The sequence below is a fragment of the Somniosus microcephalus genome, chromosome 11, assembly GCF_052327205.1.
Source record: "Somniosus microcephalus isolate GS21.2 chromosome 11, FLI_Smic_1.0, whole genome shotgun sequence".
Lineage (NCBI taxonomy): Eukaryota > Metazoa > Chordata > Chondrichthyes > Squaliformes > Somniosidae > Somniosus > Somniosus microcephalus.
In genome coordinates, this window is record NC_140997.1 from 29,033,747 (window position 1) to 29,322,104 (window position 288,358).

The window sequence follows — 288,358 nt, forward strand, 5'->3', positions numbered from 1 at the left end:
ATGAGCTGCGCACCCAATAGACGTAATATAAGGGTAGGCCTCCTCCACTTGAGCCCAAGCAGCCTTCATATTCGCAGCATTGTCAGTAACTACTGCAAAGACCTTTTGATGAGTGCTTTCAGCTCACCAGCAATGTATGTGCCTGTGTGTCTGTTGTCCTTTGTGTCTGTGCTCTTGAAGAACACTGGGATAGGAGTGGAGACGATGTAGTTTATGATGCTCTCCCCTCGTACATTTGACCACCCATCTGAGATAACTGCAACACAGTCTGCCATCTCTATTGTTTCTTTGAGCTTTCCTTGGACTCTGTTATACTCAGTCTCCAGCAAATAAGTAGACAAGGCATGTCTGGTGGGAGGACAGTATGCAGGGCGAATAACATTGAAAAATCTTTTCCAGTACACATTGGCTGTGAGCATGAGGGGTGAGCATGTCGCATATACAGCTTGAGCAAGGCACTCATCTGCATTCTTCTGGCTATGGTTATCCATTGTATCAAAGAACCTTCCAAGTGGGCCAGGAGTTGCTGATGATAAGGAGCCTGATGCTGAATGTGAACCATCATCTTCTTGAATGGAAGCAGAGGAACTCTGGGCTGACTGCTGTGAGCTTTGAGTGAAGTTGTTGCATTTGGATAAATGCTGCTGTATCTTTGTGGCATTCTTTACATATGGCTTTGTACAGTGTTTGCACATGTACACAGTCTTTCCATCTTTAATGCCTGGGGTAAAATGCTTCCACACATCCAACGGTAAATGTGGCATTGTTCTATGCAGAGAAATAAAGGGCATTCGTCTCTGTGTCGAACTGCAGTCGATCAGCACGATTGCAACAGGGTGAGTAAATTTTTCCTGATGCTCCATGTGATGGAAGCATGACCTGTGCACGCATGATGCTACATCACCAATAGAGGGAGCTAATTGCTCATCCACTCATTCAACCAATCAGGACATACTTGTTCACAGTCACACACAAAACTTGTAATTATTAAAACAAGCCAAGTAAGAAAAATTCCTTAATAATTAAGATTCTATCTCTGTTAGTTATTTTAAGAGAGGACCTGTGAAAAAAAATGAAAGAAATACAAAAAAACCAAACAAAAAACAATATTATGCTAGCATGTGCTTTTTTTGGGCAAAATGCCCAAGCGAAATTTCCCGTGGAAAATTTCCCAGAAACTTTCTACCCCTTTGCAACCCTAATTGGGTTACATCAAAGTCCCCACATTGTTACAGCAGATGATGTGATCAGCTTTTGCCCCCCAAACAGCCTTTATGAAGTCACAATGTGTGGGTGTGTGCATGTGCGTACATGTATTCTCAAAGCAATTTGTTTTAATTCCATTTGACCAAAAATTTCAGACTGTGGCATAGAGGCATCCTTCATTCAACTGAACTCTGTGCGCACATAAGTTCAAAACCATTCCCTGTGCTATGTTATGAAAGTGAGCTGGAAAGCTCTTGCGCTGATCTGATTCTCCCTCTCCCTCCAGCTTTCAAGCACTCTGATCTCTACTGAAAAAGTTTCCATTTAGCTCCATTATGGGAAGAAACCACCTCTGAAACCACATTGCATAATAGGCCCCTCTATCCCTTGTCCGTGTATAGATACTCATGATTAAATATACACACAGAGTAGAAAATAATATCAAGCACAATCCATATCCAATACTATCACTCTTCCTTTTGCAGCTGCATTTCCTAAACCAGATATATTCTACAGCTCAGTTTGTTGTTCCTGAAGAGAGATTTTTTTTTAAAACACCGGTTTCATTGTTCGAAAAAAGGAATTAGAAATAAATGTTGCTTCATTCAGTACATTTAATCAAGTATTTTATTCTTAACTTCTATAATTTTAAACATATGCACAGCTGGAGAGTGTTGTTAACATATCAGGAAAGAAATTGATTTAGTAATATGTTGTAGCTATTTATTCATTAGTGTTTATGTGAAGTATATATGTTTTACTTCCACATCCTGTCATCAAATGAAATTACTTGTAATTAACCATGAGCCAGTGAGAATTTCAAATAGAACAAATGTAAAGTTAATGGTTCAATAAAATATTTTTCATTTGTATAGTTTCTGGTGTGCTGATAACATACAGTATATAAAAGTTTAAAAAAACGTATTTATTTATATACTTTTCCTGCTACTTCTATTCCCTCTCTCATTGCAAGTTTCTCCTCCTTTATTGAAAATCCCCCCCCCCCCACCCCCTCATCATGCAGCAATGCTGCAGGGGCTTCAGCCATTGCAATAACAACTTGCATTTATATAGCGCCATTAACGGAGTAAAACGTTCCACAGGAGCGTTATAAAACAACATTTGACACCGAGCCACATAAGGAGATACCAGGACAGGTGTAGGTTTTAAGGAGCATCTTAAAGGAGGAGAGAGAGAGTTAGCAAGGCGGAGAGGTTTAGGGAGGGAATTCCAGAGCTTAGAGCCTCGGCAGCTGCAGGCACGGCTGCCAATGGTGGAGTGATGAAAATCAGGGCTGCTCAAGAGGCCCGAATTAGAACAATGCGCAGATTTCGGAGGATTGTAGGGCTGGAGGAGGTTACAGAGATAGGGAGTTTATTATAATCTGAATTATAATTAATCTGATTTTCTATCAAATTGTGTTATTTCGTGACTTTATTAGAGGAGTCATAAATAAAAATAATTTATTTATGAAAAACTACTGAAAAAATAAAGTTGTGTGAGTCATAAATATTCCTCAGGGCTGCCAGTGGGAGTTTAGTTAACAAGGAAGCTGCAATCTGAATGGGAGTATTTTTTTTTACATAGCCCACAGAAAATATGGATGTGTTGCTTGACACAGACTATTAACAAGCCCTTAAAAAGTGTTTGGGAAAAATTCGGAATCGCTCATTTTGGGGCGCTAATATCGGCTGGGCGCAAAATTTAGCGCCCGGTGCGAACTATCGCCGGCGACCGGGAAATTAGTCTCCAGCTACACACTTCTCTTAGGGCGCTAACGTCGGGGAATGGGGCGCTACCTCAGAGCGCTACTCAAGCTCAGGCGCTGTCAATTACCTTGTACTCAGATATACTGGTGCCGTCCAGTTCTTAAAGGGGAAGGTCCATCATGATGCACAGCCACACCCTGATCATTGCTGCGTTTGACCTGGGCCTGCAAGGAGGGGCAAATCTTCACCAAAGATTATCATGGCTACTCAGAGGCCCAGGGAGAGAGCTCGCGGTTTAGCGACCAGGCATTGGTGGCTCTGGTTGGCGCTGTGGAATGCCGACGGGCGGTGCTGGTTCCAGAGACTGGCTGGAGGCCATTGCCCCGGGAGTTTACAAGGGTGTGGAGGGAGGTTGCCCAGCACGTTTCATCCAGGAGCCTGGTCCAAAGGACTCACACCCAGTGCCGCAAGAAGTTCAACGACCTCACTCGGGTGGTCAGGGTGAGTAGATGCATGAAATACCTCTACATCCCACCATCTCAACCTCACTCTGTGCACAGACGGTGTAAAGTGCCAAATCCCCAACACTCACCCAACAACTATGCCCATCTACTAAAAGTCACATCCACATCTCATGCCTTGCAGACATTAATGGCTATTCAACTATGGTAGGCACATCTGCCAAACACATGGCTGCACACTCACTCACACGCTGTCCTTTTCCTTCAGGCCAAGCTTTCACATTACCAGAGGGAGCAACAACGCATGGGTGGAGGTCAGGCGGAGCTGCATCCCCTCACACAGCTGGAGGAGCGAGTTCATAGACTCATTGCGAGTCATGTTGTGGGCGCTGTGGCAGTTGGAGAGGTCAACCCCCTTGGGGACAGCAGCGGTATGGTCATCATCCTTCTCTCCTCTCCCCATACAACACTAGCCTTTCCCACTTTCCATATAACTATACTGTCTCCATTCCTTGCTCCCTTCCTGCCCCCCTGCCCTCACGTTAAAGCCACTCTTGTACCTTCCTGCTTTCAGATAGTGAGCCACCATCTGACCAGCCTGTCCCTCAGCCTCCCAGTGACAGCGACGCGGGAGAGGAGGAAGAAGACGAAGCCGGAGCCTCACCTTCTGCGTCTCCCAAGGGTGAGACATCCGATACTGGGGTCACACAGTCACTGGAGGGGAGCAGGGGATTTGGCTCTGATGTGGGTGAAGCTCCGAGACCCAGCGGGCTGCAGCAACGCCATCCATGGGGGAAGGGAAGCTCGGGGGCCATCTCCACGGAGGGCGAGTGCGTGCACGAGTTCAGCTGCACAGGACTCAGATGAGGACCTCGATATAGCGGCCATGAATACTCAGGCGATGAGCATGCATATGGAGCTGATGGGTGCAATGGCAAGGGTGCCCGCCAGCATGGATGCACTGGCTAGGAGCGTGGAGGAGTCCACCGCCAGCACAGCTGTCATCTCTGCGCAAACCCTCAAACCCATTCTTGCCTCGTTGCAGAGGATGGTTGAATTGCAGGGAGACTGTGGGGACCCAGAGCCCATGCCGCGTGTAATGGGTCAGGTGGCAGGATCTATTGCAGCACAGGCCGACGCAACGCAACGGCTTAGTGCTGTAATCGCGTCATTGGCTGATGCCATCCAATCTCAGACTGCTCTCATTCAGTCTCAGATTGATGTCACGCTAGCGCTGACTGCTGCCATAGTTGCTGGGTCGCCCACTGTCCACTGGGGATCTGACAGTACCGCAGCAGGCCAGCAATCTGTGCACAAGCAGATTGCTCTGGATGCTGAAGTGCTGCTCCAGGGGACTGGCAGTGTGTCGTTCGAGCAGGAATGTGCTGTCCTCTCTCAGGATGACAGCATTCCTGCTCCCACCACTGCCACTCTGCCATTGCACTTGCCACAGCCTGTAACACAGCCTGCCGAGATTGCTGCCGCCCATGCAGTGTTGGTGCAGTCTGCAGCCGGGTCCTCCAGGCCCAGAGCTGGTCGAGGGCGTCCTTCAAGGCCATCTGCAGTCTCTGGATCCAACATTGAGCAGCCTTCCTCCAGCCGTGCTGCAGCCACTGGGGCCACATTACGGAGGAGCAGTAGCGTGGGAAGGGGCGAAGTGCGCAGGGGATGGAGATCACCCTCAAAGGGCAAATAACAACAATTTTTCTAACATATGGGGGGAATTTTTGTACCAAAATTGGATGTGTATGTAAATATATTGTTCACTCTGTTCAGACTTATTTTGATGTGGGAAGAACCAGTTTTGTTTGTTACTGAATTGTGTGTGTTTGTTATTGGTTGTGCTTAATAAGACACAGTTGGTCAGAAATTTTTTTTTTTTTATTGAAACGTTACAAATTTCCTCATGTTACTCATTGGGGTTTTGCCCGGTCATAGGGGCTGTGGGATGGCTGTAATGATGTGCTTGTTGATCCCAAAAGCCATCTTCTCTGTCATTCATCAGAAGTGGTGGCTTATGAGGCATTCACAAACGGCCCTTGCAGAAGAAACATTGAGCGCCTCCCTCCCATGTTGTTGCTGCTCATCCTCTTCCTCTGCCTCCTCCTCCACCACCTTTGCCTCCTCTCCCTCTTCCTCCTCCTGAGGTGATGCACCAATTCCTGGTGGCAATGGCTGGGTCCTCAGAATTGCGAGGTTGTGAAGCCTGCAGCACACAACAATGAAAACCGATACTCGCTCAGGGAAGTACTGCAGGGCTCCTCCAGAGTGGTCAAGACACCGGAACTGTTGCTTCAAGATGCCGATCGTCTGTTCAATGAGGTTCCTGATGGCACTATGGCTCTCACTGTATGCGAGCTCAGCAGCAGTGTTGGGGTTAGGGAGCGGTGTCATCAGCCAGGTGCAGAGTGGATAACCCTTGTCCCCGAGGAGTCAGCCATGAGGTTGATGCGATGGTTGGAAGAAGTCTGGGACACCAGTCTGGCACAGGATGAAAGCATTGTGGATGCTGCCAGGATAGTGGGCATTGACGGCGAGGATGCACTGTCTGTGGTCACAGACCAACTGAACGTTCAGAGAATGGAAGCCTTTGCGGTTGCGGAAAACCTTTGCATTTTCATGAGGTGCCCGCAATGCCACGTGCATGCAGTCAATGGCGCCCTGAACCATGGGGAAGCCCGCTATCCTAGCAAAGCCACGTGCATGTTCACGCTATTTGTCCCGGGTCATGGGGAAAGATATGTACTCCTTTCTCCTTTTGTAGAGAGCATTTGTGACCTCCCGCATGTAACAATGGACAGCGAACTGGGAGATGTTCACAAGACTCCCAGTTGAAGCCTGGAAAGTGCCGCTGGCATAGAAATTGAGAGCCACCGTCACCTTCACTGCCACCAACAGAGACGTCCTGATCCTGAGCTGAAGCTGCAGATCTGGTTGGAGATGGTGGCAGAGCTCAGTGACCACCTCCTTGCTGAAGCACAGCCTTCGGAAACACTGCTCCTTAGACAAATGATTGTAGGAGAATTGCTCCTGGAATACCCTGGGAGGGTAAGGTCTCCTGTGCAGAGCCCTGTTGGCCCTCCTCGCTCTGGCCACATTTTCCACTCTCTCTCTGCCTCCGTTGGTGAAGCTGAGGACGAGGCCCCGTGTTAGTACAGCCCCCATTTAATCTTCTAAATGTGGTAGTAATAAAGCTGTCAGAAATAGGAACCTGAAAAGTCTTGCTGAAGAACAAAACTCCTTCTAGGATAGCGTTAAATATCTCCAGACGCCTCTCTCCCTCTCTCAACCTGCGTATGCAGCATCTTTTGCCGACAGGAAAAAGCAGGAGGCGCACGCCTTTAAATAGCGCTCCCCCAGCTCCCAGCCGACTGCAAACCGTCCCCCTGTGCCTGTCGTTCCTAGCGCCAGGCACTGAGGTGGGGGTGAGACTCAATTTCTGGTCCGAGGCGCTACTGGGGCGATGCGTGCTTCGATGGCGTCACGATCTGCGGGCGCAGCAGATCGTGCCGGTAGTGTTTAGCGCCACCGCAAACTGCCAGGTCAATTTCGCAGGCGGGGTTAAAATCACCGCGCTCAGGCGGTAAGTCGTTAGCGCCTCATTAGCTCCCCTCGGAGGTGCTAACGGGAGGCGCTAACCAACCGAATTTTTCCCCCTTTGTCTTATTCTGGTTGTACCTATTTTGGACTAAATAAAAATGAGAATAGTAGTAATAACAGAAGAAAAGTCCGTTAAAGTGTGAATCACAGTATGATCACATCTTTATGATTAGCACCCAGCGCAAAATATCCCACTCACAGAAGCCATAGGGATGGATGGTTTGCAAAGCGAAAGAAGTCAACAGGTGCAGTAAGGGGTTGATGTTAAAGATACACTGGGGTAGATCTTTCTGTTCTTGCACCTGGATTGCCTGGGTGCAGTACATACGAGGATAATCAAGTAGGGAGGATTTCACACTCGTAAGGGAACCTGTCTGATTTTCAGTTCATTAAGGAAAGAAAAGAAGAAACTTGCATTTATACAGCACTTTTCACAACCCAATAACATCCCAAAGAGCTTTACAGCCAATGAAGTGCTTTTTCAAATGTAGTTGCTGTCATTAGGGTGCGCCTGTAATGAGCCTGCGATTCTCCCCCCTCATCCCCCACCCGTGAGTTTCCTCTATGCGCTGATCCCAAGCGATCCAATACAGCCAGGTGCAGGAACAGGAAAATGTGCCCTATTGCTGGCGAAGAGCAGAGATAGTTCAATCTTCTAGCTGACTGTATTTAGCTGACCTGTGCTTGATGCTGAACACTGGCTGATAAAGCTGAAACAAGTGTTCCACTTTCCAGTGCAGATATCCTTCACCTTGAGAACAAAATCCATCCAACTTTTTTTTTCAAAACTATTTGTTCTGTCTCAGCAAGAAAGGCCACGGATGATAACATCTGCACCTTGGAGATTAGGAACTTGATGGCTGTGGTTGAGAAATAGTGTTCCTCTTTGAGTTGCACATTAATTTTAAAGAAATAGTGGACATGAATAGGATAGTAAGATGCGTAGGAAGTGATAATGCGGGTGAATTGCCAAGGGGGGTGTTATGTTCATTAATAACTAGTTGTTTTTATTAAGAACTGCTAGCTTTTGTTAGACACTTTATTGAGCACATGTGGACTAGGTACAGTATCTGTAGAGGCCTCCATCTTGACTGCTGCCTTGTGGGTAGCCTAGTGCATCATGGGTAGCCCACTCTTATATACATACAGCACCACCTAGTGTACCATTCCAGAATGACAGGTTACTGATCATTACATCCCCCTTTCTTTGAGGTTAAACAAAATCAGTATCAATCAATAACAACATAAACATCTTCAACAGTCAATACATTTTCAATGTAGTTTTCTTTGTACTCAAAGATTAAGTCTAACAGGCTTTTTTACTTCACGTGTGGATCTCCTCAGCACAGGTAAGTCTGATGTGTTTTCATGAGAGCCTGTATGTGTATTTGTGTTAGATTGTTCTGGTGGTGAGTGACAAGATTCAGTTGCGGCATTGTCATCGATTTGCTCTTCGATAGTCTCTTGTGTTTTTAGGAGGGAACGGCGGTTCCTCCTGAGAATCTGCCCTTCCTCAGTTCTAACAGTGTATGACCTTGGTCCTACTTCCTCAAGAACTGTAGCTTTCCTGTTCCATGCATCTGGATCCTCAATCCTGACAACATCATCCCTTGTCAATGGTTTCAGAGTTTTGGATGACTTGTCATAGTATGATTTCTGTTTCAGCTTTAGCAGTTGAAGTCTCTGTCTCAGTTCCTTACTCTGCTTTTCTTTTGCACGGCAGGGTAGCGTGGTACGCAACTTGTGACCCATTAGGAGTTCAGCAGGTGAAGAACCAGTCTAAAGGTGAGGCTCGGTAGCTCAGCAGGGCGAGATAAGGATCAGACTTGCTTTCTGTCACTTTCTTCAGTAGCTGCTTGAGAACTTGAACGCCTTTCTCTGCCTTACCATTCGACTGAGCATACAAAGGACTGGATGTGATGTGTTGAATGTCATAATGTGCTGCAAACTGTTGCCACTCCTTACAGTTGAAGCACGGACCATTGTCGCTAACGGCAATCCTGGGAATTCCATGTCTGGCGAAGATGGATTTCACATGCATTATGACACTGCTTGCTGTGGTGCTTGAGAGCAGTGCCATCTCAGGATAGTTAGAATAGTAGCCAATCACTATTAGATAGTCTTTACCATTTAAATGAAAAAGGTCCATACCAACCTTTTGCCATGGTGCTGTTGGTATGTCAGCTACTATCATTGGTTCCTTTGCTTGTTTGTTTTGGTGTTTCTGACATGTCTCACATTTGCCTATCATGTTCTCAATGTCCTTATTTATGCCAGGCCAATAAACAGTGTCTCTTGCTCTCCTTTTGCATTTTTCAATTCCGAGGTGTCACTCATGAATCCTTTTGAGCATGTCTTGACGTAGAGCCTGTGGAATGACTATTCTGTTCTGTTTTAGTAATAGTCCACTTGTGACACTCAATTCTGACCTTATGTGAAAATATTTTGGACAGGAACCTTTTGGCCAACCATGCTGAATGTTCTCTATTACTGTGTGTAATACTGTATCTTTTACTGTTTCTTCTGCTATTTGCTTTTCACTTCTGTTCTGCCCATGTTTCTTCCCCTTGTAGGACACAGCGCCGACAGCAGCACTTACTGCAATCGCATCATCATTGATTTCACTGAAAGTCTTGGCATGCTTTTGAGCTAGCTCGCTAGCTTGGCATATTTTCACAGCAATTTCCAATGTTAGTTTGGTTTCTCTCAACAGACGTTCCCTGACTTTTTTATCATGAATACCAAACACAATCTGGTCACGAATCATGGATGCTTGCAGCTCAGAGAAATTACATGTCTGTGCTTTCAGTTTCAGATCAGTCAAAAAGCTATCAAAAGTCTCATTTTGCTGCTGTGTCCGAGAACGGAAGATGTACCTCTCATAGGTTTCATTCTTTTCGGGAGAACAATGTGTATCAAACTTCTTTAGCACATCGTCTAATTTTTCTGTGTTCTCCTCTGGATTAAATACAAATGTATTAAATACCTCTATCACCTGTGGGCCTGCAACCGTGAGCAGCAACGCTATTTTCCTTGCGTCTGGCTTCGTACCGTACCCGATGGCAGCAATATAGAGTTCGAATTGTTGTTTAAAAGTCTGCCAATTGTAGTCGACATTTCCTGTGAGTTTCAAACGCTCTGGTGGCTTCAAATTCTCCATGTCGCATTGCACAATATTCAGCAGATCTTACCAATCCTGGTACCATGTTATGTTCATTAATAAGTAGTCATTTTTATTAAGAACAGCTAGCTTTTGCTAGACACTTTATTGAGCACATGTGGACTAGGTACAGTATCTGTAGAGGCCTCCATCTTGACTGCTGCCTTGTGGGTAGCCTAGTGCATCGTGGGTAGCCCACTCTTATATACATACAGCACCACCTAGTGTACCATTCCAGAATGACAGGTTACTGATCATTACAGGGGGCACACCCCTCATCCTCCATAACTGCGGCAGAAGAGCCGTGGAATCTCCGGAGAAATGGCGGCAATGGTGTTTACGCTGGTTTTCCAGGGTTTCTGCAGCTCTTCTGCTGAAGTTACAGAGGACAAGCAGGAGAATCCCTGTGGAAATTCACCCCCCAATGAGATTTAATTTCATTTGACTGCTGCTCTTGTTTGTATCCCCAAAATGTGCAAACAGAAATTACTGATAAAAATAATCGCTCATTAAGGCCTTGCTGAAGGCCAATGATGAGAAACCTTTCCAAATCCCTCAATGACCTCGCTCCTTCCTATCTCTGTAATCTCCTCCAGCCCCACAACCCTTCAAGATAGCTGCGTTCTTCTAATTCTGGCCTCTTGAGCATCCCTGATTATAATCGCTCAACTATTGTGTGCAGTTTTGGTCGCCTTATCTGAGGAAGGATGTTCTTGCCATGGAAGGAGTGCAGCAAAGATTCACCAGGCTGATACCTGGGATGGCAGGAATGACATATGAGGAGAGATTGGGTCGATTGGGCTTGTACTCGCTGGAGTTTAGAAGATTAAGAGGGGATCTCATCGAAACCTATAAAATTCTGTCAGGCCTGGACAGACTAGATGCAGGAAGGATGTTCTCGATGGCCGGGGAGTCCAGAACTAGGGGTCATAGTCTAACAATAAGGGGTAAGCCATTTAGGACTGAGATGAGGAGGAATTTCTTCACCCAGAGTGGTGAACCTGTGGCATTCTCTACCACAGAGGGCGGTGGAGGCCAATTCATTAAATATATTCAAGAAGGAGTTGGATATATTTCTTAAGGCTAAAGGGATCAAGGGATATGGGGAGAAGGCAGGGACAGGGTACTGAATTTGGATGATCAGCCATGATCTAATTGAATGGCGGAGCAGGCTCGAGGGGCTGAATGGCCTACTCTTGCTCCTATCTTCTATGTTTCTATGTTTCTATGGTGGCCATGCCTTCAGCTGCCGAGGCCCTACGCTCTGGAATTCCCTCCCTAAACCTCTCCGTCTCGCTACCTCTTTCCTCCTTTAAGACACTCCTTAAAACCTACCTCTTTGACCAAGCTTTTGGTCACCTGCTCTATTATCTCCTTATGTGGCTCGGTGTCAGATTTTGTCTTATAATACTCCTGTGAAGCGCCTTGGGATGTTTTACTACATTAAAGGTGCTGTATAAATACAAGCTGTTGTTGTTATTGTGCAGGACTTTGCAAGGGGGACATAAACAAAATTAGAGTTTTTAACTGACCCACAGAATTTTTATGGGCAAGATTTTCAACTATCAACACAGCACTGAAAGCAACCTCCCCCGCCCCCATCCCCATTCTTGGTCAACGGACAGGCAGAACACATGCAGAGTACACTCCACCTGTACAAGCCTCAGAGTACTCAAATGGGGGGATGTCAGGTCATTAAGTGGCCTGTTCATACTCCCGTCATATGCCTACCAACTGGAAACTGGTGTGGAAACAGGAGCCCAGCTGCAGGTCTGGCTGCCGGGTCTGGCACCAACCTTGGAGCCTTTTGGTTGTAATTGGAAAACTGTTGGGAAGCTTCAAGAGAAAGTTACTATCTACCTTTGTGACCTTCCTTGCTTTGCTGGCTGGCCCGTTCAATCTGAGGGGCTCCTGGGCACAAGGCCCACCACCAGCATCTTCAGGCACCCCTACATCTGGGCAACCTTTCAGGACAACAACAGGTAAGTGTGACAGGAAGGTGGGAACCTTCCCTCCCTCATTATTTCCCATGGGAACAATAGGTCTGTGCCTGTTGCAGACACAGGCCCATGTCTGCCCCATTGGGGAAGTCCTGAAAACCTTGGGTCAAGGTAAAGGATTGGCGACTTGATGTCGAGGATCTCAGCCCTCAATTACCTGACCTTTGCACCTGGGAAATAGATGACCCAGGAAAATTAATCTAATTGTCACCTCTGTCTTGGGATGCAGCAGGAGTAGATGGTGGTCCAGGAGTATAGAGGGCATGGAAGAAATACTACCTGCAGAACAAATTATCCGGGCAGTGGATCTACTATGCCAGTCGGCTGCCCGGGCACAATGGAAGGCCATTGCATAATGAGACTGATATTCAGGGGGAACGCTGAGACTGAGGTTTGCACTTGGGTCGAAAAGACTTGAAAGTTTGATCCGTTATCCACTCCATGCTGTCTACGAAGTGTACCTTAATGGAATGCATGTAGTCAGTTTTGCGCCTACCAACAATCCGATTGCATAGCTGTGGGAATATAGAAAGGGCTATTAATCTATCAATGTGCAAATAGTATGTGGCCCCTACTATAAGATACAGTCCACTACATACAAGGAGCCTGGTCTGACTGATACAAAAGCAAAATACTGCGGGTGCTGGAAATCTGAAATGAAAACAGAAAAATGCTGGAAATACTCAGCAGGTCAGGCAGCAACTGTGGAGAGAGAAACAGAGTTAACGGGCTGGATTTTCCAAGCCCCGAGGAGGTGGGCATGGAGGCGGGACAGCCCGTAAAATCGGAGAAACTGGGGGCGGATGGCAAACCCGTCCCCATCCCGCCTCCGTGCCCACTTGCCAGGAGGCGGGAAGATGTGCAGCTTTGGGTCCCGTCTCCTGGAGACGGGAAAGGCTTTTAATCCTTAGGATTAGTGGCATTTTACCTTCACAGGTGAAGGCTTCCCGACCTCGGAGAACCCCGCCGGGTTGGAGGAGATGTGGAGGAGGTCTGCAATGGTCGGAGGTGTTGTGTATGTACCTTTAAGGGAATAACTGGTCTTAGACTGCAGTACCGGCAGTGACCACCCCTGTATAAAAGGCCCTAGCAGGCTTCTGTAGTTTCAGTTTTCAAGCTGCCTCTTGTTCAGTAAAGTACCTGTTAAACTGTTCTCCCGAAGTCCGTGTATTATTGAGGCGCGGACTTTACAGTGGCGACGAGTAAGTTCGAACTCACCTGCAGTGTGGCATCATCTCACGGGGATCTCGCCTGAAAGGAAGGTCCTGGAAGGTCGTAGTCTGAGCAACGGGCGTCGACCGAGGGCAACCGCCCAAAGAATCCATCGGTGTTTGGAGAATTGCGGGAGAGACTGTGGTTCCAGTGAATCGTGCTGGTAGCAGGTAGCGCGCTGACCCTTCCGGACTGCGGCGGGCTCAAGCTCGATCGAGCGGCTCTACAAATCGGGCCGCGCAGCGTCGCCGGGAAAAGAAAACAAGAGAGGGTGGAGCGCACAGGGCGCGGTCGGTGCTCGAGAACAGGACAGCGGAGAGAAACTAAATGGGGGGGAAGGAAAGCGAGATGCGCCGAAGCTGCGGGTCGCTGCCATTACCCCATAGAATGCTAGGAGCAGTGTGGCAGTAAGGGGAAGAAGCAAAAGCGCGGGAGGCACCATTTTATCCCGTTGGGGAAGAAGCAAAAGCACGGGAGGCGCCATTTTATTCCATTGGGGAAGAAGCAAAAGCGCGGGAGGCGCCATTTTAAATCGCCCAAGATGCCGAAGTGGCAGTATCACTGCTTTTGACAATGAGGTAGAAGACTGGACCACGTATGTGGAAAGAATTGAAGTGTACTGCAAGGCAAATGAGGTGGCTGATGGAAAGAGGGCGTCGGTATTATTAAATCTGATGGGTGCGAGTACGTACGGCCTATTGCGGAATTGAATTACCCCAGCTAAACCAATGGAGAAAAGTTTTGAGGAGATTGTTCATATCTTACAGGAACATCTAAGCCCTACACCACTGCTGATAGCAGAAAGATTCAAGTTCCATAAAAGAAACCAGCACAAAGATGAGAGCAATGCTGACTATCTTACGGAACTACGCAAGTTATCGAAGCACTGCCAGTTCGGAGCAGGACTGGCAGACACCTTACGGGATAAGTTTGTCTGCGGGCTCCAGAGTGAAGGAACCCAGAAACGACTACTTTCAAAAAAGGACCTGACGCTAGAACAGGCTTTCAGTGTGGCAGTATCCTACGAAGCAGCAGCACGGGGAGCTGCGGAAATACAACAGAAACCACAAGAATACAGCGCTAACGAAATGGCGTATGGAGCCGAAAAGTGCTATCGCTGCGGCAGAACAACCCATGAGCAGAAGGACTTCTGGTTTAAAGACAAAATATGCAGGCAATGCGGGAAAATGGGACATATAGCAAGAGTCTGCAGGTTGGGAAAGAAGACCAACACGACAAGAACTACTAAGGAACAGTACAGGAAAGTAAAGAAACTGACAGATAGTAGTTCAGAAGATCAGGAGAGTGATAAGGACTCCGGGAGCAGGCGACTAAGTTGTTTAAAGTTACACAACATGATCGCAAAAGAAGATCACTGAACCATTTGGGTCACCCTCATGGTAGCAGGGTCCCCAGTGAAGATGGAATTGGACACAGGATCAGCCCTAACTGTCATGAATCGACGAGACTATGAGCGGCTATTCTCACACATACCCTTAAAGGACACGTCCATTGTATTGAAGACATACATGGGGCAAAAGGTCTACCCCAGAGGAAAAATAAGGGTGCCAGTTGAATATAACGGAAAGGAAACACAGAAACTATACATGAATATACTACGAGATGGAGGACCACCATTATTGGGACGTGAATGGATCCGAAGACTACAATTGGATTGGCATTCCATTCTGGCACTAACTGTGACTGACAAAAAAGATGATGACGTCGCACCTGGACGTCTGTCACAAATTCTATCTAACGCAGAAGAGGTGTTCCAACAAGGACTTGGGACTCTAAAAGGAGTAAAGGCAACCATAAAGATTGAGGATAACGCAACCCCAAAATTTTTCAAGGCCAGACCGGTGCCATACGCGATACGCCCAGCTGTGGAAGCTGATCTGGAGAGTCTGGAGCATTCGGGGGTGCTGTCTAAGGTGGACTGGAGTGAGTGGGCCACACCCATCGTTCCTGTAATGAAGAAAGCATTGAGCAGCACGCCTGGGGAGCCAAGGAAGGTTCGCATCTGTGGGGACTGCAAGGTGACTGTGAACCCAGTCCTGCACACAGTACAGTATCCGCTTCTGCGGATAGAAGATATTTTCGCCTCACTATCTGGAGGGAAACGTTTTACAAAGATTGACCTGGCTCAAGCATATCTACAAATGGAGGTGGAAGAAGCATCTAGGAAATACCTCACAATAACCACTCACAAAGGCCTTTACCAGTACAATCGACTGGTATTTGGGGTAGCATCGGCCCCGGCTATGTGGCAGAGGGCAATGGAACAAGTCCTGCAAGGGATCCCGGGGACCCAGTGCTATTTGGACGACATCCTGGTTACGGGCAAAAATGACAATGAACACCTTGCCAACCTGGAACAGGTGCTCACGAGATTGCAGGAATATGGGCTACGAGCCAACCGCCCCAAATGCGAGTTCTTCAGGAGACAAATCTCGTATTGTGGCCACATGATTGATGAGGAAGGGTTGCATAAGTCGCCGGACAAGATTGAGGCTGTAGTCAAGGCTCCAGCACCAGAAAATGTGTCGCAACTGAGGTCGTTCCTCGGGTTGGTGAACTACTGCCATAAGTTCTTGCCGAATTTATCTACAATTCTGCACCCACTGAACGCCCTCCTTCAAACTGGTGTAACATGGAAATGGAGTGATGAATGTAAGCGTGCCTTTCAGGAATGTAAATGCCAAATCACTTCAAAAGAAGTATTGGCCCACTACAACCCAACACTACCGATTCGGTTGGCATGTGATGCGTCACCTTACGGCATTGGAGCGGTGCTGTCACACAAATTCCGTGACGGTTCAGAGAGGCCAATAGCCTTTGCATTGCGCTCGCTAACCTCAGCCGAGCGTAACTACGCCCAGATTGACAGGGAGGCCCTCAGCCTGGTGTGGGGGTGAAGAAGTTCAATCACTATCTGCACGGGCAGAAATTCACCCTACTGACTGATCATCAACACCTGGTCTCAATTTTTAACCCAAAGAAGGGCGTTCCGGTGATGACGGCGCAACGGCTGCAAAGATGGTCACTTTTTCTAGGGGCACATCAGTATGACATAGAGTACAAAGGTACGAAACATGGAAACGCTGATGGGCTGTCGCGCCTACCGTTGCCTACGGCGGAAGAAGCACCTGCAGTGGACCCGGTGGAGATATTCCATGCGACCATAGTCGAATGTTTGCCTGTTACAAACGCAAGTATTGAGAAGGAAACCCGAAATGACCCGACACTCTCTCGGGTCTATGATTTGACGGTGAAGGGATGGCCAGCATATGGCGACTCACTGTTGCCAGCATTCTCGCCAAGGAGGGAACAGCTGTCAGTGTGCCGGGGAACCTTGATGTGTGGCTCCCGAGTGGTAATTCCACCCAAGTTGAGAGATAGAGTGCTCAATGAGCTTCACGAGGGTCATCTGGGAGGGGTAAAAATGAAGAGCTTAGCCAGGGCGTTTGTGTGGTGGCCGGGAATCGATAAAGAAATCGAGGATATGACCAAGAGATGCACAGGATGCCAGAAGGTCCAAAACGCTCCACCACAGGCCCCGCTACATCCATGGGAGTGGCCCTCATCTCCATGGCAATGGGTACACATTGATTTCGCTGGTCCATTTATGGACTCAATGTTTCTAATCGCTGTGGACGCCCATTCGAAATGGCCAGAGGTCATTAAAATGTCCTCCACCACCACGGAGAAAACTATTGCAGTCCTAAGGACCATCTTCACCAGGAATGGGTTGCCAGAACAGATCTGTTCCGACAATGGCCCACAGTTTGTGTCTGAGGATTTCCAGAGGTTCCTGAAGAATAATGGGGTGAAACATTACACATCTGCCCCATATCATCCAGCCACAAATGGATTGGCTGAGAGGTTTGTTCAGACCTTTAAAAAGGCCATAAAGGCAATGTATAATGACGACATACCACTGCAACACAAGGTGGATAACTTCCTGTTTCCTTACCGGAATGCGACACATGCAGTAACCAACCAAACTCCAGCCGTACTGTTTATCTAAAAGGGGAGGAATTGTTGTGTATGTACCTTTAAGGGAATAACCGGTCTTAGACTGCAGTACCGGCAGTGACCACCCCTGTATAAAAGGCCCTAGCAGGCTTCTGTAGTTTCAGTTTTCAAGCTGCCTCTTGTTCAGTAAAGTACCTGTTAAACTGTTCTCCCGAAGTCCGTGTATTATTGAGGCGCGGACTTTACAGGAGGCACCTGGAAGTAAGGTGTAGAGGTGAGTGATGGGTGCATGTGTGGAGTGGTAAGTATGCAAGGTGAGTGATTTGTTTAAAAAAGTGTTCACTTACCTTTTTTTCCTTCCATAGCCTTTAGCCACGCTGGATCGGGAGAGCGGACATCCACCTTGTCAATTTCAGGTAATGGCTGATGAACCCTCCAATCCATCAGACATCAGAAATTTACTTATTTTCAATGTTTGTTGAGTCCTCACCACAAAGACTCATCAATCTAAAGAGAATGTCAGCGTTTGGCAGCTTCACAGAGCTGTCAAACGCTGTCATTTCTTCTTTCAAGAAGTCTTGACAGATAGCACGTCTGACGTTGACGTGATCTGTCAGTGACTTCTTCCCTAATTGGCCTGCTAAGCCCGCAAGGCGGGCATAACAAACTCAATCCGGGGAAAATCCCTCTGAATGGTCAGGTGAGGATGGAGGCGGGACATTGACACGACAAGCAGCAGTCCCGCCTCCAACTCACCTCCATTCACAAAATCCAGCCCAATGTTTCAGGTCGAAGACCTTTGGTCAGAAGTGGAAAAAGTTAGAGATGTAACAGATTTTAAGCAGGTGCAGGGGCAGGGAAAGAGAGGAGGCGGGGTGGGGGGGGGGGGAGGCAGAGAAGAGGAAAGGACAAAAGGGAAGGTCTGTGATAGGGTGGAAGGCAGGACAGATTAAAAGACAAAAGGGATCATATATGATAGTATGAAAGCAAAAGGAGATGGTAATGGGACAAGTAAAGAAACAAAAGATGAGTCAAGAAGAGGTGTAAATAGGAATGGCAGAATCATCAACAGCTGCCATGTGAAAAAATAGGGGCAGAGGTTATGGTCTGAAATTGTTGAACTTGATGTTGAGTCCAGAAGGCTGTAAAGTGCCTAATCGAAAGATGAGCTGCTGTTCCTCGAGCTTACGTTGAACTTCGTTGGAACAGGGTAAGAGGCCGAGGATGGAGAGGTCAGAGTGGGAGTGGAGCGGAGAATTAAAGTGACAGGCCACCGGAAGCTCGGGGTCACGCTTACGGACTGAACGGAGGTGCTCCGCAAAGCAGTCACCCAATCTGCATTTGGTCTCCCCAATGTAGAGGAGACCGCATCGTGAGCAACGAATACAGTATACTAAATTACAAGAAGTACAAGTAAATCGCTGTTTCACCTGGAAGGAGTGTTTGGGGCCCTGGACAGTGGGAAGGGAGGAGGTAAAAGGGAAGGTGTTGCATTTCCTGCGCTTGCACAGGAAGGTGCCATGGGGAGGGGAGGGGCTGTTTGGGGTGATTGAGGAGTGGACCAGGGTGTCACGGAGGGAGCGGTCCCTTCCGAATGCTGAAAGGGGAGGGGAGGGGAAGATATGTTTTGGTGGTGGGATCACGCTGGAGGTGGAGGAAATGGGCTGAAGAGCCTACTCCCTTTCCTATGTGCCTAGAACCCCTGCAGGAGTTCACCGCTTATATGAGTATATAAGCACACTTATATATTTGTGTCATCGCATAAACTATAAAACGATTGTGCATCATCAGTGTGTATGGACCCCTTGATGTAACATAACAAAATACATGATTAATATGGCACAAGGCCTCCACAGCCCGATCAGTGAGACAGGGTTTTCAATTATGATGCTGTGCCAATATCCCAAAGGTGTGTGCAACTGGATTAATGACATTTTCATCACCTATACCAGTTAGGTGACTCATTAGCTGCTTGAGAAATATTATTGCCATTGATTTATGTCTATTATTCCCTGTAACAAAATCAGGTTGCACAAAATCAGCTGCAGCAAAATTACTTTCGTCTGCCATTTTAACTAAAATCTACAAGAAATAATTTGATGAAAAAGAGTTTTCGCCCTGTTGGGCCTTCATTTGTTGTTGCTTAGAATATACAACTAAAATACATACTTCACATGAATTTTCTAGGCTGAGAGTTAAATATTCATTACATTTACTATCCTTGAGGTTAAAGTTCTTGGGAAATGATTTATTTAGATTTAAATGGCTATGATTTAAAAGTTCTTATTTCGGAACACCAGTAAATGACCATTAGATGGAATAGATTGTCTTTGGGTTGAACCCACTGGGGATGTTAAAATACCCCCTCAAATTCCTGTACATGTGTTCATATTAGCTTCCTGTGCGTGTTATTCATATTTTCACATCAAATTGCTGCATGTAGTTTATGTGTTCACATCAAATTTCTCTAGATGCTATTCATATATTTGAATCTAATTACTATTTTAACAAAGGTGCCTGAATTGATGAGCTCACTGGTTGCAAAATCCCTTCTCTTAACACATAAAGCAAGATGGGCTTTGATAACTACAGGTATGTTTATATTATGGTTGAATTTGTACTGATCAAGATGAGAGATGTCTTTGCTGAGGCATGGAAAGTGTTTATCTTTTTTGGACACAGTAACCATCAACCACTTCCAGATTACAAGCACAGTAAGCTTACCTTTACACTGATCTAGCAAAGTATCTCACCTTCCAACAACAGAAGAACACTCTTACTCCTGTTCCAGTCGCACTTTTTTTTTTTTAAAAACCTTGGATGTAAACCAAGGAAGTTTCAATATTAAGCACTTGTCCACTGATCTGTGACTAAATTGAGTGTTGGATGATGTCTGTTCATTGCGTAGATAAGCAACTTGCTTTTGCAAAAATGTATGTTTCCCAACCAGTAAAATCATTGATGGATCAGTGTGTACTTTCACTATCTGATCCTATTGGATCGTTGCCTGGAAAAGTTAATTCCTAGCCTCCCAAGGCCTACAATGTCCTAGAGGCCACATTATTTTCCCCGGCACTGTGTTTTTTTTTCTAAGTTTAACTCTTTTCAGTGCAAGCAAAGAACATGGTTGCAGAGGAATTACAAATTAAATGGATCCATATGATAGCACGTAGCATCAAACAAAATAAAAGTGACACTCATAAAATCTTTACTTTACTATAAAGGACAGTGTGCAATTAAGACACATAATCAGTGAGTGATAAAGTTATGAATTGACGATTCGTTAGTAGAAATTTTTTTCTTTGGTTGTCTCAGATGAGGTGTTAGTGTTGGTCAACATCAAGGACTCGCAGTTCAGGTACTTGTGCATCTACATTGCCAGGCTGACACTGGTGAAGGCTTTGCTATCAGCAGCAAACCAGTCATGTAAGTAAAATAATGACGTTATAGCCAGATGCTTTAAAACAGCAGCATCCCAGAGGTATTTTCAACCGGAAATAGCGTGTGAGGGGCTGGGAAAAGTGCTGCCCCTGCCAAGCACAATTTGTTTTTGAAGCAAATTAGTTAACTTGTGATACTCTGAAGCTCAGAAATGGGGCAATTGTCTTTGCACAAAGTCCCAGCAATAGCCCTTGATATTTTCAAGGCATTTGATAGGAAAGAATGTATTGTGGCGGAGCCACTGAATGACTCTGGGCAACTGTATATAATTCCCTTTAACGATGTTCTAACACCAGCCTAAGCCTGTACCATGGTGTTAGACATTACTTTGTTTTGTATATAGTGTTATGTATGTACGGGGCATGGCCCCTTTAAGAGCGCAGGAAAATGCGGGTAAACGCGATGACGTCACGTCGCAAACCACATGACTGCCCAGACAGTCCTCATGGAATCTCCATCTTGTTAAGACCTGTTTTCGTGGTTCTCCTGTATCGATCTCAACAAATTGTTTGAACTCGTTTAGTCTTACATTAAAGACCTGTTTGATCGATCTCCTGAGTCGACCTCAGTTATTAGTTAGGAATTCATCAATTCCTACAGTATCAGCATTATTGTGAAGCTGATTTTAGTTATGGGGTATCTGGTGATCTGTTCAATTGGCTACATGACTTCTTCAGAGGATTCAAACACTAGTAGCCGATAACTTGGTGTTCCATCTTTTTGCAGGACTTGCTTCACAATCCCCAAGGAAGAATTCTGTCTTCACTTTGTTCCTTATCTCCAATCATCAACTTGGTGAATCTCTTCAAAATAGGGATTTTTTTTGCTGATTGCACCATCCTCTACACATTGTTTATATCCTTATCTGGAAGCTAACTAGCCATTGAAATAGTGAATTATCTGTTAATATTGTTCACCATGCTAACAGCCAACCTCCTTCCTTCTCTGGTTCACAACAAACTTTGAGTAAACACAAGACACTTGATAGTATAGTAGATGGAACAGACTTTATTGACACCTAGGATGAGGGGTCAGCTCAACCCGGATCAGAAAGTGGCTTTTCGGCTTCAAGTTCTATTTTTCAAGCCCTCTGAAAACCTGTTTATATATCATATTTTGCTTACATCAAAGGTACATGTCACAGATAAGTCTTAATGATGTATCTATTCCCAAATCCTTTGAAGAGTCTATTCATGTAAACAGTTGACGTTGTTTACTCCAAAGCTACTTCCCTGACATAACTTTTCTAAACTCTTTAATAACTGTTATCTTTCTATACTACAGTTAATGGATCCCTCTACCTATGTTTATTACCCTAGCCCCAAAAGTTAGACATTAATCACTCATGGCTGACTTCATTACTGTCATACATTTCCTTGCACAAACACTTTTCATAAATAACACTTAAGGCTAGAAATTCGGTGCATTGGCGCCTCTCGGTAGCGCTCCCTAGGGGTGCTAACAGGGCGCAAACGACTTTTTGCCCAGGCACGGCGCTGCTAATGACTCCCAGTAAATTCAGTGGGAGTTTAGCAGCGGTGGTAACGAGTAGCGCCCTGCTCCACTGCGCAGGTGATGACATCACCATGCGCAGCGTCCCGTTTTTTCTGCACCTGCAAAATTGGTCTGTGCCCCCCTGAATCTGTGCCGGGTGATGACAGCGACTGATTCAGGGGGCAGGAACGGAGCGGCAGGAGGCTCACAGGGTGCTAAGTAAAGGGGAGGTGGCAGGCGGGGGAAAAAAAAAAAATCGGCCGACTTACTTGTCGTGGCCCGTTGCCTCTTTGAACGCGGGGTCCGTGCCGCGATCTGGCAGCTTTGCATTCCTCTTGTGTGCCGGGCTGCTGGCACAGCGCCCCGCTCCTCGGTGGTCCAGGTAGGGCCCCGCAGGGTTGTGGGCTTGGGCCCTCCCCTTTAATGAGGGGAGGAGCCCTTCCATGCGGCAGTGCTACGCGGCCCAGTGCATAGTGCTGCAGAACGTACCGCCCCGTTATTCGGGGTTAGCGCTCTAAAAAGGAAGTGGAGTGCTTGAATTAGCGCTCCACCTCCCTCTTGAGGCGCTAAAACTTAAGTTACCGATTGCCGGCGCTATTTTTCACGGTGGGGGTTAAATTGGTTAGCGCCCGAAAATGGGTGTGAGGATCATGATATGCGATTAACCGCGCCCATTGAGTGGAATGCAGGCAGCACTCCAACTTTGTGCTGCCTGCTCATTATAATGATTTCTGCATGTAGCCAGCTCTCCCCGTGCTTCTTATTGGCTGCACGCATCAGCATGGGGCCCAACATCGTGAGTGACAAAAGCTAGCCAGCACCTCTTAAAGGGGAGGTGCATGGTGGCTGCAATAGGTGCTGGGCGTCATTCTACAAGTGAGTCTGACCTGGGAAAGAGTGAAGAATGGCTGACCATGGGAAAGAGTGGAGACCAAGGCTTTCGGATGCTGCACCGGAGGTCTTGGTTGAAGAAGTGGAAAGGAGGAGAGCTGTCCTGTACCCTCAGGGGGGCCGGAAGCCCTCCAGACACATGTTCAGAAGGCAGTGACAAGAGATAGTGGAGGAGGTCAATGCCAGGAGTATAGCTCCAAGAACATGGATACAGTGCAGGAAGAAGTTTAATGATCTCCTATGAGTGGTCAAGGTCAGTGAAGCCATTTTCAAATGCCATATCCTACCAACTGCACCACTAGCCTCAGCCACTGTCCAACAAACCTCCCCCCTTTTTTCTACAAGGCTGCAAAGCCACAATTACAAGTATTCAACTTCTCAATTTGGTAATTTTTTTGGAGGAAGATGATGAGGAGGAGCTGGGGAGGAGGAAGAACAGAGACAGAAATATCTCATCAGTTGTGATGATGAAGAGGATGGTAATGAAGAGGGAGACAGTGGCCTGCAGCCCACCCTCGAGTTCCTCCAGAGACCTTCTGCTCCATGTTCCCCTGCCCAAAGCCCTCCGACTCACCACCTGTTTTGCTTCACTTGCTTCCTCACTCCCAGGCACCAGCAATTAGATAGTGTTAGTGAGGATGTGGCAGCCTCCCAGTGGGGGCTGAGAAGGACCCAGAACTCACAGCTAATCACCTGAAAAAAGCATGTTCCAGGCATCATATTTTGTGCAGGCTCTGAGGTCAATCTCCGAGGAAATACGGCAACTGGCAGGTGTGACTCTGGGGTCTACAGGTCTCCTTTGTGGCAATATTATGGAAGCTTTGACTTCTTTGCAGGAAACAATGGAGTGAGTAGCAGCTTCATTGGAATCTGCTGAAGATTACCAGATAAGAAGTGGTCAGGGACCAGTTGCTTTCTCCATCTCCATGGAAGCACAGACTGCAGCTCTGGTGGCAATGAGGAGAGAACGGGGAGCAGCCTGTCTAGCGGCTTCCAGACTATGGCAGCCATAAGGCATTCTGCTGTCTCTCAAGGCTTTCAGGATCTTATAATTGCCATTAGGCCAGCCACCCAATGATCAGTGGGCCACAGATGCAAGGCTCAGTGGGATGGCAATGGCTGGAGTTACTTGCCTGATACTGCCGTCTCTCAGGACAGCAGTAGACGCCAGGACTTTGGCCTTCCCTCTCAGAGCACCGCACCAATGGAATGTGAGAGGTGTTACCAGGCTGCCCAGCAGCAAGCTCAAGAGATGTAGCCAGCAGCAGTTCCTTACCATGAGCAAGCTGCCATCAGACAAGGACCACGTCAGTCCCATAATCCTTTAGTAGAGCATGATCAGCCAACCACCTCCCATTCCTGACCTTCAGGTTGCAGTTAGGTCAAGCATTAGTATAGGTGAGAGAAAGGTATGTGTAGGAACCCAGGGGAAGCATGTTGTTAAACAGTAGGTTGGCTTGTGTTCATTTTGGAATGTGCACTGACACGTCCCTTTGTCATTCATGGAGATTACAGTCGTACAGGTAAAGGTGCGCTTATTTTGGTGCTGACTTATCACTCAGGTAATGATTATTGGCATGCCCATGTAGGGCAAAGAGAGCCGATATGTTGTCATGTTGTAACATAGATAATGAATTGAAGGAATGTCCCTGTATTGGGAAGTGGTGGAGGAGGTAAGGCAGTGGTGCTACACAGAAGACTTGAGTGATGACGTGTTCTGATGCCCCTTGCAACAATCACTGAGGAGTCCTCCGTTAGTCATTATGATACTCTTCACTATGTAGTTCTGGATCCAATGGAGCCAGGGCCTCCTCGTCAGCCATGTCAAAGACCAGCCCTTTTTGAATTGCAAAGTTGTAAAGGGCATAGCAGGCTGAAACTACATGACACAATCAGATTGCAGAGCCCCTTCCAACCTGTCCAAGGAGCCTTTGGTCAATAGTCCTCTTGATGATCAATCTAGTAGAGGTATGTGCCTTGTTGTAGTGCTCCTCTGCTGCTGTTTGGGGTATTCTTACTTGTGTTATTATCTATGGGAGCAGGGGGTAGGCTTTATCACCTAGAATCCCGTTGATGGGATTTTCTTCCTTGAAGAGGTCAGAGAGGGCTGACTTTAGCAGTATAAAACCAACACGACAACTTCCACCAAATTGAGTGTTGACATGGAGGATCTTCTGAATGGTGTTACACATAATCTGCACATTGACGGAGTGGAAGTCTCTCTTGTTGAGGTAGTTGAGGGGCTGTTCTGTGGGAGCTCGCAAAGCAAGATGTGTACCATCGATTGCACCCTGGTCCATGGGGAAGCCAGAAACCCGGTAAGAATGGGTGGTCCTAGCAGGCTGCTGGCATGCTGTGATGCCAAAGGTGATGAACTTCCCAGCTGTCCAGGAAAAGGCATCAGTGACCTGATGAATATATGTCTGCACTGCAGCCTGGCTAATATTGCACAGATTGCCTGTAATGAGCCTGTGCCATAAAAGTTGAGGGCGGTGGTCACCTTAATAGCCACAGATAAAGCAGTGTGGGCAGATGAGCATGGCTGCAGGTCCTCCTACAATAGGATACAATACAATACAGTTCCATTGCCTCTTTGGTGAAAAACATTCTTATATACAACTCCTCAGAAAGGTCCTCATATGACCTGTGATGCCTTGGGGCAGTCACTGAGGAGTCCTCAGAACCTGGGGGAAGTAGGGTGGTAATATCTGCTCGGCTGTTTCCTCCTTAATTGCTGCCTAACTCTCCCTTGTTCTATTCTGTGCTGCTCCTCCTCTATGATAATGGCATACAAGGGTATGTCCATAAGGAATGCCGTACCTGCTCCTCACTGCAGGTGGGAGTGGGCAGGACAAAAATCTCCTGGTGGCCTCATCACCTGTCAGAACCAAGATGAAGTCTCTGTGGTCAGAATGGCAAAAACAAATTGAAAAAATGTTTCTCAGCTGCAGAAATGGCTATTCAGATGCAGAAACTCTTCCCTTCCACCAGAATCAGTTGATCCTGGCAGCTGCTGCACCATATAAATCTCAGTCTAAGTTACCTAATTGGCATTTGAGTGTAAAACCAGGAACCGTAGAGCTGCTGTGTCACTGGCCCTCATTTTGACATATGCATGGGATCTTTAACATCCACCTGACTTGCTTTAATGTCCTATCCAAAAGATAGCACCTTTAACAATGTAGCACTTGCTCAGTACATTACTATGTGCTCAAATCCTGATGTGGGGCAGTAAACAAGGTACCCATTAAACTAAAGACCAGCTAACAAAGCAGAAAGTGTGGAAGACCTCATTCAAAAAGCCGCTACTGTATACTTCATTTAGCAAATATCCTTAAGAGAAATAGTCTTGAAAAGCGAGATTCCCCTTTTCATCTTTATGGAAGACTATGGGGTAGATGTTCAACTTTACCACCAGTATCTGAATCTGCCTGATTTTCTTTCCATTGAAATTAAAGGATTGGAAATCCATCAGGTTCTATAAGAGGCATGCGTTCCTCCCCGCCAGATTTTCCTTTTGCGCTTCATCCACATGATGCTTAACGCCTAGAAGGTAAAGACAACGATCTACTCCTTTTTCTTCGCATATTTGACAGTAAGTCATTTATAGTTTATTTCTATAGATTAAGCCCATCTTTTCACCATTGTAAAGATTAATATATTAAGTACATCTTCTGAGTCCCTTGGATTGGAAAACTGGCAATATCACTTCATTATTTAAGAAGGGTAAGAGAGAATAACTAGGAAATTATAAACCTATTAGACCAACGTCATTTGTGGAGCACTTACTAGAATCTGTTATTATGGAGAGTGACTGAGCATTTGGACAAATATGAGCTGATCAGAGAGAGCCAGCATAGATTTCTAATGGGTAAGTCATGTCTAACGAACCTAGTTGAATTTTTGGAGGCGGTAACTAATGTGGTAGATAAGGGAGTGTTTATGGATGTTATTTATATAGACTCGCAGAAGGCATTCGATAAGGTTCCACATAAGAAAAAAGACTTGCATTTATATAGCACCTTTCACAACCACCGGATGTCTCAAAGCACTTTATAGCCAATGAAGTACTTTTGAAGTGGCGTCGCTGTTGTAATGTGGGAAACGCGGCAGCCAATTTGCGCACAGCAAGCTCCCACAAACAGCAATGTGATAATGACCAGATAATCTGTTTTTGTTATGTTGGTTGAGGGATAAATATTGGCCAGGACACCAGGGATAACTCCCCTGCTCTTCTTCCAAATAGTGCCATGGGATCTTTTACGTCCACCTGAGAGCAGACAGGGCCTCGGTTTAACTGTCTCATCTGAAAGATAACACCTCGGACAGTGCAGCACTTTCTCAGCACTGCACTGGAGTATCAGCCTAGCTTTATGTGCTCAAGTCCCTAGAGTGGGACTTGAACCCACAACCTTCTGACTCAGAGGCAAGTGTGCTACCAACTGAGGCACAGCCGACACCTGATGAGACAGATAAGACCTAGCTGATAAGATTCCGCTAACAAAAATGAAAGTGCATGGAATTGAAGGCAACCTATTGGCTTGGATAGGGAATTAGGAGATAGGAGACGGAGAGTAGGGATAATGGGTATGTACTCAAATTGGCAGGATGTGACTAGTGGTATCCCCTAGGGATCTGTACTGGAGCCTCAGCTTTTCACTATATACTTATATAAATTACTTGGATGAAGGAATAGAGAGCCATATATCTAAGTTTGCTGACGACATTAAGTTAGGTAGCACAGTAAATATTGCAGACGGGAGCAGAAAGTTGCAAAGGGATATTGATAGATTAGGTGAGTGGGCAAAACTGTGGCAGATGGAGTTTCATGTGGGAAAGTGTGAGGTCATCCACTTTGGACCTAAGAAAGATAGATGAGTATTTTCTAAATGGTGAGAAGCTGGGAACTGCGGAGGAGCAGAGAGATTTAGGGGTCCAAGTATAGCAATCACTAAAAGCTAGTGGACAGGTACAAAAAAAATGAAAAGGCTAATGGAATGTTGGTCTTTATCTCAAGAGGTCTAGAATACAAGAGGGCGTAAGTTACAGCTGTACTGAGCTCTGGTGTGACCCCCATCTGGAGCACTACATTCAGTTCCGGGCACCGTACCTCAGGAAAGATATATTGGCCTTGGAGGTGGTGCAACGCAGATTCATCAGAATGATACCAGGGCTAAAAGGGTTAAATTAGGAGGAAAGATTGCATGGACTGGGCTTGTATTTCCTTGAATATAAAAGAGTAAGGGGTGATCTAATTGAGGTATTTTAAGATGATGAAAGGATTGGTAGGGTGGATAGAGAGAAACTATTTTCTCTTGTGGGAGACTTCAGAACAAGAGGGCATAACCTTAAAATTAAAGCGAGGGGAACTCTTTTGCCCAAAAACCTGTTGAGGCTGGGCGAATTGAAAATTTCAAAACAGAGATGGATACATTTGTGTTAGGCAAGGGTATTAAGGGTTATGGAACAAGGGTGGGTAGATGGAGTTGAGATACAGATCAGACATGATCGAATTAAACAGGCTCGAGGGGCTGAATGGTTAAAAAGTCATATTTATATAAAAATGTTTTAAAAATGTTACAAATCAATTACATTTTAAAACTCCTATTAAGATATATTATAAGAATTTTGAAGCCAGTTATACACAAGAATTGCGTTGTTCTCTAGACAGTTAATGAATGAAAATCCATGCTTTGCCGTCCAGTTATCTCTACTGCTATTGTAATGCAAATGGAGCTGGAACACAGAAAGTTAAACCACAAGGAGAAGAGAATCTAGTATTTAATTGTACGAATCATCCAAAAGTAAAAGCAATTAACAGTATTGTGCAAGGTAACAGATCACAAACATTGAAATGAAGAACAAAGCAGAATTTTTTTTTTTTTTTTTACTGTACCACGTTTCAAATAAACAATTATAAAGACAGATCTTCTGTATATTCTATAACATAGCAGTCTCTAATTATTTCCTTGCTTTCTGAGTCCAACTGGAGGTCAGCCAGGGTCAAGTGTGATTTACTACTTATTTCACAGAGATTGTGTTAGGGAGTAGAAGTTTCCTGATTATTCAGATCGCAGCAAATTCTCTCCGTTAGTATTTTTACAATATGGTGGTATTGGCTGAAAAGCTGAAGAATTTCTCCCAATTTTATGGAAGATGGAACATTTATTATTTGATTTGTTTTGTGTATGCAACCCAAGTGATGGACAAATTAAACAGTAATATCTGCTATCACAAGGCCAAGGTTTCCTTGTAGGGCCAGGAGAAGCAATCCTGCTCCTCCTGGCCCACAAGGAAACCTGCAAAAAAAATCACATTTAGACTTACCTGGGCCTCCTCTGGCCCCCTGGAATTGGATCCTGACAATTTGGTTTGGTGGGGAAGCCACCACTGCTCTCTGTTCATGGCCTCAGGTAAAAAAAAAAGCACTTGGGACCCCGATGATGTCATCGCAGCCCAATCTGCACAGTTAAAGAAGGAAATAACAACAGAAAATGCTGGAAAAACTCAGCAAGTCAGGCAACATCCGTGGAGAGAAATTTGAGTTGACGTTTCGGGTTTGACCCTTCTTCAAATTTCGGATTTCCAACATCTGCAGTATTTTGCTATCAGTTAAAGAAGGAGCCCACCTGCTTCGGCAGCCAATCAGATCAGGGTGGGAACAGAGTAGGTAAGTAAATAGCCCGCTTCAATTTATTGCACCCCTTTGTTTCCGCCGGGTGGCGGGAATTAAAATCAACCCCAATATTATTTTGATCTTTTGTTTAAAAAACAAAAAGGGAGAAGATTTCTGTTTTTCAGTATTACAGTAATAGCAAGGTTGTAAGCATGAATATAAAGAGCCGTTTTTACAATTTCACTGTACGTAGCAGAAATCTTCCAATTTTGTTTTTGCCTTCCCGTAGAATTTGCTCCCCTCTTTTCAATGAAGATGCTGAATAGTCTTGAGGCCCGGTATCATCCAGTACATTGTCCAAGTGACCTTTCTTCACGTGTAAGCCAAAACATCTGTTTCAATAGACGGTTTTGACTGCGAGAGCCATCAAATCCTGTTCTCAACCAATCCGGCACTTGTACTTGTTCCATCAGAGGGTCACTGATAGTAATCAGGAGCAGGAATCCTAGGTGATTCGCTTAGAGACACTCGGGCCAAGTATAACCTTCTTATTCCCAACCCGGTTGAGATCAACTAAACCAGTACAGGCCAGGAATTGAACTTGGAAAATTCCTCGCTATAAAGCTACAAAGTGCTTTTTAAGGTGACTGTTTAGTCAAAGGTAACTGGAACAGATTCTATTGTATAGAAAAATACATATCTTTCTTATCCATGAAACTAAAATACAATTTGGTATAAATTTGAGATATTATTGTTCACAATATGCTCTTACTGCCAGAATACATTTTTTTTGCAATGCTGCAATACTTTTAGAGCTAGCAGATTTGCACAATATCCAATAGCATGCAAGAGTTTGCAAATAAAAGATCAGAAATGCTAGCTGTGTAATATTTTCTACTGGCACCATGTTCTAATGTAAAAATCACAGAGAATTCAGTGGAAATTAATCTTCCTTCTATTTTTGCTGTGCCCCGGAAGGATTCAGAATACAATCCTCACTGGCCCTCTGCAAGACTGGGCGATAGATTAATGGAAATGACAAGTGCAATTTCTATGAAGGATTCCAATTTTGCCAATTGTCAAAGAGAAACAGTTTTTTAAAATCAGACTTACAATGTTACCATTATGTTATCAGGTGTGAAGGCAACACCACATTCAGAAGGAATTAATATAAGATCATTGGCATAGTAGCAAGAAATGTTTGTGCAAATTTATCACTGACAAAGCAAAATTGAATGACCTACTTTGAGATTATTAGTTTAGTGAACGGGAATGACATTTTTGGCTTAATAACCCGTACTGTTCTTAACAGACTGATGCTGGGACAGTTTCATCTAGATTTGCATTTGCAACTAGGTCGCACCGAACAATTTGGTGCTTGCCCATTGGCAGTATGAATGAGTCCATCATTACTTTGTCATAATAAATTGTCTCATTATCAGATGGAAAGCACCAAGTATCACCCTTCAATACTGGCTACAGAACTTTTAATTAACTATATTTAAATGGACCATAATTAGTGGAGCACCACATCTTAACCAATTAAGTTATTAAATATTAGAACCCATTTAAAAATTACAGCGTAATTCCAAACTGAGGCAAAGCAAGCAGCCCAATGGCCATATAAGCTAGCGTCCTCTTGTCAAAATGTCTCAGTCAGTCATTCAGTTGTCCTTCATGGCCTTTTCTTTTTGACGATATATTTCCTCAGTGAATGGTCTGACATTATAAGAAAGAGACAGGTATCAAAGGAGGATTAAATGGAGTGACCCATCTCAGGCTGTTAGAATAAAGTGCGTCTGTAACTGAAAATACTGTTTACGTAGCTCTAATATCATGCTGTTAACACTCTAGTACATAGTACATATAAAAAAGAACCAAGATAAAAGGAGGCATCCCCCAATATAGTGAAAAGGTAAAATTCCACTGTATCAATAATAGACTGAGTTGGTTTTATACAATTCGATGCTTAATTCTTTACCCAGAATCTCTTTTTGAATTTCCCTTTCCAGCCTGGTTGCAATAGCCAATAAAATAACTTAAATATGGAAAATAAACAGGTGTATAATTTAATCTTTTATATTACTGTGCAATAGTTTTATCCTTGCCAATTTTCTTTCCGGTCTTCTCATGAAAGCATTGACCTACTTGCTGAATTCTGGCTCCCCGAGTGCGAGTTGCCATCCTGTAACATGGCCAAATAGCCATTATTCATGTGCGCGCAGCAACTATGAATGCTGGCAGGCTATTCACCTCAGAGTTCAACCTGATCCTGTCCTTAGTTGACATCCACAGATAAATCTTTCCAGCAAGGGTCGCTGTGTAGCAGGAACCCAGGCCAATAACAACTTGTATTTATATAGCGCCTTTAGCATAGTAAAACGTCCCAAGGCACTGCACAGGAGTATTATAAGTCAAAAAAATTGACACCGAGCCACATAAGGAGAAATTAGGGCAGGTGAGAGGTAGGTCTTAAAGGAGGACAGAAAGGTAGTGAGGCGGAGAGGTTTAGGCAGGGAATTCCGGAGCTTGGGGCCTCGGCAACAGAGGACACGGCCACCAATGGCTAATGGTTGAGCGATTATAATCAGGGATGCTCAAGAGGGCAGAATTAGAGGAGCGCAGATATCTTGGGGCTGAAGGAGATTACAGAGATAGGGAGGGGCGAGGCCATGGAGGGATTTGAAAACAAGGATGAGAATTTTGAAATCGAGGCGTTGCTTAACCAGGAGCCAGTGTAGGTCAGCGAGCACAATGTCCCCTTCCTTAACACAGGGTGCTGAGGCCCACTGCCATTCCAGCTAATGCTGGCTAAATGTGACCTTTCTGCTTTGTACGGCTCAGCTACTGACTCGATAAACGTGTTGATCCACTGGGGCAGCAGGTGGAGTTTTTTTTTTTTTAATTCTAAAGGGATGCTAGATACCTTGGCCAAAAGTTAAAGCAGTCAAAGTGACTTACACACAACGGCGACATGCTTCAAAAGCCACAGCGCACTAAAAATGCACCTTTTTTCACAAGCTAAAGAAACTGCCTTTGAAACCCATGTGTCATCCACCACAGGTAGGGTTGCCAGCCCTCCAGGATTGACCTGGAGACTCTGGGAATAAAGATTAATTTCCTGGGCACTGCTGCGAGCAACCCAGGGGGAAAAAAAAAAATCATAGGGGGCATTAAAAGAATTGTGTGTTTTTCCCCCCTTTTTTTTCTTTGAACATTTTTGTTTATTAGTTATAAAAATATTGGAGATGCGGAAAAAGGCTTTTTGACTGGACGGGGTGGTTGGTGGCGGAAGGTCATGTGATGAAACCTTCAGGAATACGTCCAAACAGAGTTGTCAACACTAACCACAGGTGCATGGTACTCCTGGCAGCAGCGTTCTGTAATGTAAAGTAAAGGACCAGGCTCGCCGCGATCCAACGACAAAAGTAAACCCTCCTTTTTAGTTATGGGAATGGTGGGTCTCCAGACTCCAATGGCTCTTGATTAGGAGCAATGGGCATCAGCTAAAGCCAACGGAAGAGAGTAGCAAAAGGAAGGCAAGGGCCGCTTTTGCAGCTTCGCTGTTCTGAGACCCCATATGAGAATATAAAAATGCCTGCAGTGGTGTATGTATTTAAAGTGGAGATCGCCCCTCTTTGGCTTTTGCTGCAAGACTTAGGTGAAAAGCACAGATCAGGCCCGTAATTAATTGCACAGATCACCTCGGGAAGAAAAACGGCACACAGTTGAACAGCATTAACATTAGTATAGTCAGCTGTAGCTCAGTGGGTAGCACACTCGCCTCTGAGTCAGAAGGTTGTGGGTTCAAGTCCCACTCCAGGGACTTGAGCATATAAAGCTAGGCTGACACTCCAGTGCAGTGCTGAGGGAGTGCTGCACTGTTGGAGGTGACGTCTTTTGGATGAGACGTTAAACCAAGGCCCCGTCTGCTCTCTCAGGTGGACGTAAAAGATTGCATGGCACTATTTCGAAGAAGAGCAGGGGAGTTATCCCCGGTGTCCTGGCCAATATTTATCCCTCAATCAACATAACAAAAACAGATTATCTGGTCATTATCACATTGCTGTTTGGGGGACCTTTCTGTGCACAAATTGGCTGCTGCGTTTCCCACATTACAACAGTGACTCCACTTCAAAAGTACTTCATTGGCTGTAAAGCGCTTTGGGACGTCTGGTGGTCGTGAAAGGTGCTATATAAATGTAAGTCTTTCTTTCTTTCTTTAGGAGTAAAATAATCTCCAGGCACACAGTCAGAGAAATAAACCTGAGCATGAAGCCACAGATAGGCGTGCATATTTAACATTTTGGGCCAGTTCAAAACATGCCTTGTATATCAGTTAATTAGCACATTTGGCACTTATACTTTATTATACGTTTTGCTGAGTATTTTTTAAGTGTACAATTGAATAAAGACATTCCAGAAGTCTCCCTTTTGGGAGGCACAACCCTGGAGATTGATCCAAAGCAGACAATACAATACCTACCTTTCAAACAGGATTGCAACCTTGTATACTGCTGCCACCCAAGCAGTGAGGACCAGTCCTGCAGGGCTAGCATTCCTGTTGATTTAGACCAGCGGAGGGGAAAAAGATAAAACAATTATTGCCAGATTACTCATAGTACCATACCAACAGATCTCTGAAATTAGGTATTTGATGAAAACAGTTTTCTAAAACAGCAGTTTATCCATCAATCATTAAATAGATGCGTTAGTGATGCAGGGTCACTTTAGCAAATTATAGGATAAAATCATTAGATGGTACCAGCGAAATATTATTCAGGAACTAACTTAAGTTAATTTCTCAAACTATTTGTCCACTTGCACTATGATCAACTTCTTTTGTTTCAGAAACATTGCCATGGTTATAATTTAGGCTGTAAAAAAACTTGCAAATTGTCCAGATTTATTCATTCCATTAGACTTTGTACATTTGACGCTCCATTCTGTCTACTTCACCTTTGATCATCACGTTGCGTTCCCATCTCCCAAATACGAAGAGTCAAAATCTCACTTCTTATGAGCACACTTTTACTCCACCTAGCTATGATCTCACTTTCTTCTTTCCCCAAGCCACATGATTTTGATTCTCCCTCTCGTCAACTACAGGCAGACAGACATTCTAGGTGGTCCAAACTTATTGAATAATTATACATCCCAAACTATAAAACTAGCAAAGACTGCCCAACAGCTATACAAAAAAGTTCATAACTCAAAACAGCCCATAAAAGTGCAGTGGTGTCCAGATTTAATTCATTCCACTAGAATCTGAACAATTTATGCTCCATTCCACCTACTTCAATTATTTGTCCTGAAATTTAAAAAAAATTAAACGTCTGGAGCTCAAAACTATATTTTCATGCCTTTTAAAACTATAAAACAACTGAACTTGGCTTCAAAGGGAATACATAAATGAGGTCAATGGTCCTCGGCTGGTAATATGCCTGGAGGAACTGAGGAATTTGATGCAATGTTGCAGTTTACAGAACAAAGCAGTTATTTGGTTTATTAGCAATATTAAGGCTCCATTTGTCAAAAAATTCCCATTAAGATAAAGGATACATGAGTAAGTTTGTCAGGGACTCACTAGATTCAGTATTTATCCAGTGAGAAGACCTCAATGAACTACTCATAAGTGTCACAGTTATAAATAGTTTAGGATGTCAAACCTACTTGATGGATAAATGTACTCAATGGGTCCCTTGAGTTTTCTATTTATATGGTGGATTTAATACTGGCACTATAAATTATATGACTGTTAGCAGACGTACTGGCAGAAATGTTTAGAAACAGAAACAGAACTCTTAGCACAGGAAACCACTGAGCCCTTGCCTGCATTTAAAGCATATAGAGTCGCTGGAACTCATCTAAGTTAATCTTTTTTCTTGGCTTATTACATGCTATCATACTAAACTGGGACAACTGTCTTTATGGAACATGCAATGCTTTGTCACGAGGAGTGTTGAAGGAGAAACTGCAGGATTTTCAAAGGGGTATTTGGATAGATACGTATCCAATATAAAGAGAGAGAGTGAGAGAGAGATTCAAGTTGTGTGACGGAGAGAGTGGGACATACTTAAAGACAGAGAAAAGCATCCAAGAGGGCTCCAGAGTAGTGGTCATATTGCAAGACAGAAAGATATGCATACAAAGTGAGACAAATAGGAATTGCACAGAAACATACAGGTGAGAGGAGATAGAATCAAGAAGACTGACACAGAGGGCTGGATTTTACCAGCCCTGAGGAGGCGGGTCTGCTGGGAAAATGGGAAAAATTGGGAGCAGGTCCCAACCTCGCTCCCAACCTGCCTCCGAACTATTTTCCCAGGAGGCAGGTCCCCGACTCACGCAGGGACCCGTCTCCTAGTGGCAGGCAGGGGATTAGAGCCAATTAACTGCTTGTTAACAGGTAGTTAACAGGCTTTTCCCCATTTTCAGCCTGCTGATGCGGGCTTCCTGACGGCGGGAAACCCCGCCAGGGTCAGCGAGGCAAGCTGTGGGTCTGCTGCAGTGTAAGTGTGCAAATGATAGCTGCAGAGGTAGTGTGATGGGTGCAATGGTGCACAGGTAAGTATGACAGGTGAGAGAATGTAGCGAGAAATATTTTTATTCTGTTTATGTATTTGTAGGTGACGAGATTTGATGTTTCTGTGAAGCCTCATCTGATCTGGAGAATTGACAGATAGCTTCTGCAATCTCACATGCAACTGCCATGTGTTTTCTCCTAAGGAGAGAGTCATTGGTGAGCCTGGGTGCAAGGGCTCACCTTTGGACAGTGATTGTCAGTGTTTGACAGCACCTCAATGCTGTCAAACACTGACAATGCATCTGTCAAAAAATTATGGTGCCTGTCACTTTAACAAAACCGTCAGATGAAGCATCATGCACTGACGTCATCTGACACCTGCTTTCCCTCAATTGGCCGGCAAGCCCGCAGGGCGGGCTTAACAAGGCCAATCAGGGGAAAATAGTGTCAGGTCGTCAGACGTTGCTGGGGGTGGGACTAGAACCTGGAAACCAGCAGTCCCGCCCCCAACGCACCTCCTCAGGTAAGATTGCAGCTGTAGGGCTCGATTTTAATAGCCCTGAGGTGGGGGGTCTGGCAGCGAAAATCGGAAAAAATAGCTTCAGACTGTCAACCCGCCTCCATTCCACCCACATGTGATTTTCGTGAGTGTCGGGTCAGCTGCTCCCAAACTGACCCGATGGGAACTGGTGGGACAGGTAGTTAAGGCAGTTAAGAGCCTGTTAACTGCCTTGCAAATCCTATTTTTATAGCGGTTTCCCATTTTCGTGCTTCTGGCTCCTGTTTCCCATCTTGTCAGAAACACACCAACTGCAAGGAGGCGAGTTTCTCAAGGACATGATTTGTAGTCATTGGTGCAGTACTTTAAAAGCGCTCCTGTAACATGGCTGACATTAAAATGCAACAACCCTGTTGTTGGAGGTTTGGGATAAGATTTTGCAAATCTACTGACCTTGTGACTGTTCAAGCTGACACCCATCTGCAGTGTTACCTGATTGGAACGATTTCAGGCCACTTTGAGTGTGCGCTTGCAAGCTTCTTGCCTCAACTGAAATCTATAGCAACGGGATGGGAACCATTTACATCCTCTCATCCTGGTCGTCAGATTCGGAGGAAGAGCAGCCGCAGCAGCACCACAACCAGCCACAACAGCAGTGCCAACCTCCTCCTCCCCCACCTGATGCTACACTGGACACAGGGCATCAGCCCCTGACAAAATTGCTGGCCAGGAGGCCAGCGATGGCCTCATCATGGCCAGATTTTTTTCACTTGATGCTGCAATCCCTGGCTGCCACATGATGCACCAGGTTGACACCATCCCACACCAGCACCGTGAAACATCCCTTTAATGTCCAAGCCATTCCATACACACTCATCACTATAGCGGGGGTGGGGGGGTGGGAGGGCGGGAGGGGAAGAGTTATGACGGAACAATCACTGGAACTCAGTAAGACACTTCACACTGTGCGCTCAGATCTGTCCAATAAGGGGCACTTTTGGAAAAAGATATTACACTGTATAACAACACATTGGAACTTCACATGGACATTGGCTAAACTTCTCAAGTGCCTACCCTTGTGTGTTGTTAGTTGGTATGCTTGCAGTAGGATGAGGGTGAGTGGGAGGGGTGGCTAGTGAGATGGGGGGAGTGATAAAGTAGATAGAGAGGGTTGGGTGGAGGTTCAAGGTAAGTCGGGAGTCCTGGGGAGGTCGCTTCTGCCCTTGGAAGGGAAGAGAACCTCCCTGCATGCTGTGACTCCCTCCATAAGCATATAGTCATTGGAGAGCCTAGGTGCAAGTGTTCACCTTTGTGCAGTGATTGTCAGTATTTGCAGCACCTCAATGCTGTCAAACAGTGACAGATCAACTGTCAAAATAAAATTGTGCATGGTCCCTTTAAGGAAACTGGCGGATTACATGTCATCAAATTACGTCATCAGACCCGCTTCCTGTTAATTGGCCGGTAAACCTGCAGGGCGGGCTTAACAAGACCAATTAAGGGAAAATCGCGCCTACAGAACGGAGGCAGCTGGGGGCACGACCGGAATCCGGAAACCAGCTGACCCACACCCATCCCGCCTCCAGAATTAAATTAGCGGCCATAGAGTCAGAGAGAAGCCCAATCTCCATAAAGTTGGCAAAAATCCCAAACAATTAATCTGCTCATTACTACATTGCTGCTTGTGGGAGCTTGTGGTGTGCAAAATTGGCTGCTGCGTTCCTACACTGCCAACAGTGACTACATTTCAAAAGTACTTCATTGGCTGTAAAGCACTTTGGGACAGCCTGAGGTCATGAAAGGTGCTACCTAAATACAAATCTTTCTTTTAATTACTCAGCTCACTGCTTAAAATTAGAGTTCAGATTAAATTGAACATTGGAACACATGCCAATTGTCCAAGCAACACTTTCTTGCTGAAACTGCCTGGTCTCAGGCAGTACAGAGGGCAATTTGACAAGCAAAATGGGATGGAGTGACCTACTGCTGCAATTACACCTCCGAAGAAATGCCCAGGCTCGGTGGTCAAGCGATAAGGCGTTGGTCTTCAAACCGAAAAGCGCCAGTTCAACCCCCATCCGTGCCTTCATAAAAGTTGCTCAGGTTAATAAGGCCATAAAAAACCAAGCACTAGGATTTATTTCTAAAGGGATAGAATTGAAAAGTAGTGAAGTTATGCTAAACTTATATCGAACCTTGTTTAGACCACACCACACTTGGAGTACTGTGTACAGTTCTGGTCGCCATATTATAAAAAGGATATAGAGGCACTGGAGAGGGTGCAAAAAAGATTTACAAGGATGATACCAGAAATGTGAGGTTATACCTATCAGGAAAGCATGAACAGGCTGGGTCTCTTTTCTCCTGAAATGAGAAGGCTGAGGGGTGACCTAATAGAGCTCTTTAAAATTTTGAAAGGTTTTGATAGAGTAGACAGTGTTTCCACTTGTGTGAAAGAGCAAAACTAGAGGCCCTCAATATAAGATAGTCACCAAGAAATCCAATCGGAAATTCAGAAGAAACTTCTTTACCCAAAGAGTGGTGAGAATGTGGAACTCGCTACCACAGGGAGTGGTTGAAGCAAAAAGTACAGATGCATTTAAGGGGAGGCTGGACAAGCATATGAGGGAGAAGAGAATAGAGGGTTATGCTGATAGAGTTAGGTGAAGAAAGATAGGAGGCAGGAGGCTTGAGTGGAGCATAAATGCTGGCATGGACTGGTTGGGCCGAATGTCCTGTTTCTGTGTTATATAGCCTATGTAATCCCACCATGTTACCCTGATCTGCTTGACTGATGCCTGCCCCAAAGCATTCGGCTGAAGTCAGTGAGCCTAGTCTAGTGGTGCATTAGATTTCCCTGACTTACCACCCATTTACTGACCCTACAAATCATCTCCACTATAAAGGTGGCAGTGTTGGGCCCAAATGGTGACCCAGAGGAAGGAAAGAATCTGTAGGGTCATGGGTAGTGATCCTGCAACAATGTGTTGGCCAGAAGTAACTTGCAATATTTGCAATATCAGAGGACAAAGGCCCCAAACAGTTACAATGAAGCACTGACTGCTATACGAATAATAGTTGATCAGATCATCGAGATTCTGGGCTGGTACTTGAATAAGTTAAGGTGTCATGATAGAGTTGGTGAATCAGGTGCAGGAATGGGCATTGTGGGGCTGCTAGACAGATCTTTCTTTTTCTAAAGGTCCGGCATCTGTGAGGGACATTCAATTTAGGAGAGCATCCTACAATTTGTGAATCAGAAGATGTGAGCAAGCAATGATAGGAGAGCTGTCAAGAAATCAGCATGTTTGAAAACAGCAAACACTCACAGTCCTGTAAGTGATCCAACCAATTCCAATCTGAACCTGAGAGATCCTCTCCAACTTCTCCATCTCCCACTGTCTCCTTGATATGTCTGCTGAGGAGTTCCTCTTCATGTCTATTCTGGGGCCTGTGCTACTCCTTTGTCTTTGGTTGTGCACTTCCTTCTCCTTTGCAAAGAACACAAAGATTTTAAAAGTCTACAGACTAATTTAGAATTTCATTTCACCCAGGTGTCTGCAGATGCTCCATTGTGATCATGCTTTCAGTAAGTTGTGGAGTTTTACTTGGAGCTGGTGCACCTGGCCAGCTCCCTGGGCGGCAGCAGACGCACAGCGGTCTGGGTCTCCTGACAGCTGATGGTGCGGAGCTTGTTGCAATGGGCCAGGCGGGAAGCTTCACCTTCGATGCACTCAAAAATATTGTTCACAAAGGAGTTCATGATGATCATGGCCTTGGAGGAGATGCCGGTGTCAGGGTGAACCTGCTTCATCACTTTGTAGATATAGATGGAGTAACTCTACTTCTTCGCCTTTCTCCGCTTCTTGCTGGCATTTGCTATGACTTTACTCACTGTTTTCTTGGTGCCTTTCTTGGGAGCGGCTTTCTTCTCCTCAGGTATTTTCAAACTCAATTTTGACCATGCTTTTAGGTGCAAGCAATGCAGCAATCTCCACTTTCCACTTACACACTGCAGGAACTGTGATATGCGACAGTGAAGTGGTAGGAGGGAGATGTGTGGCTGTGAAAGGGTGGGGGTTTGGTGAGGTTCTCTTGCGCTTAAGGACTATCTCGTTCATCTGTGTGGTCCTGGATGGTGTGGAGGTGACTCATGCTTCCAGTAGTATTTCAGCATCTGCACGGGCTCCTGTTCACTTACTTTGACCAACGTGTTGAGGACAGTCAAACGTTTACGACATCACACAGCCGTTGGTGGGTGGTTGAGCTGAACTGACCGCTGGAGCCACCTCCCTCCAAAATGCGTAAACCTCCTATTTCTGGGGCTTCCTTTCCTCAGTGCCATTATCTGTATCGACATAACCTCCACGGCAGCTTCAAAACATTGTGGGGTTTTAGGATGCAGGTCTTTGTTGCCCCTCCATCTGCCACTGGAATTGTAACCTGACCTCTAGCTCCATCTCTCTCTCTCCTTCTAATCAACCTGCTGTGTGTCTAACCCTTTAAGCTGCAGCAACCTTTGAACTGATAGACTGCTTTCCCTTCAGTGGTGAAGAGCGCCAGGTGTAGGATGCTCTACTTTAAACCCGTCCTGAATAGTAAATTAGCCCCTTTCCCAAAGGAAAATGTGGTCTGGTGCAAGCGGGATCAGGGAGGTAGGTGGAAATCCCACCCCGCCATTTCTCCAATAGGCCTTGGAAAATTTAGGCTATACTGCTATTTAACCTGATGCTGCTGAACTTGTACTTGTGTGCATGGTGAAACAGTGCAGTAGTGACATCCATATTGCAGCACTGGACGGCATAGCAGCTGTCTCATGTGATGTATGCTAAGGGTGCCTAGAAACTTCCTGTGGCATAAAGATTGAGGCCAGTGGTGACATTCATTACCATAGAAAGTGCTGCATGAATAGCCGACTGCTCATGCAGATCTCTAGGAGCCAGATCGCACAAGTTGGTCATAACTGCCTTTGTGACTACATCACGCACTGCTCCTGCATGTGCTCAATAGACCCTGATGTAGTTTGTGTTCGGTCATGTTATTCTTTGATGAAGTCTGTGCTGTTGAGCTGATATGTGCTGCCAATGCATCGTGAGGCAGCCAAAAGGGGCAACTGGCTCATTTTCCTAAGGACCATGAATCACTCTGCTAATACCTGTGATACCTATCATTGAATTAACTCCAGCACAGAGCGCGAGATATTTCCTATTGATTGTATACAATATTTACCAGGGTAAAAACAAAGGGGACATTGTGATGCCAACTAATAGATTTCTGCATTTTAAATATTACTAGTTCTGGATTAACACTTATTGAAGCAATAACATTAGTTAAATAAAAGACTAGCATCTTGTAGATGAAGTTAAATTGTATCTCTTTGGAAATACAATAAAATATATATATTTCTAAATCATGAAACAGTAATTAGAACCGAGAATAGCGCAAAATATATTATCTGGAGTTCAGCCAGGTAATTATTTAATCAAATAAAGTATCTCAACCTAATAAAATGAATCCAGATTGTTTTTCAAATACTAACCGCAAAGTTTTTGGACATTCAGTACATAATAAATGTATGATATTAACTTACAATGTCCTGTTCAAGAAAAATAATTTCATTCCAAATACATTAAGGTCTTAATAAGTGATTTTGTGCAAAATTTTTAATTATATGACTATGCATGTATTATGGATATTATAGAAAGGACTATAAACTCTAGGAACAAATCTGCATGTTTCATTTCAGCACTAAAGCCCGAAATGATCAATTATTGCAGATAATGAGTAAAATTAAAATTCTAATTTATTACCATTTGATCAGCGCACCAAAGATTGGAATAATATTTGTTTGCTCAGTTATAATTTCATTATTTTTAAAGAAGAGAACTGAAGTACTGTACAGTGAAGTAGCCTGTTGGAATAAAACAAAGTACTGGAGATTAAAGCATGCCAGCCAGGATTAAAATATGTTTATAACAATTCTGAGGTACCATTAACAACATTAAACAAAACCTGGCGATCTAAGCTATAAATGGTTAAAGCGTGTGGACTTAAGCTATTGGGTCTAAAACCATTTGATAAATTAAAATTTGCCTCAAGGTTTCTGTTTAAGTAACGTAAAAGGTTGTGGCTACATGGGCAGACAATCAAACAGACCAGCTCATGCTAGTCAGTGATTAAGAAAACTAAAGTTGGTGCAATAAATTGAATATGGAAAATATTAACTTTAGATAATACGGGGGGGGGGGGGGGGGAATTGGGTATCGCCCATTTTGGGGCGCTAATATCAGCTGGGCACAAATTTTAGCGCCCGGCTAAAATTATCAGCGGCGACTGCGAAATTCGTCTCCAGCGCCCCTGGAGGTGATTGGAGCGCTAAATCAAGCTCTACACGCCTCTCTTAGGGCGCTAACGTCGGGGAGCGAGGCGCTACCTCAGTGCACTACTGCAGCTCAGGCAATGTCAAGTACCTAGTACTCAGACAGACTGGCGCCGTCCAGTTCTTAAAGGGGAGGGTCCATCTTGCTGCACAGCTACACCCTGCTCTTTGCAGCGTTTGACATCGGCCTGCAAGCAGTTAAAAATCTTCATCCAAGATTTATGATGGATACTCAAGAGGCCGAGGGAGAGCTCTCGCCGGTTTAGTGACCAGGCATTGGTGGCTCTGGTTGGCACTGTGGAACGGCGACGGGCAATGCTCTTTCCAGAGACTGGCATGAGGCCATTGCCCCGTGAGTTTACAAGAGTCTGGAGGGAAGTTGCCCAGCATGTTTCATCGAGGAGCCTGGTCCAAAGGACACATACGCAGTGCCGTAAGAAGTTCAACGACCTCACTCGGGTGGTCAGGGCGAGTACCATCTACATCTACATTCGACCATCTCAACCTCACACTGTGCACAGAAAGTGTAAATACCCAAATGCCCAACACTGACCCAACAACTATGCCCATCTCATCAACGTCACATCCCACACCTTGCACATATTAACGGCTATTCAACTATGGTAGGCACATCTGCCAAATACATGGCTGCACACTCACTCACACGCTGTCCTTTTCCTTGCAGACCAAGCGTTCACACAATCGCAGGGAGCAACAACTGACGGGAGGAGGACAGGCGGAGCTGCACCCCTCACACAATTGGAGGAGAGAGTCCACAGACTCATTGCCAGTCATGTAGTCGGCACTGTGGCTGTTGGAGAGGTCGACCCCCCCTTGGGGACAGCAACGGTATGTTCATCAGCTTTCTCTCCTCTCTCATACAACTTCCCCTTCACAACACCAGCCAGCCACGAGGTTGACGTGGTGGTTGGAAGAGGTCTGGGACACCAGTCTGGCGCAGGATGAATGCATCGTGGCTGCTGCCAGGATAGCGGGCATTGACGGCGAGGATACGCTGTCTGTGGTCGCACACCAACTGAACGTGCAGAGAGTGGAAGCCTTTGCGGTTGCGGAACACCTCTGCATTTTCATGAGGTGCCCGCAATGCCACATGCATGCAGTCAATGGCGTCCTGAACCATGGGGAAGCCCGCTACCCTAGCGAAGCCACATGCATGTTCACGCTATTTGTCCCGGGTCATGGGGAAAGATATGTACTCCCTTCTCCTTTTGTAGAGAGCATTTGTGACCTCCCGGACACAGCAATGGACAGTGAACTGGGAGATATTCGCTAGTCCCAGTTAGCGAATATCTCCCAGTTGAAGCCTGGAAGGAGCCGCTGGCATAGAAATTGAGAGCCACCGTCACCTTCACTGCCACCGACAGAGACGTCCTGGTCCTGCGCTGAGGCTGCCGATCTGGTTGCAGGAGGTGGCAGAGCTCTGTGACCACCTCCTTGCTGAAGTGCAGCCTTACGAAACACTGCTCTTCGGACAAATGATTGTAGGAGAATTGCTCCCGGAATACCCTGGGAGGGTAAGGTCTCCTGTGCAGAGGCCTGTTGGCCCTCCTCCCTCTGGCCCCGTTTGCCACTCTCTCTCTGCGCCTCTGCTGCCTCCGAAGGTGAAGCTGGAGAATGACACCCCGAGTTAGTACAGCCCCCAATTAATCTTCGAAATGTGGTAAATATAAAGCTCAGAGAAAAAGGAACCTGAAAAGTGTTGCTCAGGAACAAAACTCCTTGTAGGATAGCGTTAAATGTCTCCAGACATCTCTCTCTCTCTCTCAACCTGCGTATGCCAAATATTTTGCCAACAGGAAAAAGCAGGAAGCGCACGCCTTTAAATAGCGCTCCCCCAGCTCCTTGCGGACTGCAAAACGTTCCCCGCTACCTGTCGTTCCTAGCGGCAGGCACTAAGGCGGGGGCGAGAATCAATTTCCAGTCTGGGGCGCTACACGCTTGGATGATGTCACGATCTCTGAGCGCAGGAGATCGTGGCGATAGTATTTAGCGCCACCGCAAAGTGGCAGGTCAATTTTGCGGGCAGCGCTAAAATCGCCGCGTTCGGGCAGTAAGTCGTTAGTGCTAACCAACGGAGATGCTAACCAACCCAATTTTTTCCCCTACATGTCACATTTACTTTTCACTTGCAGGATTTCCCTTTAGTGTTCTGTAACACACACTCTTTCCAGTGTATAAATGATCTGTGCTCAATCCTATATGGATCCTGGAAAATGTATAATTTTCTTTGAAAATACTGTCGTGCCTCAGGATCTTGTGCAATCTGGGAGGGAAATGGCAAGACTCTAAGATGACTAGTAAGCTCTGACCTTGAAATTATGCTGTGTGAAGATCACCTTATAAACAATGCATTCACTTAAAATTCCTTTATTCACTATATTCACTATCTTATAAAATCATAGAATTTTACAACACAGAGAGAGGCCATTCAGCCCTTCTCACCTGGGCTAGCTTTCTGAAAGAGTTATCCGTTTAGTCCCATTAACCCGCCCTTTCCTCAAACATGTTTCTTTTATTCATAAATACTTAGCCACTTCTATTTTAAGTTATTACAGAGTCTGCTTCCACCACTTTTCTGGTAGGGCATTCTACATATTAAAAATCTGCTTTTATTCTTTTGGTGATGATCTTAAATTTATGCCCTCTAGTTACCAACATTCGGATCAGTGGAAATAGATCATTCTTATAAAAAACCCTCATAATATTGAACACTATCAGTTTTCCTCTTAACCATCTCTATTCCTTTGAAAACAGCCTCAGTTTCTCATGTCTCTTCATATAACCAAAGCCTCTCATTGCTCATATCAACTTGGTGAATCCATTCTGTACCCACTTCATGGCCTCGGCATTCTCCTCAAGCAGAGTGTCCAAAACTGGACATAATACCTAATCAAAAATCTGTATGGACTTATCATTGCTCCTTTTACTTTTGTACTCCGTGCCCCTATTTACAAAACCTAGGAGCCCACAAGTTTTTTTTAAACAGCGTTATCAACTTGTTCTCCCACTTTAAGATTTGTGTATCTGAACCTATAAGTCTCTATGCTCTTCCTTTCCTTATTCTTTCTTCCAAAATGCATCAACTCACAATTCTGTGTTAAATTTCATCCGACATCTATTTGCACAATCTACTAATCGGTCTGTGTACTCCTGAATATGTGGGGCAGTCCTCCACATTTAACCATGGTGCTTATTTCTGTGCCATCTGTAAACTGTCCCCCAGTCCACATTATGTATCTATTAAGAAGAGCAATGATCTCAGGGGCACATCACTAGAGCAGGTCTGAGACTGGGTATTCTGTGGCGAGTGGCTCACCTCCTGACTCTCCAAAGCCACTCCACCACCAATAAGGCACAAGTCAGGAGTGTGATGGAATACTCTCCACTTGCATGGATGGGTGCAGCTGCAACAACACTCAAGAAGCTCAACACCATCCAGAACAAATCAGTACACTTGATTGGCACCCCATCCACCATCTTAAATATTTATTCACTCGCTCCCGTGGCTGCAGTGTGTGCCATCTACAAGATACACTGCAGCAACTCCCCAAGGCTTCTTCAACAGCACCTCCCAAATCTGCAACCTCCACCACCTAGAAGGACAAAGGCAGCAGGTGCTTGGGAACACCACCACCTCCAAGTCGCACACCATCCTGACTTGGACATATTTCGCTGTTCCTTCATATTCGCTGGGTCAAAATCCTGGAACTCCCAACCTAAGGGCATTGTGGGAGTACCTTCACCACACGGACTGCAGCGGTTAACCACCACCACCTTCTCAATGGCAACTAGGGATGGGCAATAAATGCTGATGTTGCAACGCCCATATCCCAAGAATTTTTAAAAATATGCTGCCAGTCCACAAACGTCCATTAACCACTACTCCTTGATTTTTGTCCTTTAGACAACTTCCTATCCATGCTGCCACATTCTCTTTAACACCACATGGCTTAATTTTATCAAGACTCCTATGCAGCGCCTTATCAAACGTCTTTTAAAAATCCATATACACATTCACTGTTATTCCTTTATCAATTCTCTCCATTAAAGAAAGTGCTAACTACTTTATTTTAGCTCATGCATTAAAAAAGTAGACTAAGGAATTTAATAGTCACTTTAGTATTCATCTCTCATCTCCACACAGTAATTTCAAGGCCTGTGTGTTATGAAAGGAAAAATGAAAATCAAGATTGAGGCAGAAAGAGACAGAAAGAAACGCATTATGATTTTAAATTTACATACTTACATGACAGCCCAGCCCAAGTAGATTAATGTGCTCCCCCAATACATAGGGTTCTCCATTATATTAAACGGAAATGACAGTATCTTGGCTTCCAGCAAGACTCCAAAATAGTCTCCTGTGAAAAGTATATGCTAATTTTAGTTGGCTTGTATACTCAGTGTAAATCATTTCTTCACACAGCTCACGGTAAGTATATTATGGGCTATACATTATAAAACCGCCATATATAGTGTGTAATAGGTGTCACGATAATCCGCTGCTGGAAAACCATTACTATAGAGGGTTTTCTTTATGGTTAGGAAAGAAAGAACTTGCATTTAAATAGTGCCTTTCACAAACTCAATGTCCCAAACTGCTTTACAACCAATGAAGTGCTTTTTGAAGTGTAGGCACTGTTGTAATATAGGGAAACATGGCAGTCAAACTTAACTGGACCAGCCATATAAATACTGTGGCTACAAGAGCAGGCCAGAGGCTGGGAATTCTGTGGCGAGTGTCTCATCTCCTGACTCCCCAAAGCCTTTCCACCATCTACAAGGCACAAGTCAGGAGTGTGATGGAATACTCTCCACTTGCCTGGATGAGTGCAGCTCCAACAACACTCAAGAAGCTCGACACCATCCAGGACAAAGCAGCCCGCTTGATTGGTTACCATCCACCACCTTCAACATTCACTCCCTCCACCACGGGCGCCCTGTGGCTGCAGTGTGTACCATCTACAAGATGCACTGCAGCAACTCGCCAAAGCTCCTTCAACAGCACCTTCCAAACCCGCGACCTCTACCACTTAGAAGGACAAGGGCAGCAGACGCATGGGAACATCACCACCTACAAGTTCCCCCTCCAAGCCACACACCATCCTGACTTGGACCTGTATCGCCGTTCCTTCACTGTCACTGGGCCAAAATCCTGGAACTCCCTTCCTAACAGCATTGTGGGTGTACCTACACCATATGGACTGCAGCGGTTCAAGGCGGCGGCTCACCACCATCTTCTCAAGGGCAATTAGGGATGGGCACTAAATGCAGGCCTAGCCAGCAACGCCCACATCTCATCAATGAATAATTTTAAAAAAAGGTCCCACAAACAGCAATGAAATAAATGACCAGATAATCTGTTTCAGTGATGTTGGTTGAGGGATAAATATTGGACAGGACACCGAGAGAACTCCCCTGGCTCTCCTTTGAAATCGTGCCATGGGGCCTTTTATGTCTATCTGAGAGCGCAAACCGGGACTCGGGAAATTGATGCAGAATTCCATAGATGGCAGGCATGTAAAATCGTGGATTTAAAAAAAATTTGGATATTTGGCCAAATATCAATTAAATTACTTTTGATGCAAGATTCCCTATATTGTCCATACGGCAGAAGAAACAGAAGAATATGGTGACAGTGGAGCTAAAGGTATGTAACTTCACAACCACCGTAATAACGACTTAACTTTCATCATGTCATTTCTACCATCCTCACTGCATTTTATATATATCTGGCATCAAGTTAAAAGCACTAATTTAATTTTGCACTGGTTTTTAATTTACTGTCACATTCACTAAAATATCCAGATATATGATTCATCGGCTGAGAGATGCAGGAGGCCAATCTCGCCAGTGACAGCTCTGAACCTGAGCAGAATAGAAAGTATTTTGCCTTAAAGCTGCAGGTTACATAGGGCAATTTGCTTTTGTAGCTTATGCCATAAGAACTACCTGACTAATTTACCACCTTAAAACTCACCCTCAGTCACTTTCCTGTATTTTAGATATTGGAGAAAATACTTCACACAATCGGTTCTGTCTCCGAGGTAACACTAATTACTACAGCCTCCTACATCGCTGAGTTATTCTATTACCTGTACTGAAAAGACTTCTAACAATGGTTTTATGTTTAAAAAAGACATATCAAGGTGACTTTTTGGACTGTAATCTACACCTTCAAACTAGATTACAAAGGCATTCCTACAGAAATGGGGCTACCAGAGAGAGGCAGGGTGAAATAGCTGCCGATTTTATCGCCCGTTTTGCGCTAGACCAATTTCACCCCCCCCCCCCCCCCCCCCGAGTCTGTAAAAGCCATGTTTTACATTCATTACATGGATTTTGAAGTGTCTGTCAGCCATTTTCTATGCCAACTTTGATTTGTTCTTGAATATCTATTGTAGCTATTTTGACTACAATTTGTACGCTGCAATCTTTTATAAAAATATAAATCTCTATTGAACTATACAAAGTCTACACGCATTTGGGCCTATATACAGGATCATGCTTAGCTCACTTGTTTTGGAGTTATATGTGAATATAACCCAATGGAATTCAATCCAGAGAAGTGTGAGGGGGGCTAACGAGGCAAGGGAATACACTATAAATGGTAGGACACTGAGAAGTGCCGAAGATCAGAGGGACCTTGGAGTGCATGTCCACAGATCCATGAAGGTAGCAGGACAGGTAGATAAGGTGGTTAAGAAGGCATACGGGGATACCTGCCTTTATTAGCTGAGGCATAGAATATAAGAGCAGGGAGGTTATGCTTGAACTGTATAAAACACTAGTTAGGCCACAGCTAGAGTACTGCGTACAGTTCTGGTCACCACATTACAGGAAGGATGTGATTGCACTAGAGGGGGTGCAGAGGAGATTTACGAGAATGTTGCCTGGGCTGTGGAATTTTAGCTATGAGGAAAGATTGGATAGGCTGGGGTTGTTTCTTTGGAACAGAGGAGGCAGAGGGGAGACCTAATTGAGGTGTATAAAATTATGAGGGGGCCTAGATAGAGTGGATAAGAAGGACCTATTTCCCTTAGCAGAGGGGTCAATAACCAGGGGGCATAGAATTGGTCGGAAGTTTAGAGGGGATTTGAGGAGAATTTTTTTCACCCAGAGGGTGGTGGGGGTCTGGAACTCACTGCCTGAAAGGGTGGTAGAGGCAGAGACCCTCATCACATTTAAAAAGTACTTGGATATGCACTTGAAGTGCCGTAACCTACAAGGTTACGGACCAAGTGCTGGAAAGTAGGATTAGGCTGGATAGCTCTTTGTCAGCCGGCATGGACAAGATGGGCCGAATGGCCTCCTTCAGTGCTGTAAATTTCTATGATTTGCTTCAGGCAGTACATTTTTCTTCAACTTTATGGGGAAAACATTAATAGAATGTTAAAAGGTCAATTTTATTTTCCTTGGATGTCACATGGGTACATTTAATTACTTGCACATTTAATTTACATAATCCTTTTTTTAAATCTTAAAATATGCAATCGGTTGCTGACCACTTGCCTCTTTTGCATGATTGCATCTCACCCTTCCACCTTCATTTAAGTAATTGAGAGACTTTCAAAGGATTTGGCACTGAATCGGTATTTTCATAGCTTGTAGTTTGCATGCAAATCAGAACGGTTGTGTGTTCCAAGTACCTGCTTGTTATTTTCTGCACCCTGGTTGTTCTGCTCTTCAATGTTTTTTTCAAAGCCACATGTGATTTTTTTTTTGGACCATGCTTGCTCTGTACCATTTTTAATCCATAGCACAAATCACAATTTCAAACAAGTTTTAACATTTATTGCCCCGGTGTATTAAGGTCAGATAAGTATGAGGACAGGTTGCATAGACTAGGCTTGTGCTCCCTTGAGTATCAAAGATTATGGGGTGATCTGATTGAGGTGTTTAAAATGTTAAAAAGGATTCGATAGCGTAAATACAGAGAAACAATCTCCTCTGGTGGGGGAATCAAGGACGAGGGGGACATGATCTTAAAATTAGAGCTCGGCCATTTAGGAGCAAAATTAGGAAGCACTTTTTCACACAAAGAGTAAAAGAAATCTGGAATTCTCTCCCCCCAAAATCTGTGGATGCTGGGACAATTGATCGATTTTTGTTAGGTAAGGGTATCAAGGGATATGGAGCGAAGGCGGGTAAATGGAGCGGAGGTACAAATCAGCCATGATCTAATTGAATGGCGGAACAGACTCGAGGGGCTGAATGGCCTACTCCTGTTCCTATGTTGCTAAGGCACATTGTGCAAACATTATAGAGATGCCGCTGATGACACAAGTAATCCAAACGCAGCAGCAAAATAATGTTTGAAAAATGGCTTAATGAAGAGCTTGTGCTCTGCCATTGCCTCCTTTTTATACCAATGATGATCATTACAAACACTAAAAGATTTTGAAACCTGATTCAGTGTAAAGATATATTTTCAAACTTGCAAAGGAAAAAAGTAGAAAAAACAGTTTGTGCCATTATTATTTTTTTGATAATCTGTCTTGACAACACACTTTTGGACAAAGCATAATAGCAAATTAAAATGCATGTTTTTTTAATAATGTTTTACAAATATGTATAGGTTTGATTGCCTGCAGTACTTCCCTGTAAACATACGGCAACGCTTAAATAAGGACAGAGATTAGTGAACAGATGTATCAAATTCTAAATCATAGTTTTATAATGACAAAAGGATAAAAACTATTTAATAACATCGTGCTTAGAATTTCTGGGAATTTATTATGCATTGACTCAGGGCAATTTGGCCAACTATAAAACAGATATATTGCTCTACGTAGTCTTCAGATGCAGACAGAATCATTAGCCAATTGTTCCTGCGAAACAAAGTTACAGCTTTTCAACTGTATTGGTCTGACTTACAAGGTTGCAGCTTTGTAGTTTTTTTCTATAAGAACCATTTTCAACAGCTACATTACACTCAAAACATCAGACTGGACAAGATATCGAGACATCTTTTTTCAGGGCCAATGTAGTAATTAAAGTATTGAAACTTTTGGGATTAGAGTGATTGCTTCATCGAGTCGTTGTCGTACGTGTCTTCAAACTGTTCCCTTTGGGGAACTGTATGTAGTGGAAGGATTTCTGGCCGCGATTAACGCTCCTTCCGTGACCGTAACCATCTTCGTACCAGCCATTAGGGTGGTTAGTCCTATGGCGGGAGGGTTTTACGGGCTCCCACAACCCATACGAGGGGGGGGCCACCCACACCCACAAGTATCCCGCTGGATGTCAACCCAGAATTTAGAGCCGGAGCTCCGACTCCACTTGCCGGGACTGTCTGGAGCAGGGTTCAAAACCCTACGCCTTCTGGCCCAGCGGCGGGGATGCTACCGCTACGCCAAAGGCCCACTCGCTTCATCGAGTGAAAAAGAATTATAACCCTTGATACCCTTACCCAACAAAAATCTATCAATCTCAATCTTGAAAGCTCCAATTGTGCTAGCATCCACAATCTTTTGGGGGACAGATGGTAAAGGAGTAAACATGGTAAGATACATAAATAGCTGAGCTGGTGTCTGAGTACTTAACTTGCTGTCAACCGGCTTTTTTTTCCTCTCCTAAGCTCCCAGAGCCTTTTCTGCTTTGCCAGTTTTTCATGCTTCCATTTTTACCCGTCCATCAAATAATTCATATGTTCTCGGTTTCTCATAAATGTCTTGTTTCTTTGCCTTCTCTTATTATGCTATCTCCTGTGTTCCACTGAAGTACTTAGCAGGCCAGTCTATTTCTTTTTGTGTGTGTGTGTGTGTGTGTGTGTGTGTGTGTGTGTGTGTGTGTGCCTCCCCAATCCCTTTGTTCTCTTCCTTTTTAAATACTATTGATCTGTAGTACCCCTCAGTTTTGATAAGGTCCATGCCCAGTATGTTCGCTCATCTGTTCTCTCCACATATGCTGCTGACTGTTTCCAACGTTTTCTGGTTCTGTTTCAGATTTCCAGCATCTGCAGTTCCTTGCTTTTTGTTTAACTAGCTGAGTGATTAGTGATTGGTAACCACAGTAACAGAACGTTTCAATTTTTGGACTTTGATATTTCAGTTGTAGCAACTTTATTCCTTGCCATTTTTCACCTGATGGAAGGAGCGCTGGAGATTCAACAGCTTGTTTACCTAAACTCCTCTGATGATATATATTGGGTCGGATTTTGCTGTGAGCAGCGAACAAATGGAGCCAGCCATTCGTTACACTTGCCCATAGACTTTTTATGGGCTATTGCACGGCAAGTTCCTGTCAGCCAACTAACGAAAAAGCGCAGCGCCCTCTACAGGGAATATGGGACCTGTGTATCTCCTTAACCAATCAGATTGAAGAATCATTACTGGGTCAAGCAGAGTCTGAACCAGGAAGTGTCAGTTAAAATATTGAATTCAATGTCAAATCGGGTACAGAAAGCAAAATGGAGAGGGAAATGAATTCAGATAAAAAAGACGGAAAGGAAAAGTTAAAAAAAATTACATTTTTTTAACTTTTTAAATCTCCAACAATAATTAAAATCTGAAGGAATGAGACTCCACACTTGTAAAAGTTAATTTTCATTGCCAGAGAGATTGTTTGGCAGTAATTAAGACTTAGCATGCTGTTGAAAGTCTTATGCCTCAATCAACAGTATTAAAAAAATCAGATTATCTGGTCATTATCACATTGCGGTTTATGGAAGCTTGCTGTGCGCAAACTGGCTGCCACGTTTCCTACATTACAACAGTGACTACAATTCAAAAGTACTTTATTGGCTGCAAAACGCTTTGGGACGTCCTGAGGTCATGAAAAGCGCTGTATAAATGCAAGTCTTTCTTTCTTAAATGGTTATTTACAGTGGAATGGACAAGCCTTAAATTTTTCTGGCGACTTTAGTCGTATCTATGAGGTAAGTACAGCAATTTCACGCCATTCAACATATTTGAATAGCGAGTCAGACAGCGAGATGCCATTTTCGGGCAGCTTATGGAGGAACGTTGCATCTCGGACAGCAACTTCCTGATTTTCGCACTTAACTGTGCATGTGGGGTCGCTGGAAGTTGCTGTCCGATTACCACCTAAATAACGGTGAACGCGGTTAGCCTCGCCATTATTTCTACAGCAAAATCTGGCCCAATAAAATTCAGTGCTGTCTGTGCTGTTTAGCCAATTCCTGGAAAACTGGTGCATTTTTGTCTGTACTGAACCTTACCACTAAGTGTAACTCAGGGTCCCTACCAGACAAGAGAGATTTCGAGAACGGTAGCATAGTGGTTATGTTACTGGACTTGTGCTCCACAGGCCCGGACTTGTGACCCACAGGCCCGGACTTGTGACCCACAGGCCCGGACTTGTGACCCAGAGGTGTGAGTTCAGAATCCCACCATGGCAGCTGGAGAATTTAAATTCAGTTCATTAAATAGATCTGGAATAAAAAGCTAGTATTAGTAGTGGTGACCATGAAACTATCGGATTGTCATAAAAACCCATCTGGTTCACTAATGTCCTTTAGGGAAGGAAATCTGCCGTCCTTGCCTGGTCTGGCCTATATGTGACTCCAGACCCACAGTAATGTGGTTGACTCTTAACTGCCCTCTGAAATGGCCTAGCGAGCCATTCAGTTGTAAAAAACCATTATGAAAAACAGTAAGAATAAAATTGGACGAACCACCCGGCATCGATCTCAGCACAGGCTACGGACACTACAACGGCACACCCAGCCTAGTCGACCCTGCAAAGTCCTCATCACCAACATCTGGCACGCACCATCCTGACTTGGAAGTATATCGTCGTTCTGTTCCTTCATCGCCGCTGGGTCAAAATCCTGGGACTCCCTCCCTAGCAGCACTGTGGGAGTACCTTCACCACATGGACTGCAGCGATTCAAGAAGGCGGTGCACCATCACCTTCGAGGGCAATTAGGGATGGGCCATAAATGCTGGCATTGCCAGCGACGCCCCCATCCCATGAATGAATTTTTAAAAATCTTTAATTCCTGGAGACTCCAGGACAACACTGGAGAGTTGGTAACCTTCGTCTAGGCATTGTCTTCAAAATGACCGTTCCAAGTTTCACTGCTTTTTCCCAAAAGCAATTGTTCTTCTAAAAAATTAAGTTCAGATTCTACTTCTTATGCTAACAAAACTACTACTTCCAGCCCCTCACTTCAATTCAAAAGAGAAATAGGCTTGATTACTTTGTTGTCATGGTGACAGTAATAACACTTCTAGATCACTAGAATTGTCTCAGGTCATAAGATTTCCTTTTAGTAAAGCTAATACATGTCAAGTCAACTTCTTCCTCCCTAAACAGAATCAATAAAATAAAGAAATGGTGATAAACTTAAGAACCGTGCATACGGAAATGGCAGCACCTACTCTTCAGGCGCAAACAGCCTTGTAAGTCTGGTGGGCAGGGAGCAAACGCTCAGTACGAGTTGCACCCCCTGCCATACTGGTACAAAATCAGCATGCAGTGCCCGCACCTGAAACAGCCACTAGGGTCTTTTGCATATGCAAATAAGGGGCCTAATGTCTCTTTGAGGCTCCCACTGCAACACTGGTTTGTTCAAAGGAAGCCGGGGCCAGTACTACCAGATCCATGTATGGCCTAACAGGGGGTTTCTTACCTGAATGTGGAGCAGGGAGGAGCAGGATCGCGCTGCTATACCTCCCCCGCTACCCCTCCCCCAACTTATCGCTGCCTCTACCCCCCACTGATCAGTGCCCCCCCCCACTAATCACTGCCCCCCCACTAATCCTTGCCTCTACCCCCCCCACTAATCACTGCCTCTACCCCCCCACTAATCACTGCCTCTACCCCCCCAATCACTGCCTCTACTCCCCCCACTAATCACTGCCTCTACCCCCCCCACTAATCACTGCCGCTACTCCCCCCACTAATCACTGCCTCTACCCCCCCACTAATCACTGCCTCTACCCCCCAATCACTGCCTCTATTCCCCCAATCACTGCCTCTACCCCCCCACTAATCACTGCCTCTACCCCCCCACTAATCACTGCCTCTACCCCCCCACTAATCACTGCCTCTACCCCCCCACTAATCACTGCCTCTACCCCCTCCACTAATCACTGCCTCTACCCCCCCCACTAATCACTGCCTCTACCCCCCAATCACTGCCTCTACCCCCCAATCACTGCCTCTATTCCCCCCACTAATCACTGCCTCCACCCCCCCCACTAATCACTGCCTCTACCCCCCCACTAATCACTGCCTCTACCCCCCCACTAATCACTGCCTCTACCCCCCCACTAATCACTGCCTCTACCCCCCCAATCACTGCCTCTACCCCCCCACTAATCACTGCCTCTACCCCCTCCACTAATCACTGCCTCTACCCCCTCCACTAATCACTGCCTCTACCCCCCCCAATCACTGCCTCTACCCCCCCCACTAATCACTGCCTCTACCCCCCCACTAATCAATGCCCCCCCCACTAATCACTGCCTCTACCCCCCCACTAATCAATGCCCCCCCACTAATCACTGCCTCTACCCCCCCAATCACTGCCTCTACCCCCTCCACTAATCACTGCCTCTACCCCCCACTAATCACTGCCTCCACCCCCCCCCACTAATCACTGCCTCTACCCCCCCACTAATCAATGCCCCCCCCACTAATCACTGCCTCTACCCCCCCACTAATCAATGCCCCCCCCACTAATCACTGCCTCTACCCCCCCACTAATCAATGCCCCCCCACTAATCACTGCCTCTACCCCCCCACTAATCAATGCCCCCCCACTAATCACTGCCTCTACCCCCCCAATCACTGCCTCTACCCCCCCCACTAATCACTGCCTCTACCCCCCCCACTAATCACTGCCTCTACCCCCAACTAATCACTGCCTCTACCCCCAACTAATCACTGCCTCTACCCCCCCACTAATCACTGCCTCTACCCCCCCCACTAATCACTGCCTCTACCCCCCCCACTAATCACTGCCTCTACCCCCAACTAATCACTGCCTCTACCCCCCACTAATCACTGCCTCTACCCCCCCAATCACTGCCTCTACCCCCTCCACTAATCACTGCCTCTACCCCCCCAATCACTGCCTCTACCCCCTCCACTAATCACTGCCTCTACCCCCCACTAATCAATGCCTCTACCCCCCACTAATCACTGCCTCTACCCCCCCCACTAATCACTGCCTCTACCCCCCCACTAATCACTGCCTCTACCCCCCAACTAATCACTGCCTCTAACCCCCCCAAATCACTGCCTCTAACCCCCCACTAATCACTGCCTCTACCCCCCCCCCACTAATCACTGCCTCTACCCCCCCAATAATCACTGCCTCTACCCCCCACTAATCACTGCCTCTATCCCCCCCACTAATCAATGCCCCCCCCCACTAATCACTGCCTCTATCCCCCCCACTAATCAATGCCCCCCCCCACTAATCACTGCCTCTACCCCCCAACTAATCACTGCCTCTACCCCCAACTAATCACTGCCTCTACCCCCCACTAATCACTGCCTCTACCCCCCCAATCACTGCCTCTACCCCCCCACTAATCACTGCCTCTACCCCCCAATCACTGCCTCTACCCCCCAATCACTGCCTCTATTCCCCCCACTAATCACTGCCTCCACCCCCCCACTAATCACTGCCTCTACCCCCCCCACTAATCACTGCCTCTACCCCCCCACTAATCACTGCCTCTACCCCCCCACTAATCACTGCCTCTACCCCCCCAATCACTGCCTCTACCCCTCCACTAATCACTGCCTCTACCCCCTCCACTAATCACTGCCTCTACCCCCCCCACTAATCACTGCCTCTACCCCCCCCACTAATCACTGCCTCTACCCCCCCACTAATCAATGCCCCCCCCACTAATCACTGCCTCTACCCCCCCACTAATCAATGCCCCCCCCACTAATCACTGCCTCTACCCCCCCACTAATCACTGCCTCTACCCCCCCCACTAATCACTGCCTCTACCCCCCCACTAATCAATGCCCCCCCCACTAATCACTGCCTCTACCCCCCCAATCACTGCCTCTACCCCCTCCACTAATCACTGCCTCTACCCCCCCACTAATCACTGCCTCTACCCCCCCACTAATCAATGCCCCCCCCACTAATCACTGCCTCTACCCCCCCAATCACTGCCTCTACCCCCCCCACTAATCACTGCCTCTACCCCCCCACTAATCACTGCCTCTACCCCCCCACTAATCACTGCCTCTACCCCCAACTAATCACTGCCTCTACCCCCAACTAATCACTGCCTCTACCCCCCCAATCACTGCCTCTACCCCCCCCCACTAATCACTGCCTCTACCCCCCCCACTAATCACTGCCTCTACCCCCAACTAATCACTGCCTCTACCCCCCACTAATCACTGCCTCTACCCCCCCACTAATCACTGCCTCTACCCCCCAACTAATCACTGCCTCTACCCCCCACTAATCACTGCCTCTACCCCCCCCCACTAATCACTGCCTCTACCCCCCCAATAATCACTGCCTCTACCCCCCACTAATCACTGCCTCTATCCCCCCCACTAATCAATGCCCCCCCCCACTAATCACTGCCTCTATCCCCCCCACTAATCAATGCCCCCCCCCCACTAATCACTGCCTCTACCCCCCAACTAATCACTGCCTCTACCCCCAACTAATCACTGCCTCTACCCCCCACTAATCACTGCCTCTACCCCCCACTAATCACTGCCTCTACCCCCCCACTAATCACTGCCTCTATCCCCCCCACTAATCAATGCCCCCCCCCCACTAATCACTGCCTCTACCCCCCAACTAATCACTGCCTCTACCCCCCCACTAATCACTGCCTCTACCCCCAACTAATCACTGCCTCTACCCCCCACTAATCACTGCCTCTACCCCTCAACTAATCACTGCCTCTACCCCCCCAATCACTGCCTCTACCCCCCCAATCACTGCCTCTACCCCCCAACTAATCACTGCCTCTACCCCCAACTAATCACTGCCTCTACCCCCAACTAATCACTGCCTCTACCCGCCCACTAATCACTGCCTCTACCCCCCCACTAATCACTGCCTCTACCCCCACTAATCACTGCCTCTACCCCCCCACTAATCACTGCCTCTACCCCCACTAATCACTGCCTCTACCCCCCCACTAATCACTGCCTCTACCCCCAACTAATCACTGCCTCTACCCCCCACTAATCACTGCCTCTACCCCCCCAATCACTGCCTCTACCCCCTCCACTAATCACTGCCTCTACCCCCCACTAATCACTGCCTCTACCCCCCCACTAATCACTGCCTCTACCCCCAACTAATCACTGCCTCTACCCCCCCACTAATCACTGCCTCTACCCCCAACTAATCACTGCCTCTACCCCCCACTAATCACTGCCTCTACCCCCCCAATCACTGCCTCTACCCCCTCCACTAATCACTGCCTCTACCCCCCACTAATCACTGCCTCTACCCCCCCAATCACTGCCTCTACCCCCCCACTAATCACTGCCTCTACCCCCCCCACTAATCACTGCCTCTACCCCCCCCCCCACTAATCACTGCCCCCCCCACTAATCACTGCCTCTACCCCCCCCACTAATCACTGCCTCTACCCCCCCCCCACTAATCACTGCCCCCCCCACTAATCACTGCCTCTACCCCCCCCACTAATCACTGCCTCTACCCCCCCACTAATCACTGCCTCTACCCCCCCCCACTAATCACTGCCTCTACCCCCCCCACTAATCACTGCCTCTACCCCCCCCACTAATCACTGCCCCCCCCACTAATCACTGCCTCTACCCCCCCCACTAATCACTGCCTCTACCCCCCCCCCACTAATCACTGCCCCCCCCCACTAATCACTGCCTCTACCCCCCCCACTAATCACTGCCTCTACCCCCCCCACTAATCACTGCCCCCCCCACTAATCACTGCCCCCCCCACTAATCACTGCCTCTACCCCCCCCACTAATCACTGCCTCTACCCCCCCCACTAATCACTGCCCCCCCCCACTAATCACTGCCTCTACCCCCCCACTAATCAATGATGAATATTAGTTTAAGGATAAACAATAACATTAATTTTGTTCTAATTTTCATTATGGTACGCAAATCCTTGTACACATCTTTGGATTTGGTGTTTTGATAAGACTATTTTGTTACATGACTCAATAGCTGTATTAAATATACGGTGATGAACAGAACTAACATTTTAATTCTACAAAAATACTTTGTTGATTACTGACTGTTTTGGCAAATATTATATCGTTAACATTATGATAACATGCAGTTTGAAATCCAAAACATGAGGGCGGCTTTGTTTTTTCTCTGCAATTAGTCACTCGCTCTTGTTATAGATCGAGTCGCCCACTGGGGACAATCTCAACTTAATATTGCCACCTTAGTGCAGCATTAAGGAATCTTGCATTTGTGGATTGATGTCCTTTGGGCAAGATAATAAACTGAAGATGTGTCTGCACCAATGATGGGCAATATTAACTGCAAAACGCAGAGGATTTCTCAGTATTCTGGTCAATCATACCCCAGAAAAAATCCAATGATTCATTTCTCTTGAGGGCCTACTGTCACCATCACAGTCTCAATTTTTAAAGTTCAGCAAAAGTATTAGCTGGCTCGCACCTACACAGTGAAAGGACTGGCCTGGCCCAATTTTCCGATAGGAGTCCCTCCCCCTAATTTAATAGGCTGCAAGCTTCGGAAAAGCTTGCGCAGAGAGCTTAGTTTGCGGCGCACTTGGTCGGGGAATGGAAAATCTGGCCGGGGAGCTGCTCGGCTGTTAGCCATTAAAGAGTGAGTTTTGGGAGAGAACCTGTTATGGTGGGTAAATTGACCACAATGGCACAGCAGAGACATGCGGGCAACACTGCTCCCTTTGTGCAGTTGGAGGCACTGCTGCAGGAGGCATCCCAATGGAGAGAACGGTCCTGCTTGGGGCTGAGGACCATGCTCCAATTAAAGTATATAGGTGCAATTGGCATCAAAGTAAGTTGCTCATCATGTTCATACAGTCACTCAGGTCTTTGGCACAAAATAATAATGTCCTCTGGCTGAAAATGAGGAAGAAGTTTTCTGGTATCAGGATGAAGGCTATGGTCAGTATGCTGCTTACTGTTACACTCATTTCTTTTGGGGCCTATCAAGGAGAGCAAGAAAGCTTCATGCCATGGTGTGGTAAACCACGTTCACTATCGTATCACTGTTAGTAGTTAGCACTGTTCACCACTGTTCGTTATAACTGTATCACTGACCACTATTGTATCACGGTACGAGGTCGCCTCTTGCCACACTGCTATACCTGGGATGACCACTGCCGACTCCGCCTTGGCTCCACCCACCAGGCCAGGTATAAAGGTGAGCGACTGGCTGGTATTCCTCCTGCTTGGATCGGATCACCCACGAGAGTGGGCTGTTATTTAGTCAATAAAAACCTTTAGTCACCTTCGTAACTCTTCGCCTTTTATTGGAGGAATTGATAGGTATATCAATTTTATTGACTAAATTTAATGATGTCCGACAACGAGTCACAACCGGCGGAGGAGCCACCAGCGCAGCTCCCAGGAGCACAGCCACACCAGCCAGCTTGGCTGCGAGCCCTCAGACCGCCGTACCTGGACCTGAACCCACGAGCAGCAAACTCAGCCGCAGACTTTAAACACTGGCTGGTCTGCTTCGAATCATACCTGAGAGAATCCAGCGTCCCTCAGGCATCCAAACTAAGTGTCCTGCAGGCACAACTGAGCCCGAGAGTATACACTCTCATCGAGGACATGACTACCTACGAGACCGCCATCAACCTGCTGAAACAGAAGTACCGGACCCCGGTAAACTACATGTACGCTAGGCACCTCCTAAGATCACGGCCGCAACAGCCAGGAGAATCAGTAGCCGAATTCTCACAGGCGCTATATGCACTCGCCAGGAACTGTGACTTTAAATCGGTGTCGGCAGCCGAAAATACTGAAGATAATATCCGCGACGCATTCCTGAAAGGCCTACGGTCCGAGTACTCACGGCAAAGACTGCTGGAAGCTAAAGACCTCAGCATGGAAAAAGCTGAAGCCCTCGCTATCTCCCTGGAAGTGGCCCACCAAGATCAGGAAGCATTCACCAGGTACTGCTCGCGACCCTGGGACTCGGGCCCGACCCCTACCACAGCACCCTTCCCAGCGCCGCCCCCGGGACCTACCTCTGCGTCGGCGTCCCGGACCCGACCGGCCCCGCCACCCCCGGCACCGGCCCCGACATCGGGCATCCGCGATCGGGCCGCCGGCTGTTTTTTTTGTGGCCAGGAGAAGCACCCGAGGTCGCGCTGCCCAGCCAAGAACTCCATATGTAAAACCTGCCTGAAGAAAGGCCACTTCTCCAAGGCCTGCAGGAGCGGATCCTCAGAGGCCAGCAGTGCCGCATGCGAACTATGGGGGCGGCCATCTTCGTTTAGGGCAACTGAGGCCAGCATCCCCACACATGAGTCATGGGGGCGGCCATCTTTGTTTAGGGCAACTGAGGCCAGCATCCCCACACATGAGTCATGGGGGCGGCCATCTTTGATTAAGGCAACCGACCCCAATAGTGCCTCATGGGGCCCTACCTCGTGGGAGACGCCATTTTACTCACCACGCCCGACCGCCTCGCCCGCAGATGACAACGACTCGCTCAGCTACACACTAGCTTCCGTCACCCTGGACCAAGCCCGCCCGCACCATCTGTCCAAGTCAATGATGGACATCAAAGTGAACGGCCACGCCACGACCTGCCTGTTCGACAGCGGAAGCACGGAGAGCTTCATCCACCCAGACACGGTGAGCCACTACTCCCTCTCTGTCCTACCAACGCGCAGCCGAATCTCGATGGCATCGAGGTCCCACGCCACGGACATCAGCGGCTACTGTGTCGTGACCCTGTCGGTTAAGGGCACGGAGTATAAAAACTTTAAACTCCTCGTCCTCCCCCATCTCTGCGCTGCCGTCCTACTAGGGCTGGACTTCCAATCCCACCTCCAAAGCGTAACCCTAGCATACGGTGGACCCCTCCCCCCACTCACAGTCAACAACCAGCAAACGTTAAACCGCCCACCGCGTAACACCTGCAGCCTCTCCACCCTCAAGGTCCCGCCACCCTCTCTGTTTGCTAACCTTACCCCTGACTGCAAACCCGTCGCTACCAAAAGCAGGCGGTATAGCGCCGGGGACAGAGCCTTCATTAGCTCTGAGGTGCGGCGCCTCCTGAAAGAGGGCATTATCGAGGGGAGCAGCAGCCCCTGGCGTGCCCAGGTCGTAGTCGTAAAGACCGGCGATAAAAACCGCCTGGTCATCGACTACAGCCAGACCATAAACAGATATACCCAGCTGGACGCATACCCCCTCCCCCGCATATCTGACATGGTCAATCAGATTGCACAGTATAAAGTATTCTCGACCATCGACCTGAAGTCGGCCTACCACCAACTCCCTATCCACCCTGAGGACCGCCAGTATACCGCCTTCGAGGCGAATGGGCGCCTATACCACTTCCTTAGGGTCCCCTTCGGTGTCACTAATGGGGTCTCGGTCTTCCAAAGGGAGATGGACCAGATGGTTGACCAGAACGAACTGCAGGCTACATTCCCCTACCTAGATAACGTCACTATCTGCGGCCGCGACCAGCAGGAACATGACGCGAATCTGGAGAAATTCCTCCGTACGGCCCAACGGCTGAACCTCACCTACAATAAGGAGAAATGCGTGTTTAACACCACGCGCCTTGCCATCCTCGGCTGCGTAGTGGAGAACGGAATCATCGGCCCCGACCCAGAAAGAATGCGCCCCCTCATGGAGCTACCCCTCCCCCACTGCCCTAAAGCACTTAGGAGAACCCTGGGGCTTTTCGCCTACTATGCCCAATGGGTACCCAATTACGCGGACAAAGCCAGACCCCTCCTGAAAGCCACTTCCTTCCCCCTCACGGAGGAGGCGTGCGTGGCCTTCTCCCTCATTAAGGGAGACATAGCCAAGGCCACGATGCACGCAGTGGACGAGTCCATCCCCTTTCAGGTGGAGAGCGACGCATCCGACTTCGCCTTAGCCGCCACCCTAAACCAGGAGGGGAGGCCAGTGGCCTTCTTCTCAAGGACCCTACAGGGCCCCGAGATCCGACATTCGTCGGTCGAGAAAGAGGCCCAGGCGATCGTGGAGGCAGTACGGCGCTGGAGGCACTACCTGGCAGGCAAACGATTTACCCTCCTCACCGACCAGCGTTCGGTGGCTTTCATGTTTAATAACAAGCTGAAGGGCAAAATCAAGAATGACAAGATTTTGAGATGGAGAATCGAGCTCTCCACCTACGATTATGAGATCTTGTACCGGCCAGGCAAGCTGAACGAATCCCCTGATGCCCTTTCACGAATGACATGCGCCAGCGCGCATATCGATAGGCTTCAGACCCTCCACGACCAGCTCTGCCACCCCGGAGTCACCAGACTCTACCATTTCATTAAGGCCCGCAACCTGACCTACTCCATCGAGGAGGTCAGGACCATGACCAGGAACTGCCAGACCTGTGCGGAGTGCAAACCGCACTTCTATAGGCCGGACCGAGCAAGCCTGATCAAGGCCACCCGCCCCTTCGAGCGCCTGAGCATCGACTTTAAGGGGCCCCTCCCGTCCTCTGACCGTAATGTGTACTTCCTCAACATCGTTGATGAGTACTCCCGTTTCCCCTTTGCCTTCCCCTGCCCCGACATGACCAGTAGCACGGTCATTAAGTGCCTGAATGCCCTCTTCGCCTTGTTCGGGTTCCCGAACTATATACACAGCGACCGGGGCTCCTCCTTCATGAGCGAGGAACTCCGGCAATTCCTCCTAGAGAGAGGTATTGCAGCAAGCAGGACCACCAGCTACAACCCCAGAGGTAACGGTCAGGTGGAAAGAGAGAACGCGACGGTATGGAAGGCCGTCCTCTTAGCCTTAAAGTCTAAGGGCCTCCCAACCTCCCGCTGGCAAGAAGTCCTCCCGACAGCGCTGCACTCCATCCGGTCATTACTTTGCACGGCCACTAACACCACCCCCCATGAACGAATGTTCGTTTTCCCCAGGAAGTCGACTACGGGAACCACTCTACCAACCTGGCTGACCGCCCCGGGGCCGGTCTGGCTGCGGAAACACGTGAGGACCCATAAAACGGACCCCCTGGTCGAGAGGGTGAACCTCCTGCACGCCAACCCCCAGTACGCCTACGTGGCGTACCCAGACGGGCGGGAGGACACTGTCTCCCTACGAGACCTCGCACCCTCAGCCGATCCGGAAACACCGCCACCACCCCCCCCAACCTCAGTCCAGGTAGACGGCATGCCGGAACCCCACGAGCCCTCGCCGACCACGCAAACACCAGCATCAACACCGGATAAGGCACCAGCACCGGATAAGGCAACACCACCGCTGCGGCGATCGGAGAGGCTTACGAAGCCTCCGGACAGACTGACCTACCAGAATTGGTAGTACACTTCACCCCGCCGGACTTAATTCTAAACAAGGGGTGAATGTGGTAAACCACGTTCACTATCGTATCACTGTTAGTAGTTAGCACTGTTCACCACTGTTCGTTATAACTGTATCACTGACCACTATTGTATCACGGTACGAGGTCGCCTCTTGCCACACTGCTATACCTGGGATGACCACTGCCGACTCCGCCTTGGCTCCACCCACCAGGCCAGGTATAAAGGTGAGCGACTGGCTGGTATTCCTCCTGCTTGGATCGGATCACCCACGAGAGTGGGCTGTTATTTAGTCAATAAAAACCTTTAGTCACCTTCGTAACTCTTCGCCTTTTATTGGAGGAATTGATAGGTATATCACATGGTAACCTTCACCTACCCTGTTCCAGATGTGCCTGCAGGCCACCATGCTACATCTCTGTGATGGCCTGTCTTGTGACGTGGAGACGAAGAACAAGTCTCCTCTGATGTGTTCATGTACACATGGAGGGGTCAATAAATGTTGGGTCCCAGGGTTGTGATGGGTATGGACAGAACACTAAGTGTTGTTATGCCTACATTTGCTGGCTCCTTGTCATGTCCTTTTCATCATCGGAACCATCCAGCATGTTTGGAAACTGGTAAGGAATGGCCATGCTCACCACTTTGTATAGTGCTATTTTAATGCTTGGCAGCAATCAAAATTAGCGGTACCAAATAAGGAAACTGCAAAAAAAAAATCTCAGTTGCCAACAAAAATATCGAATGCACAGGGAAAAATGTAGCAACATGTGCCAAAAAGAACAGGAAAAAAATTCAATGACCACTAGCTACCTATTTTTAAACAGGCCTGCCCATGCAGTCTAGGCCCCAGATTGCCAAGTGCAGCCATACAAAATGGGCGAGCAGCACACCATGGGTGTTCCCAACCCAGTTGGAAATTTGGTGAGTGGCCTAATTTGACGAATTATATACAATCCAAATGAGGCCCACACAAGCCTTGAACATGGCCTCATTCTCGCCCTCTAAATTACCATCATTTCCAAACCCTCGAACAATGCCTGTGAGGCTGCACATGCCATGAGCGGCCTTGGAATATCTAGTCTGAAATGTCTTTGCACTTGATCAATACCTTCAAATTGTGTGGTTCACTAATGTCCTTTAGGGAAGGAAATCTGCCTTCCTTACAGGGGCTGGCCTATATGTGACTCCAGACCCACAGCAAAGTAGTTGACTCTTAATTGCCCTCTGAAATGGCCTAGCAAGCCACTCCGTTGTAACAAACCGCTACGAAAAACAATAATAATAATAAAACCGGACGGACTACTCGACATCCATCTTGGCACCGGCTACGGACACGACAACGGCACACCCAGCCCAGTCGACCTTGCAAAGTCCTCCTCACCAACATCTGGGGACTTGTGCCAAAATTGGGAGAGCTGTCCCACAGACTAGTCAAGCAACAGCCTGACATAGTCATACTCACAGAATCATATCTTTCAGCCAATGTCACAGACTCCTCCATCACCATCCCTGGGTATATCCTGGCCCACTGGCAGGACAGACCCACCAGAGGTGGCAGCACACTGGTATACAGGGAGTGGCCCTGGGAGTCCTCAGCATTGACTCCGGACCCTATGAAGTCTCATGGCATCAGGTCAAGCATGGGCAAGGAAACCTCCTGCTGATTACCACCTACCGCCCTCCCTCAGCTGACGTATCAGTACTCCTCCACGTGAGTGCAAAAGACAAGGCTGAAACGTTGCAACCATCTTCAGCCAGAAGTGCCGAGTGGATCACCCATATCGGCCTCCTCCTGAGGTCCCCACCATCACAGAAGCCAGTGTTCAGCAAATTCGATTCACTCCACGTGATATCAAGAAATGGCTGAGCGCACTGGATACAGCAAAGGCTATGGGCCCCGACAACATCCCTTCTGTCATGCTGAAGACTTGTGCTCCAGAACTAGCCGCGCCTCCTAGCCAAGTTGTTCCAGTACAGCTACAACACTGGCATCTATCCAATAATGTGGAAAACTGCCCAGGTATGTCCTGTCTACAAAAAGCAGGACAAATCCAATCCGTCTAATTATCGCCCCATCAGCCTACTCTCAATCATCAACAAGTGATGGAAGATGTTGCCAACAGTGCTATCAAGCGGCACTTACTCACCAATAACCTGCTCACCGATGCCCAGTTTGGGTTCCACCAGGACCACTTGGGTCGAGACCTCATGACAGCCTTGGTCCAAACATGGATAAAAGAGCTGAATTCCAGAGGTGAGGCGAGAGTGACTGCCCTTGACAATGGCAGCATTTGACCGAGTGTGGCATCAAGGAGCACTAGTAAAACTGAAGTCAATGGGAATCAGGGGGAAAACTCTCCACTGGCTGGAGTCATATCTAGCACAAAGGAAGATGGTTGTGGTGGTTGGAGGTCAATCATCACAGCCCCAGGACATCGCTGCAGGAGTTCCTCAGGGCAGTGTCCTAGGCCCAACCATCTTCAGCTGCTTCATCAATGACCTTCCCTCCAACATAACATAAGAACATAAGTAGGAGCAGGAGTAGGCCATACGGCCCCTCGGGCCTGCTCCGCCATTCAATAGGATCATGGCTGATCTGAACCTAGACTCACGTCCACTTCCCTGCCCGCTCCCCATAACCCTTAATTCCCTTATCAGCTAGGAAACTGTCTATTTCCTTTTAAAATTTATTTAATGTTGTAACTTCCACAGCTCTGAGGCAGCAAATTCCATAGATTTACTACCCTGAGTAGAGAAGTTTCTCCTCATCTCAGTTTTGAAACGGCAGCCCCTTATTCTAAGATTATGCCCCCTAGTTCTAGTCTCACCCATCAGTGGAAACATCCTCCCCGCATCCACCCGAACAAGCCCCCTCACAATTTTATATGTTTCGATAAGATCGCCTCTCATTCTTCTGAATTCCAATGAGTAGAGGCCCAACCTACTCAACCTTTCCTCATAAGTCAACCCCCTCATCTCCGGAATCAACCGAGTGAACCTTCTCTGAACTGCCTCGAGAGCAAGTATATCTTTTCTTAAATATGGAAACCAAAACTGTACGCAGTATTCCAGGTGTGGCCTCACCAGTACCCTGTATAACTGAAGCAAGACTTCCCTACTTTTATACGCCATCCCCCTTGCAATAAAAGCCAAGATTCCATTGGCCTTCCTGATCACCTGCTGTACCTGCATACTAACCTTCTGTGTTTCATGCACCAGGACCCCCAGATCCCTTTGTACTGTAGCACTTTGCAGTTTCTTTCCATTTAGATAATAACTTGCTCTTTGATTTTTTCTGCCAAAGTGCATAACCTCACACTTTCCAACATTATATTCCATCTGCCAAATTTCTGCCCACTCACTTAGCCTGTCTATGTCCTTTTGCAGGTTTTTTATGTCCTCCTCACTCACTGCTTTCCCTCCCATCTTTGTATCGTCGGCAAACTTGGATACGTTGCACTTGGTCCCCTCCTCCAAATCGTTAATATAGATTGTAAAGAGTTGGGGTCCCAGCACTGACCCCTGCAGAACACCACTAGTTACTGATTGCCAACCCGAGAATGAACCATTTATCCCAACTCTCTGTTTTCTGTTAGATAGCCAATCTTCCACCCATGCCAGTATATTACCCCCAATCCCGTGATTTTTTATCTTGTGCAGTAATCTTTTGTGTGGCACCTTGTCAAATGCCTTTTGGAAGTCCAAATACACCACATCCACTGGTTCCCCTTTATCCACCCTGTTTGTTACGTCCTCAAAGAATTCGAGCAAATTTGTCAAACATGACTTCCCCTTCATAAAACCATGCTGACTCTGTCCGATTAAATTATGCTTATCCAAATGTCCTGTTACTGCTTCCTTAATAATGGACTCCAACATTTTACCAACCACAGATGTTAGGCTAACTGGTCTATAGTTTCCAGCCTTTTGTCTACCTCCCTTTTTAAATAAGGATGTTACAATAGCAGTTTTCCAATCTGCTGGGACCTTTCCTGAATCCAGGGAGTTTTGGAAAATTACCACCAATGCATCCGCAATCCCTACCGCTACTTCTCTCAAGACCCTAGGATGTAAGCCATCAGGTCCAGGGGATTTATCCGCCTTAAGTCCCATTATCTTACCGAGTACCATCTCCTTAGTGATTTTAATCCTGTTTAGCTCCTCCCCCCCATAGCCCCCTGTTTGTCAGTGTTGGGATATTTTTAGTGTCTTCTACTGTAAAGACTGATACAAAATATTTGTTCAGCGTATTTGCCATCTCCATGTTCCCTACTACTAATTTCCTGGTCTCGTCCTCTAAGGGACCAACATTCACTTTAGCCACCCTTTTTCTTTTTATATAACTGTAGAAACTCTTGCTATCTGTTTTTATATTTTTTGCTAGTTTACTTTCATAATCTATCTTCCCTTTCTTAATTAATCTTTTAGTTATTCTTTGCTGGCTTTTAAATGCTTCCCAATCTTGTTTTCAGTCGGATACTATCCTTTATTACTTTACTTAGCCACGGATGGCTGTCTTTTCTTTTACGCCCCTTTTTCCTCAGTGGAATATATTTTTCTTGAAAGTTGTGAAATATCTCCTTGAATGTACACCACTGCTCCTGTACCGTCTTACACCTTAATCTATTTTCCCAGTCCACTTTAGTCAACTCTGCTCTCATACCTTCATAGTCTCCTTTATTTAAGCTTAGTACGCTGGTTTGAGATCCAACTCTCACCCTCCAACTGAATTTGGAATTCAACCATGTTATGGTCACTCATACCAAGGGGATCCTTTACTAGGACATTTTTTATTAATCCTGTCTCATTACACAGGACCAGATCTAAGATTGCCTGCCCCCTGGTTGGTTCAGTAACATACTGCTCAAGGAACCCGTCCCTAATGCACTCTATGAACTCTTCCTCAAGGCTGCCCTGCCCAATTTGATTTGTCCAGTCAATATGAAAGTTAAAATCTCCCATGATTATAGCTGTTCCCTTATCACAAGCCCCAACTATTTCCTGATTTATACTCTGACCAATAGAGTTGCAACTGTTAGGAGGCCTATAGACTACGCCCACTAGTGACTTTTTCCCCTTATTATTCCTTATCTCCACCCAAACTGTTTCACTGTCCTGATCCTTTGACCCAATATTATTTCTCACTATTGCAGTGATTCCATCCTTTATTAACATAGCCACCCCACCTCCCTTTCCTTCCTGTCTGTCCTTCCTAATAGTCAAATACCCCTGGATGTTTAGTTCCCAGTCATGGTCACCTCGCAGCCATGTTTCTGTAATGGCCACCAGATCATACCCATGTGTAGTTATTTGTACCGTCAACTCGTCTATTTTGTTACGAATGCTGCGTGCATTCAGATAAAGAACTTTTAAATATGTTTTGTGACAATTTATTCCTGCTTTTACCCCCTTTATTACTTTACCTTTATCTTTATATATTCTGTCCCTTCCTGACACGCTCTGGTTTTTAATTTCCCCACTGCTACTTTGCTCTATTGTCTTCTCCGCTGACATTTTTATTTTTTGCTCTCTTGAAACCTCCCCCCACTAATTAGTTTAAAGCCCTCTCTACAGCCCTAGTTATTCGATTCGCCAGGATTCTAGTCCCAGCACTGGCCAAGTGAAGTCCGTCCCAACGGAACAGCTCTCTCCTGTCCCAGTACTGGTGCCAGTGTCCCAAGAAGCAAAACCCATTTCTCCCACACCAGTCTTTGAGCCATGCATTTAGCTCTCTGATTTTATTTACCCTAGCCAAACATAAGGTCAGAAATGGGGATGTTCGCTGATGACTGCACAGTGTTCAGTGACATTCGCAACTCCTTTGATAATGAAGCAGTCCATGCCCACATGCAGCAAGACCTGGACAATATTCAGGCTCGGGCTGACAAGTGGCAAGTAACATTCGCGCCACACAAGTGCCAGGCAATGAGCATCTCCAACAAGTGAGAGTCTTACCATCGCCAAATCCCCCACCATCAACATCCAGGGGGCCACCATTGACCAGAAACTTAACTGATCAGCCGCATAAATACTGTGGCAACAAGAGCAGGTCAGAGGCTGGGTATTCTGCGGCAAGTGTCTCACCTCCTGACTCCCCAAAGCCTTTCCACCATCTACAAGGCACAAGTCAGAAGTGTGATGGAATACTCTCCACTTGCCTGGATGGTGTCGAAATGACAGCTGCAGAGGTAGTGTGATGGGTGCAATGGTGCACAGGTAAGTATGACAGGTGAGAGAATGTAGTGAAAAATATTTTTATTCTGTTTCTATGTATCTGCAGGTGACAAGATTTGATGTTTCAGTGAAGCCTCATCTGATCGGGAGATTTGACAGATGGCTTCTGAAATCTCAGCCATCTGTTTTCTCTTAAGGAGAGAGTCATTGGTGAGCCTGGGTGCAAGGGCTCACCTCTGGACAGTGATTGTCAGTGTTTGACACCACACTGACAACTCATCTGTCAAGAAATTATGGTGCCTGTCACTTTAACAAAACCGTCAGATGAAACGTCATCTGACACCGGCTTTCCCTTAATCGGCCGGCAAGCCCGCAGGGCGGGCTTAACAAGGCCAATCAGGGGAAAATAGCATCTGTTCGTCAGATGTCGCTGGGGGCGGGACTGAAATCCAAAAACCAGCAGTCTCGCCTCGACTTCCGGATCCAAGGTAAAATCCAGCCCATACAGTCCAGAGGGGGATGAATTTCCATTGTCTGCTGTGTTGAAATATATTGTGCTAAGCTCTGCAAAGTCCTTTTAATCTAAACTTATGCTGGGTTGGTGTCATGTAATTTTTAAGTGAGGTGGAAAGTACAACGACAACTACTGCTACAACTTGGCACTTCTTGCTGCCCAATGCATCATTTAAAATCCAAAAGTGTAAACATTGTAGCCCTGATTTTAACTTTGGGCAGGAATCGGGTGGGCAGGGGATGAGATGAGTACCAAGCACCCCCCACCCCCACCACCCTCCAACCTCAGCAGCATGAGGCCCAGGCGATTTTAACGGCCAGGCCTCCTCTGCAAGCTGGTTAGTTGCCCACCTGAAATGTGCAGGAAACGGCAGCTGGACGGTGGGTGGGTGCAGAATCTTGGGCAGCAGGAGCCACCAGTGCTGAAGGAACAGTCGCCGGCAGTAAGGTTAAGTTGTGGGGAAGGAGTTTCAGGAGAGTCTCATGGGAGAGCCCGAAAGCAAGGGAGGTCTACACTTTCTTTGTGGGGCCCAGAGGAGCAGGAGTGCAGGAGGAAGAAAACTTACATTGGGCCTCTTCTGGCCCGCATCCTCTTCCTGCTATCTTCACTTGGCGGAAAACACAATGGCGTCCCTGCTCATACCACCGGTTAAAATTGCAGTCGGGGCCCGATTACATCATCAGACACGGATCAACAGGTTTCAAGAAGGGCCCGCCGACTTCTGGAGTCCTTGTTGCCTGCTCAGAACGGGTTAAAATTCCAGACAGCAGGATCAGTTCGGGACATCGGCGGGTAAATAACCCGGCCAATTTTTAACTGCCCACCGGCCCGGGTGGGTAGAGTTAAAATCGCCCCTAGTAAGTCTCTTACTACCCTTGTTGGAAATGTGGAGTGAGTCAGCATTCTGGGAAGACAGGCTCACAATCAGCTGCAGGGCCCCCTGTAATTGAGTAATCTTCCAACACTCACTGCCTAGGCTGATAAATGAATATTAGCCATTTGGACAAGGTACTGGAGGGTGCTTGGTGCCCCAGCTAGAGGACAATGCATTCAGGAGAAGAATGGGGGAGAGCACATTTTGGGACAAAAATGGCATCATATTTTTGAGGTGAAAGTACCTGCAGCAATTCTATTTGGGCTTGTTCCTCAGGCCAATCACATTACTACCCTCTTTCCCAATTACCAGATTTGTTTATAATTTGTGATAGTTATTTTATTAAATACAAATAGAAATATGGCACAGTGTATGATTGAAGCAACTATTCAACTAAGTGCAAGCTTCTGGTCCTTTCATCAACATTTGCCTTCACCAATTAATAATTTAACAATCCAGTTTGCCTAAACACCCTGTAACTTTTGCAGGTACTATGATATCTTCATTAGAATGCTTAATAACACAGTGTTAAAGTACAGATCATCTGATTACTTCTTTTAGAAAAACAATTACTTGGATTATTTGAGGGTTACTGACAGCAGGTGTAAATAGGTGTGAAGGAACAAGGAACAGTAATGATTTGAATTGTCATCAAACCCTAAACAACAGAAAGGATGATATCTCAAACTTATAATTATAATTGGTGGTCAGTGACAATTTAGGAGCAGACATTTTAGGGCTGATTTTCTGAAAATGTGCTCCCAGTGGGAACACACATTTGGAAAATCATCACTTTTGTGCAGCATGGGCAATTAGGCTAAAAAAAAGTTAATTTGAGATCCACAAATATTCATGGCAGGCATAGCAGTACCACAAAGAAAAGCAGTCTCACCAATTTTCTCCACTCCAAAAAGGTATTGACTCCTGGCTGGGGTATATTTCCATCAACACCACCTTGCATAAATAGTCATTCTTCATCTCCTCGACAGCGAGTGCTGACAGGCTATTTGACTGTGGGCGGCTTCGCAGCCAAGCCCAGTTCTGTCTCCACCTGATGTCCACACAGGCAGAATAGCAATCAGGAGCACAAACTCCAAACAATGTCCCCTCCCTAACGTAGCAGTGCTGAAAGTTCTACCACTGCTGCCATTATCAGCTACCTCAGCAGAGAATGGGGATTGAATCTGCGACCTTCGAGGTCCATCTGGGCCAGCTCCTTACTGAATAAACTCACAAAGCTATGGGGGTGGGGGACGTCTGGCAGCAATCAAATTTAATGCATTAAGAAAAATAGCATCTCTAGTAAACAGAGTATGTGAAACTAAAAGTGCTGTAATTCTACCACTTTTGTATCAATACAAAGCAGTTTTGGGTGCGCTTCAACAATAAAATGACAGTATAACTCAGGAGACTAGTGAACACATTAAAACCAAACGGGATGAAACGTCCTTGAGGACGCCACCTCATATTAGTTGGAGCTCACGATGGAATTCCAGCCTTACCCTCGCAAAAGGTCTGTAACTATCAGACCCAATTTGAACCTGCAAAGGTCCAGGCAAAACAAATGCAAATCCAGACCTGGGCTCAGGTCCGTATGTGTGCAACACAATGGTTACCTTTTGGCAGATGCCAGGGAAATTCTGGCTAGCTCAATGAGAATGCATGGTAAGGGTAACTGCCAGTGGTTCCACAAGCTTATGTGCTGAGTAGCTCAGCCACGCTGAGAGGCAGGCCCATATTTCAATGTGCTGAGTTAGCTGATCTCAGGTGGGGTGCCAGCAGGGATGCTTCAATTAGCCCTTGATGTTAATGAGTTAGGAAGAACCTTGCCCAAGGTTTCTGCTGCTGATCGCTAACTAGTGACCCCATCCTGAAATTGCGCATGTGTGTGTGAACATTGGGTCAAGACAGTATCAGGGTCAGCGGTGATACCTCTTGTGGTCAAATAGCCTGCTGACATTGTTCTTGTGTAAGCTTTGATAGTCAAAGGCCAATTGAGCAAGGCAGTAGAGGATGCCCAACAACGTTCCCTCTCTCTTTTTTTTGGCCCACGCAACTCCTTTAACGCATGTGCAGATTTCTATTTAAAAGCCGTCTCACCGGCTGCGTGGGACCTGCAAGAGAGCTGCGTGGCCGCTTAAAGGCAACGTTGGTGCCCAATATCTGAGCAAAAAGTCAATGGTGGTTATTTTCACTATCAGCGAGGTGGAAAACTGCTGATAGATGATCGGTCACCCGTTATATACCTCGCCCATCACGCACACCGCCCGTCACGCACACGGCCTGATTTTCCTTTCCATTGCTTTCAATTCTATCAGTTTTCAGAAGATGGCCGTAGAGAAAATCACCAAGTAATAAAAAGAAAGTAAGTTAAGAAATGTAAATAATAAATGAATATCTTACTTAATTTTTCATTCATTTGATAAAAAGTTTCCTTTAAATTGGATGTAAAGGATTTGAACTTTTTATGTCCTCAGGATATCCCAAAGCATTTCACAACCAATTCATTATTTTTGAAGTGTCGTCACTACGTGCACAACCGCAGAAGCCAATTTCACGCATGGCAAGTCCCCACAAACATCAAATAAGATAAATGACCACTTAATCTGTGTTGGTGTTGTTGGTTGAGTCAGGCATGCTGGCCAGGCAACCAGGAGAATTCCCTGCTCTACTTTAATCTTTTACACCCCCCTGAACAGAGCCTCAGTTGAACGTTTCACCTAAAAGAGGGAACCTCCAGAAATGCAGCAGTCCCTCACTAGTGCACTAAAGTGTCAGCCCAGATCATGCGCTCAAGTCCTGGAGGGTAGTTGAATCCACAGTCTTCTGACTCAGAGGCAAACATGCTACTAAATAAAGCAAAACTGAATAAATACAACAGTTGTTACTGTGAACAGGAAAATCTTAACTCTTGCAACACAGCTTTGGAAATACAGTTTTAATGTAAATCATATCAACTACACACCAAGTGATTATAAGCCACATAATTAGCGTTAAGTTTAGATCGAAGAAGCTGAACTTAAAGTAAAATCCCTATTTGCTTGGCTATTATCGCCAGTAAGGTAAGAGTAATTGTTCTCACCTAAAAATGTACCGACGAATCCCAGTGCAAAGAAGCTGCTCAGGACAAAGAGGGTGCCTAGTAGCAACAGGCCAAGGCCGATGTAAAAAGCTGCAACACTGTCGAGGACTTGAACCTTTGACTGACTCTTCATTGCTTCAGTAAAGCTACAGGAAAGGCACAGACAGCACTTGTTAGACAAGAAATTAAAACACGAATCAGCTTTATTGCTTGAACAAACAGAATTAGGGCTTTCTGTAATTGGAAAAACAAGGGGGTCAATTTTCTGGCCGCCGTTGGGCGGCTCCTCATGCAGCCGGGGGACGAAAATCGGCGAAAACACGGGTCGGGACCCCCCCCCCGCCTGATTCCCCACCCCATCCGACTTTCGGACCGCCGTTTCCCCGCGACCTGCTTCAGACCCGGCCGCCGCTGGCGGGACTGGTCATCGGAGCACTAATAAGCAATTATCAGCTTGTTGAGGTGGATTTTCCGGGGCCGTTGCGACTTTGGGGCTTTCCCCACATCAAACCCGCCTGCGGGGAACCCCGCTGCTGAGACTTGGCGTGAAGCTTGCCGGCTTGCTTGCTGTCAGCTGCAGGTCAATTGGAGAAGCTGCGATTTAAAGGGACAGCACTTGTATGTTGAAGGACCTTGTTGTTGCAGGTTTGGGGCTACTTCTTCAAGGCTTAGGCGCAGCTGTGGAAGGTTGGAGCCTCACACACTTCTCCAATGCGATCTCCTGGGAAGCCCCTCTCGCTACCCTCACTCAGCGCTTCCTCAGCGGAGGCATCTACGAGAAGCATGGGACGCCTTTTTTTCCTTCCCTTCTTGCCATTAGAGGATCTCCAGCAGCAGAGGCGGCAGCAGCAGAACCAGGAACAGCAGCATCAGCAACAGGAGCACCAGGCTGCTGCTCACTCACCTGAAGCTGCACAGGCCAGAAGGGGCCAGCGCTTGGAAGTGGCTTGAGAGCACCTTGCTGCGCTTTAGGGGGCCATGGGGACCCGTATCTGCACTGGCAGTCCTACTCAGAAGGACTTCCATGAAGGTCTGGTTTCTCTGTTCAATAGATGGCCAACGCTCCTCAAGAGATGTCATTCTCTTATGAGCACTCACCATGTTTTCCATACCCTGGCGAGTTATCTCCTCCATGGAGGTTGCCAACCTTTCCATGGTGATGCATTCATGCGCCAATGACTCCACAAAGGCTCTGCTCATGGTCGCTATGGACTCCTCCATTCGCTCCACACTCGCAGCGACCCTGGAGACAAAACCTACCAGAGACTCCTGCTTCTGTGCATGGAGATCCATCACCTCTTCTCTTGCGGATGGACCCAGAGGCAGAGGGTCGACATGCAGCACAGCTGAGCTGAGCTGAGCGAGTCCTGCGCCCTCCGACGAGGACTCTCCACTGCTGTCCCGGTCTCCAGAATCTGCTGAGGCTCACTTGTGAGCTGTGAAACACCAGGTGACAACACTACTCTATGTCCCGAAGGTCCCCCCGAGGTGCGAGTGTCTGCGCTGGTGCTGGGTGCGCTTACTTCTGCTGACGCTGTGCCCTCAGAGGTTGGAGCTTCCTCTGAGGAGTCTGGCTGCACAGCCTCTTCCTCCTCCACAGTGAGGACGGGGGCTCTAGATGGTACTGTGGGGGAGTTAAGGAAGGAGTCAGAGATGTAATGCCAAGGTTCTTCTGGTGACTCCCAACGAGTTGGCATCTGCTGACACCTGCATCCATGCAGCATTGGTCTCAGTAGGAGGCCTCTTCCTCCCTGACCTAGGGAAGAGGACCTCCTTGTGGGCCCTAACCCCATCCAATAATGCCTACAGTGAAGCCTCGTTGAATTTGAAGGCAGCTCGGCCTCTGCTGCTGGCAGCAGCTGGTGCAGGCTCCTCTGCCATTGTGCAAGAGTGGCTGAGAAGCCTGCAGAGGTGGAGAAGCTTGCTGGACACTTTGAAAGCACCACGAATGATGACATCATACTGTGGGGATTTCTGACTTGAATTGGACAATTAGCAAGGCTTCCCACATGCTGGGAATTAATTGGCCACTTGAAGGAAAATTGCGTGGAGCTGGCTGACACTTTTTTTTGTGTGTGTCAGAAACCCCATATTCGGGGAAACCCGACCATTTCCCACACAAGCCGAAAATCGGGGCCAAGGTCTCAGTTCTGCCTGGACTGTAGATACAGTACAAAGTTTGGCTACAGATTGAATTTAAATAATTGACACAAAAAGAGCAGAAAACAGGAAAATTACTTTACAGGTAAATTCTGGGAAACTGAAAAAAAAATACCAGTAAACTTAATTGGCATGTTCGTTATACTGCAGATGTGATTAAGCTGTCATGTCTTTCACTCTGCCAGCGCATTTCACACTTCATTCAGAGCCACTGTCTGTTTCTTTACCTATCCTATTACTATCTCGTCTCACCTTGAATATCTCTTAATGTCTCTTCTTTCATCCCCTCCCCCATTTCCCAGCCCCCTAAAAGCCTTTTGTTTCATTTCCTGCCTTTTCTCTCAGTTCTGTAGAAGGGTTTCGACCCGAAACGTTGACTCTATTTCTCTCTCCACGGATGTTGCCTGGCCTGCTGAGTTTTTCCAGCATTTTCTGTTGTTATTTCGGATTTCCAGCATCCGCAGTATTTTGCTATCGACTGTGGAGAGAGAAACAGAGTTAACGTTGCAGGTAGACAACCTTTCATCAGAACTGAAGGATTTTAGAGTGACAGCTTTTAAGCAAGTGCAGAGCCAGGGAAACGGTGGGGGGGGGGGGGGGGGTGTGCTGGTAATGGGAGGTGGGTAAGCAGGAAAGGAACAAAAGGGAGAGGTCTGTGATCGGGGATCCCCAGCCCTGGTACCATCCTACATCTACTCCACCTCCAGTGGCTCTGGTGCAGCCAGCCTCCAGAGGCACTTTCTGACCTTGACATTGAGTTTAACAACTTTAAACCTTAACCACCGCTCCCATTATCTCAGACAGCAGGATGACTGGGGATCCCCTATCGCTACAGAGCTGGCAGGGTGGTCTGCACCCCTGGGGTCTACCTGCTTTTCTTCTGCCACATTCTTGAGCCACAGAAGCCTTCTCTTTGCCAGATTTTCCATACTCCTATCTCTTCTGCTATAGACATTTACACCTCCTCTGGACCCAGCTTTTGTTTTTATACTTTTCTCCTCATCACTTAATTTTGCCTCATCGTCACATTTGTCATTGAATCACTCCGGTTTCTAACTTCACAGATGCTGCCTGACCTGCTGAATGTTTCCAGCATTTTCTGTTTGAATAGTACAGTAAATGGTTCTTTTCTAACTAGATGCAAAATTTTAGATAATATATTGAAACACCCTTACAAATCATGAACAATTCCATCTTACCTAGTTTGTTTAACACACAACCAAACCACCCCCTCCTGTCAAAAAAAAGACATAGCAAAATATACCTAATAATCATTCCAATGACTTAGGGTAATCTTTATCCAGTTCCTTGTGGGCATGTGCTCAGAACAAAACTGTCCCTTATTTGGTACTATTATAGAAATTTACGGCACAGAAGGCGGCCATTTGGCCCATCATGTCTGCTGGCCGAAAAAGAGCCATCCAGCCTAAACCCACTTTCCAGCTCTTGGTCTGTAGCCTTGCAGGTTACGGCACTTCAAGAGCTTATCTAAGTACTTTTTAAATCTGATGAGGGTTTCTGCCTCTACCACCCTTTCAGGCAGTGTGCTCCAGACCCCCACCACCCTCTGGGTGAAATCATTTCTCAACTTTCCGCTAATCCTTCTACCAATTACATTTCCCATACCAACAACAACTTATATTTATATAGCGCCTTTAATCTAATAAAACTTCCCAAGGCACTTCACAGGAGCGTTATCATAATAAACAAACAAAATTTGACACTGAGCCATATAAGGCGATGTTAAGATAGATGACCAAAAGCTTGGTTGAAGAGGTAGGTTTTTAGGAGCATCTTAAAAGGAGGAAAAAGAGAGGCGGAGAGATTTAGGGCAGGAATTCCAGAGCTTAGGACCTAGGCAGCTGAAGGCATGATCGCCAATGGTGGAGCAATTAAAATCAGGGATGTTCAAAAGGCCAGAATAAGCGGAGCGCAGAGGTCTAGGGGATTATGTGGCTGAAGGAGGTTACAGAGATAAGGAGGGGCCAGGCCATGGCGGGATTTGAAAACAAGGATGAGAATTTTAAAATTGAGGTGTTGCTTAACTGAGAGCCAATGGAAGTCAGCAAGCACAGGGGAGATGAGTGAGCGAGACTTAGTGTGATTTAGGAAACAGGCGGTAGAATTTTGGATGACCTCAAATTTATGGAGGGTAGAACTAGGGAGGCCGGCCTGGAGTACATTGGAATAGTCAAGTCTAGAGGTGCTCAGGGAATGGATGAGGATTTCGACAGCAGATAAGTTGAGGTAAGGGTGGAGACGGCTGATATTAAGAAGGTGGAAATGGGCGGTCTTAGTGATAGGATGGATATGAGGTAGAAAGCTCAATTTGTGATCAAATATGACACCAAGGTTGCAAACAGTCTTGGTCAGCCATAGACAGTTGCCAGGAAGAGAGATCGAGTCAGTGGAAAGGGTGAACCAAAGACAATGGCTTCGGTCTTCCAGATATTTAATTGGAGGAAATTTCTACTCATCCAGAGCTGGATGTCGGACCAGCAGTCTGATCGTATAGAGACGGTGGAGGGTTCGAGAGAGGTGGAGGAGAGGTAGAGCTGGGTATCATCAGCATACATGTGAAAACTCAAGTTGTGTTGCTGGATGATGTCACCGAGGGGCAGCATGTAGGTTAGAAATAGGAGGGGGCTAGGAATAGATCAAGAGAGCTGACATAATGGCTGGTTTGGGAAAAGAAAAAGTATCATACAGGGGAAGTGGGAATGCTCTTCTGAGGATGGTTTAAGATGCACTGTTGGTGTTGAGCAGAGGCAGCTTTACTCTGCAATTAATTGTCTTTAACCTGGCAGTTCCTGTTGGTGATAATGGCTGCCTGAAAATAGAAAATGTTCCACTGCATATCATTAACAATCCTCACCTTGAGGAGCACAAAATGAAGATCATCAACAATAAGGAAATCAAGATACCACAATAGATAGCAGATCTCAGCCAGGGCAGTAGGAAGTGCACTACAATTGGCTTCAATTCCCCTGGATTGGTGAGGAGAACATTGACCAGAGCTCCTGGTCCTGATCACTGTCCAGCGATCATTGTGAGCATTGGGGGGGGGGGGGGGGGGAGAGACAGCAGGGGACAACAGAACCTAGTAATCCTCAGCAGTTAAATAGCCTACCCACACGCACTGTTAAAACTCACATATGAATAGTGGGAACTTGGGTGAGATACTGGAGGGTGGCACTATAACAAATAAGAAAAGCTTCAGGCGAGGAGGGGAGAAAATTGGCAGCGAGAATAGGGAAAACAATAGTGAATTAATTTGTACAGCAAGATCAGTGGATTCAGCAGTACAGTTTCATTAGTAAATTATATCTCTTGAGCTTTAAGTCATTCGCTAGACTGACCGTCTAGTGCCTGTGGATTTGAAATATCAAGTCTGACGCACATTTCTGAGAACAGAATATTGAATTTATGTCACTCTCAAATATGTGAATGACACAATGCTGCTCATCTTAAAACTGAGAATTGTCTACTTTACCAGATGGATACATAGACCCTCCTTGTGACTGCAATCTATAATTGTAATAGCAGCCACTGTGCTATTCTACGGAATGAATGTGGATGCTTTCACTGCCCACAGGGTTATCATAACTACTCACATGCAAAGCAACATTTAAGTATCTCTATAATACACTTGCACTGCTGCCCATACTGTTAGATTATTTTACTGAAAACAGCACGTGCCAGGCTTAAAAAGTGAACAAAAAAGCCTAATTAAAACTCACTTGTGTTGATTACATTTCTGAGTTATGACTCACATTCATTCACAACCTCTAACTCATGACTTAGTCTTTTGTGTCATTTAAAAATTACATTCCTCTCCCATTTCTTTATTACAAATAAGCAAACATTACTTTCAACAATCAGTAACAACTTACATTTACACACATGCCAACCAGCTGCATTTTACGCAGATACAATGTCAGCACTGTCCTAAGCATCAAACTTTTCCTTGCATGCTGGGTTGAACAACAGTATATTACATTTTATGTTGCAATGATTGCAAATTCAAATTTCACATTTTGCCCTCAGGCAGTTGAAAGTTGCTTTCTTTTCCCCCTGATCGTTGCCCTTTTCTGTGAGGGAGGCACCGCAATCCCACAATGAAGTCAAGAGGGTTTGTTTGATTTTCAGCAACTTTTTTTTTTGAGATTGCCAGTGTTAAAAGAGTTCATAGAGCCATACAGCACAGAAGGAGGCCATTCAGCCCATTGTGCCTGTGCCGGCTCTCTAAAAGAGCTATCCAATTAGTCCCACTCCCCTGCTCTTTCCCCATAGCCCTGCACATGTTTCCTTTTTAAGTAGAGATCCAATTTCCTTTTGAAAGTACTATTGAATCTGCTTCCACCACCCTTTCAGGCAGTGCATTCTAAATCATAAACTCACTGAGTTAAAAAAATGTCTCTTCATCTCCCCCCTGGCTTCTATGCCAATTATTTTAAATCTGTGTCCTCTGGTTACCAACCCTGCTGCCAGTGGAAACATTTTCTCCCCATCTGCTCCATCAACATCACTCATAATATTGAGCGCCTCTACTGAATCTCCCCTTAACCTTCCCTGCCCGAAGGAGAACAAGCCCAGCTTCTCCACAGAACTGAAATCCCTCATCCCTGGTACCATTCTCGTAAATCTCCTCTGTACCCTCTCTAAGGCCTGGACATCCTTCCTAAAGTGTGGTGCCCAGAATTGGACACAATACTCTAGCTGAGGTCTAACCAGTGATTTATAAAGGTTCAATATAACTTCTTTGGTTCTGATAAAGTATTGGGAGTGAAGGCAGTTTGAGCTATGGCTGATGGAAAGAAGTGAACTGAGTACAGTAGGGAGTGACAGAGACTGACAGGGTGTGGGCAGGTGACAACAGGAACAGTCTGAAGCACCGCTGAGTGTAAAGTGTTCATTGGTGAAGATAACAGACATTGTAGGCAATGGCCAGGGAATACAAACACTTCACAAGCTACACAGCTATAGGTTGAGAAAATGAGAGATTTACATTTTTTATCTATAACATATTAAAATGTTGCACATAGCACACACTTCCTCTTAAGTTTTATATTTACAGCCTGTAACACTCTTCCCAATCGCACCTTGTTGTTAGTGCCCTATTGCTATGAAACAGCATATCGTCTGACTTTTGGTGAGCAAAGCAATGGGAGATCTGCTGGTGTTTATCTAAAGTTTTGAGATCAGCAGTCACACTCCAAATGTTGTAACTTGCATAAAGCATCAACAGGTCGCAACTGAACAAAACAAAATATACAAAGAGGAGAAAAAATCCCAGTTGTTTCCTACTGTTTTTTTCGGACATTGAGATTACTAGAAGACGTTTGTGAAGGACCCAGAAGACACATCTGGTTTATGATCAGAAGAATCTCATACATCAGTGGGGTAAATGTGTGGCTTTGCTCTGAACAGGAAGCCTTGCCTGCTGAGAGCACATTCTTGGAAAGATTAGCGCACACGATCCAGGATTTTCCAACTATTATTTCTTTGTTACGCATTTATAGCTTCTCATTATCGTAACAAGTTTAAATATGTCAACACTCCCATGGGTATAGCTGGGGAATGCATATGCCAGTCTAAAATGTAACTTCCCATTTCAAAAGAAAATATCTCAAACTTGTCCATAGATGGACTCTGGACAAGGCAAAAGGTATTTGATTTAATACTCAAACACATCAGGCCTCTGCAATGTTGAAGTACATCAACATCCCACTGCAACAGAATACACTGTACCAGATGTTCCCAAATATTGTTTCATTCTTTCCCCTGCACATCCCCCTCTTTCTAAAAAAAAGTAATTTTGCACAATTAATGTTGGTGTAGATGTAACTGGTAACCAAAATACTTCAGCTGTTTTGTCACTTTAGCTGTTTTTTCGGTTTTAATACGAAGTCCAATCATATTGGAATTCACTGGCCAAGAGTGTTGAGAGGAGTGCTACAGTGCCACCAATGGAGAAAAAATGTATTGCAGACATTACCTGTTAGTATTTCAGAGAGTCCTTCTTGCCCCCGCCCCCGCCCCCACCCCCCGTTTGGAACCTCTGCACTATACCATCAAAAATTAGCTGTTTATCAAAGCTAGTCAGGTACCCGTTGTGTCTGTGTTGGCAATTCTTGGTGAAAGCAGATGCAAACAACTGAACTATTTGGATCACTCTGCAAGCATTAGATGGTGCATCTACGTGACAGAATTACTCAATATTGGTCTCTAGGCCATCACTGATCTATTCTTACAGTTTACTAATTACTCAATATTGGTCTCCAGGCCATCACTGATCTATTCTCACGGTTTACTGCTTTGAGGCTTTGAAGTAAGTTTTTGATCGACAGCTTTGAGTTAGTTTCAAAGCATCCTTTTATCTTTTGTGGCACCCCGTTCAAAGGAAACTTGAAGATTTGCAAAGGTCGAGTCCTTGCTCATCAGTTCCTTTCTTGCATTATCACTGTACAAGCTGGAGGCTGTTGCGTTTCTCAAGCAAAAGCTTTTCTTCACAGGTGTATGCACCAAGATTATGAGAATTAATGGCTTTGAGACTTTTATTGTTTTGAAACAGTTCGAGTATTACCGAGAACTCGCTGATTACATAACTGTACTTAGTCTGCTAATCAATCCATTTTGTGTTCATAGTTCTTGTTTCTTGATAAAATTGGGAATTTTCAACCTAAACCCTACAGCCGGTTTGTGTCCTTTTCTGCTGGTTTTAGAGAGATCAGGGGTGTTCGTAGAATGCTATACGATTTCTAGTATATGCCTCATTAGCAAAAGGGTTCATTGTTCACCCTGTGTTCTAATGTTCCAGATTACTTTGCGCTCAAGGTCATGTTTTGGTTCATAGGGAGCAAGGGCTTCCTCATGAAAATGGATTTTGCACTGGGAATGAGGGAAAAAAAGGATCTGGAGCAAGCTTAAATTGTAGTGCGGTTGTTGAGAAGTCGAACAGCTGCCAATCTGGAGAATCTTTCAATAACAATTAGCCTCTGACTGACTTCCGGACTTATTTCGGCCACTTCCCCATATGCAGTACCTGAACAGTGGCAGAGAGATAGGCCAGGTTAGAAACTAAACAACACCCTTCATTTACAGAGCACATTTAATATAGAAGTGTGTCCCAAGGCTCTTTACATAGCGAAAAATAAAGGAAAAAGGAATGGACACTGAGCCACTGTGGAATAGTTAGAGGGTAACTAAAAATTTGATCGAAAATATAGGTTTTAAGAAGCCTTTAAAAGGCAGGAAGAGAAGTAGAGAGGCAGAACAATTTAGGGAGGGAGTGCCTATCTCCTCACTGACTTCCAATAACAGCCTAAGGTAGATGTCAAGGACAAGTGGCTTATCCGCCTTGAGTTCTGTTATTTTTTTCATAACAAATTCCTTTTCTAAAGTACATCAACATTCTCATTTCCATCATCATTTGTAAAACCTGATAAAATATTTAATTAATATCTCCATTATACCATCATCCTCCACAACCAGATTTCCCCTCCATTCCTGAATTTTTTAAAATTTGTTCCTGTGATGTAGGCATCGCTGACAAGGCCAGCATTTATTGCCCATCCCTAATTATCCTCGAGAAGGTGGTGGTGAGCCATCTTCTTGAACCACTGTTCTTTGGTAATAGCTTATAAAAAAAAAAATCTTACTATCTCCTTTAATTTATCACCCTTCTAATCTCCCTTTTCACTTCTCCGCTACACTATCTAAATTCCCCATGAATTATTTTAGTATTATTAGCCCTAGTTTTATTAAATGCTCCCCTTTTACAATTTAATTAAGTTTTAATCTATTTATCCATGGACTTGATCCTTTGATGCTCCAACTTTTTCTGTTCTAGGAATATATCTATTTCATACTCCATGCATATCATATTTGAAGGTTCGTCATCATTTTTGCTTCATTAATTTGGGTCAGATCCTGTCCTCTTTCACTGATTTTTCCCTTATTCCAGTCCAATATTCTTATCTTTAACTATTCATTATTCTTTTTAGTTTAACGTTGAATCTAACTACATTATGGTCACTATGGCGGAGCAGGCTCGAGGGGCCAAGTGGCCTATTCCTGCTCCTATTTCTTATGTTCTTATCTCCTAATTGTTCTCCTACTCTGATCAGTTTCAAGAGGTGGATCTAGATTTTCTCTCGAGTTCAGCATCACTCCTCTCTCCTGTAAGCGGTTCCCATGCCCCTTAGGAGTTTACCTAAGATTTAAGGTAGTCATGGAAAAGGACAAAGATGGACTGGAAATAAAGGTTCTAAATTTTAATATAAGGCCAAGTTTAATATGAGGCAGGATCTGGCCAAAGTGGACTGGGATCAGCTACTTGTAGGAAAATCCACATCAGAGCAGTGGGAGTCTTTCAGAAAGGAACTAGAGAGCGTACAGCGCCAACATGTTCCCGTAAAGGTCAAGGGTGGGACCAACAAGTCCAGGGAACCCTGGATGCCAAGGGATATACAAGAATGGATTAGGAAAAAAGGGAGGCTTTTGGCAGATACAAAGGACTAAAAACAGTGGAAGCCCTAGAGGAGTATAGAATGTGCAGGGGGGTACTTAAAAAAGAAATTAGGAGAGCGAAGAGGGAGCATGAAAAAACACTGGCGGGCAAAATAAAAGGTAAATCCCAAGGTGTTTTATAAATATATATTAAGGGAAAGAGAATAACCAGGGAAAGAGTAGGGTCCATTAGGGACCAAAGCAGCAATGTGTGTAGAGCCAGAAGATGCAGGTGAGGTTTTAAATGAATATTTTGCATCTGTCTTCACTATGGAGAAGGACGATGTAGGCATAGAAATCAGGCAGGGGGATTGTGATATACTTGAACAAATTAGCATTGAGAGGGAGGAGGTACTAGCTGTTTTAGCGGGCTTAAAAGTGGATAAATCCCCAGGCCCAGACGAGATGTATCCCAGGCTGCTGTGAGGCAAGGGAAGAGATTGCAGGGGCTCTGACACAAATTTTTAGAATCTCTCTGGCCACAGGGGCGGTGCCAGAGGTGAGCTAACGTAGTACCATTATTCAAGAAGGGTAGTAGGTATAAACCAGGGAATTACAGGCCAGTGAGCCTAACATCAGTGGTAGGGAAATTATTGGAAAAAATTCTGAGGGACAGAATTAGTCTCCACTTGGAGGATTAATCAAGGATAGTCAGCATGGCTTTGTCAGGGGGAGATCATGTTTAACCAATTTGATTGAATGTTTTGAGGGGGTGACTAGGTGTGTGGATGAGGGTAGTGCAGTTGATGTAGTCTACATGGACTTCAGTAAGGCTTTTGACAAAGTCCCGCATGGGAGACTGGTCAAGAAGGTAAGAGCCCATGGGATCCAGGGCAATTTGGCACACTGGATCCAAAATTGGCTTAGTGGCAGGAGGCAGAGGGTGATGGTCGAAGGTTGTTTTTGTGACTGGAAGCCTGTGTCCAGTAGTATACCGCAGGGATCGGTGCTGGGTCCTTTGCTGTTTGTAGTGTACATTAATGATTTAGATATGAATGTAGGAGGTATGATCAGTAAGTTCACAGATGACATGAAAATTGGTGGAGTGGTAAATAGCGAGGAGGGAAGTCTCAGGCTACAGGACGATATAGACGGGTTGGTCAGATGGGCAGAACAGTGGCAAATGGAATTTAACCCTGAAAAGTGTGAGGTGATGCATTTTGGGAGGACTAACAAGGCAAGGGAATACACAATGAATGGTAAGACCCTAGGAAGGACAGAGGATCAGAGGGACCTGGGTGTGCATGTACATTGATCCCTGAAGGCAGCAGGACAGGTAGATAAGGTGGTTAAAAAGGCATATGGGATACTTGCCTTCATTAGCCGGGGCATAGAATATAAGAGCAGGGAGGTTATGATGGAGCTGTGCAAAACACTAGTTAGGCCACAGCTGGAATACTGTGTGCAGTTCTGGTCGCCACACTATAGGAAGGATGTGATTGCATTGGAGAGGGTGCAGAGGAGATTCACCAGGATGTTACCTGGGCTGGAGCGTTTCAGCTATGAAGAGAGACTGGACAGGCTGGGGTTGTTTTCCTTAGAGCAGAGAAGGCTGAAGGGGGACCTGATTTGAGGTGTACAAAATTATGAGGGGCATAGATAGGGTAGATAGAAAGGAACTTTTCCCCTTAGTAGAGGGGTCAATAACCAGGGGGCATAGCTTCAAGGTAAGGGGCAGGAGGTTTAGAGGGGATTTGAGAAAAAACTTTTTCACCCAGAGGGTGGTTGGAATCTGGAACTCACTGCCTGAAAGGGTGGTAAAGGCAGGAACCCTCACAACATTCAAGAAGCATTTAGATGAGCACTTGAAACGCCATAGCATACAAGGCTATGGACCAAGTGCTGGAAAATGGGATTAGAATAAATAGGGCTTGATGGTCAGCGCAGATACGATGGGCCGATGGGCCTCTTTCTGTGCTGTATAACTCTATTTATCAACCAATATTTACTCATACAATTGTGTGACCCAGAGGGTCGTAACTGTGAAACCCCTTATATGAACTGCATGCTATAGTCCATTTCTCCAATCATCTGAAAGGTACACTGATGAGCTGATTATCTTACAATCAGTTTATTTTACACGAGGTATAGCAATTATGGAATATCCTTAACTTCAAGCACTGTGATAGAATTCTGTCATCCCACCAATTTTTCCATCTCTACCTCTTCTGAAACTGTTATAACTAGGAATATATAGTTCTCACTCCTGCCCAAACTGTCATTTCAATATAGCTATAAAATACTCCTGTCATTATTAATGCTTCTAACCCTCTAATTTTATTTTTGTACAGTCAATACATATTACTCAATCCCAACTCCATTTTTTGAGCATTGGCCTTTATTGTTTTACATAGTTTTCTCCTTTAACTTTTTGATATTCCTTGCCTTTCTACAACAGTGCTTTTAACTCTCACTACCTTTATTTCCCTTTCTTCGCTGGCAATATTTTCAGTAATGGTTTCTGCTTCTATTCCAACAGCTCTATTAAGCCTGCTTCCTTTCTCTAGTCCCAAGCCTAGACTTTCCCCACTCTGCCATACTAGTTTAAATCCCCTCCCCCTTTTAGTCTATTTACTCACTCAAGAACAATGGTGTCATTTGGGCTCAGGTGAAGGGTGTCCCTTTGGTATAGCCTTTTGTTGTTCCAAAATTTGCCCCAACACCCCAAAAATGTGAACCTCTCTCTCCTGCAGCTATGAGTAAATCTACCTCTCTCTCCTGCACCAACCCTGCAGCTATGAGACAGAGCCTGACACAAGAACCAATCTGGAGATTACTTCCCTTGAGGTCCTGTTTTTCAATCTACAGTAGTACCCATCTCCTTAAACTCACCTTACTAGACCTCAAATATGCTTCTATCTGTACATGGGCCACAACTTTCCGCTGCTCTCCCTCTCTCTCTATTAGTTTTTCCACCCATTCCATGAAATCCTTCACCCTGGCACCAAGGCGGCGACGTATCATTTTGCATTCCGGTCAAGAATGCAACAAGTATCTCTATTCCCCAGATTAATGAGTCTTTCACTACCTATTCTTGTGGTCCACCTGCTTTCCACCCCCTGGATAGTCCTCTGCTCCCTGGTATGACAATGTTGCTCAGAACCATCCTCCTCTGAGACACTGTCCAACTCACAGATCATGAACACTATATCTCTTGGACGGTTTCTATAACTCAGGGGTTCCTGCACGCATGCCTTCTGTCTCTCTCTGCTGCTCCTATGGATGGGTACCAACGTCTCTTTTTCTACACTATTCCTGCATCCTGAACTATCTACCACTGCCTCCTGGGTGACCACATTCTAGAGAGTGCGATCCAAAAATGCACAAAGAGTCTCCGCTCCATAGACTCAATTTTCCAAAATTCTGTGGAAATGTGCTACCCCAGTTACACTTAAGATCCTTAATGGATAGTGTTAACCTTGACTCCTGCTAGCACCAAACTCTGCTTGCTTACTTACTCGATGTCCTCATCTCTCGTTTTCCAGAAACCTCTTGCTGGGAATTGCCTTTCTTTCACAGAATTGTTCATGAAATTGGCCACAAGCTTTTCCCTCTTTTTGTTTTGTCTTCGCCACAAGAGTTATGATTACTAGTTATTGGGGAAGGTGATGTACAAGGTTGCACTGTCTAACACATAGAATGAGTACTGATGGGCCTGATAGTCATTTGTTGCCCTTTTCTCCAGTGAAAAGAAGTTCAGTCCTGTAAATCTGTCTTCATAACTTAGACCCCTACGTTCCAGAATCATCACACTTGCTGATTTCTGCACTCGCTGATCTCTCAACTCTGTATTAAAAAGAAAAAACTTTTAAGTAATGATTTTTTTTTTACTACTGTAGATAGCACAAGCTGGTGATCTGATCACATTGGGCAATCATGATGAGAGTTTTATCATTTTAGCAGTATGTGCTTGAAACACTTCCCATTCTCAGAAACAGGTCATGGAATTAATCTTTACCCTGATGATTCATCAGGAACCAAGTGCCTAGCTCAACAAATGGTGTAATTAATTACTGAAGAGATAGAAAGAAATTAGATTGCATTTACTGACATGGAAGTACAGTTTTCACGTTCTTAGTACTTTAAAATCACTGTGACACTACAGGGCGCTGATGTATTTGGATGAAATTCCTCTGTCCAATATTTTAACAAAGGCACTGACCTGTTTAAAGTAATCCAACTTGCGAATCAATTCAGTGTAAAAAGATGTGCGACTGATATTCAATTCCCAAAAAATTGCACTAATGTTTATTGCTGCATTGAAACTTTGAATAATGGGGAGATAGTATACAGGTTCTAACTACGATTGTTCATTCCTATTCTCAATTGGAGACATCTGTATTTCAGGATGTATCAAGCAGATCAGGGAAGGAAAGAAATTCAGAGGAATCAACCCATACAGAAGCAGGTCACCTGTCCACTATGGCAATGGAGAAGTGGTGTGCCTTGCAGGTGATCTTCGGCAGGAGGGAAGAAAGAAAACAAAAAATAAATGGGGTGATATTAGCTCATCAGTGCTTAACGTGGTTGTATGAAATACCTCGGTGTGCTATTTTAACAGGTATTAAGCCACTTAGTTCTAGCGGCAGTCTGGGCTCAATTATCAGACATTTGAGGATTTTCACTGCTACTGATACCAGTATGTTTTTCTTTATACAAATAATAATTAGCAGGACATGTAATACAGCCGAGCAGATCAGATTTGTTCATCAGAAAATGCTGGAGATACTCAGCAGGTCAGGCAGCATCTGTGAAGAGAGAAACAGAGTTAACGTTTCAGGTCGATGACCTTTCGTCAGAACGGGAAAAAAGCAGGAAATGGAACAGATTTTTAAGCAAGTTTAGGGGCTGGGAAAAGGGGGAGGGGATGAAAGAACAAAAGGGAAGGTCTGTGATAGGATAGAAGGCAGGAGAGATTAAGAGATATTGAGAGACATTAAGAGATATTCAAGGCAAAAGGAGATTTGCTTCCAATTTCCACCCTTCCCTCACCGATTCTTCCCTTCCCTGACTTCTCCTTCTCCATCTCTGGGGATAGGCTATTGACAAACATTCACTACAAGCCCACTGACTCCCACAGCTACCTGGACTACACTTCCTCCCACCCTGCCTCCTGTAAGGACTCTATTCCATTCTCCCAGTTTCTCCGTCTCCGCCGCATCTGCTCGGACGATGCCACTCTCCATACCAGTGCTTCCGACATGTCTTCCTTTTTCCTCAACCGAGGATTCCCCTCTACAGTGGTTGACACGGCCCTTAACCGTGTCTGTTCTATCTCCTGCACTTCTGCCCCCACCCCTGCACCTCCCTCCCGGAACCACGATAGTGTTCCCCTTGTCCTCACCTTTCACCCCACCAGCCTCCACATCCAACGGATCATCCTCCGCCATTTCCGCCACCTCCAGCGTGATCCCACCACCAAACGCATCTTCCCCTCACCTCCCTTTTCAGCATTCCGTAGGGACCGCTCCCTCCGCGACACCCTAGTCCACTCCTCTATCGCCCCCAACACCCCTTCCCCATCGCCCGGCACCTTCCCGTGCAAGCGCAGGAGATACAACACATGCCCTTATACCTCCCCACTTCCCACTGTCCAGGGCCCCAAACACCCCTTCCAGGTGAAACAGCGATTTACTTGTACTTCTTGCAATTTAGTATACTGTATTCGCTGCTCACGATGTGGTCTCCTCTACATTGGGGAGACCAAACGCAGATTGGGTGACTGCTTTGCGGAACACCTCCGTTCAGTCCGTAATGGGAACCCCGAGCTTCCGGTCGCCTGTCACTTTAATTCTCCACTCCACTCCCACTCAGACCTCACCGCCCTCGACCTCTTGCATTGTTCCATGGAAGCTCAGCGTAAGCTCGAGGAACAGCATCTCATCTTTCGATTAGGAACTTTACAGCCTTCTGGACTCAGAGTTCAACAATTTCAGATTATAACCCCGGCCCCTATCATATATATATTTTTTATCCACACTTTTTGTTTGGCCTTCTGTTCTTCTCTCCCACATGGCAGCTGTCTTTCATTCATCAGCGCAATTCACACTTCATCTAGAGCCATCCTTTGTTTCTTAACCTACTCCATTACCATCTCCTTTTGCCTTGAATATCTCTTAATGTTTCTCAATGTCTCTTAATCTCTCCTGCCTTCTATCCTATCACAGACCTTCCCTTTTGTTCTTTCATCCCCTCTCCTATTTCCCAGCCACTACACTTGCTTAAAAATCTGTTCCATTTCCTGCTTTTTTCCAGTTCTGACGAAAGGTCATTGACCTGAAACGTTAACTCTGTTTCTCTCTTCACAGATGCTGCCTGACCTGCTGAGTATCTCCAGCATTTTCTGTTTTTATTTCAGATTTCCAGCATCTGCAGTATTTTCTTTTTGCATTTTCTTTTTGTAGATTTGTTAAGCAACCTTACTAGAAACACCGTGAGGGTGATTTCTGTCTGACTACCATTCTGTTCACACTGGGAAATGGGGCAGTAGGCAACTGGAATTTTTTTTTTTTTTTTTTTTTTTTAAATAGAAGAAACCTACTGACCACTGGCCGCCCAAGGACTGACTTCACGTTCAGGTGGGCCTTGAAATTGGTAGCCAGCGCTCCCACCCAAAACAGATGGGAACCTTATTTAAATCAGGGTCCTATGCCTGTTGTAGGACCCTGACACAATTTTTAGGAACCAATGGGTAGAGCGTGTGCGGCCTTAAAAGGTGCATTGCAGGTCACTTCAAAAAAGCCTATGGCACTGATTTTTCAGCTTGCTGCCGATTTCGCCTCCCCCCCCCCCCCCCGCCGACTGATTGCTGTCCCTCACTGTAAGCAAAGATTTCCAGCTTGGCTCCGCAGAGGAGTTGCTGGATCGCGGAACTGCCCATCAGCGCTTATTGAGCGATGGCAGCTCGCGGATTATATTATAATGAGGCCCGACCATAAATACAGTTCTGGCCGATTGGTAGTGCCATCAGGAAGGTGGCGAGATTGCTCTGCCCACTGCGCACTACATCTGAAGATCGGCCCCTGTAATTTGAATAGAGAAAAAGCTAACCTCTAAATTGAATTTTAAGCAGCCAGAATTCTATGTTTTTTGACAACTCTTATTTTAACAGATTTGAAAGTGCTTTATATTGTTAAAATGTGATGACTACGTTAGTTGCCATCACAAGAAAACAAAGGCTATTCATCCTATTAAACTTGTTCTTTCCAACCAACAAAGTAGAGTTTGTATTTTATGGATTCTGCTTAACCCACTGAGTGGAATCCATCTATTAATAGAAATTGTACTTTGTCAATTGGAAAGAGAATCGAGCAAGGTGAACAAAAGACAAAACTTCCCAAAAGATTAATTTGTGGAAAGGTTTTCTTTATTCTCAAAGTTCAACTGAAACTGAAGGATATCAAATTTAACATTACAATCTGCACTATTCAACACTGATTAGTTGCTTTCCCATTGTCCTAACAGCACAGGAATCACAGTCCTCTATGAAAATTGTTAATCAGTGCTGCATTGTCTATGGTTTTGTGCTATATACCTGCATTCACCTTGGAGCGGAATTCATATTACCCAAAACAGATAGTAGAAGAGTGATGATCCCATCAGACCAAGCTTGATTTAAACATAAATCTCCAAGGAAAAAGTATAGTAATCCATTGCACCACACTATCGCTGTAATAAAATACTTTTCAAGAATGGATGGCAATTCCCTTCTAAAAGCTCTATTGATCTTCAAACTGTATATAATTATATCAATATATATCAGATAAGTAATGGAAAACCCAATATATTAACACAATATTGTTTCCAAAGGGATAGTCTTTACTTTCATTCAGCTCCTAGCACGAACAAGAACTGCATAGATACTGTGCACACAAGCCAAAGAGTTGCAAAGTAATTTTAAAATTTGAACAAATCTGAATTGGATCAGTTTCAATTTTCATTTAGTTTCAAGGGCTGACTGTTTCAGGATATGTACAGCGATAAGTGCTAGAGTACACATCTGAAGCTGGCTGTAAGAGCAGTTATATTGTTAATGATTCCAAATGTAAACCGCAGGTTACCAGGTATGAAAATTGAAGTTCTGAATCCAAGGTTTACACAGTGAATCTCGGACATGTTCAAGCCTACATAACAGGAAGCAATCTTTGTTGAAATCTAGCGATTTAAACTTTGTTTGGTTTATCTAACAATAGCAATTGCCTTAAATTGCAATCCATGCTCACTAGCACCAAATGGTTTTTGCACAAAATCCAATGGCTCCTTTACACATGATAGAATACAAATGACTACCTTTAAAACGCATATTTAATGCTGAACACATTGGCGTAGGCAAATTGAACCTCTAGGTCCTTGTTTGTAAAAGTCTTTCCTTGCATCCCAACCATTTATCCTCTACATCCTTTGTGCTAACATATAAAGCAAATTATTTTTCACTGAGATCACTCTACTCACATTTTTACAACTGTGGGTTATTGTCTCACCTGTAACTCCTGGAGAAGTTCAGCAGTAGAATGACAACTGCTACAGAGTAACATGCAGTGAAAGGGGAACCAAACAACTTAGTGAGAGATCTTGTTCTGTGTTCCCACTGACCTACCTGTCAAATTAAAACACACGACAAAATATCAGACATACACAAAGAAGCATTGGTGTTTACAATATAATTCATCCATTATACATCCGCAACATACAGCAAGATACGAAGAAGAGGGCAACAAAGTAGTTTTCATCAATGTATATTTTGGAAATGTAACGGTGCTGGCTTATTTCCTGTAGTGTTGCACACGGATTTATAACTAAGGGGGTGAATTTCAACTTCCCGAAGGCCCAAAGCGGATCGGCTGCTCGTTATACACCCCAGCCAATTTTCCTTACCATTGAAGTCACTGGAAAGGAAAATCAGGCGGCTGATCTGCCACTGCTCGTTTTGCACCCCCACCGAAGTTGAATTTCACCTCCCCGAAATGTAGTACTCAGATCAAGAATGTTTGGAGGGGGAGGGACTAATTAAACCAAGACGGGGTGGATGCTGGGGGGAATAGGGGGTGGGGTGGAAGGGAGAAAAAGTGGAAGGCAGACAGAGAGAGGGAAAGGGATGGGGGGATATGGAACAGAGAGGGGGAATGAAAGGGTGGTATGGGACAAAAGGTAAAGGCAGAGAAGCTCCCTGCACAAGGAGAATCGTCTTGGATTTTCATCTCCGTAGGGTGAGGGTGGGGAGGCTCTCGCTTTCCTTGGCACCAAAGGCAAGTAGTACAGGAAACTCTTTTATCCGGCACCGATGGGACCGGCGTGGTGCCGGTTTATCAAAAAGTCCGGATTACAGAGAGGTATAGTTAAAAGGTACGGGAGCTCCGTACACAGCAACAAATCCAGGCTTCCCTGTTGCTTAGCAACAGGTGCAAGAACCCCGGCCACAGACCAAGCGTCCTTGTTGCTTAGCAACAAGTGCAGGAACCCCGATTACACAGCCACAGATCCAGGAACGGCCACTAATATGAAGTAAAACTTACCTGAACCTACTCCTGAATTTAGCCGGTTAACAGAGGTTTCCGGTTATTTAGGTGCCGGTAAATCGAGAGTTTCCTGTAGCTACTTTGTTCAGGCCCACAAGGATTCACAGAAAGTAGTTTACAATCTCAATTTATGCTTTCTTAGCTAACATTACATTAAACATTTCAGCTGGAAAATGATAATTAATGGCATCACCTAAATGCAACTGGGAATGCAGGTACACGTCGACAGTAATACAATGTTTTTTTCCTACATTACAACAGTGACTACACTTCAAAAAAGCACTTGATTGGCTGTAAAGCACTTTGGGATGTCCAGTGTTTATGAAAGGCACTATATAAATGCAAGTCCTTCTTTCTTTTTCTTTTCATTGATGGAACCTGACATAAGGTTATTCAATGCTTTTCGAAATGGAATCTTATGACCTACTCAGTAATTTTTATATATGTAAAGGTGCAGTTAAAGAGTCTTCTCACACTACATATTTTGAACGTGACTTGGGCACCCGCAGTGGGCATAGTTTTATAGCACACACCTCTATTTTGTTTTCGCCAATTGCAGTGTCAGCATCACTCAAAAGTGAAGACTGAAATAATGTTTTAAAATGGAGGCGTGTGCCATAAAACTATGCCCACTGCGGGTGCCGCTCCCAAAGCACTGAAACAGCCTTAACCAGAGTCACAAACAACATTCTCTAAGTGTGATCATGATGCATTATCCTTCCTTGTCCTTCTGCAGCTCTAACACGGTCGACCACACCATCCTCCTCCAACACCTCTACTCTTTCCACTCCTGCAGTGTCATCTCAGGAGCCTCTCAACGTCCCAACCTTAGCCTCCTCTTTATCTACATGCTGCTTAACATAAGAACATAAGAAATAGGAGCAGGAGTAGGCCAATCGGCCCCTCGAGCCTGCTCCGCCATTCAGTAAGATCATGGCTGATCTGATCCTAACCGCCAATCCACTATCACAGAACCATCTCCTGAATCTAACAGAATTAGACACACGAAATAGGAGCAGGATCAGGCTACACGGCCCCTGGGCCCGCTCCGCTACCCACAGGGCCATGACCGATCCGAACCTAGACTCATGTCCAAATTCCTGCCCGCTCCTCGTAACCCTTAATTCCCTTTACTTCTAGGAAATTGTCTATTTCTGTTTTAAATTTATGTAATGATGTAGCTTCTACAGCTTTTTGGGGCAGCATATTCCATGGACCTACCACCCTCTGAGTGAAGTAGTTCCTCCTCATCTCAGTTTTGAAAGAGCAACCCCTTATTCTAAGACTATGCCCCCTAGTTCTAGTTTCACCCATCATCGGGAACATCTTCCCCGCATCCACCCGATCCAACCCCTTCACAATCTTATATGTTTCAATAAGATCGCCTCTCATTCTTCTGAACTCCAATGAGTAGAGTCCCAATCTACTCAACCTCTCCTCATATGTCCATCCCCTCATCCCCGGGATTAACCGAGTCAACCTTCTTTGTACTGACTCGAGAGCAAGTATGTCCTTTCTTAAGTATGGACACCAAAACTGTACGCAGTATTCCAGGTGCGGTCTCACCAATACCTTGTACAACTGAAGCAATACCTCCCTATTTTTATATTCTATCCCCCTAGCAATGAAAGCCAACATTCCATTGGCCTTCTTAATCACTTGCTGCACCTGCATACGAACCTTTTGCGTTTCGTGCACCAGGACCCCCAGATCCCTTTGTACTTCAGTACTTTCCAGTTTCTTGCCATTAAGATAATAACTTGCTCTACGATTTTTCCTGCCAAAGTGCATAACCTCACACTTTCCAGTATTGTATTCCATCTGCCAAATCTCTGCCCACTTACTTAGCCTGTCGATGTCCCCTTGCAGGTTTTTTATGTCCTCCTCACTCACTACTTTCCCTCCCATCTTAGTATCATCTGCAAACTTTGATATGTTACACTCGGTCCCCTCCTCCAAATCGTTAATATAGATTGTAAAGAGTTGGGGACCCAGCACGGACCCCTGCGGAACACCACTAGTTACTGATTGCCAGTCTGAGAATGAACCATTTATCCCAACTCTCTGCCGTCTGTTAGATAGCCAATCCTCTATCCATACCAGAATATTACCCCCAATCCCGTGATTTTTTATCTTAAGCAATAATCTTTTGTGTGGCACCTTGTCAAATGCCTTTTGGAAGTCTAAATACACTACGTCCACTGGTTCCCCTTTATCCACCCTATACGTTACTTCCTCAAAGAACTCCAGCAAATTTGTCAAACATGACTTCCCCTTCATAAAACCATGCTGACTTTGTCCTATTAAATTATGATTATCCAAATGTCCTGTTACTGTCTCCTTAATAATGGACTCCAAAATTTTACCTACCACAGATGTTAGGCTAACCAGTCTATAGTTTCCAGCCTTCTGTCTACTGCCCTTTTTAAATAAGGGTGTTACATTAGCAGTTTTCCAGTCTGCCGGGACCTTTGCTGAGTCCAGGGAGTTTTGGAAAATTATTACCAATGCATCCACAATCCCTACCGCGGACTTCCCTCAAGACCCTAGGATGTAAGCCATCAGGTCCAGGTGATTTATCCGCCTTGAGTCCCATTATTTTACCGAGTACCACTTCCTTAGTGATTTTGATCGTGTTTAGCTCCTCCCCCCCTTTAGCCCCCTGTTTGTCCAGTGTTGGGATATTCTTAGTGTCTTCTACTGTAAAGACTGATGTAAAATATTCAGTGTTTTTGCCATCTCCATATTTCCCACCATTAATTTCCCGGTCTCATCCTCTAAGGGACCAACATTTACTTTAGCCACCCTTTTTCTTTTTATATAACTATAAAAACTCTTACTATCTGTTTTTATATTTTTTGCTAATTTACTTTCATAATCTATCTTCCCTTTCTTAATTAATCTTTTTGTTATTTTTTGCTGTCTTTTAAAGTTTTCCCAATCCTCTATCCTCCCACTAGATTTGGCTACCTTATATGCCCTTGTTTTTAGTCGAATACTATCCTTAATTTCTTTACTTAGCCACGGATGGCTGTCTTTTCTTTTACACCCTTTTCTTCTCAGTGGAATATATATTTTTTGGAAGTTGTAAAATAACTCCTTAAATGTACACCACTGATCATGTATCGTCTTACCCTTGAATCTATTTTCCCAATCCACTCTACTCAATTCCGCTCTCATACCTTCATAGTCTCCTTTATTCAAGCTTAGCACGCTTGTTTGAGATCCAACCTTCTCACCCTCTAATTGAATATGGAATTCAACCATGTTATGGTCACTCATTCCAAGGGGATCCTTTACTAGGACATTTTTAATTAATCCCATCTCGTTACACAGGACCAGATCTAAGGTTGCTTGCCCCCTGGTCGGTTCAGTTACATACTGCTCAAGAAACCCATCCCTAATACACTCAATGAACTCATCCTCAAGGCAGCCCTGCCCAATTTGATTTGTCCAATTAATATGACAGTTAAAATCCCCCATAATTATAGATGTTCCCTTATTACAAGCCTCAACTATTTCCTGATTGATACTCCGTCCAACAGAGTTGCAACTGTTCGGAGGCCTATAGACTACGCCCACTAGTGTTTTTTTCCCCTTATTATTCCTTACCTCCACCCAAACTGTTTCATTATCCTGATCTTTTGACCCAATATCATTTCTCTGTATTACAGTGATTCCTTCCTTTATTAACATAGCCACCCCACCTCCCCTTCCTTCCTGCCTGTCCTTCCTGATCGTTAAATAACCTGGTATGTTTAATTCCCAGGCATTGTCACCCTGCATCCATGTTTCTGTAATGGCCACAAGATCATACCCATATGTAGTTATTTGTGCCATTAACTCGTCTATTTTGTTACGAATGCTACGTGCATTCAGATAGAGAACTTTCAAAGATGTTTTGTGACACTTAGTTCCTGCTTTTGCCCTTTTTATTACTTTACCTTCCTGACACGCTCTGGTTTTTAATTTCCCCACTGCTACCTAAGTCTATGACCTTCTCTGTTGTCATTTTTATTATTTGCTCTCTAGGAACCTCCCCCCCACTAGTTAGTTTAAAGCCCTCTCTACAGCCCTAATTATATGATCCGCCAGGACTCTAGTCCCAGCACTGGCCAAGTGAAGCCCGTCCCAACGGAACAGCTCCCTCCTGTCCCAGTACTGGTGCCAGTGTCCCAGGAAGCAAAACCCATTTCTCCCACACCAGTCTTTGAGCCACGCATTTAACTCTCTAATTTTATTTGTCCTAGCCAAATTCGCTCGTGGCTCAGGTAATAATCAAGAGATTATTACCCTTGTGGTTCTGCTTTTTAATTTGGCCCCTAGCTGCTCAAACTCCCTCAGCAGAACCTCCTTCCTTGTCCTATCTATGTCGTTGGTACCAACATGGACCACGACAACTGGATCCTCCCCCTCCCACTCCAAGTTTCTCTCCAGTCCAGAGGAGATGTCCTTAACCCTGGCACCGGGCAGGCAACACAGCCTTCGGGACTCTCGCTCTCGGCTGCAAAGAACTCTATCTATCCCCCTACGACTACAACATTTCTTTTAACTCCCCCCACTTGAATGGCCCCCTGCTCCACGGTGCTGTGGCCAGGTTGCTCATCCTCCCTGCAGTCCCTGCTCCTGTCCCCACAGGGAGTAAGAGCCTCGAACCCGTTGGACAAGTGCAAGGGCTGCGGCTCCTCCAACACTACCTCCTGGATCCCCGTACCTGCCTCACTTCTAGTCACACCATCCTGACCCTGGCCACGGACTACATCTGAATTAATTAATCTAATTGGTGTGACTACCTCGTGATACACAGAGTCCAGGTAACTCTCCCCCTCCCTGATGTGTCTCAGTGTTTGAAGCTCGGACTCCAGCTCTTCAACACGGAGCCGGAGTTCCTCGAGCAGCCAACACTTACTGCAAATGTGATCACTGTGAGCATCAATGGTGTTCACCAGCTCCCACATATTGCAGCAGCAACACATCGCCTGATCTCCCATTCTATGTAATTAATTAAATTTATTAATATTATTCTTAAATATCCTCTGCCCCGATTCTAGATGGTGAATATCACACCTTAGAAACTATAAACCAAAGAGATTTAAGCTTAAAAGGGAGAAATACTTACCAACCAATCACTTACCCGCTTTCTGGTGACGTCACACTTGGATTACTTTTTACCTCTCTCCTTCCAGACTGGAGACTGGTACGCCTTACCTGGGTCTCTGGGACTTTTATAGTCCCGCTCTGCCGCTCAGGATTCCCGCCGACGCTGTGAGGCCTTACCTGGGTCTCTGGGCCTTTTATAGCCCCGCTCTGCCGCTCAGGATTCCCGCCGATGCTGTGAGGTCTTACCTGGGTCTCTGGGACTTTTATAGCCCCGCTCTGCCGCTCAGGATTCCCGCCGACGCTGTGAGGCCTTACCTGGGTCTCTGGGACTTTTATAGCCCCGCTCTGCCGCTCAGGATTCCCGCCGACGCTGCTTCTTGGCAGTATCATCTACAAATAATGAGTCAGCTCCCAGAAGTTGATGGTAGCCAGCTTTACCTCGCCACCACTTCTTAGCCCCTCCACTGCTTGTTCAACACCCAGTCTTAGATGAGCAGCAATTAATACCAGCTAAACATCAGAAAGACAAAGTCATTGTCTTTGGCCCTCGCTACAAACTCCATACCCTCTTGTGCAGCCCTCCCTCCTGTCACCCCATCGTTGGCGCCTGTGCCTTCAGATGCCTAAGGCCCACATTCTGGAATCCTCTCCCTAAACCACTCTGCCTCTCCACCTCCCTCTCCTCCTTTAAGATATTCCTTAAAAGCCACCTCTTTGATCAAGCTGATGGCCATCTCCCTTAATATCTCCGTCTTTGACTTGGTGTGCACTTTTTTCCCCCTCACACCTCGCTGATATGCCTTTTCTATGTTAAAGGCTCTAAATGCAAATTGTTGTCGTTCTATAAAGAATACATGCAATTCTAAAAAATATTGAGCACAAAACAATTTTTAAGGACCAAATCCTGACAATTTACTTCAAAAGTGCAACATACTATTGTAATTTGGCATGTACTTTACAGACTAATAAATCATTTATTTCAAGCAGTGCTTTGTGTGTGATTTGCTTAAAATAAATTCTCAATTTTCATATGCAATGCTATTCTACAACTCATTTCTTTGGCCAAAATAACACAAAAAGGCCACGATTTCACCAGCCAAGGCAAGTCCGGTGCGGCCGGAGTAGACAGCGGCCTCAAACTCCGCACCAGTCTTCATCCCGCCTCCTCCAAGTGATCTTGATCGTAGCCGGTGCTGATTGTGCTTGTTAAGCCTGCCCTGCGAGATTCCCGGCCAATTAAAAGGAAGCGGGTTTGACGGCATCATTTGAACTCTGCCGTCCTTACCTGGTCTGGCCTATACGTGACTCCAGACCCACAGCAAAGTGGTTGACTCTTAACTGCCCGCTGAAATGGCCTAGCAAGCCACTCAGTTGTAACAAAACCGCTACAATAAACAATAATAGGAATACAAAAAACGGACGGACCACCCAGCATCGACCTTGGCACCGGCTACAAACACGACAACGGCACATCCAGCCCAGTCGAACCTGTAAAGTTCTCCTCACCAACATCTGGGGACTTGTGCCAAAATTGGGAGAGCTGTCCCACAGACTAGTCAAGCAACAGTCTGACATAGTCATACTCACAGAATCATACCTTTCAGCCAATGTCCCAAACTCCTCCATCACCATCCCAGGGTATGTCCTGTCTCACCGGCAAGGCAGACCCACCAGGGGTAGCAACACACTGATATACAGTTGGGAAGGATTGGCCCTGGGAGTCCTCAACACTGACTCTGGACCCCATGAAGTCTCATGGCTTCAGGTCAAGCGTGGGCAAGGAAACCTCCTGCTGATTACCACCTACCGCCCTCCCTCAGCTGATGAATCAGTACTCCTCCATATTGAACACCACTTGGAAGAAGCACTGAGAGTAGCAAGGACACAGAATGTACTCTGGGTGGGGGACTTCAATGTCCATCACCAAGAGTGGCTCGGTAGCACTACTACTAACCTAGCTGGCCGAGTCCTGAAGGACACAGCTGCCAGTCTGGGCCTGAGACAGGTGGTGAGAAAACCAACACGAGGGAAAAACCTACTTGACCTCATCCTCGCCAATCTACCTGTCGCAGATGCATCTGTCCATAATAGCATTGGTAGCAGTAACCACCGCACAGTCATTGTGGAGACAAAGTCGCGCCTTCACACTGAGGACACCCTCCATCGTGTTGTGTGGCACTACCACCGTGCTAAATGAGATAGATTCAGAACATATCTAGCAGCTCAATACTGGGCATCCATGAGGCGCTGTGGGACATCAGCAGCAGCAGAATTGTATTTCACCACAATCTGTAACCTCATGGCCCGGCATATCCCTCACTCTACCACTACCATCAAGCCAGGGGACCAACCCTGGTTCAATAAGGAGTGTAGAAGAGCATGCCAGGAGCAGCACCAGGCGTACCTAAAAATGCGGTGCCTACCTGGGGAAGCTTCAACACAGGACTACATGCATGCTAAAAAGCGGAAGCAGCATGCTATAGACAGGGCTAAGCAATCCCATAATCAACGGATCAGATCAAAGCTCTGCAGCCCTGCCACATCCAGTCGTGAATGGTGGACCATTGAACAACTAACGGGAGGAGGAGGCTCCATGAATATCCCCATTCTCAAATGATGGTGGAGCCCAGCACATGAGCGCAAAAGACAAGGCTGAAGCGTTTGCAACCATCTTCAGCCAGAAGTGCCGAGTGGATGATCCATATCGGCCTACGCCGGAGGTCCCCACCATCACAGAAGCCAGTCTTCAGCCAATTCGATTCACTCCATGTGACATCAAGAAATGGCTGAGCGCACTGGATACAGCAAAGGCTCTGGGTCCCGACAATATCCCGGCTGTCATGCTGAAGACTTGTGCTCCAGAACTAGCCATACCTCTAACCAAGCTGTTCCAGTACAGCTACAATACAGGCATCTATCCAACAATGTGGAAAACTGCCCAGGTATGTCCTGTCTACAAAAAGCAGGACAAATCCAATCCGGCCAATTACTGCGCCATCCGTCTACTCTCAATCATCAGCAAAGTGATGGAAGGTGTCGTCAACAGTGCTATAAGTAGCACTTACTCACTAATAACCTGCTCACTGATGCCCAGTTTAGGTTCCGCCAGGACCACTCAGCTCCAGACCTCATTACATCCTTGGTCCAAACATGGACAAAGGAGCAGAATTCCAGAGGTGAGGTGAGAGTGACTGCCCGTGACATCAAGGCAGCATTTGACCAAGTGTGGCATTAAGGAGCCTTAGTAAAACTGAAGTCAATGGGAATCAGAGGGAAAACTCTCCACTGGCTGGAGTCATACCTAGCACAAAGGAAGATGGTTGTGGTGATTGAAGGTCAATCATCACAGCCACAGGACATCGCTGCAGGAGTTCCTCAGGGCAGTGTCCTCGGCCCAACCATCTTCAGCTGCTTCATCAATGACCTTCCCTCCAACATAAGGTCAAAAATGGGGATGTTCGCTGATGACTGCACAGTGTTCAGTGCCATTCGCAACTCCTCAGATAATGAAGCAGTCCATGTCCGCATGCAACAAGACCTGAACGACATTCAGGCTTGGGCTGATAAGTGGCAGGTAACATTCGCGCCACACAAGTGCCAGGCAAAGACTATCTCCAACATGCGGGAGTCTAACCACCACCCCATGACATTCAACGGCATTACCATCACCGAATCCCCCACCATCAACAATCTGGGGGTTACCATTGACCAGAAACTTAACTGGACCAGCCACATAAATACTGTGGCAACAAGAGCGGGTCAGAGGCTAGGTATTCTGCGGTGAGTGTCTCACCTCCTGACTCCCCAAAGCCTTTTCACCATCGCCAAGGCACAAGTAAAGAGTGTGATGGAATGCTCTCCACTTGCCTGGATGAGTGCAGCTCCAACAACACTCAAGAAGCTTGACACCATCCAGGACAAAGCAGCCCACTTGATTGGCACTCCATCCACCACCTTAAACATTCACCCTCTCCACCACCGGTGTACCATGGCTGCAGTGTGTACCCCCATCTACAAAATGCCAAGGCTCCTTTGGCAGCACCTCCCAAACCCGTGACCTCTACCACCTAGAAGGACAAGGGCAACAGGCGCATGGGAACACTACCACCTCCAAGTTCCACTCCAAGTCACACACCATCCGGACTTGGAAGTATATCGCCGTTCCTTCATCGTTGCTGGCTCAAAATCCTGGAACTCCCTCCTTAATAGCACTGTGGGAGTACCTTCACCACATGGACTGTAGCAGTTCCAGAAGGTAGCTCACCACCACCTTCTCAAGGGCAATTAGGGATGGGCAATAAATGCTGGCCTTGCCAGCGACGCCAAGATCCCATGAACGAATAATGCTAAGATTGGGAAGTGAACAGCTGTGAAATGGTAGGTTTTATACCAGTTTTGCAGCTTTCACCTATTCACAGCAATCCACAGTCATTGAGAATCCGACATACTTACCTGACGTGATAGCTGTTCTCCGGGAACCTCATTGAAAACCTGGTAAAATGGTAAGTACATGGGAAAAAGGTTCGTAACTATCTTTTAATAAGCTTTTAACTATCTAAATTGGCTGACCCGCCGCTTGGTGTCGGGTCTGTTCAGGGATGACAGACCCGACACTTGGGAAACTGACAAGGAGGCGGGTTTACAGTGGGAAACTGACCTGCTGTCAATCTTTGTGATTTTGACAGCAGACCTGCCTCCAAATCTGCACTCTGAGCGCCGGCAAAATTCAGCACTAAGAGTGCATGAGCTGAATCTGGCACTTTACCCATTCCCACATGCATTTTATGTTTATTGCTAATTTTCTCCCTCGAGGATTCTGGCAGTCTTGGGAAGCAGCTGACATTATCAGAAGACTCACTTGTGGAACAATGACGATATTCCTGACATCAGTTCTGTAAAGGCCACGTATACTCCATGCATTATAAAATCGCACAGAGTATAAGGAATAAATTGAATGAAATGCAGGCATGAATTCAAATTGGCGGGTGTGACATTGTACCCATTACTGACATATGGGGGGCGATTTTGTTAATGGGGGCACGTTGGAAGTGGGACTGCTGCTTGTCGGATTTTAGTCCCGCCTCCCTCGATTTGGGGCCAACCCACGCTATTTTCCCTTGATTGACCTTGTTAAGCCCGTCCAGTGGGCTTAGCAGGCCAATTAAGGGAAAGTCGGGTGCAGAGAACGTCAACGTATGACGTTTCATCTGTCAAAAAATTGTCATCGTTTGACAGCTCTGTGAAGCTGTCAAACAGTGACATTCTCTGCAATTTGATGGGGTCTTGAATACAAGACCTCATCAAACTTCTTTCTTTTACAGAAACAAGATGGTTGTAGCATCTGAGAATGCAACGACCACCTGTCATTCACAACGCGGAGGTCCGAGACTCTCCGCATACACACCGACTGAAGCCTGCAGGAAAAAACAAAAGGTTAAGTACACTTTGCACTTACCTCAGATACTCACCTCTACACTCTTACATCCATCACTTACCTTCACAGCACACTTTTGCACCCCCCCGACCCCCGACACTGTTGAGCTGAGCTGGCGGGTTTCAGGGCCTTCGGGAAGCCCGCACTTGTGAGGGCGAAAAGGGGATAATCCTATTTTCTGCCTGTTAATAGGCAGTTAATAGGCTTTAATCCCTTCCCGCCTCCAAGGAGACGGGACCCGGCACGGGACGGCTAACTGCCTCCTAGGAAGATGGCATGGAGGCGGGTTGGGCACCTGCCCCCAAATTCTGCCATTTTACCGACAGTCCCGCCTCCATAGGGCTGGCAAAATCGCCCCCATGGCTTCAAGACAGTCAGGACTGGGAACTAAATATACCAGGTTATATAGTCTGCAGGAAATATAAGGAAAATGGCAGAGGGCGAGGAGCAGCCTTAGCGATTAAGGATGAAATCACTTCAATGATGAGAGAGGATTCAAAGAGCGGTAAGCAGCCAGTGGAGATCTTATGGGTAGAATTAAGAAACAGGAAAGGATCTAAGACTGTAGTGGGAATTGTGTATTGGCCCCCTGGTAGCAGCTCTGAAGTGCTGGATTGTATAAAATGAAGAGATTAGACAAGCGTGTAGTAAAGGCAGAGTGGTTTTAATGGAGGATTTTAACTTCCATACAGATTGAGAAAAGCAGACCTGTCAGAAAAGTAGTGAATTTCTTGAATGTGTCCAGGGTAGTTTTCTACAATAATATGTCCCAGAGGCAAAAAGGGGGCAAGCCATATTAGATTTTGTAATGAGTAATGAGCCAGATTTAGTTAACAACCTAACTGTTCGTGAACATTTATCCAATAGCGTTCAACATAGCTTTTGAAAGGGAGAAACGCGAAACAGCTACTAGGATTCTAGATTTAGGTACGGCTGACTTCAACGGGATGAGGCAGAGATTGTCCACAGTAAACTGGGCAAATCTGTTAATTGGTAAAACGACAGAAGATCAGTGGGAGATGTTTAAAAAATAATTTAACGTGATACAGAACCAGTTTATACCTGAGGGGCAAGAGCTCTACTCGCCAAAAAAACCAGCCATGGACAACTAAAGAGGTAAGGGACAGCATAAAACTAAACAAAATGGCATACAAAAATGCAAAAAATAGCACAGATCCTGGCGAATGGGAAAAATACAAAGAACAGCAAAGGGTCACAAAACAGACAGCAAGAGCTACAAAAAGGGAGTATGAAAAGAAACTTGCCAGGGATATCAAAGTCAATCGAAGAATTTTTACAGTTACATTAGGAAAGAGAGGGCGGTCAGGAGCAATGCTGGCCCCTTAAAAACTGAAAGTGGTGATTATCAATGACAATGGAGAAATGGCAGACATGTTGAATAATTACTATGCCTCAGTATTTACAGAAGAGGAGGATTGCATGCTAGAAATCCCAAAGAAACTAATATTGAATCGGGGACAGGGACTCAATAAAATGAACATAAGTAAAGTAACAGTAATGAAGAAAATAATGGCACTGAAGAGTGACAAATCCCCAGGACCAGATGGTTTCCATCCCAGGGTTTTAAAGGAAGTAGGTGAGCACATTGCAGATGCCCTAACTATAATCTTCCAAAGTTCTCTAGATTCAGGAATTGTCCCTTTAGATTGGAAAATTGCACATGTCACTCCGCTTTTTAAGAATGGCAAGAGGGGGAAACCAGGGAATTATAGACCAGTTAGCCTGTTGTCAGGAAATTGCTAGAGTCTATAATTAAGGATAGGGTGACTGAACACCTCGAAAATTTTCAGTTGTTCAGGGAGAACCAGCATGGAGGGAAAGCAGTGAGTGAGGAGGACATAAAAAACCTGCAAAAGGACATAGACAGGCTAAGTGAGTGGGCAGAGATTTGGCAAATGCAATATAATGTTGGAAAGTGTGAGGTTATGCACTTTGGCAGAAAAAATCAAAGAGCAAGTTATTATCTAAATGGAGAGAAACTGCAAAGTGCTAGAGTACAAAGGGATCTGGGGGTCCTGGTGCATGAAATACAAAAATTTAGTATGCAGGTGCAGCAGGTGATCAGGAAGGCCAATGGAATCTTGGCTTTTATTGCAAGGGGGATGGAGTATAAAAACAGGGAAGTCTTGCTGCAGTTATACAGGGTATTGGGGTGAGGCCACACCTGGAATACTGCGTGCAGTTTTGGTTTCCATATTTAAGAAAAGATATACTTGCTCTCGAGGCGGTTCAGAGAAGGTTCACTCGGTTGATTCCAGAGATGAGGGGGTTGACGTATGAGGAAAGGTTGAGTAGGTTGGGACTCTACTCATTGGAGTTCAGAAGAATGAGAGGCGATCTTATCGAAACATATAAGATTGTGAGGGGGCTTGATCAGGTGGATGCGGTGAGGATGTTTCCACTGATGGGTGAGACTAGAACTAGGGGGCATAATCTTAGAATAAGGGGCTGCCGTTTCAAAACTGAGATGAGGAGAAACTTCTTCACTCAGAGGGTAGTAAATCTATGGAATTTGCTACCCCAGAGAGCTGTGGAAGCTGCAATATTAAATAAATTTAAAATGGAGATAGACATTTTCCTAGCAGATAAGGGAATTAGAGGTTACGGGGAGAGGGCAGGGGAGTGGACGTGAGTCTAGATTCAGATCAGCCATGATCCTATTGAATGGCGGAGCAGGCCCGAGGGGCCGTATGGCCTACTCCTGCTCCTATTTCTTATGTTCTTATGTTAAAGGTAGGTCATGCATGACAAACCTAATTGAATGTTTTGAGGAGGTGACTAAAGTAGTGGACAGGGGAATGTCTATGGATGTTATTTATATGGACTTCCAGAAGGCATTTGATAAAGTCCCACATAAGAGACTGTTATCGAAGGTAGAAGCCCATGGAACTGAAGGCAAATTATTGACCTGGTTAGGAAATTGGCTGAAGGGCAGGAGACACAGGGTAGGGATAATGGGTAGGTACTCAAATTGGCAGGATGTGACTAGTGGTGTCCTGCAGGGATCCGTGTTGGGGCCTCAACCATTCACAGTATTTACTAATAACTTAGATGATGGCATAGAAAGTCACATATCCAAATTTGCCAATGACACAAAGATAGGCGGCATTGTAGGCAGTGTAGATGAAAGCATAAAATTACAAAGGGATATTGATAGATTAAGTGAATGGATAAAACTGTGGCAAATGGAATTCAATGTAAGCAAATGTGAGGTCATCCACTTTGGACCGAAAAAGGATAGAAACAGGGCACTTTCGAAACTGTGAAAAGCTAAAAACAGTGGAGGTCCAAAGAGACTTGGGGGTCCAGGTACATAAATCATTAAAATGTCATGAACAGGTACAGAAAATAATGAAAAAGGCTAATGGAAAGCTGGCCTTTATATCCGGATGACTGGCCTTTATATCCAGACGACTAGAGTACAAGGGGGTAGAGGTTATGCTGCAGCTGTACAAAACCCTGGTTAGACCACACCTGGAATACTGTGAGCAGTTCTGGGCACCACACCTTAGGAAGGATATATTGGCCTTGGAGGGAGTGCAGCGTAGGTTTAGCAGAATGATACCCAGACTTCAAGGGTTAAGTTACGAGGATTACACAAATTAGGGTTGTATTCCCTAGAATTTAGAAGGTTAAAGGGTGATCTGATCGAAGTTTTCAGGATATTAAGGGGAACAGATAGGGTAGATAGAGAGAAACTATTTCTGCTGGTTGGGGATTCTAAGACTAGGGGGCATAGTCTAAAAATTAGAGCCAGACCTTTCAGGAGTGAAATTAGGAAACACTTCTACACACAAAGGGTGGTAGAAGCTTGGAACTCTCTTCTGCAAACAGCAATTGATGCTAAATCAATTGTTAATTTCAAATCGGAGATTGATAGCTTTTTGTTGATCAAAGGTATTAAGGGATGTGGGCCAAGGGCGGGTATATGGAGTTAGATCGCAGATCAGCCATGATCTCATTGAATGGCGGAACAGGCTCGAAGGGCTGAATGGCTTACTCCTGTTCCTATGTTTTTATACACATGACATAAGATTTGTACAGTTTTGGCTGCATACTGCAGAAAAGCACCAACACCTGGAATGTTGCATATATAGCATTGTCTGTTGTAAGCATCACATAGAAGGCAATATTCTTGGGACATCAACGCCTAGAAATTTGATTGCACTGCGCCTATTTTACAGGCGTAAAGAGGGCACCTAAGGGTCCACTATAGTGGCCGTGCCGGAAGTGCACCGCCCATCATATTGGTAAAGGCTCCTGCACATGCGGTCAGGACACACGCCTGAAACTCGTGTTAGGCCCTTTGCACATGCAAATTGGAGGCCTGACACCTGTTTGAAATGCCTGAGTACTCGGAGACACTTGGCAACCAAACCAGTGGTCACCGGAAAGGTAAATGTTAATTTTTTTTAAACTTACGTTATTGTAGAGCAGGAGTACTCCTCCTGGCTCCGCATTAAATTCACATGCTGCTTCCCACTACTGCTTGCCCTGCTCCCAATTGCCTCTTCCCTCCCAGACTCTTCTTACAACCTCGGCCGGCCACCGAGCCGTCTGAACTTGGTGCCTCCAGAGACGAGCAAGCTGCCTCTGGGACCGTGACTAGAACTTGCAGCTCGCCGGCAGACCAATTTCCCGTGGTCCTGCCACCAGCCTCTTTAGGAGCGTGCGCGTCCCAATTCGGGCACGCTCCAATTTCGAGACCCAGAAGCTTTGAAGCCATTATTTAACTCATTTAATAGAATTTAAGCCATTAAACAGGAGTTAAACATAAATGGTACAGCTGCTGTGCAATTGTTTAAAAATAGTATAAAGGGCTGATTTTCCAAGATTGTGCTACCAGTGGGGAGCTTCACCCTCTAGCTAACCTGTCGCAAATTGCAGGCGTACCACCCACAATTTTCTATTCATTCATTTAATGAATGGAAAATTATTAAAATATGCCCACGATTTCCTGATATGAACAGCAGGTGGATGAGGCCTCTCGTGGGCAGCAAGAACTTGAAAAATTATCCCTGATGCGTGACTTCATTATTATGCAGTCACTGCATAACTACAGTGAGACTTACTTTTCAGCTACTTTCAATATAAGTTTAGATACCATGGCCTAGAAATTGGATAAGGCCCGAAAATGGGCGCGGGCATCACGCAGCGCTATGGGCCTGCGCCTGTTCAAAGTGGTGCAAATTCATGCTGCCTGCTCATTATAAATGATTCCAGCACTGAGCGCAGCGCTAAACATGCTGCTGATTGGCTTAGCGCTGAACGGGGGGGGGAGGGGGCAATATCGAGTGCAGTCTACTGGCCAATAAAGTTTGGCCTAGGCTCGCCGGCACAGCATCTGACACTCGCAGACATCAGCTCAGAAAATGGCACTACGTGTACTTTAGAGGGTAGTATAGATCAGGATCTTCATGTGGTGAGTCACCGGGCACAAGTGGGCTGCAGCCAGGCCAGGGAGAATGGGTAGTTCGGTTGCCAGCTCCTTGGAGGGAGAGTTCGCGAATGAGTTCTGCTGCACAGGACTCAGATGATGACCTCGATGGAACGGCCTTCAGAAGAAGGGCGATGGGCATGCACACAAAAATGCTAGGTGCAATAGCAAGCCTGACCGAAAACCTCTTGTCAGTGTCAGGGAACATGGAGGAGTCTGGCTCCAACATTGCACGTGGCTTTGCACGGAGCTTGGAGCCTGTGATTTCCAGGATGGAAATCATGGGCAACTCAATGAGAGACCTTGTGGACCCAGCCATGATGCTGCATGTGATGGGCGATGTCGTAGGTTCCATTGCAGCATTGGCGGAAGTGACCCAACATCTCAGTGCTGCAGTGGAAGGTCAGACTACTCCCATCGTGGCTGAGTTTGTGTGTGTGGAAAGGGACTTGCAGGGTCTCACAGCACTCCAGCAATCTGTCCCCCAACAGATGGCTAGGAATGCTGAGGCACCGCCCTGGAGGAGTAGCAGTGGCTCCGTGGAGCATGAACCTGCTGCCCTATCTCAGAGGACAGCATTCCTACTTCCACCACTGCCACGCCACCAGTGCCCTTGCTGCTGCCCGTCATCCAGCCAGTCCAGACTGCTGCCACCCATGCCGAGGTGGTGCAGTCTCCAGCTGGGTCTTCTCAGCCCAGAGGTGCTTGAGGTCATCCTGCAAGGCTATCTGCAGTCTCCCCCACTGAAAGTCAGCAGCCTTCCACCAACCATGCTGCAGGCATGGGGGAGCACTTGAGTAGGAAAAGGTACATGAGAGACAGACAATAAAAGAATGCACAGGGGTGATTAGTTGATGTTGTTGTTTTGATTTGCATTTGATAAATTTATAAATTATGTTTGGAATGTTTGTTTTGTGGTGGCTCTCATTTCAGTTTTATGCCCAGGAGGATGCTGTGATGTTCTGTGATAGAGGGATGGTAAGATGGGGAAGTGGTGAGCAATAGGGATCGGGGGTTTCATTCACTAGAACCGGAGTATGATGAGGTGCTGACAGACAGCCTGTCCGGAACAGATGGTGGTCCTCCTCCGGTCCTGGAACCCGTGGTGGCAATGGCTACACCTTCATGATGGCCAAGTTGTGGAGCATGCAGCAGACCATGAAATGGGACACCCACTCTGGCGTGTGCTAGAGGGCTACTCCCAAGCAGTCAAGGCAGCGAAACCGTTGCTTTAGCATGCTGATTGTCTGCTCGATGATGTTCCTCATGGCAGCATGGCTGTTATTATAAGTGCTGGCCACGAGTGGTGGGGCTGAGGAGGGGCGTCATCAGCCAGGTGTAGAGCAGATAGCCCTGGTCTCCAAGCACACGCAGGATGAAGGCATCATGACTGCTGCCAGGATACTGGGCATTCCCCATCATAATGCGCTGGGTGTGGTCGCACAACAACTGCACATCAAGTGAGTGGTAGCCTTTGCGGTTATGGAACATCTCTGGATTGGTATATGGTGTCCGCAAAGCCACATGTGTGCAGTCGATGGCGCCTGCACCAAGGGGAAGCCAGATATCCTGGAAAAGCCACATGTGCGCTCCTCCTGCTTCTCTCTGTTCAGAGAAAAGACAATGAAGTCCCTTCTCCTGGAGTGCAGAGCCTCTGCGACCTCCGGATGCAGTGGACGGTGAACTTGGAGATGTTAGCTACGTTGCCAGCTCCAGACTGGAAAGATCCGTGCCGAAAAAATTGAGGGTCACGATGACCTTGAGGGCCACTGGGAGAGCCATTGCTCTGAGGCTGCAGGTCTGATTGCAGGAGGTGGCAGAGTTCCGTGGTCACCTCCTTGGTGAAGCGGTGCCTCCTAATACACTGCTCCTGGCTTAGGTGCAGGCAAAAGTGCTCCTTGATGACCCTAAATGGGTAAAGCCTCTTGCGGAGAGCCGTCCTGCCCCTCCTCCACCTCCCTCTGTGAGCATCTTGTCCTCTTCTTCGCTGCCTCCACTCCATCTCCCTGTCATACTCGAGCGCAAGGTGGACTGCAAGTAGAGCCCACGTGAATAAAAGCAAGTGGGGTGAGCAGAACGCTTTAAATGAGAAGCAAGGTGTTCTCCACTTGCAGCAACACTCCCTGGTACCTCAGCAATTTTAAACAACTCTAGAAAGCTCAAAACAGTTGCACAAGATTACACAGAGCAAGTAGAAATGAAAAAGCAATTCAGCTGCAAGTTGTTGATGATCCCTTTAAATAGCACTACTGGGGGGTCCTTCCTGCTGCTGAATGCATGGTCAGCTGGTCGTGATTAGGAGAGGGCGTTAAATGGAGCTGCGATGTCCAAAATGGCAGATCAAGCGTCAAATCAGCATTGCACACTCACTGACATCACGATCTGCCGCATCTAAATATCTGCAGCGAGCGCAGGAAATGGCAGTGCTGCCGACCTGCCCAAAATGGCGGCTGCCGCAGGACCCGCCGGAAGTGGGCAGAAGCGAGGTGGCCGCCATTTTTACTTCCAAACCGGCCTTAATGGCCTGCACTAAAGGCTCCAATTTAGCTTGCCCATATCGGAGATGTTCAATAGGTAGATTAATTATACATCATTGTAATAATGCAGGAACGGTAGCGTAGTGGTAATGTCACTGGGCTAGTAATCCAGAGGCCTGGACTATTGATCCAGTAGATGAGAGTTCAAATCCCACCACAGCAGCTGGGGAATTTCAATTCAGTTAATTAAATAAATCTGGAATAATTACTAGTATCAGTAATGGTAACCATGAAACTATCGGATTGTCGCAAAAACCCATCTGGTTCACTAATGTCCTTTAGGGAAGGAAATCTGCCGTCCTTACCTGGTCTGGCCTATATGTGACTCCAGACCCACAGCAATGTGGTTGACTCTTAACTGCCCTCTGAAATGGCCTAGCGAGCCACTCAGTTATTGTAGTGTCCGTGTGTAGATAAAGACACTGAAGACAGGAGTTGGTTCATAGGTATTTACTAAGCAAGTCTGGGGGGGGTTCTAAAGGATATACACAATACACAGGCTTATATAGCCCAAGTGGCAATTACCGGCATTACGTACACCTGGGGCTTTTAAAAGGCACATACACCACAATTCCTCCCCTTCTAGCTAACTAGTACATCATATTTTAAGTAATTACATGTTATATGCAAAATAATATACATTGCTGTATTAATTAATTATAAGTTAGTCTCTCAGGAGGCTTCCTGACTCGGTCCGGATAACGCCTCGGGGGTGGTGTAGTAGGTTCTTCTGGCAAGGCTGATTCGGCTTGAAGGCCAATGTCGGGTTCATCGGGTTCCAGTATCACCGGATCGGAGGTAGATATGGGTATCTCTACGTCATCGTTAGATGTATAGCGTGGTGGTGTAGGTTGTCCCTTTTCGGATGACTTGATGATTTGGTCAGCATGGCGCCTTATTATGCTTTCTCCGATGTCCACGGTATACATCAGTGGTCCTAGTCGTGTGCAGATAGTTCCAGGCTGCCATTTCTCGGTACGGTAGTCCCGGGCCAAAACCGGTTGGCCTATCTGGAAGGCCCTAGTCGGCCTTTCATTCATGCCCTGAAACTGCCAGTTCTCCACGTCCCTTCGGATGTTGGGCTTGACCAAATCCAGCCGGCATCTTAGGTTTCTATTGTAGAACATCATGGCGGGAGTTTGGTTTGTAACCATATGTGTTGCATTCCTATATGCAAATAAGAAGTTATCCACCTTGTGCTGAAGTTTTATGTCTTCATTACCCATGGCCTTTATGGCCTTCTTAAAGGTCTGGACAAACCTTTCAGCCAATCCATTGGTGGCGGGATGATATGGGGCGGACGTGTAGTGCTTTACCCCATTGTTCTTTAAGAACTTTCTGAATTCTTCGGACACAAATTGCGGTCCATTATCAGAACATATCTGTTCCGGCAGCCCATTCCTGGCAAATATGGTCCTTAATACTGTGATGGTTTTTTCCGTGGTGGTGGAGGACATCTTTATTACCTCCGGCCACTTGGAGTGTGCATCAACTGCGATTAAGAACATTGAGTCCATAAATGGACCAGCAAAGTCGATGTGCACCCTTTGCCAGGGAGATGAGGGCCACTCCCATGGATGTAGAGGGGCCTGTGGCGGAGCATTTTGGACCTTCTGGCATCCTAGGCAGCTCTTGGTCATGTCTTCGATGTCTCCATCGATACCTGGCCATCATACAAACGCCCTAGCTAGGTTCTTCATTTTCACTCCACCCAGATGCCCCTCGTGAAGCTCCTTTAGCACTTTATCCTGGAGTTTGGGTGGAATCACCACTCTGGATCCACACATCAAGGTTCCTCGGCACACTGACAGCTGTTCTCTTCTTTGCGAGAATGCTGGCAACAGTGGTTCGCCATGTGCTGGCCATCCCTTCGTTGTTAAATCGTAGACCCGTGAGAGAGTAGGGTCATTTCTTGTCTCCCTTTCAATGGCAGAATTTGTCACCGGTAGACATTCCACTATGGTAGAGTGGAATATCTCTACTGGGTCTACTGTAGGTGCCTCTTCTATCGTTGGCAACGGCAGGCGCGATAAACCGTCAGCATTCCCATGCTGTTTTGACCCTTTGTATTCAATGTTGTATTGGTGTGCCCCTAGAAAAAGGGACCACCTCTGTAGTCTTTGTGCCGTCATAATGGGGACACCTTTCTTAGGGTTGAATATGGAGATGAGGGGTTGATGGTCAGTCAGCAAGGTAAATTTTTGTCCGTGTAGGTAATGGTTGAATTTCTTCACTCCCCATACCAGGCTGAGTGCTTCCCTGTCTATCTGGGAATAGTTACGCTCAGCTGAGTTCAATGAGCGTGACGCAAAAGCTATCGGCCGTTCCGAGCCATCAGGGAATCTATGGGACAATACCGCTCCTATGCCGTAAGGGGATGCATCGCACGCCAGTCTGATTGGTAGTGATGGGTTGTAATGAGCCAAAACTTTCTCGGATGTGATTAAGTCTTTACATTTATGGAAGGCACGTTTACAGTCTTCGTTCCATTTCCAAATCACTCCTGTGCGTAGAAGATCATTAAGAGGGTGTAGAATAGTTGATAAGTTCGGTAAAAATTTATGATAGTAATTTATTAATCCCAGGAATGACCTCAATTGTGAAACATTTTCAGGTGCTGGGGCTTTTATAACTGCTTCAATTTTTTCAGGTGACTTATGCAACCCTTCCTTATTAATTATGTGGCCACAATATGATATCTGATTTTGGAAAAATTCGCACTTGGGGCGATTTGCTCGTAGGCCCCGTTCTTTCAGCCTAGTGAGCACCTGCTCCAAATTGGCAAGGTGCTCGTTGTCGTTTTCTCCTGTTATAAGGATGTCGTCTAGGTAGCATTGAGTCCCCGGAATCCCTTGCAGGACTTGCTCCATAGCTCTTTGCCAGATAGCTGGAGCTGATGCTACTCCAAAAACCAGTCGATTGTACTGGTACAGGCCTTTGTGTGTGTTTATTGTGAGATACTTTTTAGAGATCTCCTCAACCTCCATCTGTAGATATGCCTGTGCCAAGTCAATTTTTGTGAAACGTTTTCCTCCGGATAGTGAGGCGAAAATATCTTCTATCCTCGGAAGAGGATACTGTACCGTGTGAAGGACCGGGTTTACAGTCACCTTAAAGTCCCCACAGATGCGAATTTTTCTCTGTTCCTCAGAGTTATTTTTCAATGCTTTTTTCATGACTGGAACGATGGGTGTTGCCCATTCGCTCCAATTTTTGGATAATACGCCTGCCTTTTCCAAATTCTCCAGCTCTGCCTCGACTGCCGGACGTATTGCGTATGGCACCGGTCTTGCCTTAAAAAATTTTGGAATTGCTGCATCTTCCACTTTTATTGAGGCGGTGATGCCTTTCAAGGTTCCTAGTTTCTCTTGAAACACTTCTTTGGCGTTGGCCAAGATGTCTTTTAATCGTTCAGGTATGATGTCATCATTGTTTTTTTCCTTACTGGTCACCGTCAGTGCCTGAATGGAGTGCCAGTCTAAACGTATCTTCCTTATCCATTCACGTCCCAACAACGGTGGACCACCATCTTGTAGAATGTATAAATACAACTTTTGTATTTCTTTGCCGTTGTATACCACAGGCACCTTTATTTTTCCATTGGGGTATACTTTCTGCCCCGTATATGTTTTTAAGATAATGGATGTGTCTTTTAGAGGTATATGCGAAAATAGCCTCTCGTAATCTCGTCGATTTATTACGGTTAGAGCTGATCCTGTATCTAGCTCCATTTTAACTGGGGACCCTGCTATTATGAGGGTAACCCAAATGGTCTGGTAATCTTCATTGGCAATTACATTATGTAATTTGAGAGAGCTTAGTCTCTTGTTCCCGGAGTCGCTATCGCTCTTCTGGTCTTTGGAGCTACTGTCCGTCATCATTTGTACCTTTCTGTGCTTTTCCTTATTGATTCTTTTCCCGTTAGTGGATTTTTTATTTTCAGATCGGCATACACGTGGAATGTGTCCCATTTTTCCGCATCGCCTGCATGCTTTTTCTTTGAACCAGCAATCCCTCTGGTCATGGTTGGATCTGCCGCAGCGATAACATCTCTTGAAACCCCGTGTCATTTCATGGGTGCCGAAGTCCTGTGGCCTTTGCTGTATCTTTGCCGCTCCTATTGCACTGAAAGCCTTGTCCAGTGTTAAATCTTTTCCAGAAGATACCTTTTTTTGTGTTTTTACACTTAGGGGATCGCAGATGAATTTGTCTTGCAGAGAATCTGCCAGTCCTGCCTCGAATTGGCAGTGTAGGGTATCAACAATCTCCTCAAAATTCTTGTCCATCGGTTCGGCTGGAGTGATTAAGTTGCGTAACAGCTTGTATGTTTCTGCGCCCATTAGATCCAGAAGCACTGAAGCTTTTTTTTCATCTTCTATTCCATTTGCGGTGCAAAACACCTCCACTCTTTCTACATATGTGGTCCAATCCTCTATCTTGTTATCAAAAACATCAATATTGCCAAAGTTAGGCTCTGTTTCGTTATCAAAAGCATCAATATTGCCAGACTTAGGCATTTCAAAAAAAGATATGGCGCTTCCCGCGCTTTTTTTTTCTCTGTAGCAACGATATGGCGCTTCCTGCGCTTTCCCGCCGCTGCTACCGATAACAACGCTGTTTTACTGTGGTTTCCGTTTATTCACTGTTGGAGACTCGTTCCCGACGGAGGTCTAAACGCTGACCTGCTTGCCGCGCCGGCCGTCTCCCGAGTGCACCCTCCCAGTCCGTTATTGCTTGCCTCCGATTTCGCTGCCTGTCTCAGCTGTAGAGCCCGCCGCTGGAGCCCCAGCCTGACGCCCAGGAAGGATTAGCGCAGTACCTGCCACCAGCTTGACCAGCTGGTGAAACCACAGTTTCTATTACTTCCTTGAGTCTTCTGGACGCTGGAGGAATCGATGTCCTTGAGGTGCTGCTGAATTGCAGGTAAGTCCGTTTCCACTTCGTCGCCACTGTAGTGTCCGTGTGTAGATAAAGACACTGAAGACAGGAGTTGGTTCATAGGTATTTACTAAGCAAGTCTGGGGGGGGTTCTAAAGGATATACACAATACACAGGCTTATATAGCCCAAGTGGCAATTACCGGCATTACGTACACCTGGGGCTTTTAAAGGCACATACACCACAGTTATAACAAACCACTACGAAACAAAATAATAAAAATGAAACCTGATGGACCACCCGGCATCGGCTATGGACATGGCAATGGCACACCCAGCCCAGTCAACCCTACAAAGTCCTCCTCACCAACATCTGGCAACTTGTGCTGTCCCACAGACTAGTCAAGCAACAGCCTCCATCACCATCCCAGGGTATGTCCTGTCCCACCGGGGTGGTGGCACAGTGGTATACAGTTGGGAAGGAGTGGCCCTGGGAATCCACAACATTGACTCTCGACCCCATGAAGTCTCATGGATTCAGGTCAAGCATGGGCAAGGAAACCTCTTGCTGATTACCACCTACCGCCCTCCTTCAGCTGATGAATCAGTACTTCGCCATGTTGAACACCACTTGGAAGAAGCAGAGAGTAGCAAGGGCACAGAATGTATTCTGGATGGGGGACTTCAATGTCCATCACCAAGAGTGGCTCGGTAGCACCACTGCTGGCCGAGTCCTGAAGGACTTAGCTGCCAGTCTGAGCCTGAGGCAGGTGGTGAGAGAACCAACATGAGGGGAAAAACCTACTTGACCTCGTCTTCACCAATCTACCTGTCGCAGATGCATCTGACCATGACAGTATTGGTAGCAGTGACCACCGCACAGTCATTGTGGAGATGAAGTCTCCATCATGTTGTGTGGCACTACCATCGTGCTAAATGGAATAGTTTCAGAACAGATCTAGCAGCTGAAAACTGGGCATCCATGAGGCGCTGTGGGCCATCAGCAGCAGCAGAATTATATTCCACCACACTCTGTAACCTCATGGCCCGGCATATCCATCACCCTACCATTACCATCAAGCCAGGGTACCAACCCTGGTTCAATAAGGAGTGTAGAAAAGCATGCCAGGAGCAGCACCAGTCGTGAATGTTGGTGGACCATTAAACAACTAACGGGGGGAGGAGGCGGCTCCATGAATATCCCCATCCTCAATGATGGTGGAGCCCAGCATGAGTGCAAAAGACAAGGCTGAAGCGTTTGCAACCATCTTCAGCCAGAAGTGCAGAGTGGGTGGTCCCCACCATCACAGAAGCCTGTCTTCAGCCAATTCAATTCACTCCACGCGATATCAAGAAACAGCTGAGCGCACCGGATACAGCAAAGGCTATGGGCCCTGACACCATCCTGGCTATCGTGCTGAAGTGTTGTGCTCCAGAACTAGCCGCGCCTCTAGCCAAGCTGTTCCAGTACAGCTACAACACTGGCATCTATCCGGCAATGTGGAAAACTGCCCAGGTGTGTCCTGTCCACAAAAAGCAGGACAAGGCCAATTACCGCCCCATCAGTCTACTCTCAATCATCAGCAAAGTGATGGAAGGTGTCATCGCCACTGCTATCCAGCTGCACTTACTCACCAGTAACCTGCTCACTGATGCTCAGTTTGGGTTCCGCCTAGGCCACTCGGCTGCTGACCTCATTACAGCCTTGATCCAAACATGAACAAAGGAGCTGAATTCCAGAGGTGAGGCGAGAGTGGCTGCCCTTGACATCAAGGCAGCATTTGACCGAATGTGGCATCAAGGAGCCTTAGTAAAACTGAAGTCAATGGGAATCGGGGGGGAACTCTCCACTGGCTGGAGTCATACCTAGCACAAAGGAAGGTGGTTGTGGTGATTGAAGGTCAATTATCCAGGACATCGCTGCAGGAGTTCCTCAGGGCAGTGTTATCGGCCCAACCATCTTCAGCTACTTCATCGATGACCTTTCCTCCAACATAAGGTCAGAAATGGGGATGTTTGCTGATGCCTGCAGAGTTCAGTGCCATTCACAACTCCTCAGATAATGAAGCAGTCCATGCCCGCATGCAACAAGACCTGGACGGCATTCTGGCTTGGGCTAATAAGTGGCAGGTAACATTCGCGCCACAGAAGTGCCTGGCAATGACTATCTCCAACAAGCGAGAGTCTAAACACCGCCCCTTGACATTCAATGGCATTACCATCGCCGAATCCCCCACCATCAACATCCTGGGGGTCACTGTTGACCAGAAATTTAACTGGACCAGCCACATAAATACCATAGCAACAAGAGCAGGTCAGAGGCTAGGTATTCTGCGGCGAGTGTCTCAGCTCCTGACTCCCCAAAGCCTTTCTACCATCTACAAAGCACAAGTAAAGAGTGTGATGGAATACTCTCCACTTGCCTGGATGAGTGCAGCTCCAACAACACTCAAGAAGCTCGACACCATCCAGGACAAAGCAGCCCCCTTGATTGGCACCCCATCTACCACCTTAAACATTCACTCCCTCCACCACCGGCATACCGTGGCTGCAGTGTGTACCATCTACAAGATGCACTGCAGCAACTCACCAAGGCTTCTTCGGCAGCACCTCCCAAACCCGCGACCACTTCCACCTAGAAGGACAAGGGCAGCAGACGCATGGGACCACCACCAACTCCAAGTTCCCCTCCAAGTCACACACCATCCTGACTTAGAAGTATATCGCCGTTCCTTCATCGTCACTGGGTCAAAATCCTGTAACTCCCTACCCAACATCACTGCGGGAGTACCTTCACCACACGGACTGCAGCGGTTCAAGAAGGTGGCTCACCACCACCTTCTCAAGGGCAATAAATGCTGGCTTTGCCAGTGATGCCCACATCCCATAACAACGAATAAAAAAAATTAAAAAATAATATAGCATTTTCATTATGTCTCTCAGAAATGTGTCAATATACTTTTGCGTGCAGTGAATTACTCTGTGTAGTGACTTGTTATATAGGTAAATCCACTAGCCAATTTGCACAGAACAAAATCTCACGAAGCAAAATCTCGCCCACAACAACTGGATGAATGACCAGTTACTTTGTTTTGGTGCTGTTGTTTGAGAGAGGCATATTAAGCCAGAATATTCTTTATTCTTCAAATGAACTTTTACTCCACATCCTATGAGATAAAGTAAAGTAACTAATCAGGAATTCAAAGGTATTTAGTTAGAAACACATAACCTATCCTTCTAGTGTTAACCTAGGCATCAGTGATAGAACTCCTGCTACCGAGTCAAAAGGTTGTGGGTTCTAGCACATATTCTAGGCTGACACTTCAGTGCAGTACTGAGGGAGTGCAGCACTGTTGGAGGTGCCATTGTTAAACTGAGGTCCCGTTTGACTTCTCCGGTGGACACAAGAGATTCCATGGCACTATTCAACAAAGAGCAGCGAGTTCTCCTGATGTCCTGTCAACATTTATCCCTTAACCAACACCACCAATAAAAAGTAGGTTATCTGGCCATTTATCTCATTGCTGTTTGTACGGGGCTTATCTGCGAAAAGATTGGCTGCTGAGTTTCCCTACGTTGCTACATTTTAAATAAAAAACTACTTCATAGACGATGAAGCACTTTGGGATCTCTGAAGATCATGAAAGCAGTTAATATAAATGCAAGTTATTTCTTTGTACTTTCTTTTCCCCAAATCCCAAAAGGCATCTTCAGTTCTTTCAACCAAAAGGTGGCTAAAAGGCATAATGATCCCCTTATTCAATATGCCTATTTTGGTGTCTACAGTTTGTACAATAAATGTTTAACAATGCTTAACAGTAGTTAACAACTGTTCATACTGTTTGCCATAGTGAGACGACATACAGCATGAAAAAGCAACAAATGTACAGAATTACCACAAATCCAGATACCAGAATCTACCCAGGGTCCAAAGAAGAGAAATTGGAGAATAGATCAAATGGAAAAGAATCACAAAACTTAGGAACATTACTGCTTCCTGACTCCTGATTCATAGTTTTCACTTCTGCTCGTCATTTCTTGATTGATCTGTTCTGCAGTGGCTCAGCTGTGATTTGTTAAGAGTTTTGTGAAAATTATATTTCATTCAATCAGGTGCAAGGGCAATGCTTTAAGCTGTAACCCATATCCTCTCTATTACCAAGACTGCCTACTTCCATCTCCGTAATATCGCCCGTCTCCTCCCTTGCCTCAGCTCATCTGCTACTGAAACCGTCATCCGTGCTTTTGTTACCTCCAAACTAGACTATTCCAATGCTCTCTTGGCCGGCCTCTCAGCTTTCACCCTCCAGGTCATCCAAAGCTCTACTGCCTGTATTCTGACTCACACCAAGTTCTGTTCACCCATCACGCCTGTGCTTACTCAGCCACATTGGCTCCCGGTCCAGCAACACCTCAAATTTAAAATTCTCACCCTTGTGTTCAAATCATCCCATGGCCTCGGCCCCATCTGTGAAACCTCCTCCAGCCCTACAACCCGTGAGAACTTTGCGTTCCTACAATTCTGGCCTCTTGTGCATCCCCAATTTCCTTTGCCCCTCCATTGGCAGCCTTGCCTTCAGCTGTCAAGCCCCAAGCTCTGGAATTCCCTCCCTAAACCTCTCTAGCTCTCTCTCCTCCTTTAAGGCACTCCTTAAAACCTACCTTTGACCAAACCTGTCCGACATCACATGTGGCTCAGTGTCAAATTTTATTTGATAATGCTCCTGCAAAGCACCTTGGGACGTTTCACTACGTTAAAGGTGCTATATAATTGCAGGTTGTTATTGTAGCTGTACTGAGTAAAGCTCAGGACAGACGTAATCCAGAGCAGTTCAAACACAATGTTGAAAACAATTCAAACTATCTTCAAAAAGCAAAATAATGCAGATGCTGGAAATCTGAAAACAAAAACTACAAATAAAAGACACTCAACAGGTCAGGCTGCATCTGTGGAGAAACAGAAGTCAGTCCATCGACATTTCAGATCTAAGACCCTGCCTCAGGACTGGAAATTCAAACAATTTTCACCACCACAGCATGTCCTAACTGATTCCTGCAACTTGCTTCATCATACTCTGATCGCATCAGATATAAAATACAGTATGGATCAATACATTACAGTAACCAGGAAAAGTTGTGCCACATGATTATACAAAACTCACTTTTTGTATTCAAAGGAAACAATCAACAAATATAAAAAGAGAAAACGTTTCTACTGTATTGGTATGTTGTGTGCACCCCACTAACAGTAAGAAAAATCTATAAATGTGTATTTTGGTGCCATTCATTACGAGAGGGACTTTAATCAAACTTTTCCCTATTTGAAATATTTAAAGGAAATACTGGTACAGTACATGCTGTATTGGGCCGGAGCACACACTAATTATGACTAATAAAACAAAAACTATTTTGATGCTCTTGCCAATTAATCAAATAAATCACACAGGTTCTTATAGATGCAGTTATTACTGTACAATCTTGATTAATTCTCGGTTTGGAAAATATCACAACCAGACTCATTTCACATTAAATGAATTACCCACTATTTTTTTTGAATTAACTGATAGTATGATTAAAGGCAGACAAACCAGTATTTTTTTTTTTAATAGGTGAATGACCCAATAAAACCTTGGTTATGGGCTACCCTTCCTTTACTGTAATTAAACATAAAAACTAAAACAGCAAAAAGAAAACGTGATTATAATAGCAATACATTGTCGGATTGTGATTTTCTTATTGTTTGAAAAAAAGTATATGAAGGTTATTGAGGGAAAGTAATATACAAAATATGATTCATTTGGTGAAGCAGAGAATGGTGACATTTATAGTTTCTAGAAAAACCTGGGAAAACCAAATGCAATAACCAGACAGAAATTTTAAAGCCTACAGGCCAATAAATATTGAAGCAAGTGTTTCCATAATACATTCTGGGACAACAATATGGCAAAAAAAAACAGTAAAATTCAAGATTTGGTATGGGAAAAATAGTCCTGAATTATTCAGAGATATTATAGTGTATTTATATTTTTACGAGAAAATAGCAAAATACTGTTTCCCCATGGCATTGATACGTCTCATATCACAAATTCTGTTAAAACCCTGTTTTGTGATGGGAAACAAATAAAACGTAACTTTAAAAAAAAACTTGTGTGAATTTTCTGCCCTGCAAGAGGAAGGATGTTGGCACTGGTGAATAGAACAATGTTCATTTCGGGCACCCTGCATCTGCCTCAGTGACTCCCAGGTCAGGTGCAGCATTCAGGTACAGAGAAGCTCCCTTTTCTCTGCCCCAACGATGTGCCATAGTAACAACCTCAAAAGAGCATCCAATACAATGATATTTTTTTCATTTCCCACATCAGCCTTTGAATGTGTTTGCCAATTTAGTGCCAGATTCATGCGGGGTTATTTCGCGTAGCAGCCAGCATACAGTGGAAACTTTCATCACTTACTCTGGGCTGGGTATGGGCCCAGGTTCCTGATGTGAAAGCCCAGTGTCGAATTTACTCCACTACCAAGTCCCCAAATAAAAACTAGTCTTCTACTTGGATCAAATTTACATTAGATTTCAAGGTGTCCCCACTAATGGATTCATGTAGCATGTACACTGCCTAAAATAAAGTTATGATCAGTATTTACTATATTTTATCAGAAGGTTCTGGATTCAAGCCCCAAACTAGGAATTGAACACATAATCTATACTGACTTATCAGTGACTCCTGCATTGTCAGAGGTAGCGCATTTCACGTGAGACATTAAACTGAGGCCCCATCTGTTTATTTGGGTGGATGTGAAAGTTCCCATGGCAATACTGAAAGAGGAGCTCTGGTGCCCTTGCCAATATTCATCCCCCAGCCAACTGATCAAAATTTGAAATGAAAACAGAAAATAGTGGAAATATCACAGAAATCACAGAAACCCCACAGTGCAGATAGAGGCCATTTCGGCCCATCGAGCCTGCACCGACACATATCCACCCAATCCCCGTAACCCCTACACCAACACATATCCCACCCTATCCCCGTAACCCCACATATTTAATCCCCCTAACACTAAGGGTCAATTTTATCATAGCCAATCAACCTAACCCGCACATCTTTGGACAGTGGGAGGAAACCGGAGCACCCGGAGGAAACCCACGCAAACACGGGGAGAATGTGCAAACTCCACACAGTCACCTGAGGCCGGATTCGAACCCGGGTCCCTGGCGCTGTGAGGCAACGGTGCTAACCACTATGCCACCGTGCTGCTGCGTTATATAAAGCAAGTCAGTCAGTATCCATATAGAGAAGACAGGTCTGTAGCTTTAATCGGAACTGATGGAAAGACAAGCAGACATTCTAGTCAAGTCAAATGCAGGGCAAGATAAGGCATGGGGCCTCAAAATGTTCCAGCCATCATATCTTCCATCACTCTGTGGAATTAAGTTTATTAAATACTACACGAGAAAATAAACTTGTTCAACCTCAGGAATTACTGATTGACTATACAAACTTACAATTAGGCAAGTAGCTCCACACTTTGTGTAGTATTACAGAAATAAAATGTATTCTTGAAGTCCCTACTCTGCAGATAGGAGATTTGCAGAAAGACAGCAATAAGCATGTCTAGATTTCTATTCCTGCGTCCCTAAGGCAGCACTTTCAAACTTTCTTATTTTTTCCCGGCTTTCAATTTTAGATTTCACCAATTTGTGGATGTATAGGGCATATTCTCTCTTATTTTGAACAAATTGTATCTGGAGAATGATGTCCCAATAAAAATCAATTCAAATTAAAGTTACTGTAAGGCCTAATTGTTACTAATTAAACCACACCTAAAACAAATTCTATGCTGAATTAGTTTTAAATTACAGAGCATAGAATCGTTATGTACTAAAAATCAAAACAGTTTCAAGTGCAAATTAGACACTGACCTACATTGGTAGCTAGACGTCTGTACAGAATCCATTTTCAAACAGTGTAGAAGACAACATAGAATTAAGCAAATATATAAAACACCTCACATCTCTAACATCATGTGTACACTTTCCCTGTGGTCTCATGTCAAGTCCCAAGCTTGTCCTTACTCTTAAATCTACAGTGTAACTATGCTGATGCTAAGTTTCACTGGGTCTTTAACAAACTATTCCAGTGCAGTAGGTGGGATACTTTACAGTATTAAAGGTTCTCATGTGGGAGACTACAGTCTCCCGCGTAAAGAAATAGGCAACACAGCGAGCTACAGGAAATAGGTCTTTACTCCAACTCTCACAATACAGTACTGAATTCGTACAGCCCGCGAACCTGTGATGACTCACAGATTGGTCACCTGCTGGAACCTGATTGGTTTTCCTTCTCTCCGCAGCAGGCAAGTCTGAACATGCCTTATTCCTCTCAGCTTGCAACTGTCTTGCGGGGGGAGGGGAATACAGCAGTTAAAAGGGGATTATACAGGTTTATCTACATACACACAGTGTTTCCCCAATGTGGCAACGCCACATACGCCCCCCCCAAAATCCTCGTTAACTGTAAAAGTCAGTCTCTGCAGAGGTTTGACCAAATGGCCGTAGCGGCTGTAGTAGCCATCTGGCGTGTGAGGAGGGCTGTCTGGGAGGTCAGCCGGTTGGTTCGTCGGCTGGTCTGCCGGTGGGCTGGCTGGACGGGCTGCCGGCGAAGGTGGGGCGGCGGCCGGGAAGTAAGGTTCTGGCGTGTCTTGGTCCTCTTGTGGGGCCGCCGCCAACGCGGGAGGTCTGCCCCGCCGTGGGGGGAGAGCCGGACGAAACGGGAAGCTGAGGTCCAGGTGCACCGGTTTGAGGCGGTCTACTGAAATAAGGTCCGGCTTCCCGCCGACGTCGATAAGAAAAGCTTTGTCCCCCGTCTCCAATACTGAGAAGGGGCCGGTGTATGGTGCCTGCAGCGGGCCTCTGTGCGCGTCCCGGCGCACGAAGACGAACTCCGCATGTCGTAAGTCTCGAGGCACGTAGGACGGCTGCGGGCCGTGTTGCGAAGTGGGCACTGGACGGAATTGCTGGGCCACGTCCTGGTGCAGGGAAAGCTGTCTGGCGGCCGACCACGGCTCCGTTGTCAGGGGGAAGAAGTCGCCTGGTACTCTGAGCGGTTGGCCGTAGACCATCTCGGCTGCGGAGGCGCGGAGGTCCTCTTTGGGCGCGGTGCGCAATCCCAGGAGGACCCAGGGTAGTTTGTCGATCCAGCTGGTGCCGGCCAGGCTGGTGCGGAGGGAGGCTTTCAAGGAACGGTGAAAGCGCTCGCAGAGCCCGTTGGCCTGCGGGTGGTAGGCTGTTGTCCTGTGCAACTTGGTGCCGAGGCCGGCGGTGATGGCATTCCACAAGTGGGAGGTGAACTGGGGGCCTCTGTCCGAGGATATGTCGGTCGGCACGCCGAACCGGGCCACCCATGTCGAGATGAATGCTCACGCGACGTCGGTCGTGGTGGTGGAGGCGAGGGGAACCGCCTCGGGCCATCTGGTGGTGCGGTCGACGATCGTGAGGTGTGTGAAACCGTGCGACGGCGGCAAGGGGCCTACCAGATCGACGTGGACGTGGTCGAAACGCCTCTCGGGCACCGGGAAACACTCCAATGGCGCCTTGGTGTGCTGCTGGACCTTAGCGCGCTGACATGCCACGCATGTGTTGGTCCAGTCTCTCACATCCTTGTGGAGTCCAGGCCAGACGAACTTGGCGGACATGAGTTTCTGAGACGCACGCATCCCTGGATGCGAGAGGCCGTGGATGATGTCGAAAACTCGCCTGCGCCAGGCGGATGGGACGACCGGCCTAGGCGAGGGGACTGAGACGTCGCACAGGAGGGTTGTGCCGGCTGCATGGAAGTGGATGTCGGCCAGAGTGAGGTTGGTGGTTGACGTCCTGAGGGCCTGGATCTCCGCGTCGGCGGCCTGGTCTCTCGCCATGCTGGCGTAGTCGACGCCCAGGTGCACTGCGTGGAGCGAGGGTCTTGAGGGGTAGTCGGCCACCAAATTGTCCTTGCCGGCGACGTGGCGGATGTCCGTGGTGAACTCCGAGATGAAGTTGAGTTGGCGCTGTTGGCGCGCGGACCAGGTTTCGGTTACTTTGGCCATGGCGAAAGTGAGCGGCTTGTGGTCCACGAATGCGGCGAACGGCCGGCCTCCCAGGAGGAAACAGAAGTGCCGGATTGCCAGGAACAGGGCCAGGAGCTCTCTGTCGAACGTGCTGTAGGCCTGCTCGTTCTTGCGCAGCTGTCGGCTGAAAAATGCCAGTGGCTGCCACGCGCCTTCGACCCACTGTTGCTGGACAGCGCCGACGGCGTAATCCGAGGCGTCCGTGGTGAGGGCGGTCTTGGCGCCCGGGATGGGGTGGGCCAGTAGTGTGGCGTTGGCCAAGGCGCTTTTGGTCTGGTGGAAGGCTGTCGCCATCTCGCTGGACCAGGTGAGTTGCTCTTTGCCCGTTTTGCCCCTGGTGGCTTCGTAGAGGGGGGCGCATGAGTGAGGCGGCCTTGGGCACGAAACGGTGATAGAAATTGACCATCCCCAAAAATTCCTGCAGCGCCTTGACCGAGGTGGGCTGGGGAAAGTCCGCCACCGCCTGCACCTTGGAAGGTAGGGGAATGGCTCCCCTTGGCGAGATTCTGTGGCCGAGAAAGTCAATTTGGGCTGCTCCGAACTAGCATTTGGCTGGGTTGACGATTAGCCCGTGTTGGCTGAGGCGCTGGAAAAGAGAGCGCAAATGCGCGATGTGCTCGGCCTTGCTGGTGCTGGCCACGAGGATATCGTCCAGATAGACGAACAGGAAGCTCAGGTCCCGTAGGACGGAATCCATGAGCCGTTGGAAGGCTTGTGCGGCGTTCTTGAGCCCGAAGGGCATGCGCAGGAACTCGAACAGTCCGAAGGGGGTGATGACCGCCATCTTCTGGACGTCTGCGTGGTGGACGGGGACCTGATGGTAGCCGCGAATCAGGTCGACCTTGGAAAAGACGGACTTTCCTGCTAGGTGTGCCGAGAAGTCTTGGATGTGCGGAATGGGGTATCTATCGGGTGTGGTGGCGTCGTTGAGCCGTCTGTAGTCGCCGCAGGGGCGCCAGCCACTGCCCGGCTTGGGCACAATGTGGAGGGGGGACGACCAGGGGCTGTTCGAGCGGCGGATGATGCCCAGTTTCTCCATCGTGGCAAATTCTTCCTTGGCCACCGCCATCTTGGCTGGGTCCAGGCGTCTGGCTCGGGCGAACACTGGTGGTCCCGTAGTGGCGATGTGGTGCTCGACACCATGCTTGGCTGCCGCGGCTGAGGTGGTCGGTTGTGTGAGCCTCGGGAAATCTGCGAGTAGGCGGGCGTAGTCGTCATCCGCCGGGGCAGAGCAGGACCCGACGAGGGCCGGGCTGTTGCGCTGCTGGCAGGCCAGTGAAGCGAAAGTTGCTGCGTCGATCAGGCGCCTGTCGCGGACGTCGACCAGGAGTCCGTGGGCGCAAAGAAAATCAGCACCCAGCAAGGGATGTGCCACCGAGGCCGTCACGAAATCCCACGTAAATCGCTGGCCGTTGAAACAAACCTCGGTCCGTCGCTTTCCAAAAGTAGCAATGGCTGCGCCATTTGCCGCCACGAGGGGTGGGCCGCTGCAGCCTGCCTGGATGTCGAGCTGGAAGGCAGGAATTATGCTGCATTGGGCACCGGTGTCGCAAAGGAATCTGCGCCCTGAAAGGGAGTCGGTTATGTACAGCAGTTTACCTGCGGTGCCGATGGCCATCGTGGCGGCGGGCGTGCGGTCGAGCGGGCCTAGACGGCGGCGCGGGGCTGGCGCGTTGGGCCGGGCAGCCATCTTGGTTTGATCGAAAGAGCAGGGTGCTCTGCAGCGTTGGGCCTCGTGGCCGAAATGCGCGTGGTAGTAGCATAGTTCTGTGGCCTGGCGTGGCGGCGCGCGCTCGGTGGTGTCGGGGAGCCTCGCGGCTGCACAGCCGAGTAGGGCGACGGCGAAGACTTTGTCCGCGGCGGCTGCCAGTTGTACGCAGTCCGTGATCGGGGACCCCGCGAGGGCAGTCTGTACCTGCTGAGGAAAAGGGCCCGAAACAAGAAGCACTGCGGTTCAGAGCCCAGGAGCGCAAGCATCCAGCTCATCAACTGGGTCGGGGTAGAGTCGCCGAGGCCTGGTAGTGAAAGAAGCCTGCGGGCCCTCTCCTCCCCGGACAGGCCGTAAGCCTGCAGCAAGCGGCCCTTAATGGTTGAGTACTTGCCGGTCTGTGGTGGGTTCCCCAGCAGGTCGAGAACTTCGGCGGCGGTGGAGCTTGCTAGTGCTGAGACTACGTGGAGGTACCTTTCTTCTTCGTCTTGAACCCTGCGAAGGGTGAATTGGGCCTCCGTGTGCGCGAACCAAGCCGGTGCTTGGTGTTCCCAGAAGGTGGGGAGCTTCAAAGACACGGCGCCGGCCGACAGCGGGCTGCTGCTGGTTGCTGTCGGGTCGTTGCTGGCCTCTGTAGGGCTACGTGAGTCGGGGGCTTCGGCCGCCGACATTCGGGGTCATCAATGTGGGAGACTACAGTCTCCCGCGTAAAGAAATAGGCAACACAGCGAGCTACAGGAAATAGGTCTTTACTCCAACTCTCACAATACAGTACTGAATTCGTACAGCCCGCAAACCTGTGATGACTCACGGATTGGTCACCTGCTGGAACCTGATTGGTTTTCCTTCTCTCAGCAGCAGGCAAGTCTGAACATGCCTTATTCCTCTCAGCTTGCAACTGTCTTGCGGGGGGAGGGGAATACAGCAGTTAAAAGGGGATTATACAGGTTTATCTACATACACACAGTGTTTCCCCAACGCCACACTCACTTGAGGACACAGGCAAGAAACTGAAATTGGAACTTATGTTTGAGATTAGCACAGCAAAAGATATGGAAAGGAAGTGGACTTAAGTAGATACAGGTAGACTATCCTTTATCCGAAAACCTCGGGACCAGCTGTGTTTCAGTTTTCGGAAAATTTCGGATTTCGGAAGGTATTTTATAAGACTGGGAAATTTGTCGGGGGTGGGTCGGTGGGGGTCAGGGTCGGCGGGGGGGGTCGTCGGTGGGTCGGCGGGGGGGGGTCGGCGGGGGGGGGGGGGGTCGGCGGGGGGTCGTCGGCGGGGGTCGGGGTCGTGCGCCACTCTGGTCATGTCGTGCGCACGACTTACGCTGAACGAAAAAACCTTCGGTTTTTAGAGGGTTTCGGTTTTCGGAAGTTCGGATAAAAGGTAGTCTACCTGTATATGGCAATTATGAGTAAAGGTTTACTGAAATAAAAGGTGTGCAATAAATGTTCAGTTGCCCAAATGTCTTTGAAGCCTGGTAGATCAATCTTCACCAATACTACTCACATTCTCACTTCCCATCAAATGGTTTTAAAGATCTTTTAGATATTTACTGACTTGGCATAAAAACCCTAAAGTGTTTCAGGTGGGTTTGAGAGCTCACTGAAATCCTTTCACATTGTGCCCCTCAAAAAATTGACATCTCAGTTAAATGCTTTTTTAAAAAAAATCACAATTAATTGATTCTGATGTAGTCTTCAAAAGGAAATTATTTTATTCCTTTATTTGTTACAGAAGTTTCAAGCTTTACAGTAAAATCCAGTTGTCCAAATTTTCTTGCAGTTTGTCCAAAAACCATGGAGGAACTAAAAAGAAAATCAAGACTAGCCAGAGTTTATGGAAAAAGTCTTCAGTTACCGTACCAAGGGCAGTCACTCTCACCTCACTTCTGGAATTCAGCTCTTTAGTCCATGTTTGGACCAAGGCTCTAATGAGGTCTGGAGCCTAGTGGTCCTGGCGGAACCCAAACAGAGCATCGGTGAGCAGGTTATCGGTGAGTAAGTGCCGCTTGATAGCACTGTAAATGACACCTTCCATCATTTTGCTGATGATTGAGAGTAGGCTGATGGGGCAGTAATTGGCCAGATTGGATTTGTCCTGCTTTTTGTGGATAGGACATACCTGGGTAATTATGCATTTTGTCAGGCAGATGCCAGTGTTGTAGCTGTACTGGAACAGCTTGGCTAGAGGCGCAGCTAGCTTTAGAGCACAAGTCAACAGCACTACAGTCGGGATGTTGTCAGGGCCCATAGCCTTTGCTTTATCCACTGTGCTCAGCCGTTTCTTGATATCACGTGGAGTGAATCAAATTGGCTGAAGACTGGCTTCTGTGATGGTGGGGACCTCAGGAGGTGGCAGAGATGGATCATCCACTCAGCACTTCTGGCTGAAGATGGTTGCAAATGCTTCAGCCTTGTCTTTTGCACTAAAATACTGTTCTCTCACCACCTGCCACAAGCTCAGTCTGGCAGCTATGTCCTTCAGGACTCGGTCAGTGGTAGTACTCTGTTGAGGATGGGGATCACCATTCATGACTGGATGTGGCAGACTGCAAAGCTTTCATTTGTTCCGATGGTTGTTTAGCTGTCTATAGCATGCTGCTTCCACTGTTTAGCATGCATGTAATCCTGTGTTGCAGTTTCACCAAGTTCGCACCTCATTTTCAGGTATGTCTGGTGGTGCTCCAGGCATGCTCTTCTACAGTCCTCATTGAACCAGGGTTGGTCACCTGGCTTGATGGTAACGGTGGAGTGAAAGATTATGCCAGGCCATGAGGTTACTGATTGTGGTGGAATACAATTTTGCTGTTGCTGATTGCCCACAGCGCCTCATGGATGCCCAGTTTTGAGCTGCTACATCTGCTCTTAATCTATCCCATTTAGCACGGTGATACTGCCACATAACACGATGGAGGGTGTCCTCAGTAAGAAGATGGGACTTCATCTCCACAAGGACTCTGGTTACTCTACAAATATTGTCGTGGACAGATGCATCTACGACAGGTAGACTGATGAGAACGAGGTCAAGTAGGTTTTTCTCTCGTGTTGATTTTCTTACCACCTGCTGTAAGCTCAGTCTGGCAGCTATGGCCTTCAAGACTCGGTCAGCTCAGTCAGTGGTGGTACTACCAAGCCACTCTTGGTGATGAACATTGAATTCGCCCATCTAGTGTACATTCCGTGCCCTTGCTACCTACCCTCAGTGCTTCTTCCAAGTGATGTTCTAATTTTCCTTAGATTCTGGAACAGTCCCAGTGGATTGGAAAGTAGCAAATGTAACACCGCTATTCAAGAAAGGAGGGAGAGAAAACAGGAAACTACAGGCCAGTTAGCCTGACATCAGGCATCAGGAAAATGCTGCAATCCATTATTAAGGACGTGGTAACAGACAATGTTCCCTGTAATTTATTTTGCTGCCGTGTGGCCCCTTTAATAGGCCGTGTAGGCCATTCAAAATACCGCGCATGCGCGTTTTTTGCATTGAAAATCCGGCAAGCTGGCCTAGAGCAAGGGAACATTGATAACAGAGTACTTAGAAAATCATAATATGATTAGGCAGAGTGAACATGGTTTCATGAAAGGGAAATCGTGTTTGACAAATCTATTAGAGATGTCTGAGGATGTAACTAGCAGGGTAGATAAAGGGGAACCAGTGGATGTAGTATATTTGGATTTTCAAAAAACATTCAATAAGGTGCCACACGAAAGGTTGTTGCACAAGATAAGGGCTCATGGGGTTGGGGGTAATATATTAGCATGGATAGAGGATTGGTTAAACAGAAAAGTGAGTAGGAATAAATGGGTCATTTTCCGGTTGGCAGGCTGTTACTAATGGGGTGCCGCAAGGATCAGTGCTGGAGCCTCAGCTATTTACACTCTATATTAATGACTTAGATGAAGTGACCGAGTGTAATGTATCCAAGTTTGTTGACGATATAAAGCTAGGTGGGAAAGTAAGCTATGAGGAGGACACAAGGAGTCTGCAAAGCGATATAGACCATATTGTGGGGAAATATAAGGTTATTCACTTTGGTAGGAATAGAAAAACAGAATTTTTTTAAATGGTGGGAAACCATTAAATGTTAGTGTTCAGAGAGATTTGGGTGTCCTAGTACAAGAAACACAGAAAGTTAACAGGCAGGTACAGCAAAAAATTAGGAAGGCAAATAGTATGTTGGCCTTTATTGCAAGGGTGTTGGGAGTACAGGAGTAAGGAAGTCTTGCTGCAATTGTACAGGGCTTTGGTGAGACCACACCTGGAGCACTGTGTACAGTTTTGGTCTCCGTACCTGAGGAAGGATATACTTGCCTTAGAGAGGGTGCAACAAAGGTTCACTAGATTGATTCCTGGAATGAAAGGGTTGTCCTATGAGGAGAGGTTGTGTAGAATGGGCCGATACACTCTGGAGTTGAGAAGAATGAGAGGTGATCTCATTGCAACATAAGAATCTGAGAAGGCTTGACAGTGTAGATGCTGAGAGGCCGTTTCCCCTGGCTGGAGCGTCTAGAACTAGAGGGCATAGCCTTAGGATAAAGAGTTGGCCATTTAGGACTGAGATGAGGAGAAATGTCTTCACTCAGGGTTGTGAATCATTGGAATTCTCTATCCTGTTCGTTTCTTCAACATTGTTCATCTTCATTGCTTTTCCATTACCATCTTCTTTTGCCTTGCACCATCATCCCTTTTGTCTTTTAATCTCTCCTGCCTTCCATCCCATCAGACCTTCCCTTTGTTCATTCCTCCCCTCCTCCCTTTCCCTGCCCTACACTTGCTTAAAAATGTTACTTCTCCAACTTTTTCCAGTTCTGACGAAGGGTCATCGACCTGAAACATTAACTCTGTTTCTCTCTCCACGATGCTGCCTGACCTGCTGAGTGTTTCCAGCATTTTCTGTTGTTGTTACTGACATCAGTGTCTTAGTTTCCATCCATGAATATTTACGTAAGGGAAGCTGAACACACTAACTGATTTGAAATGCTAAGTCAGGACGTAGAATATATTTTACGCACAAACACATTATGAGCTATTCAAACCATAAAAATGTATTATTAGCTTTTAACGATAATGCAAGGCAAATTAATGCAGAACAAATGTAATCAACGGTCTTGACATTGAGTCAACAAATGCATATTACAGCCTTGAATGAGGTTGAGCTGACTACTTCTGTTTTGACTGCTAATTCTGAAATTTCACCTTAATGTGAACTGCTAAACTGAGTATTTCCAGCATTTTGTTTTTATTTCAGATTTCCAGCAGCTGCAGTATTTTGCGGTTGTATTGTTGTAGTAATGCAGATCATTTGTGTAACAGCACTTAAACTTGTGAAATGCTCATTAATGGATATTCTAGAAACAATGTACTAAATCCCACTCCATTACCACAGGATCTATGTGAGGATCTCTCATCAGTAGTTAGTGGTACAGCAACACTCGCAGCCAGCGGAGTGACTTTACAAACCTCACTGGCCTTTGCTTAGTAACAGGTGATATTTTTGCTTTTTTAATTGAAGGCGGCTAGTACTACTTTCTGTTGTTTCTTTGTCCTCTATTCTTCCTTTAATGCTTATAATTTTGTGGGTATTACCAGGTTTTATCTGTCCCTTTTATTCCCTCCACCCCAATTGATTTAAATATCTCCTCCCTTAACAGTCAGGAGGCATGAACCCAGCATTCATATTGAGAAGCCTGCAGATATGATTCATTGCAGCCCTAGTCAGCCTCAGCCTCTTGAAGCACTACCCCCTGACACATTGAGGTAGCTTTGACTTTGGTGCTATACTCACTAGATGGAGTATAGGCAACAAGAACTAACAAAATCTGACTCAATTAGAGGCATTCCACCTCTGATTATCCCTCCAGGATATACTGTCAAAATCAAAGCTTGCTTGTGAAAATGATCCCAGGTGAACAATAAACTCATTTATCCTCAATATATACACTGGAAACAGTCATTTCCAGCTGACATAACATTCTGACAGACTGTTTAGCTCACGCTTTAAGCTACTAAACAGGTTTATTAAGAAGTAAAATTAAACTGACACAAGAGCAAACACAGCCAGGTTTACTAGATTGCAATAAAATGTGATTTCTCAGCAATATTTAACCCAATTTCAAAAATAATAAAACATCTAGACACTTTGATAATTTTCATAACTTGGAGCACATGCCTGTCAGGAACAGCTTACATATGATTTTTTTTATTGATGGACACTAGCCCAAGCTCTTTCAACTGCCTAGTGAAGTGGAAATTCTATTAAAAAAAATCTTGGTTTGAAAAAGACTTGCATTTATATAGCGCCTTTCACGACCACTGGACGTCCCAAAGCACGTTACAGTCATGAAGTACTTTTTGAATTGTAGTCACTGTTGAAATGTAGGGAAAATTTGGGATAACAGTTATACCCTTTGATTGTTTAAGTCCAGATTGGAACAGAGGAAGATCAAAAGGAATACCATAATAATATACACAACTTTATACAAAAAAAATAGGGTTCAGAGCTCAAAAATTGCTTAACAGATTTGCTGATGCAATGTTTACACCTGTACAGCAACATCTAAGAGTAGTCATCATTCCCCATCCCCAGTGGGTCAGCATTTCCAAATTGATTACTGTGATGTAACAAGGAGACACAGCTAATCAATATTAACTGTCTCTAATGCCCGGGTGAACTTTAAGCGGTGTACCTAGCTAGACAGAGGTGGCTTATCCACCCTTTGAAGTGGCTTTGGCTTGAGACAAATGATGTACATTTCAGGTACGTGCAGAGAAGTTGTTTCCAGAGTAATCAAATTAAAGTGGCCACCAGCTACCAAAACCCCATGAAGAAATATTGAAAGAAACATATGATCTAAAATAAGACAGATCTCCAATCTGTCACAGGCATCCATTCTCATTCTTACTTGTCTTATTTTGGCACACTTCCCATCCCCTAGATAAACCTAATTAAAACGGAGTTTTATTTTTGGCTCCTTGCTTGAAGAAAGAAAATGTCATATAACTTTGGTAGTATGTAGTACCTTAAAGCAGTACTTCCTCAACATAATTGTTAGATGAAGACCTTAAAATGAAAGTGCCTCCTGGTGTCCACTGCTTCAAAGATTCATTGTCTCAGCTTTTAATTTCAGATCACCCATCATTCCACTGTCAGCTTAGCTGAATAGGTGGCATTCTCACCTCTGGGTCAGAGGTTTGCAGGTTCGAGCCCATCCCAGGAGCTTTAAGCCGATATTCCAAGTTATTAACTGTTGGGTGGACAATGCATTTGCTGCTGTGTTTTTAAATTAATATTAAAAATAACAATTATTGAATTTTGTTTTAATCAGAGAAAACTGCAAACAATTTTGTATCTTACTTGTATAAAAATGGAGTAATTTATCAGAATTTATAATATCTGTATGATTTTTTTTCCTTATAAAAGCACAGCGATGGATTACAAAAATTTAAATTTGAATGATGTGGTGTTTTCACTATTTTATCTATTTACATTTTAGAACCTATACAGCGGTCTGTTGCACGAAACATTGAACTCCTTGGATTCATGAACAGTCCTCGCCCCTCCAATTTGTTTGTAAAATGTTTCTGAATACCGATGAATTATATTCACACATTATTCTTACCTGAGCTGATACACAAATCAGTGCCGATACAAATCAGAACCATTATTTGGTTTTCAATTTTCAAAGAACTGGGAGTGTGGACATTCGCCACACAAGCACAATGCACAAGCTTCCTTACATCACTGTCAGCTTAGCTGAATAGGTGGCATTCTCAGCTCTGGGTCAGAGGTTTGCATGTTCAAGCCCCATCCCAGGAGCTTTAAGCCGATACTCCAGGCTATACCGAGGGCACGCTGCATTCGAGAGAGCTGGCTTTAGTGAACATTAACGATCCTAGTACACTATTTTCTCAACGTCTTGGTCAACATTCCTCCAGTATCACAAAAGCGGTTAAATGAATCTGCACCTCATTACTGTTTGTGGAGTTCTGCTGTGCTCAAAATGGATGTACCTTTAGCCTACTTAACAACAGTCACTGGATTTCAAAAAGATGAAGTATGAAGCACTTTGAGACACTGGGCATCGTTTTTCCTTTTTAAAGGAACATGAAGGCAACCTTCCCCACTAAAGTATCAAGAAACACACATGCATTGCTTCAGAACACAACTTCAGTTTCTATTTTGGACCTTAAAACATAAAATTGCATAGAAATTACAACAAAGAAACAGGCCATTCGGTGTTTATTCTCCATACAAGCAGCAGTCCTAATCTTTGAAGCACCAAAATGTCAATGTTCATGTCATGAAATTGTATGTTATTTTGGGACTTCCCTTCATTGTTCTCCATAAAACAGGTACTGTACACTATTTATTCAGTTCCGATCTCCAAAGTAAAGTGGTCACATCCAGGTGAGTGACTGTGAATGGACTGAACAACAGCTAAATGGAGCTTTTGGAATAAATGGGAATACATTATGTTTAGTCTGCAGTTTTTTAAACTGGTGTTTATAATTTTTTATAGATGCAGATTAGGTGTGGGATTGACTATTACTTCCTTCGGATTTTACTCAAAAGATACCAAAACTGCTGAAAGCGGTCTTTTATTTTGAAGGTTTTGCATTTCTGTAAAAGCTGGCGAAAAGTGAAGTACTTGTGCTTTTCTTAGCTGCGTATAGAAGTTTTTGAAAAGTTTGCTATTCTGTTTTATTTTTTGTAGTAAATTGTGCAATAAAACTCCTCAGGCTTAATTATGTAAAATTGGCTACTGTGTGATGGATAAGGTCAGCTGCATCCTGTTAAGGTGCAGGATGTGGACATGGTAAAAATACAGCATTCAATATAACTGGACATTTCGAACTTCGGTGTCTGTCCCAAATTGTACTGTATAAAATCAGATAATCTGACATGATCATTAATGTTCTTTAAAAAAATCCCTGTTCATTCACTCAAAAGCATTTGTATTTGTCGTCCATCTTTGATTAAGGATATTGTTCTCTACTGATTGTTTAACCCTCCTTGAAAGATAACACCTCCTTGAAAGATAACACAACAAACTCTAAGGATATTGCACACACAACCACCCTACCCTACAAAGATCAAAATATAACCTGATCCTATTCTGACCATAACGGCAAGTTGCATAGAATTTTTAAAATTAAGTTGTGTGCAAACTTCTTTCTAACTTGTGGTTGACATATACTTTTGACACCTTGACACCGTATGGTTCCTTTGGGTATCTGCCAATTATATGTGTGGTACAAGTTAATTTTAATCCCTTTGCACATTCAGGGGATAGAACTTCTCTCTCTTTCCACCCCCTCCCACCATGTATTGTGAATGAGAAGAACATTCCTCCCCTTGTGCTTATTGGAACATTCTTGTAATAGGTCAAAGTTCTGGTTCAAATCCCAAAAATTAGTGCAAAATTAATAAAGGTTTTTGTTGGTGCAAGAAAGAAAGAACTTGCATTTATATCGCACCTTTCACATGTTTACACCCGGAGGATGTCCCAAAGCACTTCACAGCTCATGAAGTACTTTTTCAACTGCAGTCACTGTTATAATGTAGGGAAACATGGCAGGCAATTTGCATATAGAAAGGTCCCACAAACATCAATAGCAAAAATAATAAGATAATCTGTTTTAATGATGTTTGTCAAGGGATAGATGTTGGCCAGGATACCAAGAGAACTCCCCAGTTCTTTGAATAGTGCCGTGCAATCTTTTGCATCCACCTAAGAGGGCAAACAAGGCCTTGGTTTAACATCTTATCCAAAAGGCTGTTGAAGGGAAATTGGTGCACTGCTACATGAGCTATTGCTAAGCAGTAGATTCTAGGTACAATCCTCCAATTGCAAGAAGATGTATTTTCTTTTAAGTGGGGCTACAGGAGAGCCATTTCTGAACCAGAAGATCATAATCAAAACAATTTTGATATTTTAAATTATTGATTACTACTAATATAACAACTATATTTAAAGCCTTTAATGTCAAAAACATCCCAAAGTACTTCACAGGCAAAATGGAAGGCAAGCAAGCTGTGGATGCTCAGTCGTTGAGTATATTCAAAGCTAAGATCAATACATTTTTGGACTCTAAGGGAATCAAGGGATATGGGATCCGGTGGAAAATTACACCCCATTCTAGAATAGCCCGCTGACATTTTAGGTTTATGCAAGAATAAAGGTCATTTAAGTGAGGTACTGAAAGGCTGCTAGCACACATGGAACCATACCCAGCAAAAGTCAGCACCAATGCTCCATTTAAGCTGTGCAGCCGGTCAGCGCTCTGGACCTTCCGCGCAGCCAGCTCACCGGCTTTTCCAATGGGAAAAACCATGCATGAGCGTTTTTTTGAATGGGCCGTGCAGCCCCTCAAAGGGGTCACGTACCCAAAAAAAATTAAAGGGAACATTGGTCAGCACTTCAGGAAAGAAGACAAGAAAATTAAAGGGGGGGGAGGGAGAAATGTGTAAAATACGCTCCTTTCATGTAACTTTTATTCTTCTACACGTCCTCTACATTCGGTCTCCCTGGCCTAAATTCTTTTGTTGCCAAAAAGGCAAATGAGCAAGCTTGCTTCCATTCTACTTCACTGCATCCTGTAGTTGGCATCAAAAGGCACTAGGTAGTGCCATAACTGACTCTCCTTGCTCATTTTCCCTCTCTCCTATTGTGAGACACTAAGGGCTCGATTTTCCAAGCCCCGAGGAGGCAGGCATGGAGGCGCGACAGCACGTAAAATCGGAGAAAGTGGGGGCGGATGGTAAACCCGCCCCCATCCCGCCTCCGTGCCCTTTTGCCAGGAGGCGGGAGGATGTGTAGCTTCGGGTCCTGTCTCCTGGAGGCGGGAAAGGCTTTTAATCCTTTTAACTGCCTGTTAACAGGTAGTTAACAGGCAGAAAAAAGGATCAGTGCCATTTTACCTTCACAGCTGAAGGCTTCCCAACCTCGGAGAAACCCGCTGGGGTGGAGGAGGCCTGCGGCAGTCGGAGGCACCTGGAAGTAAGGTGTAGAGGTGAGTGATGGGTGCAAGTGTGGAGTGGTAAGTATGCAAGGTGAGTGATAAGCTTAAAAAAGTGTTCACTTACCTTTTTTTACTTCTATAGCCTTTAGCCGTGCTGGATCGGGAGAGCGGACATCCACCTTGTCAATTTCAGGTAATGGCTGATGGACCCTCTGATCCATCAGACATCGGAAATTTACTTTTTTACAATGTTTTTTCAGTCCTCACCACAAAAACGAATCAAACTCACAGAGCTGTCAAACGCTGTAATTTCTTCTTTCAAGAAGTCTTGACAGATAGCACGTCTGACATTGGCGTGATCGGTCAGTGACTTCTTCCCTAATTGGGCTTAACAGGCTCAATCAGAGGAAAATCCCTCTGAATGGTCAGGCGAGGACGGAGGCGGGACATTTACACGACAAGCAGCAGTCCCGCCTCCAAGTCGACTCCACTGACAAAATCCAGCCCTAAGGCTTCAATTCAACAATCCCACCCATGCAGTGGGGGTCAAACCCATGTTCAATCCAACTCCATGGCTTTCAGCATTGATTCTCCAACATTCAGTGCTACCTCAGCGCCCTTCACTTGGTTTATATGAATCTTTCACCAATAATGAGTAGTTTTATCAACATGTTCAAGCACAATACAACACTTCTGAATCAGTATTTAGTCCTGTCAAATACTTATACGATGTGTCATTCTGTGAAACTGCTTATCCATTTGTGCAAGACTTTGACTTAAACTGTTCTCGATGATATTTGAGTTTACACATGAATAACAATTATCTATTACCATAGGCTCTTCATATACCATTTGTAACAATTGAAAAGAAGATACAGTACCATGACTGAGCACCTTTAAGTATTAAGTTTTGGAAATAACTAATTAATCTAATGTTGAAGTAGGTAAACCTCATTGAACAAGCAGTTTTATACTCAAACCTACTCATTCAGAATAGGTTGTTCTAAGAGAGGCTGATCCAAATACTACTGCCTGAAAATTCTGTGGGGGCTCTATGTGGTTTCTCTGGCGGTTCCACTGGTCTCCCGCTAAACTTACAGTAGACGATCGGGATCAGCTGCATTTGGTCCCTTATATCTCTCACTCTCACTCACTCTGTCTGACAGCTGTTTATAATTTGAGCACTTATTTTCCAGCTGTCAACATAACACAGGTGATCATTAGGGATGATTCAACTAATTGGTGTTTTATTTTTTTTAATGAATTAAAAATTAATTAGGTAAGACAGTCTTTCTCTCTCAGCTTAATGTGCTTGCTGAAGTTTATTGAACGCAAAACAAAATCTACAACAGTTGTGTAAGCAGTAATCTGTCTTTTTTTGCTTTCTTTCTCTCTCACACATAGGGCTGAATTTTGCCAGCTCTCAGAGGGCGGGTTTGGAGGCGGGTCCACTGTCAAAATCCAAAAGATTGCCAGCGGGCCGGTATCCCGCTCTGAACCCGCCTCCTCCTCAGTTTCCCAAGTGCCGTTTCTGCCTGCGCGTTGCAAACACGGCACTAAGCGACGAGTCATTCAATTGTGTTTGTTAGGAAGGTGTTTAAAGTAATTAAATCCCCATTTTCCCAGTTCCAAAGCATTTTGCCAAGTTTTCCACGAGATTCCCGTCGCTCGGGGGATCACGCCAGGTAAGTATATCAGGTTCTGAACAACTCTCCATTTCTTTCAATAGGCGACAGCTGCAATAGTGGTTTAAAACCTGCCATTTTACAGCTGGTCAGTTTTCAATCTCAGAAGCTTCAGCCTTCAGTATTTAAAACCCACTTTTCAGCTTTATGCACTTTTGAAGTGTTTGGAGTAATCTCTCTATCCACTGTCACCTCCTTGGAACAACCTATCTCAACACTGACAGATTACTTCAGTCATCTCAACCTCACCTGCCATCTATTCCAGCAGCATCAGTGCCCTTGAAAAAATCTCACCTCAGTCCTCAGAAGCCCAAAATGATCAGCCCCAACACCAGCAGCACCAACATCCACACCAACCTTCTCCGCAATCAACTGATGGTGCACTGGACACAGGACATCATCACCCATGCACATTGCTGCCCGGGACACCAGCGATGGACTCACCATGTCCAGATTAACTTCACTTAACACTGTACACCCTGGCAGCCACATGATGCGCCAGGTTGGCACCACCCCACACCAGCACCATAAAGCATCCCTACAATGTCCAAGCCATTCCTTTCACTCATCACCATTGGGGTCGGGGGGTGGGGGGGGAAACATTATGTCTCACCATTCACTGCAACTCACCAAGACACTTTCAAAGATGCGCACAAATCTGTCCAAGAACGCAAAGTGTTGAAAATAAAGATTTCAATGTTTGACAGCACATTAACAGAAACTTCACATGAACATTGGCTAAGCCACCCAAGTGCCTAACCTTGTGCGTTGTTAGTTGGCATGCTTGCAGTAGGATGAGGGTGAGTGTGAGAAGTGGCTAGTGAGATGGGGAAGTGATAATGAAGATACAGGGAGATGGGTGGAGGTGCAAGGTAAGTTGGTGTGAGTAAAGAAGTGCAGGAGTAGGGTAGGGAAAACAGAGTGATGGGGGTGTGATGAGTGGCACAGCAGGATGAGGCTGAGTGTGGCATTGCAGTAACATTTCGTGATCTACTGAGACCATTGAAAGGCTTGCGCCACTGCAGCCTGGTCCTCCTGACAACATCCCTGCTTGTGTCCTCCTGTGCAATGTGCAACCAGGCTGCGTTGATCTCCTGGGGAGGTCTCTTCCGCCCATTGGAAGGGAAGAGAATCTCCGTGCTTGCTGTGACTCCCTCCATAAAGTAGATGGAGGGAATAATGGGAGAGCCTGGGTGCAGCAGTGCACCTTTGTGCAGTGCTCGTTAGTGTTTGCAACACCTCAATGCTGCAGAACACTGGCAGCAGAACTGTCAAAATCAATTTGGACATGACCCCTTTAAGGAAACCGGCTGATGACGCGTTATCAAATGACATCATCAGACCCGCTTCCTATTAATTGGCCGGGAACCTTGCAGGGCAGGCTTAACAAGGCCCATCATCGGAAGATCTTGTTGAAGGCCGGGATCGAGACAGATGCGAGGTCCCCACACGCTGCCGACACCGCCCGCCCGGACCCACTGAGGTTGGAAAAATCCAGCCCATACTTTCTTAAAAAACAATTTTCTTTGTTTTAAAAAAAACTCAATTTACAGGTTATGAGTAAAGCTTTTAAAACCAGCATCCTGCTTTCCTATAAATAATTATGAAAAAAAGTGTGCAGAAATTATTAGTAACTAAAAAATATTCGAGCTACTGTTTGTATCCTGGGAACCTTAGTACACTGCATATGCTCCAACTGCACCGCCTACATTCACCTCAGGCACAGCTCGCAGCAAAAATAGCAAATCCGAGTTCAGGCTTTTGGGAGAAGTTGATGAAGCCATTTAAAAAATGCAATGGGTAAATGTAATCTAATTATTCTGAGATATGTCATTTCAATTTTTTTAAAATTTTGCTTAAACCCTTATTTTGGATATTAAAAATTTCAGTTGCTGAGGAAAAGGGGAGCAAAGAAATTCAGAAAGCACGGAGTGATTTATGGGGAAAAAATAAATACAGGTGGTCAGATTGTGAAATTACAAGCTAACGAGTATACATAGGCAGTTTACGGTATAAATCTGGATGTACAAATTTAAAATAGAAAGAGCGAACACAAAATTGTGACAACGAGAAATTTGATTTTGTAAGGAGTATGCACAGATATAAGACTTTTAATAAGATATAATACAAGTGATCTACATTTGGGTAGAGAAAGCATATCAAAATTAGCACGACAAATACAGGAACCTTAGTTAGATGCAAAGCTGTCCGTAACCAATTTCTGGAGGATAGAAACAAGTTAGTAGATTGGGCAGATACAGGTCAAGTAAAATTTAATGCAGAGAAATATGAGGCAATACCACTTAAAACAGACTCCATGCCAGTCGCAGTATAACTGTAGCCGACACAAGGTCATTTAATTAAACCGAAGATCCCAGGCGATCTGTTGGAACGCCTAAAGTTTCCAATGTTGGTAAAGAGCCAACAATTACATCAGCTATTTTCTAACATTAAAACATTTTGATGCCAGTGAGTTGAACTTGCACATGTTTAAGTACGAATAAACAGAGCACATGTACTGACAGCGTGGCAGTATAACTTGGTTCTGTCTTCTCGTACTATTCTTAAGCAGCTGTCAGCATCAAATCAGTTCCTACACTATATCATCTCCCCTCCCCTCTTTCCCTGCCCCTACACTTGCTTAAAAACCTGTTCCATCTCCAGTTTTTTCCAGTTCTGACGAAGGGTCATCGACCTGAAACGTTAACTCTGTTTCTCTCTCCACAGATGCTGCCTGACCTACTGAGTATTTCCAGCATTTTCTGTTTTTATTTCCTGCACTATTATCCTTATTTTTGTTATACATTTAAATTAAATGAGGCATAAGCACCAAATTCAATCTCCGAAAAATCTTCTAATCCCAACTTCCAAAAGCTCAATTTTAAAAACATTCTGCATTTAAAGAGGGTGTAACACCAACATGCAGCAATACAGGGATGGAAGTCTTATCCTACACACTATTCAGTCTCACATCAGAGAGAAAAGCAAATTCCAGGTGTTGGATAGCCTGGGAAGACCATAGGGAAAAAAGCAAGGGAGAAAAATTGGAAAGTAAAAACCCTCAAAATTTAGAACATCAGATTATAAATATCAGTGCTCAGCACTTCTTTCCAAAGCAATACGTCAAAAGATCAAAGGTAGAAATGCATGCCAAATTTGCTCCTTTATCAATAAAATGGTTAGTGTGTAGCACTACTGATGGCTTAATAGGTAAATGCCTATATAGTTCATAGTATGCAACCGAGTCATTCCGATCAGAGAAGTCTCAAGTTCAATTCTAAGTATGCATGGAGTTAGCCAATTCTCAGCCAGGGCTACATTTGAAGTGTTTCAGTAGCCCTCAGTGCTCCTAAATAGAGCAAGTTATCAGCCAGGGTTCCCACTCCCAATCTAGTGCTCCTTGCTGCAAAGTGTGCATGTGTGGACATTGGGTGAGGGTTCGGCTTAGCTCTGATGTCCTCCACAGGCAAATATGCTGCTGACACAGTTTATGAACTACTACTTGCGTGATATACCAGAGGGCTGCCAGCTATTTTAAAAAGAATGAAGCTAAGTGCAGGTAGGCTCTTGAAGTTCACTATTGTTTTAAACAAAGACTGTCAATCTAACCTTTAAATGTCAGGATAGCAGAACACACAATCTAATGTACAAAAACAACTCCCATCAGCATATTAAATTCTGTTTAATCTTGCAAAGATGTTACAAAATGCATGTTTTATTTTTCAAAGAAACTACTTTTAAAAAAAACGATGTTTGCACTGCTGTATTGTACCTAACTAACATATGAACCAGCCAGAGGCACTTGCTTTGACTGTGCGCATTACTACCTCAAGCCTATCTTGTATATAGCTGTGCAGCACTGCAACGCACCTCTTAAACACACAATTCTTCGACGGGATTGGACTCTTGGATTACACCAGCTAGGTTGCTTTTATACTGCACTTTTGCTGTTGGTGTTGTGCCCTCTTGGACACAGATCCAATATTAAAAGTGCAGTATAAAATGGCAAAAAGTCTTTCTGCACTGTTGGTACAGCCACCTGAAAGAAATGGTCTTACACTGGCAAGGTTGAACCTCCGCTGTCATATAAAAAGTTAGTGCATATCCTTATCAAAAGAGATAAGCTTTTAAACTTGAAAACAAATTCTGATGGACCGTTGCGTCACTAGTAACAGCTTAATAACTAAAAATAGTTAACTACCTAATCAGCTCTCATCAATCATTAAAAACCATTAACTACCACACTGGTAGTGAGAGATTGGTGAGCAGTGCTGCTTCAGTACACTGTGGCAGCCTCAACTTCCCAATACGACCAGACACTGCAAACAAGGCAACACACTTCCATCACTGTGAAAATAAAGGAAATACTGCATTGTTTATTGTGGTGTAAATTGCCTCTTTTTTATTTCCTTCTTTTCTTATTTCTCTTCACAGGCCACTTGGCTATGCAATTTACTGATATTGCGATACAATACTTTCCCCCCCTCCTTATATCACTGTCCAGCAACAGCAAGTTAGAGAGGTGGGACACCACAGTATCTGTAGTGCAAGTGAAAATGCTATATTAAAACTTTTAGGTGAACTCCTGTGATGTTGCTCATGGGGATTTAAAAATCCAAGACAGGGAAATGGTCTCGTTTTATTTTCCAAATCTTTCAATATTATTTTTTGGTTCTCATTTTGGTTTTACATTAATGTTTTCACTTTCAGATTATGTTTTTTGTTCATATTGACTTTTTATTTAAAGTTTTGAGTCAGGTTTTGATCTATTTGTTAACTATTTGATTTTTGTTAAGGTCACAGTAGGGAAAATGCTTTTGGAGTCTGCTGTCTCTGAGCTTCCGCAGTGCATTCACTGCTTGAACCACTCAGTGAGGTTGGAGGAAAATACCACATGCAGCAGAAACCTCAGGAGATTCTGAGTGAAGACAGGGAGGGCACTTGGGTGCTTGTGCGGAGGCCTGAAAATTTACATATTTGCAGAGGGTTGTGAAACTTCGGAATACTCTACCCCAACTACCCCAAAGGGCTGTGGATGCTGAGTCTTTGAGTATATTCAAGGCTGAGATAAATAGATTTTTGGACTCTAGGGGAATCAAGGGATATGGGATCGGGTGGGAAAGTGGCATTGGGATTGAAGATCACATGATCTTATTGAAGGGCGGAGCAGGCTCAAAGGGCCGTATGGCCTACTCCTGCTCCTAATTCTTATGTTCTTAGAAACATCGGGGCCCAAGATTTCAAGCTCTGGGAACAGTGGCTCCGGAGAGATGGGAGGCATTTTCCAAGGGGAGGAAGGAGTTATTGAAGGGATTCGTGAGCTGAGATGAAACATCATATTGATTTTTTTCTCACAAAAGTTGTTTAATGTTTCGTGTGTTTATTATGTAATGAACTATTTTCAGGGGTATATATTGGGGTGGTGAGATATGGCCACTTGAAGGGCTTCATGTTTTTCAAGGATTTGATTGGTTGCTTTTGTGGTTGTTCATTATTTACTTCTTAATGAATTCAGACTGTAAAAACATTGCTGTTTTATAGTTTGTGATTTTGAATGCCTTTTAGTGAATGTGAAATTTGAGCCAATCAGCATCCTTTACATGTCAAGGACCTATTGGACACTTCCTGTGAATATGCACCAGGGGAAATTGTTTACATTTTATATGAATAGGTCTAGATCTCTCTCATCATGGTATCTGGGTGGGGATTTCAGGAATTTGTGACTATCTTGACAAACTGTATGATAATACATCCAATAGAGAATAAACTGAATATACAGAACAGTATAAGCAACATCCAATACTCACAATATTCCAGAACAATGGGTTGAAAGCAACAGCCAGGATAGCTATATTAAACTTCAGTTCTGTCCAATCGAAGTAGCTGAAGATATCTGCCATTATTGAAATATCGATCTGAAATAAATATTTTTTACATGTCTGACAAAAGCAAATAAGATTCAATTCAGATAATACAACTTTTAGCTGTTTAATGTTATTCTAAACTTTAGAAAAGGTCATAAAAAAACTTCCCCGATGATTCAGTTGGTTAAAGCAGCAAGCACCTCAGCCATATAGACCAGCAAGACCACAGGTATGATTCCCTGTCTGTGCCGAGTTAGCTGATCTCAAGTCAGGCTAGTGATAGCCTACGCACTCTGGGTTTGGGACAGGAAAGATTTACTGGTTCCCATTGCTGATCACCACCTAGCCACTCCTACCAGAAGTGCACATGTCATGTGAGAAAAGGACTGGCTATGTCTCCCACAGTCAAATATCCAGTTGAAGCTAACACATGAATGGCCAAGTAGGTGAGGTACTGCCACTTGTACAACTTTGCTCTCTCTAGTCAATGCTCTTCTCAAGGTAGCAGGAGATAGATTTTTTTAAAATGGTGGAAAGAAAAAAAAATGGTGGAAAGAAAAAAAATCAGTGGATCAAAAAAATTCAAGCATGATGTTACAATTTTTTTTTTAAAGGGTCAACACAGCTAATGAGTATATAATAGTGAAGGAGAAGAAAGTCAAATTTAATTAAAAATAGTTGTGGTTTGGAAAAGTGATTAATTCTCAAAGTAGTAAGCAAATTGCAGTAATTCTTATATTAACTTTATATGCTCACATTTGGACTGCTGTATAATATAGAGTAAATAGTTAAAGCATGATTCTGCTACAAGTAGCTTTAAGGTAGCATTTAAATCTAATTTTATTTTACTAGCTGTGTAAAATACTAAAATACTGAAGATCACTATAACTACTCTAAAAATATTTTAATATTAAATGAGACATTGAATACAATCTTTTTGTCAATCAGTCCTAGCAATAGCTGAAGAAAATAGTCACTGCAGTGTATAGCAATTGGTCCAGAGATAATTTAAAGAGTGCTGCCTTCAGAGTCAAGAACAGTCTGGTGTCATTTGATAATGGGCCGTATTTTCCGATCGGAGGCTTCCCGCGTGTGGAAGCCTCCGATCTGAAAAAAATGTACGCACTTACCTGAGGGCTCCCAAGGTGCGTACAGTTCCGATGCTGGGCCTCTCCAACTCCAAGTGCGCAGGGCCCACATATCCCAGGGGCGCAGGCGGTTCGCAAGCGTCCCTGGGATCACGTGGGCCATGGGGAGCCAATCAAAGAAGGGAATCTCCCTTCATACACTTGACAGACCTGTCAAATATATGAATGGAGATCACCCCAAAAACACTTTAAATCATTAAATAAATGTTTTTTTTTAATCACATTTTTTAAATTAGTTGAAATTACAAAAAATTAAATATTTCAAACAAAAATTTAATTTTTTGAAAATAATAAGTTTTTCACGGGGCTAAAAATAAACATACCTTTTTTAAAGTATTTTTTAAAAAATAAATTACTTTTTTTTTTTACTTTTTTCAACTCTTATCCTGGTAAAAGCAGGCCTTACGCTGCTTTTACCAGGCGTAAGATTTCTAAGGGTTTTCTGCGGGCGGAGGGTCTCCAGAAAGCGGAACTATCCGCTCGCAGAGGCCCTTCTCCAGGGCAGGCGTCTGATCTGTCAAAAGCATTCTTGACAGATCGGAAATGTCGGTTTTCAGCGCATGCACTCTGTGCATGAAACTGGCATTTCCGATGTCCCTATGGGCGGGTACACAGCGTGTACTCACCCGTAGGGATCGGAATATCCGGGCCAATATTTTTACAATGCTGTAATACATTTCAACATGGTTGCATCAGTGTCTGGCAAATACAGAAAACAGTTTTACTTATTAAAGCGAATGGCTATTCAAATTAAGTTGGGGCAAAATTATGATTTCAAATGGTAGTAGCTTAACTGCCTGTAAAACGAACAGAAAGTTTACAGCCTTCTATACCAGGGTGAAAAAGATAACACTTGTTGCAAGTAGAATACTTTGAAAATAGTGGTTTCTATTTTCCATCACTTTAATAGTAAGAATAAGTAGATGTGTATTAGATGACATTAATTCAATGAAAGATTTACAAAAGTAACAAATTAAAGCACAGAAGTAGAAAGGATATGAGGTGCAAGCAAAAAAAGAGTAGGATTAGACCTAGGTTCCACACAGGGAGAAAGATGGACTTGGTGGGTCAAGTGACCAGTTTTTATGATTCAATAAAAATCATAAAAGGTAAAGGGTTAATCTGATAATTGAAGGCCTTGGTGTAATGAAAGATGTCCAGTTGGCCAGATTGAGGCTGCAGAGCTAAGTCAGTGAAAAGGACAGTGGGCAATAAAACATAATTGGAGGAAGCTGCACAAGGTGTGAAAAAAGTAACCATGAAGTCACAAACAAATTACCAGTTAGATGACTCCAGGACGGCTCTAAGGACCACTGAAGTTGTGAACAGAGACGTGATAATGAATTCCATTAATAATCCCATTATAAGCTGTTCCCCGTCATACGAAACAACAAAAATGAAACTAATAGTAGGGACAAGTTGTTACAGACACGATACATGGGAGGCCAAGGTACTTGCAATGTTCAAATCAAGGATTGCAAAGTTCCCAGAACATGATCAGCACAAAAGCACAATTTGTACAGGGCCAAAAAATACATAATAAAGGCACATCCTATCCTTGGTGGTGAATCACTCTGGTGATGTGACCAGTATAAAATTACTGTACATTTATATAAACATATTGCAGTACATACAAAAGCTTGATTTATACGAGTCTTAAGAGATGGTACATTGACACAAAGGTTGACCTATCTACTGTAACCTCTGATTTAAAAAAAAGACAAAGGAGGACTTAAATCTTTTGGGGAAATGATCAGACTGGAGTGAATTAATGCAAAATGTGCTTAATTTTTAAACATGCAGGTTGCAATACTTAACTTTAAGTGTGAAGCTAGAACTGTTAATGTTACCACTTTTACATGCAATGTAAATACTTCATATAACGTGTAAGCTACGATATCAAAAGTTCAGAACTCACACAACCCTAAAAAAATTAATGGATTTCATGCCCATAAGGTGCAAGATCCACTATGTATTAATTTCATTTTCATCTTAACTGCATTTAAACACTTTCAAATTGAACATTGGCCTACTGCTGTTGCACCATCACTAACTGCTCTTGCAGCTTTTGAGATCGAATATTTTTCTCTTGATTATATACATATATATATACATGCACCATGGCTAATGCATGCTTTCCACACAACAGATAGCTTAGGTTAGTTAATACTGACAAATCTCTACTTTTGAGGAGTTATTTGTGAGCTTAGCTTATTAATTTATTTAACCAATGCTATTGTAATTCTCCATTTTCTCACTGCACGATTAGAAATTCATGTTAAAGTAAAATCACGTTGTGTAAACACCTGACAAATGCATAGAAATATATGGCATACTATACTTAAAAGGATTGAGATGTGATGTCAAGTGTCAAAGGGCCATTCAATTTAACAGCGGGAAGCATTTTCCAACAGTCTCTTGTTAAGATTATTTGAGCATCTCGATATTTAGAAAAATCCATAATCAGTGTATGTAGCCCAGGATCAAAAGAAGTTCCACAGGCAACTTGTAGCTCAGGTGTAGGAGGGGGGGGGGGGGTAAGGTGGAATTTAAATGAAACATTAAATCGCAGGTGCCCCGAAAACAGCCTTGCAGCGCCGGGGTCGGATTGATCGAAAGCTTCCTCAGTCCCTCCCCAGGCCCAGCACAGTGTGTGCGTGGGGGGGAATATCTACTGATGGAACAAGGGAACCATGGCAACCACGCGGCCTGCTCGGAGATACCTTGCGGTAATCCAGACTGGCAAAGCCTCCGCAGCACTCCAGCTCTCAAACGCCGAGCTGTCTTCAGGCTCCCGGAGCACTAGATTTGGGCGTCTTTCGGTTACCACTTCAGGTATTTTCGCCTCCCGCCTCTGCGCTGCGCTGCGCGGCCCGGCCCACGTATTGCGCGCTGCCACCGCTGCCGTTCACCGCGGCTGTCGCCCGCCTGCGCATGCGCCTCGAGCGGTGCTCGCTGGGATTTGTAGTTCCCTTCGGTTCAGTCTGTGGACAGCTCATTTAGACCATAGCAAAATACTGCAGATGCTGGAAATCCGAAATAACAACAGAAAATGCTGGAAAAACTCAGCAGGCCAGGCAACATCCATGGAGAGAAAATAGAGTCAACGTTTCGGGTGCGTTGACTCTATTTTCTCTCCACGGATGTTGCCTGGCCTGCTGAGTTTTTCCAGCATTTTCTGTTGTTATTTCTCATTTAGACCAGCCCAGGACGCCCCTCAAAGCGCTTCTCATCCAACGCAGTACTTTTTGCAGGGAGGTCGCTGTTGTAATGTAAGTAGACACTGTAGCTAATTTGTGCAGATCAACATGGCACAGACAGCACCGAGATAAATGAAAGAAAGACTTGCATTTCCACAGCACCTTTCACGACCACCGGACGTCCCAAAGCGCTTCACAGTCAATGAAGTACTTTTTTTGAAGTGTAGTCACTGTTGCAATGTAGGAAACACAGCAGCCAATTTGCACACAGCAAGCCCCCGCAAACAGCAATGTGATAATGATCAGATAATCTGTTTTAGTGATGTTGATTGAGGGATAAATATTGGCCAAGACACAGGTGATAACTCCCCTGCTTTTCTTCAAAATAGTGCCATGGGATCTTTTACACCCACCCGAGAGAGCAGACAGGACCTCGGTTTAACGTCTCATCTGAAAGGCAGCACCTCCAACAGTGCAGCACTCCCTCAGCACTGCACTGGAGTGTCAGTCTAGAGTTTTGTGCTCAAGTCTCATGGAGTGGGATTATGAACCCACAACCTTCTAGACTTAGATGTGAGTGTGCTCCCAACTGAGCCACAGTTGATAGAGGTAATCTGTTTTAGTGATGTTGGTTGAGTGATAAATGTTGGCCAGGGTATCAGGAGAACTTCTTCCAATAGTGTCATGGGGTCTTGTAGAACCACCTGAGAAGTTTAACATTTTATAAAGTAATTTGCATTTCTATTGCGTCTTTCACCTCCTCAGGATGTCCCAAATTAATTATTTTGAAGTGCAGTTGCTTTTGTAATGTAGGCATGTGGGGTAACCAATTTGCACACAGCAATGAGATGAAATACTAGTTAATCTATGCTGATGGCGTTGGTTGAAGGCAGATTGTTGGCCAGAACATCAGTAGACCTCCTGTTTTGTACTTCAAAAAAATCCCATGGGATCTTTTACATCCACCTGAACAGGCTGACAGAGCCTTGATTCACCATCTTGTCAGAAATTCATCATTTTAGCAATGCTGCACTTCATCAGTACTGCACTGAAGTTTATGAGCTCACTTTCTCTGGTTGGGCTTGAACCTACAATCTTCTGACTCAGAGGCAAAAGTGTGTCCACTAAGCCAAGTTGACACTTAGTTTTTTATATATAATATACTCACAAATGCAGATAAGCAAACATATCTATGAACTTAAAAAACCTTTAGCATATTTTTAACTGAGCTTCCTAAGTGACTTTTTTCAACAGACACGGAGCTTGTTACAAAAAATAGGCATATCTTTGTGTCTGTTTTCAAAAATCAACTAGGCTTTTCTCAAAATGTTCAGGTGAAAGGATTCGCAAATTTCATGTCTCCCCTGAAGATTTACTTCTGGCTTATTGAAGAAACCCTGGCTGGACTGAGTTTAAAATCCAGGGCTCCAGGGCCCAACAAGATGGCTACGGTCAACCTCATGGCCAAGGCCTGCAAAGTTCAGGTTTGGACTGATAAAGAAGGAATGTTCCAGAAATTAGAAGGCAGACAGGCCTTCTGCATTTATGTATGAGAAGCAAACAGTGGCATTCGGGCCTCTGATTAAAACCCATCAAGGCCATTTGCACAGATAATCAATGGGTAATAGCTGCATTCAGACCTTCGTTAGCTGACTTCAACACTGTTTGGAAACGATCAACGGGGCATTAAAACTGGAATGGCCCCATCACAAGACCAGTTACACAAAGGAAAACACTTATGGGACTTTTAAAAACCGATTAACCGGCCATCCAGGTCGATGGGCCCAGAACGGTTTCCTTTGTATAGACTTCAACACGTCCAGGTCAGACAAAGAAACAAGCTGATCTGGCGAGTGATAAGGGCTCCCAGAAAGGGGTATAAGTAGTCCCTCGGGAAGCCATCTCTCTCTCTCTCGCCTGGACTCCGGTGCCCTGCCTTACCATCAAGAAGATCGACGACGAAGAGCCCGTCCAAGGGAAGCAGGATACCCGCAGTTACATTTTAAATCACTGGGGTATCTCTGCTCTGGGCAGTGAAAACCCTAAAGACATCGGCAGGCAACGGGGCACGGAGCACGCGTTCTAACATCTGAGACTGGTGAGCATAAACTTTCTGGCCCATCGCAAGACAACTTAGATAGGTGTAAAGGGTGGGAGTTAAGGGGATCGCTAAAATTATCATTTTAGTCATTTTCCCTCGATGTGTCCATTTCTCCTCCCCCGCTAAGTGTAATTGTGTTACATACATAGTGATTTTCTCTGTATAGTGTTTATTTTTCTCTTTTTAATAAACATTGGTTTTCTTTGCACCAAACTGTAGTGTATGTACCTTTAAGAGAGAACTACTTTTACAGCTCCTGTATACTGTAGTACCGGCAGTGACCACCCCTGTATATAAGCCTTGAGCATGCCTCTGTACTGCCAGTCTTGAGACTACCCTACTCCAGTAAACACCTGTTGATTGTTAAGTTACAGCCTCCGTGTAGTTATTGGAAAACATCATACTCTAAGAATCACGGATCCAACAGTGGCGACGAGATCGATTCGAATCTACCTGCAACTCTGCATTTCCCTTCAAGGATTCGCTCCGGGAGGGCGGTGGAAGAAAGTCGAGGCCAGAAGCACAGGCGTCGACCACGAGCAACCGCCCAGTCGTCCGGCAGAGAGTGAACATCGCAGGGGAGGCTGTTGAGAGCTGGGCTTGGTTCCCCAGCCACGATGATCCAGCAACAGACTGGCAACAGGTACAGCGCAGACACTTCCCGGACAGCGGCGGCTGGAGCCGACCGATGGCAGAGAAAAAGCCGAGCAGCGTCGATGGGGTAAGAGAGAGGGTGAAGCGCACAGGGCGCAGCCGGGCGTTGAAAACCGAGCGGCGTCGAGGAAAAACAAAAACAGAGAGAGGGTAAAGCAGCAGCCGGGTTCAGGACCGAGCGGCGGAAACGAGAAAGGCACACAGGAGAACGCGCAGAGCACAGCCAGGGCTCAAGGGCTGAACAGCGTCCACGGGGAGAAGAAGGGAGAGTGTGAGAGACGCCATTGAGCCGCGGAAAAGAAGGGAGAGTGCGGGAGACGCCATTTTTAGAAGCTGCAGCGGAGAAGAAGGGCGAGCGCGGGAAGAAAGGAAAGCGCGGGAGGTGCCATTTTGTGCCAGCGGAGAAGAAGGGAGAGCGCGGGAGATGCCATTTTTGACGGTTAAATCACACCCAGGGATGCCGAAGAGTGGCAGTATCTCTGCGTTCGACAATGAAGTCGAAGACTGGGCGACATATGTGGAACACATTGAGGTGTACTGCACGACGAATGAAGTGCCAGATGCTAGGAAAGCACTGGTTTTGTTAAATTCCATGGGTGCAAAAACTTATGGCTTACTGCGAAACCTAATAACCCCAGAGAAGCCCGTGGATAAGAATTTCGGAAGCATAGTAGAAATCCTACAGGACCACTTAAACCCCACACCGCTGCTGATAGCAGAAAGATTTAAGTTCCACAAAAGGAACCAGCATAAAGACGAAAGTAATGCTGAGTACTTAACGGAACTGCGCAAGCTATCGAAACACTGCCAGTTTGGAGTGGGACTAGCAGATACGTTAAGGGACAAGTTTGTGTGTAGGCTTCAAAGTGAAGGAACCCAGAAACGGCTTCTATCAGAAAAGGATCTTACGCTGGACAAGGCTTTCAGCATGGCAGTATCACACGAAGCAGCCACAAGGGACGCTGCAGAGATACAACGGAGACCGCAAGAATATGGCACCAATGAACTGTCATATGGAGCAGGGAAGTGTTATCGCTGCGGCAGAACAACACACGACCAGAAGGATTGTTGGTTCAAGGACCAAGTGTGCAGACAGTGTGGAAAAGCAGGACACATAGCAAGAGTCTGCAGGTCAGGGAAGAAAACCAACAGCAAGAAATCTCCACAGGAGAAGTACAAAAAGTTACCTAAGGTGATGAACAGTAGTTCAGACGAACAGAAAAGTGATACAGACTCCGGAACAAGGAGCTGGGTTGTCTGAAACTACATAAGGTAACCAAAATGGAGGATCACCAGACTATCTGGGTCACACTCAAGATAGACGGAGTCCAAGTGAAAATGGAATTGGACACAGGATCAGCCCTAACAGTCATAAACCAAAGGGACTACAAGCGGCTATTTTCACATATACCCTTGAAAGCTACAGAAATTGTCTTGAAGACGTACACGGGGCAAAAAGTCTACCCCAAAGGAAAAATAAGGGTGAAAGTGATATACAAAGGCCAGGAAATACCTAAAATGGACCTATATGTATTGCCAGATGGAGGACCACCACTACTAGGATGTGAATGGATCTGGAAGATACAATTAGATTGGCATCCATACAGGCACTGAAGGTTGAGGCCAAAAAGGATGACGACATCACACCTGGACGACTGTCAAAAATACTAACTGACGCAAAAAAAGTGTTCCAGGAGGGACTCGGAACACTAAAAGGCATAACAGCAACGATTAAAATAGAGGAAAATGCAAGCCCAAAGTTTCTTAAGGCCAGACCAGTGCCTTATGCGAACCGACCAGCCGTTGAAGCAGAGCTGAAACGGTTGGAATGTTCAGGAGTACTGTCCAAAGTAGACTGGAGCAAGTGGGCTACACCCATCGTTCCTGTAATGAAGAGGTCGTTGAGTAATACATCTGGGGAACCAAAGAAGGTCCGCATCTGTGGGGATTTTAAGGTGACAGTGAACCCAGTCCTTCACACGGTACAATATCCGCTTCCACGGATTGAGGATATTTTTGCCTCGCTATCTGGAGGTAAACGCTTCACCAAAATTGATCTAGCCCAGGCGTACTTGCAAATGAAGGTAGAAGAAGCCTCGAAACAATACCTCACGATCAACACTCATAAAGGTCTCTACCAATACAACCGACTGGTGTTCAGGGTAGCATCGGCTCCGGCTATTTGGCAAAGGGCGATGGATCAAGCCCTGCATGGGATTCCAGGGACCCAGTGTTATTTGGACGACATCCTGGTCACGGGCGAAAATGACAGTGATCACCTCGCCAACCTGGAGAAGGTGCTCACTAGATTAAAGGAATATGGGCTACGAGCTAATCGCCACAAGTGCGAGTTTTTCCAGAAGCAGCTCTCGTATTGTGGCCACGTTATTGATGAAGAGGGGTTACATAAGTCCCCTGAAAAGATTGAGGCAGTAGTCAAGGCTCCAGCATCGGAAACTGTGTCACAACTGAGGTCGTTCCTTGGGCTGGTGAACTACTACCATAAGTTCTTACCAAATTTGTCTACAGTATTACACCCACTGAACACCCTACTGCAAACGGGGGTACCATGGAAGTGGAATGATGAATGTAAACGAGCTTTCCAGAAGTGCAAAGAATTGATCACATCAAAAGAGGTGTTGGCCCATTTCAACCCAGCACTACCAATTCGTTTGGCATGTGATGCATCACCCTATGGTATTGGAGTGGTGCTGTCGCACAAGTTCCCAGATGGGTTGGAGAGGCCAGTAGCCTTTGCGTCTCGGTCACTAACCTCAGCCGAGCGCAACTACGCCCAGATTGACAGGGAGGCCCTCAGCCTAGTATGGGGAGTAAAAAAATTCAACCACTATCTGCATGGGCAGAAGTTCACCTTGCTGACTGACCACCAACCACTTGTCTCCATCTTTAATCCAAAGAAGGGCGTTCCGGTGATGACTGCACAACGGTTACAAAGATGGTCCCTTTTTCTAGGGGTGAACCAATATGAAATAGAATATAAAGGCACGAAACAGCATGGAAACGCTGATGGGCTATCACGCCTGCCACTGCCTACTGTGGAGGAAGCACCAGCAGTGGACCCTATCGAGATATTTTATTCGTCAATAATTGAATGATTGCCAGTAACTAACGCGAATATAGAGAAGGAGACCCGCAATGATCCGACACTGTCTCGGGTATGTGATTTGATGGTGAGGGGATGGCCAACACATGGCGACTCACTGTTGCCAGCATTCTCATCCAGAAGAGAACAGCTGTCAGTATGCCAGGGGACAGTGATGTGTGGATCCCGAGTGGTAATTCCACCCAAGTTAAGGGAGAGAGTGCTAACTGAGCTTCACGAAGGTCATCTGGGAGGGGTGAAAATGAAAAGCCTTGCTAGGGCTTATGTGTGGTGGCCGGGGATCGATCAACAAATCGAGGACCTAACCAAGAGCTGCTCAGGATGCCAGAAGGTCCAAAATGCACCACCACATGGCCCTCTACACCCATGGGAGTGGCCCTCCTCTCCATGGCAACGGGTGCATATTGATTTTGCTGGTCCATTGATTGACTCAATGTTCTTAATAGCAGTGGATGCTCACTCGAAATGGCCTGAGGTGATAAAAATGTCCTCAACCACTACAGTGAAAACAATTGCAGTCCTACGGACCATATTTGCTAGGAACGGCTTACCAGAGCAGATTTGTTCTGATAATGGACCACAGTTTGTGTCCAAAGAGTTTCGGAAATTTATGAGAAGGAATGGGGTGAGGCATTACACATCCGCCCCGTATCATCCAGCCACAAATGGATTGGCTGAGAGGTTCATACAAACCTTTAAAAAGGCGGTAAAGGCCATGTGCGATGATGAAATTGCACTACAGCATAAGGTGGACAATTTCCTGTTAGCCTACAGAAATGCGACACATGCAGTTACCAACCAGACCCCGGCCATGATGTTCTTTAACCGAAGGCTGAGATCTCGTCTGGATTTGCTCAGACCAAATGTGCAAAGAAATGTTGAGGACAAACATTTCCAGCACATCAATGAGAAGCCGACAAGGAGCTTCAATGTAGGACAACCAGTCTTGGCCCGTGACTACCAAACAGAGAAATGGCAACCCGGAACGATATGCACACGGCAGGGGCCATTAATGTACACAGTGGATGTCGGGGAGAACATTGTGAGATGCCACGTCGACCAGATCTTAGCGTCACAGGAACGAGTCAACCCCATGTCTCGTGTACCTGGGGATGAACCCGACATACCGGTAGCATCTACCTCAGAAACAGTAGCAGTGGAAACTGATGAACTAACCGACGAAAGGGGGCCAGAATCGCCTCCGCACCAAGAACAAGAACCTCAGGAAAGGCGCTATCCAGAAAGGATCAGGAAGCCGCCCCAAAGACTGAATCTATAAATGGACTATTTCTGTTTAATGTGCATGTTAAAGTGTTAATTGTTATTTGAATATTATGGGTACTGCTAATCTAAAAGGGGAGGAATTATTGTGTATGTACCTTTAAGAGAGAACTACTTTTACAGCTCCTGTATACTGTAGTTGTGGTGTATGTAACCTGTTCCACCTTAAGAGAACTTAAGCCTGGTCCACCTTAAGAAAGGTACTACTTTCTTTGGCTGCTGTATACGTAATACCGGTGGTGACCACACCGGTATATAAGCACAGTGTAATAATATTGTATTCAGTATAGTCCGACCTCCAACCAGTAAAGACCTGTTGAATTTACTCTTGTGGTCTGTGTAGTAATTCTCACTGTAACACACAGACTTAACAGTGGCGACGAGTCCGATTCTTACCCTGCTGCAGTAATTTCCACGGCGACTTCGTCCACAGACAGGACGTCGAAGAGAGGTTTCCACCCTCATCACCTACGGGAAGACACGTCGAGCGGCAGGCATCGAGCAACCGGAGTGCAGAAGACATCCTGACCTCGAAGCCTCCATCAGCGACTGTCAGCTTCTTCTACTACCTCGTGGTGGGTAAGCCGGGCAGCGACGCGACAGAAAGTCAACCGCGTTGGCTGTACAGACGGGGCTGGGAAGACGGAGGAATAAGGGCGGTGAGGTCGATCGCGACCAGAGATAAGGGCCGCATTCGGGCTAAAGGCGCAGCGTCTGGGGAAACTGAAGGCGCGAGAGCCGCGGTGAAGCGGAGACAGCGTCGGGGGACGGGTGAAGACCGCCAAGCGCGGGAAAACCGCCATTTTGTGGGCGGAGGACGACGGCAAGAGCGGGAAGCCGCCATCTTAGATAACATTAAAAATACGATAAATTGCTACGATGCCTAAACATGGGAACATTAATGCCTTCGACAGTGATATAGAAGACTGGGCTATGTATGTAGAACGCATACAAAACTGTTGTAAGGCAAATAAAATTCCTGAGACAGATAAAGCACTAACATTACTAAACTTAATGGGTGCGAAGACATACGGGCAATTGAAACACCTGTTATCACAAGATGAACCGGCGGATAAGACGTTCGAACAGATTGTTACTGTCCTAAAAAATCATCTTAGCCCCACACCACTGATGCTAGTGGAACGATTTAAATTTTACGATAGAAGACAGCGGCAAAATGAAAGCAATGCTGAATATTTGATGGAATTACGTAAGCTAGCAAAATATTGTCAGTTTGGAACGGGACTGACAGAGGCACTTCGAGATAGATTTGTGTGTGGTTTATTTAAACAGGATACACAAAGGCGACTGCTCGAGGAGAATGAGCTGTCTCTCGAGAAGGCGGTCACTATGGCAGCAGCACACGAGGCCGCAGCGAAAGGCACGGCAGTAATGCAGCTACGGTCACCGGAACTCGGTACAAACAAATTGGGTTTGAGTTCTGTCAAATGTTATCGTTGTGGAAAGACAACGCACGATCAGAAACAGTGTTGGTTTAAAAACCAAGAATGCAGAATGTGTGGCAGGTTTGGCCACATAGCTAAAGTATGCCAGTCAGGAAAGAAGACCAGCAATAAAAAGTCACCGCAAGGAAAATATGCAAAGGTACAGAAGGTGACAAAGAACAGTTTGACGGAACAGAAGTCAGATTCAGACGCTAGCAGTAATGAACTGGATAGCTTAAGAATACACAACGTTGGTAAGGATACAGACCTCCAGACAATTTGGGTCACTCTTAAGATAGCAGGAGTCCAAGTAAAAATGGAATTGGACACTGGATCGGCATTGACGGTCATGAATAAGAAAGATTACAGAAGGTTATTCCAACATATTCCCTTACAGGATACGGAGATTATATTGAAAACGTACACGGGGCAAAGAGTGTACCCCATCGGAAAAATAGAGGTAGAAGTGGTCCACAAGGGCGAAGGAAGCCAAGTAATGGACTTATATGTGCTACCTGAAGGAGGTCCACCACTACTAGGACGGGAGTGGATTAGGAAAATGAATATGGACTGGCACTCCTTGAAAGCACTAACGGTAGATTCCGGGGAAACAGCTGTCAAACCTAAACGATTGTCCAGAATATTGGATGAGGCTAAAGAGGTGTTCCAGCCGGGACTGGGAACACTGAGAGGAATTACGGCAAACATCAAGATTGATGAACATGCACAACCAAAATTTTTTAAAGCCGGACCGGTACCCTATGCAATACGACCTGCGGTTGAAGCGGAGCTGGAAGCACTAGAACGTTCAGGGGTACTGTCTAAAGTAGATTGGAGTGAGTGGGCTACGCCCATTGTTCCCGTTATGAAACGTCCTGCGAACAATAAGCCAGGAGATCCAGGGAAGGTTCGCATCTGTGGAGATTTCAAGATCACCGTTAATCCGGTGCTTCACACGGTGCAGTATCCGCTTCCACGGATTGAGGATATTTTCGCTTCACTGTCTGGCGGGAAACACTTCACCAAGATAGACCTGGCGCAGGCGTACTTGCAGATGGAGGTTGAAGAAGAGTCACGCCAATACCTCACGATCAACACGCATCGAGGGTTGTACCGGTACAATAGGCTGGTTTTTGGTGTGGCATCGGCTCCAGCAATTTGGCAGAGGGCCATGGAGCAGGTATTACAGGGAATTCCAGGCACACAATGTTACCTGGACGACATTCTGATCACAGGTGATGGTGATGAACAGCATCTCGCTAACTTGGAACTGGTGCTCAACAGACTGAAAGAGTATGGACTTAGGGTAAATCGGCAGAAATGTGAGTTCTTCCAGAAGCGGATCTCGTACTGTGGTCATGTCATTGACCGGGAGGGGCTTCATAAGTCTCCTGACAAGATAGCGGCAGTTGTAAAGGCTCCCGTTCCGGAGAATGTCTCTCAGTTGAGGTCGTTTCTAGGATTAATTAACTACTACCATAAATTTCTGCCAAATCTATCCACGGTGCTGCATCCGTTGAACGCTCTTTTACAGAAAGGGGTACCATGGGACTGGGGCGAAAACTGTAAGAAGGCATTTCGCAAAAGCATAGAATTGATCGCCTCAGAGGAAGTGTTGGCTCACTTCAACCCGACACTGCCTATTCGGTTGGCTTGTGATGCTTCTCCATATGGTATTGGGGCAGTACTCTCACATAAATTGCCAAATGGCACGGAAAGGCCAGTCGCGTTTGCATCCAGATCATTGACCTCCGCTGAGCGCAACTATGCGCAGATCGATACGGAGGCCCTTAGCCTTGTATGGGGAGTGAAGAAGTTTAATCATTACCTACAGGGCCAAAAATTCACACTTCTGACGGACCATCAACCGTTGGTGTCCATTTTTAACCCTAAGAAGGGTGTTTCGGTGATGACAGCACAGCGTCTCCAGAGATGGTCTCTTTTCTTAGGGGCACATCAATATCAGATAGAATTCAAAGGTACGAAACAGCATGGCAATGCTGATGGCCTGTCGCGCCTGCCACTACCTGAAGATGAAGACACGACGGAAGTTGACCCTGTTGAGTTATTTCATTCGACCATTATCGAGTGTTTACCTGTCACCAACGCAAGTATTGAAAGAGAAACCAGGAACGACCCGACACTGTCCAGAGTCTACGAGGTGACAGTGAAAGGATGGCCAACACGGGGTGATCCTCTGTTACCGGCATTCTCGGCAAGGCGAGACCAGCTGTCCATCTGCCATGGTACTTTGATGTACGGGACAAGAGTGATTATTCCTCCCAAGTTAAGGGAAAGAGTTTTAAAAGAACTACATGAAGGTCATCTGGGGGGAGTTAAAATGAAAAGTCTTGCTAGGGCTTACGTATGGTGGCCGGGTATTGACCAACAGATTGAGGAGTTAACGAAAAGCTGCACTGGGTGTCAAAAAGTGCAAAATGCACCTCCGATAGCACCGCTACACCCATGGGAATGGCCTTCAGCCCCATGGCAACGCGTACACATTGACTTTGCTGGTCCATTCATGGACTCCATGTTCCTAATCGCGGTGGACGCACATTCCAAATGGCCAGAAGTCATCAAGATGAATACCACTACTTCAGAAAAGACAATTGCGGTGTTAAGAACAATATTCGCAAGGAACGGATTGCCAGAACAGATCTGTTCGGACAACGGACCACAGTTTGTATCGGAAGAATTCCAACAATTCTTAAAGAAGAATGGAGTTAAACAATATACCTCTGCCCCATATCATCCGGCGACAAACGGGTTGGCTGAAAGATTTGTCCAGACATTCAAAAAGGCTATTAAGGCCATGAATGATGATCAGATTCCGCTGCAACACAAGGTCGATAAGTTCCTGATGTCATATAGAAACGCCGATCATGTCGTGACTAACCAAAGTCCTGCTATGATGTTTTATAACAGGAGGTTGCGGTCCAAGTTGGACTTGTTAAAACCAAATGTGCGGAGGGAAGTGGAAAACAAACAGTTTCGGCATATTAACAGCAAGACCACTCGAACTTTCGACGTAGGACAACCAGTGATGGCAAGGGGCTATGGAAACGACAAATGGCAGTCCGGAACAATCCGGGCCAGACAAGGACCTCTGATGTACACCGTAGATATTGGTCATAATGTGATAAGGCGTCATGCGGATCAACTGGTAGAGTCGAGAGCAAGGGTCGAACCCATGGTTGTGACAGAGACAGCTGTGGAAGACGTTCATGAACCTGAAGCATCTATCTCGGCCGAGAATGTATTTGATGATGATGACACCCAATACATTGGCAACCAACTAGAGGAGGCACCTCAACAACAAGAATCAGAGACCACTGAAAGGCGTTATCCAAGCCGAATCAGAAAGCCTCCTGAGAGACTGAACCTTTGAACTGTTATACCTGAAGTTATATATGTATATATGTTATGTTTATTTGGGGATATGACTGTTAAGCTAAAAAGGGAGGATTGTGGTGTATGTAACCTGTTCCACCTTAAGAGAACTTAAGCCTGGTCCACCTTAAGAAAGGTACTACTTTCTTTGGCTGCTGTATACGTAATACCGGTGGTGACCACACCGGTATATAAGCACAGTGTAATAATATTGTATTCAGTATAGTCCGACCTCCAACCAGTAAAGACCTGTTGAATTTACTCTTGTGGTCTGTGTAGTAATTCTCACTATAACACACAGACTTAACAGTAGTACTGGCAGTGACCACCCCTGTATATAAGCCTTGAGCATGCCTCTGTACCGCCAGTCTTGAGACTACCCTACTCCAGTAAACACCTGTTGATTGTTAAGTTATAGCCTCCGTGTAGTTATTGGAAAACATCATACTCTAAGAATCACGGATCGAACACAAACACTGGTCTCGTTTTGTTTATACCGCTGCTCGTAATAAGTCTGGTGGTCAGAACCAGAGGGGAAGCGATTCGAACCGCACGGGGCTGGAGCAGCTCAGATACGCCTCAGATATACCTCACAAACCCCAAATCAAAACCCCCTACACAGGGTCAAATTTCCTTACTTCATTTGGGTCCGATCACTACAGGTATTTGTGCACATGTAACTGCCCTTTGTACCCAGTTTTGTTTACAAAGCAGCTTCGTGTTTGTGTTCAGCACAGTGGAGTTTTCTGTTTTCAGTTATTCTCATCTGCATCCAGCAGTGTTTGCCTCATTAGTTAGTGCCTATAACTAGCCATTTTGCACTGTACAATTGATACATTTTGTCAATTAGCAACAGTTCTTTTTCTAGCTAAAGGTTGGCTGCACTGGCAAAATACGCATTAATAAAATAGCCAAAGGATTCTTTGTGGACTTAGAAAGCAAACAGAATAGGCCAAAGTGAAGTTATCGTTAATATGGATTTATCACACAGGTTGAATTTTCCTGGCTGTGGTTATTTCAATAAGCACACATTTATCGACTTATTTTCTATCAATTATGAGCAGCAAGAGGAATTTAACAGTACCCCCTAACTTCACCAGACCCCTGAAAACCATCAATTGTGTATGCTTGTGTGACTGCATTATTTTAAAATATTAGATCTTATTCTCAATCAACCACAATAACATCTATATATATAAATCGGTACTTCTGTCATTCTGTCTATCTGTCTTTCTGTCTATCTGTCTATCTGTCTGTCTGTCATCGCGTGTGCGTTGCGGGTATGCTCTCGAAAGTTACAGGGCGTACCTACGCGTGCGTTACCTCCAAAGAAAGCTTACGCTTCCGAGACGGTTTTAAGCGTATTTACGTTTCGGCCGGGCTAAAATTGCGCCCGCGGTATCCCAAAAACCTTCAACATTCCGCTCATTAGCATCTCATTATCCGCTCATTAGCGACAGAGTGACCTCGAGCTCGACCAATCGTACGCCGGGTTGCTGGCGTGTGCCGCCGGGCCAATCGGTGCGCGTGTGGCCGGGCTTTATCGTTCTGAACCGAGGTGAGTCGCCGCCATCTTGATTCCAAACTTTTCCTTTCTTTTTCCCGCTTTCTGCGTCTTAAAAAAAAACGTTGCTTTTAAAACACATATTGTTTTCTAAAAAAATGATTTAGAAAGTAATTAACTTATCTAATCTCATTAATTTTCCTACCTTTCCCCGTTTTTCCAGGTAGGCCTAGAAGCCTCGGCGTCTCCTCCGCACCCACGCCCGAGCTAGGCACCTCCCGGCCCCACTCGAAGGCTGGAGGGCCGAGCCTCAGCCCAGCGCCGCTAGGGTGCGTGCGCAGCAGGAGCTGAGACGTCTCTCTCTGCCGGGGCTTGCTGAGCGTCCAGCGTTACCCTGGCAACCAGGCCCGCCGGACGTCTCGCACAGCCGCAATCGGCGGTCTTCACCTCGGGGGGAGGGGGGGGGCGGCCGCGACCCTCACGGGGGGGGGGGGCGCGACCCTCGGGGGGGGCCGCGCGCGCAGCAGGAGCAGCTGAGACGCGGCGTCTCTCTCTCTGGCTTGGTCAGCGTCACGGTTGCCCTGGCAACCGGGCCCGCCGGCCGAGAGAGACGCCGCGTCTCAGCTCCTGCTGCGCGCGCAATCGGCGGTCTTCACCTCCGGGGGGGGGGGGCGCGACCCTCGGGGGGGGCGCCCGCCGCCCTCCCTCCCTCCCCTCCCTCCCCCCCCGCCCTCCATCCCCCCCCTCCCCTCCCCCGCCCTTCCCCCCGCCCTCCTTCCCCCCTCCCTCCCTTCCTCCCCCCCGCTCTCCCTCCCCCTCCTCCCCCCCGCCCTCCCTTCCCCTCCCTCCCCTCCCTTCCCCCCTCCCTCCCTTCCTTCCCCCCTCCCCTCCCCCCGCCCTCCCTTCCCCGCCCTCCCCCTCCCTCACTTCCCCGCCCTCCCCCTCCCCCTCCCCCCTCCCCTCCCCCCCGCCCTCCCTTCCCCCCTCCCCTCCCCTCCCTCTCTTCCCCCCACCCCTCCCCTCCCTCTCTTCCCCCCAGTCGCTCTCTCTCTTCCCCCCAGTCGCTCTCTCTCTTCCCCCCAGTTGCTCTCTCTCTCTCTTCCAACAACAACATGCCCTCGAAAAAGCCTCGGCACCGCCGGGCACTTCAGCTAGTACATTTATATAGCTTTAATGTAGTAAAACGTCCCAAGACGCTTCATAGAAGCGTAATCAGACAAAAATTGACACCGAATTAATGAAGGGAGATGCTAGGACGGGTGACTGAAAGCTTGCTCAAAGATGCAGCTTTTAAGGAGCATCTTAAAGGAGGAAAGAGAGGTAGCAAGGTGGAGAGGTCCAGGGAGGGAATTCCAGAGCTTAGGGCCTAGACAGCTGAAGGCATGGCTGCCAATAATGGGGTGAAAAGAGTGGGGGTGTAGGAAGCCAGAGTTGGAGGAATGCAGAGTTCTCGGAGGGTTGTACGGCTGGAGGAAGCTACAGAGATAGGATGGGGTGAGGCCATGGAGGGAGTTGAACGCAAGGATGAGAATTTTAAAATCGAGGCATTGGTGGACTGAGAGCTAATGTAGGTCGACGAGCACGGGGTGATGGGTGAGTAGTGCAGGTTAGGATATGGACAGCAGAGTTTTGAATGAGCTCAAGTTTATACAAGGTATGGGAGGCAGGGGTCAAGAGAGCATTGTAATAGTCAAGTCTGGAGGTAACAAAAGCATGGATGAGGCTTTCAGCAGCAGATGAGCTGAGGCAGGGGCGGCGATGGGCAATGTTAAAGAGGCGGCAGTAGGCGGTCTTGTGATGGACTGACGCTCAGCTCAGGGTCAAACATGATACAGAGGATGCGAATAGCCTGGTTCAGCTTGAGACAGTGGCCAGGGAGGGGGATGTAATGGATGGCTAGGGAATGAAGTTTGTGGCTTTGGTCTTCCCAATATTTAATTGGAGGATGTTGTGGCTCATCCAGGACTGGATGTAAGACAAGCAGTCTGACAACACAGAGGCAGTGAAGGGGTCGAGAGAGGTGGTGGCATACATGTGGAACCTGACTTAGTAGAAAACGTCAGAAATAAACTATTTTATTGTATAGATTGTTTAAAATAAATTATATATTTAATTCATTCTTGGGACGTGGGTGTCATTGGCAAGGCCGGCATTTATTGCTCATCCCTAGTTGTCCTTGAGAAGGTGGTGGTGAGCCGCCTTTTTCTTAAACCACTGCAACCCATGGTACTCCCACAATGCTGTTAGGTAGAGAGTTCCAGGATTTTGACTCAGCGACAATGAAGGAATGATGATATATGCCCAAGTCAGGATGGTGTGTGACTTGGAGGTGATGGAGGTGCATCTGCTGCCCACGTCCTTCTACACGGTGGAAGTTGTGGGTTTGGGAGGTGCTGCCAAAGAAGCCACAGTGCATTGTGTTAGATCCGTGTATCTTGATGTTGTGTCCTTCAATAATTAGACAAGAGACTGCAGGGAACAATCAACAGGTGTTTACTGGATGAGGGTTACTCTAAAACTAACTGTACAGATCCCTACTCAGGGTTTATATACAGGTGTGGTCACTGCCGGTACTACAGTATACAGGAGCTGTAAAAAGTAGTTCTCCCCTTAAAGGTACATACATTATAATTCCTCCCCTTTTAGACTAACAGTACCATAACATTCATTTAACAATTAAATATCAACAAATTACAATTAACACTTTTATCATGCAACATTAACTGAAAATAGTCTATTTATATATTCAGTCTTTGGGGAGGCTTCCTGATCCTTTCTGGATAGCGCCTTTCCCGAGTGTCTTGCTCTTGGTGCGGAGGCGATTCTGGCCCCCTGTCGTCGGTTGGTTCATCAGCTTCCGATGCTACTGTTTCTGGGGTAGATGCTACCTGTATGTTGGGTTCATCACCAGGTACGTATGGGCGAGACATGGGGTTGACTCGTTCCTGTGACTCTAGGATCTGGTCAACATAGCGTCTCACAATGTTCTCCCCAACATCCACTGTGTACATTAGTGGCCCCTGCCGTGTGCATATCGTTCCTGGTTGCCATTTCTCTGTTCGGTAGTCGCGGGCCAAGACTGGTTGCCCTACATTGAAGCTCCTTGTCGGCTTCTCATTGATGTGCTGGAATTGCTTATTCTCAACATCTCTTCGTACATTTGGTCTGAGCAAATCCAGACGAGATCTCAACCTTCGGTTAAAGAACATCATGGCCGGGGTCTGGTTGGTGACTGCATGTGTCGCATTTCTGTAGGCTAACAGGAAATTGTCCACCTTATGCTGCAGTGGAATGTCGTCATCGCACATGGCCCTTACTGCTTTTTTAAAGGTTTGTACGAACCTCTCAGCCAATCCATTTGTGGCTGGATGATACGGGGCGGATGTGTAATGCCTTACCCCATTCCTTTTCATAAATCTTCGGAACTCTTCGGACACAAACTGTGGTCCGTTATCAGAGCAAATCTGCTCTGGCAAGCCGTTCCAGGCAAAAATGGTCCGTAGGACTGCAATAGTTTTCTCCGTGGTGGTGGAGGACATTTTGATCACCTCAGGCCATTTCGAGTGCGCATCCACGGCTATTAAAAACATTGAGCCCATGAATGGACCAGCAAAATCAATATGCACCCATTGCCATGGAGATGAGGGCCACTCCCATGGGTGTAGAGGGGCATGTGGTGGTGCATTTTGGACCTTCTGGCATCCTGAGCAGCTCTTTGTCAGGTCCTCGATTTGCTGATCGATCCCCGGCCACCACACATAAGCCCTAGCAAGGCTTTTCATTTTCACCCCTCCCAGATGGCCTTCGTGAAGCTCATTGAGCACTCTCTCCCTTAACTTGGGTGGAATTACCACTCGGGATCCACACATCAAGGTCCCATGGCATACTGACAGCTGTTCTCTTCTGGATGAGAATGCTGGCAACAGTGAGTCGCCATGTGTTGGCCATCCCTTCACCGTCAAGTCATATACGTCGGGTCATTTCGGGTCTCCTCTATATCAGCGTTAGTTACTGGCAAGCGTTCAATTATAGTCGAATGAAATATTTCGACAGGGTCCACTGCTGGTGCTTCTTCCGCAGTAGGCAGTGGCAGGCGTGATAGCCCATCAGCGTTTCCATGCTGTTTCGTGCCCTTATACTCGATTTCATATTGGTTCGCCCCTAGAAAAAGGGACCATCTTTGTAGCCGTTGCGCAGTCATCACTGGAATGCCCATCTTTGGATTAAAGATGGAGACAAGTGGTTGGTGGTCAGTCAGCAAGGTGAACTTCTGCCCGTGCAGATTTGTAATTGAACTTTTTCACTCCCCACACTAGGCTGAGGGCCTCCCTGTCAATCTGGGCGTAGTTACGCTCGGCTGAGGTTAGTGACCGAGACGCAAGGGCTACTGGCCTCTCCAAGCCGTCCAGGAATTTGTGCGACAGCACCGCTCCAATGCCATAGGGTGATGCATCACACGCCAACCGAATTGGTAGTGCTGGGTTGAAATGAGCCAACACCTCTTTTGATGTGATCAATGCTTAGCTCTTCTGGAAAGCTCGTTTACATTCGTCACTCCACTTCCATGGTACCCCCGTTTGCAGTAGGTTGTTCAGTGGGTGTAGAACTGTAGACAAATTCGGCAAGAACTTATGGTAATAGTTCACCAGCCCGAGGAACGACCTCAGTTGTGACACAGTTTCCAGTGCTGGAGCCTTGACTACTGCCTCAATCTTTTCAGGGGACTTATGTAACCCCTCTTCATCAATAACGTGGCCACAATACGAGATCTGCTTCTGGAAAAACTCGCATTTGTGGCGATTAGCTCGGAGCCCATATTCCTTCAATCTAGTGAGCACCTTCTCCAGGTTGGCGAGGTGATCACTGTCATTTTCGCCCGTGACCAGGATGTCGTCCAAATAACACTGGGTCCCTGGACTTGATCCATTGCCCTTTGCCAAATAGCCGGAGCTGATGCTACCCCGAACACCAGCCGGTTGTATTGGTAGAGACCTTTATGAGTGTTGATCGTGAGGTACTGTTTCGAGGCTTCTTCTACCTCCATTTGCAGGTATGCCTGGGCCAGATCAATCTTAGTGAAGCGTTTCCCTCCAGATAGCGAGGCGAAAATATCTTCAATCCGCGGAAGCGGATATTGTACCGTGTGAAGGACTGGGTTCACTGTCACCTTGAAGTCCCCACAGATGCGAACCTTCTTTGGTTCCCCAGGCATATTACTCAACGACCTCTTCATTACAGGAACGATGGGTGTAGCCCACTCGCTCCAGTCCACTTTGGACAGTACTCCTGAACGTTCCAAACCTTCCAGCTCTGCTACGACGGCTGGGCGGATCGCATAAGGCCTTAAAAAACTTTGGGCTTGCATTTTCCTCTATTTTGATCGTCGCTGTTATGCCTTTTAGTGTTCCGAGTCTCTCCTGGAACACTTCTTGTGCATCAGTTAGCATTTTTGACAGTCGTCCAGGTGTGACGTCGTCATCCTTTTTGGCATCTACAGTCAGTGCTTGTATGGAATGCCAATCTAGCTGTATCTTCCAGATCCATTCACGTCCTAGTAGTGGTGGTCCTCCATCTGGCAATACATATAGGTCCATTTTTGGTGTTTCCTTGCCATTATATATAACGTTCACCCATATTTTTCCTTTGGGGTAGACTTTTTGCCCTGTGTACGTCTTCAAGACAATCTCTGTATCTCTCAAGGGTATATGTGAGAATAGCCGCTTGTAGTCCCTTCGGTTTATGACTGTTAAGGCTGATCCTGTGTCCAATTCCATTTTCACTTGGACTCCGTCTATCTTGAGCGTGACCCAGATAGTTTGGTGATCCTCCGTTTTGGTCACATTATGTAGTTTCAGACAACCCAGCTCCTTGCTTCCGGAGTCTGTATCACTTTTCTGTTCGTCTGAACTACTCTCCGTCACCTTATGTACCTTCTTGTACTTCTCCTGTGGAGATTTCTTGCTGCTGGTTTTCTTTCCTGACCTGCAGACTCTTGCTATGTGTCCTACTTTCCCACACTGTCTGCACACTTTGTCCTTGAACCAGCAATCCTTATGGTCGTGTGTTGTTCTGCCGCAGTGAAAGCACTTCACTGTTCTGTATGACATTTCATTTGTGCCATATTCTTGCGGTCTCCGTTGTATCTCTGCCACGCCCCATGCTGCTGCTTCGTGTGATACTGCAATGCTGAAAGCCTTGTCCAGCGTAAGATCCTTTTCTGATAGAAGCCGTTTCTGGGTTCCTTCACTTTGAAGCCCACACACAAACTTGTCCCTTAAAGTATCTGCTAGTCCCGTTCCAAACTGGCAGTGTTTCGATAGCTTGCGCAGTTCCGTTAAAAACTCAGCGTTACTTTCATCTTTATGCTGGTTCCTTTTGTGAAACTTAAATCTTTCTGCTATCAGCAGCGGTGTGGGGTTTAAGTGGTCCTGTAGGATTGACACTATGTTTTCAAAATCCTTTTCCACTGGCTTCTCTGGGGTTACTAGGTTTCGCAGTAAGCCATACGTTTTTGCACCCATTGAATTCAACAATACCAGCGCTTTCCTGTCATCTGGCACTTCATTCGCCTTGCAGTACACTTCTATGCATTCGACATATGTCGTCCAATCTTCGACTTCATTGTCGAACACTGTGACACTGCCACTCTTCGGCATCCCTGGGTGTGGTTAGACTGGCTCAAAATGGCATCTCCCGCGCTCTCCCTTCTTCTCCGCTGCGGCTCAAAATGGCGTCTCCCGCGCTTTCCTTTCTTCCCCGCTGATGCTGCTCAGCCCTTGAACGCCGGCTGCGCTCTGCGCGTTTTCCTGCACGCCTCTCTCTCTCGTTGACGCTGCTCGGCCCTTGAACACCGGCTGTGCTCTGCTCTCTCTCGTTGACGCCGCTCGGTCCTGAACACCGGCTGCGCCCTGTGCGCTCTACCCTCTGTCTTCTCCTGTCGACGCTGCTCGGCCTTTTTCTGTGCCGTCGGTCGGCTCTAGCCGCCGCTGTCCGGGAAGGGTCTGCGCAGTACCTGTTGCCAGCCCGTTTTGCTGGACCACCGTGACTGGAGAACCAAGCCTGGCTCTCGACAGCCTCCCCTGCGATGCTCAAATCTCCGCTGGATGACTGGGGGGTTTCCCGTGGTCGACGCCCGTGCTTCTGGACTCGGCCTTCTTCTTTCACTGTTCTCCAGGAGCAAATCCCTGGGAGGTGATGCAGAGTTGCAGGTAGGTTTGAATCTTCTCGTCGCCAATGTTAGATCCGTGTATCTTGATGTTGTGTCCTTCAATAATTAGACAAGAGACTGCAGGGAACAATCAACAGGTGTTTACTGGATGAGGGTTACTCTAAAATTAACTGTACAGATCCCTACTCAGGGTTTATATGCAGGTGTGGTCACTGCCGGTACTACAGTATACAGGAGCTGTAAAAAGTAGTTCTCCCCTTAAAGGTACATACATTACACGTTGCTGCAGTGCATCCTGTAGATAGTACACACTGCAGACACGGTGCACCAGTGGTGAAGAGAGTGGGGGTGGGTAAAAATTGGGCAGCGCCCCCTTTGGGGCTACCTTCGCCGGGGCCCAAAAAGTTAGAACCCCCGCGGCCAATTTTCCCAGGTAGCACCCCAAGAGGGAGGAGGGGCGTTACTGGAAATGCCCCGCGTCTCTCTTGGGGCGCTGCGAGCCAATATCACGGCGCTAACGGGAGGCGCAAATCAACCGAATTTCGCCCCCTGGGTGTTTAAGCCAGTGGATGAGGTGGTGGTCAAGTGGACTGCTTTGTCCTGGATGGTGTCGAGCTTCTTGAGTGTTGTTGAAGCTGCACTCATCCAGGCAAGTGGAGGGTATTCCATCACACTCCTAAATTGTCCCTTGTAGGTGGTGGAGAGGATTTGTGGAGTTGGAAGCTGAGCCACTCGCCGCAGAATACCTAGCCTCTGATCTGCTCTAGTAATCAGGGCATTTATGTGACTGGTCCAGTTTCTGGTCAATGGTGACCCCCAGGATAGGGTCTTGGCGATGGCAATGCCATTGAATGTCAAGGGGAGGTGGTTATGCTCTCTCTTGTTGGTGATGGTCATTGCATGATACTTATATGGCATGAATGTTACTTGCCACTTATCAGCCCAAGCCCAAATGTTGTCCAGGTCTTGCTGCATGCTTCATTGGCCCAGAAATTCAGGTCTCCACGGGTGAGTACGCACGGCGTACTCACTCGTAGGCCCAACGGAAATGCCGGTTTCGTGCATGCACTGCGCATGCGCGGGAAACCAGAACGTCCGTTCCCTTAAAGGAAGGGGTTCAGAGGTCAAACGCGTGCGCCGGAGAGGCAGTGCGTGCACATGGAACTTATGTTTCTTTTGCAGCTTTCTCCGGGAGGGTAAGTCTCCAGGAGTTACACATGTAAAAAGCAGGCGCAAGGCCTGCTTTTAACAAGGTAAGTAGTGAATTAATTAAAATTAAAACATTTTTTCCACAGGTTTATTATTTTTAATTACTTTAAAGAAAGGTAAGTTTATTTTAGCCCCGTTAGAAAATGTAATTAATTTTTTCAAAAATTTAAATTATTGTTTAAAATAGTTATTTTATATAATTTATAGTTATTTAAAAAATGTGATGTTTTTAAAAATTTATTTGAAGTTTTAGTGATGTTTTGGGGCTTATAGTATTTATAGTTTTGACAGCTCTTCCTGTCAATTTTATGAATGGGCATTTCCCTGCTACCATTGGCTCTCCATGGCCCACGTGATCCCAGGGGACGCTTCGAACTAACTGCGCCCCTGGGATACGCAAGCACTGCGCGCCGGCAGTTGGAGGAGTCCCGGGAACGGAATACCACGCGGGCTCACAGCTCAACGGCCGGCGCGCAAGGTAAGTGCAGGTTGGAGGCTTGCATCCGCGGGAAGCCTGCGACCCGAATTTCTGGGCCAATATTTGAGGATTAGCGAATGGAACAGAACACTGTGCAATCATCAGCAATTAGCCCCACTTCTGACCTTATGATGGAGCAAAGTACATTGATGAAGCAGCTGAAGATAATTGGGCCTCGGACATTATTATTTGAAATAAAGAATGACTTGCATTTATATAGCACCTTTCACAACCTCATGACATTACAAAGAGTTTTACAACCAGTAAAGCACTTTCGAAGTGTAGTAAACATGGCACCACAAACAGCAATGTCCACTTGACCACAACCCCATCCACTAACTTAATACACCCACTCTCTTCACCATTGGTGTACCATGGCTGCAGTGTGTAATATCTACAGGATGCCCTGCAGCAATCTCTGTTGATTGAGTGGTAAATGTTGGCCTTTTTTTCCTTTCTCTGGTTTTGAAAGAACACCAGGAGAACTCCCCTGCTCTTCTTCAAATAGTGCCATAGGATCTTTTACATCCTCCTGAGAGGGCAAATGGAGGCTCGGTTTAATGTCTTAACGAAAAGACGGCACCTTCGGCAGTGCAGCAGTCCCTCAGTACTTGACTGAAATGTCAGCCTGGAATATGTGCTGAAGTCTCTGGAGTGGGACTATGAACCCATGATTTTCTGATTCAAAGGCGAGCGTGCTACCACAGAGCCACAGCTGACACTGGTTGATGCCTTGAGTGGGGCTCCAGCCAACTATTTGGAATGCACCATCTCACTGTATGTAGATAGAAGATAATCTTTGAGAGATAGAACACTTTGCTGGGAATTCAGACATTATATGCTACACTTTCATCTCTTTTTACATATCTTAAGTAAATGTTGTTTTTCTTCATCGCTGTCTGTCTTGTTTTGAAAGGTTATAGTCTGTTTTAGCAGACAATCATGTGGATTTAATTTTTTTTAATGGAAAATGAGTTTATTTTCTTGGTGTGTGTTTCATTGTTTATTATCCCAGTTGGTTCTGTGACTTTAACGATTCCGATTGTATAGCTGTGAGATGACAAGTGTAGAACTGACTGTTGATTGTTCTATCAAAATTCCTAGCTTTTTATGGTGATGGGACATTTATCCTGTTTGTATAAGTAGATCAAATTCAATGGAGATCTATTTGCTCAAACTGAACTTATCTACATAATACCTAGCCCTGAAGCAGAATATACATGAAACTGAGTTCATATTCAGGCTAATTCAAATTTTATGTTCTGCAATTGGATCAGAAATTGGCAGGGACATGAATCAAGCTGTTTGCAGTCTAGTGTGAATCATGTCTGCTTTTCAATCCGCAGTGGAAGGTGCATACTTTTGCTCTCCAGCAACAGCAGAGTAAATATACATGTACGAGGTAGAGTTTCCGCTCGGTTGCGCTAGTTTTTTTCAGTGCAATTCGCCCGAAATCGGAGTAACCTGCGCAAGAGATCGCGAAATTATAAGCCCAAATCACGATCTTTTGCGCTCGTATAGCAAAAGATCGTGCGAGAAGCCGGCCCCGCCCCCAGAACTGGCCACGCCCCCAGGGTGAATTAATCACCATTGGGAGTTTCCGCTAATCGCACGTGTTATGCCCCTGCCACAGTACTAAAAGGCCCTTATCAAAGTCACAAATTATATCCTGTGTGAATGTGACCGTGGTAAACTATCGCTCCTCATCCTCTTTGACCTGTCTGCAGCCTTTGACACGGTTGACCACACCATCCTCCTCCAACGCCTCTCTTCCGTCATCCAGCTGGGCAGGACTGCCCTCACTGGTTCCATTCTTATCTATCCAGTTGTAGCCAGTGAATCACCTGCAATGGCTTCTTCACCCGCTCCCGCATCGTTACCTCTGGAGTCCTCCATGGATCTATCCTTGGCCCCCTCCTATTTATCATCTACATGCTGCCCCTCGGCGACATCATCCAAAAACAGGACGTCATGTTCCATATGTATGCTGACGACACCCAGCTCTACCTCACCATCACCTCTCACGACCCCTTCACTGTCTCTGATTTGTCACACTGCTTGTCCAACAGCCAGTGTCGGATGAGTAGAAATTTCTTCCAACGAAATATTGGGAAGACTGAAGTCATCGTCTTCAGTCCCTGCCACAAACTCTGTTCCCTAACCATCAACTACATCCCTCTCCCTGCCAACTGTCTGAGGCTGAACCAGATTGTTCGCAACCTTGGTGTCGTACTTGACCCCGAGATGAGTTTCCGGCCATATATCTGCTCCATCACCTACTTCCACCTCCGTAGCATCGCATGACTCTACTCCTGCCTCAGCTCATCTGCTGCTGTAACCCTCATCCGTGCAATTCTTACCTCTAGACTTTACTATTCCAATGCTCTTCTGGCTGTAGCTCAGTTGGTAGCACTCTTGCCTCTGAGGCTAGAAGTTTGTGGGTTCATAGTCCCACTCCAGAGGCTGGAACACAAAAATCTACGCTAACACTCCCAGTGCAGTACTGAGGGAGTGCCGCACTGTCAGAGGTGCCGTCCTTCGGATGAGACGTTAAACCGAGGCCCTATCTGCCCTCTCAGGTGGACGTAAAAGATCCCATGGCACTATTTCGAAGAAGAGTAAGGAAGCTATCCCCGGTGTCGTAGCCAATATTTATCCCTCAATCAGTGTCACAAAAACATATTGGCCTAGAAATTCAGTTGTTTGCGCCAGCCGCTAGCGCCTTAGGAGGAGGAGATGTGGGGCGCTAGGCGGCTAGCGGCCGGGCGCAGTGCGATCTGCGCCTCTCCCCAACTTCAGTAAAGATTTTGCGGCGGCGCAAAGCCTTTGCGCGCGCTCAGCTGCGCGCGCAGATCCTGACGTCATTTCATCGTGCAACGCCCTTTGTGCGCCCCAAACCGGAAATTCAGTGGCGCCGGCCTATTGTGCGCCTGGCGCCCCTAGCGACTGGTAGAGGGGAACGGTTCCCAATCGCTGCGGGGCGCGGGGTGCGCTATTTAAAGGGGACTCCTCCTGCAGTATAAGTGGCAGCCATTTTGTGCCAATCCCTCTGTGTGAGAGACGGATATTTGGAGAGAGACAAAGGCAGAGAGCTTTCTGCTTTGACTCAGCGCTCGCACAGGTACTTGTGGCTTCAGGCCAGAGCTTTGCACTTAGATTTCACTTTCAGTGCCATAGCCTTGAGTCGCCACATATAATGGGGGCTGCAATGGGTGGAAACGTTGGCTTTCTGCATTGCATTCAAAGTGATCAGAGATGCCGTGAGAGAGTGCCAGTCATGGCCAGATGGAGATTGGCCAACAGGCGTCGGCACAGGAGGCCTTACCCACCCAGGGTATACCGCCAGCAGTTCTCATATCTGAACATGTCTGAGGAGCAGTGTGTTCGGAGGATGCGATTCAGAAGGGAGGTGGTCACTGAGATCTGCCACCTGCTTCGCAGAGATCTGCAGCCACAGCTGAGGAGCAGGACGTCTCTGTCGGTGGCAGTGAAGGTGACGGTGGCTCTCAACTTCGATGCCACTGGCTCCTTCCAATTCGCTACTGGGGACATTGCCAACATCTCCCAGTTCGCGGAACATTGCTGCATCCGCCAGGTGAACAATGCCCTTTTCAGAAGGAGACATCAGTACATCTCCTTCCCCATGACCCTGGACAAGCAGCAAGAGCGTGCAATCGGATTTGGAAGAAAAGCGGGCTTCCCCATGGTTGAGGGCGTAGAACTGATGAACCAGCAATGGTCAGGCCTTGCTTCAGGGCTGCAGTGTGCAGGGCATGGCAGGCAAACAAGTCGACCCTTCCCCTTTAAGAGCTGACCGGCGCCAGCGTGTCTGCCTTCATTGAGCAACTCGCCGCACCTGCCCTGCGCCCGTCCTCGGTGTTAGCGTCCCGGATCGCCGGCTTAGCGCCTAATGATAGTCGTGCATCGCCTGCTTTAGCGCAGCAGCAACCTCTTGGGGCGATGCAACTGAATATCGGCGAAGGTGGCGCGAAGTTGCGCCGGGCGCAAACTTTAGCGGCCGCCCGGCTGTTGCGCCCCAAACGTGGCTATACTGAATTTCTAGGCCATTATCTGGTCATTATCACATTGCTGTTTGTGGGAGGTTGCTGTGTGCAAATTGGGTGCCGCATGTCCAACATTACAACAGTAACTACACTTCAATAGGACTTCATTGGCTGTAAAGCACTTTGGGATGACCTGAGGTCGTGATAGGCACTATATAAATGCAAGTCTTTCTTTCTTTCATACAAAAATTTGAACTCATGCAAAACTCTGCTGCCCGTATTCTAAATTGCACCAAGTTCCATTCACCCGTCACCCCTTGGCTCCCGGTCCGGCAATGCCTCGATTTAAAAATTCTCACCCTTGTTTTCAAATTCCTCCATGGCCTCGCCCCTCCCTATTTCTGTAACCTCCTTGATCCCTACATCTCTGTGCTCCTCCAATTTTGGCCTCTTGCACATCCCCAATTTTAATCGCTCAACCATTGGCGGCCGTGCCTTCAGCTGCCTAGGCCCTAAGTGCTGGAATTCCCTCCCTAAACCTCTCTGACTCTCTATCTCTCCCTCCTCCTTTAAGACGTATCTTAAAACCTACCTCTTTGACCAAGCTTTTAGTTATCTGTCTTAATATCTCCTTATCACAGAATCACAGAAACCCCACAGTGCAGATAGAGGCCATTTCGGCCCATCGAGCCTGCACTGACACATATCCCACCTGATCCCCATAACCCCTACACCAACACATATCCCACCCTATCCCCGTAACCCCACGTATTTAATCCCCCTAACACTAAGGGTCAATTTATCATAGCCAATCAACCTAACCCGCACATCTTTGGACTGTGGGAGGAAACCGGAGCACCCGGAGGAAACCCACGCAAACACGGGGAGAATGTGCAAACTCCACACAGACAGTCACCCGAGGCCGGATTTGTTTGATAACGCTCCTGTGAAGCGCCTTGGGACGGTTTACTACGTTAAAGGTGCTATATAAATGCAAGTTGTTGTTGTTGAACTTACCTTTACTAAGATGGTGCCCGAGCTGGCACAAACAGATCAGATTTGCTTCACAGACCACCCAATGGCCAGATAGTTGAATTACACTGCGCAACAAGTTTATATCGGCAAAACTAATCATAAAAGTTGACATAGAAATTCATAATGAGAAAGAGTTGACAAAAAAAGTGTGACAAAAAATGTGACAAATGGAAGTCAAGTGGTGCAGACAGGTAGCTGGTATATGTAGATGCTGTCTTACTTTCAAAAGCCTATAATCTGAGACCACTTCTCCAACTGCCAGCTAAAATTGTTGTTGTGTGCAACTAACCAAAATTTTAATTAGTTCTTGCTGTGGTTAAAATGGATGCATTCCTTAGACGTTTTCTTTCTCTCCCTGGCTTTATGCCAAGGCACGCACACACACACTCACTGATGTCCATGAAGCAACTGAAAGCTAGTAATTACCTTTCAGCTCAGAACCCTGCCATTTCAATTCCTATTCAATTTGACTTCGCAACCATTCTGTTTGAATGTGAAGTATATATCAAGCCTCCGAGTGATTAGTATATGTATTGCATAACTAGCCAGAAAGACAAACAAATTGCTTGAATTTTCTTTAATAAGGACTTGTTAGATTGGTGATTACTATTTTCAGCTGCGGCCTTGCAATCAAGGTCACAGTATTTCAAACGAAAATAGAATCGATGACCAGTTCATTAGACACGAATGGGGAAGATTTACAACGCTTAACAACCTAAAAGCTGTCTGCGATGGGACTGAATAGTAAGTGGGATAAAATGTTCTTAGCCCACGGACAGTGCATTTAAATGAGATTTTTTCTTTCATTTGTTTTAATGCAGTTAGTAGAGCATAATATTGCTTTAGCAACTTTTCCAGCTTCTAATACATCACAAGTAACACAGAAGTGAACAGCTAATCAGACATTGCTTCCAGTAATGTTGCTAAAGCACCTAATAAGTAGCACATAGGCAGTTTACCACTATAACGAACACACAGTGCACTAATGCAGCTCTGCAGTGTCTAATTTCCTGCATAAGCGGAGGGCACACTAAGAACCTGAGGTGTTAAAGTTCACTGAGATCCTGGGCATTATGGTAGAGGGAATTAGTAAGCAGAGAAATACATTGTATAATATAGAAGGCAAACAAACAAAGAGAAGCAAGATACAGGCAAACGTAGGAGGTATTTGCCAAGGAGGGTCGATTTTAACTGGGCAAGCGGGCAGATAAAATTGGCCGGGTGACTTACGCGCCGACGTGCTGATCCTGCTGTCTTTTATTTTTACCCGCTCTTATGAGCAGGCAGCAGGAACACTGGCCTGAAGATTGCGGGTCCTTCCTTAAGTTTGCAGATCGGGTCCAATGACATCAATGGACCCCATCTGCAATTTTAACTGGTGGGCTGAGCAGGGAAGTCGTTGTGGTTTTCCCACCAGGTGAATACAGGGGGAAGAGGATCCGGGGCGAGCAGAGATCCAAACAGGTATTTTTTTTTATTTTCCTTGTGCGGCCAGTCGTGCTCCTCCAGGATCCACAAGGAATGTTTAGGCCTCCCCCGTTCTGGGATCCCCTCCTTCCTGAATGTGAGACTCTCTCGAAAGCCTCCTCCTTGCAACTTACCTGAGTGCCAGTAACATTTCCTTCAGTGCCGACCAGCAGCCTTCTTCTGCCTGAAATTCCGTTCATTTAGAAGGACGGCGGCAGCTGACCAGGGGAATGTACATGAGGGCCGGGAGTTAAAATCGCCCAGGCCTCATACTCCCAAGGTCAGGGGGGTTTGGCGCTCCCCTCACCCCACTGCCGGCCCAATTCTAGCTACGGGTTAAAATCGGGGCGTTTGCCACCCACTGCTTAAGGAAGGATTGGGTCCAATAAACCTATTCCTTTTGCTTGGTACTGACTTGAATACCTCATTTGCTGACCATGGTTGTTTAACTACACAAGTGGAGCTTTTGCCTTTAAGGGGTATGTACTGGTTTTGTATTGTACCAAATATTTATTTGAATACTTCACTTGCAAGGTATTCCCTTACTGTCAGATTGTTAACTAATAAGAACATAAGAAATAGGAGCAGGAGCAGGCCATTCGGCCCCTCGAGCCTGCTCCGCCTTTTAATGAGATCATGGCTGATCCGATCTTGGCCTCAACTCCACTTTCCTGCCCACTCCCCATAATCCTTGACTCCCCTGTTGCTCAAAAATCGGTCTGTAATTCTGGTTCGTTACTCATCACTAAATGCAGTAAGGCCTGTTCACTTGTCGGTTCTAAAACATAAGGGGGGAGAAATTTGGTTGCTAGCGCCACCGATTAACGCCTAAAGAGACCGAGAAGTGGGGCGCTAGCCAATTTCCGGGCGGGCGCAAGGTGCCTAGCGCCTCGCCCCATATTAAGCATGCATTTAGCGCCGGCACTAAATCTTAGCGCCCGCTCATGGGCGCAGGCTGATTATGACGTCATTTGAGTGTGCAACGACTTTTGGGCGTCCCGGACCGGAAATTCAGTGGCGCCCCCCTCCGTAGCGCCTGGTGCTAATAGTGACAGCTTACCTGTGCCTTACCAAGTCGCTCTCGGGCTGGAGGAGTGTTATTTAAAGGGGACTGGTGTGGTTTAAAAGCGGCAGCCATTTTTGGAGCACAACTTTCTCGAGAGCTACAAAGAGTTGCTGAGCTGCACACAGAGAGCCATTTGACCACTGAGCCAGCCCAGGCAGATGATCTTCAGCCTTCTGACCATCACCTTGCTGTTGGTGAGCCTTGACAATGGGGAACCTTCCTGTGGGCACTTATTATGGGGGCTGCATTGGAGGGGAACGTCCTGCTGCTGAATCATCTGGAAAAGGCACTGAGACGCTGGGAGAGGGGTCGGGCATGGCCAGACGGAGGAGGGCCAACAGACGTCGCCACAGCAGACCTTACGCTGGCAGGGTTTTCCGACAGCAGTTTTCCTACATGAACATGCCGGAGGAGCAGTGTGTCAGAAGGCTGCGATTTAGAAAGGAGGTGGTGACTGAGCTGCGCCAGCTGCTTCAGCCAGATCTGCAGCCTCAGATAAGGTGCAGGACATCTCTGTCAGTGGCTGAGAAGATGCCTGCTGGCCTGAACTTCTACACGAACGGCTCTTCTCAGGCTGCGCGTCAGAGGCTGATCAGAAGTAGCTTCTAGGCCCCTCTCACAGAATGCTTGCTGCCATTCCAAGAACAGGAATGGAACCGGTCTGATACCCCCAAGCCTGTGAAGGGCAAGATGCATGTAAATAGCAGGCATGGCCATTGTAAATGAAGAAATGTTTCATTACAGAAAATGTGGTTCCTTCAAACATGAGAAAGCTATGGCAACAGAAAGCAAAACTAATACACTGACACATAACTGGCTCTCACACCCGGGAGACTGTCCAAAACATAAATCACATTCCGACCATCTTCCTTGGCCTTGATTCCACTGCGCCAACCAAAGCATCCAATGCCCCATCAGTGAGGCGTTCCGCCCTCTGCCTCACCCTTTCCATGTCTTGCTAGGCTGGTGCACCACAGGTAGGCTCCCACCGCTTTGAAGGCCTACAAGGCAGTGTGTCTGGTGATGCCAATTGACCTGCCCCTTTAAGAGCTGGCCGGCGCCAGTGTGTCTCAGGGAAAGTGATTATTGACAGCACCTTCGCTGCGCCCCGCCGCGGCGAAATTGGGTTGCGCCACCAGGCTAGCGCCTTAAGAGTAGCGTGCAGCGCCTGATTTAGCGCCACAATCACCTTTAGGGGCGTTGCAACCCAATATCGCGCTAGGTGGCGCTAAATTGCGCCTGGCGCTAAACTTTGCGCATCGCCAGGACTAGCGCCCCAAACGCGGCTATACCGAATTTCTAGGCCATTGTTCTGGAAAACAGACCCGAAATTCATTGTGCCAGATTTTGCTGAAAAAATAACGGCGTCTGAACGATGCACGCCAGTATTAATGGGCAAATTGGCCAGCAAGTTGTAGCGTGAAACAGATAGCTCGTGAATTGCGAATCACCACAAGTTGCTGGCAGATTTGCGCCGTTCTGCCATTAGCTTCAGGAAAATGGCACCTCGTGCTTAACCTCTCTGTGATTTTCATGAACGTGCTGCATTTTGTAAAAATTCATTTTTATACGGCAGTATACGTCTAAGTCAGGATGGTGTGTGACTTGGAGGTGGTGGTGTTCCCATGCACCTGCTGCCCTTGTCCTTCTAGGTGGAAGAGGTTGCGGGTTTGGGAGGTGCTGCCGAAGAAGCCTTGGCGAGTTGCTGCAGTGCATCTTGTAGATGGGACACACTGCAGCCATTGTGTGCCGGTGGTGGAGGGAGTGAATGTTTAAGGTGGTGGATGGGGTGCCTATCAAGCAGGCTGCTTTGTCCTGTATGGTGTCGAGCTTCTTGAGTGTTGTTGGAGCTGCACTCATCCAGGCAAGTGGAGAGTATTCCATCACGCTCCTTACTTGTGCCTTGTAGGTGGTGGAAAGGCTTTGGGGAGTCAGGAGGTGAGACACTCGCCGCAGAATACCTAGCCTCTGACCTGCTCTTGTTGCCACAGTATTTATGTGGCTGGTCCAGTTAAGTTTCTGGTCAATGGTGACCCCCAGGATGTTGATGGTGGGGGATTCGGCGATGGTAATGCCATTGAATTTGCACTTGCCCATTAAACACACCACAGAAAGATAAGTCCAGTAATTATCAGTGAAAGTACCCTTTTAACAACATGGTAATTAATGACTGCCAATCAATCTCTCTTGCCCAGAAAGTAGTCAATCATAAATTCCTTCAGGTTGTGAATTGCTTAGTTTAGGAAATTTAAAAAATGTCAAATTTAAAATTAAAAAATTTATTTTCTTACTTTTCTGTCTCTTTTTTCTCGCTCTCTTAATCCAATCTATCTTCTCTTTATTTCTCTTTCTGTACCTGATTTGATATTGAATTCACTCACTCTAATTCACCCTCCTTCTCAGTCCTTCCTCTTTATTTCTCAATCCTTTAATCTCATTGGTTAAGGAGTTACACTGTTTGTCCTGTTGTTTACCAAGGTCCCAGATGCCCTGTTGCCCTCGCTGTGCCGTTATCAGCTCGCACTTCCAGCAACATTGTGAGCAAAATATTTTAAAACCTAAACATGCAATTATTAGTCTAACTAACGGGGCACGCTGGAGATGCCACACTCCAGCAAAATCTCATCCATTGGCTTTACTACTTCTCCCAGTCTATGTGAAAACTAAAATCTCCCATTATAACCACATTGTTTTTGCTCATGCTTCCCTGACCTCCACAGTTATACATCCCCCCACTGCCCCCCCCAACTACATCATTACGATCGGTTACATTCAATACTCAACTTTTTAATGTTTGTATATGTCAAAAAAAGGTGGTTTACTAATTCTTACAACTGACTTTGGTTGAATAACTGGCATTCTTGATGTATGCAGATTTTGTGGCTAACTGATTTTCTCAACTTTTATGGAACCATTATGCGCAAGTATTGTATTGTACACTCCACAGCTGCCTGAACAAACCATTTCTCATTCCTGCTGCTTATGCAATAATTTAGCTGATCGAGAAGTGTGAAAGAAGCATTAATACAATTATGCTGTAATTGGTTGTTTTTCTATTGTTCCAGCGAATGAACAAGTGGAAACATCTTCTCTACATCTATCCAATCAAACCCTTACATAATCTTAAAAACGTCTATCAGGTCACCTCTGGCCCTGGTTTTTGTTGAAATATTTTCAGCCTTCCATATCAGCTTAATCTTCCAAACGCAGCAGAACAAAATCCAATCCTTCTTTTGATGTCTTCTTCACAACTCCCATTCTCTGATACCAACCAAGGTATACAAACCTTTCCACCTGTTCAACTGTATCCCTTCTAACTGTAATATATACAAATCAAATAGACCGTTGCTACTGTTGCTAATAATATTTTTAGATCTCTTTTTTCTGCTATCTTCTCTTTTATAGGCGTTTGACAAAGTACCACGTAATGGGCCTGTTAGCAAAATTAAAGCCCATGGGATTAAAAGGGCAGTGGATACAAAATTGACTAAGGGACAGAAAGCAGAGAGTTGTGGTGAACGGTTGTTTTTCAGACTGGAGGGAAGTGTGCAGTGGTGTCCCCAGGGTTCGGTATTAGGACCACGGCTCTTCTTGATATATATTAATGACCTGAACTTGGGTATACAGAGCATAATTTCAAAGTTTGCAGATGACACAAAACTTATAAATATAGTAAACAATGAGAAGGAGGACATAGACTGGTGAAATGGGCAGACACATGGCAGATAAAATTTAATGCCGAGAATTATGAAGTGATACATTTTGGTAGGAAGAATGAGGCGAGGCAATATAAGCTAAATAGTACAATTTTAAAGGGGGTGCAGGAACAGAGAGACCTGGGGTGTATGTGTACAAATCTTTGAAGGTGGCAAGATATGTTGAGAAGGCTGCTAACAAAAACATATGGGACCCTTGGCTTTATTAATAGAGGCATAGGGCTGGATTTTCTCAATGGAGACGAGTTGGAGGTGGGACTGCTGCTCGTCGTGTCAATATCCTGCCTCCATCCTCGTCTGATCAACCAGAGGGATTTTCCCCTGATTGACCTTATTAAGCCCGCCCTGCAGGCTCAGCAGACCAATTATGGAGGAAGTCACTGACAGAGCACGTCAACATCAGACGTGCTATCTGTCAAGACTTCTTGGAAGAAGAAATGTCAGCGTTTGACAGCTCTGTGAAGCTATCAAACACTGACATTCTCTGTAGTTTGATGAGTCCTTGTGTTCAGGACTCATCAAACCTTTCAACTTTGTCGATTTCAGATGGCTGTTGGTTTGGAGGATCCAACAGCCAGTCTGTGAAATCAACAATGAGGATGTCGGGTCTCCCGATCCAGAGAGGATGAAGGCTGTAGGAAGAAAACAAGGTAAGTGAACATTTTTTTTACACTTATCACTCAGTTTACATACTTACCACTCCACACTTGCACCCATCACTCACCTCTACATCTTACTTCCAGGTGCCTCCGACCGCCGCAGACCTCCTTCATGTCTCCTCCAATCCAGCGGGGTTCTCCGAGGTTGGGAAGCCTTCACCTGTGAAGGTAAAATGGCACTAATCCTTTTTTCTGCCTGTTAACAGGCAGTTAAAAGTATTTAATGCCTTTCCCGCCTCCAGGAGACGGGACCCGAAGCAGCGCATCTTCCCGCCTCCTGGCAAAAGGGTACGGAGGCAGAATGGGGGCAGGTTTGCCATCCGCCCCCACTTTCTGCTACTTTACCAGCAGTCCTGCCTCCATGCCCGCCTCCTCGGAGCTTGGAAAATTCAGCCCAACGAGTTTAAAACACTGGTTAGGCCTCAGCAGGAGTATTGCGTTCAATTCTGGGCACCACACTTTAGGAAGGATCTGAAGGCCTTAGAGAGGATGCAGAAGAGATTTGCTAGAATAGTATCAGGGATGAGGGACTTCAATTATGTGGAGAAGCTGGGCTTGTTCTCCTTAGAGCAGAGAAAGTTAATAGGAGATTTGATAGAAGTGTTCAAAATCATGAATGGTTTTGATAGAGCAGAAAAGGAGAAACTGTTTCCACTGGCGGAAGGGTCGGTAACCAGAGGACACAGATTTAAGGTAATTCGGCAAAAGGACCAGAGTCGACATGAGGAAACATATTTTTACACAACGAGTTGTTGTTATCTGGAATGTGCTGCCTGAAAGGTGGAAACAGATTCAATAGTAACTTTCAAAAGGGAATTGGATAAATACTTGAAGGTAAAAAATATACAGGGCAACGGGGAAAGAGCAGGGGAATGGGAATAATTGGATAGCTCTACCAAAGAGTCAGCACAGGCACGGTGGGCCAAATGGCCTCCTTCTGTGCTGTATCATTCTATGACTATAAGCACAGAAATTGCTGTTTGTAAAATGGTTTTTAAGTTTTTCCAGCATTATTAAACAGACAAGCTGAACTGCAATTTTACTGGTTTCAGGACCTGCAATAAAACATGTACTATAAACCTCCCATGGCCAGCTATCCATTGGAGCAGCAGCATCGATCATCATGACCAGTACTTGGTAACAGAGGAGTGCTAGGCAGCCATTTAAGCCCCTGTACTTATTTACTGTGTAATTTTCCTATAGAATGGAGGTTCCAAGGCAGAAGAAATTGTGATCTGATGACCAGACACTGGAGGCACTTCTTGAGGGAGTGAGAGAAAGGGGAAAGGAATATATGGCACAGATGGTTACCCTCCCTACCCTTCTAGAACTGCCTGACGCTGCAAGAATAGAAGGAAATAGCTGAAAGGGTAAATGCTGCCTCACAAACCCACAGGACCTGGAAGGATGCAAGAAAGACATCAGCCCTAATCTGCTAAGGTAAGCCAACAGTACTGTTATACATGACATGCACCTATCATAGTAGATGTGCAAGAAAATCTGCTCTGCCAAACTTATAATCCTTTCCTGCTGCTAATCAGCAAGAGGATGTTAACTAATGCCATAATGTTCCTGCACACTGAATGTGAGTAACATCACAGATAGCCTCATGCAATTACTGAGGCAGTTTTCTCAGGAATAGAGGAACACAGGCAGAGTCAGTGATCAAGCCCACACTGCATTGCACCAGGCATCATAATTACCACCTCTGGCAGCACTGACATAGCTACACAGGCCCTGGAGGATTTAGATAGTGAGATTGAGGAGGGGGCACAGGATGACCCACAGTGCATGGATGAGCAGGAGGAAGTGGTGTTGGCTGTGCAAGACTAGGTGCCTGCTAGACAGAGGTGGAGCACTGTTATAGAGACTGATGATGTAGCACCCTAGGGATTCAGACCTCCCAGGACCTGATTACCAAAAGATATTTGAGATTGCTATCCATGCAGGATTGTCTATATTATTCCCTTATGTCTGTGCAAAGCACACAGAGAAGACTTAGCTGATGTGTGGAGGAATCCATGACTTGGATCTGTGCAATATTGGATGACTGAATTGCTGTCTGTTATGGAGCAAGTGTCAATCCTTCTGGTATCTGCAGTAGGGTGATAGAAGCACTGGCAGCACCTCTCATGAATGCTCACACTGTTGTTGCTATACTAGCCTTGGGCTGTAACCTTAAAGATGCATTCTTGGCTGGCTTCAAAATGCTTGGAAAACAAATACAGAAAACCTTGCGCCTGGGATTCACAGACCTTATAGTTGCCCAGACAGAGCAGTGGACTTGTTGAGGGTGTGTCCAGCAGAAGAGGCATGCCTATGATAGTCACAGATAAGGTGGCTGGCTCTCAAGATGACAGTACACTCACACCAGCAAGCGCTACTGCACACGTAACAGCAGAAGTGCTTGAATTTTTTTAATTTGTTCCTGAGATGTGGGCATCGCTGGCAAGGCCAAGATTTATTGTCCATCCCTAATTGCCCTTGAGAAGGTGGTGGTGAGCCTCCTTCTTGAACTGCTGCAGTCTGTGTGGTGAAGGTACTCCCACAGTGCTGTTAGGTAGGGAGTTCCAGGATTTTGACCCAGTGACAATGAAGGAACGGCGATATATTTCCAAGTCAGGATGGTGTGTGACTTGGAGGGGAACTTGGACATGATGGTGTTCCCATGCGCCTGCTGCCCTTGTCCTTCTAGGTGGAAGAGGTCGTGGGTTTGGGAGGTGCTGCCGAAGAAGCCTTGGCGAGTTGTTGCAGTGCATCTTGTAGATGGTACACACTGCAGCCACGGTAGATGGGGTGGCAATCAAGCGGGCTGCTTTGTCCTGGATGGTGTCGAGCTTCTTGAGTGTTGTTGGAGCTGCACTCATCCAGGCAAGTGGAGAGTATTCCATCACACTCCTGGCTTGTGCCTTGTATGTATGGTACCTAACAGTTCAGTTTAAAAAAAGTAAAACCTTCCTCAACTTATTTGATTTGATGAGTGGAGTGACCACTGATAAACCTTTCAAGAAACTCCGTGCCGTGAAGTTTCTGCCAATCCCATGAAGACTGCAGAATATCAATTTAACAGCGCAATCTACATTAATGAACTCTGATCAGCACAATGGGAGCTGACGTGACTCTCACACTGATTCTCCCATTCTCCATGCAGGTAAGTGACTTACTGGCTTTCTGATCGACACCTCCTAATGAAAATACAGTCAAGATCAGGAATCCGACTCATGAGAAAGCTGTGTTCTTCCCAACTTTTTGCCTCTCTCAAGAGATTACATAGCTGCTGGTGGGTCACAGAATCATAGAAATTTATGGCACAGAAGGAAGCCATTCAGCCCATTGTGTCTGTACCGGTTAAATGCCAGAAGTAGGATCGAACCCACGCCGCCACGAGAGACGGTGACCTGAACGCATCACCTTAGACCGCTCGACCATTCTGACTCCCAGGTGTCACATTAAGGGTCATGCTGCTCAGTTGCAACCTGACTGTATGAGACCGGCTCAACAGACCAGCCAGTCTTTTCTGGTCTGTCATTTCTGTATGTTTGTATACTCTGTTTTAATGTGAAATATTCACAAGATAAAAGGGAGAATGACAAGGGGGAAATTTTAACCCCCTTCCCCTGGCAGAAACTGGGCAGGTGGGCAGTTAAAATGGCCCGAGTTACTTACCTGCCCTGGAGACACCAGGATCCCACCATCGTGATTTTAACCTAAGTACACCTGCCTTCTTTGCATATACATGTCAGGTCCCGATGATGTAGTCGGTACTCGATTAGAATTGTAACTCAGGCTGAAGTGGGGAAGCCAGACGAGAGCAAGAGCTTTTCTTTTAGCTCTTAGGGTGCTAACGGGAGGCGCTAATCAACCGAATTTTTCCCCCCATGAGTCTAAGCCTGAATGTTGTCCAGGGCTTGCTGCATGCAGGCACGGACTGCTTCATTATCTGAGGAGTTGCAAATGAAACTGAACACTGTGCAATCATCAGCGCACAGTCCCACTTCTGACCTTATGTTGGAGGGTAGGTCATTGAAGCAGCTGAAGATGGTTGGGCCTAGGACACTGGCCGGCGGAACTCCTGCAACAATGTCCTGGGGTTGAAAAGATTGACCTCCAGCAACTACAACCATCTTCATTTGTGTTAGGTATGACTCCAGCTAGTGGAGAGTTTTCCCCCTGATTCCCATTGACTTCAATTTTACTAGGCTACTTGATGCCACACTCGGTCAAATGCTGCCTTGATGTTTATTAAAACAATTGTTCAAAGTCAATAAATTGTTACTCAACTTGCAAGGTGTAGAAACCCTGCCCATCACTATGCACACAATGCACAGCCCATTGCATTGCTCCTGAGGCACCTGTCACTTTTATGAACATTCTGAGAAAAAAATGTTTTATATCCTGAAACATTACCATGATAATGCAATATGATAATCAGCTATTTACAGTTGATTAATCCCTTGATCATTGGCGGGTTTTTACCAATATGGTAAACCCTATTAAAATCTTATAGAGGTTTATAAGATTATTAATGGTATCGCAACAGTTAACCCAGAATATTATTTTAAACTGCAGGAGTAGAATTGGAAGACGCAGTTTCAAACTAGAGAAGGATACTTTTAGGACAATATCAGAAAATTCTTCCTCACACAAAGAGTGATCAACCTGTGGGATAAACTTCCAGATAGAGTGCTGGAGGCAAAAACCCTGGAATCCTTTAATAAACAATTATATACTACAATGCAGTGAGGGGGAGGCCTTATACTCTCTTGGGATGGATTGATCAAATGAGCCACATGTCGTCTTCTTCCATAAGTATCTCATGATCAACCCTGATCAGATCAGTACTTTTGTAAAACAGCATTTCTGATCAAAATCTCTACCTTAATTCACTTCCCACAATAGCCTGTTAGGACTACAATTGTAATTTCTGTCAACCAAGCCTTGTAGCTTGTTTATACCGACTCCCTTCTGACGCAGTTTGTAGATTGAACCCATGCTGGAGCTCCGACTTCAGTAGGAGCTGCCAACTTTACACTACAATCTTACAGCGGGATGCCTCCAAGGCCACCCTGAGAATTATAGTGTTGTTTTTCTTTTCAGCATGCGAATCACGAGCTGCTCTGCGATTGCTCCCTGTCATGGCCTGGGATTTGCTGAGTTTGACAGTTATGCCTCCAGCATCTTCCCCAGGAGAGTTCCAAAAGGCGAAACTAGGATTATTTAATGTGTACCAGCAATGTCTGAGACTATTTGATCTGCTGCTGGTTTCTTTCTCTAAAACACAGGGGGAGAAATTGGGTGAGTAGCGCCACCTGTTAGCGCCTAAAGAGGCAGTCAGTGGCTGTAGCGCCACTGGCTGCGTCTCCCGCGATATTCAGCAGGGGCGCTAATGGTGGCGTTAGGCATTTGCGCTGCGCCGCCACCGATGACATCATCAGTGTGCGCAGCGCCCCATTCACACCCCGTTCGCGATATTTGGTTGCGAACGGTTGCGCAGTTGCGCCGTTCGCTACCCGCGCCCGGTTCACGGAGCCTTACTGTGCCGGCAGCGGCGCAAGTTAAGGTGGAGATGCGGGGTGGCCGCCTTTTTCGGCGGCCGCCTGCCAGCACCTCCGTCCCCGGCCTCCTAACCACCCCCCCGCGGCATTGCCGGCTGTTTCCCGAGAGCCCGGCACTTCTCCTTGGTGCCGGGCTCATTTGCCGGCACTCGCGAGCGGGGATTGCGCTGTTGCAGGCACCTCCCCCTTAACAGTGGGAGGAAGGCCTGCAGTACCGCAGCATGCCGTGCCGCAGCGTGTGGCGCTGCGGCACGTTGCGCTGCGATATTCAGTTTCAGCGCCCTAAGAGGGACGCGGAGCGCCTCGAGCCTCGCCCCGTGTCCCTCGAGGAGCAATGAAACTGAATATCTGACGATCGCTAAAGCCTCGAACGCTGCGCTAAATCCTGCGCTCAGGCGACTTTTGCGCCACTTTGGCGCCCCAACCCAATTTCTAGGCCAGAGAGCCATTGCTACAGTTGTTCCTGTATGGTTAAAGACAAAGGGTAAAGCTATAAACAGCGTCGCTGCAGCGGTTCAAGAAGACCCACCACCAGCTTCTCGAGGTCAACTAAGGATAGACAATAAAATATCGGCCTTGCCAGCGACACCCATATCCCCAGCTGTAAAAGGTGCTATATACATTCAAGTTTGTTCTTTCTATCCCTTGCAGGAATAGAGTGACCTGGAGGTTCACATACACAAATCTTTGAAGGTGGCAGGGCAAGTTGATTAAGCTGTTAAAAAAGCATACAGGATCCTTGGCTTTATAAATACAAGCGTAGAGTACAAAAGCAAAGAAGTGATGATAAACTTTTATAAGTCAACTAGAGAATTATGTCCAATTCTGGGCACCACACTTTAGAAAGGATGGGGTGCAAAGGAAATTTACCAGAATGGTACCAGGGATGAGGGAATTCAGTTATGTGGAGAGACTAGAGAAGCTGGGATTTTTCTCCTTAGAGAAAAGGTTAAGGGAACTTTTTAATAAAAACTGAAGAAAAGTGAGTCATGAAGAACAGAGCTCTAGGGCTGCTGGTAGCTTCAAAGTAATAAGATTCCTTTTGGTCTCCGTCACTGCTTGTACTCAAAAATATGAATCACATCGATGCGAATTCCAATTAATAGAGGTCTGCCGGACGCGAAAATGGAATAAATGTACTTCTGTTAATGGGGGGAAAAACATTTAGAATCAACCTCCAGAGGGTAATAAATAACTTGAGTATTGTTTTCAGTGAAAGTTACTGCTTGTTTCTGAGAAATAATTGAAAAACTTGACTCGAGTGCGTGGGATGGTAGCCTTCTCTCTGAGGCAGTCCCTCGGAACCGAGGATGACTTGCTTCCACATTAAAAATGAGCTCGCAGGTGACTGATTAGTCCAATGCGAGACCTACAGTTACTGTCACAGGTGGGGCAGACGGTGGTTGAAGGGATGGGTGGGTGGGGTACTTGGGTTGGCGTGCGCTCCTTGTGCTGCCTGCGCTTGGCTTCCGCTTGCTCCCGGCGAAGAGACTCGAGGTGTTTGGCGCCTTCCCGGATGCTTCTCCTCCACTTTGTGCGGTCTTGGGCTAGCGATTCCCAGGTGTTGGTGGGGATGTTACACTTTTTCAAAGAGGCTTTGAGGATGTCCTTGAAGCGTTTCCTTTGCCCACCTGGGGCTCTCTTGCCGTGCCGGAGCCCCGAGTAGAGCGCTTGTTTTGGGAGTCTTGTATCGGGCATGCGGACAATGTGACCCGTCCATCAGAGCTGATCGAGCGTGGTCAGAGCTTCGATGCTGGGGATGTTGGCCTGAGCAAGAACACTGACGTTGGTGCGCCTCTCCTGCCAATGGAGTTGCAGGATCTTGCGGAGGCAGTGTTGGTGGTACCTCTTCAGTGCTTTGAGGTGCCTGCTGTACATGGTCCATGTCTCTGAGGCATACAGCAGGGCGGGTATCACTGCTGCCCTGTAGACCATGAGCTTAGTGCCGGGTTTGAGGTCCTGGTCTTCAAACACTCTCTTCCTCAGGCGACCGAAGGCTGCACTGGCACACTGAAGGAGGTGTTGGACTTCGTCGTCGACGTCTGCCCTTGTTGACAGTAGGCTCCCGAGGTATGTCCAAGGCCTTGTCGTGGATTTTGATAATCGGGGGGCAGCACTGTATGGCGGGGGCAGGTTGGTAGAGGACCTTTGTCTTACGGATGTTTAGTGTAAGGCCCATGCTCTCGTACGCTTCGGTTAAGGTGTTGACGATGGTTTGGAGTTCGACCTCCAAGTGAGCGCAGACGCAAGCATCGTCTGCATACTGTAATTCGACGACAGAGGATGGGACGACCTTGGATCTGGACTGGAGGTGATGGAGGTTGAACAGTTTCCCATTTGTTCTATAAATTAGCTCCACTCCAGTGGGGAGCTTACTGAGGGGGAGATGGAGCAAGGAAAATCGAGAAGAGCGTTGGTGCAATGATACAGCCTTGCTTGACCCCGGTTCGTACGTGAATTGGGTCTGTGGTGGAACCATTGGTCAGGATCACGACTTGCATGTCATCGTGAAGCAGGCGGAGGATGGTGACAAACTTTTGAGGGCAGCCGAATTTTAGGAGGACACTCCATAATCCCTCACGGTTGACAGTGTTGAAGGCCTTTGTGAGATCATGGAAGGCCATGTACAGTGGTTGGTGCTGTTCCCTGCATTTCTCTTGTAATTGACATGCGGCGAAGATCATATCCATTGTGCCCCTTAGTGGACGGAATCCGCATTGGGACTCTGGGAGGAGCTCTTCAGCCACTGGGAGAAGGCGATTGAGGAGGTTTCTTGCGATGACTTTCCCTGTGGCAGATAGCAGGGAAGCTCCTCTGTAATTACCACAGTCGGACTTGTCACCTTTCTTGAAGATGGTCACAATTATGGCGTCTCTGAGATCCCCTGGCATGCTCTCCTCCTTCCAGATAAGAGAAATGAGTTCATGAATTTGCGCCAGTAGTGCTTCTCTGCCATGCTTTAGTGCCTCGGCGGGGATTCCATCTGCTCCTGAGGCCTTGTTGTTCTTCAGTTGTCGGATGGCCTTTTCAACCTCATGCTGGGCTGGGGTTGTGCTGAGATGGTGGCGGGTAGCATGCTGTGGGATGGAGTTGAGGACACTCGTGTCGAAGACAGAGTCGTGGTTAAGGAGATCTTCTAAGTGCTCCTTCCAGCGGGCACTGACTGCTTCCCTGTCCTTGATGACTACCTCTCCGTTCTTGGCCCGCAGTGGGTAAGGGCCTTGGGTGCTTGGGTCGTAGATGGTCTTGACTGCGCTAAAGAATCCATGCACGTCATGGTTGTCGACTAGCTGCTCGATCTCCTGCGCTTTCTCCACCCACCACCTGTTCTTTAGGTCGTGAGTTTTTTGTTGGACCTCGGCCTTGAGGCGTCTGTAGAGCTGCTTTCTTGCTCTCGAATTCTGTTGCTGTTTCCAGATCAGAAATGCCTTGCGCTTGCGGCTTATTAGCTCCTAGATCTTCTGGTCATTCTCGTCGAACCAATCTTGGTGTTTCCTGGTCGAGTGACCGAGCGTCTCTTCACAGGTGCTGATTATGGAGGCCTTGAGTGCAGACCAGACGCTGTGGGCACTTTGTGTCTCTGCATCACTGGGAGTCGTCAGGTTGTTTGTGAGGCGCAGGCTGAATAGGGCTTTCTTAGCGGGGTCTTTGCGTGCTCCAGCGTTAATTTTCCTGCGGCATTGTTTCTGTTGCCACCGCTGTTTTGGGGCTACATTGATGGAGATGACAGAGCGGATTAGGCGGTGGTCTGTCCAGCAGTCATCAGCTCCTATCATGGCGCGGGTGATGTGGACGTCCTTGCGGTCCCTCACTCAGACGATGACGTAGTCCAGCAGATGCCAGTGCTTGGAACGAGGGTGTTGCCATGAAGCCTTGTACTTGTCTCTCTGCCGGAACAAGGTGTTGGTTATGACGAGGCCATGTTCTAAGCATTTCGACAGGAGGAGGGTACCGTTGGAGTTGACTTTCCCTACCCCCTCTCTGCCGATCACACCTCCCCAGAGGTCTGTGTCCTATTCCAACTCTGGCGTTGAAGTCGCCAAGGAGGATCAGCTTGTCGCCCGTTGGGACTCGGGACAGGGATTGTTCGAGGCTGGAGTAGAATTCCTCTTTGGTCTCGTCTGTGACTTCCAGTGTTGGGGCGTACACACTGATGACTGTAGCGCACTGGTTTCGGGCTAGGTTGTGTCGAAGAGTCATGAGGCGCTCGCTTATACCGCTAGGGGAGTCTCTGAGACGCCCAACCAGTTCATTTTTTATGACGAAGCCTACCCCATGGAGGCGGCGTTCTTCTTCGGGTTTGCCTTTCCAGAAGAAGGTGTAAACATCGCCTTGCTCCTTGAGCTGGCCTTCCCCTGCCCGCCGGGTCTCACTTAGGGCGGCAATGTCAATGTCAAAGCGTCTGAGCTCCCAGGCAGCGATAGCAGTACGGCGTTCCGATCTGGTGCTGGTGGTGTGAGGAACAATCTTTGACGTTTTGGTCTCTTCCCCAGCTCCACAGCAACATGGTTATCATTGAGAACCTGGCATTCCATACTTCTTAACAACTCTTAAGACCCTGTAAGGTCCTGGAAATTACCATTTGTCAAGGGCAGGTAGTTTATTAAGGCCTATCTGCACAATGCTACGCTCAGTCCCTGTAACTCATTCCAGTGCTACGCTCAGTCCCTGTAACTCATTGCAATGTTGTACTCAGTCCCTGTAACTCATTGCAATGCTACACTCAGTCCCTGTAACTCATTGCAATGCTACACTCAGTCCCTGTAACTCATTGCAATGTTGTACTCAGTCCCTGTAACTCATTGCAATCTGCACTCAGTCCCTGTAACTCATTGCAATGCTACACTCAGTCCCTGTAACTCATTGCAATGTTGTACTCAGTCCCTGTAACTCATTGCAATGTTGTACTCAGTCCCTGTAACTCATTGCAATGTTGAACTCAGTCCCTGTAACTCATTGCAATGTTGTACTCAGTCCCTGTAACTCATTGCAATGCTGTACTCAGTCCCTGTAACTCATTGCAATGCTGCACTCAGTCCCTGTAACTCATTGCAATCTGCGCTCAGTCCCTGTAACTCATTGCAATGCTACACTCAGTCCCTGTAACTCATTGCAATGTTGTACTCAGTCCCTGTAACTCATTGCAATGTTGTACTCAGTCCCTGTAACTCCAAGCAATGCTGCACTCAGTCCCTGTAACTCATTGCAATCTGCACTCAGTCCCTGTAACTCCAAGCAATGCTACACTCAGTCCCTGTAACTCATTGCAATCTGCACTCAGTCCCTGTAACTCATTGCAATGCTACACTCAGTCCCTGTAACTCATTGCAATGTTGTACTCAGTCCCTGTAACTCATTGCAATGTTGTACTCAGTCCCTGTAACTCATTGCAATGTTGTACTCAGTCCCTGTAACTCCAAGCAATGCTGCACTCAGTCCCTGTAACTCATTGCAATGCTGCGCTCAGTCCCTGTAACTCATTGCAATGTTGTACTCAGTCCCTGTAACTCCAAGCAATGCTACACTCAGTCCCTGTAACTCATTGCAATGTTGTACTCAGTCCCTGTAACTCATTGCAATCTGCGCTCAGTCCCTGTAACTCATTGCAATGCTACACTCAGTCCCTGTAACTCATTGCAATGTTGTACTCAGTCCCTGTAACTCATTGCAATGTTGTACTCAGTCCCTGTAACTCATTGCAATGTTGTACTCAGTCCCTGTAACTCCAAGCAATGCTGCACTCAGTCCCTGTAACTCATTGCAATCTGCACTCAGTCCCTGTAACTCATTGCAATGTTGTACTCAGTCCCTGTAACTCATTGCAATGTTGTACTCAGTCCCTGTAACTCCAAGCAATGCTGCACTCAGTCCCTGTAACTCATTGCAATGCTGCGCTCAGTCCCTGTAACTCATTCCAATGTTGTACTCAGTCCCTGTAACTCATTGCAATGCTGCACTCAGTCCCTGTAACTCATTGCAATGCTACACTCAGTCCCTGTAACTCATTGCAATGTTGTACTCAGTCCCTGTAACTCATTGCAATGTTGTACTCAGTCCCTGTAACTCATTGCAATGTTGTACTCAGTCCTTGTAACTCATTGCAATGCTGCGCTCAGTCCCTGTAACTCATAGCAATGCTACACTCAGTCCCTGTAACTCATTGCAATGTTGTACTCAGTCCCTGTAACTCATTGCAATGCTACACTCAGTCCCTGTAACTCATTGCAATGCTACACTCAGTCCCTGTAACTTATTGCAATGTTGTACTCAGTCCCTGTAACTCATTGCAATGTTGTACTCAGTCCCTGTAACTCATTGCAATGCTGCACTCAGTCCCTGTAACTCATTGCAATGTTGTACTCAGTCCCTGTAACTCATTGCAATGTTGTACTCAGTCCCTGTAACTCATTGCAATGCTACACTCAGTCCCTGTAACTCATTGCAATGTTGTACTCAGTCCCTGTAACTCTTTGCAATGTTACACTCAGTCCCTGTAACTCATTGCAATGTTGTACTCAGTCCCTGTAACTCATTGCAATGTTGTACTCAGTCCCTGTAACTCATTGCAATGTTGTACTCAGTCCCTGTAACTCATTGCAATGCTACACTCAGTCCCTGTAACTCATTGCAATGCTACACTCAGTCCCTGTAACTCATTGCAATGCTACACTCAGTCCCTGTAACTCATTGCAATGTTGTACTCAGTCCCTGTAACTCATTGCAATGCTGCACTCAGTCCCTGTAACTCATTGCAATGTTGTACTCAGTCCCTGTAACTCATTGCAATGCTACACTCAGTCCCTGTAACTCATTGCAATGCTGCACTCAGTCCCTGTAACTCATTGCAATGTTGTACTCAGTCCCTGTAACTCATTGCAATGTTGTACTCAGTCACTGTAACTCCAAACAATGCTGCGCTCAGTCCCTGTAACTCATTGCAATGCTGCGCTCAGTCCCTGTAAGTCATTGCAATGCTGCGCTCAGTCCCTGTAAGTCATTGCAATGCTGCGCTCAGTCCCTGTAACTCATTGCAATGCTACGCTCAGTCCCTGTAACTCATTGCAATGCTGCACTCAGTCCCTGTAACTCATTGCAATGCTGCACTCAGTCCCTGTAACTCATTGCAATGCTGTGCTCAGTCCCTGTAACTCATTGCAATGCTGCGCTCAGTCCCTGTAACTCCAAGCAATGCTGCGCTCAGTCCCTGTAACTGATTGCAATGCTGCACTCAGTCCCTGTAACTCATTGCAATGCTGCGCTCAGTCCCTGTAACTCATTGCAATGCTGCGCTCAGTCCCTGTAACTCCAAGCAATGCTGCGCTCAGTCCCTGTAACTCCAAGCAATGCTGCGCTCAGTCCCTGTAACTCATTGCAATGCTGCGCTCAGTCCCTGTAACTCATTGCAATGTTGTACTCAGTCCCTGCAACTCATTGCAATGTTGTACTCAGCCCCTGTAACTCATTGCAATGCTGCGCTCAGTCCCTGTAACTCATTGCAATGTTGTACTCAGCCCCTGTAACTCATTGCAATGCTACACTCAGTCCCTGTAACTCATTGCAATGTTGTACTCAGTCCCTGTAACTCATTGCAATGCTACGCTCAGTCCCTGTAACTCATTGCAATGCTGCGCTCAGTCCCTGTAACTCATTGCAATGTTGTACTCAGTCCCTGTAACTCATTGCAATGTTGTACTCAGTCCCTGTAACTCATTGCAATGCTACGCTCAGTCCCTGTAACTCATTGCAATGTTGTACTCAGTCCCTGTAACTCATTGCAATGTTGTACTCAGTCCCTGTAACTCATTGCAATGCTACACTGAGTCCCTGTAACTCATTGCAATGCTGCGCTCAGTCCCTGTAACTCATTGCAATGTTGTACTCAGTCCCTGTAACTCATTGCAATGTTGTACTCAGTCCCTGTAACTCATTGCAATGCTACACTCAGTCCCTGTAACTCATTGCAATGCTGCGCTCAGTCCCTGTAACTCATTGCAATGTTGTACTCAGTCCCTGTAACTCATTGCAATGTTGTACTCAGTCCCTGTAACTCATTGCAATGCTACACTCAGTCCCTGTAACTCATTGCAATGCTGCACTCAGTCCCTGTAACTCATTGCAATGCTACACTCAGTCCCTGTAACTCATTGCAATGTTGTACTCAGTCCCTGTAACTCATTGCAATGTTGTACTCAGTCCCTGTAACTCATTGCAATGCTACACTCAGTCCCTGTAACTCATTGCAATGCTGCGCTCAGTCCCTGTAACTCATTGCAATGTTGTACTCAGTCCCTGTAACTCATTGCAATGCTGTACTCAGTCCCTGTAACTCATTGCAATGCTACACTCAGTCCCTGTAACTCATTGCAATGCTGCGCTCAGTCCCTGTAACTCATTGCAATGTTGTACTCAGTCCCTGTAACTCATTGCAATGTTGTACTCAGTCCCTGTAACTCATTGCAATGCTGCACTCAGTCCCTGTAACTCATTGCAATGCTACACTCAGTCCCTGTAACTCATTGCAATGCTGCACTCAGTCCCTGTAACTCATTGCAATGTTGTACTCAGTCCCTGTAACTCATTGCAATGCTACACTCAGTCCCTGTAACTCATTGCAATGTTGTACTCAGTCCCTGTAACTCATTGCAATGCTACACTCAGTCCCTGTAACTCATTGCAATGCTACACAGTCCCTGTAACTCATTGCAATGCTACGCTCAGTCCCTGTAACTCATTGCAATGCTGTGCTCAGTCCCTGTAACTCATTGCAATGCTGTGCTCAGTCCCTGTAACTCATTGCAATGCTACGCTCAGTCCCTGTAACTCATTGCAATGCTACACTCAGTCCCTGTAACTCATTGCAATGCTACGCTCAGTCCCTGTAACTCATTGCAATGCTGCACTCAGTCCCTGTAACTCATTGCAATGCTGCACTCAGTCCCTGTAACTCATTGCAATGCTACGCTCAGTCCCTGTAACTCATTGCAATGCTACGCTCAGTCCCTGTAACTCATTGCAATGCTGCACTCAGTCCCTGTAACTCCAAGCAATGCTACACTCAGTCCCTGTAACTCATTGCAATGCTGCGCTCAGTCCCTGTAACTCATTGCAATGCTACACTCAGTCCCTGTAACTCATTGCAATGCTGCACTCAGTCCCTGTAACTCATTGCAATGCTGCACTCAGTCCCTGTAACTCATTGCAATGCTACACTCAGTCCCTGTAACTCATTGCAATGCTACACTCAGTCCCTGTAACTCATTGCAATGCTGCACTCAGTCCCTGTAACTCATTGCAATGTTGTACTCAGTCCCTGTAACTCATTGCAATGTTGTACTCAGTCACTGTAACTGCAAACAATGCTGCGCTCAGTCCCTGTAACTCATTGCAATGCTGCGCTCAGTCCCTGTAACTCATTGCAATGTTGTACTCAGTCCCTGTAACTCATTGCAATGTTGTACTCAGTCCCTGTAACTCATTGCAATGTTGTACTCAGTCCTTGTAACTCATTGCAATGCTACACTCAGTCCCTGTAACTCATTGCAATGCTACACTCAGTCCCTGTAACTCATTGCAATGTTGTACTCAGTCCCTGTAACTCATTGCAATGCTGCACTCAGTCCCTGTAACTCATTGCAATGTTGTACTCAGTCCCTGTAACTCATTGCAATGTTGTACTCAGTCCCTGTAACTCATTGCAATGCTACACTCAGTCCCTGTAACTCATTGCAATGTTGTACTCAGTCCCTGTCACTCTTTGCAATGTTACACTCAGTCCCTGTAACTCATTGCAATGTTGTACTCAGTCCCTGTAACTCATTGCAATGTTGTACTCAGTCCCTGTAACTCATTGCAATGTTGTACTCAGTCCCTGCAACTCATTGCAATGCTACACTCAGTCCCTGTAACTCATTGCAATGCTACACTCAGTCCCTGTAACTCATTGCAATGTTGTACTCAGTCCCTGTAACTCATTGCAATGCTACACTCAGTCCCTGTAACTCATTGCAATGCTGCACTCAGTCCCTGTAACTCATTGCAATGTTGTACTCAGTCCCTGTAACTCATTGCAATGCTACACTCAGTCCCTGTAACTCATTGCAATGCTGCACTCAGTCCCTGTAACTCATTGCAATGTTGTACTCAGTCACTGTAACTCCAAACAATGCTGCGCTCAGTCCCTGTAACTCATTGCAATGCTGCGCTCAGTCCCTGTAACTCATTGCAATGCTGCGCTCAGTCCCTGTAAGTCATTGCAATGCTGCGCTCAGTCCCTGTAACTCATTGCAATGCTACGCTCAGTCCCTGTAACTCATTGCAATGCTGCACTCAGTCCCTGTAACTCATTGCAATGCTGCACTCAGTCCCTGTAACTCATTGCAATGCTGTGCTCAGTCCCTGTAACTCATTGCAATGCTGCGCTCAGTCCCTGTAACTCCAAGCAATGCTGCGCTCAGTCCCTGTAACTGATTGCAATGCTGCACTCAGTCCCTGTAACTCATTGCAATGCTGCGCTCAGTCCCTGTAACTCATTGCAATGCTGCGCTCAGTCCCTGTAACTCATTGCAATGCTGCGCTCAGTCCCTGTAACTCCAAGCAATGCTGCGCTCAGTCCCTGTAACTCATTGCAATGTTGTACTCAGTCCCTGCAACTCATTGCAATGTTGTACTCAGCCCCTGTAACTCATTGCAATGCTGCGCTCAGTCCCTGTAACTCATTGCAATGTTGTACTCAGCCCCTGTAACTCATTGCAATGCTACGCTCAGTCCCTGTAACTCATTGCAATGCTGCGCTCAGTCCCTGTAACTCATTGCAATGTTGCACTCAGTCCCTGTAACTCATTGCAATGTTGTACTCAGCCCCTGTAACTCATTGCAATGCTACACTCAGTCCCTGTAACTCATTGCAATGCTACGCTCAGTCCCTGTAACTCATTGCAATGTTGTACTCAGTCCCTGTAACTCATTGCAATGTTGTACTCAGTCCCTGTAACTCATTGCAATGCTACACTCAGTCCCTGTAACTCATTGCAATGCTGCGCTCAGTCCCTGTAACTCATTGCAATGTTGTACTCAGTCCCTGTAACTCATTGCAATGTTGTACTCAGTCCCTGTAACTCATTGCAATGCTACACTCAGTCCCTGTAACTCATTGCAATGCTGCGCTCAGTCCCTGTAACTCATTGCAATGTTGTACTCAGTCCCTGTAACTCATTGCAATGTTGTACTCAGTCCCTGTAACTCATTGCAATGCTACACTCAGTCCCTGTAACTCATTGCAATGCTGCACTCAGTCCCTGTAACTCATTGCAATGCTACACTCAGTCCCTGTAACTCATTGCAATGTTGTACTCAGTCCCTGTAACTCATTGCAATGTTGTACTCAGTCCCTGTAACTCATTGCAATGCTGCCCTCAGTCCCTGTAACTCATTGCAATGTTGTACTCAGTCCCTGTAACTCATTGCAATGTTGTACTCAGTCCCTGTAACTCATTGCAATGCTACACTCAGTCCCTGTAACTCATTGCAATGCTGCGCTCAGTCCCTGTAACTCATTGCAATGTTGTACTCAGTCCCTGTAACTCATTGCAATGTTGTACTCAGTCCCTGTAACTCATTGCAATGCTGCACTCAGTCCCTGTAACTCATTGCAATGCTACACTCAGTCCCTGTAACTCATTGCAATGTTGTACTCAGTCCCTGTAACTCATTGCAATGCTACACTCAGTCCCTGTAACTCATTGCAATGCTACACAGTCCCTGTAACTCATTGCAATGCTACGCTCAGTCCCTGTAACTCATTGCAATGCTGTGCTCAGTCCCTGTAACTCATTGCAATGCTGTGCTCAGTCCCTGTAACTCATTGCAATGCTACGCTCAGTCCCTGTAACTCATTGCAATGCTACACTCAGTCCCTGTAACTCATTGCAATGCTACGCTCAGTCCCTGTAACTCATTGCAATGCTGCACTCAGTCCCTGTAACTCATTGCAATGCTGCACTCAGTCCCTGTAACTCATTGCAATGCTACGCTCAGTCCCTGTAACTCATTGCAATGCTACGCTCAGTCCCTGTAACTCATTGCAATGCTGCACTCAGTCCCTGTAACTCCAAGCAATGCTACACTCAGTCCCTGCAACTCATTGCAATGCTGCGCTCAGTCCCTGTAACTCATTGCAATGCTACACTCAGTCCCTGTAACTCATTGCAATGCTGCACTCAGTCCCTGTAACTCATTGCAATCTCAGCCCCTGTAACTCATTGCAATGCTGCACTCAGTCCCTGTAACTCATTGCAATGCTACACTCAGTCCCTGTAACTCATTGCAATGCTACACTCAGTCCCTGTAACTCATTGCAATGCTACACTCAGTCCCTGTAACTCATTGCAATGCTACGCTCAGTCCCTGTAACTCATTGCAATGTTACACTCAGTCCCTGTAACTCATTGCAATGTTGCACTCAGTCCCTGTAACTCATTGCAATGTTACACTCAGTCCCTGTAACTCATTGCAATGTTGCACTCAGTCCCTGTAACTCATTGCAATGTTACACTCAGTCCCTGTAACTCCATGCAATGCTGCACTCAGTCCCTGTAACTCATTGCAATGCTGCCCTCAGTCCCTGTAACTCATTGCAATGTTGTACTCAGTCCCTGTAACTCATTGCAATGTTGTACTCAGTCCCTGTAACTCATTGCAATGCTACACTCAGTCCCTGTAACTCATTGCAATGCTGCGCTCAGTCCCTGTAACTCATTGCAATGTTGTACTCAGTCCCTGTAACTCATTGCAATGTTGTACTCAGTCCCTGTAACTCATTGCAATGCTGCACTCAGTCCCTGTTACTCATTGCAATGCTACACTCAGTCCCTGTAACTCATTGCAATGCTGCACTCAGTCCCTGTAACTCATTGCAATGTTGTACTCAGTCCCTGTAACTCATTGCAATGCTACACTCAGTCCCTGTAACTCATTGCAATGCTACACAGTCCCTGTAACTCATTGCAATGCTACGCTCAGTCCCTGTAACTCATTGCAATGCTGTGCTCAGTCCCTGTAACTCATTGCAATGCTGTGCTCAGTCCCTGTAACTCATTGCAATGCTACGCTCAGTCCCTGTAACTCATTGCAATGCTACACTCAGTCCCTGTAACTCATTGCAATGCTACGCTCAGTCCCTGTAACTCATTGCAATGCTGCACTCAGTCCCTGTAACTCATTGCAATGCTGCACTCAGTCCCTGTAACTCATTGCAATGCTACGCTCAGTCCCTGTAACTCATTGCAATGCTACGCTCAGTCCCTGTAACTCATTGCAATGCTGCACTCAGTCCCTGTAACTCCAAGCAATGCTACACTCAGTCCCTGCAACTCATTGCAATGCTGCGCTCAGTCCCTGTAACTCATTGCAATGCTACACTCAGTCCCTGTAACTCATTGCAATGCTGCACTCAGTCCCTGTAACTCATTGCAATCTCAGCCCCTGTAACTCATTGCAATGCTGCACTCAGTCCCTGTAACTCATTGCAATGCTACACTCAGTCCCTGTAACTCATTGCAATGCTACACTCAGTCCCTGTAACTCATTGCAATGCTACACTCAGTCCCTGTAACTCATTGCAATGCTACGCTCAGTCCCTGTAACTCATTGCAATGTTACACTCAGTCCCTGTAACTCATTGCAATGTTGCACTCAGTCCCTGTAACTCATTGCAATGTTACACTCAGTCCCTGTAACTCATTGCAATGCTGCGCTCAGTCCCTGTAACTCATTGCAATGTTACACTCAGTCCCTGTAACTCATTGCAATGTTGCACTCAGTCCCTGTAACTCATTGCAATGTTACACTCAGTCCCTGTAACTCCATGCAATGCTGCACTCAGTCCCTGTAACTCATTGCAATGCTGCACTCAGTCCCTGTAACTCATTGCAATGCTACACTCAGTCCCTGTAACTCATTGCAATGCTGTGCTCAGTCCCTGTAACTCATTGCAATGCTGCACTCAGTCCCTGTAACTCATTGCAATGCTGTGCTCAGTCCCTGTAACTCATTGCAATGATAAGCTCAGTCTCTGTAACTCAATTGTTAACAAACACAAGTTAACAAAGTGTTTATTCAGTTCGCTAAAAGCATTTACTGACTTGGGTGCTCTGGGATTCCTCCCCTTTCACTCTTAAAAATAGAAGAAATTTGACTGAATTCCCGTAGTAATGGGACTGGCCACTGGAGATAACAACAGAAATTTTCAATTTCATAGCGACAGATTCCACTTGCGCTTGTACAATGGTTTACAATTAAAAGCTCAATCAGCTCGTATGTTGCCTTATTTAACTTCAGAAAGCATTAAGATGAACATTTAAATGTTTTCAGTTTTTTCATTGCTCTTGGCCTGAGTGGAGTCATTAAAATTTGGCGGCAAAACCCTCCACCATCTTGGCGTGCAAAGCATGGTGATAACGGGTAGGATTTTCTAAAAGTTTTTTGTAAAGCATTTTCAGATGCAGTAATATAGTTTTTGTAAAGAGCTGTGACCTGTTAGAGAATAAATAAAGCCACTAATGAGGTTTATAAACCAAAAAATAGCAACTCATGATTTCTTACCAAATCTCATGATTATTAACAGTTTGTCTCATGATTTTTGAGACGGTGGGGTTGGCATTACTGCTTTTTCACCCACTCGGAGTGCACACCATATGAAGCCACCTCAGAAATCTGCACAAACCTTGACAAGAACCACACACTAACTCATTCCCACTCTTTTTACAGGAGAACTTGGCTCCTAACAACCGGAAGAAGGCCAGAACTTGGGCGGTGGGGGGTTTGGGAGGAGGACCAGTGGGGTTGGCTAGGGAGGGCCAGCCTCCATCTGGGGGCTCTCATGCAGATGGAGGAGGAAGCAATGCAGTTCATTGTCATAGGCAGCTCGAGGAGCATTAGGGTGGCAAGGCTGGAGGCCACACACAGCCCGGCATCTGCCTATTTCTGTTATCTATTCTCTTTCCACAAGCAATAACACATACAAGCAATGTGGCAACACTGATGCTGCATAACGCTGCCAATCATAATCTTGTCATGTTATGCTGACCCTTGTCCCTCTCCCCTTTCTTTTATTCCATCCGATGACTTGGACCCGGTAGGAGAAGACACAGAGGCGAACAACCTTCCAGGAGAAGCTCCGGCACTTGCTCCATATCTGTCAAGCACCCGCACAGAAAATGGCACTCTGGCTTCTATAGATAGTGAGTTATAGGATTTTATGCAGGGTGAATCATAGAGCACATACGAGCAGCAGCAGGGGCTAGTGGAAAGGACAGCCCAGGAGATGAGTCACTGGAGGGCAAGCTTGGGTCTTAGTTCTGCTGAAGAGGACAGAGATGCCAACTTTAAGGGCCCAGCGTTCAAAAGCAAACAGCTTTCTGCGCAGCTGCAATTGCTCAAGGCATTGGACAGCCTGCCTAAGTGTTGTCGTAGCATGTCTGAGAGTATGCAAGTGTCTGCTTCCAGCTGGTGTGATGTTCTGCCAGTGCAAATCATCAGCACAATGCAGTTTGCATTAGAGTGTGTAGTCAACTCTGTGGACATTGCAGCTGGGTCATCTGTACAGGAATCTCTATCAGCAATTCTTCCAGCTTTGATGGAATCTTAAACTGGTGTCATTCAGGCTCTTGGTTCCACCATCTCCACCTCCCTCAAAAGGCTAAGGGAACACATTGATAAAGGATTTAATTGTGCCACAGATCTCCTACAGTCTGCTCTCCTGCAGATCAGTGGGAATGCTGAGCCACAGCCCCATGGATAGTAGTAGTGGCGCAACGGAAGTGACACATGTTGCCGTCTCTCAGGTAGTCGTGCCACCCTCGCAAGCAATGTACTGATGGTGCCAGGAAGCCAGCTCGATCAGACTGCCCCAGCAGCAGCCGTGATGCTACAGTCTGCAACCAGGCCCTCTCGGGTCCAAACTCCTAGATGTCGCCGATAATGAGCATCAACAGCCTTCCACTATCTACGCTGAAGCCACTGGGCGCGTACCTGGTAGGATCACTAGATTAGCAAAGACATCACATAAGTAAGGCTAATCTTGTTTTATGGCAGTTGCTAAGCCACTAAAAAAGTCACACTGTTGGAAATGACTTTGCAGGGTGTTTCTCTAGTAATTGCTGACTCTGTAATGTCAGGTGCCATGTATATCAATATTGGTCGGTGGTTGGAAGTACTTTATTGGAGGGTGGAAGGACTAGTACAGATGGTTTTCAGGACTATTAATGCGGGGGTGGAGGGGATGGACTAGTTCGGATGAAGCGATGGCTGATCAGCTGTTGCCACGAGCTCTGGTTGCTGACTGGTAATATTGCACTCCCGCTTCTGCTCCATCCTCACTGTCATTGGGGTCTTCCTCATCAGATGGTGGAGGTCTTCATGCTGCCTGGGTTTCATTTGCTGCCCTTGTTGTACTGCATAGCTATGCAGAATGCAGCAGATGACATGTGTCAGTGTTTACCACATTACAACATTGACTCCACTTCAAAAGTACATCATTGGCTGTAAAGCGCTTTGAGACGTCTGGTGGTCGTGAAAGGTGCTATATAAATGCAAGTCTTCCTTCCTTTCTTTCTTTCTTTCTTTCACAATCTAGGACACTCTCTGTGAGCTGTACTGCGACAAGCCCTCAGACCAGTCCAGGCAGCTGCCGCATTATTTGAGCATTCTGCTCGATGATGATTCTAGTGGTCCTACAGGACCCCGATTTGAATACCACAACATGGCTCTTGCCTGCTTCTGGTGGGTGCCTGGGCTGCCCTTGTGAGGGCCCCAAACAAAATGCTGGCAGGCAGGACAGAAGTTGGATTGGGATGGTAATTTCAGCACCATGATTTTCAGAGCACTACTGTCCCATTCCCACTGGGTGGAAGCCCTCAAAATTGAGGCCATTCAGTCTCATTCTCATAATGCTAACAGACTGTGGGCAGAAGTAATATTGGGGGACAGGATATTGCAAGCTACTGCAGGTCTTAATGGCCCACAAGGCCTGCAACAGATTAACGGGGCAGTGCACTTTGGGTGCATGACGAGGAGCAATCAGTGCCTACAATGTCTGAATGATGCCCACGAGCAGTTGAGGGAGCAATAGGATGCTTTGGTTTCCTGATGAGGCCATGAAAGTTTTGGTGAGTGACGTAGTAAAGACTCACTACGCACTTGATTGTACATAGAGCAAGGCTTTAATCGACTTGTAACAAAACATGGAGGTCTAGTTAGTAGTCACTAGCTTCCTGTTTCCAGATTGTCTCTGGCCAAGTTGGGCCCACGCCCGAGTATTTATACTCCTCGGACGGCGCCCTCAGCTGGCCGTTCAGTAGTACTTCCTGAGTTACTTCTTGTAGAAGTTGCGATTTATGACAGTGAGCTCGGTATGTAAGAAGAAGGTATCTTGTTCCCTGCTCCTCTTCTCTTTTCCCAGGTCTGCTAGATGACCTGAATGTGGGGCAAGGGTTGCTGTTTTATTTAATTGTCAAATTACCAGCTAACTGATGAGCATCTCTTTTTATTCTTATACTGTTTTGCTGCTGTTTGCTTCTTTTGTTATAAGTCTTATCCTCTCTCGCATTCAGGACCACAGTATGTAACTCCTGTTTATTATGTATATTCCTTCGTATGCATAAAGCTGCTCAGTAATATTAGTGCCAAAAAGACCATGATGCACAAGTCAACACAGGAATTATTGAAAAGGGCAGGAATTCTCACTCATGCACAGTAAATGAAACCACAATACATGTCAGTTGAGCCATGTAACTTACACCAAGGCATCGTTTTATGAAGTACTAAATTAAGTGTTAAAAACAAATAGCAAAGGAAAGATGTATAAGGGTAGAAATTACTATTGCCGATCAAATACTTCATACATTTGTATGGTATTCCCAGATGTCAGTCCACTTAATATAAACATAAGAACAAAAGAATTAGGAGCAGGAGTAGGCCATAAAGCCCCTCGAGCCTGCTCCACCATTCAATAAGCTCATGGCTGATCTTCAACCTCAACTCCACTTTCCCGCCCGATCCCCATATCCCTTGATTCCCTGAGAGTCCAAAAATCTATCGATCTCCACCTTGAACATACTCAATGACTGGTCATCCACAGCCCTCTGGCATAGAGAATTCCAAAGATTCACAACCCTCTGAGTGAAGATACTTCTCCTCATCTCAGTCCTAAATGGCCGACCCCTTATCCTGAGACTATGCCCCCTAGTTCTAGACTCTCCAGTCAGGCAAAAAAGCCTCTCAGCATCGACCCCGTCAAGCCCTCTCAGAATCTTATACGTTTCTATGAGATCACCTCTCATTCTTCTAAACTCCAGAGAGTGTAGGCCCAGTCCACTCAATCTCTCCTCATAGGACAACCCTCTCATCTCCTAACAGGTAAGTATATGCTAAATTAGCAGGCAGAGGAATGTCATATGAACATGTTAAGCATTCATCCAGCAATATCGGCAACAGTAATTCCTGCCCAATAGACAGATATATTGATATACAAATTAATACAGCTATCAACAGATGGAAAGAAGGGGTGAAAGGTAAATACATTGAAGACAATCATATAGCTAATTGAACAGAGAGATAGAAAGGAAAAGAAGGAAACAAGACATTAAATAAAGGAAATGCATGTGTAGTGATATATTTTCCTCAGATACAGTGTGGCTTGGAGTCACAGGGGCTGTTGCTATTATGGGACAGAGCAGATAATGATGAGCTGAATGTTGTTTATTGACCAGTAACATGAAACCTAGAGATATAACCTTATGTTACTAAGGTGACTTCTAATTACTGACGAACTACCATGGCGACAGTAGTCTCATGCAGTTTGGTATGATTGTAACTGGTAGCAGCGGCACAATGCACGTGAAGGAGAACAAAAAAAACAGAGTAAAAGAGAGGCCATCTCACTACTGCATCACCATAAAGGGCCAGGCAACCATGTATTATTGGCCTGGATTTTGTGGTCGGCGGCACCGGCAACCGAGTAGAATGCGCACTTACCTGATGGGGACCCTCCTCCGGGAACTTGCTGTTTGACACTGCGTACTAGAAGGCAGAGTAATGGCCCACGGATCCCAGGAAAGAGAAGCAACATATATTTGGAGAATTGTTGATCTTTGAAGCTTTCTCAGAGAAAGAAGAAAAGGAAATAAAAACAGGAAAAGTAAAAATAAATCCAAGGAAAAGAGGAGGCAGATTCCAGTAGTTTAATGGCACTCAGGAGACATCAAGGTGAAATTGAATTAACATCTGCTACATTCCCATTTCTTTTAAAGAAACACAAATTTAACAACATCCACTAAGTTATGATGATTCTCTGTCAATTTGTGCTACATTCCACATTTTCTCCAGGCGTCGTCCAAAATCAGACACTCAGGCCGGGATTTTACTAACCTCGGCAGGTCCAGGGCGGGCGAGGTCGGTGGCGAGTCCAGACCCCACTGCTGGCTCCATCCTGCTCTCTAAAATAAATTTCCCTTGATGGGGCTTGTTAAGCCCGCCCAGCGCATTTCCCGGAGCAATTAGAGGAAGCGGGTCTGGTGACGTCATTTCATGACGCGTCATCAGCCGGCTTCCTTAAAGGGACCATGGCCAACTTTATTTGGACATTTGTGCTGTCCGTGTTCTCCAGCATTGAGGTGCTGCAAACACTGACAATGACTGCATAAAGTCACAGGGCTGCACCCAGGCTCTCCCATCACTCCCTCCATATGCTTATGGAGTGAGCCACAGCATGCAGGGAGGTCCTCTTCCCTTTTCATAGGCGGTAGAGATCTTTCCAGGAGATCAACACAGCCTGGTTGCACATTGCACAGGAGGGCACAAGCAAGCATGCAGTGCCGCAAATGTTTCAATGATCTCAGTAGATCACAAAATGTTAGTACAAAGCCACACTCAACCTCATCCTGCTGTGCCTCTTATCACATCCCCATCACTCTGCCTTCCCTACCCTACTCCTGCACATCCTTACTCACACCAACTTACCTTGGACCTCCAACCATCCCTCTCTATCTACATTATCACATCCCCATCTCACTAGCCAACCCTCACACTTACCCTCATCCTAGTCCAATCATAACAACTAACAACAGACAAGGGTAGGCACTTGGGTGTTTTATGCAATGTTCATGTAAAGTTTCTGTTAATGTGGTGTCAAACATTGAAACCTTTATTTTCAACACTTTGCATTCTTGGAAAGATTTGTGTGCACCTTTGGAAGTGGCTCAGTGAGTTGCAGTGAATGGTGAGACATAACGGTACCCCTGCAATGGTCATGAGTGTGAAAGGAATGGCTTGGGCTTTGTAGGGATGCTTTATGGTGTTGGTGTGGGGTGGTGCCAACCTGGCACATCATGTGGCAGCCAGGGTGTACAGCATCAAGTGAAGTAAATCTGGCCATAGTGAGGCCATCCCTGGCCTCCTGGGCAGCAATGTGGTTGGGTGCTGATGCCCTCTGTCCTGTGCAACATTAGTTGATTGCGGAGAAGGTTGGTGTTGTTGTTGTGCCTGGTGCTGCTGGTGTTGAGGCTGATCGTGGTGGGATTCTGAGGACCAAGGTGAGAGAATATATGGCAGGTGAAGTTGAGATGACAGAGGCGATCTGTCAATGGTAAGAGAGGTAATGAGGTCAGACTGGATGGAGACTTGTGTAAAGACTTGCAGCATGGTGAATCTGTTGTGGAAATGCAGTGAGGAAGAGCTTGTGGCTGAGGGAAGATATCTCTGTAAGGAGGAAGCTTTTACTTTACATTTCAAGCTGTCAACTCAACAGCTGATTCAATGGCCACTGAACTCCCACCTCAGCTTGACAGGTATGGTCCACGACCAGCGTGGACCCCGTGGGCGAGCTGTCGAATACAAAAGATAAGTTGAAAATCATTCTTAAGTGGCTCTAAACAAGCCACTAATTACCTGAATTGGGTCCCTCACTGTGGACCTACCGCTACGTTGTCCTGATGGCTGTGAAAAAAACACTTTCCCACCTCACCCGCCACCGATCACGCCCGCTGACACCCTGCAAAATTCTGGCCTCAGGTTCTACAATTTTATACGTTCCTGGATGCCATCTATTTGAAAAAAAGCATTAAAAAAAATTCCAATACAGTAATAAAGCATCAGATGAAGATTCGGGTATCACCTTACATTGTGGAAACTGGCCCCATGCCTGTTTCCACCAGCCATAAAATTTTCGTACGTAATTGCTGGGTGGTTGGTGGGCAATTAGCCCAACTCTGTGCCGGCAATTAGGTTGCCAATGTCAGTGCGGTGTCGGTGCGGATGGTCTGTCAAGTTGGAACTTGACATATCGCAAGTTTGGGAGTTAGCGCATGCGTTTAGAAACCCCGAATTTGCTGTCCATTTCAAAGGCGGTATGACGGCGTACTCTCAGAGTACGCCATCATACCCACCGCAAATTCTGGCCTAAGTTAACTCTCACCAAATGCTTTTAAATCTTTTAGGAACCTTTGCTTCCATGTGCTACATGGAGTGATTGCCTCTCATTTATAGGAAGGACAGAGCCAGCAAAATAATCTCACACACCATTTAGATAACAGGGCTAATCACCTGGATCCAAAGGGGGTATAAATATGTCTTGGGCAATAGCACAAAATGAGCCAAAGCGAATCAGTGGCCCATTTTGCACTCTGCCTGATTTTCTTTACCACAATGGAAAAGAGAATTGCACGGCGTGCACTGCCCTTTTTGCGCTACTGCCCAAGGCCATTTTATACCCCAACGTGTTCTTGAAGGAGAAGATTAACTTTAAAGGAGATAGTCTCTTCGGGTTCCTAAAAGGTGTTTTACAGGATACATCTAAAGAACCAAAGTAAATAATAACTAATAGGCAAGTGCAAATTGCATTCAATCCATAGAAAATGAAAAAAACACACGGGAAATTTTTGTTGTTTGCTGCTTTGCAAAGGAAAGTGATGATGCCACTAGGAATATATCTGACTGTTGATACTGTATTTTGTATAATTTTTATATTATCAATATTATTAACCAAGTGCATGTGAAATGAGAGCACACTGTAATTCACTTAAACATTGTGAGGGCTGGATTTTCCTGATTCCTATCCCAGTCGGGTGGAGAACATGGACCAGGAGGCCGCAGGACCAGGTGGGTGCTGGGCCCTGGGATGTAGGGGGGAGGGAGGGGGTTTCAAAGCCGTGGGTGGGTGGGTGTCTGATCCCCGACCCCGGGGCTGAGACGCGATCCTGGGAGGGGTCGGTGGGGTGTTCCAATCTCGGGGTGGGTGCGGGGGGTTTCCAATCCATGACCCCAGGGGATGCAGGTTGATACTGTGGGAACTTGGGGGGAGGTGGGGTGGGAGTAACAGTCCTGGCTCCTCCTGGCCCACAAGGATTGCTCCCCGAGGCTGAGGCCATCTCGCTGCAGTTACTGGGAATCCCGAGCTCCAGGATCCCCCGCCGCCTGCAGTAAAACCCGCAAAGCAGGTTAAAGTAGAGACTTCAGGCCTCATTATAATATTTAAATTGCCAACCTGCCTCCTAGCAGCGGGTTGGCAGCCTGCATCCCTGGTCCTGCCTGAGTGAAAGGTGGAAGTGGCAGGGTTAGAGGCGGGTTGGGTCAGGTTTTACATAGGATTACATAGGATATACAGCACAGAAACAGGCCATTCGGCCCAACCAGTCCATGCTGGCGTTTATGCTCCACTCGAGCCTCCTCCCGTCTTTCCTCATCTAAATCTATCAGCATAACCCTCAGTCCCTTCTCCCTCATATGCTTGTCTAGCTTCCCCTTAAATGCATCTATACTATTCACTTCAACCACTCCCTGTGGCAGCGAGTTCCACATTCTCACCACTCTCTGAGTAAAGAAGTTTCTTCTGAATTCCCTATTGGATTTCTTGGTGACTATCTTATATTGATGGCCTCTAGTTATGCTCTTCCCCACAAGTGGAAACATTCTCCTGTATCCACTCTAAAATAATGAAAGGTTTTGATAAAGGTCACCCCCAGCCTTCTTTTTTCAAGAGAAAAGAGACCCAGCCTGTTCATCCTTTCCTGATATATATGCCCTCACATTTCTGGTATCATCCTTGTAAATCTTCTCTGCACCCTCTCCAGTGCTTCTATATCCTTTTTATAATATGGTGACCAGAACTGTATGCAGTACTCTAAGTGTGGTCTAACCAAGGTTCGATACAGGTTTAGCGTAACTTCCCTACTTTTCAATTCTATCCCTCTAGAAATAAACCCTAGTGCTTGGTTTGCTTTTTTTTATGGCCTTGCTAACCTGCGTCGCAACTTTTAGTGATTTGTGTATTTGTACTCCGAGATCCCTTTGTTCCTCTACTCCATCTAGACTCGCACCCTCCAAGTAATAAGTGACCTCCCTATTCTTCCTACCAAAATGTAATTCCTCGCATTTATCTGTGTTGAACTTCGTTGCCAATTATATGCCCATTCTGCAAGTTTATTAACGTCATCCTGTAATTTGTTGCAGTCCTCCACAGAATTGACTATCCCCCCCCCAATTTGGTGTCATCCGCAAATTTAGAAATTGTGTTTTTGATTCCAAAGTCTAAATCATTAACATAAATTGTGAACAACAGTGGTCCCAGCACTGATCCTTGTGGAACACCACTACCCACCTTCTGCCACTGTGAATAGCTACGTTTTACCCTACTCTCTGATTTCTGTCTTGAAGCCAGCTAGCTCTCCATTCTGCTACTTGTCCCCTGACTCTGCATTCTCTGACCTTGTTCATCAGTCTATTATGGGGTACCTTATCGAAGGCCTTTTAAAAATCTAGATAAATTACATCTACTGCATTACCATTGTCTACTCTCTCTGTTGCCTCTTCAAAAAATTCAATGAGGTTGGTCAAGCAAGACTTTCCCTTTTGAAATCCATGCTGACTATTCATTACTATGTTTTTGGTTTCTAGATATTCTTCTATTTTCTTCTTCAGTAGGGATTCCATTATTTTTCCTACCACCGATGTTAAGCGGACTGGCTTATAATTCCCTGGACATGTGCTATCCCCCTTCTTAAATATAGGTATTACATTAACTGTCCACCAGTCCTCTGGCACTACACCTTTTTCTAACAAATTATTAAATATGTGTAGTAATCCGTCTGCTATCTCTTCCCTAGATTCTTTAAAATGCATGGATGCAATCCATCTGGACCAGGGGTTTTATCCTCTTTGAGTTTGATTAGTTTATTTAATATATCCCCACTTTTTATTTTAAATGCATTTATCTCATTACTAATCTCATCATCCAATGTCATGTCCACCTGTTCTAGCACCTTGGTAAATACTGAAGTAAAATAATTATTTAATATTTCTGCCATCTCTCTATCGTTACCTGTGGTATTGTCCTGTCTATCCCTTAAAGGCCCTATTCCCATTCCAACCTTCCTTTTTTTATTATGGTGCCTGTAAAATATTTTCCTATTTTGTTTTATGTTGCTTAGTAATTTAATTTCATAGTTCTTCTTTGCCTTCCTAATTGTTTTTTTGATTTCTCTCCTAATCTCTTCATATTCTCCCTTATCATGCACTCCCCTGCTGTCTATGTACTTAATGTATGGCTCTTTCCTTACCTTCAATTGTTCCCTTATGGCTTTATTCATCCATGGTGTCTCATTAGTGTTTAGTTTGTCCTTTCCTTTTAGCAGATAATATTTTTCCTGCACTCTGTTGAACACCGTTTTAAATATTTCCAATTGCTGTTCTACATTGTTGTTTGCCAATATTGTTGACCATTTTATTTTCCCAAGCTCTATTCCCAGCCCCATAAAAATTAACTTTTCTCCAATCTATTAACCTGGTTTTCGACCTTATTATGTCCTTCTCAATTGTCATCTTAAAGCGTATTATATTATGGTCACTATTGCCTAGATGTTCCCCTACTTTTACTTCTCTTATCTGCTCTGGTTCATTCCCCATTACTAGATCCAATAGCGAATACTCCCTTGTTGGGCTTTTTACATATTGGGTTAGAAAGGAGTCCTGTACACATTGTAGGAACGCCATTCCCTTATCCCCTTTACCTACCTCTTCTGTCCAATTAATATTGGGGTAATTGAAATCCCCCATGATTATTATTCTATGTTTTTTACTCATTTCCCTAATTTGTCTGCATATTTCTTCCTCCACCTCCCTTCCACTATTACGTGGTCTGTAGACTACACCTATTAATTTGATTGATCCTTTATTATCTTTTATCTCTAGCCATATGGATTCTATTTTTGTCTTGCTGATATCTGTGTCACTTTTTTCTATTGCCATTATGTTATCCCTAATAAGTACAGCTACTCCACCTCCCCTTTTTCCCTCTCTATCATTTCTAAATATGTTATACCCTGCAATGTTCAATTCCCAGCCCTAATTTTTCATTAGCCATGTCTCAATAATCCCTACTATGTCTGGTTCCTCACAATGCATGATTGCCTTCAGCTCCCCTGTTTTTTACGGACACTGTGTGCATTGCTGTACAGACAGTTTAACTCATTTTTAATAGGATTTCCTCCACTTTATGTTTAACCATCTTTTTAGACTCCCATTCTATAACTCTATTTATTCCCTTGCCATCAATGTCCTCCCTTACTTTATTCTTTCCTATGCACTCTTTTCCTGTTTTGTTTATAATTAAGCTGGTTACGTTTCTTGTAGATCCCTTGCCCCATCTTACTAGTTTAAAGCCTTTGCCACCTCCCTATTTACCCTTTCCGCTCGGACACGGGCCCCATCCCGGTTCAGGTGGAACCCGTCCCATCGGTACAGCTCCTTCCTGCCCTAGAACTGGTGCCAGTGTCTCTTGAAAAGGAACCCCTCTTTCCCACACCAGCCCTTTAGCCACGTATTAATTTTCCTGATATGTCTGGTTTTATGCCAATTTGCACGTGGCTCAGGCAATAATCCAGAGATTATTACCCTCGAGGTACATTTTCACAACTTTCACTTCCCCCCATACCTCCGACCCACCTGTTCTTACCTGTGAAAATTCCGGCCTTTATTTCTGACCATAAGTGAAAATACAAACAAATATATTGGCCGTGATTGCAAGATCCACAGCACAAAACTGCTTGAATGGATAATAAACAAAAAACACAGAAAGATGTGGTTTGGGGTGGCACAATAGAAATCTTGCAGCTCTGGAGAATTATACTGAATATTTTGTTTTAAAGGGTTAAAGAAGTGAAAATTGCATTAATTCACAGTGCTGTCTAAATCGTCTAAAGCCATAAAATCTGATTCAACTTTTTTTAATATGGGAGTGACAGAATCCATAGAGCAGTCTTCAATTGGCTAACTTTCGTGTATTATAAGTTTTGCTTTGAAAATGGAAGTTGACATCAAGGACGCTCATCAAACGTCAAAGACAAATGTACCCTGAAGAGATTTGTTGCTCATCATTTACAAAGCAAGTGTGATAGTGTTGTAATGTGCCTTGCTGACACAAAATACCAAATACATTTTGTTGTGGAGTATTTTAAACCAACACTCGACACACGGTTTTAGATCGATAGTCAAGTTGTCTTTATTGCACCGTGGGGAAACAGTCTGCTCTGTCTTAGCCAGACCTTTCCAAATTGGTACAGCAAACACTACATTATTATACATTACAACACATATGTCCAGCTCATTCAAAATTCATTCCTGCCACCTGATTGAACCTTGGCCCGCATGCATCTTCACTGATTGGTTGCCTATGCTGCGATACATTAAAGTACCGCCTTTATTATCGGAAAAGTATATGTCCGTTATCCCCCAAGCTGTTGTTGCACCTATGACCTTTGTTTATGCCAGATGGGGTCTCATCAACATTGTACTTCTGACTCATTGTCCTCCTTTCCTGCCTCTCTAGGCCTCTTTACTTCCAACTCATTGTTTTACTTTCCTGCCAGAACAGAACTTACATCCTCTAGGCCTCTTTATGGTTCCATGTCCGGCTAGGTTATCTCAACTGCCAGCTCAGCAACTTAGAAAAAGCTTACTACTACAAAAGGCCTATTAGATTATTGTCTTTATTACACCATTCAGTGAAACTGCCAGCGATGTCAGTTTAACTCTTTCCCCACTGCACATTTGCTCCAATTTGCTGTCATTTGAAAAGAGAATGAAATGAGTGCAAAAGAAAGTATATAAACACAAAAAGCATAGAATAAGATTTGATAGTTTTATTCAACAATATAATGACTTAAGAATATTTCAAAGTGCTATCAACCACCTCCCCTCATCCTCCCTCTTACTCCTGCTCAGGCCGGGTCCTCAATAGTGAAATCCCGTGGGATATTTAGCTACATTAAAGCAACTAAATAAATGGAAGTTGTTGTTCTTTATATATTTTTGATTATATCATTACTGTCATCAACCTCTCCCGCATTTTTTTTGAAAGGGACAGTTTAGTAGCAAAGGGGTCGATTTTACCGGCAGGCGGGATCGGTGGGTGAGAGTGCAAAAGCGGGCTGGTGCATTCCGAGGTTGTAAAGGAAGCGAAGCCCAGCCGATTTTAACAGCCAGGCCTCATAATAATAAGATTGGCGGGCTTGCACATAATAGTGGCTTGCTGTGTCCTACACAACATCACTATCCAGAGAGGGTTGGACCTGCAGGGGGCAAATGGGCAAGAAGAGGCATCATCTGTAGAGGAACAGGTGGGCGAAGGCAAGGCAGAGGAAGAAGGGACAGCACGCTGCTTTGCGGATGGAGATGCAAGGGATGCATTAATTGCTCAGGTTAATAGCTCGTTCCCCTTCCAGTAGAACTGAAACCAACCCCCTTTGCAGTAACAGTCCTGGGAACCTCAGTCACCACTCCTTTAATCTTGCATTCTCTAACATTGAAAGCATTCACCCAACTTTCACATCAATGACTTACTGACAAGGCAGACTCATAAGCTGCTCGACAAACATTTAGCAGACCAAAGTGCCAATAGCGACAAAGCTTTTAATGTGAATCTAACCACAAACCTTTGTATGAAATCATCAAGTACACAAGTATCAACCCATAGTGCCTTTTGTAAAAGAAGGCTTACATACTCTACTACTTCTATGAAGTGCTCCTTCAGTAGCTTCAGCAGAGCTGATAGTAGGCTGCTGTGGATCATGTTGAAATGCTTGTGGCCTGTTACCTCTGGGAGCCCGAGCCCGTGCAGACTGGAGAACCTGAGCTGCTGCCCAGATTGCCTGACTCAGCTGGCTTTCAGGCACCATGGTGGGTAGTGGTTGAGAGGGTGGCGATAGAGCAGACTACAGGACATGCACGCGCTGCCTCCTGAGAGAGGGCAGCACTTGACTGTCCCTTACTGCTGCGGTCACTCCCATGGGGCTGCGGCTCATTACTCCCAATGATTTGAGGGAGAACAGACTGCAGTGATGCCCTGAAAGACCTTGTCCACGTGGCCCACCTGTCTATCCATCTCTAAGGTAGAGCAGGCATTGGAGCCCAGAGTCTAGATGGCAGACGTGTGAGCTGCCATCAGAGCTGCATAAGCTGTTGACATGGACACCTGCTGTGAGGGCCTGGCTGCAGTGTCCCTGGAGGTGGCCACAACTCCATGGTAGATTGCAGAGTGGAAATGCCAGGTGAGAACTCATAGAAACATAGAAGATAGGAACAGGAATAGGCCATTCGGCCCTTCGAGCCTGCTCCGCCATTCAATGAGATCATGGCTGATCATCCAAATTCAGTACCCTGTCCCTGCCTTCTCCCCATATCCCTTGATCCCTTTAGCCTTAAGAAATATATCCAACTCTTTTTTGAATATATTTAATGAACTGGCCTCCACCGCCCTCTGTGGCAGAGAATTCCACAGGTTCACCACTCTCTGGGTGAAGAAATTCCTCCTCATTTCAGTCCTAAATGGCTTACCCCTTATCCTTAGACTATGACCCCTGGTTCTGGACTCCCCGGCCATCATAAACATCCTTCCTGCATCTAGTCTGTCCAGGCCTGACAGAATTTTATAGGTTTTGATGAGATCCCCTCTCAATCTTCTAAACTCCAGTGAGTATAAGCCCAATCGACACAATCTCTCCTCATACGTCATTCCTGCCATCCCAGGTATCAGCCTGGTGAATCTTCGCTGCACTCCTTCCATGGCAAGAACGTCCTTCCTCAGGTAAGGCGACCAAAACTGCACACAATACTCAAGGTGCGGCCTCACCAAGGCCCTGTACAATTGTAGCAAGACATCCTTGTTCCTGTACTCGAACCCTCTTGCTATGAAGGCCAACATACCATTTGCCTTCTTAACCGCCTGCTGCACCTGCATGCTTACCTTCAGCGACTGGTGCACAAGAACACCCAGGTCTCTTTGCACTTCCCCTTCTCCCAATCTATTGCCATTCAAATAATAATCTGCCTTCCTGTTTTTGCCACCAAAGTGGATAACCTCACATTTATCCACATTATAGTGCATTTGCCATGTTTCTGCCCAATCACCCAATCTGTCCAAATCGTACTGGAGTTTCACGACATCCTCCTCACAGCTTACCCTCCCACCCAGCTTTGTGTCATCTGCAAATTTGGAGATATTACATCCAATTCCCTCGTCCAGATCATTAATATATATTGTGAACAGCTGGGGTCCTAGGACCGATCCTTCGGTACCCCACTAGTCACTGCCTGCCACTCGGAAAACGACCTGTTTATTCCAACTCTTTGCTTTCTGTCCGCCAACCAGTTCTCTATCCAAGTCAATATCCTGCCCCCAATCCCATGTGCCTTAATTTTGCACGCTAATCTCTTATGTGGGACCTTATCAAAAGCCTTCTGAAAGCCTGCGCATATTGAAAGTAGACTTCTCCATACTGCCAGACATGGTGCTCAATGTCTTTGGCTGGCCTTCCAATACATCATATAATTGCTGCTGTGCCTGAAAAGTTTTTCTTTTCATGGCCAGAACCCGGATCTCACATCTCTGTCCCACTCAGCAGAGCTAAGAGAGGATGTTGCCTTCCGGCAAGTCATCTACTAGGCTATCCCTGCTACCAGTACCTGCTCCTGCTCACTTGAGATGTACGTTTCACCAAGTGCAGGTCCCTCTAATTTGCTATCCATCCAACGCTTGGTGCGAGGGAGGGATGTAGGGTGTGGTTCCTCAGGAGATATTCTGTTTGCCGAGGTGTCTTCTTTTTGGAGGTTCTTGTTGCTGAGAAGGACCTGGAGGAAAGAAGAATGGGACAAGAGTTAGAATGGCAATGGGAGGCTGGACATTCGCGCATGAAAGGCTTGACCATACTGGTTGAAGTTTAGAAATTTGCTGAAGGTGCAATTGCTTGTGGTACATCCAGGGGTACAAGTGATAACCGGTTACCCTGCTCAGCAGAGCCGCCAACCTTATCATCTCCAATCCACATCGCTCTGGATGTGCCACTTATTCCCAGGGCCTCCTCCTCCACCAAGGTGAGGGTGACTATGTCAGCTGCTCCACCACCAGTCCTAGTTCTCTCCCTTGTGTTGTGCGATTTCTACTGCAGAAGGTGAAGGAGAGAGCTATGAGTAACTTGTGAGAAGTAAGGTGCAGATTTGTGGGGTTCTTGCTTGTAACGGATAAGCTGAGAGGGAGAGGAAGCAAGATGCTAGGAGAATGGGGATGTTTTGAGTAAGACTTCTCCTCCGACTACCACAAGGAAAGTCTTGGCCTCTGTTGCCCAGAATCCCCAGTTTACAACTGCGAAATGGCCCTGATCCACCCAACCCCCCCGCGACTTACCTTGGTGTTGGTGGGCAGTTTCCGGGACCTGCAATTTTGACCTGCCTGAAGACGCCCAGCTGCCTCTTTCCGCCTGTTTCAGGCAGACACTGGGCTGGCGAAATGCGAATGAAATAGGAGTCAAAATAGCCCAGGCTTCAAATTGATGACGTCGGATGGGTTTGATTCTCCCCCCAACCCCTGTCTGCGTGAGACCCACTCCTAGTTAAAACTTCCCTATTTTTTTATTTACTATCATAATTTTCTGTTGCTTCAACACATGCAACAAGGGAATCATTCAAAAGAAGGGTAACTGAAGATTTCCAGAAGCAAGATTTAATACTAAATTATAGATTGAGACGTATGAAAGTGCTATTTAAAATTATCCAAAGCAAGCCAGGTATTAAAGATGTAAAGCACTTAAAAGCTATGAGGAAGCGTACCAGAGACGTGACTGAAGCACTCCTAACATAATGTGCTCCTGCTTCTCAAATCAGTTGCTAATTGGTAGATATTTACAAAATGTTGAATAAAGTTCTATCATTTATTAAAAGCAAAATGCACTTTGCTATTGGGATGTGCTTTGTTAAACAAACTTTCATTTGAAAGACCAAAGCACTTTAATGACAAAATTGAAATAAATATAATTTATTGCCTTTCTAAATTTAGAATAGAATGAAAAATATTGTAAAATTGCTCTTGCTGACTTGTATAACTAGTAGCATTATAAAGTTGTATCATCTGACATTTTATATAACAATCACGCTGTGTTTTTGTTGGGGAATTGTGGCAAAAAAGTGAACCTTGCGTGACTCATTTCCAGAGTAATAGCCTTGTAAATGTTATCGTGTTGCACCTACAGTTAGTGAAAGAACATTTCACCACTGGAAACAGAGCCCTGCTTACTGGCCCCTAAATAGTCTTTTCTGGGAAGTTAAAGAGGGATAGAACTATATGAGATGTTTTCAATTCATCGAACTTTCCCTCTCATGCAAAGTTTAAAAATATTACTTATCAGGTAAAAATTTTGAATTTGTCCAACTCAGCCGCAGGAGACTCGCTTCAGGCCTTGAGATTAACTCAGCAGCAAGTGATTTGGTCACAAAGCATCTGAATTGATAAACTAGGGATCAATTCATTCAATATGCCAAGCTTCAACTGCGAAGCAATCCCTGACCCATTACTGGCTGCCACCGACTAATCCATTTACGGGATAGACAATGACTGGCACTCCCAAATTAGTGATTAAAAGGAACACTAGGCCCGGTTCTGTTAGTGTAAACTGTCAGTAACTAACACTAAGGCTGATGTTAGATCATTAGAGAAGTTGAGTTGTTTTTGCTAGTTCAGGATTTCCTCTACCAGTCTGGAGTTCTTATTTGGGATGACATTTGTGTAACTCGGGAGAAATTCTGATGTAGGTACGTCACCGTATGCAACAACTTGCATTTATATAGCGCCTTTAACATAGAAAAACATCCCCAGGCGCTAATATAATTTATGCATTTCTTTTTACTAGCGCTCTTAAGAATCTCGTCCACCAATGTCCATTTCTCCCTCTGAGTATGAGTCTTCTGAACTTTACCTACTTCTTTCTTGCAAGTTACTCACAATCCTTACCACTCTGGGGGAGGATTTCGTCTGTGTGTTTGGCCTGACAAAATAGCAAGGATGTTTATCAATAAAAGATTTCACTACAGCTCGAACATAATGGAAATGATACACCATGGTGGTTGCCAAATTGGGACATTTCAAGTCTCAAGGTTTTGCAGGTCCTTAGAAAAATTATTTCCAAGCAAGAAAAACATAACCATGTCACACTGGAACCAAGCCAGTTGTGTGTTGGATACGCTCAAGTCTGCACCCCTTTGACTTGACAGATCGAAGATAGCTGTGGAGGTATTGTAGTGAGTGGAGGGCCAAAGATTGGGAGTTTGAAAGTGACTTGGAGGAGAGTTTTTTTTCATGGGGAAGAATCAGAAGGAAGTGGAGCTAGAAGTGGGTAAGGGGCATGTGAGTGGTTAGGGATAAAAGGAAGTGGTCAGAGATGGCCTTGTTAGTGACCACGGGAGCAGTGAGTCCATGGGATATAGCTAGGTCAAGGGGGTGGCCGTAAATCTTCTTCTTAGGCAGTCCCTCGGAACCGAGGATGACTTGCTTCCACACTAAAAATGAGTTCTCAGGTGACTGATGAGTCCAATGCAGGACCTACAGTCTCTGTCACAGGTGGGGCAGACGGTGGTTGAAGGGGCGGGTGGGTCGGGTGCTTGGGTTGATGTGCGCTCCTTGCGCTGCCTGCGCTTGGCTTCCGGCGAAGAGACTCGAGGTGTTTGGCGCCTTCCCGGATGCTTCTCCTCCACTTTGTGCGGTCTTGGGCCAGGGATTCCAAGGTGTCGGTGGGGATGTTGCACATTTTCAAGGAGGCTTTGAGGGTGTCCTTGAAGCGTTTCCTCTGCCCACCTGGGGCTCTCTTGCTGTGTCGGAGCTCCGAGTAGAGCGCTTGTTTTGAGAGTCTCGTATCGGGCATGCGGACAATGTGGTCCGTCCATCGGAGCTGATCGAGCGTGGTCAGAGCATTGATGCTGGGGAACACTGACTTTGGTGCACCTATCCTGCCAATGGATTTGCAGGATCTTGTGGAAGCAGTGTTGGTGGTACCTCCCTAGTGCTTTGAGGTGCCTGCTGTACATGGTCTATGTCTCTGAAGCATACAGGAGGGCAGGTATCACTACTGCTCTGTAGACCATGAGCTTGTTGCTGGGTTTGAGGTCCTGGTCTTCAAACACTCTCTTCCTCAGGTGACCGAAGGCTGCACTGGCACACTGAAGGCAGTGTTGGACTTCGCCATCGACGACTGCCCTTGTTGACAGTAGGCCCCCGAGGTATGGAAAGTGGTCCACGTTGTCCAAGGCCTCGTCGTGGATTTTGATAATCGGGGGGGCAGTACTGTGTGGCGGGGGCAGGTTGGTAGAGGACCTTTGTCTTACGGCTGTTTCGTGTAAGGCCCATGCTCTTGTACGCTTCAGTGAAGGTGTTGACGATGGTTTGGAGTTCAGCCTCAGAGTGTGTGCAGATGCAAGCTTCGTCTGCATACTGTAATTTGATGACAGAGGATGGGACGACCTTGGATCTGGACTGGAGGCGATGGAGGTTGAACAGTTTCCCGTTTGTTCTGTAGATTAGCTCCACTCCAGCGGGAGCTTACTGAGGGTGAGATGGAGCATTGCAGCCAGGAAGATGAAGAAGAGTTTTGGTGCAATGTCACAGCCTTGCTTGACCTTGGTCCGTACGTGAATTGGGTCTGTGGTGGATCCGTTGGTCAGGATCACTGCTTGCATGCTGTCGTGAAGCAGGCGGAGGATGGTGACAAACTTTTGAGGGCAGCCGAATTTGAGGAGGACACTCCATAATCCCTCACGGTTGATGGTGTCGAAGGCCTTTGTGAGGTCAAAGAAGGCCATGTACTGCATTTGGTGCTGTTCCCTGCATTTCTCTTGTAGTTGACGCGTGGTGATGATCATGTCCATTGTGCCCCTTAGTGGGCGGAATCCGCATTGCAACTCTGGGAGGAGCTCTTCAGCCACTGGGAGAAGGCGACTGAGGAGGATTCTTGCGATGACTTTCCCTGTGGCAGACAACAGGGACACTCCGATGTAATTACTGCAATCGGACTTGTCACCTTTCTTGAAGATGGTCACGATTACGGTGTCTCTGAGATCCCCTGGCATGCTCTCCTCCTTCCAAATAAGAGAAATGAGTTCATGTATTCGCGCCAGTAGTGCTGCTCCACCATGTTTTAGCGCCTCGGCGAGGATTCCATATGCTCCTGAGGCCTTGTTGTTCTTCAGTTGTCGGATGGCCTTTTCAACCTCAAATAGGAGCAGGGGTGGCCGCAAGTATGGATAGGAGAATTTAAATGAAGGGAGAGGTTTAAGGAGGACAGAAGGTCATTACATTTAGAGGAGAGAGGACAGAGGAGCTGAGATGGGAGACTAAATTCGTTGAGGATGGGGAGTTGCTCACATGAATATTCAGTAATGTGTGTTACTTAGCAATGTAAAGGGACAAACAAAGGTGACATTAATTTTGTAATTTGCGTGTTAGATAAGTTAAAATAAAAAGATTTTTGTTGATACAGGAAGAGTATTTCATTGAGGGGCTTAAATGGTCACATAGAAGTACATAGAAATTACAGCACAGAAACAGGCCATTCGGCCCAACTGGTCTATGCCGGTGTTTATGCTCCACCCGAGCCTCCTCCCACCTTACTTCAACTCACCCTATCAGCACATCCTTCTATTCCTTTCTCCCTCGTGTACTTATCTAGTTTCCTCTTAAATGCATCTATTCTATTCGCCTCGACTACTCCATGTGGTAGTGAGTTCCACATTCTATCCACTCCCTCGGTAAAGAAGTTTCTCATTATTGGATTTATTAGTGACTTTCGTATAATTATGACCTTTAGTTTTGAACTCCCCACAAGTGGAAACATCTTCTCAACATCTTCCTTATCAAACCCCTTCATAATTTTAAAGACCTCTATTAGGTCACCCCTCAGCCTTCAGTCTTCCCTGTTCTGGTATCAGCCTTGTAAATCTTTTTTGTACCTTCTGCAGTGCCTCTAAATCATTTTTTGTAATATGGAGACCAGAACTATGCACAGTACTCTAAGTGTGGTCTAACCAAGGTTCTATATAAGTTTAACATAACTTCTCTGCTTTTCAATCCCCACAGAATCTTCGTACCGATTTGAGTGGAAAACGTGTTTGTACACGTGCTGAGTCATCAGCAGTAAGATTTGATATCTGCCTGATTCTAATCAGGACCCAGCAGGTGTACCAATTTACCTGCAATTATGAAGAAATTGTGTATCTGCATGAGACATGCGTTCAACTGTGTGGAAACTTGAAAGCTTTAACATTTTTAAAATTTAAATCAGGATTATAGCCAGGCTTCTGGTGGACAATATAATCTGAAATGATTATCCATATGTATAGTGTCATTAAAATGAACTAATACTATTATTCCAGTATTACCATGAAATCCATGTGTTATAGAGCAAATCTCTTAAAGGCTCTTTTTGGACTCTAGGGGAATCGAGGGATATGGAGATCGGGCGGGAAAGTGGGGTTCAGATCGATGATCAGCCATGAACTTATTGAATGGCGGAGCAGGCTCAAGGGGCCGTATGGCCTACTTGTTGAATCCGTGATTCTTAAAGTATGATGTTTTCCAATAACTACATGGAGGCTGTAACTTAACAATCAACAGGTGTTTACTGGAGTAGGGTAGTCTCAAGACAGGCAGTACAGAGGCATGCTCAAGGCTTATATACAGGTGTGGTCACTGCCGGTACTACAGTATACAGGAGCTGTAAAAGTAGTTCTCTCTTAAAGGTACATACACTACAATTCCTCCCCTTTTAGATTAGCAGTACCCATAATATTCAAATAACAATTAACACTTTAACATGCACATTAAACAGAAATAATCCATTTATAGATTCAGTCTTTGGGGCGGCTTCCTGATCCTTTCTGGATAGCGCCTTTCCTGAGGTTCTTGTTCTTGGTGCGGAGGCGATTCTGGCCCCCTTTCGTCGGTTAGCTCATCAGTTTCCACTGCTACTGTTTCTGAGGTAGATGCTACCGGTATGTCGGGTTCATCCCCAGGTATGCGAGACATGGGGTTGACTCGTTCCTGTGATAAGATCTGGTCGACGTGGCGTCTCACAATGTTCTCCCCGACATCCACTGTGTACATTAATGGCCCCTGCCGTGTGCATATCGTTCCGGGTTGCCATTTCTCTGTTCGGTAGTCACGGGCCAAGACTGGTTGTCCTACATTGAAGCTCCTTGTCAGCTTCTCATTGATGTGCCGGAATTGTTTATCCTCAACATTTCTTCGCACATTTGGTCTGAGCAAATCCAGACGAGATCTCAACCTTCGGTTAAAGAACATCATGGCCGGGGTGTGGTTGGTAACTGCATGTGTCGCATTTCTGTAGGCTAACAGGAAATTGTCCACCTTATGCTGTAGTGGAATTTCATCATCGCACATGGCCTTTATCGCCTTTTTAAAGGTTTGTACGAACCTCTCAGCCAATCCATTTGTGGCTGGATGATACGGGGCAGATGTGTAATGCCTTACCCCATTCCTTCTCATAAATTTCCGAAACTCTTCGGACACAAACTGTGGTCCATTATCAGAGCAAATCTGCTCTGGCAAGCCGTTCCTGGCAAATATGGTCCGTAGGACTGCAATCGTTTTCTCTGTAGTGGTTGAGGACATTTTTATCACCTCAGGCCATTTCGAGTGCGCATCCACTGCTATTAAGGACATTGAGTCCATGAATGGACCAGCAAAATCAATATGCACCCGTTGCCATGGAGAGGAGGGCCACTCCCATGGGTGTAGAGGGGCATGTGGTGGTGCATTTTGGACCTTCTGGCATCCTGAGCAGCTCTTGGTTAGGTCCTCGATTTGTTGATCAATCCCCGGCCACCACACATAAGCCCTAGCAAGGCTTTTCATTTTCACCCTTAACTTGGGTGGAATTACCACTCGGGATCCACACATCACTGTCCCCTGGCATACTGACAGCTGTTCTCTTCTGGATGAGAATGCTGGCAACAGTGAGTCGCCATGTGTTGGCCATCCCCTCACCGTCAAATCATATACCCGAGACAGTGTCGGATCATTGCGGGTCTCCTTCTCTATATCCGCGTTCGTTACTGGCAATCGTTCAATTATTGACGAATAAAATATCTCGATATGGTCCACTGCTGGTGCTTCCTCCACAGTAGGCAGTGGCAAGCGTGATAGCCCATCAGCGTTTCCATGCTGTTTCGTGCCTTTATATTCTATTTCATATTGGTTCGCCCCTAGAAAAAGGGACCATCTTTGTAACCGTTGTGCAGTCATCACCGGAACGCCCTTCTTTGGATTAAAGATGGAGATAAGTGGTTGGTGGTCAGTCAGCAAGGTGAACTTCTGCCCCTGCAGATAGTGGTTGAATTTTTTTACTCCCCATACTAGGCTGAGGGCCTCCCTGTCGATCTGGATGTAGTTGCGCTCGGCTGAGGTTAGTGACCGAGACGCAAAGACTGGCCTCTCCAACCCGTCTGGGAATTTGTGCGACAGCATCGCTCCAATACCATAGGGTGATGCATCACATGCCAAACGAATTGGTAGTGCTGGGTTGAAATGGGTCAACACCTCTTTTGATGTGATCACTTCTTTGCACTTCTGGAAAGCTCGTTTACATTCGTCATTCCACTTCCATGGTACCCGCGTTTGTAGTAGGGTGTTCAGTGGGTGTAATACTGTAGACAAATTTGGTAAGAACTTATGGTAGTAGTTTACCAGCCCGAGGAACGACCTCAGTTGTGACACATTTTCCGGTGCTGGAGCCTTGACTACTGCCTCAATCTTTTCAGGGGACTTATGTAACCCCTCGTCATCAATAACGTGGCCACAATACGAGATCTGCTTCTGGAAAAACTCGCACTTGTGGCGATTAGCTCGTAGCCCATATTCCTTTAATCTAGTGAGCACCTTCTCCAGGTTGGCGAGGTGATCACTGTCATTTTCGCCCGTGACCAGGATGTCGTCCAATTAACACTGGGTCCCTGGAATCCCTTGCAGGACTTGATCCATTGCCCTTTGCCAAATAGCCGGAGCTGATGCTACCCCGAACACCAGCCGGTTGTATTGGTAGAGACCTTTATGAGTGTTGATCGTGAGGTATTGTTTCGAGGCTTCTTCTACCTCCATTTGCAAGTACGCCTGGGCCAGATCAATTTTGGTGAAGCGTTTACCTCCAGATAGCGAGGCGAAAATATCTTCAATCCGTGGAAGCGGATAATGTACCGTGTGAAGGACTGGGTTCACTGTCACCTTAAAATCCCCACAGATGCGGACCTTCTTTGGTTCCCCAGGCGTATTACTCAACGACCTCTTCATTACAGGAACGATTGGTGTAGCCCACTCGCTCCAGTCTACTTTGGACAGTACTCCTGAATGTTCCAACCCTTCCAGCTCTGCTTCGACGGCTGGTCGGATCGCATAAGGCACCGGTCTGGCCTTAAAAACTTTGGGCTTGCATTTTCCTCTATTTTAATCGTTGCTGTTATGCCTTTTAGTGTTCCGAGTCCCTCTTGGAACACTTCTTGTGCGTCAGTTAGCATTTTTGACAGTCGTCCAGGTGTGACGTCGTCATCCTTTTTGGCCTCAACCTTCAGTGCTTGTATGGAATGCCAATCTAATTGTATCTTCCGGATCCATTCACGTCCTAGTAGTGGTGGTCCTCCATCTGGCAATACATATAGGTCCACTTTAGCTATTTCCTGGCCTTTGTATATCACTTTCACCCTTATTTTCCCTTTGGGGTAGACTTTTTGCCCCGTGTATGTCTTCAAGACAATCTCTGTAGCTTTCAAGGGTATATGTGAAAATAGCCACTTGTAGTCCCTTTGGTTTATGACTGTTAGGGCTGATCCAGTGTCCAATTCCATTTTCACTTGGACTCCGTCTATCTTGAGTGTGACCCAGATAGTCTGGTGATCCTCCATTTTTTGATTACCTTATGTAGTTTCAGACAACCCAGCTCCTTGCTTCCGGAGTCTGTATCACTTTTCTGTTCATCTGAACTACTGTCCATCACCTTATGTACCTTTTTGTACTTCTCCTGTGGAGATTTCTTGCTGCTGGTTTTCTTCCCTGACCTGCAGACTCTTGCTATGTGTCCTGCTCTTCCACACTGTCTGCACACTTGGTCCTTGAACCAACAATCCTTCTGGTCGTGTGTTGTTCTGCCGCAGCGATAACACTTCCCTGCTCCATATGACATTTCATTGGTGCCATAGTCTTGCGGTCTCCGTTGTATCTCTGCCGCGCCCCATGCGGCTGCTTCGTGTGATACTGCCATGCTGAAAGCCTTGTCCAGCGTAAGATCCTTTTCTGATAGAAGCCGTTTCTGGGTTCCTTCACTTTGAAGCCCACACACAAACTTGTCCCTTAATGTATCTGCTAGTCCCACTCCAAACTGGCAGTGTTTCGATAGCTTGCGCAGTTCCGTTAAGTACTCAGCATTACTTTCGTCTTTATGCTGGTTCCTTTTGTGGAACTTAAATCTTTCTGCTATCAGCAGCGGTGTGGGGTTTAAGTGGTCCTGTAGGATTTCTACTATGTCTTCGAAATTCTTATCCTCGGGCTTCTCTGGGGTTATTAGGTTTCGCAGTAAGCCATAAGTTTTTGCACCCATGGAATTTAACAAAACCAGTGCTTTCCTAGCATCTGGCACTTCATTCGCCCTGCAAGTACACCTCAATGCGTTCCACATATGTCGCCCAATCTTCGACTTCATTGTCGAACGCAGTGATACTACCACTCTTCGGCATCCCTGGGTGTGATTTAACTGTCTAAAATGGCGTCTCCCATGCTCTCCCTTCTTCTCCGCTGGCACAAAATGGTGTCTCCCGCGCTTTCCTTTCTTCCCGCGCTCGCCCTTCTTCTCCGCTGCGGCTTCTAAAAATGGTGTCTCCCGCACTCTCCCTTCTTCTCCGCGGCTCAATGGCGTCTCCCGCGCTCTCCCTTCTTCTCCCCACGGATGCGGTTTAACCCTTGAGCCCTGGCTATGCTCTGCGCGTTCTCCTGTGCGCCTTTCCCGTTGCTGTCGCTCGGTCCTGAAACCGGCTGCTGCTTTACCCTCTCTCTCTCTCTGTTTGTTTTTCCTCGACACCGCTCAGTTTTCAACCCCCGGCCGCGCCCTGTGTGCTTCACCCTCTCTCTTACCCCGTCGACGCTGCTCGGCTTTTTCTATGCCGTCGGTCGGCTCCAGCCGCCGCTGTCTGGGAAGGGTCTGCGCTGTACCTGTTGCCAGTCTGTTGCTGGATCGTCGTGGCTGGGGAACCAAGCCCGGCTCTCAACAGCCTCCCCTGCGATGTTCACTCTCTGCCGGATGACTGGGCGGTTGCTCGTGGTCGACGCCCGTGCTTCTGGCCTCGACTTTCTTCCACCGCCCTCCCGGAGCGAATCCTTGAAGGGAAATGCAGAGTTGCAGGCAGATTCGAATCGACCTCGTCGCCACTGTTCAATCCGTGATTCTTAAAGTATGATGTTTTCCAATAACTACACGGAGGCTGTAACTTAACAATCAACAGGTGTTTACTGGAGTAGGGTAGTCTCAAGACAGGCAGTACAGAGGCATGCTCAAGGCTTATATACAGGTGTGGTCACTGCCGGTACTACAGTATACAGGAGCTGTAAAAGTAGTTCTCTCTTAAAGGTACATACACTACACTAATTGTTATGTATGTACCTTTAAGGGAATAATTGGTTTTAGACTGCAGTACCGGCAGTGACCACCCCTGTATAAAAGGCCCTAGCAGGCTTCTGTATTTCAGTCTGACGTTGCCCTCCTGTTCAGTAAAGTACCGGTTAAACTGTTCTCCCGAAGTCCGTGTATTATTGAGGCGCGGACTTTACACTACTCCTGCTCCTATTTGTTATGTTCTTATGTGATGTAGGATGCCTAGGTAGATAAAGTCGCCCACTGCCTCCACGATTTGTCCATCTACTTGAATGTCTCGTATCGCAGCATTTGCACTGACACTCTGGTCGATAGTTTTTGCCCAAGAAACCAGCAGTCCAAACGTGGCTGCTTCACACATAAAGTTCTCCAATTCGTCTCTGAGGTCACCTCGCCTCCTGACCAAGGAGGGCGACATCATCACGTAGTCCAGGTTGGAAAAAGATGCCCGATCGACGGTACTGCTGATATTTGCAGAGATGCGGTCGAGGATTGGAGTTCATTGCACAACAGAATAAGGTTGGAGTCAGGACGCATCCCTGCCTTACATCAGATCTGGTATAGAACCTCTCAGACTTGTGGTTCCCCAGTCGGACCCATACTGGATCATGATGTAGATCTTGAATTGGCCTCAGGGGGACATCAGGGACACCAATGCATCGTAGAAGCTTCCATAGGCTGTTTTCGTCAACAGAATCAAAGGCTGCCTTGAGGAAACATATATAACTGCTAATGGATGGTTGAATTTGCGATAAATCTCAGACAATAGGTGGAGAGCAAGTATGACATCCATTATAGATTGTCCATTGGTGATATGTCTATAATTGCCACACTCGGTGTGCAGACCATTTCCTTTATAGTGCGATAATGATCCCTAACTACTCCACTGGCACCTTCTCATGGAGGCAGCAGTCGACTTTATCTACCTTGGTAGCAAACTGTCATCAAATGGGTGTAGCGAGCCAGATATACTGAGGAGAATTGACTCGATATCGCCAGCAATGAAGGACCTGCACAGGGTCGGAAGTCTTCTTCTTATCGTGTCCACGGACAGTCTATACATAGCCCAGCCAGAACTGGACACATTTTTGTGCCTTGTTGTTGAATTCGGCAAGATCTGCAACAGTGCAGGGTTCCTCTAATGATGGGCATTGCAGGAGATGTTACATAGTCTGTGCCTCAATTCCACATTCACAAGTTGTCGGGCTGGTTGAATATCCCCATTTGCTTAGTGACACCTTTGAGCAACCTACACCGGTCCTAAGTCTGTTAAGGCACTTCCAGGTTGCCCAGTTGCAATTAGCTCCTGGAGGAAGGCTTTCATCAAGTAAAATTTCCATCGCTGGGGGTTGTTCAAGACTGGCGAGCCGGTCTTTCCACAAGGCGATGCGGGCTTCAGATGAGGTTGATTGTAATGGAACAACACTGTTCATGAAGCTCTTTCTTGACTTTAGGCGGCTGGGTGTAGGTGTATGACAATGCAGAGGGTGTCTCTCATCTGATGTTTGACGGAGTCGCTCTTTCTTGCTGGCGACCATTCTTCTTATATCAGGGGGAGCGATACCCGCCAGGATATATAGGCTGTTGGTGTTTGTTGGTTTTAAGCAACCTGTGATAAATCGGCAGCTTGCATTCAGAACGGCATCCATCTTCTTGGCATGAGTAGACCTTTCCCATGCAGGGCAGGCGTATTCGGCAGTGGAATAGCAAAGAGCAAGTGCACTGGTTCGCAATGTTTTCGGGCTTGTTCCCCATCTTGTGTTAGTGAGCTTATTCAGGATGTTGTTTTGTACACTCACTTTTGCCTTTGTCTTCTCGATGTGGTTCTTGAAGGTAAGGCATCGGTCAAGGGTGACTCCTAAGTAGATAGGGTGCTCGCAATGCGTCAGTGTTGCTCCACACCAGGTTACTTTCAGCTGGCGTTTGGCTTCACGGTTTCTGAGGTGGAATGCACAAACTTGCGTCTTTGATGGGTTTGCGCGAAGGTGGTTTTCTTCATAGTAGGATTTTAGTCCCTCCAAGGCCCCAGAAAGCATTTTCTCCACGGAAGTCAAAAGGTGAAAATCCCAATGAAAGCACGGATCTGTCAGGCCTGCGTTCTTTCAATACTTGAATCTGAAAAATGACTGCTGCTTAAGCAAGACATCAAAAGACTAAATAACAACAGAAAATGCTGGAAAAACTCAGCAGGCCAGGCAACATCTGTGGAGAGAAATTAGAGTCAACGTTTCGGGTCAAAACCCTTTATCAAGACCCGATCAAGGGTTTTGACCCGAAACGTTGACTCTAATTTCTCTCCACGGATGTTGCCTGGCCTGCTGAGTTTTTCCAGCATTTTCTGTTGTTATTTCGGATTTCCAGCATCTGCAGTATTTTGCTATCAAAAGACTAGAAGCATTCCACATGCACTGTCAGACGTGACCGCTGGGAATTGGATAGTTCGACTTTGTCCGTAACAGAGATGTAACAATGAGAACCGGACTTGAGAGGATTGAAGTCATCATTAATCATTACCGCAAAGTGTTCTTTGGTCATGTCGTTCATATCAGAGTCAAAGGGCTGTATATTTACAGGGGATGGATGTGTAGGCAGGGTGGGGCGGTGGGGGGAGTTTTGGACAGGAAAGCCGTAAGTCTGGGTTTCCCTGCTCATTTTAACTTCACAGCGTGCGACTTTTGGACCTGACAGGTCAACCTGATTGACAGGCTTGGTATCCAGTCGGGCAGGAAGCACTCTGGAGGAGGCCGCAGGACCAGTTAGGTCTAATCCCCGACCCAGTGTTGCGGGGGGGGAGGGTCCGGTCCAGAAGTGGGGTCTGATCCCCGACCCCCGGGCGGGTAATCCCGGGGAAGGGTTTGTGGAGGGGGTGGTGGTGGCATTCTGATAATGGGGGAGCTTGGGGGCCGGTAGGAAGCACTCCTGCTCCTCCTGGAACTCAAGGATTGCTCCCCGAGGTTGTCCTCGCCTTGCTGCAGCTGCCCGGTTTCCCAAGGCCCAGGAAACCCGGCTGGCCACAGTAAAACCTGCAGAGCAGGTTAAACCCAAGGCTTCCAGCCTCATTAACATATTTTAAATGCCAACCCGCCTCCTGGGAACGGGTTGGCTGCCCGCCCCTTGTCCCACCTCATTAAAACCCGGAAGTCAGCAGGTTGGAACCGGCTTCCCGCGCGCTCGGAATTTTTGCCCATTTAACTGCCCCCGACCCGCACCCACTCCCACCCAGTCACCCATGTTAAAATTCCCCCCAAAGTTCCTCTAAACTGGGCACTGAATTGAAGCAAGGAAGGCATGCTCCAGATTGAAAGTGGCCACGGAGTCTTCCTCGGTTTACCTGGCTATATCAGATCAGAAACCATCCAATGGAACTCTCTGACACTAGGAATTAAGTCATACAGCATGGTGATTGACAGTCAATGCTACGGACCTCTGCTGTTTAAGTGTAATTATTGCTGCTGATGTAGGATAGCAATGTTCCTCTTAAATGATGGTTCCATTCAGTAGAATAGATTTTGCTGGGATTGCGCTAGGTAAGACAGCTTGGCCACCTGGAGGATAAATAATCATTTGTAACAATAATCATTGATGTATGAAAAAGAAAATGGGGCAAATCCATAAAAGGAGAGACCTCACCAACTTTACTGTGAAATCAGGCATTTTAGTTAAAAATATGTGCAAATAAAAGTGAGATTACACTATCAGTATAGGTAATTATTTACTATGAATTCTGGGAATTCTGTTTGATCATAAGAACATCAGAAATAGGAGCAGGGTTAGGCCATTCGGCCCTTCGAGCCTGCTCCGCCATTCAATAAGATCATGGCTGATCTTCTACCTCAATTCCACCTTCCCGCACTATCCCCATATCCCTTGGTTCCCTTAATATTCAAAAATCTATCATTCTCTGTCTTGAATCTACTCAACGACTGAGCATCCACAGCCCTCTGAGATAGAGAATTCCAAAGATTCACAAACCTTTGAGTAAAAAAATTTCTCCTCATCTCAGTCCTAAATTGCTGACTGCTTATTCTGAGACTGTGGCTCTTAGTTCTAGACTCCCCAGCCAGGGGAAACATCCTCCCTGAATCTACCCTGTCAAGCCCCTTAAAAATGTTATATGTCTCAATGAGATCACCTCGCATTCTTCTAAACTCTAGGGAATATAGGCCTAGTCTACTCAAGCTCTCATAGGACAATCCCCTCATACCAAGAATCAGCCTAGTAAACCTTTGTTGCACTCCCTCTATGGCAAGTATATCCTTCCTTAGGTAAGGAGACCAAAACTGTACACAGTACTCCAGGTGTGGTTGGGGTTAGTGGGTGGGTAGGGGGGGTGGTTAAAGTTATAAGTCGGAAGTGTTACCTGTGGTTATTCATCTTGTCCAAGAGACTGAATCTATTAATAAAATACAAGATAGCATGTTGTCTAAAGGTCTGATGGATCCAAAGGAATATTTTTCATCCCATACTTTCTTATGACCTTAGGCTCCAGATACAGAATACATAAGTTCAAATGTAGTATGAAAAATTAAATTTTAATTAAGATTTGTTTTTTTTGAAGATTCAGATGTCTTATCAGGAAACTGGTACAGTAGAATGAATGCACAATGTAACCAAATGGACAATTCCTAGCTGAGGAATTTAGGTTTATATCATTTAGAAAATTACAGACTTGGATGAGATATTGAGGGTGTTTAATTAAGGAAGAAAGCAGGCAATACAGAAGCAAGCATTCATTGAATGAAATCCAAGAGACAGAATGAAAAGAACAACATTTTTAGAGCAGGATATTCACGAGTAAAGTAAGGATCTAAAACAAGGATCTTCTTGTTTTGGCTTCTTAACGTGACTAAACCAACACTCGGTGCAGTAGAAGTGGATTTGCTCAGAAGAGAGCTTTAAGAATTTCTGTTACAGTAAAAGTGTACTGGATAAGATTGAATTTATGACTGATAAAGATTTGGAGGAGAACTATGGATGGAATTATCTGTAGGACAGATCAATTTGGCAGAAGAAGCTCGTTGAGACAACTGGCCTTTTCTGCTCCACAATGGGCTTGATTTTTCTCTGAGCGGCGAATGAACAGTGCCAGCCATTTATTAGACATGCTCTTGCCCATAGACTTTCTGTGGGCTTTTGCACGGCAAGTTCCTGTCAGCCAAGGAGCCCAAAAAAAACAGCGCCCTCTACAGGGCATGTGCGACCTGTGTGAACAGGGAAAGCAACTGTGTATCTCCTTAACCAATCACATTGAAGAATCGTTAATGAGCAGTGAAGAGTCTGAACCAGGAAGTGAATGTTGGAATATTGGCTTAGAAACTCGTGGGCGCCATGAAAGTTGCTGGTGTCACCATGGCCTCGGGTTAATGGCTGCTGAAAATAGTTGCGGCGGTAGGAGAGAAAAATTTGCGCTGGGGACTAACGAATTTTAGCCCAGCGCTAACTCACCGTGTAACATCCTCCTGGTGGCGTTAGTGCAGGCATCGGTAGCGAAGTAGGCGTTCTATCTTCCAACAGCCTCGGGAAGAGAGACAATGGGCTGGATTTTGTCAATGGGGAGCTTTTGGAGGTGGGACTCCCACTTTTTGGTTGTAGTCCCGCCTCCATCGACTTGTGGCCAACCCACGCTATTTTCCCTTGATTGACCTTGTTAAGCCCGCCCAGCGGGCTCAGCAGGCCAATTAAGGGACACCTGGTTACTGGTGACGTCAGCGATTGACATTTCATCTGTCAAGAGCATTTAACAGATGAAAAATCAGCGTTTGACAGCTCTGTGAAACTGTCAAACACTGACAATTGTCTTCTAACTTGAGTCCTTCTACTCAGACTCAGTGAGAGAGCTCTCCAGACCAGAAAGCAAAGGCTGCAGCTTTTGATACTTCAGCGGCCATTCTGCTTTCTGTGCCAGTGAGCTGAGGGACTCCCGAGAACTGAAGGGAGGAAGCCTGCAGGAGAAAGTAAAGGTAAGTAAAACTTATTAAAACACTTTACACTTACCTCACACACTTACCTCTGCACACATGCACCCATCACTCACCTGCACAACGGACATCTCGACCCTTCCAACCCCTTCAGATGGATGGTCTGCCTCACTAACTTGGCGTGGTTCGGAGCCGTCGGGAAGCCCACACTTCAGGGCTAAAAATAGGGATTAGGCAAAAAACTGCCCGTTAACTATCTGTTAACAGGCTGTTAATTGGCACTAATCCCCTTCCCGCCTCGGGGAGGCGGCTCCCAGCACAGGACGGATACCCGCCTCCTGGGACATTGGCACGGATGCGGGTTGGGGGCGGGATGGGTTCCTGCCCCCCGATTCTGCAATTTTCCCACCACTCCCGCCTCCAAACCCGCCTCCTCGGGGCTTGTAAATTCGAGCCCAATGAGTTCGCTAGGCATTGTGGGACATTAAAAGGGAAATGCCTTCTGAACTGGTAAAAATAAAAATGAAGTAAAAAAAATGCAGTTTTCAGTGATTACTGCCTGTTTAAAAAAATTAACATTAAAAAGCTGAATTCCCTTCCGCACCTCAAAAAATGGGAAAAGTGCTTCAGCACTAACAGAAATGGCTCAGCAAGCCACGGAAGGGGCACTCAGGGTCTCGCACTCAGCACTCCAGCTTTGTGCAAGGGGTCAACACTGCAAGACAGGTCCTCTACCCACAGGGGCCAGGAGGCCCTCCAGAAAGAACGATGTGGGACCACATCACCGAGGCCATCACTACCAGCAGTGTCGCCCCCACCACCTGACTCCAGTGCCCAAACAAGCTTCATGACCTCAGACCACTGGTCAAGGTCAGTGAATGCATCTTCAAAAGCCGTCTCCTACCAACTGAATCACTAGCCTCACGCACTTCTCAATGCACGACTCCTCCCCGCCCAATCACTCACCTACCAGCAATCTGTACCAATCACGAGGCACATCTCCCATTCCTAGCCTCACCTCACCCCCTTGGAGGAGACAGTGCTGGCTATTCTTGGCAGGGACATGGCTGAGCCATTGGCCAGTGGAGGGGCAGAAAGGATACAAGATGCTGGTATCCTCATTCTTGCATGCACCTCTTGCTTTCCCACCCTCCCCTCACCACAACTCCACCCTTGTGCCTTTCTCATTTCACCCACCCAAGAAATGCCGCCTGCTCAGCCAATGGTTGACCAAGAAGAGGGAGAGGAGAGAAGAAGAAGAAACACCGTCACTCGATTTCACACTCCCAGCCACCAGCTCCTCAAGGTTGACCAGCAAGGCCAATTGCATTGTCCTCCAATGAAAGTCAGCAGCCTTCCACCAGCCATGCTGCAGCCACTGGTTTAGCACTGCGTGACATCAGTAGGATAGGCAAAAGCACACACAAGACAATCACTAAGAGAATGCAGAAGGGTGATGAATTGATTTCTTGATGTCATATTGGATGGATAAGTTGAATTGGAAAGTTTGCTTTGTGGTGGCTTTTATTTCAGCATTGTGGCCAAGAGGACACTGTGATGGTCAATAACAGAGGGAAGGGAAGGTGTGGGACAAATGTTGAAAGGGGAATCACGGATATCCCAGCCAGAAAGGGGCTGTCTGTGTTGCATGTTGCCTTCGGCTTCCTCCTCTTCTGCATCTTCCTCTTCTGCGTCTTCCTCTTCCCTCTGCAAGCAGGTGCTGTAAATCTGAAATGACAGCATAAAATGTTGGAAATATTCAGTAGGTCAGGCAGCATCTTGACCTGAGACATGGGGCAGGATTTTCATTCAGGAGTCGGGTTGGAGGTGGGACTACAACTTTCGGGGTTGTAGTTCCGCCTCCATTGAGATGCGGCCAATCCACGTGATTTTAACTTGATTGCCCTTGTTGAGCCCGCCCAGCGGGCTCAGCAGGCCAATTAAGGGCCACCCGGCAACAGGTGACGTCACAGACTGAAATTTCATCTATCAAGATGTTTTGACAGATGAAATATCAGTATTTGAAAGCTGTTTGAATCTGTCAAACACTGACAGTCTTACTTCTAACCTGAGTCCTTCTCCACAGACTCAGTTAGAAATCTCTCCTGCACAGTAATGTGAAGGCTGTCACTTTTGACCGTTCGCAGCCATTCTGCTTTCTGTGCCGGTGAGATGAGGGACTCCCGGGACCTAAAGGAAGGAAGGCTGAAAAGGTAAGAAAAGGTCATTTAAACTTCTTTAATCACTTTAGACACACCAAACACACTTACCTTTGCACTCATGCACACATCACTCACCTGAACACCGACATCTCGACCCCTCCAAGTCCTTCAACCCGACGGCTCACCTCCTCTAACTTGGCGTGGTTTGGAGCTGTCAGGAATCCCACACTTCAACCTTAAAAATAGGGATTAGGGTAAAAACTGCCTGTTAACTACCTGTTAACAGGCAGTTAATTGGCACTAATCCCTTCCCACCTCGGGTAGGCGGGTCCCAGTGCGGGGCGGGTACCCGCCTCCTTTGAAACTGGCATGGAGGCGGGTTTGGGTGTGGGATGGTGTCCGGACCCCTGATTTCGGGATTTTAACCCCCCACATGCCTCCAATCCCGACTCCACGGCCCAATGAAAATCCTGCCCATGAACTCTGTTTATCTCACCATGGATGTTACCTGACCTGCTGAGTATTTGCAGCATTGTCTGTCTTCTCAGAGGCCTTCCTTTACCATCCGAGGCCTTGCAAGCATCCAGCAACACTCCCTCCACACTTAAAAAACTTTTAACATCTATTGCAGCAAGCCACTACTTCAATAAAATCAAAAAAAATCCAGTCCAAAAGCTTAAATGCAAACTTACCTGAAAGATGTGTGAGCCCCTTTAAGAGGTGCTGACAGCGCCCCTGTGAGTCTGCTGAACACTAGATTTTCATGGTGAGCTTAAGACCGAGTGCTGAACTCAACGCTAAGGTCCAAGTACGGCGAGGTGACAATAAATCAGCGTGCACTTCACCTCTCCCAAATTTAAATTTCCACAGCCATTGCTCATACTGTCAGCGCTGCCGGGACTCGGAAAATGGCGGACGCCGCAGGACCTGCCACTAGCTGGCGAATGACTGGCAGCCGGCCTCTTTTGGCTACAGTTTGACGGTAACGGGTAGCGTAAAGCCCCCGAATTTTGAGCCCATTGAATTCAATGTCAAATCAGGTACAGAAAGCTAAATAAAGAGAGGGAGAGAAAGATTGGATTATGAAAGGGAGATAAAAGGGACCAAAAGAAAAAGTTAAAAGAAAATCTCCAACAATTAAAATCTGAAGAAATGAGACTTCACACTTGTGAAAGTTAATTTTCAGTGCCAGAGAGGTGGTTTGGCAGTAATTAAGACTTAAGGTACTTACACTGGAATTGACAAGTCCTAACATTTTCTGGCGGGTTTAGTCCGTATCTTTGAGGTAAGTAGAGGAACCTCACACCATTCAGGTTTAGACAGATTAAAGCAGCAGATGAATCAAATGGCACCTTTTAATCAAGGATTGATTTTGTTTTTCCTTCCATGAATTGTTAATAGTTCATTAATTTGGAGCGACAAATTGCTGGAAATCAGCATCACGTCCTTTCTCTCACTGCCCTAATTACCTTTTCTGTCAGCCAATGTGTATTTTTAAACTCTTCACACAGAAGATTCATTCCTCAGTTAATTCTGATCACAAAGGCAGTGGTTATTAACTGTAACAGAAATTCAATTGTTAAAGGTCAATGTTTCAAACAGGAGTAAAATCAGAAAATGCATTCAGTATGTACAGTTTCATTTTTATCTTTCTATCTGGTGCTACGTTTACCATCCTTCTCATTTTTGTGTCTGGAATTACAATGGTGAACATTTTGTGATGGTCACATGCAGTATTTGAACAATGATATATTGTTTTCTTAGCCTTTGGAGACAGGCTCGCTGTAGAATTATTTCTACAAGGCTATGGTTAGGCCATAGTTAGAGTACTCTGTGCAGTTTTGATCATCCCATCTTAAAAAGGACATTAAAGCCGTAGAGATTATATGGCAAAGATTCATCAGGACGAGAAACTATAGTTATAAAAAGAGACTTCAGTTCCTGGGACTACTTCCCCTGGAGCAGAGAAGCCTACAAGGAAATTTAATAAGAGTTTTTTAAAATAATGATGAGTTTTGAGAGGGAGCATAGGGAAAGATAATTTCTTCCAGTGACATGCACCTGAAAGGGCAGACAGAGTCTCGGTTTGACTTCTCATCCGAGAGAGGGCACCTCTGACAGTGCAGCAATCCCTCTGTACTGCCCTGAAGTGGTTTGTAAAAGAGTTGCATTAAATGTTGGTCTTTAAAGCAAAGCAGGTTTAAGAAAACAACTGAGACTAAAAGAAGGGTTAAAATTCTTATGGGCTAGGCATTGAAGCTCAAAGATTGTAAACAATGTGCAATGAGTTAGCCTGTCTCAGTAATTGATAAACACCTCACACCCATTGTATTGGGAGGTCCTTGGTCCTGGGTGCTCAGCAAAGGCTGTCTTGGATTAGACCCTCCCCTCAGGCTGCAAACAAAGAGAATCAGAAATACTTAGGGCTGGATTTTGCCGGCACTCAGAGAACATAAGAACATAAGAAATAGGAGCAGGAGTAGGCCAATTGGCCCCTCGAGCCTGCTCCGCCATTCAATAAGATCATGGCTGATCTGATCCTAACCGCCAATCCACTATGACAGGACTATCTCCTGAATCTAACAGAATTAGACACACGAAACAGGAGCAGGATCAGGCTACACGGCCCCTGGGCCCGCTCCGCTACCCACAGGGCCATGACCGATCCGCACCTAAACTCATGTCCAAATTCCTGCCCGCTCCCCGTAACCCTTAATTCCCTTTTCTTCTAGGAAACTGTCTATTTCTGTTTTAAATTTATGTAATGATGTAGCTTCGACAGCTTTTTGGGGCAGCATATTCCATGGACCTACCACCCTCTGAGTGAAGTAGTTCCTCCTCATCTCAGTTTTGAAAGAGCAGCCCCTTATTCTAAGACTATGCCCCCTAGTTCTAGTTTCACCCATCATCTGGAACATCCTCCCCGCATCCACCCGATCCAACCCCTTCACAATCTTATATGTTTCAATAAGATCGCCTCTCATTCTTCTGAACTCCAATGTTCAGGGCGGGTTTGGAGGTGGGTCAAAGGTTAAAATCATTTTGATTGACAGTGGGTTGCGATCCCGCCGTCAACCCGCCTCCAAACAATTTTCCCAAGTGTCAGGTCCCCGATTTGTGCATGGACCCGACACCTAGTGGCGGGAAGAGGATTAAAACCAACTACCTGCCTATTAACAGGTAGTTGCTAGTAGTTGACAGGCTATTTTTCAATTTTGCCGCTTCTGCCTCCAGGTTTCCCGATGTCCAGACACCACGCCAGGTAAGTGTGGTGTGTTGTGAGTCTGCTGTAATGTTTCTGGATTGATGACAGCTGCAGAAGTGGTGTGAAGGATCCAATGATGCACTGGTGAGTCTCAGAGGTAAGAAAATGTTGGGAAATTCATTTTTAATGCATTTACCCATTTCTTTAGGTAACAAGTTTTGAAATCCATGTCCAGTGCCACCTCATTGGGAGAACTTCTGTCACCAGTGACAGATCACTTCTGTCACCTCACCTGCAGCTGCCATCTATTCCAGCCTATGCAGGGAGTCATTGGAGAGCTTGGGTGCAAGAGCTCACCTTTGTACAGTGATTGTCAGTGTTTGCAGCACCTCAACGCTGTCAACCACTGAGAAATCAGCAGTCAAAAAAACATTGTGCGTGGCCCCTTTAAGAAAACTGGCAGATGATGCATCTTCAAATGATGTCATCTGACGGGCTTCCTCTTAATTGGCCGGCAAGCCCACAGGGCGGGCTCAACAAGGTCAATCAGCGTAAAATCATGTCTGTGGGCCAGATGCAGTTGGGGGTGGGACTGGAAGCCAGAAACTACCTGACCCGCACCCAACCCGCCTCCATTGAAAAAATCGTGGTCTTGCTGATAGTGAGATTTTTAAGTGGAAAGCTGTGAGGGCCCGCTACTATAAGACTCAGAAGGTTAGAATGCAGGGGGACAGTTAGAAGTTATTTTGTTTAAGTTAAGCATGGCGATCCACTGATGTGGGAAAGTGTAGGTTGTTAATTATTTTGTATTATTACAGACAAGTTGTATTGACTGAATTAAGTGAGAACCAATCATATTTTTTGCTCTGTATATTGATTTGCTGTGAATTAAATCAGCTTAATGATTTGTGTCTGGCCCCATCTTGCCAAATGTTTTCTTGGTTCACCGTCAAAGGGATTAAACAGGCCCTCATGAGAGCACGTGCAAAAACCATCAATTCAGATCATAAAGGGGGAACTGTTACACCCCCTGGATTACACTATCATAAAGTTATGACACATCCTTAAAGATGGAACACTCAGAACGCTTATGGGGGTGACTGTCGCCCAGAGAATATCTAAGACAAGACTCTAAACTTGCAACAGGGCCATTTCCAGTTTTCAGGAGGCATGAAGCCTCCTTAAAAGTTTTCAACAACTTACCCGCCTCCTGCGAGCGGATTGGCCACCTGCCCTTCGTCCCACCTCCGTTAAAATTGGAAGTGGACGGGTTTGAGGCGGGTTGGGAGCCGGTTTCAGGTTTTTAACTTTTTAACCTCCCACCCAACCCAAACCCACCCGTTTTTGGGGGTTAAAATTACCTCCAGTGTGTCTGCTGAATGGGAAGAATTGAGAAGCATTAAGTATCCATTTTGGTTATTTAATAGTTCTCACACTTTGATGGCCCTCCTTCTCCCTCTGGCCACATGTTCCAGTCTTTCTCACTGCCTCCACTCCTTCTGCCGTAGATCCTGGAGGGCCAGGTAGACTGCCTGTACAGCCCCCATTAATGTAAGCCAAGTATAGCACTTTGATATTTTTTACGAATAAATGTAACTACTTTTTAGCTCCCACAACACTCCTGATGCAAAAGAACCTTTAAATTACTGAATTAAACTGTTGCACAATGTCAAACTGACAAGACATCACTGAAACTCCACTAAACTGACAGCGGCAACTCATTAGTCATGATCCCTTTAAATAATGTCCCTGGAGCCGGCTTCCACCTGCTTGAAGCCTCCTCCCCCTGTTGCTGTCTGGTCAAGGCACTAAGGTAGGTGGCGAAAATCAATTTTGCAGACCGGACGCCCAGTGAGCGTTGCACGCTCACAGACGTCATGATCTGCCTGGCATTGAAGTCCCCGGTGGTACCTCGTACCAGTGGTGCAATGGGGGGACCGTGCAGCGTTGGATTCGCCTCACCCTGGTGCTACTGCATTAGCGCCCCGTTAGTGCCAGCAGCTGGCACTAACGGGAGGCGCGAACCAACTGAATTGTTCCACCAGAGAGAAATAAAGAGAGGGAACGATTGGATTAAGAGAGAGAGGAAATAGAGACATAAAGGAAAAGAAAAACATAAAACATTTTAAATTTAAAAAACCTCTAGGTACAATTTACTACCTGCAGGAGTGAGACTCCACAATTTCAATTGTTCCCTTTCTGGGCCTCCAAGGTTGAGTTTCATGTCAGAACCATAAATCACGTCATTAGCAGCGTCCTGACAACATGAAAAAGCAGCAGAGCTACGCAAATCGTCCAGCAATTTGTGGCGATTCACAACTCAAGCTGTATCTCTTCCTCACCACAAATTGCCGGGCTTTTTATGCATAAATAATAGCGGCCTATTATAAAATAATCTACAACACTCAGTCGGGCGGTGGCGGACTGAACTGGATCAGATGCCTCATTTACTACACAGCCACTGACTAATCCATTACTCTAAAAAACAAGTTATTACTGTTTCACCTGCCTCACTCCAGTTACTGCCAGTTTTTTAATATACTGAATTCAGCAGAAGGGACAGAGGAAATGGAATCAGACAAGTGATCAGTAAAGAGAGATAGTGGTGGAGATAGGAGAGACCATCCATAAAGGACACTTATCTGAATCCTGGTAACCATTATTAATGGATGAAAGGATTAAAGTGTTTTTCTGTGAATCATGGAAGCCATTCAAGGACTTGGCCTCTCCTGTAATGTTTTAAAAAAAAAAGTCCGCTCTAATTTTCTCCCCTCCCTTGCTGTCCTTAAGGCCCCCCATCACTAGGGAGCAGTTCTGTTGGTGCTGATCACCCCACGTTACCTCACCCAAGCGTCCATTAGTCAAGGCTGAGCCACGACAGTGAATGTCGTCAGATTGAGGACGACATCATCGTCAGGTGAGCCAAGTAAAGCACTGCCTCACCTGGCATCCTGTGCAGACTTTCCACCAGAAAGTTAGAGGTACTTACATTTTTAGGTATATTTATTTAACTTTAACCATGGGCCCGAATTTCTTTTCATGACTTATCGACTACCAAGGCAACATGAGAGTTTTATCCTCCGCGGAAAGATCCCGCTATTAAATTCAATTCAAACCACCGGCCCATTTTAAACCTCGCTGGCCTAATTTTCTTTTACCAACTTACCACGGCAAGGAGAGGGAGGACGTCCCGTGGGAAAGTTCTCAGGATGAATTTATTTGTCACTGTACTTTAAACAACCCCAAGCCTCATAAGGTTGGTGGTGGGATTCCACAGGATGTCCTGGTAACACACTAGCTTGGTCAGGCAAAGAGGTCACCAGCCGCCACTGAGCCACACTCAACCCCGTCCTTCCCCAGCACCCACATGTGTGCACTTCCAGTAGCAGAATCCTGGTGATTTTCTCTTTTCTAACCCAGGGACATTGGGGTCACCTTTAACCCAACTGTGAGGCGGGCTTTGAGGCGTGTGGGGGGCTAAAATCGCAAAAACTGGGGGTCAGGACCCCCCCGCCTGGTTCCCGACCCTGAGCCATTTTAACCCAGGCGTGTCTGATGGTCCCGAATCAGTCCCGCCTCAAACAGGCGGGACTGGTCTTTAAGGCCCTTAATCAGCAATAATTGGCCTTTATAACCCCATTTCAACATTTTTAACCCTTTTCCTGCATAAAACACGCCTGGTGGGGATCACGCCTGTGAAACCTGGCATGAGCACTATTGGCTTGCTGACTATCAGCTGCAGGTCAACCATTAAAGTGGAGATTTGATCAGTCATCATTTGCAGGTGGCAGGACTTTGTTGTTTCAGGCCTGGGGCAACTTTTACCAGGCTTAACCACACCTGTGGAAGGTTGGAGCCTCACACACATCTCCAGCGTGACCTCCTGGGAAACCCCGCTCGCCACCTTCACTCAGCGCTTCCTCAACGGAGGCATATACCAGAAGCATGGGAGCCATTTATTTCCTTCCCTTCTGGGCATTAGATGAGCTCGAACACCAGCCACGGCACCAGCAGAACCAGGAACAACAGCAGCAGCAACAGGAGCGCCAGGCTGCTGCGCACCCACCTGAAGCTGCACAGGCCAGAAGGGGCCAGCGCTTGGAAGTGGCTTGAGAGCACCTTGCTGCACATCAGGGGGACCCGTATATGCACTGGCAGTCCTACTCAGAAGGACTTCCATGACGGTCTGGTTTCTCTGTTCAATAGATGCCCATTGCTCCTCAAGAGATGTCACATCTATTATGAACACTCACCATGTTTTCCGTACCCTGGCGACTTATCTCCTCCATGGAGGTTGCCATCCTTTCCATGGTGATGCATTCATGCGCCAATGACTCCACAAAGGTTCTGCTCATGTTCGTTATGGCCTCCTCCATTCGCTCCACACTCACATCGACCCTGGAGACAAAACGTGCCAGAGACCCCTGCATCTGTTCCTGGAGTTCCAGCCCTGCTGATCTTATGGATGGACCCAGAGGCAGAGGGTCGACATGCAGCTGAGCCGAGCTGGCAGAGTCCTGCACCCTCCGACTAGCACTCTCCACTGCTGTCCCTGTCTCCACAATCTGCTGATGCTCACTTGTGAGCTGTGCTACACCAGGTGACAACACTACTCTATGTCCCGAAGGTCCCACCGAGGTGTGAGTGTCTGCGCTGGTGCTGGGTGCGCTTACTTCTGCTGACGCTGTGCCCTCAGAGGTTGCAGATTCCTCTGAGGCGTCTGGAAGCTCAGGCTCTTCCTCCTGCACACTGGGGATGGGGGCTCTCGATGGTCCTGTGGGGGAGTAAAAGAAAGAGTTAGCGATGTGAGGTCAAGGTTACATGCACATTGCATATTGCAGATGATCATAGTCCATCTGTTACAGCTTCAGAATCATTATCAGCGACTCACGCAATGTCAGTGAGAGAGATGGAAAACTATTCTGTCACCAGCTTGCTGTGATGCACCCGTCTGTCCGTCCCCCACTTGCGCCTCATCCTCCAGTCCTGTGATCTCCAGGAACGCCTCCTCCCAGGGGGTGAGGTGGGCTACTGATGGTGTTGTGTATGTACCTTTAAGGGAATAACTGGTCTCAGACTGCAGTACCGGCAGTGACCACTCCTGTATAAAAGGCCCTAGCAGGCTTCTGTAGTTTCAGTTTCCAGGTTGTCTCCATTCAGTAAAGACTTGTTATAATCAACTCCTGCAGTCCGTGTCTCAATTATACACGGACATAATACTGGCGGCGAGTAAGAAACGAACTTACCTGCAACTCGGCAGCACCTCAGACGACGTTATTGAAGGTCGGAGCCAGAAGAAAGAAAAAATAATAATCCAAGGAAACTCGAGAAACGGGCGTCGATCGTGGGCAACCGCCCTCCAAATCATTGAATTGAAAAAATTGCAGGAGAGACTGTCGAGAGCCAGGCTCGGTTCTCCAGTCTGTGGTTTCCCAGCTAATCAGGCTGGTGGCAGGTAGTGCACTGATCCTTCCTGGGCTGCGGCGGGCTAGAGCTCGATCGGGTGGCTCTGCAACGGGGCCGGGCAGCGAGTCGGGAAGAAAAGAGGGAGAGAGAGAGGGTGGCGGCCGTTGCTTCGAAGCCGGGCAGCATTCGGACCTAAGAAGAGGGAGGGAAGTGTCCCAGAGGGTCCTCTCCACGACGGGAACGGTTCTTCAATTAACGGAGCAAATATTGAAGCGCGACAGAAAAATAAAATACCGCGGAGAGCGGCATTGGCAGCAGCGATCGGGGAGGCGCGAAGACCATAGGGCGTCGCCATTACAGGATAGTAAAATAAATATAATCGCCAGCAACAGCGTTGAGAGCAGCGGCAGCGGTGGGAAAGCGCGGGAGGTGCCATCTTAACTCGGCGGGGAAGAAGGAAAAGCGCGGGAGGCGCCATCTTAACTCGGCGGGGAAGAAGGAAAAGCGCGGGAGGCACCATCTTAGATTTTCAAGATGCCAAAGACTGGCGATATCACTGCCTTCGATAATGCAATAGAAGACTGGACCACGTATGTGGAAAGAGTCGAGGTATATTGCGAGGCAAACGAAATAGCCGATGAGAAAAAGGCATCGGTATTGCTAAATTTAATGGGCGCAAGAACGTATGGCCTATTGCGGGACCTGATTACTCCAGCCAAACCGAAGGCGAAGAGTTTTAACGAAATTGTTGCTATCCTACAGGAACACCTAAATCCTACACCGCTGCTGATACCAGAAAGATTTAAATTCCACAGGAGAAATCAGCATAAAAATGAGAGCAATGCTGATTACCTTACGGAACTACGCAAGCTATCAAAGCACTGCCAGTTCGGAGCAGGACTGGCAGATACCTTACGGGACAAATTTGTCTGTGGACTCCTGAGTGAAGGAACCCAGAAGAGGTTACTCTCAGAGAAAGAGCTGACGCTAGATAAGGCTTTCAGCGTGGCAGTATCGTACGAAGCAGCAGCAAGGGGAGCTGCGGAAATACAACAAAAGCCACAGGAATACGGCACCCACGAAATGACACGGGGATTTGCAAAATGTTATCGCTGCGGCAGAACAAACCATGACCAGAAGGACTGCTGGTCCAAGGACAAAATATGCAGGCAATGCGGAAAGATGGGACACATTGCACGAGTTTGCAGGTCTGGGAAGAAGACCAATGACAACAAAAAGGCTACGAAGGAACCGTACAGGAAAGTACAAAAGATGACGGACAGTAGTTCCGAAGACCAGATGAGCGATAGTGAATCCGGGAACAAGAGACTAAGCTGTCTCAAACTTCACAACGTAATCGCAAAAGAGGATCACCGAACCATTTGGGTCACCCTCACGATAGCAGGGTCCCAAGTCAAAATGGAATTGGATACAGGATCAGCGCTAACCGTCATGAATCGACGAGACTACGAGCGGCTATTCTCACACATACCCTTGAGAGAGACATCCATTGTCTTGAGGACGTATACGGGGCAAAAAGTATACCCCAGAGGAAAAATAAGGGTACCTGTTGAATACAACGGCAAGAAAATATGGAAATTGTATCTCTACATTCTGCAAGATGGTGGACCACCGTTATTGGGACGTGAATGGATCAGAAAGATACGTTTAGACTGGCACTCCATTCAGGCACTGACGGTGGCTGGTAAAAAGGATGACGACGTCACTCCTGGACGATTGTCAACAATCTTAGCTGACGCCAAAGAGGTATTTCAACAAGAACTGGGCACTCTTAAAGGCGTAACCGCCTCGATAAAAATAGAGGAGAATGCAATTCCCAAGTTTTTCAAAGCAAGACCGGTACCATATGCAATTCGCCCAGCCGTTGAGGCAGAGCTGGAGAATCTGGAGAATGCAGGCGTGTTATCTAAGGTAGACTGGAGCGAGTGGGCGACACCCATCGTTCCTGTCATGAAAAAAACGTTAAACAATAAGTCTGAGGAGCCAAGGAAGGTTCGCATCTGTGGGGACTTCAAGGTGATGGTGAACCCAGTCCTTCACACAGTACAATATCCTCTTCCAAGGATAGAAGATATCTTCGCCTCACTATCTGGAGGGAAGCGTTTTACAAAAATTGACCTAGCACAAGCATATTTGCAGATGGAGGTTGAAGAATCCTCTAGGAAGTATCTCACGATAAACACTCACAAAGGTCTTTACCAGTATAATCGACTGGTATTCGGAGTAGCATCAGCTCCGGCGATATGGCAAAGAGCGATGGAACAAGTCCTGCAAGGGATTCCGGGGACTCAGTGTTACTTGGACGACATCCTAGTGACAGGTGAAGATGACAGTGAACACCTTGCCAACCTAGAGCAGGTGCTCACTAGACTACGTGAACATGGGCTATGAGCCAATCGCCCCAAGTGCGAGTTTTTTAAGAAACAGATATCGTATTGTGGCCACGTGATTGATGAAGAGGGGTTGCATAAGTCCCCTGACAAAATTGAAGTGGTAGTTAAGGCTCCAGCGCCTGAAAATGTGTCGCAACTGAGGTCATTCCTCGGATTGGTGAATTACTACCATATGTTTTTGCCGAATTTGTCCACAATTCTGCATCCACTGAACGCCCTACTACGAACGGGAGTAACATGGAAATGGAGCGCTGAATGCAAGCGGGCCTTTCAGAAGAGTAAGGACCAAATCACTTCAAGAGAAGTATTGGCTCACTACAACCCATCACTACCAATAAGACTGGCGTGTGATGCGTCTCCCTACGGCATTGGGGCGGTACTGTCACATAAATTCCTTGATGGTTCAGAGAGGCCGATAGCTTTTGCGTCACGCTCGTTAACTTCAGCCGAGCGTAACTACGCCCAGATTGACAGAGAGGCCCTCAGCCTGGTGTGGGGGGTGAAAAAGTTCAATCACTATCTGCACGGTCAGAAATTTACTCTACTTACTGATCATCAACCTCTCGTCTCCATTTTCAACCCTCAGAAGGGCGTACCGATAATGACGGCACAACGGCTACAGAGGTGGTCCCTTTTCCTAGGGGCTCACCAATATGACATCGAGTACAAAGGAATTAAACAGCATGGGAATGCTGATGGATTGTCGCGCCTACCGTTGCTGACGGTGGAAGAAGAACTGGCAGTAGATCCAGTGGAGTTATTCTACTCGACTATATCCAAAGTCTCCCTGTGATGAATGCAAACATAGAAAAGGAAACACGAAATGACCCGACACTCTCCTGGGTCTATGATTTAACGGTGAAGGGATGGCCAGCACATGGCGAACCACTGCTGCCAGCATTCTCGCCGAGAAGAGAACAGCTGTCAGTGTGCAAAGGAACCTTGATGTGTGGATCCAGAGTAGTAATGCCACCCAAATTGAAGGATAGAGTGCTCAATGAGCTTCATGAGGGTCATCTGGGAGGGGTAAAAATGAAGAACTTAGCCAGAGCATTTGTGTGGTGGCCGGGAATCGATAGAGAAATCGAAGAGATGACCAAGAGCTGTACAGGATGGCAGAAGGTCCAAAACGCCCCACCACAAGCCCCTCTACATCCATGGGAGTGGCCCTCATCTCCATGGCAAAGGGTGCACATTGATTTTGCTGGTCCCTTTATGGACTCGATGTTTTTAATTGCGGTGGATGCACATTCAATGTGGCCAGAGGTAATAAAAATGTCCTCAACCACCACAGAAAAAACTATCGCAGTCTTACGAACCATATTCGCCAGGAATGGGCTGCCTGAACAGATTTGCTCTGACAATGGACCACAGTTTGTGTCTGAAGAGTTCCGGAGGTTCTTAAAGAACAATGGTGTTTAGCATTACACATCCGCCCCATATCATCCAGCCACTAATGGATTGGCCGAGAGGTTTGTTCAAACATTCAAGAAGGCTATCAAGGCAATGTGTAATGAAGAGATACCCCTACAACACAAGGTGGATAACTTCTTGTTTGCCTACCGGAATGCGACACATGCGGTTACCAACCAAACTCCAGCCATGATGTTCTTCAATCGAAGACTACGATGCCACTTGGATTTGGTTAAGCCAAACGTCCGAAGAGATGTGGAGAACAGGCAGTTTCAGAATATGAATGAAAGGCCGACCAGGAGTTTTAAGATAGGTCAACCAGTTTTGGCCCGGGACTACCGCACAGAGAAATGGCAGCCAGGAACGATCTGTACACGGCAAGGACCTCTAATGTATACCGTGGACGTTGGGGAGAGCATTGTAAGACGCCATGCTGACCAGATTCTAGAGTCACTGGAAAATGTTAACTCCACACCACGATCTGATACACCTGACGATGAAACCGAAGTACCAATTGCATCTACCGCAGAATCGGTGATATTGGAAGCAGACGAACCAAACAATGACATTGATCCCGACTCAGCCTTGCCAGAAGAACCTGATATCCCAAAGAGGTGTTATCCAGACAGAATCAGGAAGCCTCCTCAAAGACTGAACTTATAATTGCTTAACTTCAACCAATGTATCTAGCAACCATAATTGTAATTGTAATTAGTTATTATTTAGTTGTTAAATGAATGTTATGTACTGTTTATCTAAAAGGGGAGGAATTGTTGTGTATGTACCTTTAAGGGAATAACTGGTCTCAGACTGCAGTACCGGCAGTGACCACCCCTGTATAAAAGGCCCTAGCAGGCTTCTGTAGTTTCAGTTTCCAGGTTGTCTCCATTCAGTAAAGACTTGTTATAATCAACTCCTGCAGTCCGTGTCTCAATTATACATGGACATAATAGATGGTGGCCCTCCTCCTGTCCTCACTCGTTCTCTTTTATTGTGAGCTCTCTTTTCCTGCAATGAGGGAGACAAGTGGAGTTTGAGTGAGAATGAAGGAGTGAGTGTAGAGAATCCATAGCATAGATGCTTAGAAGGAGACAAAGATGGAGTGAGGTGGCAAGACCAAGGGCCCTCCCTGTGTGTTGTCAGTTGTTTTCATAGCATCAGAGTGATAGGGAGTGTGAGGGCTGCATAGTTGAATAGTTAGGTGAATGTGAGCATAGAGAGGGAGGGAATGGGTAAGGGTGCATGGATGTCAGTGTCAAGTGGGATGTGGAGGAAAAGATTGGTAAAGCTGAGTGCTGGTGAGGAGAGGCAATGGGGATCAGATTGAGAGTGATGGGAACTTCATACTCACTTTTCCAGTGTGCTGAATGTCATGAAATCTCTTCCTGCACTGTATCCAGGTTCTGCGGGTAGCCGATAAGAAGTTGACCTCCTCTGCCGCTTGCAGCCACGCAGCCTTTGTCTGCTGGGGAGGCATCTTCCTCCCTGATGAAGGGAAGAGCACCTCCTTGTGAGCTCTTGCTCCCTCCACTAAAGCCTGCAGGGCAACGTCGTCAAAATGGGGTGCAGACCTTGGTCTTTCTCTTGCCGTTCTGCTTCCAGCTCAGTGTATCAGCAAATGCCAAAAGGTTGGCAGCCTGCAGAAGAAGCAAGGCTTGTTGCAGACACTAAATGCAGCAGCAATAATGACGTCATATTATGCGACTTCCTGACTGACTGGAAATACTCATTTGCCAAGGGTTCCCACACGCTGGAAATCAATTGGCCAATTGAGTTAAAATTGCATCAATCTCACACAGCCATTTAGATTCATGTGGGAAACACCAAATTCGGGGAACCCGACAATTCCCCACACCTGAGTTAAAATCGACCCCATTGTGTGCAACACCCCGACTGCTGCCTGGACTGAGAGAGCTAATAGGGGTTAAACCTAGTCTGTATGACTCGAAGGGAGCATTTACCTTTGAGCCATTTGGACTACTTCACCTGTAGCCTTTCAATTATTAGTCTGTGTGGCAGCAGGACATGATTTACATTTTACATTCAGACCACACCCTAATTTCTCCTTATGTGGCTCGGTGTCAAATTTTGTTTGATAATCGCTGCTGTGATATGCCTTGGAACGCTTTACTACTTTAAAAGATGCTATATAAATGTAAGACTGGTGTGGGAGAAATGGGTTTTGCTTCCTGGGACACTGGCACCAGTACTGGGGCAGGAGGGAGCTGTTCCGTTGGGACGGGCTTCACTTGGCCAGTGCTGGGACTAGAGTCCTGGCGGATCATATAACTAGGGCTGTAGAGAGGGCTTTAAACTAACTAGTGGGGGGGAGGTTCCTAGAGAGCAAATAATAAAAATGACAACAGAGAAGGTCATAGACTTGGGTAGCAGTGGGGAAATTAAAAACCAGAGCGTGTCAGGAAGGGGCAGAAGGTATGGAGTAAAAGGTAAAGTAATAAAAAGGGCAAAAGCAGGAACTAAGTGTCACAAAACATATTTGAAAGTTCTCTATCTGAATGCACGTAGCATTCGTAACAAAATAGACGAGTTAATGGCACAAATAACTACATATGGGTATGATCTTGTGGCCATTACAGAAACATGGCTGCAGGGTGACAATGCCTGGGAATTAAACATACCAGGTTATTTAACGATCAGGAAGGACAGGCAGGAAGGAAGGGGAGGTGGGGTGGCTATGTTAATAAAGGAAGGAATCACTGTAATACAGAGAAATGATATTGGGTCAAAAGATCAGGATAATGAAACAGTTTGGGTGGAGGTAAGGAATAATAAGGGGAAAAAAACACTAGTGGGCGTAGTCTATAGGCCTCCAAACAGTTGCAACTCTGTTGGACGGAGTATCAATCAGGAAATAGTTGAGGCTTGTAATAAGGGAACATCTATAATTATGGGGGATTTTAACTATCATATTAATTGGACAAATCAAATTGGGCAGGGCTGCCTTGAGGATGAGTTCATTGAGTGTATTAGGGATGGGTTTCTTGAGCAGTATGTAACTGAACCGACCAGGGGGCAAGCAACCTTAGATCTGGTCCTGTGTAACGAGACAGGATTAATTAAAAATGCCCTAGTAAAGGATCCCCTTGGAATGAGTGACCACAACATGGTTGAATTCCATATTCAATTAGAGGGTGAGAAGGTTGGATCTCAAACAAGCGTGCTAAGCTTGAATAAAGGAGACTTTGAAGGTATGAGAGCGGAATTGAGTAGAGTGGATTGGGAAAATAGATTCAAGGGTAAGACGATACATGATCAGTGGTGTACATTTAAGGAGCTATTTTACAACTTCCAAAAAAAATATATTCCACTGAGAAGAAAAGGGTGTAAAAGAAAAGACAGCCATCCGTGGCTAAGTAAAGAAATTAAGGATAGTATTCGACTAAAAACAAGGGCATATAAGGTAGCCAAATCTAGTGGGAGGATAGAGGATTGGGAAAACTTTAAAAGACAGCAAAAAATAACAAAAAGATTGATTAAGAAAGGGAAGATAGATTATGAAAGTAAATTAGCAAAAAATATAAAAACAGATAGTAAGAGTTTTTATAGTTATATAAAAAGAAAAAGGGTGGCTAAAGTAAATGTTGGTCCCTTAGAGGATGAGACCGGGAAATTAATGGTGGGAAATATGGAGATGGCAAAAACACTGAATGAATATTTTGTATCAGTCTTTACAGTAGAAGACACTAAGAATATCCCAACACTGGACAAACAGGGGACTATAGGGGGGGAGGAGCTAAACACGATCAAAATCACTAAGGAAGTGGTACTCGGTAAAATAATGGGACTCAAGGCGAATAAATCACCTGGACCTGATGGCTTACATCCTAGGGTCTTGAGGAAGTGGCGGTAGGGATTGTGGATGCATTGGTAATAATTTTCCAAAACTCCCTGGACTCAGCAAAGGTCCCGGCAGACTGGAAAACTGCTAATGTAACACCCTTATTTAAAAAGGGCAGTAGACAGAAGGCTGGAAACTATAGACCGGTTAGCCTAACATCTGTGGTAGGTAAAATTTTGGAGTCCATTATTAAGGAGACAGTAACAGGACATTTGGATAATCATCATTTAATAGGACAAAGTCAGCATGGTTTTATGAAGGGGAAGTCATGTTTGACAAATTTGCTGGAGTTCTTTGAGGAAGTAACATATAGGGTGGATAAAGGGGAACCAGTGGACGTAGTGTATTTAGACTTCCAAAAGGCATTTGACAAGGTGCCACACAAAAGATTATTGCTTCAGATAAAAAATCACGGGATTGGGGGTACTATTCTGGCATGGATAGAGGATTGGCTATCTAACAGAAGGCAGAGAGTTGGGATAAATGGTTCATTCTCAGAATGGCAATCAGTAACTAGTGGTGTTCCGCAGGGGTCAGTGCTAGGTCCCCAACTCTTTACAATCTATATTAACGATTTGGAGGAGGGGACCGAGTGTAACATATCAAAGTTTGCAGATGATACTAAGATGGGAGGGAAAGTAGTGAGTGAGGAGGACATAAAAAACCTGCAAGGGGACATAGACAGGCTAAGTAAGTGGGCAGAGATTTGGCAGATGTAATACAATCCTGGAAAGTGTGAGGTTATGCACTTTGGCAGGAAAAATCGTAGAGCAAGCTATTATCTTAATGGCAAGAAACTGGAAAGTACTGAAGTACAAAGGGATCTGGGGGCCCTGGTGCACAAAACTCAAAAGGTTAGTATGCAGGTGCAGCAAGTGATTAAGAAGGCCAATGGAATGTTGGCTTTCATTGCTAGGGGGATAGAATATAAAAATAGGGAGGTATTGCTTCAGTTGTACAAGGTATTGGTGAGACCGCACCTGGAATACTGCATACAGTTTTGGTGTCCATACTTAAGAAAAGACATACTTGCTCTCGAGTCAGTACAAAGAAGGTTGACTCGGTTAATCCCGGGGATGAGGGGATGGACATATGAGGAGAGGTTGAATAGATTGGGACTCTACTCATTGGAGTTCAGAAGAATGAGAGGCGATCTTATTGAAACATATAAGATTGTGAAGGGGTTGGATCGGGTGGATGCGGGTAGGATGTTCCCGATGATGGGTGAAACTAGAACTAGGGGGCATAGTCTTAGAATAAGGGGCTGCTCTTTCAAAACTGAGATGAGGAGGAACTACTTCACTCAGAGGGTGGTAGGTCCATGGAATATGCTGCCCCAAAAAGCTGTAGAAGCTACATCATTACATAAATTTAAAACAGAAATAGACAGTTTCCTAGAAGTAAAGGGAATTAAGGGTTACGGGGAGCGGGCAGGAATTTGGACATGAGTCTAGGTTCGGATCGGACATGGCCCTGTGGGTAGCGGAGCGGGCCCAGGGGCCGTGTAACCTGATCCTGCTCCTATTTCGTGTGTCTAATTCTGTTAGATTCAGGAGATGGTTCTGTGATAGTAGATTGGCGGTTAGGATCAGATCAGCCATGATCTTATTAAATGGCGGAGCAGGCTCGAGGGGCCGATTGGCCTACTCCTGCTCCTATTTGTTATGTTCTTATAATTGTCAGATAACTTTATTTTTTTCGATAATATAGTTCTTAATCGCTTTCAAACCCAAAAAAAAAGACATAAATTGCATTACATGAGAAGAAACACACTGCTGATCATATAATTCCAGCCTGCTTGTGCACACATGAACAGAATGAATGAGTAAAAGTAAGGTCTCTTTATGGAGGGGAACTCGATTGCACAGTGGGTGCAACATTTTCCATTCACCTTTGGGATTTGGGTTTGAGTGCAGCTTACTTTGATGGACAGAAAGTTTCTTTGTTGCCCATAAGTGCCCAAACTGTAATAAGTAATTTGTCGAATCTTCGGGGGAAAAATTCAGTGGCGCCCCCTTTGGGGCGCTAACTTTACTGGGAGAACTATCCAATTAGACCCATTCCCCTGCAAGTATATATCCAATTCCCTTTTGAAAGTTACCATGGAATCTGCCTCCACCGCCCTTTCAGGCAATGCATTCCAGATCATCATAACACGCTGCATTAAAAAATTCTCCTCATCTCCCCTCTAGTTCTTTTGACAATGACCTTATATCTGTGTCCTTCAGTTCCCAACCCTCCTCCCAGTAGAAACAGTTTCTCCCTATTTGCTATCAGTGTCAGCTGTGGCTCAGTTGATAGCACTCTGGCCTCTGAGTCAGAAGGTTGTGGGATTAAGTTCCAACCCCAGAGACTTGAGCACAAAAATTTAGACTGACACCAGTGCAGTACTGAGGGAGTGCTGCACTGTTGGAGAATGAGACTTTAATTCGTCTGCTTTCTCAGGTGCTTGTGAAAGATCCTATGGCACTATTTTGAAGAAGAGCTGGGGAGTTCTCCCTGGTGTCCTGGTCAATATTTATCCCTCAATCAACATCACTAAAACCAATTATCTGGTCATTATCACATCATGAGCTTAATGTGCACAAATTGGCTGCAGCATTTTCTACATTACGATAGTGACTACACTTCAAATAAGTTCTTCATTGGCTGTAAAGCGCTTTGGGACATCCTGAGGTCATAAAAGGCACTATATGAATGCAATTTTTTTAAAACTATAAAACCCCTCATGATTTTGAACATCTCTATTAAATCTCTCTTTAACCTTCTTTGCTCTAAGGAGGACAATTCAAGCTTCTCCACATAACTGAAGTCCCTCACCCCTGGTGCCATTCTGGCAAATCACCTCTGCATCCTCTCCAAGGCCTTAATATCCTTCCTAAAGTGTGGTGCCCAGGATTGGACTCCAGCTGAGGCCTAACCAATGATTTATACAGGCTTAGAATAACTTTCTTGCTTTTGTATTCTGTACCTCTATTTATAAAGCTAAGGATCCCATATGCTTTTTTAACAGCCTTCTCAACTTGTCCTGCTACCTTCAAAGATTTGTGTACATAAACACCAGATAACTCTGTTCCCGCACTCTCTTTAAAATTGTACCATTTACTTTATATTGCCTCTCCTCATTCTTCCTTCCAAAATGCATCACTTCACATTTCTCTGTATTAAATTTCATCTTCTATGTATCTGCCAATTTTAGCAGTCTGTCGGTGTCCTCCTGAAGTCTGTTACTATCCTCCTCATTGTTTACTACATTTCTGAGTTCCTGTCATCTGCAAACTTTGAAATTATGCCCAGTATACCCAAGTCGAGGTCATGAATATATATCAAAAAGAGCAGTGGTCCTAATACCAACTCCTGGGGGACACCACTGCAATGTTCCCTATAAGGTCCGCGCACCTCTCTGACGGTCCCATGCAGCCCAGGACCAGGTTTTTCAGTGTACAGTTACATGCATGTGCGAAACTGTGAATGGGCCGCGCACCCCCAAAAAATAAGAGGGTAAAATTACACCACTGCGCACTTCCCTCCAGTCTGTAAAACACTGTTCACCACCACTCTCTGCTTTCTGTCCCTTTGCCAATTTTGTATCCACGCTGCCACTGCCCCTTTAATTCCACGGACTTCAATTTTGTTAACAAGTCTATTATGTGGTACTTTATCAAACGCCTTTTGAAAGTCCATAATACACAACATCAGCCGTACTACCTTCATCAACCCTCTCTGTTACTTCATCAAAGAACTCAATCAAATTTGTCAGGCACGACTTGCCATTAACAAATCCATGCTGGCTGTCACTTATTAACCCATGTTTTTCCAAGTGGCAATTAATTTTATCCCGGATTGTTGTCTCTAAAAGTTTCCCTACCACCCACATTAGGCTGACTGCTCTTAAGTTAACGGGTTTATCCCTCTACCCTTTTTTGAACAGGGCAGGGGTGTAACATTTGCAACCCTGCAGTCCTCTGGCACCACTCTCATATCCAATGATGATTGGAAGATTGTGGCCAGAGCCACTGCTATTTTCACCCTTACTTCCCTCAGCATGCATCTCACCCAGACCGGGTGACTTATCTACATTGAGCGCTGCCAATCTTTCAAGTACCTCTTTATCTATTTCTATCCTATCCAATTTCTCCACTACCTCCTCTTTTACTTTGACATTGGCAGCATCCTCTTCTTTTGTGACGATAGATGCAAAGTACTAATTTAGTATCTCAGCCATGCCCTCTGGCTCCACAAGAAGATCTTCTTTTTGGTCCCTAATAGGCCCCACACTTCCTTTGGCTATCCTTTTACTATTTATATGTTTATAGAACACATTAGTGTTCCCTTTTATGTTACCTGCTAATCTATTTTCATACACTCTCTTTGCCCATTTTCAGTTCTCCTCTGCACTTTCTGTATTCTGCTTGATTCTCTACTGTATAATGAATCTGACATTTCTCATAAGCCTCCTTTTTCTGTTTCATTTTAATCTCTATCTTTAGTCGTCCAGGGAGCTCTAGCTATGGATGCCCTTCCTTTCCACCTCAAAGGAAAGTTTTATTATTTAATTGTTTCATAGGTCTAAGCAGATGTGAGTTCACAATACAAAATTGCTCAAAATTTGGTACTAATTGGCAATTTTACTCAGAGAGGCCATACGAGTGGCTATGTGGGAAGTGGAAATGTCACAGTGATGTGGTGCAGGTCCTCTTCAAAGGCTAGAATATATTGATGGATCAGAATAGAATTGTAACTGTCCTGCATTTAACCCATGCTGCACGTAACCTTTGCCAACAATGCAGTTAGTGGACATCAAAAGTAATTTGTTGTGTGAAGCACTTTACGACATTTTGACCAAATAAAATGTTATATAAATGCAACTATTTGTTTTAACCTGGGACAGAAAGAAAACGCCTCTATTGTGCAATGATGTTTACAGCACAGAAGAAGGTACATAGCAGTGTATTGCAAAATGGAACTTCCTTAATTTTGGTTTGCCCACTGAGAAAATCAGGATATGTCTTTAAAGCGCTGAAAGGATTCACAAATTTCATGTCTCCCCCGAAGATTTACTTCTGGCTTATTGAAAAAAAAACCTGGTTGGACTGAGTTTAAAATCCAGGGCTCCAGGGCTCAACAAGATGGCTGCGGTCAACCTCATGGCCAAGGCCTGTAAGTTTCAGTTTGACTGACAAAGAAGGAACTTTCCAGAAATTAGAATGCAGACAGACCTTCTGCATTTATGCATGAGAAGCAAACTCAGTGGCATTCGGGCCTCTGATTAAAACCCATCAAGGTTGTTTGCACAAGCAATCAAGAGCAAGCAAGGCCTATTCAATATGTAATGGGACAAGCTTAGCTGCATTTCAGACCTTCGTTAGAGAACATCGACACTGTTTACAAACAATCAACGGGGCATTCAGTCTGGAATGGCCCCATCGCGAAACCAGTTGGACAAAGGGGAACACTGATGAGACGTTTAAAACCGATTAACCGGCCATCCAGGTCAATGGGCCCAGATCGGTACCCTTTGTATGAACTTCAACACGTCCAGGTCAGACAAAGAAATGAGCTGATCTGTTTTAATAAACATTGGTTTTCTTTGCACCGAACCACTGGTCTCGTTTGTCTATATCGCTACTTGTAAATAAGTCCGGTGGTCAGAACCAAAGGGGAAGCGATTCGAACCGCACGGGGCTGGAGCAGCTCAGATATGTCTGACTAGCCAGGCACAAAACCCCAAACCAAAACCCCCTACAGCGCTGAAGTTGCGGTGCCAATTGGGAGATCTGCTGGGGAAATTCCCAGCACGGATATTTTGGTTATGTCTGAATAAGTCAAATTCCATTTTTATTATATGAGATTCTGGGAGTTTTATCTCATTTGGTGGATTGAAAGAGGTGTGGCAGCTGCCAGCATATCTGGCATTCGCATTCTGTTGTGTTAGTTGCTTACGAATCAAACATTCAATGAATGGTAATTCTGCTCAGGTAATTGACTGGATTAATAGATAACGCCCAAATGGCTACTTCAGTGCCATCTATAACCGATTGGACCCTGGAGAAGCCAGCCACTCGGCATAACTCATTTTACTGCCAGGGGGACATGCCGAAGTTGATGGTCCGTGCATTGATGCCCAGACAAGTGTGGGCATCAAACTGACTTTCGTTGATAAGGTCATCTGCTTCACTCTGAATGGCGATTTTTACCAGGACTGATATTGCTGTCTGGATGCTTGGGCTAGGTTAAGTCTTGGATGCTTGGGCTAGGCTAGGCCTGTAGCGGCTCACATTAAACGGCATTCCTGCTTCTCCTGCCCTTATTTTAGGTTTAATTCTGATTTCCATCTTGGCTCACCCAGGGAGCTCCCCAGTTGAGCGAGTTACTCGCTAGTGCTGTGCAGTTCACTGAATGTCTCTAAAGATGGCCTGAAGCATTTTCAGGGGAATGTTTAAAATCATTCCCTATGTCCAAATACTCAGTCTAAATGTTTCCTGTACAAGGCAGGTAGTATTCTAAACACACTGCATGCTCTCAGAGAATGGCTATTACTTTCTTGAGGAAGTAAACTTGCATATATTATCTAAATCCAAAGCAGTTTCAGCTTTTCTTTGACAATGGGCTAGAAATTCAGTGCCCTTAGCGCTGATTTTGCGGCGCTAGAGGGCCTAGCGCTGCAATTGGCGCCGGCGCCGAAATTGCCTGGGGCCCTTCCGCCGCGGTAGACCGGTAGCGCTGCGCCGGCACCGATGACGTCATCGGTGTGCGCAGCGTCCCGGTTGCCATGCCGACGGGCCCCAGCGCCGAAATTCAGTTGCGGCCGCCTCGCCCGTGGCAGCCGCAACTAAGACTCTGGCAACAGAGTCTTACATGAGTTTGCGCCGGCGCATTAAAGGCACCGCGGCGGCCGGCCGCTTTCCCGCCGGCCGCCTGGCCGCAGCTCCCTCCCCGGACTTCCCCCCCCCCCCCCCGGAACAGAAGCAAGCCCGGCACTTGTCCGAGGTGCCGGGCTCATTTTTAAAAAGATTTTCGCGGGCCGCGGCCGGGTGCAGGCAGCTCCTCCTTAAGGGAAGGAGGAGGCCTGCACTTCCCGAACCTGCCGCACCGCAGCGGGCGCCGCAGCGCCGGAATAGCGCCGATATTCAGCGCGTAGCGCCAGTTTTCAGGCGCAAACAGCTCTCAGCAGCGCCGGCAGCCGTTTGGGCGCAGAATTGGTGAATTTTGGGCCCGAACAGCGCGACTTAGCTCCGGCACTAACTTCCGGCGCTAAAGCCCTGGCTGCGCCAAAACTCAATTTCTAGGCCATAAAGTTTGTGGCACAACCATATTTGCCAACCTACAAAACTGAGAAAAGGTGACAAAACAATTATTTGTTCTTGGGATATGGGTGATGTTGGCAAGTCTGCTTTTATTGCTCATCTCTAATTGGCTGGTGAAGGTGATGGTTGTCCGCCTTCTTGAACTGTTGAGCTCCTTGTGATGATAATACTCCCATTAGGTTAAGTAGGGAATGCTAGGATTCTGACCCAACAACGATGAAAGACAAGTGCTATATTTCCAAGCCAGGATGGTGTGTGATTTGGAAGGTAATTTGGAGATGATGGTGTTCCTATGACGTTGCTGCTCCTGTCCTTCTTGGTAGTAAAGGTCGCAGGGGAGGCAAGTAGCGATGAAGTAACTTTGGTGAGTTGCTGCAGTGCATTCTATAGATAAAAATGCTGCAGTCACTGTGTCAGTGGTGGGAGGGTGGATACTGGTTACAGTGACAGGGGCACCATTAAAGCAAACTGCTCTGTCTTGGACAGTGTTGAGCTTCTTGAGTGTTGTGACTCCACCCATCCAGGCGAGTGGTATGTAGAGAAGATGTTTCCACTCGTGGGGGAGTCCAAAACTAGAGGCCATAAATATAAGATAGTCACTAATAAATCCAATAAGGAATTCAGGAGAAATTCAGAGGAACTCAGCAAGTAGTTAGAATGTGGAACTCACTACCACATGGAGTAGTTGAGGCGATAGCATAGATGCATTTAAGGGGAAGATGGATAAATACAGGAGGGAAAAGGGAATAAAAGCAAATGTTGATTGGGTGAGATGAAGTCAGGTGGGAGGAGGCTCGTGTGGAGCATAAACTCCAGCAAAGACCTGTTGGGCTGAATGGCCTGCTTTTGTGCTGTAAATACGATGTAATACTATATATTCCATCATACTCCTGATTTCAACCTTGTAAATGCTGGAGAGACTTTGAGAGGCCAAGAGGCGAGATGCTCATCCTGGAGTACCCAGCCTCTACCTTGCTCTGGTAGATGTGGTGTTAATATGGTCAAGGGACTCGATGACAGTGATGCCATTGAAGGTCAAAGGGAGATGGCTGGGCTTTCTCTTGTTCAAGATGGTCATTACCTGATATTTATGTTATCCAGGTCCTGCTGCAGGCTGTCAAAGGCTGTTTCATTATCAGAAGAATTGTTAATGAAGCTGAACATTGTGGAATCATCAGCGAACAGTCTAACTTCTAACCTATGATGAAGGGAAGGTCATCGATAAAGCAGCTAAAAATAGTTGTGTCGAGGATGCTTTCCTGAGGAGCCCCAACAGTGATGTCCTAGGATTGTGATTAATCTTCACCTTCACTGCTTTGGCAGAGAAGATCACACATCTGTTATAGAACCCACCCAATCTTCATTTCCACCAGTTTATTGCCCCATATTTTTAATAACCATAAATTCATTTTCTGCCCCATCCTCTGCTTCTTCTATTACAGCATCTATTATTACTTACTGTTTCTAATTTTTTATTTGGGAGGGACTAATCTCTTCAAAATGAAACCCTGGAATGGATTCACCGGATGTGTGAGTGCAATAAGATCGGATGCTTCTTCGTTCTCTTTTGAATTTATCATGGCCATGAATTCACAATCTTACAATATATTCCGGATGTAGAGATTTCTTGATGAAATTCTAGTCAGTTATACAAAAACAAAATACTGCGGATGCTGGAAATCTGAAATAAAAACAGAAGATGCATCTGAGTTCTGACGAAAAGTCATTGACCTGAAATGTTCACTCTGTTTCTCTCTCCACATTTCGCGGGTTCCTGCATGAGTGCTGGGCTGATTGCGTGGGATCGCGGCTGCCTTGGTGGTCCAGGTTGGTACTTTTATATATTGCAGAGCCTGTGGCGATGGACCTTCCCTTTAAGGGAGGGAAGGAACCTTTGAACGCGGCAGAGCTGCATGGCCCAGGGTGCCGCGCTGCTGAAGTCTCCGCCCCGCTCTCTGACGTTAGCGCCCCAAGAAGGAAGTGGAGCGCTTGATTTAGCGCCCCACTTCCCTCTCGGGGCGCTAATATTCAATTTTGCGGTGGCCAGCGCTAATTAGCGCCAGGCGCTAAAGTTAGCGCCCAGATGATGTTAGCGCCCCCAAAATGGTCGATACCGAATTTTTCCCCCCTGGTGACTTGGGCTTTTGATGACGCATTACCTATAGCTCCGATGGACGGGTCACATTGCCCGCATGCCCGATACGAGACTCCCAAAACAAGTGCTCTACTCGGAGCTCCGACATGGCAAGAGAGCCCCAGGTGGGCAGAGGAAATGCTTCAAGGACACCCTCAAAGCCTCCTTGAAAAAGTGCAACATCGCCACCAACACCTGGGAAACCCTGGCCCAAGACCACACAAAGCAGAGGAGAAGCATCCAGGAAGGCGCCGAACACCTCGGGTCTCTTCGCCGGGAGCAAGCGGAAGCCAAGCGCAGGCAGCGCAAGGAGCGCACGTCAACCCAAGCACCCCACCCACCCGCCCCTTCAACCACCGTCTGCCCCAGCTGTGACAGAGACTGTAGGTCCCACATTGGACTCATCAGTCACCTGCGAACTCATTTTTAATGTGGAAGCAAGTCATCCTTGGTTCCGAGGGACTGCCTAATAAGAGAAGAGGCACCAGTGAACCTTGTCCCCACCCCTTTCTTCATCACATTATTGCTACAGACCTTCCGCTTCTATGAGTCAGTAGTTGGAATATAGGTGGAGGACAGTTGGCAGCACTGATCGCAAAGTCTGTTCATTTGGCCCTTCGACCCTGCTTCTCACCATTCAAAATCATTTCTGCAACAATTTTATCTGTGCCAGTAAAGACCATGCAAAACATATTCTTTCTTTTCTGCCCGATTGCATTCAGTTACTGAGGACAGCCATATGCTGATCTCAAACAGCAGTCTGTCAATGTGTGAATCCACAATCTGCTGTTGAGTACGAATACAAAGTAGGTCTCAACAAACTTGGCAATGTTAAATTCAGCTATAAAATGTCATTTGAGTTAAGAACAAGATGGCTGCTATAACTTCAATTTTTACCCTTCATTTCAAGGGAAGCAGTTACTTAAACTTTGTTAATTGCCATGTGTTGAACCTGACAGATGTACATATCATGCAGTCAGCATTTTAGAGCCAACGTCTGCCTTGCACAAAATGTCATCTGCAATGTAACATGCTTCATTTCGTTTAAGTACTGTAATGTGTTCAAATCTCAAAACAGAAGATAAAATCCTGCCTGAATATAAATCTCATCATTTAATTCAATTTTTCTGTTGCAGATACCGCACATCATAAGTCTTCTGAAAGCCCTTAACAAAGATGAATCAAGGCTTATTTTTTTCCCCATGATTAAGATGCTTTGTTTACAATCCTCTTCTTTAGGTCTTCTCTCACAGACATCATTTCCTTAGCGGTGGCCAACCTGTTGACACTATGCTTGATATAGTTGTTTGAAGTTTCAGGAGAGCATTGTGGAGATGTTTTGCCCTCTCTCCCTTTATGTGTCTCCCCTGATGGTAAGACCAAGGCAGTGAGCTCCTTGGGCTAGAAATTCATTATAGCCAAGGAATGGGTGTTGTCAGTAGAAAAGTTGCAGAATTAACACCAGGTGCTAATGCTTTAGACTGCGTGCAAAATTCGTGCTCACTGCTCAAAAAAATGATTGGAGTCCTAATTCAAGTCTTAAAGCCCAAGCTCATTGGCGTTGCATGCAAAGGGTGAACTAATATCAGGTGCAGTCTAATCCTAAGTCATCATTGGCACAGGCTTTTTTCAGTGCTTAAAGGGGAGGCTCATTGTTGTTGCAGCACCTCATTCTCAGCATTGCTGGCTGTGCAGCTGCCTCAGCAAGCAGAAGCAGAACAAGGAGCAGGAGCCGGAGGACTGAATCAGGTGTACTCATGGCAGATCCATGCCCCAGGGAGAGAGCCTGCAGATTCTCCGCTGAAACATTGGAGGGATTGGTTTTCACTGTGGAGAGATGGAGGGTGGTGCTCTATCCGGCAAGTGGCAGGAGGCCCTCGCCACAAGTTTTCTGCACCATGTGGAGGGGAGGTAGCACAGCACGTCTCGGGCAGCACTGTGGTCCCCAGGACCCACACACAGCGCAGGAAGAAATTTAACAACCTCACTTGGGTGGTCAGTGTTGCGTCCGTGTATAATAAGACACAGACTGCGGAGAACGGTACAACAGGTGTTTACTCAACGTGGCTCACACTGCAACTGATCTGTACAGATTACTACTCAGTGCTATATGCAGGTGTGGTCACTGCCGGTACTGCAGTATACATGAGCTGTAAAACATAGTTCCCCCCCTTAAAGGTATATACATTACAATTCCTCCCCTTTTAGATTAACAGTACCATAACACTCATTTAACAATTAAATATCAAGCTAATTACAATTAACACTTTTAACATGCAACATTAGCTGAAAATAGTCTATTTATATATTCAGTCTTTGGGGAGGCTTCCTGATCCTTTCTGGATAGCGCCTTTCCCGAGTGCCTTGCTCTTGGTGCGGAGGCGATTCTGGCCCCCTGTCGTCGGTTGGTTCATCAGCTTCCGATGCTACTGTTTCTGGGGTAGATGCGACCTGTACGTCGGGTTCATCACCAGGTACGTATGGGCGAGGCATGGAGTTGACTTGTTCCTGTGACTCTAGGATCTGGTCAGCATGGCGTCTCACGATGCTCTCCCCAACGTCCACTGTGTACATTAGTGGCCCCTGCCGTGTGCATATCGTTCCTGGCTGCCATTTTTCTGTTCGGTAGTTGTGGGCCAAGACTGGTTGCCCTACATTGAAGCTCCTTGTTGGCTTCTCATGGATGTGCTGGAATTGCTTACTCTCAACACCTCTTCGTACATTTGGTCTGAGCAAATCCAGGCGAGATCTTAACCTTCGGTTAAAGAACATCATGGCTAGGGCCTGGTTGGTGACTGCATGTGTCACATTCCGGTAGGCGAACAGGAAATTGTCCACCTTGTGCTGCAGCGGAATGTTGTCATTGTACATAGCCTTTATTGCCTTCTTAAAGGTTTGTACGAACCTCTCAGCCAATCCATTTGTGGCTGGATGATACGGGGCGGATGTGTAATGCCTTACCCCATTCTTTTTCAAGAACCTCCGGAACTCTTCGGACACAAACTGTGGTCCATTGTCGGAGCAAATCTGTTCTGGCAAGCCATTCCTGGCAAAAATGGTCCGTAGGACTGCAATAGTTTTCTCCGTGGTGGTGGAGGACATTTTGATGACCTCAGGCCATTTCGAGTGCGCATCCACGGCTATTAAAAACATTGAGTCCATGAATGGACCAGCAAAATCAATATGCACCCGTTGCCATGGAGATGAGGGCCACTCCCATGGGTGTAGAGGGGCATGTGGTGGTGCATTTTGGACTTTCTGGCATCCTGAGCAACTCTTGCTCAGGTCCTCGATTTGTTTATCGATTCCCGGCCACCACACATAAGCCCTGGCTAGGCTTTTAATTTTTACCCCTCCCAGATGACCCTCATGAAGCTCATTGAGCACTCTATCCCTTAACTTGGGTGGAATTACCACTCGGGATCCACACATCAAGGTCCCCCGGCACACTGACAGCTGTTCTCTCCTTGTCGAGAATGCTGGCAACAGTGAGTCGCCATGTGCTGGCCATCCCTTCACCGTCAAATCATATACCCGAGACAGTGTCGGGTCATTTCGGGTTTCCCTTTCGATACAAGCGTTAGTTACCGGTAGGTATTCAACTGTGGTCGAATGGAATATTTCGACAGGATCCACTGCTGGTGCTTCCTCCGCAGTAGGCAGTGGCAGGCGTGATAGCCCATCAGCATTTCCATGCTGTTTCATGCCCTTATATTCAATCTCATAGTGGTGCGCCTCTAGAAAAAGTGACCATCTTTGTAGTCGTTGCGCAGTCATCACCGGAACGCCCTTCTTCAGATTAAAAATGGAGACAAGAGGCTGGTGATCAGTCAGCAAGGTGAATTTCTGCCCGTGCAGATAGTGATTGAACTTTTTCACTCCCCACACTAGGCTGAGGGCCTCCCTGTCAATCTGGGCGTAGTTACGCTCGGCTGAGGTTAGTGATCGTGACGCGAAGGCTATTGGCCTCTCTGAGCCGTCCGAGAATTTGTGCGACAGCACCGCTCCAATGCCGTAGGGTGACGCATCACATGCCAAATGAATTGGTAATGCTGGGTTGTAATGGGCCAGTACCTCTTTCGATGTGATTAGTGTTTTGCTCTTCTGGAAAGCTCGTCTACATTCGTCACTCCACTTCCATGGCTCCCCAGTTTGCAGTAGGGTGTTCAGTGGGTGTAGTATTGTAGACAAATTTGGCAAGAACTTATGGTAGTAGTTTACCAGCCCGAGGAACGACCTCAGTTGTGACACATTTTCCGGTGCTGGAGCCTTGACTACTGCCCCAATCTTCTGTGGGGACTTATGTAACCCCTCTTTATCGATAACGTGGCCACAATACGAGATCTGTTTTCCAAAAAACTCGCATTTGGGGCGGTTAGCTCGGAGCCCATATGTCTGCAATCTAGTGAGCACCTGCTCCAGGTTGGCAAGGTGATCATTGTCATTTTTGCCCGTGACCAGGATGTCGTCCAAATAACACTGGGTCCCTGGGATCCCTTGCAGGACTTGTTCCATTGCCCTCTGCCAAATAGCCGGAGCTGATGCTACCCCGAATACCAGCCAGTTGTATTGGTAGAGACCTTTATGGGTGTTGATTGTGAGGTATTTTTTTGATGCTTCTTTACCTCCATTTGCAGATACGCCTGGGCCAGATCAATCTTAGTGAAGCGTTTCCCTCCAGATAGCGAGGCGAAAATATCTTCAATCCGCGGAAGTGGATATTGTACGGTGTGAAGGACCGGGTTCACTTTTACCTTAAAGTCCCCACAGATGCGAACCTTCCTTGGTTCCCCAGGCGTGCTGCTCAACGACTTTTTCATCACAGGGACGATGGGTGTAGCCCATTCGCTCCAGTCTACCTTGGACAGTACACCTGAACGTTCCAGACTCTCCAGCTCTGCTTCGACAGCTGGGTGGATCGCATAAGGTACCGGTCTGGCCTTAAAAAATTTTGGGCTTGCGTTTTCTTCAATTTTAATCGTCGCTGTCATGCCTTTTAGTGTTCCGAGTCCTTGCTGGAACACTTCTTTCGCGTCAGTTAGGATCTTTGACAGTCGCCCAGGTGTGACGTCGTCATCCTTTTTGTCAGCCACAGTCAGTGCCTGTATGGAATGCCAAACCAGTTGTATTTTCCAGATCCATTCACGTCCCAGTAATGGTGGTCCTCCATCTTGCAATACATACAGGTCTAGTTTTGGTGTTTCCTTACCGTTATATATAACGGTCACCCTTATTTTTCCTTTGGGGTAGACTTTTTGCCCCGTGTACGTCTTCAAAATAATTTTTGTGTCTCTCAAGGGTATGTGTGAGAATAGCCGCTCGTAGTCCCATCGGTTTATGACTGTTAGGGCTGATCCTGTGTCCAATTCCATCTTTACCTGGACTCCTGCTAACTTGAGAGTGACCCAAATGGTTCGGTGATCCTACGTTGTGATCACATTATGTAGTTTCAGACAACTCAGTTCCTTGTTTTCGGAGTTGTTATCACTTTTTTGTTCGTCTGAACTATTCTCCGTCATCTTATGTACCTTCTTGTACTTTCCTTTGGTAGGTTTCTTATTGCTGGTTTTCTTTCCCGACCTGCAGACTCGTGCTATGTGTCCTACTTTTCCACACTGTCTGCACACTTTGTTTTTGAACCAGCAATCATTCTGGTCGTGTGTTGTTCTGCCGCAGCGATAGCACTTCTCTGTTCCATATGACATTTCGTTTGTGCCATATTCTTGCAGTCTCTGTTGTATCTCTGCAGCGCCCCCGTGCTGCTGCTTCATATAGAAACATAGAAGATAGGAGCAGGAGTAGGCCATTCGGCCCTTCGAGCCTGCTCCGCCATTCAACGAGATCATGGCTGATCATCCAAACCCTAGCACCCGGTCCCTACACCGACAGCCATCCCACCCAAGCCCTATCCCCGTAACCCTACGTATTTGATCCCCCCTAACACTAATGGTCAATTTTTATCATGGCCAATCAACCTAACCCGCACATCTTTGGACTGTGGGAGGAAACCGGAGCACCCGGAGGAAACCCACGCAAACACGGGGAGAATGTGCAAACTCCACACAGACAGTCACCCGAGGCCGGATTTGAACCCGGGTCCCTGGCGCTGTGAGGCAACAATGCTAACCACTATGCCACCGTGCTGCAATGCTGAAAGCCTTTTCCAGCGTAAGGTCCTTTTCAGATAAAAGCCGTTTCTGGGTTCCTTCACTTTGAAGCCCACACACAAACTTGTCCCTTAAAGTATCTGCCAGTCCCGCTCCAAACTGGCAGTGTTTCGATGGTTTGCGCAGTTCTGTTAAATAATCAGCATTGCTTTCATCCTTATGCTGGTTCCGTTTGTGAAACTTGAATCTTTCTGCTATCAGCAGCGGTGTGGGGTTTAAATGTTCCTTTAGTATCGTTACTATGTCTTCAAAACTCTTTTCAATTGGCTTTGTTGGGGTTACTAGATTTCGTAATAACCCATACGTCATTGCACCCATTAAATTTAACAATACCGACGCTTTCTTGTCATCTGACACCTCATTTGCCTTGCAGTACACCTCTATTCGTTCGACATATGTAGTCCAATCTTCGACTTCATTGTCAAATGCGGTGATACTGCCACTCTTCGGCATTTTGGGTGTGGTTTAAAATGGCGTCTCCCAATGGCTTAAAATGGCGTCTCCCGCGCTTTCCTTCCTCCCCCGCTGCTGCCAACGCCACTCCCGGCGGTTCTCGTGGCAATGGCGGCGCCCTGTCGGTTTCGCATGCTTCTCCTGCACTGCTGCCAACGCCGCTCTCGGCGGTCCTCGTGGCAATGGCGGCGCCTCGCGGGTTTCTGCGCGTCTCTCTCTCTCCCTCTCTCCGACGCTGCTCGGCCCCTGAACACCGGCTGCGCCCTGTGCGCTCTGCCCTCTCTCTCTCTCCCCCGTCGACGCTGCTCGGCCCTTTGCTGTGCCGCTCGGTCGGGCTCTAGCCCGCCGCTGTCCGGGAAGGGTCTGCGCACTACCTGTTGCCAGCCCGTTTCGCTGGACCACCTCGACTGGAAAGCCAAGCCTGGGTCTCGACAGCCTCCCCCGCAATTCTCGAGTCTCTGCTGGATGACTGGGCGGTTGCCCGTGGTCGATGCCCGAGTCTCTGGCCTTGACCTCCAATCCACTGATCTCCAGGAACGAATCCCCGGGAGGTGATGCAGAGTTGCAGTTAGGTTCGAACCTGCCTCGTCGCCAATGTTGCGTCCATGTATAATAAGACACAGACTGCGGAGAACGGTACAACAGATGTTTACTCAACGTGGCTCACACTGCAACTGATCTGTACAGATTACTACTCAGTGTTATATACAGGTGTGGTCACTGCCGGTACTGCAGTATACATGAGCTGTAAAACATAGTTCCCCCCCTTAAAGGTATATACATTACAGTCAGCAAACGCTACATACCACTATCTGAGCCACAGTCTTCACACACTGCCCAAAGTACCACACCCCCAGCATTCACCCACCAACACTCTCTACCTAGCAACACTCACACCCACATCTCACACCTTGCACACTATGAGAGCTATTCAAATATGGCAGGCGCATCACCCAAACACATTGCTCTACACTCACTCACACACTTTCCTTTCTCTTGCAGGCCAAGGTGGCTCACAACAGGAAGGAGCAGGAGCTCACAGGCGGGAGAGAAGCCGACACCCAACCACTGTCTGCGCTGGAGAATCGAGTGCTGCAGATTATTGGGCGCCAGGTGGTGGGCACTGTGGCCACCAGCGACGTTGACCCCCTTGGGGACAACAACGGTATGTTCATCCCTACTCCTTCTTCTCACATCCCACTTCCCCCTCACCTCACAAGCATTTCGCACTTTCCAGCTAATCATGCTGTATGCATGCATTTCTCCCTTCCTGCCCCCCTCCCCTCACCTTAATCTGACTTTTGTGCTTTTATGCTTTCAGATAATCAGCAAGCACCTGAGCTGCCTGTCCCTGAGGGCACCGTAGAGAGCGAGGCGGGAGAAGAGGAGGAGGAAGAACACACCGCGTCACTGCATGTCTCACCCGCAGACACCAGCTCAGATACTGGCACTACGTGTTCTTTAGAGGCTAGTATAGTAGTGGGATCTGCACAGGCTGTAATGCAGTCTATGCTTGGTGGCATTCAATCTCAGACTACTCTCATGCAGTCTCAGCTTGATGCCACGCAAGCTCTGACTGCTGCCATCGTTGAATGTGTCCACTACTGTCAACCGGGGCTTTCAGCTGCAACAGATTGCTGGGGATCAGTGGGTCAGTGGAGCAGGAACCTGTTGTCCACTCTCAGGATGACAGCATTCCTGCTCCCACCACTGGCACTCCGCCATTGCCCTTGTCGCTGCCTGTCATCCAGCCAGCCTAAACTGCTGCTGCTCATGCTGAGGGGGTGCAGTCTACAGCTAGATGAGGGCGTCCTGCAAGGCCATCTGAAGTCTCCCGCACAGACACTCAGCAGCCTTCCACCAGCTGTGCTGCAGCCACGGGGCCAATACTTCGTAGGAGCACTAGAGTAGGCAAAGGCACAGTAACAAGAGGCACTAAGGGATTGCCCAAGGGTGAATAGTTAATATTTTTGTTGTAAATATGTGTTCACTGATTTTTGATCAATTTATTAATTCAGTTTGGATTATTTTGTGGTATGTCTCTGTTGTGTCTCCTTGTGTTCTTATACTATAAATAATACAGACACTTTTAGCTCATTTTAGTTACTGCTTTTACTTAGCTGTATTTCTGCTTTGTTTCTGTGCTGCCGCATGGTGCGGAGTGATACAAGATGTCCGACGCTGCACTGTGCACTGCCCGTGCACAGTGTGCCACATAGCAATATAACTACACCATACCAAAGTAGTTCCGTACCAAAGTAGTTCCATTTAACGATGTGATACTATTACAATGTAACATCCCTCTTTCTCAAAAAACTAAAACATGAAATTTAGCAATTTAAATTAACAAATATTATATCTAAACTATTATTATCAACTACAAAGAATCGTGAGTTTTTTTTTATTCACGATATCGCTCAGGTGGTTGGATGTTGTCCCTCCATCTTGTGGATTTGGTGGTGACCATTCCTCTCTGCGGTGTTTTGGTGTGTTCCGCTCTCATTGTTGTTGTTGCTGTCGCCTTTGGAGTTGGAGTGTGCATGCTCGTGGTTGTTTGATTTGTAGCGCTTGTTTCTGGTGTTGTACTGCTTGTGGTAGCTGGTGTTGTCAATGTTGCTGATGTTGTCTGCTGCTTATCCAGTTCAGGTGAAGGTCTGATGTGGAGTCTGTTCCATCTGTATTGGTTACCAGGTTCAGTCTCTATGAAGTAGGATCTTGGGGTATCAGCTTTTCCAATGACCTTGGCTGGATTCCAGGTTTTCAACACCGGGTCTTGCACATGCACTGATTGTCCATTCAGCAATTCTGGTAGCGTCTTTGCATGTTTATCGTAATGTTTGCTTCCTACGATTTGTGCTTCTGCCAGCTTTTGTCTGAAGTCCTCCTGGTCCTGGGGAGGATGTATTTTTGCTGGTAGTGTAGTCTTAAACTTCCTCCCATTCAGCAATTCCGCAGGTGATTTCATGTCTGCTTTCAGTGGTGTTGATCTGAGTGATAGGAGGACAAGGTCTTGGTCTTCCCCCATCTCACTACTTTTGATGAGAGTTCTCTTGACAGTCTGGATCTGTCTTTCAATGAACCCGTGTCCCCTTGTGAAATGTGGGGATGAGGTTACTATTTTGAACCCATACTTTTCTGCCAGAGCTCTGAATTCACTCGATGTGAACTGGGTTCCATTGTCACAGATTACCTTTTCCGGGATTCCTTGTTCAGCAAACAAGCTCTTTGCAATTCTGGTGATAGTTGTGGCTCTCAAGTCTTTCATGCTTCTCACAAAAGGAAACTTGGAATAGTAATCTGCCACTATGAGATACCATTCTTGATTGCACATGAAGAGATCTGCCCCAACAGTGTGCCATGGTCTTGACGGTATTTCACTAGGTATCATCTCCTCTTTCTGTTGTGCATTTCTGTACTTCTGGCATATACCACATGCAGAGACCATCTGTTCGATATTTTTGTACATGCCTATCCAGTATACAGCTGATCTGGCTCTCAGCTTGCATTTCTCCATTCCCATGTGGCCTTCATGTATGAGATGGAAAAGTTGTGTCTGCATCATCTTTGGCACGATGATCCTCGATCCAGCAAGGAGAATACCGTCTTCTACTGCAATATCGTCTTTAATCGTCCAGTATTGACGAATTGTCACCTGTACCTGCTGGATTCTCTCCAGCCACCCCTGTATTACTTGTTGTGTGAGTAGTTGCAATTCCTCATCTTTGCTAGTCTCATCTCTGATTTGACTGAGCTTTGTAGGGGTAACACTCACTAGGTGGTGGATTTTTACTGTTAGGCCCTCCACCTCGTGTTTCTCATATGGTGACAATCGAGCAACGCATCTGCTAGCACCATTTCCTTTCCTGGCTTATATTTAAGCATGAAGTCATAGCTTTGGATCCTTAGAAGTAGTCTTTGCAGTCTTGCAGGCGCTTTGCTCAGATTCTTCTTATAGATCTGTTCTAGTGGACGATGGTCACTCTCTATTATAAATCGCCTGCCATACAGGTATGTATGGAATTTCTCGCATCCGTACACTACTGCTAATAGTTCTCTTTCTATGTTGGCGTATCTCGCCTCGGCTGACGTCAAGGCCTTTGATGCGAAAGCTATCGGCTTTCCTTCCTGCACCAGAGCTGCCCCTAGTCCTCTGGTAGAAGCATCTACTTGCAGAGTGACTGGTTTTCTTCTGTCATCATATGACAGACTTGTTTCTTTGCACAACAGTTCTTTAAGTTGTTTGAAATTCCTTTTGTGTGATTCAGACCACTGGTATTCGGCGTCTTGTTTCAATAGCTCTCTGAGATTTGTTGTATGTTCTGACATGTGTGGGATGAAAGAACTCATGTATTGGACCAAGCCGAGGTAACTCCTCAGCTCTTTCTTGTCTTTGGGTAGTTTCATTTCAGCAATCGCCGCAATCTTCTCTGGATTTGGCTTGACTCCCTCTGGTGTATAAATCATACCGAAGAATTGGCATTCCTTGACTTTAACTATGCACTTATCTGCATTTAACTTGATGCCAGCCTTTCTGGTACGCTCCATGGCCTCATGTAGGTGCATGTCATGGTCTCTTTCATCTGCTCCATAGATCTGAATATCATCAGCTATTCCTATAGCTCCTTCACAGCCTCTGTATGTCTCATCTACTTTCTGTTGAAAAATATCTTGACTGACCTTTAACCAGAATGGTAGCCTCAGGAATTTGTAACGCCCAAATGGTGTGTTGAATGTTGTCAGTGTTGTTGATTCCTCATCCAACTTCAAGTTCCAATATCCATTTCTGGCATCTAGTTTTGAGAAAACCTTGGCTACTGCCAGTGATGGCGTAATCTCCTCTAGTGTTGGGGTAGGATTGTGGTCCCTCTTTATCACCTGGTTTAGATCTTTGGGGTCCAAACATATTCTGAGACGCCCGTTTGGCTTTTCTCGTACCACAATTGAGTTTACCCAGTCTGTGGGTTCAGTGACCTTTACGATCACTCCATTTTCTTCCATCTCCTTTAGCTCTCTTTCAAGCTTTGTCTTCAGCTCGATGGGTACTTTTCATGGAGCATAGATAACGGGCTTTACCTCTGGATCGATGGTGATGTGGTATTGGAAATCTCCTAAACATCCCACTGTATCATCGAAACATTCCGGATACATGTCTATCAAGTCTTTTTTACTCTTGATTTGTGGGCGGTTCTCCAATGGGGTGTTGCTGTCTATCTTCAGTGACGTTTCCGTCAGCTCGTGATGCACTGAGATCAATCTCAACTTCTCGCAGCTGTTTAATCCCAGGATCGCTGGCCCCTCAGTGTCGGTGACATAGAACATGCAGTTGATGTTCTTTCTTTTATGTGTCCCTTTGATAAAGGTTATTCCAAGTTGTTTAATCTCACTCCCCCCGTATGCTGTCAGCGTGACATTACTTGCCTTTAAACAACCATTTTTCAGGTAGCCATCTTCTCTCAGGTTTTCGGGAAAGATCTGCTGGTACAGTCTCAATGGGAGAATGTTGCTCTGAGCCCCTGTGTCCAGCTTCAACTTTAAGTTGATGGCTGTGGGCCGACCTTTGACCTTTTTTTTGATTTGGATGATGGTGTGCAATTCTCTCCTCGGAGTATTTTCCGCTCTGGACATCTCGTGAACCTGTATCTTTATGGTTTCAATGTTTAGTGCATTGTCGTGATCATCATCATCATCCTGCTCATCCATGGCATGGATATTGTGTTTCTTTCTCTGGTTCTGCTGTCCGCCTTTGTTTTTGATGTATGTTCCTTCTTTCTTCGTTCTACACCTCTTTTCCCAGTGGTTTAGTTTGCCACATGCATTGCAGCTTGTTCCTTATGCTGGACATTTCCTCTTGTCTGTGTAATCGTGTGGTCTTCCACAGTTTCTGCGCATGTTTCCCCCGTTGTCATGTGCATGTCTTTGTGTGTTGTACTTTTCTCTCACTGCGTCCACTCTATTGTCCGTCTCAGAAGCCGTCCGCATGTCAGCCATTTGAGAAATCAGCGTTTTCATTTGCTGCTTCATGGCTTCATGAGCTCTCGCAGTATCTATAGCCTCTGTTATTCCGAGCTTTTCTTTTCCTATCAGGGCTTTTTGTACCTCTACATGCGCTGACCCCTATATTAGCTGGTCCACAAGCCTTTCCTCCATTTCTTTAAATTTACACTTGCTGGCTTCATTTCTCAGCCTTGTCAAGAAATTGTCAGCAGTTTCACCGGGTTCCTGTCTTAGACTCTGGAATTTGTATCTCTGTATACGGTGATTGGATTTAGGCTCTAGATGGTTGCTGAATTTATCAAAAATTGTCACAGGGTTTTCTTTTTCCTCTTCAGTCAAACTCCAGCTATTATACAAATCTAGGCCTTTTTCTCCTGTCCACAACAGAATGTAACTAACCTTTTCCTCGTTGGTCGTACCCTTCAGGAAGCTTTTGAATGTAAGCTCACATTTCTGTTTGAACTTGCGGAATGCTTATATATTGTCAGCTTCCCAGTTCATGAGGGGTTGCATTTGCACAGTCAGTGCAGCGGCAGCCGTCATTTCACTTTCCCGTACGATTCAATCTCAATCAACGCAGACACCGGCACTCACAAGCAGCTCATAAAATCACTTTTCGTCTTATTCGTAGTTCGTTTAGCACAATTTGTACTCACTTATACCGCTGCCACCATGTTGTGTCTCCTTGTGTTCTTATACTATAAATAATACAGACACCTTTAGCTCATTTTAGTTACTGCTTTTACTTAGCTGTATTTCTGCTTTGTTTCTGTGCTGCCGCATGGTGCGGAGTGATACAAGATGTCCAACGCTGCACTGTGCACTGCCCGTGCACAGTGTGCCACATAGCAATATAACTACACCATACCAAAGTAGTTCCGTACCAAAGTAGTTCCATTTAACGATGTGATACTATAACAATGTAACAGTCTCATTTCAGATTTGCACTGTGTTATGGCCTGCGACAGGGCTGGAATGATGTGAATGTGGTGAGCAATGGGGATCTGGGGTTTAATTTATTGGAACTGCAGTCTGATGAGGCGGTCACGGACCACCCTCCCTGAAGGCCGATTGAGTGGCTGCCTCCTCCCTCGCTCCTGTTCCTTATCCTCCTTGTCTTCCTCCTCCTCCTCCTCTCCCTCTTCCTTCTCCTGATGGCCAAGTTGTTGAGCATGCAGCAGACCACCACGAAATGGGACACCCGCTCCGGCGAGTACTGGAGGGCTCCTCCCGAGCGGTCAAGGCAGCGGAACCGTTGCTTCAGCAGGCCGATGCTCTGCTGGATGATGTTCCTGGTGGCAGCATGGCTCTCATTATATGAGTACTGGGCAGGAGTGTTTTGGTTGTGGAGGGGAGGCATGAGCCAGGTGGAGAGTTGATAGCCCTTGTCTCCAAGCAGCCAGCTGCGAGGTTGACGTGGTGGCTGGAAGAGTGCTGGCACACGGGTCTGGCACAGGATGAAGGCATCGTGGCTGCTGCCAGGATAGCGGGCATTCACATTGAGGATTCGCTTTCTGTGGTCACACACCAACTGCACATTAAGTGAGTGGTAGCCTTTGTGGTTACGGATGATCTCAGGATTGTTATGCGGTGCCCGCAAAGCCATGTGGGTGCAGTCAATGGCGCCTTGCACCATGGGCAATCCCGCTTTCCTGGCAAAGCCACATGCATGCGCATCCTATTTCTCTCTGGTGATGGGGAAGGAAATGTAGTCCCTTCTCCTACTGTAGAGAGCCTCTGTGACCTCCCAGATGCAGTGATGGATGGTGAACTGCAAGATGTTAGCTATGTTTCCTGTTGCAGACTGGAAGGATCTGCTGGCAAAGAAATTGAGGGTGACGGTGACCTTGACTGTCACTGGGAGAGCCGTGGTCACCCTTGTCTGAGGCTGGAGGTCTGGTTGCAGGAGGTGGCAGAGTTCTGTGACCACCTTCTTGGTGAAGCCGAGCCTTCAAATACACTGCTCCTCGCTTAATTGGAGATATGAAAAATGCTCTCGGAATACCCTCGGAGAGTAAGGCCTCCTGTTGTGCACCCTCCTCCTCCCTCTGGGCACATGTTCCAGTCTTTCTCTCTGCCTCCGCTCCCTCCGCCGTAGATCCTGGAGGGCAAGGTTGACTGCCAGTACAGCCCCCCATTAATGTTACCAAGTGTAGCAGTTTGATTCTTTGAAAAATAAATGTAGCTACTTTTTAGCTGCCACAACACTCCTGATACAAAAGAAACTTGAAATGACTGAATTAAAGTGTTGGAGTATGTGAAACTGACAAGAATCACTGAAACTGCGCTAACCTGACAGCTGCAAGTCATTACTGATGATCCCTTTAAATAATGTCCCTGGAGCTGGCTTCCTGGTGCTTCACGCCAGCTCTCCCTGTTGTTTACTCCAGACGCTAGGGTAGGTGGCGACAATTAATTTAGCAGATTGGGTGGTCAGTGAGCGTTGCACACTCACTGATGTCACGATCTACCTGCCATTGACGTTCCCAGTGGTAACACTTACTGGCAGCGCTACGGGGGTGGGGGGGTGCGGGATTTTGGCGTGCACCGCTGGATTTGCCTCGCCCCGGCGATACTGCTCTAGTGCCCCATTAGTGCCATCTGTTGGCGCTAATGGGAGGCACAAAGGGGATGAATTTTTCCCCCTTATGTGAGGAATTTCAAGCCTGAACCTATATCTAAATGCTTTTTGGCATATTATGTGGCAATGAATGATCAAGTAATTAAACATGCAAAATCAAGAAATATATGGAACTATATGTGAGTTTGATATTTTGGTTAATGGATAAATATTCATAAATTAACCTTATAAATTACAATAATTTTTTGATTTATTGCACCCTTGGTGTTACAGTACCAAATGGTATTTAATAAAGGTTGGAAACAATATTACATCACAACAATTGAGGGATGGAATTCACTCAAGCACAGTAAATTGGTGTAAAATCCCACTCATGCAACCAAATATGAAAAATATTCGCAAGAAAAATTCGGAAAGCAAAAATGCAATGAGACTTGAACTTGTATGAAAATGCTATGGACTGCCCTGGCATCAAACTGTTAAACCAAGCCAACTCTTTTAATAATAACCATGCCATAAAGAGCTGTACTACTTTCTCAAAAAGAAATTCAGCACCTCAGGAGCATTCGAGGAGGATGTAAGTGCAGGATGTGACCAGTAATCAAATTCTTAATTTAGTATGACAGCTGTAAAACTGCAACAATCTGCTTTGAGCTGATTAACTTAACTTTTATAGCCTTGTGATATCATTTACTGTCATAATTGACTATTTGTGTTACCCTGGTGCTGGAATAATGAAGCTGCAGCTCCCAGAACAAGCTAAAGCCAGCCTAGCCTAGTATGGAAGTGCATCACTAGCTGGGCAATTAACTGTGAAACTTCTCTCCTAGTTTTAGTCACTGCGATTTAACTGGGTGGAAATATGCTGTTTGATAGTCCTAAATATGTTGTTTGAGCTGTAATCTGAAATGTAAGTCTAACATCAAGTACTCTGTGTGGTTAAGAGGTCAAGGAGATTTGTTCATGCAAAGTAATAGAGAAAAAATCAGATTGCCACAATTTCTCCAAAACCCAAAGCAGCACATTGTGCTTTAACACTCTGGGCTCCAGGAATTGAAGGATGTGGGTTCTTGCTCATGAAAGCATCATGGCTGAGTCCCTGTTCCTGGCATAACAGAAAATGCTGGAAACTCTCAGCAGACCAGGCAGCATCCATGGAGAGAGAAACAGAGTTAGCGGGCAGGATTTTCATTGGGCCGTGGAGGCGGGATTGGAGGCGTGTGGGCGGTTAAAATCCTGAAATCGGGGGGCACGAACCCATCCCGCCCCTAACCCGCCTCCATGCCAGTTTCAAAGGAGGCGGGTACCTGACCCGCACTGGGACCCGCCTCCCCGAGGCGGGAAGGGGATTAGTGCCAATTAACTGCCTGTTAACAGGTAGCTTAACAGGCAGTTTTTAGCCTAATCCCTATTTTCATTGGTGAAATGTGGGATTCCCGACAGCTCCAAACCATGCCAAGTTAGCGAGGCGGGCCGTCGGGATGAAGGGCTTGGAGGGTTCGAGATGTCCGGTGTTCAGGTGAGTGATGGGTGCATGAGTGAAGAGGTAAGTGTGTTTGGTGTGTGTAAAGTGTTTAAATAAGTTTTGCTTACATGTATTTACCTTTACAGCCTTCCTTCCTTCAGGTCTCGGGAGTCCCTCATCTCACCGGCACAGAAAGCAGAATGGCTGCGAGCTGTCAAAAATTGCAGCATTCAGCTTTCTGTTCCAGGGAGATCTCTAAATCATCCTGAGAGGAAGGAATTAACCTGGAGTACAGATTGTCAGTGTTTGACAGCTTCAAACAGCTGTGAAACGCTGATATTTCATCTGTCAAAAGGTCTTGACAGGTGAAATATCAATCTGTGACGTCACCTGTTGCTAGGTGTCCCTTAATTGGCCTGCTGTGCCCGCTGGGCGGGCTCAACACGGTCAATCAAGTCAAAATCGCGTGGGTTGGCTAGAACTTGATGGAGGCGGGACTACAACCCCGAAAGTTGTAGTCCCGCCTCCTACCCGCCTCCTCAATGAAAATCCAGTCCAGTGTTTCAGGTCTGTGATCCTTCGTCAGAACTGGAAAAAGTTAGAGATGTAACAGGTTTTAAGCAGGTGCAGAGGCTGGGAAAGGGGGAAGGGGAGGAAAGAACAAAAGGGAGGGTCTGTGATAGGGGGGATGGCAGGAGTGGTTAAATGTTGCAAATGGGGATGGCAGAATCATCAACAGTTGCCATGTGAAAAAATAGGGGCAGGGATTATAGTCTGAAATTGTTGAACTCAATGTTGAGTCCAGAAGGCTGTGAGGTGCCTGATCGAAAGATGAGGAGCTGTTCCTCGAGCTTACGTTGAGCTTCATTGGAACAGTGCAAGAGGCCGAGGACGGAGAGGTCAGAGTGGGAGTGGAGCGGAGAATTAAAGTGACAGGCCACCGGAAGCTCGGGGTCCCCCTTACAGACTGAATGAGGTGTTCCGCAAAGTGGTCACCCAATCTGCATTTGGTCTCCCCAGTGTAGAGGAGATTGCATCGTGAGCAGCAAATGCAGTATACTAAATTGCAAGAAGTACAAGTAAATCGCTGTTTCACCTGGAAGGTGTGTTTGGGGCCCTGGACAGTGGGAAGGGGGGAGGTAAAAGAGCAGGTGTTGCACCTCCTGCTCTTGCACGGGAAGGTGCACTGGGGAGGGGAGGGGCTGTTGGGGGTGATTGAGGAGTGGACCAGGGTGTTGTGGAAGGAGCGGTCCCTTCGGAATGATTAAAGGGAAGGGGAGGGGAAGATGCTTTTGGTGGTGGGATCACGCTGGAGGTGGCGGAAATGGCGGAGGATGATCCATTGAATGTGAAAGCTGGTGGGTGAAAGGAGAGGGCAAGGGGAACCCTAGCGTGGTTCTGGAAGGGAGAAGGGGTGAGAGCAGAAGTGCGGGAAATGGAACGGACACGGTCGAGGGCCATGTCAACCATGGTAGAGGGGAATCCTCAGTTGAGGAAAAAGGAAGACATATCGGAAGCACTAGTATGGAAGGTGGCATCGTCAGAATAGATGCGGCAGAAACTGAGAAAATGGGAGAATGGATTACAGTCCTTACAGGAAGCGGGGTGGGAGGAAGTGTAGTCCAGGTAGCTGTGGGAGTCAGTGGGCTTGTAGTGGATGTTTGTCGATAGCCTATCCCCAGAAATGGAGGCAGAGAAGTCAAGGCAGGGAAGGGAAGAGTTGGAGATGGATCAAGGTGAGGGAAGGGTGGAAATTGGAAGCAAAGTGAATGAAATTTTCTCGTTCAGGGCGAGAGCAGGAAATGGCACCAATACAGTCATCAATGTACCAGAAAAAGAGGTGAGGGAGGGGACCCGAGTAGGACTGGAACAAAAAGTGTTCCACATATCCCATGAAAAGGCAGGCATAGCTAGGGCCCATGTGGGTTCCCATAGCAACACATTTATTTTGGAGGAAGTGAGTGGAGTCAAAGGAGAAGTTGTTCAATGTGAGAACAAGTTCAGCCAGGCGGAGGAGGGTGGTGGTGGATGAGGACTGGTTGGGCCTCTGTTTAAGGAAGAAGCAGAGTGCCCTCAGGCTGTCCTGGTGGGGGATGGAGGTGTAGAGTGATTGGACGTCCATAGTGAAAAGGAGACGGTTGAGGCCAGGAAACTGGAAACTGTTAAAGTGGCAGAGGGCGTTAAAAGAGTTGCGAATGTAGGTGGGAAGAGACTGGACAAGGGGAGAAAAAATAGAGTCGAGATAGGAAGAGATAAGTTCCATGGGGCAAGAACAGGCTGAAACGATGGGTCTACCAGGACAACCCTGTTTGTGGATCTTGGGAAGGAGGTAGAAGTGGGCTGTGCGGGATTGGGGGACTATGAGGTTAACAGCCATGGATGGAAGATCTCCAGAGGAGATGAGGCCAGTGACAGTCTTGGAAACAATGGCTTGATGTTTGATCATGGGGTCATGGTCCA

At 46.2% G+C, this 288,358-nt stretch overlaps 1 protein-coding gene across 3 annotated transcripts; it reads right to left on the bottom strand.

The window, feature by feature from the left end:
• Positions 1–29,767: 29,767 nt before the first annotated feature.
• On the bottom strand, positions 29,768–154,305 carry pemt (phosphatidylethanolamine N-methyltransferase). Of its 3 annotated transcripts, XR_015079921.1 has the most exons (8): positions 154,073–154,305; positions 150,145–150,252; positions 95,437–95,552; positions 76,286–76,431; positions 47,440–47,551; positions 42,604–42,704; positions 40,123–40,284; positions 34,249–34,329 (listed from the first exon to the last, which is right to left on the bottom strand). XR_015079921.1 is itself a non-coding variant. In XM_086000421.1 (7 exons), exons 2-7 carry the CDS (start codon positions 150,235–150,237, stop codon positions 31,433–31,435), a joined length of 597 nt encoding a protein of 198 aa, XP_085856547.1. In that variant the 5' UTR covers positions 150,238–150,252; positions 154,073–154,300; the 3' UTR covers positions 29,768–31,432. The 3 variants fall into 3 exon arrangements, 2 of the variants coding, with proteins under 2 accessions (XP_085856547.1, XP_085856548.1); XM_086000421.1 differs by lacking the exons at positions 40,123–40,284; positions 42,604–42,704 and adding an exon at positions 29,768–31,487 and having other exon boundaries at positions 34,255–34,329; positions 154,073–154,300; XM_086000422.1 differs by lacking the exons at positions 40,123–40,284; positions 42,604–42,704; positions 154,073–154,305 and adding exons at positions 29,768–31,487; positions 152,629–154,023 and having other exon boundaries at positions 34,255–34,329.
• Positions 154,306–288,358: the final 134,053 nt, after the last annotated feature.

Coding starts and splice junctions, on each gene's coding strand:
- pemt (XM_086000421.1), bottom strand. CDS start 150,237: ATGGCAGATATCTTCAGCTACTTCGATTGGACAGAACTGAAGTTTAAT. Junction 76,432..95,436: donor AACTTCTCCAGGAGTTACAG/GTGAGACAATAA, acceptor CCTTTCCTGTAG/CTTTACTGAAGCAATGAAGA. Junction 31,488..34,254: donor GTTGCAATCCTGTTTGAAAG/GTAGGTATTGTA, acceptor TTATAATGTCAG/ACCATTCACTGAGGAAATAT.